A 288,358-nucleotide genomic window follows, 5' to 3' on the forward strand; every position below is an offset into this window, starting at 1 on the left:
ACAGAGATCACAAGTAGGGAGAGAGGCAGGCAGAGAGAGAGGAGGGGAAGCAGGCTCCCTGCTGAGCAGAGAACCTGATGCGGGGCTCGATTCCAAGACCCTGGGATCATGACCTGATCCCATTAACCCACTGAGCCACCCAGGTGCCCCTTCCTTTACATTTTTTAAAAAATAAATTTATTGACTGATGTATATGTATTTCTATTGGATATATACTTAGAAGTAGAACTTCTGAGTAATAGGGCATGTGTATGTTTAGCTTCAGTAGATATTTCCAATATTTTTTTCAAAGCGGTTATAACAGTTCACATGCCCACAACACATGAGAAGTCTAGTTTCTCCACTTTCGTGCCAACTCTTGATGTTGTCAGTCTTTTTAATTTCAGCTATTCTAGTGTATATGCACTGGTATCTCACTATGGCCTTAGTCTGCATTTCCCTGATATCTAGTAAATTTGGGCACCTTTTTTTATGTCTATTGGTTACCTTTCATGACTTGCCTGGCCAAGTCGGCCTAGTTTTCTATTTGGTTGTCTGTCTTTTTTCTATTTGTAGGAGCTCTTTGTATATTCTGGATCTGATACTTTTGTTAGAGAAATCTATTGCAAATAACTTTTCCCACTGTAGCTTGCTTTTTTTATTTTCTAAGTGGTGTTTTTCAATGAACAGAAATTCTTGCTTTAATATAGTTCAATATATTTCATAGTTTGTGGATAATGCATTTTATACCTGTTTAAGAAGTTTCTGCCTGGCAGTACTTCTAGTCCACGGATCCTGTACCTGTGGTTTAATAAAACCACCTTAAAAAAAAAAAAGGAAGGGCGCCTGGGTGTCTCAGAGGGTTAAGCCTCTGCCTTCCACTCAGATCATGATCTCAGGGTCCTGGGATAGAGCCCCGCATCAGGGAGCCTGCTTCCCCCTGCCTCTCTGTCTACTTGTGATCTCTCTTTCTCTGTCAAATAAATAAATTAAATATTTTTTTAAAAAGGAAGTCTTTGCCTATTCCAGGGAAATGAATATATTCTCTTATGTCATTGTCTAGAAGCTTTATTATTTTACCTTTTATAAGTCATCTGCAATAGATTTTGTATATCTTGTGAGGTAGGAGTCAAGGTTCATTTTTTTCCCCATATGGTTATGGAATTGATCCAGCACTTTTTTTAAAAAAGATATTTATTTATTTATTTGTCAGAGAGAAAGAGAGAGAGAGCACAAGCAGGGGGAGGGGCAGGGAGAGGGAGAAGCAGGCTCCCTACTGAGCAGAGAGCCTTATGCAGTACTCGATACCAAGGCCCCGGGATCACAATCCCACCCAAATGCAGACGCTTCATCAGTTGAGCCCCCCTGATCCAGCACTTTTTGTTGAAAACATTGTCAAGTACAATTTCCAAAGAGTTAAAAGCAAGATTCTTATAAGAATACAGAATGAAAACAACAGAGATTCATTTAACTCATTATTGAGGGAATAAGGAGGATGGTAAAGCATGTTTGATTAACGTTCAAGGAAATTGGGTATTGTATTAGAGCTGTGGTGGGGGGTGATATGGATGTGTGTGTGTATATATATAAGCATATATATGCACATATATGTGTGTGCATATATACATGTGTTTATCTACATGTGCATACATTTGCATATACAGACACAGACACACACACATAAATAGGGATAGAGATAGAGACATTTTATTATAAGGAATTGACTTACAGGATTATGGAGGCTAACAAGTCCCAAGATCTTTAGCTGGCAAACTGGAGACCCAGAAGAAGTGATGGTATAGTTCCAGGCCCAGTCCAAAGGCCTGATAAAAAACTGGCAGTCTGGTTCCAGTCTGAAAGCCAGCAGGAAGAGCTGATGTTTTGGTTTGAATCTAAAGGTAGGATAAAGGACCAATGTCCCACTTTAAAGAACTGGCCAGTCAGAGAGAAATTTCCTCTCTCTTTCTCTTTAAAAGATTTTATTTTATTTTTGGTATTTTATTTATTCATTTGACAGACAGAGATTACAAACAGGTAGAGAAGCAGGCAGAGAGAGAGGAAGGGAAGCAGGCTCCCCGCTGAGCAGAGAGCCCGACGCAGGGCTCCATCCCAGGACCCTGGGATCACAACCTGAGCCAAAGGCAGAGGCTTTAACCCATTGAGCCACCCAGGCGCCCCAAGATTTTATTTTTAAGTAATCTCTATACCCAACATGAAACTCAGACTCACAACCCTGACATCAAGAGTCACATGCCCTACAGAGTAAGCCAGCCAGGCACTCAGAGAAATATTCTTCTAATCAGCTGTTCTGTTCTAGTGAGGGCTCCAGCTGATTGGACGAGGCCCACCACCTACATTAGGAAGAGCAATCTGCTTTACTCAGTCTATTCAAATGTTAATCTCATCCAGAAACATCCACCCAGAATAATGTTTAACCAAATATTTGGGTACTTTGTGGCCCAGTCAAACAGACATGTAAAATTAACCATCACAGGTACTTATAGGTATTTGAAAAAAGAATGTTAGATAAAAGTTAGTTAAAACTGGTTAATGTCTACAGGATAATAACACCATAACCTTTTCTTTTTTTTTTTTAAGATTTATTTATTTATTTTACACAGAAAGAGAGAGAGAGTGCATGCAAGCACAAGTGTGGGGAGGGGGAGAGGGAGAGAGGGAAAGAAGCAGACTCCCTACAGAGCATGGAGCCCAATGTGGGGCTCAATTTCATGACCCTGAGATCATGATCTGAGCCAAAATCAAGACTCAGACACTTGACTGACCAGGTGCCCACCCCCCTTTTTAAATTTCTTTATTTCAGTAATGTTTACATGCAACATAAGGCTCAACCTTATGATGGACCCTGAGATCAAGAGTCACATACTCTTCTGACTGAGCCAACCAGGTATTCCATAGCCTTTTCTACTAGTCAGAAATCCTTTACATCATTACTGAACAAAAATCTGTAAGTTAATACTTGACTTCACAGAGTTTTAGCCTTTAATCATTGATAAATAGAGAATGAGTTAAGCATAAGTATATTGCCTTGATAGTTTACCTTTGGCTAGCCCTACTGCCTTTTCTTTGCAGGATTTCCAAGTTGTGGATGATTTCTGTCAAAAAAAACTATCTTTACCCCCACTGCTCTACAGTATCTCCTTTTTCATAAAATAAGTGTTCATCACAAGTGTTCTTCATAGCTATAATTTGTAATAAATTTTGATATCTGGTAGCCCATGTCCTCTAACTTCAAGATTATAAGATTATATTAACTATTCTTGGCCATTCCATTTCCATATCAAAATTTTTTTTAGCTAAACTCTACACCTAGTGTGGGGCTGAACTCATGACCCTGAGATCAAGAGTTATAAGCTTTACAGATGGATCCAGGAAGGTGCCCCTCTATATAAATTTTAAGATCACCTTATTACTTTTTAAAAATTAACATATAATGTATTATTTGTTTCAGGGGTACAGGTCTGTGAATCATCAGTCTTACACAATTCACAGCCCTCACCATAGCACATACCCTCCCTAATGTCCATCACCCAATCGCCCAGCCACCCCAACCCTACCACCCCTCTCCCCTCCAGATTATCACTTATCATACACTCACACACACAAACCTACCTACTAGGATTTTCATTAGGATTGTGTTGAATCTATGGACAAAACATTTAGATTGTTTCTAGTTTTTTGCTCTTACAAATAAATGTTAACTTTCCTTTATTTAATAAGGAGGTTGTAGGACTTCATGGGAATCTTTTCACTTTAAGTCCAAAGGAAATATAATAATTTGATGACCCTAAGCACACTGATCTTTTAGAACAAAACATTGAGGGAAATTTATTTTCCCAAGAGGAATTTGTGAGTCAACAAGTTGAATGTATATTTTAACATATTTCAATGGTTTTAACTTTTTACATGTTGAGTTTGAGGTACCAGAATAGCTTTCAGGTAGAGAAATCTAGCAGGTTGTTGGACATATGGGTCTGAAGCTGATGAGAACAGTCTGAGCTAAAGACACAGATTTGGAATCTATTGCTTACAAATGTAAGCAAGGTTAGAGTTTGTGAAGGAAAAAATGGGCTGTACACAGATACTTGGGGCTCTATTTCATGTCTATATTAACTAATTTGAGGAGGAAAATGAGCCTCAGTAACAGAGATTAAAGAGCAAGGTGGCCCTAGATCTTGTGTGTATATGTGCTGGGGCTGTGGGCAGGCCTTGGTCTGTGCCATAGAGTTTTTCATGGTGCCTTGACCACTGGGCAGGGCTATGTTAGTTCTGAGTTCCTTCTCTCTACCACATCCCCGACTAACCCCCAAACCTAACTCACTCCCAAATCTCTACCCCTTTTCCTGGCCCTTTGTGTGTTTTGGCTCTTGAAAACAGTAACTATTCTCTTTTTGCCAGTAGGGTTGACTTCCTTTAGTTACCTGGATTTGCCCATCTGTGCAGATTTATAAAGATAGGAATTGATCTCCAGAAGCCCAGGACCAGGCAAGAGAGCACAGCATACCAGCAGTGGGAGCTGGGGAGAGTACCCAGTGGGCCATGGGCAAGTCAGCTCCCCAACAGTTTAATAATGAGGTCCTGAAGACCCCCAACAAGTGCCAACAGCAGCATTGTGTCCCCCACCCCAACACACACACACTGAAGCTCTGCAAGAAGACAAACCAGGAGGCTCAGCATTATTCAGAAGTCCTGGCCAGCCCAAGGATGCTCAAACCCAGAGTCCAGTCACAGCCAGTTTGGAGAGAACCTGGAATGGGCCTCCTATAATCAGACAGGAAAGGAGATGGCTGATAGATGGTACAAAGAAATCAAGAACTACAGCTTCCAGCAGCCTGACTTCACCTCCAGGACAGGACACCTCACAGCCATGGCTTGGAAGAATACAATAAAGATGGGAGTGGGTTGGGGCGCCTCGTGGCTCAGTGGGTTAAAGCCTCTGCCTTTGGCTCAGATCATGATCCCAGAGTCCTGGGATCGAGCCCCGCATCGGGCTTTCTGCTCAGCAGAGAGCCTGCTCCCTCCTCTCTCTCCCTCCTCTCTCTGCCTGCCTCTCTGCCTGCTTGTGATCTCTCTGTCAAATAAATAAATAAAATCTTTAAAAAAAAAAAAAAAAGATGGGAGTGGGGAAGGCACCTGCAAGTGAGGGGTCTTCCTTCACAGTGGCCCAATATTTCCCAGCAGGAAATGTTGTCAACTAGGCTACTTTGAAGAAAATGTCTTGTCTCCAAAGAAGTAATTCATTAAATGTAATGGGAAGGTGGCAGAATTAAGGTGGATACGAAGTGCCTGGAACAATAAAAACTCAGCTGTGTGTCTGTCCTCTGGGTGTATGTGCTTGTATTTGTGATGCATATGAGTGTGTCTTGCACACATACTTGGATATACAGTTCTGCATGAACTTTTTTTTTTTTTGAAAGAGAGAGTATGGGATGGGGGTGGAGGACAGAGGAGCAGAGGAAGAGGGAGAGTCTTCAGCAGGCTCCACACCCAGCACAGAACCTGACACAGGGCTCGATCTCATGATTCTGAGATCATGACCTGAGACACCGACTGATTCACCCAGGCACCCCTGCATAAACTTATTCTTATCAAAGGAAAGAGTATATAAAGCCTTTACTCCGTGGGGCGCCTGGGTGGCTCAGTGGGTTAAAGCCTCTGCCTTCGGCCCAGGTCCTGATCTCAGGGTCCTGGGATTGAGCCCCACATCAGGCTCTCTGTTCAGCAGGGAGCCTGCTTCCCTCCTGCCTCTCTGCCTACCTGTGATCTCTATCTGTCAAATAAATAAATAAATAAATAAATAAATAAATAAATAAATATCTTAAAAAAAAAAAGCCTTTACTCTGATGGTTACCTAGACCACACTTATTTGGACTTTGGGGGAGAAATCAATTTAAAAACTTTTTGTTATTTTTAAAGCAAATTTCTTTTGTACATTTCTTGTAATAGCCATCTTTGGACTCTTTGTATTCTAACGTTTGTGACGCTAAGAAGTAAAGTTCATTTTATGTGATCATGCATTGTAGCCTGCTTTTGGTAGATTTAAGAATTTAAAATTTAAGAATGTCTTTTTTTCCTTAAAGATTTTATTTTTAGGGGCACCTGGCTGGCTCAGTTGGAAGAGCCCATGACTTTTTTATTTGTTTAAGATTTTATTTATTTATTTATTTGTTTGTTTGTTAGAGAGAGAGAGTGAGCCAGCACAGGCAGACAGAGTGGTAGGCAGAGGCAGAGGGAGAAGCAGGCTCCCCGCCGAGCAAGGAGCCCGATGTGGGACTCGATCCCAGAACGCTGGGATCATGACCTGAGCCGAAGGCAGCCGCTTAACCAACTGAGCCACCCAGGCATCCCATTATTTATTTATTTGAGAGGGAGAGCACGCGTGAGCATGAGAGCAGGGGGGAAGGGCAGGGGGAAAGGGACAAGCAGACCCCCAGCTGAGCAGAGAACTCAGTGGCATGGGACTTGATCCCAAGACCCTGGGATCATGACCTGAGCCCAGGGCAGACACAACTGCCTGAGCCAATCCAGGCGCCCCAGCACATGACTCTTGATCTTAGAGTTGTGAGGTCAAGCCCCACGTTGGCTATAGAGATTAACAAAACAAAAAAACAAAGCAAATAATTTTAAGTAGTTTTCCTCGGCTCCTGATGAGTCTGCAGTTGCCAATACTGTTTAGTTGTTGTTTTTTTGACAAGTTAATGATGAATTTGAAGTGACTGAAGAATTAGCCTTGATGAATAGTCTGCACGAAATAATTACAGGTAAAAATGTTTTCAAAGAAGTTGAGAAAGCACTAATTCAGCACAACCTGAAGTGGAATCTGCTAAACTGTGTCACAGCTGATGGTGGCAAAAATATATGTGCAGCAGAAAAAAGGCTTAGTTCAACAAATTTACAAGTCTGGTGAAAATGTCATGTATTTAAAGTGTACAGTTATTCATGGGGTGCCTGGGTGGCTCAGTTGGTTGAGCATTTGACTCTTGGTTTTGGCTCAGGCCTTGATCTCATGGGTTGTGAAATCCAGCCACGCTGGGCTCTGTGCTCAGTGGGGAGTCTTCTTGAAGAGTCTATCCCTCTGCCCCTCTCCCCACACTTGTGTGGGTGTGTGTGTACTCGTGCGTACACTCTCTCTCTCAAATAAATAAATCTTCAAAAAAAGTGTATGATTATTCACTGCAGAAAGTACTTTGTAGAAAATATGTATATTTATCATGGGTTATTAAACTACTAGTGTCAGTAGTTGACTTCATTCACTCTCAAACACAACCATCATCAGTTCTGTGGCTTTTGTTTGTTTGGTTTTTGTTTTGTGAGAAATAGAAGCTGAATATCTTGCTTTGCCCTACTCCACAGCAATTTGATGGCTTAGTATTGGTAATGTTTTATTATGATATTTTGAGCAAAAATTGGGCAGGGGTGCCTGGCTGGTGGAGCATGTGACTCTTGATTTCAGAGTTGTGAGTTTGAGCCCCACGTTGGGGATAGAGATTATTATTTTTTATTTTTTAAAATATATTTTTAAAATATTTTGTTTATTTATTTGACACAGAGAGAGAGAGAGAGAGCACAAGCAGGGGGAGCAGCAGACAGAGGAAGAGGGAGAGAAGCAGTCTCTCTGCTGAGCAGGGACTCAGTTCCAGGATCCTGGGCCTTCACATGTGCTGAAGACAGACCTTAACCCGCTGAGTCACCTGGCAACCTGCAATTACTTTATTTTTTTATTTTTTTTTCTGCAATTACTTTAAAAATAAATAAAAACTTCATTTAGAAAATTAAGCAAATGTCAAGAGGAGAATTTAGTAGAATTCTATAAATGCTTTCCAAGCAATGAATATGCTCAGTTGAATCACATGTTCATGGACTGATAGCAGTATTTAACAGTAGTTATCTGTGAGAAAAGACAGATGAGATTCATAAGATCTCATTACAGATCAACATTAGTACTTGAACATTTGCAGTTGATTCTAATAATACTTGAACCCCAACTAAGCAAAATGCATACTCCCCAAAAGAATTTCATCCTTCTCATTAGTAGACCTATTGTACCAAAAACTTGTATTCAATTATTATTGGTTTATTTTGAATGTTACTATTTAAAAAGTTGTGGAAATTTGTTTTTTCTCTTGTTATACAAGTACCTATACAACAGCCTCAATTTTGCTTTTTTTGGCCTAAAACCTAAGTATTTACCAAATGGTCCTTTACAGAAGAAGTTTGCTGTGCTCTGCTCTAGACAGTGCTTGGTACTAAAACTGCAAGAACACCCAGCAATTTCTTTTGCTTGTTTTCAAGTCTTGGATAATTTTTTCCAATAGTGAGAAACACACGTCCCTTCCTTCATTAAGGTTATATATTTGCTAAGTTAACCATACCCCCCACTTATTAAGTATTCAAATAATTCTGAAACCTCCAGGTATGTACGCAAACAACCCACTTCTTCCTTCTAACCATGATCATAGCACTTTTCATGGTCTATCCCCAGACTGTGCATTCTTTGAAGAAATGTCTTATTCCTCTTTGTGTCTGTAGCATGATATGTAGTACTTGGTAGATGCTCAATAATTTTTTCTTTTATTTTCAAAGATTTTATTTATTTATTTGACAGAGAGAGATCACAGGTAGGCAGAGCAGGCAGAGAGAGAGGGAAGCCGACTCCCCACTGGGCAAAGAGCCTGATGTGGGGCTTGATCCCAGGACCCTGAGATCATGACCTGAGCAGAAGGCAGAGGCTTAACCCACTGAGCCACCCAAGTGCCCCTCAATAAAATTTTCTCGAATGCATCAACACTTAATTACATCTCTTTCTCTGATATTTATCCATTTGTATAGGATTACAGTGTTACTCATAAATAGATATTAAGTAAATATTTGATAGGAATGACTTAACTGATTTATAGGAATTCATTGAATTATTTGGCATTCTGATTTTCAGATTTCACTATTTGGATAACCCTGTACAAATATCTTTTTGCACAGCTTTCCCCCCATTTGTTTGAATTATTTTCATGGAATATATTCCCACAGTGGAATTTTATTCATTTGGCAGTATTTACCGAGTTCCAAATATGCTGGGCTAAGGGCACCTGGCTGGCTCAGTCAGTGGAGCATATGACTCTTGATCTTGGGGTCATGAGTTTGAGCCCCATGTTGGGTGTAGAGTTTACTTAAAAATAAAATCTTTAAGGGGCGCCTGGGTGGCTCAGTGGGTTAAAGTCTCTGCCTTGGCTCAGGTCATGATCCCAGGGTCTTGGGATCCAGCCCCGCATCAGGCTCCCAGCTCAGCAGGGAGCCTGCTTCTCCCTCTCCCACTCCCTCTGCTTGTGTTCCCTCTCTTGCTGTCTCTCTCTAATAAATAAATAAATGAACATTTAAAAGAAAAAACATGGTTTTAAAAAATATTTTATTTATTTTCTGTCAGAGAGAGAGAGAACACAAGCAGGGGGAGTGGCAAACAGAGGGAGAAGCAGGGTCCCTGCTGAGCAAGGAGCCTGATGTGGGACTTGATCCCAGGATGTTAAGATCATGACCTGAGCTGAAGGCAGATGCTTAATCGACTGAGCCACCCAGGTGTCCCTGTCCTAATCACTTTGACTAATGTCCAGTTTTATTTTTGGCAATAACCAAGTCTAAAAACATTCTCATTCATTAATTTATTCATGTTTTCAATTAGTCAACAAGTCTTTTTTGGGCATCATTACCAGGTGTTGTGTTATGTGTTAGGGATAAAGTTATAGAAAACAGATCCTTTGTTGTTGAGGAGCTCTGTATCTAAAGAAAGGATAGATATGCAATTATTTTTCAAGAAGATAAGATCTATAATGGAACAATATGCAGGTAGTTTGTTTATTTTCTTGTTTTTCCTCTCTGACCATTTCTTTTCCATCTAGTTTTCCTACTCCTTAAAAGTAGGTGTTCTCTATAAAAGACCTTTGTTCCTTTCTGAGTTTATGTAGTCTCCTAGCAACCATAGGGCTCTCAAACTCTTTGCAACTTACTCTTAAATACCTGTACAGGTTCAGTGATTCCATTTCTTGATTTGATCATGCAACTTATTCTCTGTATATGAAATACCCTTTCTTCCATATGTGCATGTTCAGTGCTGTCCATACATTGAGATCCACCTCCTCCACATGCCACTTCTCTCTTGTGAAGCCTATCTTGATTCCTCCATAGCTTCTGCTGAATTTCTCCAGTTCTTAAGAGGCAATATAGCAGTGTGGCTAACTGAGCTCTGGTGAAAGATACAGTTGAGTTTGGATTCTAGTTTTGCTTCATTTTCTTTATTTAAAAAACGGGGATTGAAATAGTTATATCTTTATTGATTGGAAGATCTATCTCTAGCTTGGACTGCTTTCTCAGGGTTCAAGTCCACATTATCTATCTAGTGGGTACATATGACAATCTCAAGCCTAATGTATATGTCCAAAAGGAAACGTTTCTCCCCAAACCTTGGTTTCCTCTCTATCAGTAAACTGTAGCATCATCCTTTCAGTCAACCCAAATTTAAAACTCTCTCTCCCTCCAATGGTTTGCGACTAAAGAAACGATATTCTTATTCTCCACTGTATTCACAATCATTGTGTGCCAAGTTCTATCACATTAGTTCCTTAACACTGAGATATGTTAAAGGGATTTTTCTTTCTTGTACCCCTCAGTTCCATATTCACTGCCCCAGTTAAGTTCTTCGCTCTTTCACAGATCTTTCCCAACACCTTGTAAACTTTTTATGGATAGTAACTGTGCTTTGTTTGCTTTTGCATCCTCTCATTAAGACTGATCTAAAAGATACTTAAGAAATATGTGTTAGTTAGTTATTTATATTAAATTTCTCATTAGGCATTGGGAGATATTTTCTAAGAGATAGGGAACTTGGAGGAAGAGTGAACTTTTTTTTTTTTAAGATTTTATTTATTTATTTGACAGACAGAGATCACAAGTAGGCAGAGAGGCAGGCAGAGAGGGAGGGGGAAGCAGGCTCCCTGCTGAGCAGAGAGCCCGATGTGGGGCTCGATCCCAGAACCCTGGGATCATGACCTGAGCCGAAGGCAGAGGCTTAATCCCCTGAGCCACCCAGGCGCCCCGAAGAGTGAACTTTTAATGGCCTTGAAGCATGACTTAAAGATAGTCATAAAGTTGGTAGATGGTTCCCCTGCATCAGGGTTCTAACCTGGACCCCTTCTTTCCTGCCTGAGGGCTCCCAAAAAAGGCAGCAACAGAGCCAAACTTAGGTATTTTGGTCTGAATCTTTTGAGATTCTTTGGTTCTCTTCACTACTTACTTTCCTTGATCCCTCCCCCCTTCCTTCTCATTTCCTGGATTTCAGAGTCCTAGCTCTTAGCTACCTGCCAACTAAACCTGAAGTATGAATTCCATTCAAATGCTGAAGAACTTTCAAGTACTGTACTGGAAAAACTGATGAAGACTGTGCGGCATGGAGGACTGGTTTTCTATCCCTGTCTGAGTTGCTTCTGTAGGTACATTTATCTTGTTGATGAGTATAACTGGTGCCCGTCAAGTGCCTCGAGGGCCAAAGATGTCATTGCGTTTTTCCTCTGAACATTTTAAAAAAAGATTTTATTAATTTGAAAGGAGAGAGAGGGGCACCTGGGTGGCTCAGTGGGTTAAAGCCTCTGTCTTCGGCTCATGATCTCAGGGTCCTGGGATCAAGACCCGCATTGGGCTCTCTGCTCAGCAGGGAGCCTGCTTCCCTTCTTCTCTCTCTCTCTCTCTCTTTCTCTCTCTCTCTCTCTCTCTCTCTCGGCCTGCCTCTCTGCCTACTTGTGATCTCTGTCTGTCAAATAAATAAAATCTTTAAAAAAAAAAAGAAAGAGAGAGAGAGAGAGAGAAAGCAGGAGCGGGGGGGAGAGGCAGAGGGAGAGAGAGAGAGAAGCAGACTCCCTGCTGAGTGGGGATCATGGTGTAGGGCTTGATTCCAGGACACTGAGATCATGAACTGAGCTGAAGGCAGACACTTAACTGAATGAGCCACCCAGGTCGCCCTTTTCTGAACTTTAAACTGGGAAACTGGGATTCCTCAGAGCTTACATCACAAACTTTAGACAGTGGATCTTGCTCTGCTTACCTTCCCTTTACTTCCCAGCCACATTACTACCTTCATGTCCACAATCGAAGTAACAACAAACATGTATTGGGCATTTTTGTATGTACTAGGTAATTTAAATCCATTTCCTCATTTAAACTTCAAAACCATCTTATAAAGCAGTTACTATTATTATTCTTTGGGAAATTGAGGCAATGTAGCTTGCCCAAGGTCAAAGTATTAGAGCTAGAACTCAAATCCAGTTGTGGTAGGCAGATTTCTAGGATGGTCCCCCAATGATGGCTGGCCCAGTGAGGCAGTTTCTGGTGGTATTCATGTCCTTGTGTAATCCCCTTCCCTTGAATGTGACTTGTTTCTGATGCATAGAATACAGCAAAAATGAGGGGATGTCACTTCCGTGATTAAGCTTAAAAATAATGTGACTTCCATTTTGCTAAAAGACTTTATTGCCTTCTCCGCTTGTATGCTTTAAGCAAGCAGCCATGTGGGAAAGGCCCAATGACAAGGAACTGAGTGAGATAGGCCAACAGCCTAGGGGGAATTGAGTCCTGCCCACAATTACATGAGTGAGCTTAGAAGTGGATGCTTTTTTAGTCAAGCTGGCACTTCGATAGCAGTCTGTAAAAAACTTGAGCCAGAGGATCCAATCAAGCCATACTCAGACTCTTGACCCACAGAAACTGTGAGATAATGTTGTTTCAAGCCACTACGTTTCGGAGTAATTTATTGCGCAAAAATAGGTAATATACCAGGTGGATCTGATTGGCTTCAAGGTCCATGCTCTCCTCAATTTTATAAAGGACAGCTGGGCTAGATAGTTAGGTAGCCCAACCTCCAACAGTCCAGAGAATGCCCATTATTTTGAGGGTCAGCATCTCTGTTGACAAGGCTGGCTCATTTGCCGTGGTCAAAATCTTCCTCGGGGTATTGCTCCAAATTTGGATGAACACTGGAAGGATCAAGTATTCTTCATTGCATTTGCTACTGCTTGCTATTGCATTTGGAGTGTCACTCTCTCATAGCAACTATTCCACAGAGAGAAATCATATGATAGCTAGGTTTGCTTCTGGAGGGCAAAGACCCTGTTAGATTGACAAGACCCTCCCTGGGACTGCAGGCAGAATTCGATGGGGCCAAGAGTTGCAAATGCTGAAATCTTAGTTGGCCTAATGAGGTCTTAGAAAGCATCTCCCCTAATGGTGCTCAGCCCTGGCATCTCATTAAAATCACCTGGGGAGCTTTTATTTTATTTTTTATTTTTTTAAAGATTTTATTTATTTGACAGAGAGAAATCAGAGCTAGGCAGAGAGGCAGACAGAGAGAGGGGGAAGCAGGCTCCCGCCGAACAGAGAGCCCGATGCCGGGCTCCATCCTAAACCGAAGGCAGAGACTTAAACCACTGAGTCACCCAGGCGCCCCCACCTGGGGAGCTTTTAAAACATAGGATTCCTGAGCTATACCCCAAACCAATTAGATTAGAACTGCGGTGTGGAAGGGGTGTTGGATCTGTACGTTATGCTATGTGTCTTCCTGTTTTCTGCTCTGGTCTTTTTCACTTCCTCACATGTTCATTTGTCATCCTACCAGAGAAGTCCTAGCTTAAAATACTTATCGTCCCTCTATCCTTCATTCAGTAAATATTTACGGCCTCATTTCTATATACCAGGTACTATTACAACCGTTGGGAGATACAATGGCGTGCAAGACAAAAAAGAACTGGTCTCCAAACATTTTACTTTATGCTCACTCAGTTATTTTACTTTTTTTTTGTAGTTGCTAATTAAAACATGTTTGTCTTGTGATATGATCTTGCTAAATTATTACCCGTAGGGGTTCCGTCAGCTGTAATCGATAGAGTAAGAAGTCGAAAGGAAATTCTTCAATGAAAAAAGTCTTCTTGGGTAGGAGGAGCAGAGGGTTTCAGTTACCTCCTCCTAGTGAGGAGAAACCCCGCCCTCTCTGTTCCACACTTATTAGTGGGCGGAGCTGCCTTCATTCTTGCGCGTAGGAAAGAGGAAGGAAACCCCGCCTCTTACGTGCTTATGGGAGGTGGGGTCGGTGGACTGGGCGTGAGTTGATTGGCTGGGAGGCGGAGCGCCACGGGTAGGCTCCTTCTAGACGCTCGCCGGGATCCCGGTGGAGCGAAAGGCGGGGGGTAGTCCCGGTAGCTCCTGCCTCCCAGCGATGGCGTCGCGGTGCCGCGCCCAGTCTCCTGCCTCCCCACCCGTACTCACAGCTATTGGGAGCCCAGCCAGACGGTGAGAATTGACGCGGGTCCGAGAGAGCGGCGGGACGCTGTCTGCCACGGGGACCATGAGGAGCGGTCAGACCTGTGGGGCCGATAGCGGGAGCAGCCGCGGCACCTGCTGAGAGGAAAGAGGGAGCGGCCGGGTGCGGCGGCGCGGCTGGGGTACTGCGGAGGATCGCCGGTGCCTCGGCCATGTCACTGCTCTGTGTACGCGGTGAGTGTGTGGACTGGCGGGGAAGGGGGCGGAGGTCGTCGAGGGGTCCCCACACGCTTCCAGTGGGCGTGGGGTTACCACCTTTTCCAAACTTCACTTCCCGTTCGTGCCTCGGGGGGCGATTATGTTAACACATTTATAAACATTTAAAGAGATTCTTTCCACACTTTCTTGTTTTTCCTCACTCTCCTGTGAGGGACTGTTAACCTCTCCATTTCCGTGGCCATGTGACAGAGTTGTTGGCCGGTAGGCCCAGATCCTATTAAACAGTGACTGGGGCTCTTTTCCAGTGAGAGTGGACTAGCTAGGAAACCGCGAATAGTTGGTGTCAACAGTGGGCAGTCTCCCTTCCTTTTCCCTGCACCGTGAAACTGCTGGCGGATTAGTAGAAGGTTCTTTTTATCGCTATTTAAACGCGATGTAGTACAGCTGTCACATCCCTTCTTCCAGTGTATTTCTTGGCTGGCACCCTCTGTTGCTTGTCTGGTTCCCTGTTTCTCTGTAGTGTAGGATAAGGTTATTCTAATATTCGACTTGGAAAGGTGTGTTCTCTTCTCTCCTTTTGGAGCAGAGCATAAGTCGTATGATCTATATGTATGTTTATGTATTAGCTTCTATCACATTAATCAAAGAGCCTTTATTGCTTTTTCGCTGAGGACGCTTGACCCATCTAAGAAGATATTTTAAGGCAAGAGCTTTGGGGGATAAGATGAGGCAAGGTGCATGGATTAAGCTCTGTGAGGGTAGAGATTGTTTCTTACAGGTTTTTGTATTCTTGGTGCCTGACACAGGAGCTCAGTACTGGCTTTGAATAAATGCATGGGAGTACTGTGATTTTAGAGATTATCTGATTAGAAAAAGCAGGGCTTGGATTACCCATTGAATTTGATCTTGGACAATTTAAGTTACAGCCTATCATATCAGTGTTCAACAAGATGTAGGATAAGGTGCCTTGATGATGAGAGAAAGAATTTATCTGCAAGAGCCTTTTCCTGGTACCCTTCACTGGATAGAGTTCATGTTTCTTTTGGCTCTGTGGATTAGAAGCATTGTTATTTGTGATTTCTCTGATGGGTGTTTCCCCCAGCTGCTGGCAAAGGGAACTGTTTTGCTCTGCTCTCTTCCACTGTTTTGTTAAATCTCCATTAACCCAAAATGGATTTGACTATTTCCAAGGGATTAGGAGGCAGGTTTTTTTCTTCATGGTTGATTTTTCATTAATGAGAATTTTGCTCTGCTTTTAGTAAGACATTTTCTCTAAGCAGCTGGGAATCTATTTATTCCTTTAGATCCCTGCTGTTGAGTAGCAGGATTTGGGAGGTTGGGTTTTGCAATGTCCCTTGGACAGTTTAAATCTCTTCTGCTGTACTGTATTATAGTGCTAGTCCTTATGAAAGACTGTTTAGGCAGCAACTCTGTTAAACCAGAAATTCCAATTTAATTGCATTTAAATACAGAGAAGGAGCTGCTGCAGTTCTAATATTGGGCAACTTTCGTTGTCTAGAAATTTTATTTAGCTAACTTCTTTCTGTTTTCACATTATATTAGTCGAATCTCTCTTCTTTTGAACCTGGGGGATTAGACACCAGCAGGTCATTGTCTTTTGGATGGAGATCCTGAAGATAATTAATTACTGAAACAAGCAGGTACCTCATACAGAAGTATTCATATTAAATGCCAAAGTATCCATTCTGGGAGAATTTACAGAAATGGATCAAAATAAATCTTTCTAAAATGATATTCTTGCATTATATTTTGGTAGTTAGGAATGTTCATGTTATGAAAGAAGCCTGTGTAATGATATTGCAGAACTCAATATCAGTTCATCTTGGTGTAGAATTGAATTAGAAAATTTTTCCCTGTAGTCAAAGTTCAAACAGTAGTAGAAACTGGTGTAGAAATTGGCAAACTGATATTTAATTATCTCCAGACATCTAAAAGAAGTCAGTTTTGGGTGCTCCTCCTTGGGTGTAGAGATTCTTAAAAAACGAAAACAAAACTTCATTCCAGAGGACAGAATTGGGACAAGTTGGCCAGTGGTTGAAAATGATAAGAAAGTCTACGTCTCTCCTGAGAAGTACAAAATTACCAAAGGCACAGTATCATTGGAAATCACTAGAAGGGGGCACCTGAGTGGTTCAGTCGGTTTAACATCTCCCTTCGGCTCAGGTCATGGTCCCCGGGTTGTGGGATCGAGTCCTGCATTGGGCTTCCTGCTCAGTGGGGAGTCTACTTCTCCCTCTGCCCGTCCCACAACTCATGGTCACATGCTTTCTCTCTCTCTCTCTCTCACTCACTCACAAATAAATAAAATCTTAAAAAAGTCAGTTTCTTGGTATAACCCTTTAATCATGTCTTTTTGCCTATGGGTTAAGGTCTCTTTTTTGGCCCTATATTCTTGCCTATCCTTATACAGATATTTAGCTATAGCACTAACTCTGCTCATTCCTGCTTCTGCACCACTGTTCTGCATTTGTACCCCCTGAAATGTTCTTTTTGAATTTTCTGCTTATCAAAAATGTATTCTTCCTTTCCCAGCATACGGTCTACTTTTTTTTGTTGAAAAGTTCCTGAGTTCCTGTCCTCAGTGATCTTTTTCTCCTTTACAATTTTAAACTATAAATGCCTTTAAATATAAATTACTTATGGGCTGAATAGTACTACTAATTTGTCAATGAATTGTATACTGCTGGGCAACTTTTCTTTTACTGTTTATGGTGACCCAGACAAAGAAAATAATGACAGTGGTCAGATCAGATCTGGAATTTTGTGTTCATTTGGGGTATTTGATTCTTTTTTTTTTTTTTAAGATTTATTTATTTATTTATTTGTCAGAGAGAGAGAGAGAGAGGAGCGAGAGTGAGCACAAGCAGACAGAGTGGCAGACAGAGGGAGAAGCAGGCTCCCTGCCGAGCAAGGAGCCCGATGTGGGACTCGATCCCAGTACTCTGGGATCATGACCTGAGCCGAAGACAGCTGCTTAACCAACTGAGCCACCCAGACGTCCCGGGGTATTTGATTCTAAGAGGCACATTGAGAAAGTAGAATTTCTTCAGAGGAGAATCATTAGAATAATGAAGGGTGTAGAAAACATTTGAGGAATTTAGAGGTTTAGTTTTGAGATGATTTAAGAGGGGAAGTACCATAATAGATGAAAATTGTTTTAAAAAACTTCATTGCAGGGGCGCCTGGGTGGCTCAGTGGGTTAAAGCCTCTGCCTTCGGCTCAGGTTATAATCCCAGGGTCCTGGAATCGAGCCCCGAATCGGGCTCTCTGCTCAGCAGGGAGCCTGCTTCCTTCTCTCTCTCTGCCTGCCTCTCTGCCTAGTTGTGATTTCTCTCTGTCAAATAAATAAAATATTAAAAAAAAAAAAAGAAACCTGTTTAAAAAACTTCATTGCAGGGGTATCTGTCTGGCTCAGTCCATGAAACATGTGACTCTTGACCTGGGGGTTGTGAGTTTGAGCCCCAAGTTAGGTGTAGAGATTACTTAAAAAACAAAAATAAAACTTCATTCCAGAGGGCAGATCTGGGGCAAGTTGACCAGTGATTGAAAATTATAAGAAACTCTACATCTGAAACTAATGATGTACTTACTATATGTTGGCTAATTGAATTTAAATTAAAAAAAATAGAAGAAATGATATTTACTTATTTATTTATTAATTAAATATTTTATTTATTTGTTTGAAAGAGAGAGAGAGAGATGGAGAGAGAGGGAACATAAGCAGGGGGAGTGGGAGAGGGAAAAGCAGGCTTCCTGCCAAGCAGGGAGCCTCATATGGGTGTGTGGGGGGATCCCAGGACCCCGGGATCATGACCCGACCCAAAGGCGGACGATTAATGACTGAGCCACCCAGGCGCCCCGATGTAAAAAAAATTTTTTTTAAACTTTGAGGTTTTTTTTTTTTTTTTTTAAGATTTTAAATTTATTACTTGACAGAGAGAGAGTGAGAGAGGTAACAGGAGCAGGGGCAGTGGGAGAGGGAGAGGCAGACTTCCCGTTGAGGATCCCGGGCTCCATTTGGAGGCTTGATGTGGGGCTGGGTCCCAGGACCCTGGGATCATGACCTGAGCCGAAAGCAGACGCTTCTCGATTGAGCAACCCAGGCGCTCCAAGAAATGATTTTAGTTTAAAGTAAGGAAGAATGTTAAATTAGAGCTGTTCTTAAAGGGAATGGACTACTTATGATTTTTTTTTTAAGGACATTTTAAGCAGAAACTGAATGAGTGGTAAGAATGTTCTAAAAGACATTGAGTGGGAGGTTGGACTTGATGAATTTTAAGAAACCGCCTTTACATAGAATTCACTTAGTCTTTCTTGAAAAATTTGGCACAATTTTCTTCATACTACTGATATCTTTTTGCTTCCAAAAGGTCTAATACCACATGAGCAACTTGAGTAAAGGATTTTCTTTAACTTTTTGTGTCTTGGTATTTGTCAGTTTTTCCCAACAAATTATAAGCATTTTGAGAATTGAGTTTTTCTCTCTATATATGTATGTGTGTGTGTGTGTGTGTGTGTGTGTATAAATAAATATATATATTTTAAGATTTTATTTATTCATTTGAGAGGGGGGGTACGAGTCTGGGTGGGGGGAGCAGAGGGAGAGGCAGAAGCAGACTCCTTGTTGAGCAGGGCTCAATCCCAGGACTCAGACTTCCTGACTGGAGCTGAGGGCAGATGCTTAACTGACTGAGCCACCTAGGCACCCCTAAATCATTCTTTTCAGTAGTTGCAGAGAATTCCATGTGTAATTCCGTACACATTAATAAGCATACATAATTTGGCCAGTTTTATATTGATGAACAGTAATAATTTTTTTCATTTTGCTATTATAACAATGCTACCATGAACATCCTTGTGTATAGTTTTATTCTGTTTGGATATCTCTAATCAACTTTCCACCTGGACTCTAGGTGTGGTTTCTCATTGCTGTTTCCTTGGCATAATTACACTCAACTGACCTATTAGCAAATCAGATGCCTCAGCATCTTTCAGATAAGCATCCTCTATAGAGGCAGGTCCTTACCAATAGGAAATATTTTATGCCTATCAAGGAGACAAAAGACCTCAGCTTTTGTAAGTTTGACCTATGATTTCCATGTACTCTCTTTTTTTTTTAAAGATTTTATTTATTTATTTGACAGATCACAACAAGTAGGCAGAGAGGCAGGCAGAGAGAGAGGGGGAAGCAGGCTCCCCGCTGAGCAGAGAGCTCGATTCAGGGCTCGATCCCAGGACCCTGAGATCATGACCTGAGCTGAAGGCAGAGGCTTTAACCCACTGAGCCACCCAGGTGCCCCTGTACTCTTCTTTTTAAAAAATCATCTTTGTATTATTTAAAAATTATTATTATTATTTTTAAAGATTTTTTTAATTTATTTTGACAGAGATCACAAGTAGGCAAAAGAGGGAGGCAGAGAGAGAAGGGGAAGCAGTCTCCCTGCTGAGCAGAGAGCCCGATGTGGGGCTCAATCCCAGGACCCAGGGATCATGACCTGAGCTGAAGGCAGAGGCTTTAACCCACTGAGCCACCCAGGTGCCCCTAAAAATTATTTTTCATATTGATACATGTAACCAGGGTTCATAGCAGCATTATCTACAATAACCAAAATTATGAAAACAGCCCAAGTATTCATCAGTTGATGAGGGGATAAAGAAGATGCGGTGTGAGGATGCCTGGGTAGCTCAGATGGTTAAACGCCTGCCTTTGGCTCAAGTCATGATCTCATGGGATCAAGTCACATATGGGGCTCCCTGCTCAGGGGGGAGCCTGCTTCTCCCTCTGCCTCTCTCTCTCTCTGTTTCTCATGAATAAATAAATAAAATATTAAAAAATATGTGATATGTACGTGCGCATGCACACACACAGTAGACTATTACTCAGCCATAAAAAAGAGTGAAAACTTGGCATTTACAACAGCATGGATGGAACCAGAGAGTGTTATGCTAAGGAAAATAAGTCAGAGAAAGACAAATACCATACGATTTCACTCAAATGTATAATTTAAGAAACAAAACAAATGAGAAAAGCGGGGGGAGAAAAAGAGGCAAACCAAGAAATAGACTCCCAACTATACAGAACAGATGGTTACCAGAATGGAGGTGGGTGAGGGGCATGGGTAATATAGATGATGGGGTTAAGGAGTTGGATTTATTGTGATGAGCACGGGGTGATGTACAGAAATACTGAATCACTATATTACATACTTGAAACTAATATTGCACTAGAATTTAAATAACTTTAAAAAATACATTTCCAGGGCGCCTGGGCGGCTCAGTGGGTTAAGCCGCTGCCTTCGACTCAGGTCATGATCTCAGGGTCCTGGGATCGAGTCCCGCATCGGGCTCTCTGCTCGGCAGGGAGCCTGCTTCCCTCTCTCTCTCTCTCTCTCTCTCTGCCTGCCTCTCTGTCTACTGTGATCTCTCTCTGTCAAATAAATAAATAAAATCTTAAAAAAAAAAAAAAACATTTCCAAACATTTTTTTGCAAAATTATTTTCCATACTGAACATTAAGTACTTGTGCTTTTAAACAATATCACTAGTGATGAGAATAATATCAAGTCATTTACATTGACTTGTCCTTAGAAAAACTTATATTGGGGCACCTGGGTGGCTCAGTGGGTTAAAGCCTCTGCCTTCTGCCCAGGTCATGATCTCAGGGTCCTGGGATCGAGCCCCGCATTGGGCTCTCTGCTCAGCAGGGAGCCTGTTTCCCCTCTCTCTCTGCCTGCTTGTGATCTCTCTCTCTCTGTCAAATAAATAAATAAAATCTTAAAAAAAAAGAAAAACTTATATTTATCATCATTTATTTGTTACCTAATAACTAAAAAAATACTACTGGGAAACTCTCTAGAAAGTGAATTCTGGGGGTGCCTGGGTGGCTCAGTTGGTTAAGCCTCTGCCTTCAGCTAAGGTCATGACCTCAGGGTCCTGGGGGAATCAAACCCCAGGTCAGGCTCCCTGCTTAGTGGGGAGTCTGCTTCTTCCTCTCCCTCACCTCCCTGCTGGTGCTCACTAGCATGTGCTCTCTTGTGTGCTCTCTCTTTCTCTCTCAAAAAAAAAAAAAAAAAACACCAAAAAAACAAAACCTTAACAAAAGAAAATGAATTCTGATGGACATCCAGGACACATGTTGATTGTAGGTCAATTCTAGGCTGGGGAGACCTCAGATAGATTTTGGTTTACTGCCACTGTGGAAAGCCAGAATAGTAATGAATTTCTTTCTTTCTTTTTTTTTTTTAAAGATTTTATGTGTTTTTTAAGTAATCTTTATACCCAACATGGGGCTCAAACTCACATCCCTGAGATCTAGAATTGTACTCTACCGACTGAGCCAGCCAGGTGCCCCAGAAGAGTAATGATTTTAGAATTTCCAGGCACAAGAACAGATGATCAAGTATTTTCTTCACCTTATTTTTTCCCTAACATTGTCATCTGCCTTTGCTAACTCCTTGCTGCTCAGTTTCTATCCTATCATGGTTTGAGTAGTTAGTTCCTGTCCTTAAAAGCAGAGTTGCTGCTGTGTTCTTTTCACTTAGCTATGATATCAGGAAGTTGTGCCTTGTCTGAGCCAGGCAGGAGTAAAAGGGGAAAGGACCAGTTTCCTCTGCCATGGATAGCTGTTGTCATGAATTGATCTCTTCCTAAAAAGCAGTATATTCTGTAATTTCTTGGTTTGTAAAAGTGGGATTTCTGAAAGTTGTACTTTTTAGGCCAATAAGCTGAGTTTTTACCCTATTTTGCCTGTGCTATGTATTTCAGACTTTGCTATGTAAATTTGTTTAAAGTTTGGGCTTTGAATCATTAGTAAATATTTGTTGAGTGCCTTCTCTCTGCCTGTTTATGATACATATCTGTATAGTAGATAAGAGCCCAAAGAATCTAAATGGGTTTTAAAACATCTGCTTTCTTCTTCTTCCTGTAAGCGCCTGAGATGATCTCTGAAAATGGTTTGCTATTCCCTTGACCGAGAAAACCCTACAAAATCATGCAAATCAGGAGGTTCAAATCTTTGTAGTCACTTTAGGTACACAGGTGAAACTGCCCAGGCCATCAAAGATATGCATATCTGAAAAGCCACCAAGTACCTGAAGGGTCACTTTAGTGAAGCGTTGTGGGCCATTCTGTTGCTAGAATGGAGTTGGCAGGAGTGCCCAGGCCAGACAGTGGGGCTGGACACATGGTTGGTGGTTCTAAAAAAGTGCTGAATTTTTACTGCACATGCTTAAAAATGCAGAGAGTGATGCTGAACTTAAGGGTTTAGATGTAGATTCTCTGGTCATTGAGCATATCCAGGTGAACAAAGTCCTTAAGATTAGATAACAAACTTACAGAGTTCATGGTTGGGGTAACCCAACCATGAACTCTCTATGCCACATTGAGGTGATTCTTACTGAAAAGAGCAGGTTGTTACTAAAGCAGAAGAGGAGGTTGCACAGAAGAAAAAAGATACCCCTGAAGAAATAAAAATTTATGGTCCAGGAGTAAATCAGCATAATAAATGCAAATAAAAGTTAAAACAAAAATGTCTTTTTTTTTTTAAGATTTTATTTATTTATTTGACAGAGAGAGTACATCACAAGTAGGCAAAGAGGCAGGCAGAGAGAGAGGGGGAAGCAGGCTCCCTGATGAGCAGAGAGCCCGACGTGACACGTGGGGCTTGATCCCAGGACCCTGAGATCATGACCTGAGCCAAAGGCAGAGGCTTAACCCACTGAGCCACCCAGGCGCCCCCTCCTTTCTTAGATAAATCCAGAATTAGGACTATTAGGTCTGAACTAGGATAAGCAGAATAAGTTAAGTTCTTACTGGAGTGGGGAGATACTGCACTGTTTTTACTAACATTCAAAGCAAGATTCTTTAAGTTTGGGGAATGTTTTAGACAGTCCAAGTCAGGAAGATTTGCTATTTGTATATCAAACATTTTTAAAAATTGATTCATAGTGTATGTACAGAGAAGTACACAGGTCTTAAGTGTATGGCTCACTGAGGGGCGCCTGGGTGGCTCAGTCGTTAAGCATCTGCCTTTGGCTCACAGGTCATGATCCTGGGTCCTGGGATCCAGCCCCACATCTGGCTCCCTGCTTGGCGGGGAGCCTGATACTCCCACTCCCCTTGCTTGTGTTCCCTCTCGTACTATCTCTCTCTCTGTCAAATAAATAGATAAAAATCTTAAAAAAAAAAGTGTATGCCTCACTGAATTATCACAAAGTGAACATATTCATGTGACCATTACTTTGGTAAAGAAGTAGAACACTCTAACACCTCAGGAGCCCATCTTAGCATTCCCGTCAATCAGTATTTCCTCCCACTTTCCCAAAGCTATTATTACCTGACTTTAATACCAGAGTAGTTTAGCTTGTTTTTTTTTTTTTTTTTTAATAAACAAGTTGTTTTTTTTTTTAAGATTTTATTTGTTTGACGGAGAGTGAGCGCAAATAGGGGGAGCAGGAGTCAGAGGGATTGGGAGAAGCAGGCTCCCTGCCAAGCAGGGAGTCCGATGCGGGGCTCAGTCTCAGGGCCCTGGGATCATGAACTGAGCTGAAGGTAGACACCTAACGAATGAGCCACCCAGATGTCCCTAAACTTAATTTTTTAAAAAAGATTTTATTTTTAAGTAATCTCTATATCCACTGTGGGGCTCAAACTCACAACCCTGAGATCAGTTATTTTTTAAAAGCAGTTTTAGGTTTATAGCAAAACTGAGCATAAAGTTTTGCTTGTTTCTGAACTTAAAAAAAAATCAAAATAGAGGGGCACCTGGGTGGCTGGCTCAGTTGGTAGAGCATGCCACCTCTTGATCTTAGGGTTGTGAGTTCAAACCCTATATTGGGTATGGAGATTACTTAAAGTCCTTAAAAAATTAAAAGATATAATTGACAAATTAACTTTTGATAAATGGAATTATACAGTATTTCTTTTGGACTGGCTTCTTTTGCCTAACAAGCTTGTCAGATGTTTCCACTTGATGCATAGCTGTATTTCACTGATTTTTAGTTGCTCTGTAGTATCTCATTATATGAATATACTGCAGTTTATTTATCTTTGGATATTTTTTTTCCCCATCTTAGCATTTGTATTTTTGGTCCTACCTTGTGTTTATTTCTGTTGTGTGTATATATGATGTATTAAAATTTCTGGGTCATAAGTTATGGTTATGTAGTTGTATGTAGTTATGTATAACTGTAGTTGATAACATAAAACAGTTTTCCAAAAAATCTACCAATTTACTCTCCTGTAACTGTTTTCCTAATATTCTTTTTTTAAAAGATTCTATTTATTTGAGAGAGACAGAGCACAAGGGGGGAGGGGCAAAGACAGAGGGAGAGGGCCAAGTAGACTCTTTGCTGGGCAGGGAGCCCCAAGCAGGACTCAATTCCAGGACCCTGAGATCATGACTGAGCCAGACGTTTAACTGACTGAGCTATCCAAGTACCCCTCTAATATTCATTATTTAGAAAAGAATTGAGGGGCGCTTGGGTGGCTCAGTCATTGGAGTGGCCAGATCTTGATTTTGGCTCAGATCATGATCTCAGGGTGGTGAGATGAAGCCCCCACAGCAGGCCCTGCTCAGCAGGGAGTCTGCTTAAGAGTCTTTCCCTCTCGGAACCCTCCTACACTGCTGGTGGGAATGCAAGCTGGTGCAACCACTCTGGAAAACAGTGTGGAGGTTCCTCAAAAAACTGAAAATAGAGCTACCCTACGACCCAGCAATTGCACTCCTGGGTATATATCCTAAAGATACAAACGTGGTGCTCCGAAGGGGCACGTGCACCCGAATGTTTATAGCAGCAATGTCCACAATAGCCAAACTGTGGAAAGAGCCTAGATGTCCATCAACAGATGAATGGATAAAGAAGAAGTGGTATATATACACAATGGAATACTATGCAGCCACCAAAAGACATGAAATCTTGCCATTTGCCACGACGTGGATGGAACTAGAGGGTATCATGCTTAGTGAAATAAGTCAATCGGAGAAAGACAACTATCATATGATCTCTTTGATATGAGGAAGTGGAGATTCAAGGCGGGGGGGGGTTGGGGGGAGGTAGGAAAAGAAAAAATGAAAAGATGGGATTGGGAGGGAGACAAACCATAAAAGACTCAATCTCAAGAAACAGACTGAGGGTTGCTGGGGGGAGGGGGGACGGGAGAGGGTGGTGGGGGGAAATGGACATTGGGGAGGGTATGGGCTATGAGGAGTGCTGTGAAATGTGTAAACCTAGCGTTTCACAGACCTGTACCCCTGGGGATAAAAATACATTATATGTTTATTAAAATAAAAAAATTAAAAAAAAAAAAGAGTCTTTCCCTCTCCCTCTGCCTCTTCTGCTTTTGTGCAAGTGGGCTTGCTCTTTCTCTCTTTCTCTCAAATAAATCTTAAAAAAAAAAAAAAAAAAAGAATTGAGTGGCCCTTAATTCTCAGCATTTGGCCAGGTTATCAAATCATTTCATAGGCATTAGTACATAATTTTTACATGTTAATCCTTCAGGCTTGATAAAATATATATTTATATATACATATATATATTTTAATTTTTTTTAATGACCTGAAGAGATCTATTATGCTTGAGATGATTTCTCACATTTAAGACTAAAATTTGTGGCCAATGATTTATTGAAAAAATGCTGAATTAATGTTTATAATGTTGGATAAAGATAATAGCCTAGTCCCTGTACTTACTGACATTACATACTTTTAAGAAGGAATACCATTTTTCTAAAGAGAGAAGTTATTCATTCAAGTGCTTATCAGCGTTGTATATGTCAGGCACTACTGGGCACACTGAGAATATAGAAGTAGGTGAACAAGGTAAATGTGGTCTGTGCCATCACAGAGCTTACAGACATTATTACAGGCCTAATGAAGACCACTCAAAAATATGGGAAAGTGGTAAAGTAGAATAACACAAAGGACCAAACCCCCAAATCACTTAAAATCTCATTCCTCAATATTACTGTTATTTTGTTTGCTTTTTAAACTTACTGTGGAGAATTTAAAATATGTAAAAGTAGGTAGAACAGTGTAATGAACCTACAGGTTCCTGTCACCCAGCTTCAACATTTATCAGCTCTTATTTCTTTAATAACCTCATCCAGTCTCCTTCCTTTATCTACTTGAAGCAAATCCATATACCACCCCTTCATCTGTAAATATTTCAGTATGTATCTCTAAAAGATAAGGATTAAAAATCTTCCACAAAGGGGCGCCTGGGTGGCTCAGTGGGTTAAAGCCTCTGCCTTCGGCTCAGGTCATGATCCCAAGGTCCTGGGATCCAGCCCCACATCAGGCTCTCTGCTCAGCAGTGGGGAGCCTGCTTCCCTTCCTCTCTCTCTCTCTGCCTTTCTGCCTACTTGTGATCTCTCTCTGTCAAATAAATAAATAAAATCTTAAAAAAAAAACAACCCTCCACAAAACCAATATCACATTTTAGATAATCCTTAATTCCACCAAATATCCATTGTTTGAATTTGCAGTTTGTTCATAAATACCTTATGAACAAACATTAATTTGAGTGTTTGAATCAGGATCACTATAAAGTCTACACATTGCTTTTGGTTGATAGGTTTTTTTTAAAAATATATATTTTTTTAATTTGTCAGAGAGAGAGAGAGAGAGAGAGAGAGAGAACGCACACACAAGCAAGCAGAGAGGCAGGCAGAGGCAGAGAGAGAAGCAGGTTTCCCCCTGAGCAAGGAGTCCGAAAAGGGGCATGATCCTTACCCGACTGAGCCACCCAGGTGTCCCTGATTGATAGTTCTTTGTGTCTCTTAATCTTTAGGTTTCATCTCCATCTCTCCTAATGTCTTTTTTGTTCTTTTCAACTTCTTTGTTGAAGAAACTGGATCATTTGTCTTGTCTCCTAGTCTGGATTTTGCTTTTGTATCCCTATGGCCGAGTTTAACATGGTCTTGAGTCTTAAACTATATATATTTACAGAAGCCTGGGTGGCCCAGCTTTTAAGCATTTGTCTTGGGCTCAGGTCATGATCCCAGGGTCCTGGAATCAAGTCCTGCATCGGGCTCCTTGCTTAGCTGGGAGCCTGCTTCTCCCTCTCCTTCTGCCACTCTCCCTGCTTGTGCTCACTCCCCCCTCCCAACCCCAAGATTAAAAAAAAAAAATCTTTAGGGGTGTCTGGGTGGCTCAGTCATTAAGCATCTGCCTTCAGCTCAGGTCATGATCCCACGGTCCTGGGATCATGACCCTCATCAGGCTCCCTGCTCAGCGAGAAGCCTGCTTCTCCCTCTCCCACTCCCCCTGCTTGTGTTCCCTCTCTCAATGTGTCTCTGTCAAATAAATAAATAAAATCTTTAAAAAAAATATATATTTCCTATAATGTTGAAGTTAGAGACTTGATCTTTCTTTCTGTTAAGGCTACTTCATGAGTAATGTTGGGTTGTTGTCTGTCTGTCTGTCTGTCTCTCTCTCTCTTTTTTTTTTTTTTGGTGATATTGGTGCCTTTTGTTGCTTAATGTCCAGTAAATTCATTAGGGGTTGCAAAATGGTGATAATCTAATTTAATAATTCCTTCATTTGTTGGCTGAAATATTTCAGTAAAGAGAAACTTCCCCAAATATTTTTTAAAGATTTATTTATTTTAGAGTGCGTGACAGGGGGAGGCGTAGAGGAAGAAGGGGAGAGAAAGAGAGAGAAGCAGACTCCCCACTGAGCATGAAGCCTGATTTGGGGCTCAATCCCACAATTCTGAGAATATGACCTGAGCCTAAATCAAGAGTTGGGCACTCAACTGAGTCACCCAAGTGCCCTTCCTCATTTACTATTTAGCTACTCAGTGGGTTCTTACAGGAAAGTCAGGATAAATGCTTGGTTCTTTCCTTTTATTTATCAATTCGCAAAATAGTGATTTGGTCTCAGCATTTTCTAATAGTAATTAATTAGTTGGTATTGCCTTCAGTACTATTATGAAGTCATAGATTTAAACATATTTCGGTCTATGTGGTTATTACTGATATACAAATTGTTCATTTTTGCCACTAGGAGCTTCTTACTGTTCATATTTTGATGTGTATCCTTTTAAGCTCCTCCTCATACTGTTTGGCCACTCTCCCCACCCCTTTGTTTTGAGCTCAATTTTCACATGCATTTTCTCATGTCAGTAATTATTTTTTTTTTAAAGATTTTATTTGTTTTTTTGACAAAGAGAGAGATAGCCAGAGAGGGAATGGAAGCGGGGGGAGTGGGAGTGGGAGAGGGAGAAGCAGGCCTCCCGCTGAGCAGGGAGCCCCATGCAGGGTTCCATCCCAGGACCCTCCCCCAATCATGAACGAACTGAAGGCAGATGCTTAATGACTGAGCCACCCAGACGCCCCACACGTCAGTAATTTTTTAAAAAACTTTTTAATCTAGAAATAATTTCAGACTGCTAGAAAAGTTGCAAAAGTAAAAGTAATAAGAAGAACAGCCACTTGGTGTAAGTTTCAGACAACATTGCTCTCTATTCCCTAAATACTTCATTGTATATTTCCTAAGAATAAAGATGGTCTCTGACATAACCACAGTAATCTTTCAGTAAATTTAGCACAATATTTAGTACAATAATTTTATTTAATCTGTCAGTTATATTCATTTTTGTCAGTTGTCCCAGTTGTCAAATGTCCATTGTAACATTTTTCTTTTCCTGTATAGGATCCAGTCTAAGAGTTGGCTTTCCATTTAGTGGTCACGTCTCTTCAGCCTCCTTTAATGCAGAACATTTCCATAGCCTTAAAACAATTTTTGTTTTGTAATATTGGCATTTTCTTTTAAAGGATATAATCCTCTCCTTTTTTAGTAGAATGTTCATCATTTTTGGTTTGTCTGATGTTAAGCATCTGAATTGGAGTAGTTGATGTTGTGTCCTTCTCAGGGTGTCAACATCAGAAAACACACATCATATCTCATTTTCGTGAAATAAATTTTGATTTATTTTGGTTAAATATTGTTTGACTTTTGTCCTGTGTCCTCTCTGTTCCCTGTAACTTATAAGCACCATGTAGGAGATATTTAAAAACCATTCAAATATTCTGCATAATAGGAGTGTTATAAGGACTAAATAGAACAGAGTCTGCTGGCTGGCTCAGTCAGTAAAGCATGTGACTCTTGATCTCAGGGTCATGAGTTTAAGCCCCATGTTGGGTGTGGAGCCTACTTAAAAAAAGAAATTAAGGGGCGGGGGGTGCCTGGGTAGCTTAGTTGAGATCTCCTTCTGTTCAGGTCCTGATCCCAGAGTCCTGGGATTGAGTCCCTGGTAGGGCTTCCTGCTCAGCAGGGAGTCATTGATCTCCTCTTTTGCTTTCTCTCTCTTGCTCTCTCTCTAATAAAGGAATAAAATCTCAAAAAAAAAAATTTAAGGACTAATTAGAACAGTATCTGTTCTAGTGACAGACAGTGTTATGCATATGGGTTTGTTAAATTTGAATCTGCCTGACATTGTGTAAGTACTGCTTTAGTGTATTTATTAATCTGGTGACTGTTAAACTAGATTAAGTGGGGGAGAAATTAAAGGCATTTAAATCATAGCAGGAGTAATTTAGATTGAATGTAAATTAAAATTTCTTATTGAGATTTGAACTGTTGTAGAAAAGCAGTGAAACTCATTTTTCTAGGTCTCTCAAAAATAAGTCCCATTTTCTTCTGTGTGCAATACTTAGGTGTAGCTGGTGTGGATGAGGAAAGTTAGATAAACAGCTTTGCATTTCCTGCTTTGTTAAGATACTTTGTGATTACTGAGAAATGGAGTAAAAATGTTGGCATATGGTAGAATTTTTTGTGCAATTTAGCAAGGAAACTATTTCATTTTTCTATTTATCTTCAATAAAAATAGAATGTGCATTCTCATGTTGTCTCCAAAAGCAACTACCAACTGAACATGGGAGAGAGGCCCCTGGCATCAAAGGAAAAAAGTCATGAGGGCTCCATTTTTGTTAGTGAACCCCAGAGTGATAAAAAAATGTGGTCAAGATATGACAGGAACAAGTTTGTGTTAGTGTGTATGTATACAAACTCTTTTCTCCTAAAAAAATATTATAAATTAGGAAAGGCAGTCCTGAGCCTTTAGGAAATACAGATTTCCGTGAAAGGCCTGTTTTGTTTTCTGTTGCTGCTTTCGTGGCTTCTGTTTCTGTGCAGTAAGTACTTACTTGGACTGGAGAACACATAGGCCTTTGGATTGTGTTTGGCTGTTAATTTTCTCTTAGAACTGTTTGCTTTATTAAATTTTTTACTCTATTAATTTTTTAAAAAAGATTTTATTTAGAGCTCTAGTGGAGGGGAGGGGCAGAGGGAGAAAACCTCAAGTAGATACCATCCTGCCCCAGGTGGGGCCCCCAGTGGGGTCCTGGGTGAGGTGGGGCCCCAGGTAGGGTGGGGGTGGGTGGTCCCAAGGTCGGGTGGGGCAGGGGCGTGGCCAGGTGGGGGCTGGGGCAGGGCCCTGGTGGGACTGGGCCCCAGAAGGGGTGGGGCCGGGTAGCGGGTAGCGTGGAGGTCGATTTCACCATCCAGAAAATCACAACCTGAGCCAAATGCCTAACCTGTTGAGCCACCCAGGCATCCTGGCTTTATTAATTTTTACAGTGTTTTATTGTGAGTGATGTTGAGAAGAAAGGCTAGAGGACAGTGAGTGAGGAAGATCTGCCTAGAAGCTAAGGAGGGACTAGTAGTTGAACAATGGGAAGGTAGTTGCTTTTATATGTGATTAAAGGGGGGATAAAAATGATTTAATCAAAGGGCTAGTCACTTAAATGATTTTTTTTTTTTTTACTTAAATGATTTCTATTATGATTCAGATTTATAGGGCTTTCATTTACAGAAAGATAAAGGAAATCTGCTAAGGAGAAGGGGGTAAGTGATACAGATATAGACGTCTATGTCCACCACATTTCAGTCATCCACACCCATGATCACATCATAAAGCATGTCACTCCTTGGAATGGCACTCTGCCTTTGGAATCTTAAATTTCATCATCTATCTGATTGTATTCTCCCATCTGTCTTTTTAGCTTTTAGTCTCACTGTGTTTTTACTACTGTAATATAGGGTAGATATTAAAAAGCTTTGGTTTTTAGGCAGACCTGAGTTGGTGAATATACATCCCTACTGCTTGTGAGTTGTGTGCCCTTACATATGTTAATCTCATTAAATCTTAATTTCCAGATCTTTAATATTCATATATCAGAACTGAAAGTGTAAGTTCCTATTCTTTTTTCTTTGCTTGTTTTTCACTAAGCTCTAGGCCCGACATGGGGCTCAGACTCATGATCCTGAGATCAAGAGCTGCATGCTCTGCTGACTGAACCAGCCAGGTGCTCCTTAAGTCCCTGTTTTTAATGGAGTTTCATTCTATTAATGGAAGATACAGAAATAAAATAAATGAATAATTAAGCCTGAGATAACGATACCTGCAGTGACAAAAGTAAGATAAGGGACCAAGAGTGATTTGCGTAGAAGAATTATTTGAAATAGGATTGTCCAGGAAGGCCTCACTAGGGTGGTGGCATATGGGCTGAGACCTGAATGATGAGAAGGAATCATCAGTCAGAGATCTGAGGTAAGTTTTTTAAGCAAAGGGAGTTGAAAGCAAATATTTTGAGGGGAAGGACAAAAAGAGGGAATTATTGGAAGTTAGGGTGAGAGGTAGGCAGGACTAAAGCATACATGGTCCTGTAATTTGTACTAAAGAGTTTGATTATTTTTTAATTTTTTAATTTTTAATTTTTTTTAAAGATTTATTTTTTATTTTTTTATTTGACCGATACAGATCACGAATAGGCAGAGAGGCAGGCAGAGAGAGAGAGGAGGAAGCAGGCTCCCTGCCGAGCAGAGAGCCCGACGTGGGGCTTGATCCCAGGACCCTGGAATCATGGCCTGAGCTGAAGGCAGAGGCTTTAACCCACTGAGCCACCCAGGCGCCCCGAGATTTTTTTTTTGTAAGATTTTATTTATTTGAGAGAGCACAAGCCATGGTGGGGGGGGGGATGGAGAGAGGGAGAAGCAGTCTCCCCACTGATCAAGGAACCAGATGCGGGGGCTCCATCCCAGGACCCCAGGATCATGACCTGAGCCAAAGGCAGATGCTAAACTGACTGAACTGCCCAGGTGCCCCAAAAGTTTGATGTTATTATAAACTGCATTAGACCTAATTCAGTGGCTTTAAGCAAGATCAGTGCTTTGATTTATGTTTTACAAATGGCAAGTTTGTGGTGAATAAACTGGGGTTGGAAGCAACACTGGAAGCAGGGGCCCACTTGGAGCATCCAGGTAAGAGATAGATAGTGACTTGAACTAGGGTGGTAGTACTAGAGATGGTGAAAATATTAGCAAAGTGTTGCTAATTGTTGTGACAATGATTAGCACTATCCCAGCCCTAGAATGAATATTTATTTTACTATAAAAATAGTATTCGTGGTTCTCATTCAGCTTTATGCCATCTATTCATCTAAGTCATGAAGCTGGAAGTCATCCTAGATTTCTCAGTCAAGGAAGAAAATACAGAGGAGAAAAAAGTTGTTAGGTTCAGTTTAGTTTATGGTGTCTGTAGAGTAAGTTACCTTTAAGATATGTTGAGATAAAAAAGTATCGGTAATCTCCTTGCAAGATGACCCTTGAAAATAATACCTGAAAATGTAGATCTATAGTTTGAGAAGTCTTGTTAGAGGTAAATACTTTGGAGTTATAGGTATTTGGTAGTATAAAGCTATTTGCCTGAATAAAATTGCCTGTCTGTATAGAGGATAAAAAAGGAGAAAAATGAGCTAATGCTTTAGCTAAAGCAATGGGCAAAAGGAGTCATTCTTTCAGCAGCTCTTGTGCCAGGTACTTGGGGGCAGAATTGTGATTAAAAAACAAAACGGGGGCGCCTGGGTGGCTCAGTGGGTTAAAGCCTCTGCCTTCGGCTCAGGTCATGATCCCAGGGTCCTGGGATCGAGCCCCTCGTTGGGCTCTCTGCTCAGCCGGGAGCCTGCTTTCCTTCCTCTCTTTCTGCCTGCCTTTCTGCCTACTTGTGATCTCTCTCTGTCAAATAAATAAATAAAATCTTAAAAAAAAAAACAAATCCAAAACCAAAAAGCAGGGATGCCTGGGTGGCTCAGTTGGTTAAGCATCTGCCTGCTGCTCAAGTCATGATCCCAGGATTCTGGGATGGAGCTCCACATTGGGCTCCCTGCTCTGAGGAGAGCCTATTTCTCCCTCTACCTGCTCCCACTCCCCCTGCTTGTGCTGTCTCTCTCTCACTCTCTGAAATAAATAAATAAAATCTTTAAAAAAAAAGTATTTAAACAAAACCCTTGCCTTCTTGGAAGTTATGCAGATTAGTGAGGGAGCTAGACATTAAGCAAGAAGAATCATACCAATTAAAATAAAATTATAAGGGGCACCTGGGTGGCTCAGTCGTTAAGCATCTGCCTTTGGCTCAGGTCATGGTTTCAGGGTCGTGGGATTGAGCCCTGAGTTTGGCTCCCTGTTTGGTGGGAAGCCTGCTTCTCCCTCTCTCACTCCCCCTGCTTGTGTTTCCTCTCTTGCTGTGTCTCTCACTGTCAAATAAATAAAATCTTACAAAATAGAAAATAAAATTGTAACTAGAGAAAAATGCAACCATTATTTGTACTACAAATAATGAAAATGTGAGAATGTCAGTACATAATGTTATGAGAACATATGGTAGGGAAAGTTACCTACTCAGTTCAGAGAGGCCTTACCTAATGAAGTGAAGATTCAGTGCAAATCTGGAGGGAGAGGAAGCCATACTCTGGCAAGGGAAGGAAAATAATCTAGACAGAGGAAATATTATGTACAAAGACCTTGTGGTGAGGATGAGGAGCTGAAAGAAGGCAAGTATTGCTGGTGAGCACATAGGAAGAAAAAACATGGGTCAAAATGAGGCTAGAGAGGGGTGCCTGGTTGACTCAGTAGAATATGTTACTATCTCAGGGACCTGAGTTGAAGCCCCATGTTGGGCATAGAGCCTATTTAAAACAAAAACAAAAACCCCAAGGCCCCAACTTTGGGGCCCTTGTAGGCCACAAAAGGTGGAAATGGAGTGGGAATGAGACTGAGGGAAGGGGCAGAAGTTTATAGACTGAAAGCATGGGATTTGTAATTAGATTTGAGTTTGAATTCTTTTCTCTATCACTAAAAACTTTCTGTAAGTGTCTTGACTATTAAGTTACAAAATTATATTATATTATATTATATTATATTTATTGGAGAGCAAGAGAGAGGATAAGCTGGGGAGAGGCAGTTGGAAAGGGAGAGGCAGATTCCTCCCTGAGCAGGGAGCCCAAACTGGGACTTGATCCCAGGACCCTGGGATCATGACCTGAGCCAAAGGCAGGCGTTTAACTGATTGAGCCACTCAGGCACCCTTACAATTGATTTATCTTTATTTTTAATAAGAATTTATTTATTTATTTGACAGAGAGGGAGAGAGCAAGCATAAGCAGGGCAGCGGCAGGCAGGGAAGAAGCAGGCTCCTTGTGGAGCAAGGAACCCGATGTGGGACTTGATCCCAGAACCCTGGGATCATGACCTGTGCCAAAGGCAGCTGCCCAACTGACTGAGCCACCCAGGTGCCCCATTTTATTTTATTTTTAAAAGTTTGTTTATTTGAGAGTGAGAGCAAGAGAGCATGCATGAGCAGGAGGGAGGGGCAGAGGGAGAGAGAGAAGCAGACTCCCTGATGAGTAGGGAGCCCTATGCAGGGCTGGATCCCAGGAACCTGGGATCATGACTGAGTCTGAGGCTTAACCAACTAAGCCACCCAGGTGCTCCTATTAAGTTATAATTTAAAATGAAATGTTATTCTCTGGTCAATGTACCTCATTGAGTTGAGAATTAAATTCTAAATGAGAGCATACGTGGGAAAGTCCTTTGTAAGTTATAATAACTTTTACTTTTGGATAGTCCATTTTTTCTCCATAGAGGCTTAAGTATTTTGAAATTTAAAAACAAAGAGGATGTGATTAGTTCCATAAACATTTATTGAACACTTAACTATGGGTGAGGCATTGAACTAGTCACCTTGAGTATATAAAAGTGAGTAAGAAAAGGGCTTTAAGAAACAGTCAACATGGTGGAGCGCCTGGGTGGCTCAGTGGGTTAGAGCCTCTGCCTTTGGCTCAGGTCATGATCCCAGGGTCCTGGGATCGAGCCCCGCCTCGGGCTCTCTGCTCGGCAGGGAGCCTGCTTCCTCCTTGCTCTCTGCCTACTTGTGATCTCTGTCTGTCAAATAAATAAATAAAATCTTAAAGAAAAAAAAAAAAGAAACAGCCAAGATGGGGAGATAGTCATGTATACAACAAAATATGTTGCAGGATACATTTTGGTAATTTCTAAAACAGAGGTACAAAATAAAATGGGGTGTAGAAATGAAGTGATTGATTCCATGTGAGAGACAGGAAAGGCCTTACTAAGCTGGGGGAGGAAGGAGGTAAAAGTGGAGTCAGATGTTTCATTGTGGTGTCATTAATTGGAATATGAAACAAAGATTAACAGTTTTTGGGGAGATGATTTTGGTTTGGACAAGTTAAATTTGAGGGGCTTGCAGTCCATGTTTTACAGTTGGAAATATGACTGGGTAGATCATGGTTAGAAGTGTGTAGATTCTTTGTGGATCTGTTGGGTGGAGGAATGGTGGCAGGGTAAACATTTACTTATAATATATATATTATGTTTCATTGACTGTAAGAAGCCAGAGAGTGTAAGACACACCATTATTTTATGTACCATTAAGAAAGAAATACTGGGGCACCTGGGTGGCTCAGTGGGTTAAAGCCTCTGCCTTCGGCTCAGGTCATGATCCCAGGGTTCTGGGATCGAGCCCCACATCGGGCTCTCTGCTCAGCGGGGAGCCTGCTTCCTCCTCTCTCTCTACCTGCCTCTCTGCCTACTTGTGATCTCTATCTGTCAAATAAATAAAATATTAAAAAAAAAAAGAAAGAAATACTATTGATTGAACTACAACACATTTTTGACTTTTTTTTGCTTTAATTTTTTTTTTTTTTTGAGTTGAAGTGTAGTTGCTGCACAATGATATATTAGTTTCGGGTATACAGCATAGTGATTCAACAACTCTATATATTCTGTGTTTATCACAAGTGTGGCTACCATCTGTCACCATACACTGCTATTACAATACCATTGACTATATTCCCTATGTTATGCCTTTCATCCTTGTGACTTATTCATTCTATAACTGAAAGCCTATACTTCCCACTTTCCTTCATCTCCTTCACCCATTTTGCCCATCCTACTTCCTTCCCTTCCCACCAGTTTGTTCTCTGTACTTAAGAGTCTGTTTATTTTCTGTTGTTGTTTATAATTTTTTTAAAGATTCCACACATACCTGAAATCATATGGTTTCTGTCTTTCTCTTAGTTATTTCACTTAGCATAATACCCTCAGGTCCATACATCTTGTCACAAATAGCAAAGTCTTATTCTTTTTTTATGGCCAAGTAATAGTCCATTGTATATATGTACACACCACATCTTCTTTATCCATTTATCTATTCGTGGACATTTGGGTTGCTTCTGTATCTTGGCTACTGTAAATAATGCTGCAGTAAACATGGGGATGCATATATATATATATATATTTTAAAGATTTTATTTATTCATTTGACACAGAGAGAGAGATCACAATGAGGCAGAGAGGCAGGCAGAGAGGGGGGAAGCAGGCTCCCGCTGAGCAGAAAGCCCGATGTGGGGCTTGATCCCAGGACCCTGAGATCATGACCTGAGCTGAAGGCAGAGGGTTAACCCACTGAGTCACCCAGGCACCCCACATATATCTTTTTGAATTAGAGTTTTTGTTTTCTTTGTGTAAATACCCAGTAGCGGAATTACTGGGTCATATGGTATTTCTGTTTTTAATTTTTGTGGAACTTCCATATTGTTTTCCACAATGATTGTACCAATTTACATTTCCGTCAACAGTGCAGAAGGGTTCCTTCTTCACATCCTCTTCAACACTTGTTATTTCTTGTCTTCACAGTAGCCATTCTGACTGGTTTGAAGTGATATCGCATCATTTTTGACTTTCATTTTCCTGGTAATTAGTTGAGCATCTTTTATGTGTTGGTCATCTGTGTGTCATCTTTGGGGGAAGAGAAAACCTACGTAATTGATTTTAAGACACGTTTTGATTTCAGTTGTTAAATGAGAAAATGTCGCACTTAGAATCAATGACATACTGAAGCTAACATTTAATGAGCCTTTTTCTCTTTGCCAAGCTGCCTGCCAGTAAGTAGGTAAGCATTAACAATTTAATTCTGGGGGTGCCTGGATGGCTCAGTGGTCAAGTGTCTGCCTTCGACTCAGGTCCTGATCCCAAGGTCCTGGACTGAGCCTCTCGTCAGGCTCCCTGCTCAGAGTGAGGTCTGTTTCCTCTTCTCCCACTCCCCCGGTTATGTTCTGTCTCTCTGTGTCTCTCTCTCTGTCAAATAAGTAAATAAAAATCTTCAAAAAAATAATTTAATTCTAATAATCTTGTTTATCTTTACTTTCATTTTACAGATGAGGGCACTGGACTCACAGAAGTTACTACTTTAACATACTGTAAAGCTGAATTTAGATCTTTTTAGCCTTAGTATAAGCTAAACAATAATACAGGATAATGCTTTGGAACATGAAAAAATCTATATAAATAATATTTAGGGGAGGATAGCTTGGTGCACTCTTGCCTCTAAATCAGTGTCACTATAGCTGTGGTTTCTGTTTGCTTAGGATGTATTCGGGGCAGTATAGTAACAGGTGTTTTATAGATTGGAGAGTTCATTATGGCTTTACTGTAATAGTGTTTACAACATATTCCTTTTATTCTTGGGACAATATGTGGTATAATGGAAAATCCAGGATTTTGGATTCAGGAGAACCCTGTTTTGAGTCTCACTAGGTAATGACTAAAATGTTATCTATTAGTCTTTTAACTTCATTCAGAATCATGTGTCAAATGGAAGAGATAATACACATATCAGTCTTACTGGATTGGAGTGAGGGTCAGATTGACAGATAAAAAAAATACTGTGTAGGGGCGCCTGGATGGCTCAGTGGGTTAAAGCCTCTGCCTTTGGCTCAGGTCATGATCCCAGAGTCCTGGGATCGAGCCCCGCATCGGGCTCTCTGCTCAGCGGGGAGCCTGCCTTCTCCTCTCTCTCTGCCTGCCTCTCTGCCTACTTGTGATCTGTCTGTCAAATAAATAAAAATAAAATCTTTAAAAAAAATACTGTGTAGTTTTAAAAAAGACTCAGATAGTACAGACCGATAGGTAAAATTATTCTGAAAAATTTAGGAGCTGGAAATATTCATAAAGCCTGACCTAAGGGGCACATGGGTGGCTCAGTCATTTAAACTACTGACTTGGTTTTGGCTTAGGTCATTATCTCGGGGTTGTGGGATTGAGCCCCCATGGGGTTCCATGCTCAGTGTGGAGTCTGGTTGAGGTTCTCCCTCCTCCCCCCCCCCCCCGCCCCTGCACTGCTCCCCTGGGTCCCATGTACGTGCTCTTTCTTTCTCTCTAAAATAAAATCTTTTTTTTTTTTAATATTTATTTATTTGACAGATCGAGATCACAAGTAGGCAGAGAGGCAGGCAGAGAGAGAGAGAGAGAGAGAGAGAGAGAGGAAGAAGCAGGCTCCCCGCTGAGCAGAGAGTCCGATGCAGGGCTCTATCCCACCCAGTACCCTGGGATCATGACCTGAGCCAAAGGCAGAGGCTTTAACCCACTGAGCCACCCAGGCGCCCCTCTAAAATAAAATCTTAAAAAAAAAATTAAAGCCTGATCTAAGATATAAGAACTAGTTGGGAATTAATTGGGCTTCCACTGAAATACAGCAGCCTTTCATGTAAAATGAGAAAGGTAATCGTTATATTGGAACATTCTATACCAAGACAACTCAGGAGATAAAACTGCAGACTTTCCTACTTGTTTAGGTCTGGCAAGGTGCTGGTTTGCTGGCCTTAGGCAAATGATACTGGTTTTGAATATACCTAGTTTTTAAAGGTTTTATTTATTTATTTGACAGAGAGAGGTCACAAGCAGGCAGAGAGGAAGGCAGAGAGAGAGCTCAAGGGGAAGCAGGCTCCCCGCTGAGCAGACAGTCCGATTTGGGCCTCAATCCCAGGACCCTGAGATCGTAACCTGAGCTGAAGGCAGAGGCTTAACCCACTGAGCCACCCAGGTGCTCTTGAATATACCTAGTTAAGAGAACTTTCATATTGGTAGATGCATTCTATGTATCTATCTATCTATCTTTGAGAGTTTTTGTTGCTGCCAATCCAATAGTTTATTTAAGAGACTAAGTGCTCTCTTTGAAGTTAGCTCCATATGCCTGATTTCAGCTGAAGCATGAAGCTGCCTTAGGGAATACATATTAAGGCTTTATTGTATACATCATATTGTGTTGCTTACAAAGATAAAAACAGATGTGGTTCATCCTCCAACTAGTTTACACTCTAACAGAGAAGACAAATATGAAAGAATATGCCTGACACCCAACAGAATGTAAGTAACGTTATAGAGGAACAACTGAAATAGAATAGATTTCATCTGGGGAATGATAAGGGAATGCTCCTTGGTGACCATTATTTTTTCTCATATGGGTGATATATGTGTACTTCAGAAATTTTGGGAAATAAACCTTCAAGAGAAAAATAAAAATGATAATTCCATGGTCTTTTGTGTAGGGCGTGTGTATATACGAACCTTTTTCTTTTACGTAAAATTGTATCCTACTTTATGTAAAATTTACCCTGATTTCTTTTTCCTGGTGGGATATTATCATATGGATTAGAATTTGATAAGGCTTCTCCTTTACTTCTGTCTCTGATAAGGCTTCTGTCTTTACTTTTTGGAAATTGGAAAGGATTTTTAGAATCTAGTAAGCTAAAACTCTAGGAAGCTAAGATGTTCCAGTGTGATGAATTATTGAAGTTATGATAGCACTTTTTAAGCTATTTGAGAAAGTATGTGAAAAATAAAATAGATAAGGGCATGTATTAATTGCTGTATTAATCTAATTTTCTCACCATTTAGAGATCACTGTAATGAAATAAACCACAATAAGTCACTGAAATGAAATGAGGTACCAATATTTGATATTAGAGGATGGTGCTAAACAAGTCTTTGTGGTTTCAGTATCTGTTGCTCTGGTTGGAATGATCCAGCCATTTCTAGCAGTACTGCAGTCTAGAGTCAGTACTGCAGTCTAGAGTCAGGGTGATAACAGGTATTTCTTGCTATGATCTGTGAATGCTATTTTATAATGTCCAGAAAACTTTCTTTTCTATATTTCTTGAGATCTAGGTCTATATATGCTTTGCTGCAACTAGAGAAGGGAGGTAAGCTACTAAAAAGAAAAAAAAATCCTTGTCAAGGGGTGCCTGGCTGGCTCTCTCTGCCTCTGTCTGCCACTCTGCCGACTTGTGCTTTTTTTTTTTCTCTCTCTGACAAATAAATAAAATCTTTAAAAAAAAATAAAAACTTAAAAAACATCCTTGTCAATAAATTTCTGGTTGTATTTCTAATTATATCTCAAGGACAAAGTCCCAGAAGTTGGGATTATTAAACCTCAATGAATGAGTATTTTTTTTTAAAGATTTTACTTATTTTGTTGACAGATCACAAGTAGGCAGAGAGGCAGGTGGGGGGGGCAGGCTCCCTGCTGAGCAGAGAGCCCGATGTGGGGCTCCATCCCAGCACCCTGGGATCATGACCTAAGCCAAAGACAGAGGCTTTAACCCACTGAGCCACCCAGGAGCCCTGGTTGTTTTTTTTTTTTTTTTTTTTTTTTAAGATTTTATTTATTTATTTGACAGAGAGACAGAGACATGGAGAGAGGGAATACGAGCAGAGGGAGTGGGAGAGGGAGAAGCACGTTTCCCGCCGAGCAGGGAGCTTGATGCAGGGCTCAATCCCAGGACCCTGGGATCATGACCTGAGCCAAAGGCAGACGCTTAATGACTGAGCCACGCAGGCACCCCAAATGAGTGTTTTTTAAGGTTCTTTATACAATTTGTCAAACTACTCTGTAGAAAGGATTTTGTTTTATGTACTACCTCATACCAATTTATATTTTCATGAGTTGTGTGTAAGAGTGCTCATCTCCTTAAACCCTCACCAGCATCCAGTTTTCTGTCTCTATTACTGATACTTAATTTTTTTTACTGTAAACTTCATGAATTTTTCTAAGTGTACTTTGTACATGTATGAAGTTAAATTTTCATGTTAGAGTAGAAATTCATTTATCTTTTTTGTGAATCACCTATTCGTCCCTTTTGCCTATTTTTTATATTAGTGTTTTATATTGATTTGTAAGCGGTCTTTATATATTATCATTAATTATTAATATTTTGATCTGTTAATGATTAATCAGTATGTTAATGACATATTAGTATATAGTACTTGTAAATAACATATACATTTTATAGTTTGCCTTTGAATTTTATTTATAATATTTACACAGCACCAACATTTCAAGGTATTAACCCAACCTAAACATAAAAAATAGAGCCACCCAGACCTGTACCCCTGGGGCTAATAATACATTGTAAGTTTATTAAAAAATTAAAAATTAAATAAAAAAAAATAAAGCCACACAGAAACACACACAGATGTGTCATTCCTTTCCGTCCTGTGTGTGTCACTTGAGTTCTAGCTTGTAGCTAGTTTTAGTATCTTTTTTTTTTTTTTTTTTTTTAGAGTTTATTTATTTGTCAGAGAGAGGCAGAAGAGCATGGAGAACTGCAGGCAGAGCAGGCACAGAGGGAGAAGCAGGCTCCCTACTGGGCAAGAAGCCTGATGTGGGACTTGATTGGTCCTGGGATGGGGACCTGAGCTGAAGGCAGACACTTAACTGATTGAGCCACCCAGGTGTCCCTAGTTTAGTATTTTTTGTTTTTTTCCTAGTTGAGTATCTTAAAGGACCCAGGAATCTTTTACAGGATAAGTAATGTTCAATAAACATATGATTTGATTTAATATATGTATGTATCAACAATTATCCTGTGGGCTTCTCTGTAGGATAATTACTGGATTTTAATAAAGGCCTACTGGACTTTAATAAAGACCAAGAAATAGGAGTTATGAGCAAGAAAAGGTATATTATTATAATGGTTTTAGCTATTGAAATTATAACATTAATCTAAGTGAATTAAATAATGTCCTGATTTTTCTTTATACTCCAGTATAGCCTGTAAGACAGTTGCCTAATGAAGGAATTAGGTGGCTAAATGGCTAGACTGACCTTGTGCAGTCCATGTATAACTAAGCTTGAATTATTTCTGATAAGTAGTAACCATAGAAATCTGATCATATATTAATCTAAACTCTATTCCATCTAAGGTTTATTTATTTAGAAAACATTTAAGAAAGGTGTATTTGAGCACTTGTATGTGCTCAGTTATAACCTAGACTGTGTTTACTTTAGAATTAGTCATCGACTTTGTTAGTTGAAGTTTGACGTAAGTAGTTGTTTGCCTTTTGGTTTGAGAAGACGCTTATAGGTAGTAAATCTTGTTGATTCTTGCAGAAGCTTTTTTCAAGGACTGAGTAGCATATTTATGTATTCTATAATAATATTCTGTTTAAGTTATGATAAATAGCTATGAAGTCAAGCAGAGGCTTTGCAGTGATATTTTTAAGACTTTTCGAGAAATGTGTATGAATGAAATCATAGGTATATTACTTATTTGCAGCTTTGATTTTTCAATTACTCTATACCACCGTATTTTTACAGAATTTATTTGTTTGTCTTGGTTTATGTGGGCATAAATTAAAGAGTTGGCTGTTTATTTGGTGTGATTTTGGCATTAATGTTGCAGGGAGAAAGCTGTAGACCACAAGTACAGGCTTTTGAATCTGGATTTGAGTTTCAGATATCACTGTTTTAAGTCTGAGACCTTGGACAAGTTACTTAACATTTCTGTTTTAGTTAATCTGTAAAGTGGAAATTGTACACTCTATAGCAGTATTTTTTCAAACTGTAGGCCTGATTTCATTAGTTCTGAAATAAGTTTAGCAGGTGAAAGGAGAAAAAGATATGTAAACAAAGAGTTGCATTTAGTAAGGGAAAATGCTGTTTTGTGAGACTTTTGTTTCATAATATGTACATGTATATAATACATATGTGGGTAAGCATATGGGAACTTTGTTGCATTGTAAGATATATTGTAAGATATATTTCTTACCATAAACATTTAAAAAATATTTTCCTATACGGTCATTAGGTTTAAGTGCCTAACATAGATAGATAGACACTGAGAGAAAGATGGAGAAATAGTATTGGAGATTTTGGCTTTCTTGTATTTTGTTGTGTTTATAGAGATTTGGTCTTTGTTCCAAGAGCTATAAAATAAAAAACTGGATTGTTACTTCAAATTTAGAAAATTACTTGACACAGAAAGGTTTCGGGAAAGTATTGTTTTGGGAACTCATACATGGTGGGTGGGAGTGTAAGTTCCTATGACCACTTGGAGTGCAATTGGGCAATGCCTAGAAAAGGTGAAGATAAGAGTATGCTACAGCCTAGTGATTTCAATTCTTGTGGTTGTGTCAAGGGAGACATGCAGGAGGATGTTGATTGCTGCATTGTTTGTAATGGCAAGAACTTAAACATCTTAAAAGTCCCATGTGTGCTATGTTAATCAAATGTGGATAATGTGATGTGTTAATCAAATGAAATGCTAAACTTAACTAAGTTAAAAGAATACCAAAAAAGTACACTAAACTTTATTTATCAATAATGATTGACTTCATATCAAAATGGGTAGAAAAGCAGTTGCAGACAGATTACAATATGACATTATATATATATTTTAATTTTTAATTTTTATTTTTTTGGTAAAGATTCATCTATCAGAGAGAGAGAGAAAGAGTGTGAGAGTGTTCATGCCTGGGGCGTCAGAGGCAGAGGGAGAGGGAGAGAAAATCCAAAGCTAACTTCACAGTGAGCTTGGAGCCCTACAAAGTGCTTGATCCCACGGCCCTAAGATCACGACGAGAGCGGAAACCGAGTTGGACACCTAACCGACTGTGCCACCCAGTTTCCCCAACACCATATATTTAACACTTAAAATCATTGAAAAACAGTACCATATATTGTTTATGGATACAAATATAAAAATTTGGACTGGAATGATACATATTAGTGTCAGGATGATGGATACTTAAAGGGAGGGAAGGAATGGGATTAAGTAGGGATTTTAGTTGTATCTGTAATAAATATTGGAGAGAAAAAAAATCTGAATCAAATATGGCAAAATAATGGTCTGGCCAGTCTGGCTGTTAGGTATATGGGTGGTCTTAAATCTTTTTTGTTTTCCCCTGTATGTTTTAAATATTGAAATAAAAAACACAGTTCTTTAAAAAATTTAGTACCCAAGGCGTGCCTGGGTGGCTCAGTGGGTTAAAGCCTCTGCCTTCAGCTCAGGTCATGATCTCAGGGTCCTGGGATCAAGTCCCTCATCGGGCTCTCTGCTTAGTGGGGAGTCTGCTTCACTTCCTCTCTCTCTGCCTGCCTCTCTGCCTACTTGTGATCTCTGTCTGTCAAATAAATAAAATATAAAAAAAAAAATTAGTACCCAATTCATGACACTGATAAAACACTCAATGATATCTATTAAAAATAGCACATTGTTTTATGGTCTAGAGAATAATGAGTTTTCTACAAACGAGGGCTTAACCTACTTAGGTGATCTTCTAGGCTTTCCAGTAAGATCTTTCGACTTCCTTCCCTCCCTCCCTCTCTCCCTTCCTTTCTTCCTCTTAGATTTTATTCATTTGAGAGAGAGAGAGAGAGCACACATGAGTGCATGAACTGGGGGGAGGAGAGGGAGAGGGAGAGGGAGAAGCAAACTCCCTGCTGAGCAGGGAGTCTGACACAGTGCTCTATCCCAGGACCCTGACCTGAGCTGAAGGCAAATAAATGCTTAACCAGCTGAGCTACCCGGGTGCCCCTCTGGTAAGATTTTAGTTCAATGTAGACATAGGTAAAAATATATCAAGTAGAAGTAGTGGATGTATTTCCAAGGAACCAAAGCTTCAACCTGGACATATTTCTTTGTATGAATCTATCTCCTTCCTGTGCATGTTATTTGCCCATTACTCTACAAGCCTGAATCACAGTATTTGTGATTACCCTTAAGAGGATCCTGTAGTTTTTCAGATAGACTTTTGTTATAGTTATGCTTCAGTATGTCTTGGCTACTGCCTTTACTGTGTTACATATGTCATTTGCTACATCATCATAAAGCAATTTCTTGACGATCCTGGTTAGCTACTTGTAGTACTTACTCAAAGATCTGTTGTGCCAAGCATTATAAGGCTGCATCATAGATGCTCAGTATGTTCTAGTCCAGTGCTGTTGAATAGAACTTTCTGCAATGATGAAAATGTTCCACGTTGTTGCTCTTTCAGTATGGTGGCCGCTAGTCAGATGAAGCTATCCAGCTTTTGTACTATGGCTAGTATGACCTAAGGACTGAATCTTTAATTTGATTTTGGTTAATTTAAGTATCTGTTTGGGGTTGTTGGCTACCATACTGGTCACTGCGGCTCTAGTCTGTTGAAAAGAATGATAGATTTGGGGTACCTGGCTGGTTCAGTCGGTAGAGCATGCAACTCTTGATCTTGGGGTTGTAAATTTGAGCCCCATGCTGGGTGTAGAGATTACTTTAAAAATAAAATCTTTAAAAAAAAAGTGCTAGGTTTGATTACTGACATATTAGTGAATTTCCTGAACCTGTTTCCCTGTGTGTAAAGGGGGACTAATAATTCTTGCCTTAACCACGTCTGGGGATCCTAGGGAAAAGTTAAAGGAGAGCCTCTTGAGAAAATACCAGTCAAATGGGATATTATATATTATATGCCATTAAACTGTATTTTTTTTTACTGCAATTTTACTTCTAGAACTTTATCCTAAGAAAGTGAAAATTTTATATATCCCTTATTATCGTTGAGAACAGTCATCCATGGTTATTTATAATTGTATTAATTTTCTAGGGCTATCAACAAAGTCCCGCAAACTGTGAGTGGCTTGAACAACAAATTTGTCTCACAGTTCTGGAGGCTTGAAGTCCAAGATCAGGGTGTCTGCAGCATACTTTTGAGGGTTGCGTGAGAATCTATTTCATGCCTGCCCCCTAGTTTCTGCTGGCTTTCTGGCAATCAGTGGCATTCCTTGGCTTGTAGAAGCATCTCTGCCTTATTTTCACATGGTATTCTCCTGGTATGCACGTCTCTGTGTCCAGACTTCCCCTTTTTATAAGGATATCAGCCATAATGGATTAGGGTCTACTCTGAAGACTTCATCTTAATTAGTTATAGCTGCATGATCCTATTTCCAAATAAGGTCACGTTCTGAATTCCTTGGGGTGAGGACTTCAGTATTTGAGTTTTAGGGGAATACAATTCACACCATAACAACAATATCTGATAATTGAAAGCAAGGTAAAAGTCCTGAAAGAGAGAACAGTATAAATACCATTTATGCAGCTATTTCAGCTTGGGCTACTACAACAATATACCATAGACTGGGTAGCTTAAACAACAGGCATTGATATTTCTCAATTCTGGAGGTTGGAAAGTCCAAGGTCAAGTATCTAGCATGGTTGAATTGTTGGTGAAAGCCATCATCTTGGCTTGCCGGTGGCTGCTTTCAATCCTCCTAAGGTAGAGAGGGAGAGAGCTAGCTTTTTGGGTTCTTCTTATAAGGATACTAATCCCAGTATGAGGACCCTACCCTCATGACCTCATCTAAACCTAATTACCCTAAAAGGCCCCACCTCCAAATATGGTCACATTGAGGGGACACATTCAGTCCGTAACAGCTAATAAAAATCATGTTATAAATGAATATCTAGTAACATTGAAAAGTGTTTCATAAAACTTTGTTTATGGGGAAAAACAGCTTGTAAAACCAGCTAGGTATAGTAAATTCCAAACTAGCTAAGTAAAACAAAAATAATGTATATTGATAAAAGACTAAAAATATGTACATAGTAATGCTAAAATGATTAACATGGTAGAACTGTGGAAGATGTTGATCTTTTATGATGTTTTCAATGACTATATATCAGTTTCATAATAGAAAAAAAAAACCATAGTACATTTCTAGATGTGGAATTGCTAGGTTAAAAGCAAAACATTTGAACTTTTTACAGTTTTTTTTAGTCATCTCTACACCCAGTGAGGGCTCAAACTCATGACCCCAAGATCAAGAGCCTCATGCCCTTTGGACTGAGCTAGCCAGACACCCTAGAATTCAAACTTTTTTTTTTTTTTAAGATTTTTATTTGAGAGTACATGAGGGAGTGGCAAGTGGGGGGAGGGGGAGAGGGAGATAGACTCTCAAGCTGACTCCGACATGTTGTCCAGTGCAGGGCTTGATCCCATGAGTTCATGATCTGAACTGAAATCACGGGTCAGATGCTTAACTGAGCCACCAGGCACTCCTCCAAGCTGGTTTTTAAGTGTTGAGTTTATGCTACTTATTCCTCTTTTTGAGTTCATTCTCCTAAGTTCTTACCGTTTTACTCTTCTTTTAGTGTTCCTTTGTCTTGAACATTTCTGTGCTCTCCATCTAGATGTTTTTTTTTTTACTGTATTAGGGGATGTAAGAGAGACACATCCAGCAGATGATTCAGGTCAATAAAAACTATTTATTCTAAACCAAGGCATCTACCTTGATTCTTTTTTTTTAATTAAATTTTTTTTAAAGATTTTTATGTATTTATTTGACAGACAGATCACAAGTAGGCAGAGAGGCAGGCAGAGAGAGAGAGAGAGAGAGGAGGAAGCAGGCCCCCTGCAGAGCAGAGAGCCCAACGCAGGGCTTGATTCCAGGACTACCACCTGAGCCGAAGGCAGAGGCTTTAACCCACTGAGCCACCCAGGCACCCCTCTACCTTGATTCTTTATCTGCTTTCCTTTTCCAGTGAGGAAGGTAGGTATCTGAGGAAATCTCAGTATTCACAGGTCCTACCTACTTGATTATTTTTTTTCTGGCCCTAGAACTGCATAAATCCCATGGGCCACAGGGGTTTCCTAAAGAGAAGGCATTATTGGCACTGTGTCAAAAGAGTATAGAGATGAGAAAATAACCACTTTGTGGTCTCATAATTTTGTAATTCTTTTAGTCTGCTTAATTTAGATTCAGAGAAGCAATATCAATCATCAGATTGGCAGGAGTGAGGCCAACAGATAAGTAAAAGATGCTCATCATCACTTATCAGGGAAATGCAAATCAAAACCACAATGAGATCTCACCTCACACCTGTCAAAATGGCTAAATTCAAAAACACAAACAGAAGGTGTTGGCGAGGACATGGGCAAAAAAAGGAACCTTATACTGTTGGCAGGAATGCAAACTGGTACAGCCACTCTGGAAGACATTATCTAAGTTTTTCAAAAATTTAAAAATAAAGACTGTACTTTCAGGGATCATTTCTGTAATTTGTTACTAGAGAAGTTTCTTTGAACATGTAGAATACCCCAAAAAGTTAAAAATAAACTACTCTGTGATGCAGCAATTCCACTACTGGGTATTTACCCAAATAATACAGAAACACTAATTCAAAGGGATACATGCACCTCATGTTTATATAGCAGCATTATTTACAGTAGCCAAGATATAAAAATAACCCAAGTGTCCATTGATGAGGGGGTAAAGAAGATGTGGTATTTGACAGAGAGACAGGTATTTGACAGCCATAAAAAATGAAATCTTAACATTTGTAACAACACAGATGGAACTAGAGAGTATAATGTGAAGTGAAAGAAGTCAGAGAAAGATAAATACCATATGGTTCCACTTATATGTGGAATTTCAGAAACAAAGGATCAAAGGGGAAAAAGATAAACCAAGCAACAGGCTCTTAACTATAGAGGACAAACTGATGGTTACCAGAGGGAGGTGGTGGTGGTGGGGGAGGGTTGGGTGAAACAGGTCATGGGGATTAAGGAGTGCACTTGTTGTGATGAGCATTGGGTGATGTATGAAAGTGTTGAATCACTGTATTTTACACCTGAAACTAATATGTAACACTATATTAACCAACTGGAATTAAAATAAAAACTAAAAAAAAATAAATAAATAAAAGGAGGGGCGTCTGGGTGGCTCAGTTGGTTAAGTGTCTGCCTTTGGCTCAGGTCATGATTTCAGGGGCCAGCAATCTAGCCCCACATTGGGCTCTCTGCTTATTGGGGAGTCAGCTTCTTTCTGTCTCTGTCAAATACATAAAATCTTAAAAAAAAAAAAAGTAAAAGTATAAGAAATTGTAGGAATGAGTTGAATACCTGAAAATATGAAATGAAAGGAGCCAAGGAACCCAGTTACAGGTTGGAAAGTTAAGTTGAAGATGGGTCTAGCATATAATTCAGGACTGAGTTGAGATATCAGGTCCTTTGCTGGTTTTTGTTTTTTTTTTTTTAATTTTTTTTTTTTAAAGATTTTATTTATTTGCCAGAGAGAGAGAGTACACACAAGCAGGCAGAGAGGCAGGCAGAGGCAGCGAGAGAAGCAGGCTCCCTGCCGAGCAAGGAACCCGATGTGGGACTCGATCCCAGGACCCTGGGACCATGACCTGAGCTGAAGGCAGCGGCTTAACCAACTGAGCCACCTAGGCGTCCCCCTTTGCTGGTTTTTTATTTGCATTTTTTTTTTTTTTTGCAGATTTATTTTGTTCTATTTTTAAAAAATACTTTATTTATTTGACAGAGAGAGAGAGCACACGTAGGCATAGCAGCAGAGTCAGAGGGGTAAGAAGAAGCAGACTTTCCCCTGAGTAGGGAGCCCAATGCAGGGCTGGATCCCAGGACCCTGGGATCATGACCTGAGCTAAAGGCAGATGCTTAGCCGATTGAGCCATCCAGGCACCCCAGATTTATTTATTTTACAGAGAGCATGTGAGTCGGGGGCGGGCAGAGAGAGAGAATCTCAAACAGATGCCCTGCTGGGCGCAGAGCCTGAGGCAGGGCTCCATCTCACAACCATGAGATTATGACCTGAACCAAAATCAGAAGCCACCCAGGCATCCCCCTTTGCTGGTTTTTTGTTTTGTTTTGTTCTGTTTTCATTTTTTGTTGGATTTCAAAATAAAAAGAGTTGACTATAGGAGCCCTTCGTGGGCCCAGATGCTAATTAAATTGTTTTGATACTGAAACTGGAGGAAGAATGCCCTTCAGCTGTTATAGTTAGAGTCAAACAGAATCTGGGCATCAACAGCACACTGTCTGGTGCGGTCATTGCCTTATTAGAGTCTGAGATCCTTGAGGGCAGAGACAGTATCATTACCTTTCTTAGTCTGTTATGTGGCACATTGCCTGATAGTAGGCATTCGATATTGAAGGAATGAAAAATGAAGAAGGAAAATGGAAAAACATCTGTGTATCAGAGTCTGTTAATGCTCATCTGTTCTGCCTTGGCTCTAGAAGCAAATTCATAATCCTTCACAGAATTTATTTTCACAGATCTTTCTTCACCATCTCTGCCTCTACTACATTAATGCACATTAAGTCACTATCATCTCTTGTCTGGACTACTGAAATAGCTTTCTAATGTATCTTTTTTCTTTCATTTGTGCACCCCTTTTTTTGCAGATTTTATTAATTTGAGAGAGAGTGTGAGTGAGCACAAGCAGGGGGAGTAGCAGAGGGAGAGGGAGAGGGAGAAGCAGACTCCCCACTGAGCAGGGAGCTCAACATGGAGCTCGATCTCAGGACCCTGTGATGACCTGAGCCTAAGGCAGCCACTTAACCAATTGAGCCACCCAGGTGCCCCTCATTTGTGCTTCTCTGGGGTACATTCTCCAAACAATAGAGCTATCTTCTAAAAATGTAAATCGGATCATGTCGCCTGTCTACCCCGATCTTCCAGTGACTTCTTATTATATATCTTCCACTTTTAAAATCTGTTCTAGGGGCACCTGGGTGGCCCAGTGGGTTAAAGCCTCTGCCTTCGGCTCAGGTCATGATCCCAGGGTCCTGGGATCGAGCCCCGAATCGGGCTCTCTGCTCAGCGGGGAGCCTGCTTCCTCCTCTCTCTCTGCCTGCCTCTCTGCCTGCTTGTGATCTCTGTCTGTCAAATAAATAAAATCTTAAAAAAAAAGTAAAATCTGTTCTATTTACTGAATTAGAAGAACTGATATTCTGATACTGAAGGATTCTTGCATAAAGTGTTTCTATTCCCCATCTCCTCCCTCCCACCCCCAAAATATACCTGGAAAAACAACATTGGCAGGCAGAAAAGCTTCAAAAGAGCTTCAAAACAAGTATGTTTTAAGACTCAAGATCCAATTAAAACATAAATGGGAACGTTCTTCTACCTATTTAACCACCTCTTCCAGTTCCTCAGGAAGGGTTTCAAATATATATACACGACAGGCACCGACTGAGCCTTCCTTTCTGTAGGTCTGAATGAAGAAATAATTACTAAATTCCTCAAGCCTTTTCCACTCAAAATGAAGGAATCTTAACAAGGATACCTATCCCTACTATCCAGGCCATGAGAATGGCAGTCTACCGTATTGACTAAGAGTATAGGTAGATCTTGAATTCAGATTGCCTGAATTTGAGTCCCAGCTCTTTTACTATATAACTTTGGGCAAATTGTTTAAACCCCTCTAAGACCCAGTTTCCTTATCTATAACATGGAAATAATACTGCTGCTTATCTGAAAGTTCCTGTAGGGATTAAGAGAGCATTTAAGAGATTAAGTACAGTTAGTGTGTTTTCAAAAATGTTAGTTGTAGTTATTGTTTTTGCAGTTTTCACTGTTACCACTATAATCCTACCCCATTCCAAGGAACTGTTGTATTTATTTCTGTTACAGCATTTGTGTTGTAACTTTGTTTCTACATTTATTTTCCCAGATACTTTAAGAGGCTCATTTTAAAATGTGTATTCCACAGTGCCTAGTATACTTTTTTTTTAAAAAATTTTATTTATTTATTTATTTATTTATTTGACAGACAGAGATCACAAGTAGGCAGAGAGGCAGGCAGAGAGAGAGAGAGAGGAGGAAGCAGGCTCCCTGCTGAGCAGAGAGCCTGATGTGGGGCTCGATCCCAGGACCCTGGGATCATGACCTGAGCCGAAGGCAGAGGCTTTAACCCACTGAGCCACCCAGGTGCCCCGCCTAGTATACTTTTTAAAAAAGATTTTATTTATATATTTGTGGGAGAGGGAGAGCACAAGCAGGGGGAGCAGCAGGCAGAGGCAGAGGGAGAGGGAGAAGCAGGCTCCCCGCTGAGCAAGGAGCCCAATGCAGGACTCGATCCCAGGACCTGACCTGACCTGAACCAAAGGCAGGTGCTTAACCCACTGAGCCACCCAGGCATCCCATACCTAGTATACTTGACATGCCATCTATATTTGGATTAATCTGAATAAGACTAACATTTGAGGGGTGCCTGGGTGGCTCAGTGGGTTAAAGCCGCTGCCTTCGGATCAGGTCATGATCCCGGCGTCCTGGGATCGAGCCCCTCATCGGGCTCTCTACTCAGCAGGGAGCCTGCTTCCTCCCTTCTCTCTCTGCCTGCCTCTCTGCCTACTTGTGATCTGTCTGTCAAATAAATAAATAAAATCTAAAAAAAAAAAAAAAAGACTAACATTTGAGTTCCTCTAAATTAGTGGACTTTTGTACAGAGTACACAGACATACAAAGGATTGTTAAAAAAAGCAAGCTTTAATATTGCTTACTGAGATCTAGTGGGGAAGAAAGGGATAATTCCTTTGCTAAATACAAAAATTGAGAGTCACATATTTTTGCTATATACTGACATCAAAGAAAGATGGGTAGGTTTCTTTTGTCAGCCTTTGGGTCCCCAAAGAACCTGAGCCCTTCAACCACCAGTTCCATTGTCTATAGTTGTCCCAATGAAATGGCCATTGGTACTTTTGTTTTATGGAGCCAACTACATGTGGTCTAGACTCTTTTAATATGTCCAGGCATTCAGGGACTGGGCACAGATAATCCCTTGCTTCTTGAAAAATACTGAAGTAAAAAGCCAATCATACATGTTATATGTAGCATTGGCACCTAAACTCAAAATTGCTTTACTATAATTAGATTGCATCAACCAATTTTATATGTAAGGCTCACAGATTTCTAATTATTTTAAGGAATTGTTAGTTGGGTTACTAAAGAAAGTCTTGTGGCAAAAAGGCATTTATGTTATTTGGAAGAGTGTTATAGGTTCCAAAAAAAGGAATTGTTTCAGGGACTTCTTAGCAAAATTATACTCAACAAATTTTAGATAAATGATATGATGGGGGAAGAAAAAAGAATCCTGTCTTTAAAGAGCTTGTGCTCATGATTGGAGTTAAGATTTTGATATAAAAGCTGGGTGAGGGGAGAGAAAGAAAGGAAGAGGTACATAAAAACTGCTATGGGAATTTGGAACAAAGAGACAGTATTTTTGACTGATAGTATTTGGGGAAAAATTTGGGAAGTTTAGTAGAAGAGATAGTATTTGTGTTTGGTGTCGAAAAATGGGGAACATTTTGAACATGTGGAAATGAAGTATACCGTGACTGTCCTTATTAAGGACAGGAGTCATATTAACAATATGTAATCTACTTCTTGGCTATTATTTTTTAAAAAGATTTGTTCCTTTATTTTAGAGAGAGAATGTGCATACAGGGGGTAGGAGCAGAGGGAGAGGGAGAGAATCCCAAGAAGACTCCCTGCTGAGCACAGAGCCCAGTGTGGGGGCTTGATCTCACAACCCTGAGATTTTGACTTAAGCCTCCATTAAGAGTCAGAAGTTCAACTGACTGAGCCACTCAGGCACCCCCTTCTTGGCCATTTTTGATATAAGTATATTTTGATAGGAGATTATGAGTATGAGTAGTCATTGTAATAGCTGACATTTATTGATTGCCTATTCTATGCCAGAATCTGTTCTAAGTGCTTGACATTTATTAACTCAGTTTTCACATACCTGTTATCTTTATTTTAAAGGAAATGAGACATGAGGCCCAGACAGATTAAGTAATTAACTTGCCTAAGATCATACGGTAATAAATGGAAGTAGCTTGGGTTCCAACCTCTGTAGTCAGATTCTAGGACCAACCACAATTGACTATTAAGCTGGATGTTTTTTCTCTCTCTCCCTTTTAATGATTTTATTTTTTATAGGAGAGAGAGCAGGGTAGGAACAGAGGGAGAAGAATAGCAGATCCCACATTGAGTGCATAGCTTGATGCAGGGCTTGATCTCAGGATCCTGAGGTAATGACCTGAGCTGAAACCAAGAGTTGGATGCTCAATCTACTGAGCACCCCAGGTGCCTCTAAATATTTTCTCTTTATAATCTTTTTTTCCTGCCTTTTTCTTTCCTGCTAGATGTTGCTTTTTTAAAAATATATATATATATTTTTCAAAGTTACATGTGCATATAATTTAAACAGCCAATCAGGGGCACTTGGGTGGCTCAGTGGGTTAAGCCTCTGCTTTGGCTCAGGTCATGATCTCAGGGTCCTGGGATCGAGCCCCGCATTGGGCTCTCTGCTTGGCAGGGAACCTGCTTCTCCCTCTCTCTCTGCTTGCCTCTCTGCCTGCTTGTGATCTCTCTGTCTGTCAAATAAATAAATAAAATCTTAAAAAAAAAAGTAAACAACCAATCAGTAAACATTATAAATTTTGTTACGACAAACATCAGTACCCCGCCCCCCCCCCCCAGGCCTATCTCTTCCCATTAGAAGTTTAAGTTTAGTGCTGGCTATTGTAGGCAAGGTATTGGAGGAGAAGCTGTGTATCTGCTCCACTCTCCCCTTGAGATAATTACTGCTTGCTTTCCTTATGCTGTACTTTACCTTGGGGTGTAGGGTGGCTGGCATTCAGTGCATCTCCAGTTCTATAAGGAGATGCCAGCCATGAGTTATAGCAGTTGCTCAGCTCTCCCAGTCTTTGACTTTCCTGTTAAGAACGTCACCTTTTTCTTCATCTCTCTTCAAGTTCTCACTGTTTAGGTGCAGACTGCTATCCTCTCTAACTTGGGATTCTATGATAGCTTTTTTTTTTTTTTTTATAAAGATTTTGTTTATTTTTGTGTGAGAGAGAGCAAGCGAGCCCAAGCAGGGGAGTGGCAGGCAGAGGTACCTTTGCAGGACTGGATCCCAGGACCCTGGGATCATGGCCTGAGCCAAAGGCAGATGCTTAACTGAGCCACCCAGGTGTCCCTGCAACAGACTTCTTATTGGTCCTCAACTTGCCTTCCTCCAGTTTATTCTCTGTACTGTAGCCAGAATAAATTTTCTAAAATGTAAATCTGATCAGGGCACTACCCTGCTTAAAATCCCTCAGATTCCTAAGTGGTTTACAAGGCCCTTCATAGCTGTCTCTGACTTTCTCTTTAACTTTTGCCATTTCTTACCCTCACTCTTTAAGTTCTGATTATAATCAAACTACTAGTGATTCCTCAAAATACCTTTCCCCCCCTCACCTTTGATGATACATCTAAAAGGAAAGATATGAAGAGAACTGTCAAATGTCCAGCCTAGCTTCATGAAAACCCCCAAAGCCGCACAACTAGGAATCAGTCTCTCTGAGTAGAGAGAACTTAAGAGTTTGGGAACTAAAAGGTTGTTTAGGAATGAATGCAATTCTAATAAACAGGCTATCTTGTTAACCCTTTAGCCTCAGGAATTTGTCAATATGGAGCAGAGACAGTGTTTTTTTGTTCTTGATTGCCTCCCCGCCCCCCCCCCCCCCATTTGGCCTTACTCCAACTCTCAGACTTGTGTCTGTGAGTTACATTTCTTTTCCCTAAGTGGCTGATTGATTTGGTCAGTCATTGCCCCTTATAAATGTTTACTTTTGGCACAGTTTTTCTTCAGGACATTTGTTGAGCTGCTGCTGCTTTGTATTGTAGCCTTTGGGCTTGAGAGTCACTCTTGGTATAATCAAAGGAGGACAGGATGTTAGGGTTACGTTTTGCGCACAAGTACTTAAAAATGTGAAGAATTGCACTGGGCTGTTTTCCTTAGCTCAGGGCCAATGATGAGGTATTTATTTTAGTGAGGTGCCTAGAGCATAATGGGCTCCTTTTTCATATGTGAATGGTAACTGGGTGGGCAGAGAGTTCCTTGCTTGTAATATTTTGTTGTTAGAAGCTGTAGTTAGGGGGCGCCTGGGTGGCTCAGTGGGTTAAAGCCTCTGCTTTCGGCTCGGGTCATGATCCCAGGATCCTGGGATCTAGCCCCGCGTAGGGTTCTCTGCTCAGCAGGGAGCCTGCTTCCTCCTCTCTCTCTCTGCCTGCCTCTCTGCCTGCTTGTCATCTCTGTCTGTCAAATAAATAAATAAAACCTTTAAAAAAAAAAAGCTGTAGTTAGATGGTGCTTTTTTTCTTTTTTAAGATTTTATTTTTAAGACTGGTCGGTGGAGCATGTGACTCTTGATCTCGGGATTATAGGTTTGAACCCTGTGTTAGATGTAGAGATTACTTAAAAAAAATAGTCTTAAAATTTTTTTTTCCCTCATGTTTACCTCAGTATACTTATTTCAGTGAGCTTCCTTTTTATTTTTGTCTGTCTCTTATCAAGCTTCCGTAGTATTTTAGTCTTTTGTTTTACCTTTTCTCTTTTACTTCTATGACTCCATTAAAAAAATAACTAGAGGCTCTGGAATACTATCTAGAATCTTCTTTTTGCAATCCATAATTTCAAAAGTGTTTCTTTACCTTTGAATGTTATGTTCTTACATGGTTTTAGAATCATTTTGTGGTCTGTTTCTTTTTTTTTTTTAATGGTCTTTTTATTTATTTTTAAATTTTTTAAAAAAGATTTTATTTATTTATTTGACAGACAGAGATCTCAAGTAGGTGGAGAGGCAGGCAGAGAGAGAGAGGAGGAAGCAGGCTCCCCACCAAGTGGAGAGCCTGATGCGGGGCTCGATCCCAGGACCCGGGACCACGACCCGAGTTGAAGGCAGAGGCTTTAACGCACTAAGCCACCCAGTCTCCCCTCATGGTCTTTTTAGAAACAATTTTTTTTTTAAAGATTTTATTTATTTATTTGACAGAGAGATCACAAGTAGGCAGAGAGGCAGGCAGAGAGAGAGGAGGAAGCAGGCTCCCTGCTGAGCAGAGAGCCCGATTCGGGACTCGATCCCAGGACCCTGGAATCATGACCTGAGCCGAAGGCAGAGGCTTCAACCCACTGAGCCACCCAGGCGCCCCTAGAAACAATTTAAATGGAGGCTCCTGAGTGGCTCAATAGGTCAAGCGTCTGACTCTTGATTTCCGCTCAGGTCATGATCTTAGGGTCATGAGATCAAGCCATGCATTTGGCTCTAGGCTGGGCTTGGAGCCTGCTTAAAATTCTTTCTCTCCCTGTCTCTCTACCTTTCCCTCTCTAAAAACAAACAAAAACAATTTAAATGTTCTTTTTTTCCTTCCATGAGTAATGAGATTTTCATTCATATGTGGCTTTCCCCTCATCCCTCTTTCCCCCTCAAAACAGGCAAATGACCGTTTCTTAGATGATGTCACTTCCATTTCCTCTTAGATTTTAACATAGGATCCTCATTGCCAGTTAAGTAATGTGGCAACCTCAAGGGAATGAGGAGGGAACCCTGGCTGCAAGGTACTCTTTTAGGGGAAACTTAATCTTTTTGTAGGATTTTGTTTTTGGAAAAGTTGCTATGTCAGGTTCAGCTCTAATATGGCCACCCCACTGCCTTGTATGGCTCTGTTTCGTGTAGCCACCTTTGCTACACTAGAAAATGGTTTGCCACTTGTGCAACTAACGTTCATGCCCCAGGCTTTCTGGTATAACTACCCTCAAATTCTGCCAAGTTGATCTCCAGGTGCTGTACCTCACCTTATGAGAGGAGGGTCCCTCCCACTGCTTTAGTAAGAATGTTCCTCCAATGGCAAGACCCACTTTAAGCTCCTGTCCACAACTCTTCTCAAATTCTGCTAGTTTGCTACTTCCATGTGCCTGGTATGTATCAGGAATTCCAAAAATCTTAAACATTTTGTACACTTCCCTAATTTCAGGCTTTCCCCTGTTTTGTGTGTCTTTGCTTATTTCAGTAAGAATTTATCAAGTGATTTATCAGGGCCAAGTAGGAGTCAGACTTGCATTCAGTCCGTAGTCCCAAGAAGTCTTGCAAAGTACCTTTGAAAAAGAAACTTTTTTCTTTTTTTAAAAGATTTTATTTATTTATTTGATAGAGACACAGTGAGAAAGGGAATACAAGCAGAGAGAGTGGGAGAGGGAGAAGCAGGCTTCCCACTGAGCAGGGAGCCTGATGCCAGGCTTGATCCCAGGACCCTGGGATCATGACCTGAGCCGAAGGCAGACGCTGAACGACTGAGCCACCCAGGCGCCCCAAGAAACTTAAAAAAAAAAAAAAAAGTTTTTAATGTATTTCTTTGACAGAGTGTGCGCACACAAGCAGGGGGAGTGGCGGGCCGAGAGAGAAGTAGGCTCTGCAGGGAGCCTGATGATGATGATGATGATGGTGGTGGTGGTGATGTGGTACTCCATCCCAGTACTCTGGGATCATGACCTGAGCTGAAGGCAGATGCTTAACCAACTGAGGCATCCAGGTGTCTTTTAAGGACCAAATTTCATTTTCCCTCATAAAAATGAGTAGCTTAAGACAGTGTAAAAAAATACTTTGTAAATGTGTGATTCATGGGAGAATGATTTAATACATAATATGGTACTTAGAACATGATTATTTTAGGGAACCATTAAAAATGATAGTTGTAAAGACTGAATAGACATGAAAAAATATTTGCTATCACTTTAAGAGCAAAATGATTTTTCATTGTATAGTTTTCTTTTTAGAGTGTTCAACTTTGCTGGTTACTCATTAAGGAGGGGAAAGGAAAAAGGACATCTTGTTAGCCAGTCATAACAGCTAAGTCGACTCCTATGGTCAGTTGACTGACAGAAGTCACAGTAGTGCAATTTTATGTCCAAGTATTTGACAAATGTAAAAGTATAATACAACAAAATATACAAATTAATAATTGCAGGTATACATGTATACACACATAAATATAAAATGTGTACCATGCCAGATTGAAAACAGCAGTGGGATTATTGTTTCTTAAGTAGGACAAGCTTGAACAAGGCAGGTTAGCCATTTCCTATGTCTGAGGAACCAGGTCACCAGGTGCAGAGTCAGTGTGAATAGGATTATTTCCTGTAATCTCAAGGGTGCCAGTTGTAGATTTGATTCTTCAGCAAGGTCAGAGAAACTCAAGAGCTGAAGTTAATGGTTTGAGGGTTAGGCATAGTGTATCTTCTCTTATTTCTGCTTTTTATTTATAAAGAGTTTGGGGCCAAATGCTCTTCCTGTGGACTCTCTTTAGTCCTGACTTCAGGGTTTCCATGTTTGGTGGAGTATTAAAGGGCCTAAGTGTTCAGTTATGACTTTTTTTTTTAAGTACATAATAGTAGTGTGAAATTAGATGATGAAAGGGGATTGGAGCCCTTCCCAGTTTTGTCTGTGAGAATACTACTTTTAAATTAGTTTTGTAATTAGATAGATATCAAGTTTGTTTATCCATCTGTTTTTTTTTAATGATTTGTTAAATTGTTAAATTTAAATTGTTTTATGTAAATTGTTTAATTTAAATTGTTAAATTGTTAAATTTAACGATTTGGAAATTGTTGATAGTGTAGAGTTGTATAATGTTTTATTTTAAATACATATTTAATGCTTTTCAAACTTTAAACCTTTCAGACTTCCAAATTAATACCTGTTTGTTTTAATAAGTGGACAATATGAAGATATGTAAGGATTTAAAAACTTTAAAAAATTTGATAAACTTACATCTATCCCTGTCTCATTTCCTGAGGTAACTAACAGGCAACATGGAGTGTATCTTTCTACGCCTTTCTTATTCCTATTTGTAAGAAATATACAAGCATATATACATATATATATATTTTAAAGATTTTTATTTAGTTATTTGACAGAGATCACAAGTAGGCAGAGAGGCAGGCAGGCAGGCAGTTGGGGGTGGGGGGGGGAAGCAGGCTCCCCGCTGAGCAGAGAGTCCGATGTGTGGCTTGATCCCAGGAACCTGGGATCATGACCCCAGTGGAAGGCAGAGGCTTAACCTACTGAGCCATCCAGGCACCCCTACATATATGTTTTTGTTTCCTTTTTTAAATAACAGGGTTTTTTGAGGTAATTCACATACTGTACAATTTATCCACTTAAAGTTTACAGTGCAGTGGTTTTTAGTATATTCAGAGTTGTTCAACCATCAGTGCAATCAGTTCTAGAACATTATCACCCCAAAAGAAACACCTTACCCATTAGCAGTTACTCTGCTTTCCCCCCCCAATCTCTCTAGCCTTAGGCAGCTGCTAATCTGCTTTTTCTCTTCATAGAATTACTTTTCTGGATATTTTATATAAATGGAATTATTCAGTATAATTGTCTTTTATGGCTGGTTTCTTTCACTTAGTATAATGTTTTTGAAGTTTATTCAAGTTTTAGCTTTCATCAGTACTTTTATCCCTTTTATGGCTGAATGAGATTACATTGTTTGGATATACCATATTTTGTTATCTGTTCATCTTTTAATAGACGTTTGGGTTGTTTCTGCTTTTGAGTTATTATGAATAATGCTGCTAATAACATTCATGTACAATTTTTTAAAAATTGAGGCAGAACTCATAAAACATACAATTAACCATTTTAAATTAAAATTCAGTGACATTTAGTATATTTAAAATGGTTGTACAATCACTGTCGCTCTAAAGTTTTCAAATTTTTTCATCATCCTAGAAAACACCCCATAATTATTAAGTAATCAGTCCCTCTTCCTCCTGGTAACCACTAATCTGCTTTCTGTCTTTTCCAATTTTAGATATATTGTATCATGTAAAAAGAATCATGAAGTATGTAGTCCTTTGTGACTGGTTTCTTTCATTCAGCATAATGTTTTCAACCTTTTTCCATGTTGTAGCATTTATCAGTAGTTCATTCTCTTTTTTAAAATATATTTTATTTATTTATTAGAGAGAGAAAAAGCATGAGAGGTACGAGGGGCAAAGGGAGTGGGAGAAGAAGCAGGGTCCCGGCTGAGCAGGGGAGCCCTATGTGGGGCTGGATCCCGGGACCCTGAGATCATGACCCAAGCTGAAGGCAGACACCCAACCAACTGAGCCACCCAGGTGCTCCTCAGTATTTCATTCTTTTTTATGGCTGAATAATGTTCTGTATGGATATATCACATTTTATTTATCCATTTATTAGTTCATGGACATTTGGGTTGGATACTATGAATATTGCTTGATATTATGAGTAATGTTATAAACATTTGTATACATGTTTTGGTGTGGGCATGTGTTTTCATTTTTCCTGGATGTATACCTGAGAGTGGAATTGTTCCTAGGAGCCAAATGGTAGCTCTGTGTATAATGTTTTGAGGAACTGTGAACTGTTTTTGCAGTATCCGTACCATTGTACATTTCTAACCAGCAGTGAATATTGATTCCAATTTTTCCATATCCAAGCCAGTAGGGTATTTTTTTTATTTTACCCATCCCATTGGGTATGAAATGGTATCTCATTTGTGAATACTAATTTTGATTTATATTTTTGTTTTGTTTTCACATACATTTCCCTAATAACTAATGATATTGAACATCTTTCATGTGTTTGTTGGTCATTTGTATATATTCTTTGGGAAAGCATAGGGAATATAGTCAATTGTATTGTAATAGCACTGTATGATGACAGATGGTAACTATACTTGTGAACATAAGAACTTGTTGAATCAGGGCGCCTGGGTGGCTCAGTGGGTTAAAGCCTCTGCCTTCAGCTCAGGGCATGATCTCAGGGTCCTGGGATCGAGCCCCGCATCGGGCTCTCTGCTCCGTGGTGAGCCTGCTTCCTCCTCTCTTCCTCTCTGCCTGCCTCTCTGCCTAGTTGTGATCTTCGTCTGTCAAATAAATAAATAAAATCTTAAAAAAAAAAAAAAAAGAACTTGTTGAATCACTGAATCATTGTTGTACACCTGAAACTAATGTAACTATGTATGCATTATATTCAATAAAAAAATTGAAGTGCAAGGTGTTAATATTTTAAAAACTCCTGCTTGGGACACCTGGGTGGCTCAGTCAGTTGGGCATCTGCCTTCAGCCCAGGTCATGATCCCAGCATCCTGGGATCAAGTCCTGCATCAGGCTCCTTGCTTAGCATAGAGCCTGCTTCTCTCTCTGCCTCTGACTGCCTCTCCCCCTGCTTGTGTGCACACACTCTCTCTCTCTGTCAAATAAATAAAATCTTAATAAAAATAAAATCTTTAAAAAAATCCCGCTTAAAATCAAACAATTCAAGAGTGCCAACTTTTATTACTTTCAGTAGTTTATTAGAAGTCCTAACCTCTGCCATAAGATCAGAAAAAGAATGAAAAATTTTAGGTTTGGAAAGAAAGAAAAAAATGATAGATGGTGTGATTTTCTGTAAAGAAAACTAGAGAATCTAGGCCTAAAAGAAGAATGTAACAGAATTATTGGATTTAAGGTAGTTTTCAAAAGTTAACTACATTTTGGGGCACCTGGGTGGCTCAGTGGGTTAAGTCTCCGCCTTTGGCTCAGGTCATGATTTCAGAGTCCTGGGATTGAGCCCTCTATTGGGCTCTCTGCTCAACAGGCAGCCTTCTTCCCCCTCTCTCTCTGCCTCCCTACTTGTGATCTCTCTCTGTCTGTCAAATAAATAAAGTCTTTAAAAAAAAAAGTTAACCACATTTCTATGTAGTACAAATATCAGTGGCAATAGCAAAAAAAGAGTTCTGTAGTGTGTTCTAGCAAAAGATGTATGGGGCCAAATTAATGAAACTAAGACGTTAAAGAAGGATTAAATAAATAGACATGCTGTTTTCAAGTATAAGAAACCTAAAAATTTCTGTTCCACCCGCCAGCGGAAACCTAAAATTTTTTTTTTTTTTTAAAGATTTTATTTATTCATTTGTTGGAGAGAGTGAGCACAGGCAGACAGAGAGGCAGGCAGAGGCAGAGGGAGAAGCAGGCTCCCTGCTGAGCAAGGAGCCCGATATGGGACTCAATCCCAGGACCCTGGGGTCATGACCCGAGCCGAAGGCAGCTGCCTAACCAACTGAGCCACCCAGGCGTCCCGGAAACCTAAATATTTTTAAAATGTAAAGTTTGCTTATTTGATTTATAGATGTTAAATGCAGTTCTGATCAATCTTAACACTGATTTTGGGAACTTGCCATTTGATTATAAAATTTATAAAGGTTTGGTTATCATCTGAAAACCTGTTTATGTAATAGCAACATTAAGAAATTAATGGGGAAAAAGCTTACGTTAAGAGATGCAAAAAAAGGAGTAAGCAAAACACTAAAGAACTAGGTAGGAGTCTCTTGCCTTAGCTGGTATCAAGATTTTAAAAATAACATTATAGTTATACAAAGAAAAGTATGTGATACTTAAATATACATATATATTATGACAAGTAAAGAAAAGTAAAAAATAGGACATAGGTCAACTTTAATATAGTATTCTAAGATTTAAAATAATGATAGCTGAAGCAATCTTTGTTACTCTCTATGTATAAGTATCCAAATTCCAAAATAAATCAGTAAATCAGTAAAACTAGGTCACCAGGACTTCTGAGGATCTTATTTTTCAAGTAACTCCAGTGCAGTTTGACTCTTCAAGTGAATTTTTGTGCTGTTGCTTTTATTAAAATATGCATGTCATGAAAACATTTTACTTTATAAAAATAGGAGTTAATTTAAAAATGGGAACTGAAGTGAATGCTTTTTTACATTTCAATGTCCTTTCACATCAATTCTTATATCTCCCTCTCTCCTCATTTACACAGAAACTCAATATGCAAGAACTTTCATTTTCCAGAACAGACATAATATTCACCTTCTATCTGAAAACCCTGAGGGCTAAGATAATACTTTTTTTTTTAATCTAAGGGCCCACAGATGAGCCATGTTAGAACCAGGTCTAGAATCTAGGTCTGGTTCCTTGTCCTGTGCTTTTCCCAAATAACTGCAATGGTTTTCTAGCATTAGCTGCTGCTATTTTTGTTCCACTTCTGTAGAATTAATGTAACATTTCAAGAGTTATCATTGAAATGTTGGGAAACACTCAGATTTTAGGTGCCGTATCTTTATGACAAATACTTAGAAAAACATGTTCCTGTGATTTTCTCAAGGGCCTGTGTTTATTATTCCTACTGCTAGAGTAGACCCTGAATTAGAAATGGTTCCATTCAGTTTCAAAGAGATAACTTGCAGACACCATGGGCAAACACCATGTCATTAGCCCATTTTAATAGAGCAAATAGACATAAGACTAGTCAGTAAAAGTAGGCTTTTGCAAATATAAAATAGGAAAATCTAATGAGAATGACAATATTGGTAACTTTAGCAAAAAACAATTTTATTAGGAGATGATCTTAAGCTGCATGAATTTACCCTTGGTATGCACCTTGTTTTGTGGATAGATGTGCATTTTTCTGGAGAACAGATCTTAGCTTTTGTTGAATTATCAAAGGAGTCTAATTTTTAAAAGGTTAAGAATTTATGGTAATACACAATGGGAGGGAAGGCATGTTGGCACAGTTTCAAGGAGGAGCAGTAATAATAAAAGGAAGAGAAGGTTATTTGACCATAGAGTTGAGGGTCCATATCTGGGCTCTCTACTCTGTTCCACTGGTCCATGTGTCTGTTTTTATGCCAGTACCATGCTGTCTTGGTGATCACAGCTTTGTAGTAAAGCTTGAAATCAGGTAACGTGATGCCACCAGTTTTATTTTTGTTTTTCAACATTTCCTTAGCAATTCGGGGTCTCTTCTGATTCCATACAAATTTTAGTATTATTTGCTCCAGCTCTTTGAAAAATACTGGTGGAATTTTGATTGGAATGGCATTAAAAGTATAGATTGCTCTGGGCAGTATAGACATTTTAACGATGTTTATTCTTCCCATCCAAGAGCATGGAATGGTCTTCCATCTTTGACAAAACAGGAAAAAATATCCAGTGGAAAAAAGACAGTCTCTTCAATAAATGGTGCTGGGAAAACTGGACAGCTATATGTAGAAGAATGAAACTTGACCATTCTCTTACACCGTACACAAAGATAAACTCGAAATGGATAAAAGACCTCAACGTGAGACAGGAATCCATCAGAATCCTCGAGGAGAACATAGGGAGTAACCTCTTTGATATCAGCCATAGCAACTTCTTTCAAGATATGTCTCCAAAGGCGAAGGAAATAAAGGCAAAGATGAACTTCTGGGACTTCATCAAGATAAAAAGCTTCTGCACAGCAAAAGAAACAGTCATCAAAACAAAGAGGCAACCCACGGAATGGGAGAAGATATTTGCAAATGACAGTACAGATAAAAGGTTGATATCCAGGATCTATAAAGAACTCCTCAAACTCAACACACACAAAACAGATAATCATATCAAAAAATGGGCAGAAGATATGAACAGACACTTCTCCAATGAAGACATGCAAATGGCTACCAGACACATGAAAAAATGTTCATCATCACTAGCCATCAGGGAGATTCAAATCAAAACCACATTGAGATACCACCTTACACCAGTTAGAATGGCCAAAATTAGCAAGACAGGAAACAACGTGTGTTGGAGAGGATGTGGAGAAAGGGGAACCCTCTTACACTGTTGGTGGGAATGCAAACTGGTGCAGCCACTTTGGAGAACAGTGTGGAGATTCCTCAGGAAATTAAAAATAGATCTTCCCTATGACCCTGCAATTGCACTGCTGGGTATTTACCCCAAAGATACAGATGTAGTGAAAAGAAGGGCCATCTGTACCCCAATGTTTATAGCAGCAATGGCCACGGTCGCCAAACTGTGGAAAGAACCAAGATGCCCTTCGACGGATGAATGGATAAGGAAGATGTGGTCCATATACACTATGGAGTATTATGCCTCCATCAGAAAGGACGAATACCCAACTTTTGTAGCAACATGGACAGGACTGGAAGAGATTATGTTGAGTGAAATAAGTCAAACAGAGAAAGTCAAGTATCATATGGTTTCACTTATTGGTGGAGCATAACAAATAATATAGAGGACAAGGGTAGATGGAGAGGAGAAGGGAGTTGAGGGAAATTGGAAGGGGAGGTGAACCATGAGAGACAATGGACTCTGAAAAACAACCTGAGGGTTTTGAAGGGGCGGGGTGGGAGGGTGGGGGAACCAGGTGGTGGGTATTAGGGAGGGCACAGATTGCATGGAGCACTGGGTGTGGTGAAAAAACAATGAATACTGTTACGCTGAAAATAAATAAAAAATTTAAAATTAAAAAAAAAAATAAAAAATAAAAACAAAAGTTTTAAAAAAAAAGAAAAAAAAAGGAAGAGAAGGACTATACCTAGAAAAAGCTGAAACGTGAACAAAATGTATCTACTTCTATTTTCTGGTATCCTTGTGCTGTCTTTCCAAAGGAGATTTAGAAAGATTTCCTTTTTTTTTTTTTTTTTAAAGATTTATTCTTAAATGGGAAAAACTCTGGATTTAAGATACTATTATAACTCATTTGTTTTAGCTCCGTGTCTAACTAGCCCCAAATACCTGTACCCAAACTCTTGGAGATTTTGTGGGGCTAGTGGACTTTGCCTGCCTTTGGAATGTTGGGAAACACTCAGATTTTAGGTGCTGTTACCTTCATGACAACGTAGAAAAAGATGCTCCAGTGATTTTTCACCATGCCTTTTTAATGCTGTTTCTTATGTCTCTTTTCTTACCTATATTTTACCCATTAGAAGACTTTGATTACTATCCCACCCTCCTCATCGATCTTTTCTTTGTGGCACATTTCACCCAAACACTGGTTTTTGGTTTGTAGACTCACAGTGAATTTTATGATTGGATCTTTCCTCTGTCTGCTTGCATTTTTTTTTTCTTTCTTTCCCAACTTCCTTAGCGTAGAGACTGTAGTTTTTCATTTTTTCTTTTCCTTCTGCTGCTGCTTTGGCATTCTGGTGAAATGGGAAGAACTAAATTTTTAGTCAGAAGACATAAATCCTTTATCAAGCTCCATTACTTATTATCCATATGATGTTGCCAACAGATTCTTAATCTGACCCTTCCATAGCTCTGTGAGCTTGACTTTTGCTAATCTGTAAAATGGAGATAAAAAGGAAAATTAGCATAAGCTCCAAACATCTCTTAACAGGAAAGGTCCATTGGGGTGCTCTAACACGCTGGAAATTTACTGTTGTCCTTTAGAACTCTTCTCTGCAGCTTTCTCTAACCAACCCTGCATCTTTGTTTCACTCCCTCAAAATTGAAGTTGGGAGTATGTGATTACTGCATCTATGTCAGCTGCCTTTGGCTTCTGTAGTGTGTTTTAGGTCCTGTCTCCCATCTCTCTCAGGATTACTTCAGAAGAAGAGTGTTTTGATACTAAGGAGCCTGGAAGACAAATAGCTACCTCATCCATTTAATTCAGTTTTTAGGCAGTTTTTTCCTTGCTTAACACCATTGTTTTAATTTGTAATTCATTCCCTAATGACATATGATATTGAACATCTCTTCATGGGGTTACTTGCTATCTTGTATATCTTCTTCAGTGAAGCGTCTGTTAATGTCTTTTGTTCATTTTTAAATCAAGTAGTACGGGGCACCTGGGTGGCTCAGTGGGTTAAAGCCTCTGTCTTTGGCTCCGGTCATGATCCCAGGACCCTGGGGTTGAGGCCCACATCCGGCTCTCTGCTCAGCGGGAAGCCAGCTTCCTTCTCTCTCTCTCTCTCTCTCTCTCTCTCTCTCTCTGCCTACTCCTGATCTCTGTCAAATAAATAAATAAAATCTTAAAAAAAAATAAATCAAGTTGTGTGTTTTCTTACTGTCGAGTTTTAGTAGTTCTTTGTGTATTTTGGGTAACAGTCCTATATGAGATGTGTCTTTTGCAAATACTTTTTCCCATTCTGTGGCTTATCTTCTCATTCTTTTTGACATGCCTTTCACAGAGCTGTTTTTAATTTACTGAAGTCCAGCTAATCAGTTACTTCTTTTGTGAATTGTGCCTTCGTGTTGTGTCTAAAAAAGTCCTAATCATACCCATGGTCGTCTGAGTTTTCTCTTATGTTATCTTCTAGGAATTTTGTAATTTTGTTTTACATTTAGGCCTGTGATCCATTTTGAGTTAATTTTTGTGAAAGTCTGTCTCTAGATTTTTTTTTTTCCACCATGTACACGTCCATTAGTTATAGCATCATTTGTTGAAAGGGCTATTGTTGCTCCATTGTATTGCCTTTGTTTCTTTGTTGAAGATTAGTTGACTGGGGCTCCTGGTTGGCTCAGTTGGTGGATGGAGCAGGTATCTCTCGGGGTTGTAAGTTTGACACCCACATTGGATGTAGAGGTTGCTGAAAGATAAAACCTTAAAAAAAAAATTAGGTGGCTATATTTATGTGGGTCTGTTTCTGGCTCTTCTGTTCTATTTGATCTATTTGTCTGTTTTTTCACTAAAACCATACTGTCTTGATTACTATTAGCTTTATAGTAAGTCTCCAAAGTTGGGTAAAATTGGTCTGGAACTTCAGCATGGAGTTGGCTGTTGTGGGTGTTATGCTTTTCCATATAAACTTTACAATCAGTTTGTCCATATCCACAAGATAGCTTGCTGTTTTTGTTTTGTTTTTTTAAATAAAGAGCCTTTTACTTTATTTTGAAAGTAGCAAGCCAATGAATGAAGGAATAAGTGACATTTTTAAAGGTTAGCAGACTATGATGGTCAGAATTCTGTTTAATTACATCATTACATTTACATACAATTACCATTACATGATAATACAAATATAAGTGACTCATATAATATTATAGTGCTAACAATATTAAATAACTCATGGGTAAAAACCATCAATTTAGATGTTCAAAATCTTAGTCATGCAGGGTTGTAGTGTAAAGTAGTATTTTTAAACTGCTTTTTAAAAGTGATGCAGGAAATTTTAATATTAACTTGCTGGGATTTTGATTAGGATTGTTTTGAATCTCTAGGTCAAGTTGGAAAGAACTGACATCTTGATAATATTGAGTCTTCCTATCCATGAGCATGGATTATTTCTCTAATTACTTCTTTCATATCTTTCATCAGAGTTTTGTAGTATTCCTCGTCTAGATCTTGTACATATTTTTTTAGGTTTATACTTAAGTATTTAATTCTTTTGTGCTGATGTAAATGTTAAGTGTGTTTAAAAAATTTTTTTTTTGTTTTTAAGTAAGCTCTACACCCAGTGTGGGGGTGAAACTCATGACCCCTAGACCAACAGTCACATGGTCTACCAACTAAGCCAGCCCAGTGCCTTCCTTTCTACAGTTTTAAATGTGGGTTCTTGATTTCTTAATATTGAGTTTTGAGATTTCTTCTTATAGTCCTTTATCAGTCTTACCATACATGTTTTGCACATATTTCCTCCTAAACTTGCCTTTTTTTTTTTTAAAGGTTTTATTCATTTACTTAGAATGTGTGTGAGCCAGGGGAGGGGGAGAAGGAGAGAAAGAATCCTAAGCGACTCCCAAGCAGACTCCATGCTGAGTGTGGAGCTGGACACAGGGCTTGATCCCATGACCCTGAGATCATGACCTGAGCCGAAATCAAGACTCAGAAGCTTAACTGATTGAGCTACCCAGGTGCCCCAAACTTGCCTTTTTAATAGTGTCTTGAGGAATGCATGTTTTAAATTCTGTCTAGTCTATCCATTTTTTTCTTTTAAAGTTCATGATTTTTTATTCAATTTAAGAAATCATGGCCTAGCCCAAGATCGCTAAGATTTTCCTTTTTCTCCTAGATATTTTATAGTTTTAGCTCATATTTAGTTCTATTCATGATCCATTTCAAGTTTTACATGTGATATGAAGTAAAGATAATGTGTTATAGTTATATATCTTACATATATTTCAATTTTATTTCATTGATCTATGTCTATTTTTGCCAGTGCTATGCTATCTTGATTACTGTAGCTTTATAGTAAGTCTTAGATTAAATGAAACTATTAAAGAATAATTGAATACTTGGGAAGAGGGATTGATGTGAGACTGCAAGGGACAGTCCAGTGGGAGACATACCTTGATTCAGTAAAATAGATTTTTTTTTTAAAGATTTTATTTATTTATTTGTCAGAGAGAGAAAGAGAGAACGAGTGAGCGAGCACTGGCCGACGGAGGCAGAGGGAGAAGCAGGTTCCCTGCCGAGCAAGGAGCCCGATGTGGGACTCGATCCCAGGACGCTGGGATTATGACCTGAGCCAAAGGCAGCTGCTTAACCAACTGAGCCACCTAGGTGTCCCTCAGTAAAATAGATTTTAGCATTAAGTGTTAGTGCTAAAATTTTCTGAAATCTCCTAAAAATGGAGAGGGTCTTGTAGAAAGGTACTGAATTACCCATTCTCTTGGATGTGTTAGGAAGAGCTTGGATGTCAGCTAAGGAGAAGCTTTCAGTTGTCTTGGGATTTCTTTTTATTCTCCCGCTATCCCTGCACACTTAGTCCTACTCTTCATTAATGGGAAAATGTTTCGTGTTTACTGGAATTTAGCAGTTCTCCTGCATGTTTGTTGTCTTCGACCTTTCCTAGAAGCTGGCATGCTGCAATCCTAGTGAGGGCTTTTTTCTTTTGCAGTCCTGCACTGAGGTTTGGTAAATAGCTCTTTGTGATCATTTGCATAGGAGCATCTCTTGTTAACTTGTTTATTCCCAGCAAGAAATTACTTCTCCCCATTGTTTAAAATCTGTTCTTTAAATCTGCCTGTTGAGCTTGTCTTTTGGCATGAATGACATGGAGGGAGTTTCTATGAGGGCTTTAAATGAGAAACATATATAACTTAAACCTTAGATATGTGACATGAAACTGGTTGCCTGCCATAGGAGTAATTTAGTTTCCTCTACCTTGTTGTCAAGAGGCTGTAAGAGATTTCTGTGTTGAGGAAGAGATTGGATGATTTGTAAAGGCCTTCTAACTCTCTGCCTTCAAGCTTTGCTCAAATCTCCCAGCATCTTTTCTCTTAGACTTAGACTTACAAATCTAGTTCTAACTCTACCATTGGTATATAATAGATGCTTAAGAAATGTTGGTTTAGTTAATGAATTTGCAAAAATTCTTCATGGTGTCCTCTTTTTTTCTCTTGTAGTTAAAAGAGCCAAATTCCAGGGCTCCCCAGGTAAGGCCATCCTTTAATTATTATGTCTTTTCCCTTCATACTGCTGTGATTTAAAATACATTTTTAAAAAAAATCAGTCTTTTAAACAGTCATTAATTTCATTTAACTCACTGATTAAATTCACAAAATTTATTAAATTATTCAAAATCAATATGGGGAGATGTTGGTTAAGGGGTACAAAGTTTCAGTAATGCAAGATGAATAACTTCTGGAGAATTAACATACATGTTCATAATTAATGATTACTGTATTCTTGAAATTTGCTAAGAGAATAGATCTCAAGCTGTTGTTGTGTACATACACACACTTGAAAAGAAAATGGTAATTATGTGAGTTGTGATAAATACATTAATATATATTAATTAGCTGATTATGGTGGTTATTTTGTAATGTGTATCACATCAAGTCATACACCTTAAATATATACAATTTTAAGCTGTCAGAGTACCTGACAACAACGACTGTGGCTCAGGTGTTAAGCGTCTGCCTTGGCTCAGGTCACGATCCCAGGGTCCTGGGATCGAGCCCCGCATTGGGCTCCCTGCTTGGTAGGAAGCCTACTTCTCCCTCTCCCTCTGCTTATGTTCCCTCTCTTGCTGTGTCTGTCTCTGTCAAATAAATACACAAAATCTATAAAAAACAAAACCAAACAATTTTAAGTTGTCAATTATACCTCAGCAAAGCTAGAAAAAAATCAGTGCTGTTGTAAATCATTAAAGAAACCTATCTAGTGAAAATTTAAAGTTCCCTTACCTCTTGGCCAACTCAATTCTACTTCTTCCCAGTAACTCTCTAGAGGTTTGTATATACCTTCTCAGATTTCTTCTTTCTATATGCACATATAAACAAATAGATTAACCTTGTTCAACCTGCTTTTATTCCAACAACACATCACTTTTAGTGTGTGTATACATATATCTGGTTCTTCTTTTTTATTTTTATTTAATTATTTAGAGTTAACTTTGGGTGCATCTGGGTGGCACCGTTGGGTAAGCGTCTGACTCTTGGTTTGGGCTCAGGTCGTGATCTCAGGATCATGGGACTGGGCCCCACATCAGGTTCCATGCTCAGAGCAGTTGGCTTGGGTTTCTCTCCCCCTCTCCCGCTGTTCCTCCCCGCTGTGCATGTATGTGCGTGCATGCTTTCTCTGTCTAAATAAATAAATGAGTAAATCTTAAAAAAAAAAAAAATTAACTTTGTGCCCAGTGTGAGGTTCGAACTCATGACCCCGAGATCAGGAGTTTCATGCTCTACTAACTGAGCCAGGCAGGCACCCCTCTGGTTCTTTCTTTCTATTTAAAAAAAAAAAATTTTTTTTTAAAGAGTTTATTTATTTATTTGACAGACAGAGATCACAAGTAGGCAGAGAGGCAGGTGAGAGGGAGAGACAGGGAAGCGGGCTCCCTGCTGAGCAGAGAGCCCGATGCGGATGCTGGGCTCCGATGCCTGCCGGGCTCCGATGCTGGGCTCCATCCCAGGATTCTGAGATCATGACCTGGGCTGAAGGCAGAGGCTTAACCTACTGCGCCACTGAGGCGCCCCCTTTCTTTTTAAGTGTACAGAATTTTGCTATAAATTTGTACCCCAGGTTCCTGATTGATGAATATTTAGGTTGCTTTCATTTTTTACTATTATAAGCAATACATGTTTTTGTGCATTTATTATTGTTTGCTTTTGTAAATGTATCTATACGCTGGAGTCCAGAAGTAGAGAATTGCTGGGACAAGGGTATGCATTTTTAAAAAATTGGTAGCTGCTGCCACATTGCACTTCCGAAAGTTTTGGGGAGATTATACTTAAAAGTATATGAGTGTTGATGAGCACTGGGTGTTATATACAACTAATGAGTCATTGAACACTACACCAAAAACTAATGATGTAGTTTATGTTGGCTAATTGAGCGTAATAAAAAAATGAGTGTTTATCCAAATTCTTATCCACATTAGGTAGTATGAAACTTTTTTTTTTAAAAAGATTTTGTTTATTTATTTAACAGAGAGAGAGAGAGATCACAAGTAGGCAGAGAGAGAGGGGGAAGCAGGCTCCCCGCCGAGCAGAGAGCCCGATGTGGGGCTCCATCCCAGACCCTGAGATCATAACCTGAGCTGAAGGCAGAGGCTTAACCCACTGAGCCACCCAGGTGCCCAGTATGAAACTTTTTAATCTTTACCCATCAGAAGGTGAAAATATTATTTACTTGTTTTAATATACATTTTCTTAATTATGAATGTCAAGTTACAGAGACTTATTTTGTTTATTGCTGGGGAAAAGGGAAGGTACTGTGGATTACTGGAGAAAAGTGAACATGATTAGGAACTCATGGAATACTGAAAAAACCAAACCTTGGGTACAATAGGAACTAAAACAGTTACTGAGGCTATTGTTCTCTCCACTAGTGAGGTCTCTCTTTCAGAGAATGTTTTATTTTCCTTTCTCTTCTAGCTGGCTTTCTGTGCTTACCAGTTGTGTACATAGCCCTTGATGGCAGCTCCAGTGGAGTATATATACTTCTCTGAGCTTCAGCACCAACCACCAATTGTGTCACTATTTCTGTGTTTTCCTTATTTAAGATCTTTTGAGAGGGAATTGGATTGGTTTCTGTTTTTGTTGACCACTTCAGGGATTAGTTGCTCTTGGGTGGCATCTAAACCTGCTCTGGTCAGCTGTGGTTGGATGTTGGGGGGTGGAGTACAAAATCATGATAGGAAACATAGCTCAGTGGTCTATTACACTGCTACTGAATATGGATGGGGATTCTCTCATGTGGATAGACTTATATTTTCATATATCTTAGGTATAATTCTGGTAAACTTCTAATGTCTAAGTATAAAACTATGTAATTTTTTAAATGATTTCATAAGGATTTAATAATACTCCTAATAGTTAAAATGGCTATGATTTATTGAACACTTGCTATATCAGAGCGTTGCCTAAATACTTCCACAAATGTCTTATTTAATTATCACAACAAACTTAGAACATTGTATTATTCTCACTTTCATTATTTAAAATTTTTTGAGAGGGGAGAGACAGAGGGAGAGGGAATCTTAAGCAGGCTCTATGACCAGTGCAGAGCCCAACATGGGGCTTAGTGTCACAGCTCTGAGATTGTGACCTGAACTGAAATCAGAGTCAGACACTTAACCAACTGAGCCACCCAGGCACCCCTAAATTTTTTTTTAATGAGTATAGTTGACATACAATGTTATAGTTTTATGTGTATAATGTCGTGATTCTGTAAGTTTATACATTACGCTGTGTTTACCACAAGTGTAGCTACTGTCTGTCACCATAGAATAGTATCACAATACCATTGACTATATTGCTTTTGCTGTGTTTTTTATTCCTGTGACTTATTCATTCCATAACTGGAAGCCTGTATCTCTCACTCCCCATTTTATCCTTTCCCACCCATCTGGCAACCATCAGTTTGTTCTCTGTGTTTTTGGGTCTGATTCTGCATGGTTTTGTTTTTAAGATTTATTTATGAGAGAGAGAGGGAGGGAGGGAGAAAGCAAGTGAGGGGAAGGACAGAGGGAGAAGCAGACTCCCTGCTTAGCAGGGAGCCTGAATTGGTACTCCATCCCAGGACCCTGAGATCATGACCAGAGCTGAAGGCAGCCACTTAACTAACTGAGCCACCCAGGTGCCCCATGATTCTGCTTTTTGTGAGACTGCACAATTTCTAACGATGCTTTAGAGAAGATTTACCTTCTGTTAGAAGTGCATGGCAGGGCCTATTAACTCATACCCCTAATATTAGGTAATCATTTTAACTAATCTTTGCCTATTTCATGAGTCAAAAATGATAGTATTGGGACGCCTGGGTGGCTCAGTTGGTTGAGCGGCTGCCTTCGGCTCAGGTCATGATCCCAGCGTCCTGGGATCGAGTCCCACATCGGGCTCCTTGCTCTGCAGGGAGCCTGCTTCTCCCTCTGCCACTCTGTCTGCCTGTGCTCGCTCGCGCTCTCTCTCTCTCTCTGACAAATAAATAAATAAAATTAAAAAAAAAAGATAGTATTTTTTTCATTTTATAATGTTAAGATTAATTTCTTACACAGAAAAGTGAACTATTAGTTCAGTGCCTCTGATCATGGTTCATGTCAGTGTATTAGGGGGCATGCAAAAGGTGCTGTGTTTAAGCAGTAGTACTCAATTTATATTCTCAGGTTAGAGAATCTCCTTTTCCGAACTCTATAATAATATTGCTTTTTTTCTTTTTTAAAGATTTATTTATTTGAGGGGTGCCTGGGTGGCTGAGTTGGTTAAGTCATCAACTCTTGGTTTTGGCTGGGATCATGATCTCGGGGTCCTGGGGTTGAGCCCTGTGTCAGGGTGCTGGGGTTGAGCCCTGTGTCAGGCTCCATGCTCAGCATGGAGTGTGCTTGAGATTCTCTCTCTCCCTCTGCCCCTTCTACTTGTGCTGCCCCTCTCTCAAATAAATAAATGAATAAATCTTTAAAAAAAATAGATTTATTTATTTGAGAACGAGCGTGAGTACACAGTGGGGGAGGGGCAGAGAGAGGGAGAGAGAATCCCAAGCCGACTCCTGCTGAGTGGAGAGCCCATGAGGATAGGGGGGAGCTCGATTGGACCTGCTGAAACCAAGAGTCAGGTGCTCAATGGACCGAGTCACCCAGGTGCCCCAGTATTGCTTTTTATGTAAGTTGTGTTTTAGGCCAGCCTGAATAGATGAAGCTTGGAATCCCTTTCTTTCATGAAGGTTTTTTTTCTCAGTTCTTGTCCCTTTAAATAGGTAGAGATAATCCTTTTCTCTCCTTCAATCTTTACCGTTTTTTCTCTTTCTCTTATGGTACTTACTCATTTTGTTAATTTATGTATCTTATCTTTTCTATTAGATCAATTAGATTTGTTTTTTTCAAACTGAAGATTGGCTATAAAATCAATTCAGTTGGTTATGATTAATGTTTTAATAGTTTAAATAAATTAGAACAGGAAATATCAATGTATCACATCATGTATTTCATGAAGCTTTGTTTTCATTTGTGTGTATGTGTGTCTACAGGGTCAAATATCTATTTCTAAAATTTGAAAAACTATTATAGCTTATGCTTTTGAGAATAGAATGTGTTTACTAATCTTTTACAGCTCTGTATGCTTAGAATGATGCCATATAGTACAATATGTAGTTTTATTTTTTCCTCATCATTTAATACTTTAATTTGGGTTACTCAGTTCCAAAGACTTTGTGAGATTGAGTAACAGTTTGAGCACTAAGTATTATATCTTCACTGTGCATTTTTTTGCATTTTTTTAAAGATAAATTTAACACATATGTGACCCTGAAAGTGCAGAATGTGAAGAGCACAACTGTAGCAGTTCGTGGTGATCAACCTTCTTGGGAACAAGATTTTATGTTGTAAGTGCTTTGCAGCAGCAGCTGCCTACAGTATTCTTTATGAAAACTATAGAGTTATAGGAACAAGTGAGGGGTATGGTGGGGTGAAGTAAATCTGCAGTTTTGTTCTCTCCTGGGTTTGTAATTGATCTACATTATGTGAATTATGAATGTAAGTAAACTCCCAGTTTATTTATGTGGGTAAATATACTGCCTGGTCAGATTTTCCCAGTGGTCAGAATTAAGATATAGTACAATATACTTAGCATGAAAGTAAACATAATTTGAATCTTGCTTTGATTTTCAGAAGGCTCCTTGAAGGAATGTGTTATGTGTGCTCACATGCGTGTGCACGTGTGTGTGTGTGTGTGTGTGTGTGTGTGTGAGAGAGAGAGAGAGAGAGAGACAGAGAGAATGTGTATATGTGTGTGTATATCCAGGTTACCTGCTATATAGAAGATAAGGATTTCTGTGCTTAAAATCCTTTTGCTTTATAGAGTGAAATGTCCTACCTTCCCCTAGTTAATAGAAATGAGTAACTATTAGAATTTCTTACATATTACACAAAATGTAGTGAATTGTAAGCTCTGGCTTTAAAAATTTGACATTTCCCTTTTTTCCTCTGCAATTTCAGGCATTTCTTTCCTGCTCTAGAAAAGGGGAAAATGTAGAATATCGTTTTTGAAGGACTGTACAAATCATTGAACTTCTCTGAGTACCAGTTACTTCACCTATATAGGTGTATTTTTCTTACAAGGTTATGCTTGTTTTCTGGGAACTTAGGCATGACGGTGTCAAACAAGAAAATGTATTAAAATTGCTGTGAATTTTGAAATGGAAGTAAAATTGCTTTACAAATTTTGTACTGCACCTCAGAGGCACATAGGGATGATTATTTTCTTGTAGATATATTCCAATCCTTTGAGCTTTTAATGTATTACTTCTTATAGTACCATTTAGGAAACTAGATTGTAAATAAGGGTAAGATTATGAGCAGCTGGGTTAATAAAACAGTAGCAAAAGGAATAGAAAAAGATGGAAAGAAGGTGTTAAGGAGGTAGACTTGTCTTGCATGATTGGGTAGGTATTGTATTACTCATTGGGATAGAGGACAATGTAAGATCAGTTATGGATGAGCTTATATTTGAGGTTCTTACAGGACTAATAGGAAGAGAGGTACAGAAGATAGTTAAGAACTTGAACCTGGCACTTGGGAAAGAAGTCAGGGTTGGAGAAATATTTTGGTCGGTTGGAGCTGTAGATGTAGATGAGGAAGCTTAGGGAGATGCTAAGAAAATTGAGAACAGGGCCTGGGGTAAAGCCTGGAAGGGCACCAGCATTTTAAGTGGGACAGAGGGGGCTAAACAGGAATGAACAGAGAGAAGGAGAAACAAGAAGCTGAGAGAGAACTGGGGCTTCAAGAAGAGAGAGGGCCAGTGTTGTCACATTTCTCATTGGTTGCCTCTCTCTCAAGTTTATAAGCCTCATTCATTCCCTTTCTCAGTTACAGTGATGTGAGAGTGAGACTCTGTGTTTCTTTATACCTGTAGTGTACCTAGTCAGCTATGAGGGGTTTATTCAGGTCTCTTCCCATGGCTGTTTTGCATATAAAATCCAGCAATTCTACTTTATTATTCTACTTTATTCTGACTTCCATTTGGCAGTAATAATCACTTACTGTTACAACTGTAACTCTGTAGCCTCTCATCAGCATAACTAGCTTTATTCTTGTGTGTTTATTTTCTAATTACCCATAGCACTTCCTCTTTCAGTCCTTCTGTGATATGAATTTCTTTTTCATCTCCCACCTTGAGATGCTGTGTGAATTTTACTCTGTCCTCTGTTATACATGAATTTTACTAGCTACATTTTCCTCTTTTCTGCTCCTATTCCTTATTCCTCCTACCCTGTTCTTTTGTTACTGACAGCTCCATTGCTGGTCTCTTATCTCCCTTTTTCCTTTTTCCTTCTTCCTGATGTATTATATGGTGGTTTCTAATAGTCATTCTTGTATTTTTCGTTATTTATCTTTAATATTTTTGTATATTATTTCCAGGACTAGATTATTCATTTAAGGGTAAGCAGGGCATCTTAAGTTACTGTGAATTTGCCTAGCCCCAAATCTTGTATATGTATATGCATATATACTTGTTGATTGATTAATAGAGAAAAGAAGTTTCCCCAGAGCTTTAGGGATGAGGCATAAACTGAACTCTCAGCCTTATTTTAAGTTGGGCCTGTTGAACACACATAGATGAGTAAAGAAGCTTCTTATAGGAGATAGCCTCATTGAGTTTTATTACCCAGAGTTCCCTAAAGAACTTTTTTCTGTCCAAGTTAAGCTGTAAAGACCTCTGGCTATTTCTTTCATCTATTGGATTGATATGTTGCTTAGGACTTGCTTTAGGAACATTATGTATGTATCCCCAACCAATTTTTCTTTTACATATTCAAAAGATTTGGGGTTGTCAGATGTCTTTTCCAAGGCTAATTGATTAATTAGGTTGAATGAAACTGTGACAAAAGCTTAGTTTCCCCATGCCGTGGACACCTTAGCTTACTGGCTGGGTTTAGTCACTTACTTTGTGGCTTTGAACAGCTCTCAAGATAGCTTAGAAGGTTTTAGAGATAGGAATTAGGTCCTATATAGTGTGTCTTGCTCAAAATACCAAACCGTATGTATTTTATGTGCTGAGGAAACATTAATTAAATGAAAAAATGAACTCAGTACATTCTCTGTTCTAGTGTACTTATGTAAAAGGGATGACTTTTCTTTGCTTCACTTGTTTTCAACATACTTGATGAGAAGTCTTTGGCTCTAATACCACATCCTGAACTTGTGATTCTGAGAACTTTTTTTTTTTTTTTTAAGATTATTTATTTGAGAGAAAGAGCGCACACAAGCAAGGCAGAGGGACAGAGAGAGAGGGAGAAACAGACTCACTGTTGAGTAGGGAGCCCGAAGTGGGGCTTGATCCCAGGACCCTGGGATCATGGCCCGAGCCGAAAGCAGTTGCTTAATAGACTGAGCCACCCGGGTGCCCGAGAACATGTATCTGACTAGAAAAGGGAAACCAAACTTTCTCTAAAGTGTGAACTTCCCTTTTACCAAGATGGCGCCGTAAGGCTAAGAAGGAAGCCTCTGCTCCTCCGAAAGCCGAAGCCAAAGCAAAGGCTTTAAAGGCCAAGAAAGTGGAGCTGAAAGGCATCCACAGTCACACAAAAAAAGAAGTCCCACACGTCATCTACGTTCCAACGAGCCAAGAATCTGTGTCTCTGAAAGCAGCCCAAATATCCTCAAAAGAGTACCCTTAGGAGAAACAAGCTTGATCACTATGCCATCATCAAGTTCCCTCGACTATTGAGTCAGCCATGAAGAAAATAGAAGACAACAACACACTTGTGTTCATTGTGGATGTCAAGGCCGATAAGCACCAGCTCAAACAGGCTGTGAAGAACCTCTATGATATTGATGTGGCCAAGGTCAATACCTTGATCAGGCCTGAAGGAGAGAAGAAGGCATATGTTTGACTGGCTCCTGACTGTAATGCTTTGGATGTTTCCAAAAAAATTTGGATCATCTAAACTTAGTCGAGCTGACTAAATCTAAATACAAATTTTTTCACCATAAAAACAAAAAAACAGAAAACTGTGAACTTGAAACTTCATGTAATGAATAGCTGTTGTCTCACTGAGAATACCTTTCTACTTCTTCTGCTAGAATTTTTTTTTTTTTTTTTAGTGTTTCTTGCATTTCCTTTCAAATAACTCTCTATTTCAAAAAGAGCTTTCTGGAGGATGTTTTTAGCACAATATAAGTGTTTGCTTGTTCCCCTTTAAGACTATAATTATATTTAAGTTGGCCCTTCCAAGCTGATATTCTACCATGTATGATGCTGTTTTTGCTTAGTGGTTAGTGGCCCTTTCTGGAATTTCTTTTCAAAAATTTTTTTCCTAGTTATTACAGGATAATCATTGTGTTTATCACTATCTTCTGACAAACATTTTGTTTAGAAGGGATAGTGTCTATTTTAACTGGGTTCTCCAGGGGCTGAGTGGAGTGAACTGGCATACTCTAGTGTCCCTTACCTGCCTCTGACCGCAAGTTCCCATCAGACTTAGATCTTCTCAGGGGCCCATTTACTTCTGCTTGGAATCCCTTTCATAAGTCTTGGAAAGAAGCCTTGCCTTTTCCTAAGTTTCCTATATATAGTTTGTAAGTGTAAGTTGAGGGCAGTGTTACTATTAATAATAAAACATATAAAAGTGGTTAGTAAGGGTAGAGATTGTAGACTTGCAGGCCTGGCAGTAATGCCCTTATTATTTACTCCCTTTTTTTTGTGCAAGTGCATTAATCTAACCATATTTGTAGTTCCAAAGGACAGGGGATGGATGGACAAAGGCATTTTTGTATAATTACATAGTTTTCTAGGAACCTGAAGAATGGTTGTAGCATTCTGGGACATTTTGATTTTCCCTGACAATAGGATCCTGGTGAGAAAGTATTCAAGGTTTAGCAAAACAGGAGATGTAGATGTAGGAGATACATATTTTGTATTATTTAGCTTTCTTTTTTTTTCAAATTTATTTTTTTTTAGTGATCTCTACACCCAGCATGGGGCTCAGACTCACAACCCTGATATCAAGAGTCATATGCTCTTCCTACTGAGACCGCCTGGCACCCCTATCTGGCTTTCTTTAAAGGTCTTTCTTCTTTTCCTTCAGTGAAATTAGTCGCCTGGACCTAGGTCTAAGTGTGGAGGTATGGAACAAAGGACTGATCTGGGACACCATGGTGGGGACCGTGTGGATTGCACTGAAGACTGTTCGTCAGTCGGATGAGGTCAGTCAATGCATTGCCCATTTGGAGGTACAGTTCTAGCCTGTGCTTGTCCTGGTCCTGGCTCCGTTCAGCTAATATTCACCATGCATCTCAGATTGCTCTGTCCCCCTTCCTAATTTGTGAGCATGCAACCAGCCTATTCCTAACCTCACACAGAGGTTCAATAGATTTTATTTAACTCTTGTTTTCTCTCTGTCTTATGACTGAACTCAGAGGTGCCAGAACATCTCTTTAGAACATATCGGGTAGATAGCCCCTTCTGAGTACTGTGTATGTGGGAGAGAGAGAGACAGAGATCAGAGGGAAAAGGAGAGAAGAGGGGGAGTAAATGTATGTTTGTTTTCTAGGATACCTCTGGTTTCTGCATTCTCCTCTAAGATGCTATCCTGGGAGAGGTTCCATTAAAATTCCTTAGCCTGGATCCCACTCTCTGCTTTATTTCTTTGAGTCACAAATTGCCAGGGAACTGCTTTCAGTCTTCCATCTTCCACATGTAACCCTAACAGAGTTTAAGATATTACCATGGATAGCAATTGTTATTCACCCTGTCTCTATACATTATTTCCAAGAGTGGTTTTCTACTCCATTTTCCCAGATTAAAACATAACTCAGCATCATATTCCCATACACACTCACTTTGAACCTGGAAAAAATGTATTATATTCCTGTTTGGCTTTAACATTGACTATGTGCTTTCTCTGGGAGTAGGAATAGTGAAGGTCTGCCTCTCTTTCCTAAATTCTTTTAGTTCTAGCTGTCTCTACTTTCCTAGGCAGATGGACAGTTCATTTTTATTGTGGCTCCAGTTCAGGTCTACTTTAAGTAGCAGTGTTAGTAGCTCTTTACTGATTAAAAGTAGTAATACATATTAAGTGACACAGCCACTAAAAGTTGTGCAGATTAAATATTGATCTATTGAGATGTTTGGTTTTTGAGTTTGGTACTCCAGAATTCTATGTTCAGTGGGCTTGCAGAGAGCTGAGCATGGTGTAAGCTGCTCTTCCGCCAAAGAGGGAGAACAGAAGCCACATAGCAGCAGAGACAAGTGGTGACAGTGGTGTGTTTGCCTCATCAGGATGTGAGTGGTCTCCAGGAGCTCTCCAACAATGAAATTCAGAAAAAAACACCCAACTCTTAAAACAGGAGGAGGGGAGTCATGAAGAAATAAAGTTTAATCTTAGATCTCTGTTTTCTAGGAAGGGCCTGGGGAGTGGTCCACATTGGAGGCAGAGACATTGATGAAAGATGATGAGATCTGTGGAACGAAAAACCCGACTCCTCATAAGATTTTGCTTGATACAAGATTTGAGTTGCCTTTTGGTGAGTCTATCGAATTAGACTTTAAAAACCACTTAACGGGGTGCCTGGGTGGCTCAGTGGGTTAAAGCTTCTGCCTTCAACTCAGGTCATGATCCCAGAGTCCTGGGATCGAGCCCTGCATCGGGGCTCTCTGTTCAGCAGGAGGCCTGCTTCTCCCCCTCTCTTTCTGCCTGCCTCTCTGACTACTTGTGATCTCTGTCAAAAAATAAATAAAATATAAAAAAAAACCCTACTTAACACTTTTTATCATATTGTTAACAATTGTTTGCTAGTCTCATTACTGTATTTTTTTGTCTTGTCAGCTATCTCCTTTGAGGGCATTCTGACATCTACTCTAGTCCCTATAACACCTAGCCCAGAAATGGTGCAGACTGTAGAATGGTACTCATTAAAGAATCCACACTAAGCGCATTCTCTTCAAGTCAACAGGTTTCTCTATTTTTTTTTTCTCTATTTTAATGACAGGAAATATTTGCTTATTAGAGAACAAAGATTTATTCTTTTGATAATTTAATATTCATTGTCTTGAAGTGAATGTATACCTTGTGATTTGTCAGTTTAAACATTGAAGTAGCATTAATAAATAGAAAAATATTTAAAAAATAATTTTTAAGTCAGAAAAACACAAATACCGTATGATTTCACTTATATGTGGAATTTAAGACACAAAATAGATGAACATAAGGGAGGGGAAGGAAAAATAAAATAAAAACAGAGGGAGGCAAACTATAAGAGACTCTTTTTTTTTTTTTTTTTAAAGACTTTATTTATTTATTTGACAGACAGAGATCACAAGTAGGCAGAGAGGCAGGCAGAGAGAGAGAGGAAGGGAAGCAGGCTCCCTGCTGAGCAGAGAGCCCGATGCGGGGCTCGATCCCAGGACCCTGGGATTGTGACCTGAGCCGAAGGCAGAGGCTTTAACCCACTGAGCCACCCAGGTGCCCCTATAAGAGACTCTTAACTCTAGAAAATAAACTGAGGGTTACTGGAGGAATGGTGGGTCGGGAGATGGGGTAATCGGGTGATGGGTATTAAGGAGGGTACTTGATGTAATGCACACTGGGTGTTATATGCAACTGATGAATCATTAAATTCTACCCCTGAAACTAATAATATAGTCTATGTTAACTAAATTGAATTTAAATGAAAAATAAAAATAATTTTTAATAAAAACAGAAAAATACATGATCATGGCAAAAATAGTTTTTTTGTATATATACAGTTTTGCTAAAGAGTGGACCTGTGGAGCTCCTCACACTGTCAGTCCATCCCTCATTGCGTTTTATTTTACTTACTTATTTTTATTTTAAGTAGGCTTCATGCTTAACATGGGGCTTTTGAATTCACGACCGTGAGATCAAGAGTCATGTGCTCCACAGACTGAACCAGCCAGGCCCCCCCGCACCAAGGCATTTTAAAAAGACATTCCTCTCTTTAAACACTGCATCACTTACATTGTGTCATTGGTGGCAGTATACATTTTTGTCTAGATTTGAGTTTCATGAGGGCTCTTGTGTATTTTATTTTGGTATCTTTTGAGTTGCTTGGCACATCTGATAAATGGTTTTTGAATAAATGTTAAGGTAAAACCTCAGATAAGTGAACATGAATGTGCCAAGCTTGTGCCTCTATGATAACCACATTTGGGATTCAGTTTTATTTTTTTATTTTTTCACATTTTTGGGGATACAGTTTTAAAAGGCTTAAGAAAGGGAGGTGCCATAAAAAATAATTAATTAATTAAAAAAAAAGAAAGGGAGGTGCTTGGGTGGCTCAGTCAGTTAAGGCTCCAACTCTTGTTTTCAGCTCAGGTCATGGTCTCAGGGTCATGAGATAGAGCTCCAAGTAGGGCTCTCTGCTCAGTGGGGAGTTTGCTTCTCTCTCTGTCCCTCTGCCCTTCCTCCCGCTTGCATGCATGCACTGGCTCTCTCTCTAAAATAAATAAATAAATCTTTTAGAAAACTAAAAAGGCTTAATAAAGGGTCTTTTTTTTTTTAAGATTTTATTTATTTATTTGACAGACAGAGAGATCATGAGTAGGCAGAGAGGCAGGCAGAGAGAGAGGGAGGAAGCAGGCTCCCCGCTGAGCAGAGATCCCGATGCGGGGCTCAATCCCAGGACCCTGAGACCATGACTCAAGCTGAAGGCAGAGGCTTTAACCCACTGAGCCTCCCAGGCGCCCCAATAAAGGGTCTTTCTTTTTTTTTTTTTTTTTTAATAAAGGGTCTTTCTAAGGGAAGAATTTTAGCTTACAGTTTGCGATATTTTGGCAATGGAATTTTCTTTTGGATAATTCAGAAACCTGTGAAATATTCTATTCAGTTAAATACCATTATCTTTTAAAATTAGTAACATGACTTTTTTATTATGTTGAAAGTTCAGAAAATACAGGTATGCAAAAAGAACATGAAAATTTCTTACGACCTCATCAACTAGAGATGTTTTTTACATGTTGATATGTTTATGTATTTTTTTTTTAACTTTTGTCTGTTACTTTTTTTTTTTTAAACATTTTATTTATTCATTTGACAGAGAGAGAGAGATCACAAGTAGGCAGAGAGGCAGGCAGGGAGAGAGGGGGAAGCAGGCTCCCCACTGAGTAGAGAGCCTGATGTGGGGCTCGATCCCAGGACCCTGAGATCATGACCTGAGCTGAAGGCAGAGGCTTAACCCACTGAGCACCCAGGTGCCCTGTGTTTCATTTATTTTCAAAAAAATTTTTAGGGACATCTGGGTGGCTCAGTCACTAAGTGTCTGCCTTTTGCCTCAGGTCCTGGGGTCCTGGGATAGAGCCCCACATTAGGCTCCCTGCTCAGCGGGCAGCCTGCTTCTCCCTTTTCCGCTCCTCCTGCTTCTCCCTTTCCTGCTCCTCCTGTTTGTGTTCCTACTCTTGCTGTCTCTCTCTCTGTCAAATAAATTTTTAAAAAATCTTTTTTTTTTTTTTTTTTGCAAGCTGATTGTTTTTATTTCTTGGTTTCTTTCTTTCTTTTTTTTTTCTTTTCAGCATAACAGAATTCATTGTTTTTGCACCACACCCAGTGCTCCATGCAATATGTGCCCTCCCCAATACCCACCACCTGACTCCCCCAACCTCCCACCCCCCGCCCCTTCAAAACCCTCAGATTGTTTTTCAGAGTTTTTTTTAAAAGATTTTTTTTTTAAAAGATTTTATTTATTTATTTGACAGACAGAGATCACAAGTAGGCAGAGAGGCAGGCAGAGAGAGAGGGGGAAGCAGGCTCACCGCTGAGCAGAGAACCCAACATGGGGCTCGATCCCAGGACACTGGGATCATGACCAGAGCCGAAGGCAGAGGCTTTAACCAACTGAGCCACCCAGGCGCCCCTTAAAAGATGTTTTTTATTTATGAGAGAGAGAGCATGAGCTGGGGAAGGGCAGAGGAGAGGGAGAAGCAGGCTCCCTGCTGAGCAGGGAGCCCTATGTAGGGCTGGATCCCAGGACCCTGATATCATGATCCAAGCTGATAGCAGATGCTTAACTGACTGAGCCACCTAGGTGCCACAATAAATAAAATCTTTAAAAATTTTTAAAAAAATATTTATTTATTTGAGAGAGAGTGAGGGGCAGAGAGAGAGGGAGAGAGAGTCTTAAGCAGACTCTGCACTGAGCGTGGAGTGCAACAAGGGGCTTGATCTCATGGCCCTGAGATCATGGCCTGAGCCAACACCAAGAGTTGGATGCTTAACCATCTGAGGTACCCAGGTGGCAAGATTTCATTCCTTTGATTGCTGAGTAATATTCCAGTGTGTATATGTGTGTGTGTGTGTGTGTGTGTGTGTGTGTACATATACCACATCTTCTTTATCCATAGAATGGGGTTTTCTGTTTCTGCAAAGAAACATCATTGAGATTTTGATAGCGATTACATTCAATATATAGATCACACTGAGCAGTGTTGATATTTTAACAATATTAAGTCCTCTGATCTAATGGGAATAATAGTACCTTATTTTGTTTTTTTGTGAAGATTCAAGATGAAGTTCATGGCAAGAACCAAGCCTACCAGTAAAATTAGTCCATCACTTTCTAACTTTGATTATTTGATGCAATAAAGGATGATTGAGCCATGATTAAATTAACAACCTAGTAATTTAGTTATTTCTTTTTCATGGTAGATATCCCAGAGGAGGAAGCCAGATATTGGACCTACAAGTTGGAACAAATCAATGTCTTGGGAGCTGACAGTGAGGTAGGATATGCCTTATATGCAATACAGAAAGATGGGGAAAATTTCTTTCTAGGACACTCTGGTTTGCCAAGGGAGGACCTAGGAGCATGTTAAAAGATGAAAGAATTTAAGCTGCATTAAAGAAAGAAGGCAACTGGAAGATCACTGGACATTAATTAGAAGGATCTGTTTCCCACTTTTTCTATTTTTCTCATTGTCCCCCATAAATGGCTGAGTTGGTATTTAGTCTGACTGTGGACTCTGAGTGGGAGCTTATACTAGGGAAACTGTCCTCTTGTTACACAGGTGAGTGAAAAGCATTTCTGCTGCTAATTCCCAGATTTTGGGATATACAACTGACTGTTGAACAACAGGAATTTGAACTGTGTGGGTTCACTTGTACACAGATTTTTTTTTTAAAGATTTTTATTTTATTTTTTAGAGATGGTGGGGAGAGAGAGAGAAAGAGAGTGAGTGCACAAGCAGGGGGAGTGGTAGCAGAGGGAGAAGCAGGCTACCCGCTGAGCAAGGAGCCCGATATGGGCTCAGTCCCAGGACGCTGGGATCATGACCTGAGCCCAAGGCAGATGCTTAATTGTAGGTGTCCCGTACACAGATTTTTTAAAAAATAAATACAGTACTGTAAATGTATTTACTTTTATGATATATTTTTTTTGGCATAACAGTATTCATTGTTTTTTCACCACACCCAGTGCTCCATGCAATCTGTGCCCTCCCTAATACCCACCACCTGGTCCCCCCAACCTCCCACCCCCACCCCTTCAAAACCCTCAGGTTGTTTTTCAGAGTCTGTAGTCTCTCATGGTTCACCTCCCCTTCCAATTTCCCTCAACTCCCTTCTCCTCTCCATCTCCCCTTGTCCTCTATATTATTTGTTATGCTCCACAAATAAGTGAAACCATACCATTCCATGCTCTTGGATCGGAAGAATAAACATCGTTAAAATGTCTATACTGCCCAGAGCAATCTATACTTTTAATGCCATTCCAATCAAAATTCCACCAGTATTTTTCAAAGAGCTGGAGCAAATAATCCTAAAATTTGTATGGAATCAGAAGAGACCCGAATTGCTAAGGAAATGTTGAAAAACAAAAATAAAACTGGCGGCATCACGTTACCTGATTTCAAGCTTTACTACAAAGCTGTGATCACCAAGACAGCATGGTACTGGCATAAAAACAGACACATGGACCAGTGGAACAGAGTAGAGAGCCCAGATATGGACCCTCAACTCTATGGTCAAATAATCTTTGACAAAACAGGAAAAAATATCCAGTGGAAAAAAGACAGTCTCTTCAATAAATGGTGCTGGGAAAACTGGACAGCCATATGTAGAAGAATGAAACTCGATCATTCTCTTACACCGTACACAAAGATAAACTCGAAATGGATAACAGACCTCAACGTGAGACAGGAATCCATCAGAATCCTCGAGGAGAACGTAGGCAGTAACCTCTTTGATATCAGCCACAGCAACTTCTTTCAAGATATGTCTCCAAAGGCGAAGGAAACAAAAGCGAAAATGAACTTTCGGGACTTCATCAAGATCAAAAGCTTCTGCACAGCAAAAGAAACAGTCAACAAAACAAAGAGGCAACCCACGGAATGGGAGAAGATATTTGCAAATGACAGTACAGACAAAAGGTTGATATCCAGGATCTATAAAGAACTCCTCAAACTCAACACACACAAAACAGATAATCATATTAAAAAATGGGCAGAAGATATGAACAGACACTTCTCCAATGAAGACATACAAATGGCTATCAGACACATGAAAAAATGTTCATCATCACTAGCCATCAGGGAGATTCAAATCAAAACCACATTGAGATACCACCTTACACCAGTTAGAATGGCCAAAATTAGCAAGACAGGAAACAACGTGTGTTGGAGAGGATGTGGAGAAAGGGGAACCCTCTTACACTGTTGGTGGGAATGCAAACTGGTGCAGCCACTTTGGAGAACAGTGTGGAGATTCCTCAGGAAATTAAAAATAGAGCTTCCCTATGACCCTGCAATTGCACTACTGGGTATTTACCCCAAAGATACAGATGTAGTGAAAAGAAGGGCCATCTGTACCCCAATGTTTATAGCAGCAATGGCCACGGTCGCCAAACTGTGGAAAGAACCAAGATGCCCTTCGACGGATGAATGGATAAGGAAGATGTGGTCCATATACACTATGGAGTATTATGCCTCCATCAGAAAGGACAAATACCCAACTTTTGTAGCAACATGGACAGGACTGGAAGAGATTATACTTTTATGATTTTATGAACTTTTTTCCCCTCTAGCTTTAAAGAATACAGTATATAATACATATAACATACAAAATATGCTTTAATTGACTGTTAATTGGTAAGGCTTCCAGTCAAAAGTAGGATATTAGTAGTTAAGTTTTTGGGGGGTCCGTTGGTTAAGTGACTGCCTTTGGCTCAGGTCATGACCCTGGAGTCCTGGGATCGAGTCCCACATTGGGCTCCCTGCTTGGCAGGGAGTCTGCTTCTCCCTCTGACCCTCCTACTTCTCATGGGCTCTCTCTCTATCTCTCATTCTCTCTCTCTCTCAAATAAATAAATCTTAAAAAATAAAAAAGTTATATGTAAACTTTTGCCTGTGTTGAAGGTCAGTGCCCATAACCCCCCATTGTTCGAGTCAACTGTATATTGTTATTAGTATGTTCTTTTTAGGGATGCTTAGAGTATTGCATTGCTTGGTCCTGTCTTATCTCCACAGAGAAGTCTGGTGCACAGAAGGGAACACAGTCAACTCAGTCTGGGCAGTCAGGAATGGGGAATGGTTTTGTTATTGGTGGTGAAGGGAAAAGATAAGATTTTCATTTTGGGGCATGTTGGGCTGTTAGAAAATTGGTCTGATTATAAGGTAGAATTTGAAGTGCCAGCAGATATTTCAATGGAAATGTCTGGTAAGCAACCTCATGAAAGAATATGAAACTCAGGATTAGATACGGTTAGGAGCTATAGGCATAGAGTTTGGATTCATGAACATGATGGTAGCATTTGGAGTCCCAGGAATAGAAGAATTCACTCAGGTAGAATATATAGAAAGTATTGAGGAGGAATGAGGACAAAACCTTTGGGGAACATCAAAGATAGAATATGGAAAAAACCAAAGAGATGGAGAAAGAGTTGCCTGAAGAGAGTAAGTAGGAGAAAGAGAAAAAGGTTCATGGAACAAAGGGTGTTAAGGCAGAAATTCTTTTTTTTTTTTTTAATTTTATTTATTTATTTGAAAGACAGAGGTCACAAGTAGGCAGAGAGGCAGGCAGAGAGAGAGAGGAGGAAGCAGGCTCCCTACTGAGCAGAGAGCCCGATGTGGGGCTCGATCCCAGGACCCTGAGATCATGACCTGAGCCGAAGGCAGAGTCTTTAACCCACTGAGCCACCCAGGCGCCCCAAGGCAGAAATTCTTGGTACTGGCAAGTGTTATTGAGAAAAAAGATGATGAGGAGTGAAATGGAGCTGTTGCGTTTGGTAATTAATGACCAATATCTCTGGATTAGTGCGGGAAGCCAAAATGGAATATTTTGATGAGTGTATTTGTTTCCTAGGGCTGCCATAACAAAGTACCACTATCTAGGTGGCTTACAAAAACAGAAATTTATCTTCTCTCACAATTCTGGAGGCTAGAATTCTGAAATTAAGTTATTGGCAGGGTCAGTTCCTTCTGGATGTTCTAAGGAATTGTCTTATGCCTCTCTTCTGCCTTCTGGTGGTTTTCAGTAGTCCTTGCTGTCCCTTGGCTTGAAGACACATTATTCCATTCTCTGCCTCTTAATTACATGCCTCTCTGTCTCTCAGTCTGTCCTCACAGTGTGTACTCTTGGTATGTCTCTGTCCAAATTTACATTTATGTTGTAAGGGCAACAGTCATTGGATTAATTGGATTACATCTATAGAACCCCATTTACAAATAGGGTCACATTCATAGGTACTGGGGATTAAGACGTTCATTTTTTTTTTTAAAGATTTTATTTATTTATTGGACAGAGAGAGATCACAAGTAGGCAGAGACCAGCAGAGAGAGACGGGGAAGCAGGCTCCCTGCTGAGCAGACAGCCCGACGTGGGGCTCGATCCCAGGACCCTGGGATCATGACCTGAGCCGAAGGCAGAGGTTTAACCCACTGAGCCACCCAGGCGCCCCTTCATATTTTTTTGAGGTACACAGTTCAGCACACAATGAGTTAAATCAAAGATGAAGAAATAGAATTTGTGATAAGTGCAAATTACTCTTGTCAGGGTTTTCTCTTAATTTAACTGAATCTTCTTTAAGCTTCCTATTATTAAACTTTGTAACTCTTCTCATGTCCAAGCTAACACCTCAACTTTTTTTGTTTGTTGAAAGCTCCAATCTTTCTTCATCCCTTGATAAATGCCAGATAGACTCTATCATTATATACACTTTACCCATTGTGCTTTTTGTTTTCCCACAGCCTGGGTGTAGACAGGTATACAGTTTTCCAAACTCCCATCTTCTTTTTTTTCCTCGTAAAGAAACACACTTCTGAATGCCTGGCTGGCTCAGTTGGTAACATGCAACTCTTGATCTCAGGGTTGAGTTCGAGCCCCACATTGGGTGTAGAAATTACTTAAAAATAAAATCTAACCCCCCCCCCACATTGTACTTTTGATTTTATGGGCTTACTGTGTGTCACTATGCAGAATCAGATGAAGAAGTTAAAACAATAAAAAACTGAATGTAACTTATACAAGTACTGCAGAATTTTACAAGTTCTGAAAATGGTGATTCTTGGTCTGTGGTTCTCAACTCCTTCTAAGATTTTTGCTTTTTGTTTCTGTTCTAGCGTTCGGAGTTCACTCAGTTTACTTCTTCCATCCTTTCCTTTATAACCCTCTTCTTGTTGTTTTTAAAGATTTGTTTATTTAAGAGAGGGAGAAAGAGAAAGCAGGCGCAGGTGTAGGGGCAGAGGCAGAGAGAGAGAGAGAGAGAGAGAGAATCCTCTAGCAGACTCCCTGCTGAGCATAGAGCTGGATCCCAGGACCCTGAGATCATGACCTGAGCCGAAATCAAGAGTCAGCTGCTTAACTGACTGAGCCACCAGGCGCCCCACCCTCTTGTTATTTTTAAAAGCTTTATTGAAATAGGGTTCACATATCATACAATGCACACATTTAAAGTGTACAAACATATCTGTTTACATATTAACATTATAATACTTATATATTATAGATAAATAATGTGATGGATTTGACTTAGTAATCTCTTGAGAATTGTCCACTTATATTCATGATGAGATTGGATATAATTAGGATTATTTTTTTTCCTGTGTGTGTATGTGCATGTGTGTATGGTTTTTTTGTTTGTTCATTTGTTTGATGAAGAAAACTCTACCCCCAACTTGGGGTTCAGACTCACAGCCCCAAGATATCAAAAGTGTGTTCTATTAACTGAGCTAGCTAGGTACCCCTCTGTTTTTGTTTTTGTTTTGTTTTGTTTTGGTACATATGTATGATAGATTTTTCCTTAGCTCTTTTAATATTGTTAATTAGGCTTTAGTTGGTTTTCCATCTTTCTGCTTTGGGCCTAGAGGATATTCATGAAATATGTCTTCTGAAAATATCTGCTATTGTCTTTTTTTTTATTTTTTAGCATCTTATTTATGTATTGTCACAAAGGGAGAGCACAAGCTGAGGGAGAGGCAAGCAGAGGGAGAAGCAGGCCTCCCCACTGAGCAAGGAGCCTGATGCAGACGGATCCCAGGACTCCAGAATCATGACCCGAGCCCAAGGCAGACACTAAAGTGACTGAGCCACCCAGGCATCCTTCTACTTTCATTTCTTAAATCTGAATTCTTCTAGTTTAGTATTTAAAGTTATAGAATTTTGGGGGTTCCGGGTTGGCTCAGTTAGTAGAGCATGTGACTCTTAATCTTAGGGCTGTGAGTTCAAATCCCATTTTGGGTGTGGAACCTACTTAAAAAGAATTAAAAATTAAAGTTACGGAATTTTCTCACTGTTAGATCTGTGTACTACCTATAAAAATCATCCTCATTTGTAATGGTTACTATTTATCACCAAGTCCATTTTTTACTTTTGAGTGGTGGGCTGCTTAACTTTCAAGAACTTTTTGAGCATTTTTATGATTGGCAGATTTACTATTACTATTGTTTAGGTTGTGTTTGACTTCTCATTATTCTCTATTGGAATTAGTAATGGCAGTATCTAACTCTGATATTTGTATCATAGTTAATCGTTTATAAAGTACTTCACATATAAAACTATATTTACATACAAAAAGTGTTTTGTATTTTGTGTTCAACTACTTGAGATGTCCTTTACCATTAATAACTCCTGTGTAAGCTGCCATAAACTTTTGTCTGGATTATTGCATTAATTAGTCTTTTCCTCTTGTTCCCTATAGTTCACCTTATGCAGCAGCCAGAAAGACTTACAGTGTAATCGAATCATATCCCTTTTGTGTCTAAAATTATAAATGGCTTCGCAGTACAGTAGAATAAAATCCGAACTCCTTACTGTGATGTACAAACTCTATCAAGGCCTTTGTAGATAATGGGTTCTTAAGAACTTTATGCTGAATGAGTGACTCATTCATTGGCAGTGTTAGAGAACTGAACTGTCTTGCCCAGTACATCAGAGCGTAGTAATAAGTGGCAGAGTCAGGATGAGAACTCCAGATTTCATATTTACAAATTGCTGGACCAAATTATGTCTTTTGAATTCTCCAGTAGGCTCTGATTAAACTATTTTGTTTTTCAGACTGTGTACCTTTGTTAACTTGTTTATGCCTTTCTCTTGTTTTGCCTTTACAAATCTTGCCCATCCTCAAGACTTGCTCAAGTTACGCTCTCTTTTACAGAACTTTTTTTTTTTTTTTAAATGGCTTCAATACTCTTTATTATTTATTTATTTATTTTTTGGGTTGTGATGGTGGTGTTGGGTTGGGGAGGCTAGAATGGAAAGGGAACTCTAGTAGGTATGAGATGTTGCATTACATGCTTAAATAAGTAATTTTACTTCCCACATGACCTTGTGAGGAAAGAAGCACTATTATGTTTTTAAAGACGGGAAAACTCCGTTTCAGAGAGGTTTTCGGTTCCATCACCCAGATGGGGAAATCTGTATGTTATCCATAAGAAAACTCAGAGGACTGAGTTCCTTAAGCTCTCTAAGGCTCCTCGAAGCCTTCTATGTATGAGCTGGTACGTACCCAGGTGCCCTTGATCAAAACAATCTCTCTGTTCTCCTGCATTAGTTAGCCTCTTAAATTGGGCAAGGGCCATAATCTGACATATAGTCTGGCCTATATGTCAGGATCATACAGGGAAATCAGCAGGATGACTTGTTTCTGTTCAATAAAAATTTAACTCTAGTCAAACACTAAATCTTTTCACAAGCAGCTGTGATTTTTTTTTTTTTTTTTTTTGCCTGTATTTGGGCCTCTTATCTGTGTGTTTTTTTTTTCTTTCTCCTTTTTGCTTCTAGTGTTCCAGTCAAGAGGAAAACCAGAGGAAGCCATTGCCCACTGCTGCCGCCCAGTGTTGTAAGTGAGAAACTTGTCTTTGAATATCATTGATCAAAGCTTTCTGTCAGTTCGCCAAACATGGCTTTTTTTGAGTTGGGGAGGGTGGAGATGTCAACAAAAGATGTTCTGGAGGCATACCTATTCAGGCCCATATCTGCAGTGGTTATCTAGTCATTAGTGTTTGGAAGAGTCCTTTTGGTTTTGTGTGGCTGTAAGCAGGGCAGTGGTGCTCATCTTTTATCTCCATGTGAAAGCTTTTACCATGGGGGAATGATTTTTTTTCCCATTTTATCCCATTTACCTGTTAATTGTTCTTTAAAGTTCAGTTTCAGTGTCATCACCCCTGGGAAATCTTCTTGCTGTTTCCTCCCTCCCCCATGTCTAGTTTGGGTGTCTCTCCTCTGCTTCCATAGTATCCTATGCATACATTCATCGTATAACCCATTATATATTGTAATCTATCTATATTTCTTTGACAAGAACATAGTTTTTATAGGCATAAACATTATTCTATTTTATATTTCTAGACTCTTTCTTAATACCCGATACGTAGTACAGAAAGCCACAATAAAGTTTGATGAATGACAGAGAGAATTTGTCATTTCTCTTGAGAATAATTTATCCAGACTACAAAGATTCACTCTTGAAATGAGCTGTGTTTTGTTGGTGTAGTTCTCCCTTCTCGGTGTCTCTTAAAATAGCCTGAGGAGACACTAAAGGACTGACTTGTAGTGTTTGTCTTTCACTTTTTCAACCTCTGTGTGTGTGTGTTTTGTGCTTCTTTTGCATTAGTATAGTTTTTCTGAACCAGATGCCAAATTCTAAATAGCTGCTGGTTGAAAGTGGTAGTTGTAGTAGTTATTGTAGCAACAGTGGTAATAATAAGAGCCATAGTAACCGTAGTAACTTAAATTGAGGTCTTACGGTATGCCAGATGCTGCCATCAGAACTAAAATGTACTAATTTATTTAATCTTCACAATAACCCTAAGACATGGTTTTTACTGTTGTCCCATTTTTCAGATGAGGAAACTGAGGCATAAAGATATTGAGTAATTTGGCACAAATCACATAGGTAGTAGGTGGTGAAGTAAATATTCTAACACAGGCAACCTGACTCCACAGCCAATACTTGGAACCATTATAACCTTCATAGTGTTTCTGAGAAGGAAAACCTCCATTCATGGTTTGTCAGTCCATTGGTTGTCTCCATTTTATAGGCTACTTTCCTGATAAAAGTAAGACCAGTGGCAGACCTCAACATTTTTTCTTTCCTTAGAGAAAGTCTGCAATTTTTCATTTTACTTATTGCTAACTTTTTTTTTCCATATAGGATTTTGAATTTATCAAACATTTAGATTTTGATCTAAATCTTATGATCTGGAATCATAAGATTCCAGAAGAATCTGAATTGAAAACCAGGCTGTGAATTAAAGTCTATAGGTCCTTTCCAGAACTCATTCTAATGAGTTAGTTTTGACCTTTTAAATTATTTATTTAGTTAGTTATTTTTTAGCAAGAAAGAGAGAGAGAGTGAGAGTGCAGAAGGAGAGAGAGAGAGAAAATCTCAATGAGCTCCAGGACCAGGACAGAGCCCAACATGGGGCTTGATCTCACAACCCTGAGATTGTGACCTGAGCTGAAATCGAGTCAGTTGCTTAACTGACTGAGCCATCCAGACACTCTTGACCTTTTTAATCTCGTAAACCCTTCTCCAGGACTGCTAATGAGATGTGAAATGGAGTGATTGAGATTTCACTTCCCTTTCCTCCCTGCACCCTTTTTGAAGTTCAGTTGAAGTGATTGGAGATCAAATGCCAAGAGAGCTGGTAGAAATAAAAGGCCATAAATAATCAATAGGTTTGAAACACCTGGGTGGCTCAGTCAGTTAAGTGTCTGCCTTCGGCTGAGGTCCTCATCCCAGAGTCCTGAGATCCAGTCCTACATTGTGCTCCCTGGTCAGTGGAGACCTTGCTTCTCCTGCCACCTTCTCCCTCTGCCTGCCACTCCCCCTGCTTGTGCTCACTAGCTCTCTCTGACAAATAAAAAATAAATAAAATACTTTTAAAAAATAAAAAAATTTAATAATTTTCATATGTTTATTGGCTAATTTATTTTTCTGTGAATCGTCTGTTCCTATCTTTTGGGGGAAAAAAAAAACACCCAAAACAGAAAAGTTGACAGTATAATGAGGAACCATTTATCCTTTACTAGATTCAGTGGTAAACATTTTGCCACACTTGCTCTCCCTTGTCCCAACCTCATTTCTCCCTTTCTGTGTATATGCATACACAAAAATACACGTATTTTCTGAATCATTTGGATATAATCTTTTTTTTACAAGTGACAAATGTATTTCTTTCTATTGTTATTAAAGTTTTCTCCAATGTAGTTCAGTAAATGAAGCATTTAATTTTATTTTATTAGTCATAGTTTGAGCCCTACACACTCCCTTCCCTTTTACCTCAAAGGGAGCTCCTTTGTATGTAGCCACACACTCATCATTAGTAAAGAGATCAGGCAGGATCTCCTCCCAAATCTTCTTCTTAGGATTCAGCTCCTTGTCAGGCTCTCCAGGAAAAGCATCAAAAACAATTCTGTCTCCAGGAACAGGCCCATTAGGAGTTGTCAAGATTTCAACTTTCTCAGGTGAACTAGCACACATCACCATTGCTTAAGATATTACCCCCCTCATCTTTGCAGGTTTCAGGTTACAAAGTAAAATCACCATCTGATTTTTAAAAAAAAAAGATTTTATTTATTTATTTGACAGACAGAGATCACAAGTAGGCAGAGAGGCAGGCAGAGGGAAAGAGAGGGGGAAGCAGGCTCCCCGCCGAGCAGAGAGCCTGATGTGGGGCTCTATCCCAGGACTCTGGGATCATGACCTGAGCTGAAGGCAGAGGCTTTAACCCACTGAGCCACCCAGGCGCCCCTCACCATCCGATTTTGCATATGTTCAAGAGGAACTTTCACCAGGCCACTGACAACTGTTCTTGGGACTGTTTCTCCAACATCTACTTCTTCCACATGTAAAGAATCTGCATCAGGGGGTTTTCTGGCAGTGATGATACAACTAACTTGAAGATCCAGACAAGAAACATCTACTGGCTTAGAGTCAATGCTTCCTGCTACTGACTGCTGTTTTTTCTCCTTTTTCTCTCCTTTCACTTCAGTTTTCTCTTTCATCTTCTTTTCTTCTGCTCCTCTTCCTATCTGTTCTTTGGCACTGGCAGTTATAGTTGTTATTGGTCTAGACTGTATCACATTTTCAGAAACTGTGGAATTAGCTTGCAGCAGAGTATTAGATAGAAATGGTATTTGTTTCACTCCATTTTGAATTTCTGCCTGAATTAGCTCTTGTTTCAGTTCTTCAATTTCTTCCTTTAATTGAGCATTTTCAACTCGAAGTTTCTTTTCTTCTCTCAAAGTTTCCTGCAAAATTGCTTTCTCTTTAAGAAGAGCAACTTGCTGTTTTAAATATTCAATAATTTGATCTACTTCTGCACCCTTCTGTTCCAGTCTCTTCAGAACAGCACCATTAGTTGCCATTTTTGCCAAGAAATGGCAGAAAATCATGAATCGGTGGATAGAGCAACCTGGTGAGCCTCACCCAGGCAGCCTCAGTATGGAGCCATCCATTTGGATGTAATCTTCAGACTTCATGACACATCAGCATGTATCTCCTTAGAGCTATGACAGTCTACATAACCAAACTACCATGATCAGAATCAAGAAATTTAACACTGACACAATAATATTATCTAATATATGGTGCATATTAAGAATTCCCCAGTTATCCCCCAAATATTTTTATAGCTCTTTTTTCCCTCATTGTATGATCCAGTCAGGAATCACACATTTAACTTAGTTGTCCTGATTTTTTAATATACTTTAATAATCATAAAAAAACCTTGCCTTTTTGGTCATTTATTACAGTGGTATATATTTTTTTCCAATCGGAAGATCATTCGGTTCAGTCATTGAATTTTTGGGAGTTTATTATAAGTAATCAAAAAGCAGATAAAGATTTGTGTATAAAGATTTGATTACAGAATATTTAAATAACAAAGTTTAAAAATGACTATAGTTAATAGTAAATGATAATCATAAGATTGAGTATTATGCATTAATTAAAATTATGCTTTGAATAATAATAGAGACATTTTTATGAAACTTCAAAGGGGCCCCTGGGTGGGTCAGTTGGTTAAGCATCCAACTCTTGATTTTAGCTCAGGTCATGATATCAGGGTAGTGAGATTGAACCTGCTTGGGAAGCTGTCCCTCTCCCTCTGCCCTTCCCCACTCATATACTCGTCTTTTTCTCTCTCAAAATAAAATCTTAAAAAAAGACCTTTAAGTTAAAAAGTATATAAAACTGGGGTGTCTGCTGGCTTAGAGGAATGTGTGACTTTGATCTTGGGGTTATAAGTTCAAGCCCCAAGTTGGGTGTAGAGATTATTTTAAAAATATCTTTTAGAGGGGCGCCTGGGTGGCTCAGTGGGATGAGCCACTGCCTTCAGCTCGGGTCATGATCTCGGGGTCCTGGGATCGAGTCCCGCATCGGGCTCTCTGCTCAGCGGGGAGCCTGCTTCCCTCTCTCTCTGCCTGCCTCTCTGCCTACTTGTGATCTCTCTCTGTCAAAGAAATAAATAAAATCTTTAAAAAAAAAATCTTTTAGAAACTATGTAAAACTTCCTGTATATATGTGTATATATTCCAGTTTCAACTAACAGAGACAAAGAGGGAGGGAATAAAGGCTATTGGACTTCTTGGATCAGACCATAGTGTTATTTTGGTGTGAACATGTGCTTTTCTTGAAGAAAGGGAAGAATGACCTGGAAGGTGATTCAGAGAATATCAGCACTGCTACTCCCAGCACAGGCCCAGTGGGCAATGCTCTTCTGTTTCAGAGGGAGGCCCCTGAGGAGAGCCATGTGGCAGGGCTATCCTGAAGAGCTCTGGGGGTGATGCTGCTAACCCAGTGGGTCTGGAAGGTGGGACATCAACCAAAGAGAATTATTCTACAGCTTTAACATCTATTATAATTTGCCTTGCTAGGTTTTGGACTTGCTTGGGATCTGTCAGCTCTTCCTTCTTTCTTATAGAATGGGAATCTCTCACTTATTCCTGTCCCTTCCACCATTGTAACTTGTTTGGCTTCACAGGTTCACAGCTGGAGAGGAATTTTGCCTCAGGAGGACTCATACCTGGAGTCTCCCTCATATCTAATTAGTTGCTATTTAAGCGAGACTTTGGATTTTAGACTTTAGGGTTGATCTGGATTTGAGACTTGTGGGACTGATGAGATGGAAAACATGTATTTTGCATGTGATAAAGACATGAATTTTGAGGGGACCAGAGGTGGAATGCTGTGGGCTGAATTGTGTTCCCCTAACATTCATATATTGAAGTCCTAACCCCTAATGTGATTGTATTTGGAGAGAGAACCTGTGAGGAGGTGTTAAAGTTAAGAAGTCATGGGGGACCCTAATCTGAAAGGATGGGTCCCCTTTTAAAAAGAGGAAGAGACACCAGAACTCTCTCTACCGTACGAGGACATAGTAAGAAGGTTGCCATTTGCAAGGTAGGAGAGCTCTCAGTAGAAACTGAACCCTACCAGAACCTTGATCTTTGACTTTTCAGCCTCTGGAAACTGAGAAAATAATTTTCTGCTGTTTAAGCACCCAATGTGTGGCATTTTGTTATGGCAGCCCATGCAGACTAATACATGTATATAAATGTATTTATATAATTAGGAGAAAAATACCTGGAAATAGAAGTACCAAAATATTAATCAAATTTGTCTCTGGTATGAGGGATTGATATTTTTTTTTTGTTCTTCCAATTTTAACCTAAAAGAAATCAATAAGTAGTTCCAAATGAAAGTCCAGCAGGTTGTTTTGAAGGACTCAAACCTTAGAACATTTATGTGGTACTACCTATTGTTTTCCTTCTTGTTTTAATTCAGATAATTAACATAGAGTGTTATATTAGTTTCAGGTATACAGTATAGTGATTCAACGATTCTATACCTTGCTCATTTACTCATTACTCATCATGATAAGTATACTCTTAATCCCTTACTGCTATTTCACCTATTGCCCCACTCACCTCCCCTCTGGTAACCACCAGTTTGTTCTCTGTATTTAAGAGTCTGGTTTTTTGTCTCTTTTTTTCTTTGTTCATTTTGTTTCTTAAATTCCACATACGAGTGAAATAATATGGTATTTGTCTTCGACTGACTTATTTCACTTACAATTATATCCTCTAGATCCATCCACGTTATTGCAAATGGCAAAATTTCATTCTTTTTTATGGCTGAGTAGTATCCCATTATGTATACCACATCTTTATCTGTTCATCTATGGCATTATGACTTTTTAACCCTCTTTTTGTATCTTTCATTTTCTAAATACTTAATGATGTACTACTTTTAAAAAAAAATAATCTCTACACCCAGTGTGGGGCTTGAACTCATGATCCTGAGAGCAAAGTTCACAGGCTCTACTGAGTGAGCCAGGCGGGCACTCCCAACAATGTACTACTTTTAATAGCTAAAACTTTCTAAGAAGAGTAATGGAATAATTAGTCCTTGTTCTAAATTTGGGTTTGCTGCTATCTCTCTGAGTGACTCTGGAAGTCTTCTTACGCTCTGCTTCAGTTTCTTGATGTATAAAAGGGGAGAGTTAGTCTAAATGGTCTTTAGGTCTCTTTTCTTTCTTTCTTTCTTTTTTTTTTTTTTTGGCAGGGTGTTGGGGACAAACATCTGTTTGTCTGTTTGACAAACAGATAATGTTTTTAATTCCTGTACGTGAGATAAACCGGAGTGCGTGGGCCAAGCTGGTATTGGTCTCCAAGTCTGGCCAGGGGGTACAGCTGGCCCCTTAAGCAGACCTCAGTAGCCATCATTGGCCTGGGTGACCTTGTAGTCAGGGTACGTGGCTTTGATCTTGGTGGAGATGGAGTGTTGGGCATGACGGTAACCCATTGAACAGACATACATGTAGATCTTCTTGTCCTGGGTCTGGTGGGAGATGGGCCTGCTTCCTAGGCACTATAGCTCTTCTTCTGTGTCTTGCCCAGTACTTTGTCACAGATGTCAGTTGAAGATGCCATGAGAATTGATGTTCACATCAGCGATCTCGGCAAGGTCTGTCGCCACCATGTTCCCCACAGCGCACCTGTCCCTGAAGGCTGTGTCTCTGGGTTTCTTTTAGCTGTCATATAACATGATCCTGTAACTTCCTAGTCCTGAGATACCTTCACAGGCACCTCCACTGCCTTTTCTTTTAGGGTCAGTCTTCTGCAGTTACTTGTGAGATGCCTTCAAAACGTTTTCACAAATGACTACTCCTATAAGGAAGCCCTTACTCTTAGCTTTGCTGTGAAGGTTTCTCTGACCCCAATTATTTGGATATACTCTTTTTAAAAAAAATTAATTAATTAATTAATTAATTTTTAAAAAAGATTTTATTTATTTATTTGACAGAGAGAGATCACAAGTAGGCAGAGAGGCAGGCAGAGAGAGAGAGAGAGAGGGAAGCAAGCTCCCTGCTGAGCAGAGAGCCTGATGCGGGACTCGATCCCAGGACCCCGAGATCATGACCTGAGCTGAAGGCAGCGGCTCAACCCACTGAGCCACCCAGGCACCCCTATTTATTTTTTTAAGAGAGGGAATGAGAGAGAGAGTACATGGGGTGGGAAGGGGCAGAGGGAGAGGAAGAGAGAGTATCTTAAGCAGGCTCCACACCTAGAACAGAGCCTGATGTGGGGCTTGATATCACAGCCCTGAGATCATGACCTGAGCTGAAATCAAGAGTTTGATGTTTAACTGACTGAGCCACCCAGGCACCCCTCACACCCCTCATGTATTCTTTCTTTAACTCAGTGTTTTATAATATTGCTCTGTTACTGTCTTTGCTCAAATTTCCCCAAATTTGGCTTTTGAGACTCCCTTTAAACCAGATCCTGTGTCCTTTTGACATGGCCCCATCATTCTTTAATAAATCCTTCCTTTCTCGGTGGTAGATGTTCCATGCTCATCTTGTCCTTTCACTGCCTCAGTCTTAGAATAAGTTACTTCTCCAGCGAGCCCTGGTTTGTTTTAGTGGGGAATAGTATTTAGAAATCAAGATCTTGGAACTGGTCACGCTCATTGCTACTGGAGTAGTATTGCTTTTTGGTTCTTTGAATGGACAGAACTAGGACAACAAACATACATACCTAACTCATATGTTCATACTGTTATTACCAATTAACACTTTCATGACAGGGTTTTTCCTCACCTTCTGCCATTCCATATTTGTATGTTCCTTTTTCTCTCAGTGAGAACTCTTGTTCCCAAGAATATCAAATTATGTACTCATTTGCTTTATCCTATCATGTGCACAGGCAAATTTAAGGATTAATGTACCAATGCTATTAGTAACAACAGGCCTATTAATTAAAATTCAGTGTTCTTGAAAGTTTTTTTTTTTAAGTTGTTTTTTACCTTAGGGTATAATTCACATAGGATTATAAAACTATCACACCTAAAAATTTAACAGAATTTCTGTGGCTTCTGTGTCTACTCTTTATACAAAAATTCTCCAATTTTCCTAAAAATATTTTTGCCCTTTTTGTCCTAATTTAGGCAGGCAAGAATTCTACCACTGAACCACCAATGCCCCGCTGCCTTTTTGTCCTAATTTAGGATCCAGCTAAGGTTCATTCATTGCCATTTGTATGTGGTGTGAATTAAAGGTCTAAGATAATCTTTTTGCATGTGGATATCCAATTGTACCAGCATCATTTGTTAAGAAGGCTGTTATTTTTTCCCCCACTGAATTGCCTTTATATCTTTTTTTGAAATCATTCTCATTACCAGCACAACAGCCCATTACTTTTGTTCTAGAACTTTTTAGCAGATTTGATTTTATAGGGTCACATAAAAGAGAGTGAATACACTTAAAAAAAAAAAAAGATTATTTATTTATTTATTTGACAGAATGAGTAAGCATGCACAAATGGGCACTGGCAGAGGGAGAGGGAGAAGCAGGCTCCCCACTGAGCAGGGAGACTGGTGTGATGTGGGGCTCAATCCCAGGACCCTGGGATCATGACCTGAGCAGAAGGCAGACGCTTAACCAACTGAGCCACATCGGTGCCCAAATATACTTTTGTTTTTAGGATGTGTTCCTCAGATATGTCCTCAACTGAGGGTTGGTGGCAGATACCAACGGATGCATGCTTTTTGCATGTTTGAACCTCATATTTACTTTCGCAGGTCTTATCTGCATGCCAGCTTTTTCATATTTATATAATTCTTGCTCAATTTATTGAGCTATTCTGAGGCTCTGCGATTTGGACTGCAGATTAGGTAGAAATCTCATTTGCAACAAATGGTATAATGTGAATATTTACCTTAGTTACAACGCTAAACATACAGGAAGGTGGTGTAGAGAGATAAATTGGTTTATTCCTTTTCCAAAGGTATTTAAATTTTCTAAGGTATTCAAACTTCATTCTTCAGTAAGGATATTTCTACCTATGTCTTGTCAAAGAATGAAACAGCACACCATGTTGCCACACCAAACGACCTTAGGAGTACTAATTTTTACAACTTTCTGCTATTTTCAATTTTTTTTAAAGGCTCCACGCCCAGCATGGAGCCCCCCAACGCAGGGCCTGAACCCATGACCCTGAGATGAAGACCTGAGCTGAGATCAAGAGTTGGACACCTAGCTGACTTAGCCACCGAGGCACCCCCTGCTATTTTCAGTTTTTATACATGTCTGGTTGTTATAGCACACCTGCTGTATTATTAATGATGGTATCACTGGTTGCAATTGAGAAGTGAATCAAAAGTGATTTAGTATCTGGCAAGGATTTGATGGGATGACTACTCACACATTCTGTCGGGGTGTCTAAGTTAGCACAACCTTTCTAACTCGGTAATTTTACTTCTAGGTGATATTCAAGGAAAATAAGTTGAGATGCAAAGGAACATTTATGTATAGACCTTAATTATAGTGGAGAAAAATTGCAAAAATTTTGAAAGAATGGATAATTGTGGCATTTCCATGTGATGGAGTACTATGCTTTTAAATAGTTTAAGATACAGGAGATATCTATATGAAGAGGTTTTAAAAAGTAGGATCCTAAAAAAAAAGTAGGATCCTAAGGTGATAAATGTATGATCTCAGTTATCTAAAGAATAAATTATATTAAAAAAAAGAATAAATTATATACAGCTAAGCGTAGGAAGAAAAACTCTAAGGAAATACAGTTTAGTTGTATTTTTTAAGGTTTTATTTATTTTTTAGCATTTTGTTTCTTTATTTTATTTATTTATTTGACAGAGGGAGATACAGTGAGAGAGGGAACACAAGCAGGGGAAGTGGGAGAGGGAGTAGCAGGCTCCTTGCTAAGCAAGGAGCCCAATGTGGGGCTCGATCTCAGGACCCTGAAATGACGACCTGAGCCGAAGGCAGATGCCCAACGACTGAGCCACCCAGGTGCCCATATTTATTTATTTGACAGAGAAAGAACAAGCGGAGGGAGAAGCAGGCTCCTTGCTGAGTAGGGAGCCCTATGCGGGGCTTGATCCCAGGAGCCTGGGATCATGACCTGAGCTGAAGGCAGACGCTTAACCAACTGGGCCACCCAGGTGCCCCCAAAATACAGTTTTAATGTGGCTCTCAGGATTAGGATTGTAGGGAAGTTTTACTTTTTTTCTTTATATTCTTTTGAACTTTGCAGTTTTTCTCCAAATGCATTTTGTATGTGATAATTTAAAAAAAGCAATAAATATCAGAAAATTGTCCTAGGCCTGACATTGTAGAGGCAAGTCATGTAGTTTTCCTTTTTCAGTTTGGATTTGAGACTTAATTGAACGATAGTTGGTTGTTGAGGTTGACACAGTTTAGTTTGATAATACTAGTGATTCCTTGATTGAGAGTTCTAAGTAGTTCTTTTTTTTTTTTTTTTAAAGATTTTATTTATTTATTTGACAGAGAGAGAGATCACAAGTAGGCAGAGAGGCAGGCAGAGAGTGAGAGAGGAGGAAGCAGGCTCCCTGCTGAGCAGAGAGCTAGATGCGGGACTCGATCCCAGGACCCTGAGATCATGACCTGAGCCAAAGGCAGAGGCTTAACCCACTGAGCCACCCAGGTGCCCTGAGAGTTCTAAGTAGTTCTAGAAGTTTCAGCGTTGCTTTTATTGGTGATTATTCCTAAGGTCTCTCCTAATCAATTACTATGTCTGAAATAAAAAGGTTTTGGGGTTTATGTTATTTCTATTTGTAATATGACCTTGAAGGTAGCTTGAACTTTTGAGATACAGCCCACCATTGGTGTTTCAGAGATTTCTCTGATTATCTGTGAAGGGTGTGTTTCACTGGTTTTGTTACAATATTTCTTATAAATAGTGACATATCAGATCATAAACCAGAATTTCTTGAGTATGAATCAGTCTTTTAAATTAGTAAAATAGGGCATAGCTCAACATATTAACATTTTTCTTAAAAGTATGAATCAGTTCAGAAGAGTGGGTGTGAGTCACATCCATGAATAATAGTGACCAAACATTGAGAAGTAGTATCGGTATCAACTTAGCTACTAAGTTGTGACATCTTGGCCACCCCTGATTTCAAAAGGGTCTTTTTTGCCATCATACTGAAAAGAGACGTATTCTTATAAAATGACTTACCCTACTTTTTCAACTTTTTGTTATATTTCCTGGCGATTCATATGCTGATATTGTTGATTTCTTTTTTTTTTTTTTTTTTTTTTTAGATTTTATTTATTTGACAGACAGAGATCACAAGTAGGCAGGCAGGCAGTGAGAGAGGAGGAAGCAGGCTCCCTGCCAAGCAGAGAGCCCGATGCGGGACTCGATCCCAGGACCCTGGGATCATGACCTGAGCCGAAAGCAGAGGCTTTAACCCACTGAGCCACCCAGGTTCCCGATATTGTTGATTTCTTAATAGGAAGCTGGAGCTAGTGGGAAGTACTTCCCACTACTATTAAGCCATCAGGCCTGACATGCAGTATCCCTAGTCTGTACTACATTCGAATAGTCCTCTAAGATTCTCCTATTATTCTTGGTTTCCATCTAAAATTGTCCACTGCCATGCTATGACTTACTTCGAATATACCTTTTTGGGGAGGCAGAGAAATGGGTCATTCGTTATATATAACCAGTTATTCCCCATCTGGAAGATTAGATCCCAGTGTACTATACAGATGATGGTATAATTCCTTGATCAAAATCAAGCAGACACAAAACTCTGGGCTGATACTGCCAGTGCTGCTCTTAATCTTAGTTCTCCCCCTACCATAAAAAAGACTAACTTTAAGCTTCTGGGGTATTCTGGTTTTCTCCCAGTGGGGGGCCAGGACTTGTTTTCCCAGTCAGGTGATGGTGGATTCTAATAGGCAGGAAATTTTATTTGTGTCTGATTCAGAATTTCCTTCTTTCATTCTGGACCCAGCCCTTGCCAGAAGGAGTAGACCCAGTTAGCAAGTACTTACTGTGTCAGGGTATGATCATATGGAGTAGACCATGAGACTGTCACTCCAGCATTTTTTTTTTAAACATTTTATTTATTTATTTGACAGAGAGAGAGAGATCACAAGTAGGCAGAGAGAGAGGGGGAAGCAGGCTCCCCGCCACAGCAGAGAGCCCGATGCGGGGCTCGATCCCAGGACTCCAAGATCATGACCTGAGCCAAAGGCAGAGGCCTTAACCCACTGAGCCACCAGGCACCCCCAGTCCAGCATTTTATACCAGAGGACACCAACTTGCACTTCATGACTGTCAGACCTAACCACCTTGCACAGCTGCAGATAAAAAGGAAGCTTGGCTGGCATCAGGTCCTGTGGCCTGTTCTCCAGTAATTTTCTTTTCTGTATTACTATTTCCAGATGACAGTAGCTTCCATGCTGATAGCCTCTACCTATCAGGAGATCTAAATCTTAGAGAACTTTGTGGCTTCACAGTCTCGACTAGGAGTAGCATCCTTTTAGGAGCATATACTGGGTGAATCTATGTTTCCCACAGTGTCTTGAAGAGATTAAGAATCCCTCACCATAACTTTTGAATGGACAGAACTCAGCTTGTCCTATGTTTTGCAATGCCATGTTGCTATTGCATGGCAGGCTCCTTCCATACATTAGCACGCTATACTAGGGCTTCAGATAGCTTTCTTAAACAATGCCCTGCACTGAAATTGAGTGATAGGTGTCCAAGAGAGTCCTGGGACACCTGCAAAATTATTGAATTCCTGTCCCAGGTTCCTCTGGGACACTGTCACTTCTGATTTAATCACAAATATATTCACTCCCCCAAGCCATAATACTTATGCTGTTCACTTAAATTCAAAGCCTGATTAATGGGCTGTTTAGTCCCTCTGCCAGCTGGCTTTTAGCTCCATCCCTTGTGGTGCTACCTCATAAACTCTAGCTCCATAACTGTCCTAGTTGTTTTTGTCATAATGTGGCTTTCAATACATATCATGAATTTTGAAGGCTCTGTTCAATGTCCTCAATGTTAAAATTTGGTCTCATTTCAAGTCACTTGTATTAAAAGTTGGGCAATGTATTGCTTTTCTTGTTATAATCTTGATGGCCACTTTGCATGGTAGCATGAAGAAAGCAGCCCAGAGTCTTTCTATCAGGGCTTTTCACTGGTTACCTTCTTTTGTGCCACTTGTTTCTAGGAAGTGTGTGAACTGGGGTTAAAACCTTGGTCTATTTGACTCTTAAGGTCCATGTTCTTTTCCCTATATGACCTCTTGATGTCAAAAATCTAATGTAATATAATTCAGAAAAATATGCTCTTCTTATTTGCCTTCTGCCTTTTGTGTATTTTAAAATTACTTCATTTATTAAATAGGAAATATGCATATGCCACACAAACTTTAAAATATCAAAGAGAATACAGTAAAAAGGTCTCCCTTCCGTTCCTATACCTAGCTATTTGGGTCTTCTCCCCAGAAGTAGTCATCATTAACAGTTTCTTATGGATCATTTGAGAGATTTTACACATGTCAAAATGTATGTGTGCATACATCAGAGAAAACTTTTGATTATTTTTTCTATCCTTTGACTTGGTCTTAGAGTACCATGTGTTACAAAAAATATTCAGAGCTAACTGTGAGTTGAATACCCCTTTTGAGTTGAATACTCCCTTTTGGGTTCTTACTATGTTTTAAAAATTTTTTGAAGTCATAAGGAATAGATTGGATTGCTTCCCATGGCAAAGATCTGTTTCCCTGAAATCCTGGCCTTGACTACAGTAGGAATTTTCCTCTGTCCTCATTCACCCTGGTAGAATGAGTTTCACACGTTTGTTACTGGGTTAAGAAATTCTGGCAGTTCATGTCCAGATAATGTGTTGGAATTCAAAATTTGTGTGGAAACTTTGTGGTTACTTTGCAATGGATTATAAAGCATTGTTGCCCCCCCGCCCCAACATACTAAATCAATTCCCTTTTTAGTCTAAACTTAAAAACCCAAAATACATAACGTCTTCTCTGTAAAAATTTTTAAGTGATTGAGAAATGTGTATTATAAACAGTTATAGTTCTCTATAATACTCCCTCTCCAGCCGACTCCACGATAACTAGTTTTCACAGTTTGGAGTATACTTTTCCAACATCTTAATTTTTCTTTTTTAAAAAAATAACTTAAATTTTATTTACTTATTTTAAAGGTTCTATTTATTTATTTGACAGAGAAAGAGACAGCAAGAGAGGGAACACAAGCAGGAGGAGTGGGAGAGAGAGAAGAAGGCTTCCTGCTGAGCAGGGAGTCTGATGCAGGGCTCCATCTTAGGACCTTGGGATCATGACCTGAGCTGAAGGCAGATGCTTAACGACTGAGCCACCCAGGTGCCCCATTAAAAAAACAAGTTAAATTTTAATTATGCATGGACCATCTGGGTGGCTCAGTACACAGAGTGTACTGGGAGTCTAAGCATCTGCTTTCAGCTTGGGTCATGACTCTAGAGTCGAGCATCAAGCCCCCTGTTGGGCTCCCTGCAGTGGAGAGTCTGCTTTTCCCGTTCCCTCTGCTTCTCCTCCCTGCTTGTGCTCTCTCCCTCTTGCTCCGTCTTTCTCAAATATATAAATAAAATCTTAAAGAAAAAGTTAAAAATTTAAAAATTTTTAAAATGTTAATTTTTAACATATTCAGTATCTGAATATGTGAGAGAGTACTTGTAACACATTTAAGTTTTGGAGAGGAATAAAGGAACTAATACCCATGAGCCCACCACCTATCATTATTTTCTAGTAGAGTTTAGTGTGATGTACTCTACATGTTTTCTTAGACTTTCCTTTCCTGGTTGGTAGGATTTTTTCTCCACTAGACTGGTGAATTTCAGGAGCAAGGACTTAGTCTTCTGTTTCTTTTGGAATTTGCACAACTACATCTCACTCTGTGATATGTTAGGTACCAGGGAGTGAAGCCTGGCTTTTTGCCTCTGAGAGACCTCAGCCCATGTGGATTTTGGGGGAAAAGTTTTCTGGAGAAAAAAGAAAAAAAAATGATAATTGAAAAAGTATAATTTGCATTATTTATTGGAAGGAAGTATTCTTTTTCTTTGGGTTGAAAATTTAGTTTCTTCAGAACGTGTAGATTTCTGAGGATGCTTCTATAAAGTTTTTTTTTTTTTCAAAGATTTTTTATTTATTTATTTGACAGACGGAGATCACAAGTAGGTAGAGAAGTAGGCAGAGAAGCAGGCAAAGAGAGAGGAGGAAGCAGGCTCCCTGCCAAGCAGAGAGCCCGATGCGGGGCTCGATCCCAGGACCCTGGGATCTTGACCCGAGCCGAAGGCAGAGGCCTTAACCCACTGAGCCACCCAGGCACCCCAGAGGATGCTTCTATAATAGGACTGATATTAAGACTCATAATCAGGTAACTGATAGGTGATATTGGCAGTAACTAAAGCTTTGTGAGCTGTATCGTAATTTATAAGCATTAAATTGTTCATGTTTATTCTTGGTAGAAATAAAGACTTTTTAGCAGATGCCAGACAGAAAGAATTGTCATACTTTTCTTTTTTTTTTAAGATTTTATTTATTGATTTGACAGGCAGATATCACAAGTAGGCAGAGAGGCAGGCAGAGAGAGAGGAGGAAGCAGGCTCCCTGCTGAGCAGAGAGCCCAATGTGGGACTCAGATCCCAGGACCCTGGGATCATGACCCGAGCCGAAGGCAGAGGCTTTAACCCACTGAGCCACCCAGGCGACCTTGTCATACTTTTCTTTAACTTCTCTTGTGAAACTTGGAAACTCCAGAAAAGAATTACAGAGAAGAAACTCAAAGCTTTTTGGTATAAGTTTATCTATTAAATCTTTTCATTTCCTCCTCGCCAAAGGCTTCTGTATTTTCATGGAGTATTCTTGTTTTTAATGAATAGATACATAGACAAGAGAATATATTTGTGGGGTTCAAAGAAGAATGATGGGAGGATGGAAAAAGAATCAGAAGATTTAGCTTATAACCTGTTTAGGTCAGAAGAGGACAAATACACAAATGTAGCAACTTGGCTCTTATTTACGTGATGATCCTCAGGTGCCATATGGTACCCTGGAAATAGGAAAGTACTCGGGTGACAGAGGAATAAGCAAATAGGTAAGAATAGCATAAAGTTGGTTCAAGAAGTCTTTCCAGAGAGATGAGTTTAGAGATGATATTTAAGGAGCTAATTGAAATGTGATGATTGAAAGGAAAGATTATTCATACTAGGATACGTGGTAAGTATGGGGAGAGGATTAAAAAGATGCCAAATTATATACTGACCATACTGACTTGGAGAGAATAGAGTGATACCAAAGTTGTACTTGCCACTGTGCTGAAGAAAATGAGTCCCTCTTTTGTACATCATTTTCTTCAAAGAGTAAAGATATACAGGGCTGGCCCAATTCGGCAGATTCACTCCTCTGGGAGTCCCTTCCTTCCTTCCTTCATTCCTTCCTTCCTTCCTTCCTTCCTTCCTTCCTGTCTTTCTGTCGGTGGGGGAACCTTTCTAACTTTAGGTCCTAGTGTCCTACTCGTCACCTATTACCCTTCCTCGTTTTTAATTTGTTAGAGGGTTGAAAGCTTTGTCCCACTTAAAATCTTGGTGGCTTATAACTGATTACTGTGAGTAATGAAAGCAGAAGAGCAAGTGTTACATCACTAGTTACTTCCACTTACTTATCTAGAACCACAAGCCCTCAGGAAAATAGGATTGCTTGACCAACTGGCCTCTATCCTGCAGATTCTCCCACCTCATCAATTTCTTCTGTTTTTCCCTTTCTCATTTCTAAAATCCCAGAGCTCATATTCTTTCTTTGCCATCTGTCTTCCACCATTTACCACTTCTATTTGAGTCTTCTGTTCTGGCTCTTGCATTAAAGTATCCTAATTGTATTGGTGTTCCCTGGGTAGCAGATTCTTGGTTACCTTGAACCTAGGACCCCCTCCTTGCCCTTTTATTATTATTTTTTAAAGGAACCTCATGCATAAATTTCATTTTTTAAATCAAAAGATATAACATATGCTATGAAAAACATTGCTTTTTTCCCTCTACCCTATCCTTTAGCCATTCAGTTTCTGCCTTGAGGCAATCACTATTGCCATTTATTATGAATTTCTCTAGAAAGAGTTTATGCATTCATAAACATGTAATATAAAGTCACCCTTACAAATGTAGTATGCTTTGCACAATGTTAACATTTCTTACTTTTTTTCACTTAATATGTTGAATATATACTTAATATGTTGAATATATACTACACTTAATATGTTGAATATACACTATATAGGGAACCAGTTCCTATTAATGGGCATTTAAAAAATTGAGATGAAATTAATTTACATAAAATTAATTTATTTTATTAATTAAAATTATTTTTTTTAAGATTTTATTTATTTGAGAGAGATTGAGAGCATGAGCAAGAGGAGGAGCAGAGGGAGAGGGAGAAGCTGACTCCCTGCTGTGCAGGGAGGGCAATGAGGGGCTCCATTGCAGGACCCCGTGATCATGACTGAGACGAAGGCAGACTCTTAATTGACTGAGCCACCCAGGTACCCTGGAAGTACATTTATTTTAGAGTTAATTTTGGCACCTATCTTCCTGAGGTGGCTGAGGAAGAAGTGGATGGTTAAGAATGGCATGTAGTTGGGGCGCCTGGGTGGCTCAGTGGGTTAATCCTCTGCCTTCGGCTCAGGTCATGGTCTCAGGGTCCTGGGATCGAGCCCCACATGGGGCTCTCTGCTCAGCAGGGAGCCTGCTTCCCCCTTTCTCTCTGCCGGCCTCTCTGCCTACTTGTGATCTTTCTCTCTCTGTCAAATAAATAAAATAAAATCTTTAAAAAAAAAAAAAAGAAAAAAAAAGAATGGCATGTAGTTTGTTCAGGAAAGCTTTCCAGAAGACGTGAGTTTAGAGATGACTTTTGAAGAAGCTAATTAGAATGTATTGAATTAACAAAAAGATATTCATAGTAGGATAAAAGAAAAGTATGAAGGGGAACTTTAAAAGATAGCCCACTCCACTCTCAGTCCTGGCCAATAACTGGCTAGAACATCCTCCCTGGGTAGTGGGAGTAGATGATCAGTCAATTGATAGTTTTGGAACTTTTATTCCAGGGTTAGGACTCTCAGAGTCAGGAAACTATACTGGTTATAGACTCCACAGAGTATACAGGGAGTCTTATTTTAGTAATAGGGCTGTGCAGTGAGTCTGGGACTTCTGTCAGTAAGAGTGGGTGATGAGTTTTACCCTGTACATGTATAAGCAGTTGATATTGATGATGATTATAGGTTTTGGCAAACTAACAAAGAAAAGAGAGAAATTATAACAGTATGGTTTGCCTGATAAAAATAATGTTAATTGTAGTCTTCTGACTCATTTATTTCTATCCTGTCTTTTTCCAGAGAGAATTTGAGGTGGCTAATTGTAGTTATTACATCAACTTATTATCATTTATTTTCAATTACTATGGCACACAATTATCTATGTTAAAAATGTCAGATTAATGTATTCAAGTTTGAGGGGCTCCTGCCTGGATCAGTTGGTGGAAAATGCTACTGTTGGTCTTGTGATTGTGCGTGTGAGCCCCATGTGGGGTGTAGAGATTACTTAAAAAATAAAATCTTAAAAAATGTTTCATTTGATTATAGCACATAACTGCCTAACCTGGGCACAGTATTTGTTGTATATATATGACAGTTTGTTATTCCCATAAAAACATGGTCATCTTTGGTTTGTTATTATTGGTTTTGTTGGTTCAGAAATGAACCAATGTTGGGAAGAAATGAATTTGATTGGTAAAACATGATTAACCAGAAGTACTGTTGAGATGAACAATTGTTAGAATTATTTGTTGCACAAATAATTATTGGACACCTCTTCCTCATATCAAGAACCATGCTAGGAACTAGAGATATAGAGATGAAAGTCTTTGACCTTAGTGAGCTCAGGTCCAGAGAGGAAAAGAAATTTACTGTCATGTGATTCAGTGAGTAGTAGAGGAAGAAAACTTAATCCAATTTTTAGATAGTAAAGAAAGGCTTCCCAGAGAAAATGATATTTAAATTGAAAAGAATTTAAAAGTCAACAAAAACCCATAGGTTACATTATAGTTCACTCTTTGCCTTGTATGTTCTGTGGGTTTTGGCAAATGTATTCACCCTAGTAATATGATACAGAATAGTTTCCCTTCCTTAAAATTTCCCTGTGCCCTACCTATTCATCCTTCCTTCCTCTGAAACCTCGGGCATAAATTGAGTTTTGAAAGATAAGTAAGAGTCAGTCAGGTAAAGGAGAAAAGAGTTTATGGTACTAGGACATGAATATGAAAAAGCATGATTTGTAAGCATGTTGAAAATTCTGGATGACTTGAGGGCAGGGAATAAGTGTGGGGCAGGGTCAGAGATAAGGCATATAGAGTCTTCATATCATGCTGGGTTTGAAAACCATAGCAAGCTATTTATATTTTATCTTGAAGACAGTGAGGCACTTTTTGAAGACTTAAGAGAAATGAAATCATCAGATGGTGGTAATTGTAATGATATACCCAGTTTGTTTGAGGCATTAAAAAAAATCTATTGTAGAATGTAACACAGATAGACAACTTTATAAAACAAACATTTGATGAATTCATATAAGATAGGAAAAAAAAACCCTTTCTCGGGCATCCTAGAAAGCTTTCCACATGCCCTTCCCAATCCCAATCTCCTCCCTAAAAGTAACCACCAACCTTTATGACAGTGACTTCCTTTCTTTATGTTTTATCACTCAGGTGTGCATCATTAAACATTAGAATTTATTTTTACCTGTTTTATCTTTTTGATATAGCTTATAATTTTTTTATCTGTGGATTCCTTCTCCATGTCTTAATTTTTTCCTTGCAATTATTTATTGAGGCAGTGAAGCCATTTAACTGCATGTCTTTGTTTGACTCATAGTTTCCCATATTGTGAATTTTGCTGTGTATATTCCCATAGCATAGTTTACTTTTCTGTCCTTCATATTTTTTTGTAAATTGGTAGTTGTACCAGAAGATTGATGAAATTCAAATTTGATATATTCCATTTGAAATGTGTAATTTAAAACTCCTCCCCTATTGGTAGATATTTGGATTTTTCCCAAATTTTTGCTCCTAAAACAGTGTTATGGTGAACAACTTTGTATAAATGTTTTTTGTAAACATGCAAATGAATCTCCCTTTCCCTATTATATATTATTTTATGTGTTTTTATGTACCTTTCCTTCATAGTACTTAATAATATATGATTATTTGATTAATATTTTTCTTCTCTAGGACATAAATTTTATAAGTAAGGAAAATGCTTATTTGTGTATTCCTAGTACTTTTGCTCAATAATATTAGTTGAATTAGTGCATTTCTATTAAGCAGAATTACTAAGTTAAGGAATACACACTTTTAAAAAAAATTTATTTATTTATTTGACAGAGCAAGAGAGAGAGAAAGAGAGAGAGAACGAGCTCACAAGTAGGCAGAGAGGCAGGCAGAGAGAGAGGGAAGCAGGCTTCCTGCTGAGCAGAGAGCCCGATGTGGGGCTAGATCCTAGGACCCTGAGACCATGACCCGATCCGAAGGCAGAGGCTTAACTTACTGAGCCACCCAGGAGCCCCAGGAATACACACATTTTAAGTTTTGTTAGATGTTGTCGAATTATACTCTAGAAAGATTGTATCTGTATTTATACTGCTGATACTCATTTTCTCACCTCCAACCATGCTGCCTCTTTCCCCTCTATCTCTTGATCCTTTCCTTCTACAAACATTTTTTTAAATATTTTATTTATTTATTTGACAGAGAGAGAGATCACAGGTAGGCAGAGAGGCAGGCAGAGAGAGAGGAGGAAGCAGGTTCCCCGCTGAGCAGAGACCTGATGCGGGGCTCGATCCCAGGACCCTGAGATCATGACCTGAGCCGAAGGCAGAGGCTTTAACCCACTGAACCACCCAGGCACCCCCTACAAACATTTTTTAAAAGTTTATTTATTTTGGGACGCCTGGGTGGCTCAGTTGGTTAAGCGGCTGCCTTCGGCTCAGGTCATGATCCCAGCGTCCTGGGATCGAGTCCCACATCGGGCTCCTTGCTCGGCAGGGAGCCTGCTTCTCTCTCTGTCTCTGCCTGCCACTCTGTCTGCCTGTGCTCGCGCTCGTGCTCTCTCTCTCTGACAAATAAATAAATAAAATCTTAAAAAAGTTTATTTATTTTTAGTAATCTCTACAGCTACCATGGGGCTCAAACTCATGACCCAAGATCAAGAGTTGGATGCTCTTCTGACTGAGCCAGCAAGCACCTTACAAACATTTTTTGGTACAGTCTCGATTCTGTTTTAGGTGCTTGGGATATATGAGGAAGCAAAACACATCAAGCTCCTGGGTCGGGAGAAACAGTAAATGTAATGAATAAGGAAATTATATAGGAATTTAGAGAGTGGACCGATAAAAGAGTAGATGGTGAAAGTAAATTGAGAATGCTAGAATTGAAATTGGGTTGTAATTATAAATAAGGTAGTTAGTGCTTAAGCCACAGTGAGAAGATGACTTTTGAGTAAAACTTGGAGGTGAGGGAATTAGTGATGTGGCTCTCTGGGGAAAGTGTGATGCACAGAGGAAATAGCTGGTTCAGAAGCTAGTTGAGGGGTGCCTGGGTAGCTCAGGTGTTGATCTCACGGTTGTGAGTTCAAGCCCTGGAATGGGCTCCACGCTGGGGGTGGAACCCACTTAAAAAGGGCATGGCTGAATGACTGAAAAGGAGTAGGAAGAGGTCTGCTGGATGTTGGTCTATTCTGTTCCTTCATCTATGTAATGGTTGCGTGAGTGTGTTCACAGTATTCATTGAACAATGCACTTATGATTTGTATACTTCTCTGCATCTTTTATTTCAGTAGAGCTTCTGTATTAAAAATAAGGAGTAGATGTTGAACATTTCAGAATTGCTCAGTAGTACTTAACCAATTGTTCGTGGGTATCCATTGTTCCTTTGACTTATTAATATGAATTCATTAATCAGTTTCTGTTGATAAATCGTCCTGTTTTCCTATAATATACCCTATTTGATTATGGTAAATTATTCTTTTACTATAATGTTAGGCTAAATTTGCTTGTATTCTAATACATATGTTCACAAAGAAGATTGGTCAATAGTGTTTTTTTTTTTTCTTAGGTTTGAAGTACTTTTCTTTTTTCTTTTTCTTTTTAGATTTTATTCACTTATTTGTCAGAGAGAGAGAGGGAGAGAGAGCGAGCGAGCACAGGCAGACAGAGTGGCAGGCAGAGGCAGAGGGAGAAGCAGGCTCCCCACCAAGCAAGGAGCCCGACATGGGACTCGATCCCAGGATGCTGGGATTATGACCCGAGCTGAAGGCAGCCGCTTAACCAACTGAGCCACCCAGGCGTCCCTGAAGTACTTTTCTTAATTATAGATTTTTTAAAAACTATTTTCAATTGAAGGAAAAGTTTTGTGGTACTTATCTGTTTTGAAAGGGAGAACAGAATAACTTCTAATGGCTGACTTTTTTGTCCTTTGTGAGCTACCTGGTGATTACTACAGTTTAGTAATTGATAACAGAGTCCTGTCATTGCCTAGACAGATGGCTGTTCACTTGAAATCAAATATCCTGTCATTTCATTGTCTTGGAAAAATTGACCAACACTGGACTATTGATTGGTGATGTAACAGTTGCCTGGGGGTGTTTTGTTTGGTAATTATCAGCCTTATTTCTTAATATGACTCGGTCTGATTTTTTACATTTTCCACTAGAAACAAGATGAAATAGGCAGAACAAGAAGCCTGTGAATGTGTGCTGTAGCCTTATCAGCAGGGATAAATGAAGAAGCTTTGCCTTCTAGGAAAGAGGATCCATTTTTAATTGGGTCTGGACCTGCTAGAATTTTTTCACTTATGTGTATACTTACAATGAACTGGTCTTTGAGCTTAATAGGATAGTGCATCTGGCTGCTTCTTTTCCATCAGTCCAGGAACACTATGCTTTTGACTGAGAGACTGGCTTTTTTCATATAGGAAATTCTGCAACTGTATTTTTCAAATTGTAACTTAAAATCATTGACATGAGAGTCCCCAGCTTCTTACTGAAAAGGCATATTCCAACAACAACAACAACAAATACAGATTGTGAAGCCATTTCAGGGGTTTTGAATGAGACTCTCTGGGAGTAGGGTCTAGGTATCTGCATATTATAACATGAGCCTCAGTTTGGTTTCTTTTTTTAAGTTGTTGTTTCTATCTTTATTTATTTTTTTAGAGAGGGAGAGAGTGCGTGAGTGGGGAGGAGAGGGAGAGAGAAATCCCAATCCGGTTCCAGGTTCCACATGGACTCTGAGGCAGGGCTCAATTCACGACCCTGAGATACATGACCTGGGCCAAAATCAAGAGTAGAACACTCAACTGACTGAGCCACCCAGGTGCTCTTGTTTGTTTTGTTCTCTTTTAAAGATTTTATTTTCAAGGTGGGGCTTGAACCTATAACCCCAAGACCAAGGGTCGCACACTCCATGGACAGCCAGCCAGGCTTACCGTTAAGTTAGAGGCATACTGTTAAGTAGTTTTAAAAAAAAAAGATTTTATTTATTTATTATTTGACAGATAGAGACACAGCAAGAGAGGGAACACAAGCAGGGGGAGTGGGAGAGGGAGAAGCAGGCCTCCCGATGAGCAGGGAGCCCGAGGCGGGCTGGATCCCAGGACCCTGGGAGCCTGACCTGAGCCGAAGGCAGATGCTTAACAACTGAGCCACCCAGGCGCTCCTGTTAAGTAATTTTTATTAAAATTTAAAGACCCTGCTTGGATTAAGAGGAACCTGCTTTTTTTTTTTTTTTTTTTAAGATTTTATTTGTTTGAGAGAGAGTATGCATGAGATGGCGGGGTCAGAGGGAGAAGCAGACTCTGCTGAGCGGGGAGCCCAATTTGGGTTCAGTCCTGGGACTCTGGGATTATGACCTGAGCTGAAGGCAAACACATAACCAACGGAGCCATCTAGGTGCCCCAAGAGGAACCTACTTTTATTCAGTTGTTATCTCCTTCAGTATAGGATTTCTGTGCCAACCATTAAGAGAAATATAGAGGAAGTATAAAACTTCTATCTTACCCTCAAGGAACTTAGAACCTAGGTTAGGGATGGATGGATTGGACAAAGGCAAGTGATAAGTTTTAATGCAGGTTTTTAAAAATTTGTATTAAAAATTTTTTTTTAACTTCTGATTTTTCTTTTTTATTTTTGTCTTTTTTTTTTTTTTTCATTTTAAAGAAAGTTTTTTTCTGTTCTGTCCCATTGCTTTATGTATCCGTTTTTGTGCCAATACCATGCTGTCTTGGGAGATCATGGCTTTGTAATATAGGCTGAAATCAGGCAGCATGATGCCCCTAGCTTTGTTTTTCTTTTTTACCTTGGCAATTCAGGGTCTTTTCTGGTTCCATACAAATTTTAGGATTGTTTGTTCCAGTTCTTTGAAAAATGTCTTTGGTATTTTGATAGGGATGGCATTGAAAGTATAGGTTGTTCAGCATCATTAACCATCAGGGAAATTCAAATCAAAACCACATTGAGATACCACCTTACACCAGTTAGAATGGCCAAAATTAACAAGGCAGGAAACAAATGTTGGAGAGGATGTGGAGAAAGGGGAATACTCTTACACTGTAGGTGGTAATGTAAGTTGGTACAGCCACTTGGAAAACAGTATGGAGTTTCCTCACAAAGTTAAGAACAGAGCTACCCTATAACCCAGCAACTGCACTACTAAGTATTTACCCCAAAGATACAGATGTGGTGAAAAGAAGGGGCACATGCACCCCAGTGTTTTTAGCAGCATTGTCCACAATAACCAAACTGGAGGGAGCTGAGATGCCCTTCAACAGACAAATGGATAAAGAAGATATTCATATATACAATGGAATATTGTATATATCAGCCATCAGAAAGGATGAATACCTACCATTTGCATCGACATGGGTGGAACTGGAGAGGATTATGCTAAGTGAAATAAGTAAAGCAGAGAAAGACAATGATCATATTTCATTTTTATTTTCATATATCATATTTCACTCATATGTGGAACATAAGGAATAGTGTGGAGGACATTAGGAGAAGGAAAACTGAAGGAGGGGAAGTCAGAGGGGGAGACGAACCATGAGAGACTATGGACTCCGGGAAACAAACTGGGGGTTTCAGAGGGCGGGGCATGGGAGGATAAGTTAGCCTGGTGAGGGGTATTAAGGAGGGCATGTATTGCAATGAACACTGAGTGTTATATGCAAATAATGAACACTGAGTGTTATATGCAAATAATGAATAATGGAACACTACATCAAAAACTAATGAAGTAATGTATGGTGACTAACAGAATAAAAAAATTAAGGTTTTTTTTTTTTTTTTAATCAACTATATTGAGGGGTGCCTGGGTGACTCAGTCAGTTAAGCATCTGCCTTCAACTCAGGTCATGATCCCAGGGTCCTGGGATTGAGCCCCACATTGGGCTCCCTGCTCAGCAGCAAGTCTGCTTCTCTCTGTCTCTGCCCCTCCCCCCTACTTATGCATGCACTCTTTTCCTCATTCACTCTCATAAATAAAATCTTTAAAAAAATTTAAAAATCAACTTTATTTAGATATATATACAAAAAACACCCACTTGAACTGTCCGGTTTGGTTAGTTTTGATAGATGCATATACCAGTGAAACTACCACCACTGTCAAGATGCAGAACATTTCTGTTACCTCTAAATGTTTTCTCATGCCCTTTGTACTTCATCCTTCTCCCTACTCCTGGCTCGAGACAACCACTGTTAGGTTTTTGGTCACTGTGGATTAAATTTGTCTTTCTAGAGTTTTATATAAATGGGACCACATACTATATACTCTTTTGTATCTGGCTTCTGTTACTCAGCCATTTTATGGGTTTACCAGTAAATCATTTCTTTTTATTACTGAGTAGTATTCTATTATGGATATACCATATATGGATATACCATATATGGTGAGTTTATCAACTCACCTGTTGATAAGCACTTGGGTTTTTCCTAGTTATTATGAATAATATGAACATCAGCATGATGATATGTTTTTATTTCTCTTGGTTAAATATCTGGAGTTGGAATGGCTGGATCATATGGGTAGATGTGTGTTTAACTTTTTAAGGAAACGGGCAAATGGCTTTTGTTTTGATAAGAGACATTGTACTAGAGTCATTGAGCATTGTGTAAGGAAAGATTTTTTTTTTAAAGGATTTTATTTATTTACATGACAGACAGAGATCACAAGTAGGCAGAGAGGCAGGCAGAGAGAGAGGAGGAAGCAGACTCCCTGCTGAGCAGAGAGCCCGATGCGGGGCTCGATTCCAGGACCTGGGATCATGACCTGAGCCGAAAGCAGAGGCTTTAACCCACTGAGCCACCCAGGTGCCCCCAGGAAAGATGTTTAAAAGGAACTTAAGAATGGGTACCAACCAAATAAGGGAGAATAGGGAACATTTACTGAGTAATTATCATTCATCTAGCACATGGAGTTAAACGCTACATACATGATTTTCAATATTTATGCAAATTTGAGAGGTAAGTGGTATTACTCTTCATTTTTTACAGATGACGAATACAAGGGCAGAGAAGTTAACCTGCCTAAGGTCACACAGCTACTAATGATGGCTTTGGACCTAGGATTATCTGGTTCCAAAACTCAAAACCATTTCCATTACACCAACAAGCAGTGGAAAAGAAGGACCTTCCAGCCTCAGAAGTTGAGGGGCAGATAGGGGAAATCAGGCTCATTCCTCTATCTCCCAAGTGTGGCAAATATAGGAACTGTGACCTGTTTGCCAATAACGACTTTGTTTTGGGTGAGTGGTTGACAGTGTGTTTTGATATTATTTGGTATCAGATTATAGAGGACTCGAAAGCCAGAAAGAGAAATATACTCTTTTATACATAGTGAGAGGTTATAAGTTATTAAAAGGGCAATGATGTGTTTAGAAGCTGGATTTAGGAAAATTAGTTGCCATCTGCTGAGTAGATTGAATGGGACAGAGATTAGAAGGTCGTAAGTTCAGCCAAAATCTGTAATAATTCAGGCATGAGGTAACGAGTTCCTTGATAAGGACTGTGAAACCTCCGAGGAAGGGACAGTAGGAAGGAGACTTGAGTGGCATTAACTATTAAGTTTGTTGACAGATTGGAAATGGGAGATAAAGTAGAGAGGAATTTTGGAATGGTCTTATAGTTTCTGTTTGAAGTGTTGGGAGTTCAGTGGTTTGGGGCTTAAGGTGAATTTAGTAAAGTTAATCTGCACAGAGCTCATAACATTGTAAATACCATGTCATTGCAAGTGAAGGCTCTAGTTTTCTAGACTGCCTGACTCTTAGCATCAGGTGCCACTGAGCTACAGGGTAATTGGTTATTCACTTGTTAAATATGTGAACTGAAGAGGTTTGAGGCTCTAGGGAGGTGGGAAACATTAGCATGCTCATTATAATTGTCAATTTGACACACATTTGATATGTGTGAATGCCCAATTTGAGAATGTTGCTGGTTCTGTAAGAAGCTCTTAATGTACTCAGTTTTTTCTGTAACACATTTGGTGATTGTTCCTTGCTTGCTTCTTTTTGGCATCTGTGATGAGCAGTGTCTACCATCTTGCTCACATTCAGTGTTTTACTGTATGAATTATAGAATCTCTTGATGTCTCCTTATTCCATTGTATGTGCTTCCATTTGCTTCTTAACAGTCTATACTCCAGTTTTCATTCATTAAAATTTCTATTGAAGTTTTTATTAACCTTTTTATTTCTAAATCCAGTAGGCCTTTTTCAGTTTTATTTTGTTTGACTACCCTGCAGCGCTTAACACTTGTTAATCACTGCCTCCTTGAAACCTTGGTTTTTTTCTGATTCAGAGACCACACCACCATGGTTTTCCTCTTTGGTTTCTTCACAGTCTCCTTCATGGACTCCTCCTTTTTTTTTTTTTTTTTTTTTTTTTTTTAAGTCAGATTTATTATGGTATAACTTACATTCAGTAAAATTCTACCTTTTATTGTACAGTTATGAGTTTTGACAAATCATACAATTTTGTAACCATAACCATAGTTATGATATAGAGCAGTTCCATCAACCCTTAAAGTTTTCTACACCCCTTTTTAGTCAACCTCTCCCATTCCTGGCCTGAAAACCCAATTTATTTTCTGCCCCTATGGTATTGCATTTTTCAGAAAGTCATATACGTGGAATCATATTGTATGTAGCTTTTTGAGTCTGGCTTGTTACACTAATCATACTGCATTGGAGATTTATCTGTGTGTGTCAGTTCATTCCTTTTTATTCCTGAATGGCCCTCTGCTATATGGATATACCATGGTTTGTTTATTTATTCAGCAGATGGGCATTTATGTTTACAGTTATTAGTGAATATGAATTAAGCAACTGTGAACATTCATGTATAGGATTTTATGTGAACGTTTTATTTTTCTTGGGTAAATACATATGAGAGGGATTGCTGGGTTTTATTATTATATATAAAACTTAATAAGAAATACCCAGTTTATTTTCCAAAGTGGCCTGCCATTTTGCATTCTTGCAAAAAGGAGAGAGAGAGAGAGAGTGGGGGGTGGAAGGGCAGAGGTAGAAGGAGAGAGAGCATCCCAAGCAGACTCCCTGCTGAGGGTGGAGGCTGTTGCAGGGCTCAATCTCAGGATCCTGAGAACATGACCGAGCTTAAATCAGGAGTTGGCTGCTTAGCCCACTGAGCTACCCAGGGACCCCTGCCTCATTGTTTTTTCTTACTTACATTGTAATTTTTATCCATTAATTCACAAATATTTGTTGAGTTGCTGTTTTGTGCCAAGCACTGTTTAGGCACTAAGGATAAAGAAAGGAACAAAGCAGAAAAATCTCTGTCTTCATGGCAACTTGTATTCTGAAAACTTAAGACTTCACATATCTTTCCTCAGCTCCACAACCATATATCCAGCTGTCTTCTCAGACATATTCATTTAAAATACTTCGTAGATACCTCAAAGCCAGTAATCTAACACTAAATTCATCATTTCCTTTAGTCTGCCCCTCTCGTATTTCTCTTCTTAATGAATTATGTCATATCCACCCAGTAGCTCAAGCTGAAAACCTAAGCAATATTATTTAGGCTTTATTCTCCTCACCTCCTGCATTTAATTACTTACTAAAGCCCTTGATTTTATCTCATGAATCTATCTCTCCACTCCTTCTGCAACTTTCCTGGTTCAGGCAGTCATTAGGTGAGTGCAGTAGCTTCCTTACCAGCCTCCCTGACACCAGCCTCCAGTCCATCTACCCTACAAAATTCCGGCCACATTGCACCACCATTCTCTTTCTAAAGTGACAAATCTGATTTTTCTCTCTCATGCTTAATACTATATGATTTCACTCATATGTGGAATTTAAGAAACAAAACAAAGGAAAAATAGAGAGAAACTAAAAAATAAACTAAAAAAAAAAGATTTTATTTGAGAGAGAGTGAGAGAGCACAAGTAGGGAATAGGGACAGAGGAAGAGGCAGATTCCCCGCTGAGCAGGGAACCCCATGCCGCGCTGGATCCCAGGACCCTGGGATCATGACCTGAGCCTAAGGCATCTGCTTAACTGACTGAGCCACCCAGGACCCCCGACCCTAAAGGCAGACTTTTAACCGACTGAGCCATCCAGGTGCTCCTAAAAAACAGTCTCTTAACCATAGAGAACAAACAGATGGTTACCAGAGGGGAGGTGGATGGGGGATGGGTGAAATAGGTCAAGGAGATTAAGAGTAAACTTAACATGATGAGCACTGAGTAATGTATAGAATTGTTGAATCATTATATTCTACACCTGAACTGTGACTGACTAGTAGTCCCTTATCTCCAGGATTGGGAGTTAGCTCAGGTAATGAAACTAGCTTCTGTTGGCATCATTCAATGCTTCCAGAATTTTGAGTCTTAACTGCAAATTTTCAAGGGACACGCACCCTTAGAACTCTGAGGACTTTCTAACCCAAACATAGACAATCCCTCAGCAGATACTAGGGTTATCAGTGTGTGGATCTTCCTGCTACCTATTTATTAGGAACCTATAAGGCAAGCAAAAACTTTGCAACATGACACAACAACAAGAAATGCCAATTGCTTGCCCCATTCCAGGGGCCTGTACTAGTTTCTTTACATGCATTTTTCTCTTACAATCCTTCAGTAACAATGAGACTCATAATATTCTTATATTACAGTTGAAGAAATATCTATAATAACGTTTTAAAGACCATATAGCTAGTAGTGGCAGAGCTAGAAGAACTTAGCTTTGGCTTGAGTTCTCATATTCTTAATTATGAAGCTAAATTACTCCTTGTTTCTTGGGATAAAGACCTATTTTTAGTGGGGGTGGGGGTGTGTGTGTGTTTGTGTGTGACATTAGTTGCCTCAAATTCAGTTTTGAATATGGAATAGGATTTAAATGTAATTAACGTTGAGTTTTTTATTTTGAAAAATGAGTAGAAAATGTTCAGTTTTCTCTCATCATTCAAAGCCTCTGTATTTTAATGGATTTTATTAAATTTTGCAGGCATTTGAAAAAATGATTCTGAGCAGAAGGCTACGGTGTTTTATTACTTGGAAGACTAGATGTAAATGCCATTCTTTGGCCTTTTAATTTTCAGTAGAGAGCATCAAAATTAGACATCATCACTCCTAGACAAGGAAATCGCTCTCTTTTCCACTGTATCAGGTTTGAGAGTCTCATGGAAATACTATAGTAGGCTCAGGTTTGGTGAACGAAGAGATAGGAAGGATTTCTTAGAGAGAGGTTGAATTTTTGTCATTTTGAATAAGGAAAGGTATATTAGCTCCTAAATGATGATGTTCTGAGACCTAGACCAGAAGGAGTTTTAAAAGAGCATAAAAGCATGGGCACCTGGCTGGCTCAGTCAGAGGAGTGTATGACTCTTGATCCTCGGGGCCATGATTGTGGGCTCCTCCTTAGGTGTAGAGATTACTCAAATAAATAAAGCTTTTTAAAAAAAAATTGTAATTTTATTTTATTTTTTTTCAGTGTCCCAGTATTCATTGTTTATGCACCACACCCAGTGCTCCATGCAATATGTGTCCTCCTTAATACCCATCACCAGGCTCACCCATACCCCCACCCTCCTCCCCTCCAAAACCCTGTTTGTTTCTCAGAGTCCACAGTCTCTCATGGTTCATCTCCCCCCCAGTTTCCCCCAATTCACTTTTCCTATCCTTCTCCTAATGTCCTCCATGTTATTCCTTATGCTCCACAAGTAAGTGAAACCATATGATAATTGACTCTCTCTGCTTGACTTACTTCACTCAGCATAATCTCCAGTCCTGTCCATGTTGATAAAGAGTTGGGTATTCATCCTTTCTGATGGAGGCATAGCCGAGATGCCCTTCAACAGACAAATGGTTAAATAAATAAAACTTTTTTAAAAAGTGTAGAAGCAGTTTTTTTTATTCTCTATATAGTGAATTAGATCAGTGGTTTTTCTAGATTTGTCTCATCCCTGATAGAAGGCAGAAGGCTCTCTACATGTTATGTAAAATTAATGGAATACAAGTAGGGCAGGTTCAAGCAAGGTAAGGTGTATAATCACTGGTGGGATGGGGAAATGGTCTTTGAATTATTCCTAAAATTGTCTCTGTCACTCTTCTTTTTTTGCTATCATTTGCGGTTTTCTTAGGTCACTGGACCTATTTGGGCTGGGGAGAGCAGCAGAGTACGTAAGACTGAATTCCTTATAATTTTCTTGATTTTACCCTTTAACACATTCCCTCTGAACTATGAAGCTGGATATTCATGCATACAAGCAAATACAATTTCACTCCCTTCTCCCCTACTTAAATCTTAAAGATCATTACTTGCAGTGGAATGTTATATCCTTTCATGCTGGATTTTTTGAAAACTGTGTGCATGTGTGTGTATATGTGTGTGTGTGAGAGAGAGAGAGAGAGAGAAATTTCAAACCAAAGTCCCAGTTATAATCTTGGCAGTATCTAGATTTTCCTTCCCAGAGATAAGTACTATTATCAGCACTAGTGTGGGAAACTCTCTCCTTTGGTCTCTTGGCTAAGGAGTGCAGTGACTAGAAGTAGTTTCCTTCTGAAAGTGTATTTTTGTGAGCAAGAAACTGAGAACATGGTTTGACTTTCCTTCAAGCAGCCCAGTTAGGCTGGAGGCCATCTTCATTCTAGAGCTTTGAGAGTGGACAGTCAGTTCTTTCCAGCAAGATACACAGCCTTAGGCTGTCATTACTGGCTATACTACCCATCTTACAGGGGGTTTAGTTGAGTCCCAGTGCTTAGGTATCCAGCATGTGCTAAGAGGGGCCAAATTTTGTTCTGTCACTGGAATTTCTTATGACTATGTACTTTCTGTGATTCCTTAGTGTTTCCACTGGGAACTGCTCTAAGGCAGCCTAAGAAAGCTGAGATAACTTAAGATTTTCAAAGAAAAAAGTAACTAAGCCATGAAAAAAAAATGGTTTGAATTCTCTTTCCTTTTTTCTCAGGCTGATAAAGTTCTCCCTGTATTCTGGATTTAAAGACAGGATTTCAATCCAGGACCAGAAATCCTCATTATTCAGTATTTCATTCAGTATTGTTTGAGTGCCTGCTCTGTACCTGGGGGCCCATTTTTGCCCCAGATTAGATTACTTTCCCCAGGTTTATTTTCTGTCATTCCCTTCCATGTCCTTTTATGTACCTGCCAAATGAGCTACAAAGTGTTTCTCAAAAATATATATAGCCTTTCTCACTGTTGGGCTTTTACTCATGCCATTGTTTTTATCCAGATTCTAGAAGGTATTTCCCCTTCCCCTCTGAACTTAACCTGTTGAAAACCTACCAGTCTTTCAAAGTTGTCTCCTCCATAAAGCTTTCTCTGCTCACCCTTATAGGAAGTGACCTTACCTTCAACTCATATAATATTTGGTGTGTACTGTTCTCATGATAGTTACTTCCTTGTTTTTGTATCCATATTTTCTCTCTCCTTTTAGACTGATTATGTACTCTGAATCTTCGGTGTTGTTTGGCCTTGTACTTAAAGGCACTCAGTTAATACTTGAATTAGTTAATTTTCCTAGCCTTTTAGTTTTTCAAGGGCTTTTCAATTTTTGCCCTCAGCCTAGCCCACAAGTCCTTCTTAGGCTGAGTAACCAAACCTGCACTCAGGTTCTTTTTCTCAGTAAAGCCAGCTGCAGTGGTGGTGTGGAGTAGAGTAGAGCCAGTAAGAGATCATCACTGCCACACTGAAAGCACAATTCTTTCTTTCTTTTTTTTTTTTTTATAAAGATTTATTTTATTTATTTGACAGAGAGAGATCACAAGTAAGCAGAGAGGCAGGCAAAGAGAGAGAGGGAGGGAAGCAGGCTTCCTGCTGAGCAGAGAGCCCGATATGGGACTCGATCCCAGGACCCTGAGATCATGACCTGAGCCGAAGGCAGCGGCTTAACCCACTGAGCCACCCAGGCGCCCCAAGCACAATTCTTTCTTTCAAACCTTTTTCTTTTTCTTAAAAGATTTTATTTATTTATTTGACAGACAGAGATCACAAGTAGGCAGAGAGGCAGGCAGAGAAAAAGGAGGAAGCAGGCTCCCTGCTGAGAGCCTGATGCGGATGTGTGGCTCGATCCCAGGACCTGAGATGAAGGCAGAGGCTTTAACCTACTGAGCCACCCAGGTGCCCCTCAAACCTTTTTCTTAATTTCCCTTATTAGTCTGTAATCAGCCTTGGTGGTTCCAGGAGTTTTTCTTTCTAGGGAGATCAGGGATGGTTTCAGGGGAGAAAAATCTGGTCTTTGCCCTCATTTGCCTTTTTTCTGTTTCTCTTCTTTGCCTCACCACACTTCTTTGTATTTCCTTTTTCCTGTGCCCTCCTACTTTTCTGTTTTGTTTTTTTTTTTTTAAGATTTTATTTATTTATTTGTCAAAGAGAGAAAGAGCACAGCAGGCAGTGGCAGAGAGAGAAGCAGGCTCCCTGCCGAGCAAGGAGCCCCATGCGGGACTTGATCCCAGGACTCGGGGATCACGACCAGAGCCAAAGGCAGCTGCTTAACTGACTGAGCCACCCAGGCGTCTCCTCTTCTACTTTTCATATTCTCTTCTACTCCTAACCTATTCTTTCCATGAACACTTTGTTTTTTTTATATTTGCCCTCTATTTTTTAGTATAGAAATGTCAGCTTTTAGGAACGTTTGGGAGTATTCTTCCCCTTAACCTAGCAAAATAAATAAGCAGAGCATTAATTAGGAGTAATAGGTCAGACACAGTGAAAAACCAAGGGTCTGTCCAACATAGTTTCTGGCTCTGGATCGTGGGCTCCTAACTCTGGCTGAGCTACTCTCTCCCGGCCTCATAATGAGTGGGATTGTCCATCGCTGCTCCCTCTTTGGTTCTCTGGGTTATATGTTGTTACTTTTGTGGTGTTTAAGTAGACTTTTGGTTTTGTCTCCCTTATTGCCTCTGCTGTCTCATCTGTATGCATGAAAAATCCATCTTACTTCTTCCACTGACTCCTTCTGTGGGTTCAGAAAGAATTAAGTCTAAAAGACATATTGGTTTTTGTCCATTGATCCTTTCTTTCTAGTGTTCAGAATGACAAATGCATCAAGATAGAAACCAATGCCCCTGAAATCTTATTTTTTTTCCCTAATATGTGTTGAGAGTGCTTTCTGAGCAGAATGCTTTGCATCCCCTAATTTTTGACTAGTACCCTTCCTGACCACTTGAAGGTTAGCCTCTTCCTTTTATTTTTTATACTCCCATGTATCTATTTTTTTTTAAGATTTTATTTATTTATTTCGGAGAGAGAGAGAGCCCAAGCAAGGGGAGGAGCAAGGGAGAAGATGACTCCCTGCCAGGCAGGGAGCCTGATGCAGGGCTTGATCCCAGGCCCCTGGGATCATGACCTGAGCCAAAGGCAGACTCTTAACCGACTGAGCCACCCAGGAACACCTAGCCTCTTTCTCATACTGATTTTTTTTTTCTCCTGAGGTTCTGGTTACTCTCCTTGTTTTATGTTCACACGTTGCCTTCAACTCAAAAGGGAAAAGCTCATGAGATCTTCTACCTGTACTCCTTCTGTATCCATGGTGTTGTCTGGAATCTGGTGTTCAAATATTCTTCGTTGTTTGTAAAACCCACATGTTTGTGCCCTCTTGTCTCTTTTAGTGGAATTATTATCTACCAGGTAGTCTGATGTGCAAGCCAAAGTGTCATGTCCTTGTTACCTTCCATTTGTCCGCGCGTTTTATCATTTGTCTGGATTTCTTTTTCTAGTTCATCAGTTCTTTCACATTTCCATGGCATGGATGCAGGTTCTTATCTCCTGCTTGAGTGATTGTGAAGGCCCAATCTTATGGTCTTCAGAAAGCTCTTACTGCCTATATAACTATCAAGATTTTTTTTTTAATTGCTAATATGAGGAGTTCATCATCTGCTAAAAGTATCTCCATTTTGGGATAATGAATGTTCCTTTTCCTCACTGTGCCAAATAGGAAATTGGCAAGACAGGACATCTGGGACCTTCTTAATTATACACATATGGAGTTGGTGTCAGAAATGGCTTCTCTATAAAATAAACCATGAAGCACTATTAGGTTGAGCTCCCTTTCCAAGTATTGTGTTAAATATTTCTATTTGTGTTTGTAACAGGATTTGTAACTATAATCATTTTTGTTAACATCAAGAATAAAACTATCCAGTCAGGTGCTGGCCTGAAGAACAGAAATAATTCTATGAAATTATAGTCACTGTTGTTAGATAAACTTGGCTGCATTGTCAGCAAGATCCCATTGATAGTGCTTATGTTTTCCTCTTCTCCTTTAGCCCCAGATTTTGGGTGGAAATTCTGAGCCCCAGGGTGGAGGTACTTGGTAGTAATTTTTAGAAAAACCTGTTGTTGCAGCAAGACAGTAAGACTGTTACTGTTTTGGAGGGCCTGGCTGGCTCAGGCAGTGGAACTTGTGACTCTTGATCTTGGGGTCATGAGTTCCAGCCCACAGTGGGTTTAGAGCTTACTTAAAAATACAAATAAAATAAAGTTTGGCATAGTATGTAAAAGACTGCTACTATTCTTAGTTGTATCTAGAACTTTTGGTTCTTTAGAGCCTTGGGTTTGTCCTTCCTGATTATTTCACCACCTTCTGATGTTGGACCTGCTTACTGGGTTCAGCTATGTATTTTTTAAGTCTAAAAACAGCAGTTGAACTCTAAATGAAAATTTCTCTTCTGCACATTTTGATAACAATAGAGGAATAGAATCTATGACATTTAAAAGTTGATTTTCACTAGAGTTATGAAAGCTAGAGAATCAGAATTCCAGAGAGTTCTGCATTGGGAAAATACAATTTGGAACTTATCTGAGAATCAACACTAAAATGAAAGCAAGGATCTTGTCTTATTTAATAAGGAAAGAAACTTATGAGTTTTAACTGAAACAGTTCTACACATGGGTTTGCGGTCACTTGGCTCATGTGCAGCTCAGCTTGCTTTTGTTCTCAAGGTCTAGGCTTGTGGCTACTTATGTGAGAAGCAGAAAAAATTCTAAAAAGCTAATAAAGCTGGGATGCTTTGATTGACTGTGCTTATTCTACAGCTTTTGAAGATCCTGATAGTGCTGTTGATGACCGAGATAGTGACTATCGCAGCGAGACCAGCAATAGCATCCCACCTCCTTACCATACGACTTCCCAGCCCAACGCTTCTGTGCATCAGTTCCCCGTGCCAGTGCGATTGCCACAACAGCTGCTACTTCAGGGCAATTCCCGGGATTCCTACAATGACTCTATGCAAAGTTACGATCTTGATTATCCAGAGCGGCGAGCCCTCAGGTGGGTATTGGAAACAAAGCACTTCTCTCCCTGGGATGTAGTTTCCAACTGACAGTATTTGGATGCTTTAACCTGAGGTGGTAGTGGAAGTATAACAGAATGACAGACCAAGCCACAGCCATTTTGTATAGATTCTCAGTCTTCTTTTTTGTCTTCTGTACATTCACATTTAGACATTTCTGTCATTACTATTTCTCTTTATGATCAGTGATTCTCAACTGGTGAGAGCAGCCTAACTTGGGGTGGATGACTGAAAAAAATTAACTCATGCCTCTGCCCAGCCTAGTGATTCTGATACACTCTTCACCCCGATTAAAGAAAGAAAATCACAGATGTTAAATGTTTGGATAATCCTTCCTACCTAAATGTTTCCCTGGGAACTTCAGATGATCTCTTAATAGCAGATTCAGTACTTATGCTGGAACTTTAAAAAAAATTTCAATGTATAAAACATTGACATGGTTAAAAAAAATGTTAAGGTACAATACAGATGCAGTGAAGAATCTCCCATCCGTACCTGTCCTCCTCTGTTCTGTCCCCTTCCTATCTCCTAGCTCTCACACCACCCTTGTTTGTTTCTTATGTACCCTTCCATACACTACTATCATTTAATTTAGGAGTATAAAACCAAACATATACATATATGCTCCCACTTCTCCCCCCACTTTAAAAAATAATTCAGACAAAATTTGGGAAAATACTACATTAACACCTGTATTCATGTTGCCTAGATTCATCAATTGTGTTAGCATTCTGGCACATTTACTTTTATTTCATTCTTAGATTGTGTTGTTATTCTATTTCCCCAACTTTTTACCCATTAATTTAGCATCCATTGATGATCCTTGCTTGAATCAATTATTGGTTGGAGGTTAATATTTTAAAAACCATTCCAGTTTAGCTCATACTTTTGTTTGCTAAAATTCACCATACCATAACATGATATTTCTTTTTGCTCATTTTACTAAACTGGTGAATGTTTATCCTGACCCTCAGATGGTTGCCTTCCTGCTAGACAACATCCTATCTCAGTTTACTATCACGTCTGAAAATATTTTCAGTGAATTTTTTCATATATCAACCATCACATAGAATTTTTACTCTTTATAATCTGATTCTAAAAAAGAAACATGCCAGGAATCCTACTGTAGTTGGTCTTTACTTCTTGCTGGTTTATTAGCTGAATATTTGTATTTTTTACTTATTTGATTTTAGTTGTTTATATTGTCCTACTTTAAGGAAAAAAAAATTGCTAAAAACCCACTACTTTTGGGACGCCTGGGTGGCTCAGTTGGTTAAGCGGCTGCCTTCGGCTCAGGTCATGATCCCAGCGTCCTGGGATCGAGTCCCACATCGGGCTCCTTGCTCGGCGGGGAGCCTGCTTCTCCCTCTGCCTCTGCCTGCCACTCTGTCTCCCTGTGCTCGCTCGCTCTCTCTCTAACAAATAAATAAATTAAAAAAAAAAATTTAAAAACCCACTACTTTTGACCCTCTCTTCCCCTCTGTATTTGTAAGCCTTAGATGTGCAGGCCAGCAGTAATAGTGGCACATCAACCTAAATGACAACATACTCTTCCAAAGCACTGCATTTTACCCAATTATTACCCTATCATTATTTTGTTTATTTCCAGTTAATAATACTTAGAGGAGTATTAGTGATACACTTTAGAGTGCCAAATTTTTGCTAAAATTTTTAAATTGATCCCATATAAATTTGATTTTACTCTATCAGTATATGAAATGAGGTTAAAGAGTGAATATTTTTTCATATCTAGCAGAGAAAAAAATTACGATTATTGATTGATTGATTGATTGATTGATTTGAAAGAGAGCATGTGAGCAAGACAGAGCATGAGGTTGGGAGGAGCAGATGGAGATGGAGAAGCAGACTCCCCACTGAGTGGGGAGCCTGAAGCAGGGCTCAGTCCCAAGGTCCTGGGATCATAACCCGAGCTGAAGGCAGATACTTAACCTACAGACCCACGGAGACACCTCCCAAATTACATGATTTTTAAGTAACCTTAATACTGAGGAAACATGTTCATTTGTTTCTATCTTTCTTAGAAAATAAAAGGATCATAAAAAGCTCATAGTAGCAAGTAGCTATGGTTATTACTATAGCTGTTCTTTTTTTGATGTGGAAAAACTGACTAAATTGCTTTAATACTGAGTTAAGAACATACAAATTTCTTTGTCATGTATTTTCAGTCTGAATGGTTTTTATCATATTGACTATTTTATTTTCGTTTTCTCATTGAATATGCACTAAATTTTATACTTTGTTTCTTCCTTTTCCCTATTTCTTCTCTTTTCTTTGCCTTATTCTTCCTCCGATTTTATCCCTTTACATCAGACAAGGTTTGCAGACCAAAAATGACAAAATTAGGATTATTTCAGCTTTCTCTGATGTTGACTATGAAGAGCAAGAAAGTATATATGAGGAAATAGAGGGGAAGGTATCACAAGAGTTTCTGGAAAGCAGTAACATAAACTTAAAGGAAGCAGAAGTAAAAGAAATTAGAACTCTTTCAAAAACTGATAAATATTATAGCCAACAAGAACAACTGAAGTACAAGAATTGGAAAAAGATACCATTTCCGGGTCAAGAAACCGAATATTCTACTGCCTTTAATTCTGACCTTAAGTTTGAAACATCTGTGTTCTCCAGATATCCTCAGAAATATGATACAATAGATAGGAGAAAGAAAAACAAGCCCTTATACCATCATTTTGGAGACAGTGAAAGAAGACAGTATGGTGATAGATTAGGAGCTAACACTGACCTCCAAAGTACATATCCTAACACTGAAAATTGTAACATTTGCCACATTGAAAAGAAGAAACAAAATTACCCAATTTTGCACCCTTACAAAAATGGTTTTGTGGTTAAGAGTGGCATATGGACCACTAAGTTGCAAAATCATGATTATGATCTTTCTGGTTGTTTTAAGAATTGTGGGAAGTCATCTGGCTTAAATCAGCATGCCACTAATTTCACTCCATTAGATATTCTTGAAGATTCTACTAGCAGTACTTCTGATGAACTTCTGAGTTCTCCTCTTACTGATAAACAGGAAGGTTTACTGTCACCAACAAGTCATCCATCCAATATCCATCATATTAGAGACTTACCTGAAGAATATCATGTAACAAGTCCACTATTCTCACTACCCAAGGTAAATTGTGATGCAAACACACTTGGAGATCTGTCTGGGTGCCCCCTGGAAGAGATGACCCCTTCCTCTCTTGAGGAACCCAAGAAGGACTATGTTGATACGATGGGTGAGCTTCAGTGTTTTGTAGAAACAGTGTCAGAATATTTAGCAGAGAAGGAAGAAGAGATTAATACATTTGGTTCCTTTTCAGAAACTAAAAAATCAGTTAAACACAACAGTACTGTTGATAATGGAGAACAGAAAATGCCTGGGGATCAAATACCACCTTCAACCATTGTCAAGAATGACAAGGACAAGGCTGTCTCTTTCCCTGAGCTGAATGGAGTGAAATGTGCTGTTGGTTCTTTGTTCAGTTCACTCACAGAAAAAGTGGGTTCAGGCACAAAGCATCTAACAACCTCTGTGGAAAAGCTGGTTTCTTTAGTTCCAGAGAAAACAGAAACTCTTAATCAAATAGAGACGGTTAATTCAGGATCTAAACCTAGAGCCAAGTCAGTATTGGGGAAGGATCTTTCCATGCAATTTCCGTTATCCTCTCAAGCAGTTGATAATAAGGATTTTGGCAGAAATGACAAAACTTCTGAAAATGAGCACACAGGTAGTAAAACTGGAAATTTAAGCTTTCAGGATGTAACAGAGACTATTGGAAGGGACTCCACTCCACAGAGTCAGAGTTCAGTTATAAAGTCTGTTTTTAGCATGCTAAATCCATTAAAGATCTTTTCGGAAAAGGATGAAGCCAAAAAAGATGATGACCAGAACAAGCCAACAAGAAAGGAAAACTTTGTTGGCTGTGGATCAGAGTCAAATCAAAGGGAAGACACTCCTGGCAGTAACAGTAATATCATCACTTTAGATAAGAATGAGGGGAAAACTGCAAGCCCAACCCAAATGCCCTCAAGTGAGGATTTTTTGTTGTCTTCCCAAGTGGCCAATGAACCTTCAAACTTAGGCAGTTCTGCACATAAAAAAGATGATATTGAAAGTCTTTTGGAAAGAAAACCCTGTACAGATTTGTCTCTGTTACCAAATCAATCAAAAATATGTGCTAAAGACACTCCAGGACAACCTTGTATAACTGACAGTAGAATTGCAAATAAAGAGCCTTCTTCAAAGCCATTAGAGGGGAACAAAGTTACTAGTGATGATGATTTTCTTGAGCCACTCAGAAAATCATTTAGCCAGTTTTTGCTCACTTCACCTGAGACCTGTTCAAAGGAAACTTCATCAGAATCTATGAAAATTCACCAGTTGGAGGAGGGTGGATGGGAGAGGGACCCTAAGAAAGATGGACATTCTTTTTCCTTTAGTGGAAAACTACATATTCCATTTTTCAGAGTTCTTAGTCATTCTGAAAAGCAGCAGGATATAAGGGAGAAAGGAAGCATTTTTCCTTTGTTTAAATTTCCTTTCACTGACAACCATATCACTGTCAATGACCAGAGTTTTCCTGACTCAGCAGTAACCACTGAGGAAGAGATCCAAAGAAACTGCCATGAAAATGCCAAACTTAGTTTAATAAAATCTAGTTCAGTTCCAAATATTCATAATAATTTAGGGAAATTTGATGATACAGAAACATTTAATAAAAATGACCAAATAAATTGTCCTGAAGATGACACACTTAATAAAATAAAGTCTAATTCAGTTCCAATTATTAATAATGATTTTGGGGAATTTGGGAATATAGAGAGAGTAAATACAAGTGACCATGCAGCAGTAGATACCTATCAGAGAGATACCTCAGCCATCCTTGGAGTTGTGTCCAAAGAATATATTCCTTCAGATTCTTTAGAATTAAGTAAGACTCTTACACAAATGACATCTTTAACAGTATCAGACTGTTCATTAGCATCTACTTCTGCCATTTCAAAATCCACTGTGGTTAATGAAATTAATGAAGACAGACTTGTAGATAAAGCTTCCAAGAAAAGAACCCAAGGAGGCCTCCTTTCTGGTCTGTTTAACAGGTTTTCTTCTCTTGAAAATTTGTCTAGTCGACAAGAATTAAATTTGAAGAGTGATGATTCTCATAAGAATAATACCCCAGGCTTACTCTCTGGAATATTTAACCTGATATCCAATAACAGTGTGACTGATTGTAAACCAGATGAAGCAAAGTCCATGTCCTTAGGCAACATAAAAAGTTTGAATGGAGATAAACATTTATCCTTGGATGAGATCCCTGTTACTTCATGTGTGACTTTTGAAAATCAGAAGAACCATGTTGAAAAAGAAGAAACATGTGGATTCATAAAAAGCTCTTTATCCTTACCTAAAGAAAACATACCATTATCTGATGCTTGGGTTGATAACCACCATTGCCCTTCTTCATGGAAGAACCAGCAAAAAGAAAAGAATTGCCCCTCTTCTGAGAACAGGGTATTTCACTGTGCTCCAAGCACTCAACAGGGCCTCTTAGAGAAATCCTTGCCTGAGAGGCTGACACCACACCATGTTCTTAAGGCGAAAATACATGAAAATTCAAATAAGTTAAATCTACCTATATTAAATACTAACATTCTTAATATAGCAAACCACTATCAGGCTTTTGAAGAAATGAATAATCCTTTCTGTTATGAATGGGACTCTGATATAAAAGATTTCTCCAAAAATTCCAGAAAACTTCAGCCAGTTTATTATATGTTGAATCAAAATACATACCCATCAGGTGATGTTTTCTTGTGGCCTGACTCAGAAAATTCAGCACTAAATTTTTGCCAGAAGGATCAAAATACAAATGTCTTGGAGGGGAAAACAAATCCAAACAGTGTCATTTGGCATGACTTACCATATGAATCATTGGACCAGTTAGCATTTAATGAAGATAACTTATTAAGAAGGGACGTGTGGGCAGCGTACTCATTATATGGAAATTCTTATTTTCCAGTTATTGAGACTAAGAATTCACTGGAAGAATTGCCCATTGACTTAAGTTGTTCTTCAGGTTATGAGAAGACTACATGTTCCATAGTTGATCAAGAATTATTAAGAATGGATGAAAATTTTATTTTTACAAGTGTTGGTTATGAATACCAGGAATGGTTATCATGTCTTGAAAGTGGAGTGTGGTGGCCATCAGAAGATGGAAATTATGGATATTATATGTTCCATGATGGTCAGTATATGTATTACATCCTCACTGATTCTACTGGGCAATATGCATATTTATTTATGCCTGATTGTTCTTATCAAGAGTATTTGAATTGTGGCTTACAGACAAATGATCTATCAAGTATTATGTTGGATGACAGCATTATTTCTGCCTATAGTTTTAAGGAAGATGAATTATTCTGGTGTGTTGAAGAGGAACCAGTTGATGACCCTCTTGATTTATCTGTAGTTTTGCCAAGAAGTGAGGGACCAGTGTATCTAAATTTAGGAACCTTTTCACAAGTACTTGAAGAGTCAAGTTGTGGCCAAAAGGATCAACCATTAGATTTTTCCGGCTATAATCTTCAGAAATTTAATGGAAAATTTGGATCTTTTGAAGAAAGGGTGTGTGGTTATGAAGACTTTGAATATATATTGGATCTCAGAAATCAGCCCCGAACTATTGTAAATCATGACTTAAATAAAAACCACTTTATAGAAGGAAATAAGAACCAGTTTCTAGCAAAGGATTCATCAGTTTACCCTTCTAGTTTACAACGGGTTCAGTCTTCTGAGGAAGCTACCTCTTTGGTTCATCCTGAAAATATGACTTACAGTCTACAGCAAACAGGAGAAATGTCATCATTGAATGAAGTGGCTTCATTATTTTCTGCTTTAGTTGGAAATACTTTGTATTTTGATGAGAATGAATCCTTAGAGTCTTTGGTCATGAAGAAAACAGATCAGCAGTCAGACTTAGCAGAGCTCACAAATGATGGTCTTCGGTCATTAATCTTGAATAAACGATTAGAGAATGACTTCCAAGATAAAGAAGAAAATCTTTTCAAGAAAGATTTAGAAAGACAGAAAGTATCCAACGATCAGCGACCAGAATTTACTAAAACTATGAAGCAAGAATTCCCTTTAAATGAAAGTTTTCATGTGAAAAAACAAAGTTTGTTAAAATCTGCTGCCCAGGTAAGCCAAACAACTCCTCAGGCTAAATCACATATAGAAGATAATGAAATTATTACAGTTGACTCTATTTCAGTTCCTCTTGAATCACAATTTAGTAGGGATGAACCCAAGAACTGTGAGATTCCTCAGGACCAGTCTTCCAAAGAGTCTGAGAAAACATTATTTAAAAGTGCATTGAAACTCTTTGGTCGGGGAGAAGACTCTTCAGTAAGTACAGTATCAAATGGAAAACAGGCATCTGGATTTTTGAACCTCTTTAAAACCCAGGTGAATAAAGAAGGACCACCAAATTTAGAAAAGAATGGTGATAAAAATAGAAAGATACCTTCTCAACAAAAGAATGAATCTCCTGGTGTTTCAAATTTTTTTGGTACCCTTGGGGATTTATTTAAAACCAATGCATCTTCTATACAGACAACTGAAAATACGTTTGTTTCTTCGTTGGTTAATAAGGATGAAGTCAAATCAAGTCCTAATCCTGCACAGCCAATTTCTGTTATACCAGTTGCCTCTAAAAGGAAGGTTCGAGTTAGGAGTCTGAACAAGCAGATGACTATTGATGACAGTGGGCTAAAAGAACCATTGACTAGGGATATACAGGGTAATAATTTGACTGAAAAAGAGGTGCCTTCCAGAGACCACCTAATCCAGCAATCACCAAATCAGTCTTTCTCAGCAAACTGTCTTGAAGAGTCTTCCAGAGATTCTTTAATAGAAACTAGTGATGTGTCTACAGTGACAGAAGTTTTAAGAAGCAATAAATTATCTTTTGATATTCCAAGCCCAAGAAATTCAAAGGAACAAGATCATTTTTCTGACCAACATTGGAGTTTTTCAACTCCCACAACTTCTCCATCTCAACCAGAGTTGCCCACCAGAAAGAGTATATTTTCTTTCCTGACTGGATCTGAAAAATCTGAGAACCGGGCCTCTGCTACTCCACTGAGAACCAAATCTCAAGCAGAAGGGCTATTTACACTTCCTTCCTTTTTTTCCACTACTAACTCAAGCAACAAGAAGGATGCCTCTCATAATAGCTCTTTTAGTTTCTTCAGCTTACCGTTTTTGGATGGAAAGCAGCAGACTCCTGGGGAAAAACACAGCCTTTCAACTGTTGCTCCAGTGACTTCCCAGCCCTGTAAGAAGTCAGGTGTTTTTGTAGACATGGGTGGCACAATGACTAGAGAAAGTTCCAGTAGCATTGGAGATAGCATAGTCCAGGAGGTAGTTCATGAACAGCAAATGGCTCCTTGTATTTCCATTAGCAATAGCATTGAGGTTACTTACCTTACAGATGAGCTCAATGGAGAGAAGGACTATCAGGGAAAACTAGATTCTAGTAACGGACTAGGGACATCTTTAGCAGATTTCCAGATGAATCAGTTGCAGAATGACATTGTTCCTCATTCACCAGAATTTCAGGCACAGACTGAAACACTGCTCATTGGTCTAGAGACTACTGGAGTAGCTCCTTATGAAGAAGAACCTTTCATACAAGAAGGCTTCTCTAGTGGCTCATTGGCACAGTCTTTTTCACATGATAACCATTCAATTGAAAAGCTCAACAATTCAGACACTTGTACTAACCACCACCAAAATGAAAGATTTACTAGTGACCCCTTAAACTTGCCATTAGAAAAGGCCCCTGGTGAAGTCTTAACACAGATCTTGGAGCCAACCTCTCCCTCTGTGGAGCCAGGGTGTACAAGGCATCTCCAGAGCTCAGAGGTAGATAAAGAGGAGGACAAATCAGTGTTGGGCTCTTCAGTAGAGGTGCTTTCAGGGTTTGTGACAAAAGTGAAATCTTTCTCTGGGTGCTTAATTGAACCTCCTAAAACTTTCTCTGGACTTTTCTCCCCTCCTAAACTGCCAAAGAAAAACTCCTTTTTCTCTCTTTCTTCTGGTGCATCATCTCAGTCCCTCAAAGGTGAATTACTTGGAATTTTTAAAAGTCCCAAACCAGAAGCATACAAACAAGAATCACCTATCCCAGCTACTGCATGGCCTCAAAATGGTCGTTGCAGAGATACTGTAGGATCAGTACCTCCAGAAAATTTGTGGAGAGAAGCTTCCCCTCCAGCACTAAATTCAGAAGCTATTCTCAGTGACTGCACAATGACTGCAGTTAGTGCAAAGTCAGACTCAGAGACTCTGATAGATGATACTAAGCTAACAACTGAAATGGAAAACAATAATATTCCTGACAATATTCTAGAACCCCAAGATTCTGAAACAATTGGGGCTGCACCTTCTGTTTCAGAGGACGATACTGGGCAAGGAGTATTGTCTCTGAGTGATGAAGGAGACATGGGGTTGTTGCAGGGCACAGACACAGATGCATCATTGGAAGCAGAGCATATTCCATTGCCATCACATGTGAATTCAGATCCTACCTGGATTGCCAAAGAGCTTCCTCCTCTGGTCCAGCCACCTATTCCCCTTGAGGCAAAGCCATCTCTGCAGTCTGCCTCTACAAACCCATACTTCTTGGAACTACAGGCAGCCAGTTCACTGGAAACCAGTACTCCACTGAAGAGTGAGGCAAGTGTTGGCCAGAGTGCCACACCAGAAACCCAGGGATACCTTTCTCACCCTGTGCTAGAGGAACCTGTGCTTTGTGCCAAAGAAAGTTGTGGGATACTTGAGACCCTGAAAGATCTACCTGCAGTCCCCCAGGAAACAGAGCAGCCAAGATCTTATTTTGAGATCCCAAACATGCCCAGTTGGCCAAAACTCCATTTCCCATCCTCTGCCACTGACTGTGGGAAACCAGTGAGCTCTTTCTTTTCCCCATCTCCTTCCTCTGGCAACAGAGCAGTAGAGCCTGGTTTAATGGCCAGTTTTAAAAAGTTGTCAACTCTGTTTGAGGGAGGTAGTGAGGGGAAAGGGAGTATTATGGCAAGTGATCTAAAACTAAGGTTTGGAAAGAAGCTGGATCTCTCATTCACATGGCCAAAAGAGAACAAAGGGGGCCCTGAACAAACGCCTGCAGAATCCTCTTCTCCAGCTCTGGTTATCAGCAGTGATCAAGACCTTAATGCTAGGGAGGCTGACAAAGCTTTAGAGTCTTCTCAAATGACTGAGGCTAATGCTGAGCCAGCTGGTCAGCCCTCTGGGACCTCTGAGCAGCAGGAGACCAAGCCAAGTATATGTGCTCATGAGCTTTCAGGACCCGGAGAAATGGAAAACCAGCAAGAAGTCTCAGCATCAGGAGAACACTGGGGTTCCAATAGCAACCTTTCTAGCTCCACCTGTCCTTCAGGCACTCATAAGGAAGAACACTGCACTGTCACTGAGCTACTTCACCAGCCAGAAACACAAAAGGAGGAGGTGATGCCTGCTAGCACTGACTCTCTTTCAGACATACAGCAACCAGTTACTCTCCATGGCATCAAGGAACCAAAGACCGACAAAAGGCCTGTTGTCAACCTAAGCATCATAAATGACTTTCAGAAATTGACCATTTATGATGCAGTGACTTAGTGGTAGTTTAATGGTAGCCTGCTTTTTATTTTTCCTATGTCTTTCCTAGCATCTGAGCTTCATGTTAACTGGGGGTTAAGTAACAAGAAATAATGTATGGGTCTTTTCATCCTCTCCCCTCTCTCTAGTGTCAGATGTAATTCATTTTTTGGAAGAAGGAACTTACTGCTAAAGGAAAGGGTGGACCCTGGGATTTACTCACTCTGGTTTTCTCTGCCTTGTGTAAAGTGGAATGGAGAATGGAGGTTAGGAAGAGGCAACAAGTAGTAGTGTGGCATATATTAATTACAACCACATGATAGGTTAGGATGCTTCCTTGGGCCTTTAGCACTTTTATCTATACAAGCTGGGGAGAGATCTACTGTGCTTTGCTTTTTCAAGGCTTCTAAGATGCTTTCTCCAGTGGCAATGAGGTTATTAAGTAAAATATAAGATACAGAGGTTGGGGTAATTTATATTCTATGTCCTATTCCACATGGATTTGCATAGCTTCTTCCAGTCTTTGCCTTTTTGTACCCTTAAGACTGGTGTCTGGTAAGTGTTTTGAGTAAAGTGTCACAGGAGCTTAAGGCTGTCCTTTGCTGTAGTTCTTTATTCTGGAGCATTGTGCAGGGTCCACGTGGAAAAGATCCTGTTATTTCCCCTAAGAAGAAACACTGTATACAGTACAACTTAAGAATGCTGCCAGGACCTCTTTCCCAAAACCTGTGCAAAGGGGTTGATTTTAGAGATCGTGTGTGTGTGTGTGTGTGTGTGTATGTGTGTATACACACATGTGTTAGGAACTGTTCATAACAGTGACCTGGTACCTTTCCTGGTGCCATGGGACAAAGGATCAGAAATTAGCCTGAAAATACCAGGTAATCAGGATGTACCATAGGGAAAAATATCCCTGGGAAACAATAATGATTTATCTTCATTTAGTCAAGGGTAAACATAAGCCCTTCAGTTAAAGGCTTGACTCTGTGGCAAGGAAATTCTTCATCCTTTCGCATGGAAGCTTTTTAGCAAGATACTGGAGGCGAAAGGGTTCCCCTGATTTGGGATAGAACTATCCATATGAGCTGGGATAGGTCTTAAAGATCATCGCCTAGAAGTTCTAGCTGGAGTAGGACTGACTGCCTTAAATTCAGTGTACAGCTCAAGGGAATAACTTGTGGATACTGCTCTTCTTTCTAATCATGATTCACTGCCACTTTCTCTGCTATAGGTGCTGTCTCTCAGAGCAGGGGAACAAATTTCTTTTATGGGTATAGGAATTCAAGTGATTGAGTAAGGGTTGGGCTGGCCTCTCCTCAAGTATAGAAACATATTAGTGTGGTCCTGATGTAGAGTCTGGAGTTGGCTTTTGTCCTGTTTCTCCCAAACGAGCCATATCCCTAGAGCAACTCAGTTACAGGTGGGCAAGTTTATCGTTAGGACATTCCCTGTGCTGCCAGGGATATATTGTAACATTCATGTTGATGAGACCATTCCCCAGAGGAATTTTTTTTTTGTCATAGATTTCATCTCGCAATAGTGCCCATTACCTCATCATGTAGATAGTTGAGACATAATTGAAGGAACATCTCCAATCTCCTTTGCTCATACTAAGGAACAGACATTCACATTTATAATTACAGAGGAAGAAAAGGGCACATCAGTTTAGTAAATAATAGAAAAGGGGAGTAGAGCTCATTCATTTTACTTTATGGAAATTAGAATACTTTAATCACAGCCACTGGACAAGATTCTTTAGAAGTCCAAGTAAAGAATATTAGGTGTAAACAAGAGGCTACTTTTATATTTAGTAATTCTTAATAATTAAGGTTAAACTGTTACTTAAAAAATCACTTTGAGATAAAGTGTGCTTCAACATCTGCCACAGGTTGAGATTAAGTGCTGTTAGAGAACCCAGCATGTTGTATTATTTTTCCTTTGTGCTTCTGCTGACTTTGTTCTTCTAGATTGTAAAGTTTGGTTCTGTCTTCCCAGGAACCTTGTATTTGTGATTCTTGCCACTGAAATAATCATTATTTCTGGATTTATGCATTACTTTTGTCCTGGTCTCCAGTTTGCATGTACATACTCATCTGTCTTCCTCTCATTCTCACAGCCCCACCAGCAGTAGTAGGTATGGCTCCTCCTGTAATGTAAGTCAAGGAAGCTCTCAGTTGAGTGAACTAGACCAGTGTCACGAACAAGATGATGACCGTCGGGAGAGGGACTCAATTCATTCGTGCCACAGCTCTGGCAGCTTCTCTAGAGATGGCCAAGTGGGTTTTGGAGAACAAGAGAAAGCCTTGGAGGTAACAGATGAAGAAGAGAAGGGGAGAGCATTTGAACCCAAGGAGAGGAAAGAAGATGCCGCAATCCATCCTCCCCCAGATCTGGTGCTACACAAAGACCACGTCTTAGGCCCCCAGGAGAGGTAGGTGATAGCCGCCTTGAGGAGTTCACATGGTCTCCTTAGTAACTTCCTGTGGTATTTCAGGATGTAAGTGTTTTTCATTTGTTTCTGTACAGGTGGGTATGGCAGTGATTCAGGATACTGAGGTTTATTAGCTCTGCACTGCTTCCTTTGATTTTTCAGTATAACTCCCTAAATATTTTGAGGCTCTCAGAGGAACACTTGGGATCTTTGTAGTTAGCTTCAGTGTACCAGGCCTTCTTGAATCTGCAGTTATTGGCCTACTAATTGACCTATATATGAGAGCCTCTGAGTCTGGAACTGATCCAAGCCCTACAACTTGCTTCATTAAAAAGACCTGCTTTGGATGCAATAGGCCTCCTAGCCTATTAATGTTTAAATTTCTTACGTGAACATTGTTTTGTTTTGTATTTTCCTGATTGAGAAAACTAGGACCGAGTTAAGAAAGAATTGGTCTAAGAGTCAGGTGTAACTCACCCTTCTGCCCCAGGGTCTAGCAGTGTTTCTAGAATTAATTGGTACCCATAAGAAGAAAAATTTTAAACTTGTGTTTCTAACAGTCTTGTAATGAAGTTTAGTACTGTGTTTGAGTGTTATTGAGCTGAATTGGTCAGTGGATTTGTTGATAGTTTGGGGGCAGAGTGTGATTTTTCAATCTTGGCACTATTGACATTTGGGACCATATAACTCTTTGTTATGAGGAGCTATTGTGGGCCTTGTGGAATGTATGGTGCCAGCTCTGGCCTCTGTTACTTGCCAGTGGCAACTATTGGTTGTGACAACCAAAAATGTCTCCAGATGTTGTCATTGCCCATGCCGGGCAAAAGTGTCCCCAGTTGAAAACCACTGTGGTAGAGTGGTAAGGGCTAGGTGTTACTTGGATTCTCAAATTTCAAGGTCTAAAAATAATGCCTCTCACCAAAAGGTCAGAGCAGTGAGTGCAGTTATAAGTGGTAGAAGTTTGAAGAATTGTTGGTATATCTATGCCACCACTGAAGATACAAACTTTCTTTTCTCCTTACATTTTCCTGATTTTTAGACCTCTCTAGTGGCTCATCTAATTGACAAAACATCCAAGAGTTGTGGTTGATGACCCACTGAAAAATGGCTCTTTATAGACCTTAAATTTGGCAGATGCTGTTGTGTGGGTAGAGTTCTTGGTAGAGCAGCAGAAGTGCCCAGCACAAGTATTTGTCCTTCTCTACTGGCTGTGTCCTTTCAAGTCCTAGCTGTTCAGGGGAGGTCCAGTTCTGCCTTGGTCACCAGTACCCACGATGTTTTAAAACAGTTGATCCAGTTAGATGGCAGCAGAGGTTGGCCTATATTTTAGATGTCTAGATGGTGGTTGCTTATTTGCTGCCTTGGCACTAGACCTCAGTGGAAGAGAGGAGAAGCATTGTCACCAAAAATCGACTACTGTTCCACAGTTAAGAAACTGGATGATGATTTGTTCTAATACAGCGTAGTGTTTCTGTCCCAAAACTAGTTTGTTATATTTATTGTTGTTTCATTGAGGGTGTCCCTAAGGCAGCTCAAGGAACAAGACTATGGTAGGAAACAGGCTGTGCTTTTTTCCTTAGCATTTTTGTTGTAGTCTAGGAATTGGTAAGCCTTCCAAAATTTTTAGTGGAGCAGGAAGGGTTTGCAGGAACAAAGTTGTGCCCTAAGGATGGATGGCATGTAGAATGCCCAAGGGAGACTGGTGGTCTTGAGAGGCAAGGCACAAGGATTAGTCCACATGTCTGCATAGTTTTTGTGCTAGCATTGACTCAAGGCCCTTGCCATTGCTTTTACTAGAATCCTGAAATCTGACTGTCCCAGTGAGCTGGCTTATTGGTGTTAAGTGAAAAATGGGGAAATAAGAGAGGGAATGGATAAAAAGCTAAAAGGAGTTGTCATTTTAGAGAGGATTTTTTCCCCCCACATTGGCTATTTAGGACTATGCTGTATAGTGGCCTGACTCATGAAACAAGTCTAGGCATGAATACAAAGTATTTTACTTAAGTTATTTGGCACTTTGCCTTGAGCGGTCACCCTGTGGCCTGGACTGTTCTTAAGAAACATTCCTTTCTTTGTTACAAGTTTTCCTGAGGAGAATGCTTCTTCGCCATTTACCCAAGCCAGAGCACACTGGATCCGAGCAGTTACCAAGGTTCGACTCCGACTGCAGGAGGTAGGAAATCTGTTTTTCTAGTACTAGTTGGGACAGTTTTTCCTTTGAAATTTGGAGACATATGGTGCTGACGAGGCAGTCAGTGATTAGTCATCTCCTTATAGTGTGCATCTGGGGATGCATGACAAGTAAGCTAGAGCCTTAAGGGATGGGAGGTGGCTGTTGGTTTCCTTCTATGCTGATTAATGGAAATCAGATAGACCTAGTGGGTTGAGAGCCTGAAGGTTAAGCTAAATGCTATTTTCAGTACCATTGTCATTTTGAGCCCTTTTCATTTTGAGTTTAGGATGGGGAACCATTACAAGGCCTCTTAGAGTCAGTTGTTGTCTCCCTTGGCTACCCACATCAAGGCCACTGCCTTACCTGTTGTAGAGGGCCTTTGTGATGTATACAGAAAGGATTTTTTTTTTTTAAGATTTTATTTATTTATTTGACAGAGATTACAAGTAGGTGGAGAGGCAGGCAGGGAGAGAGAGGAGGAAGCAGGCTCCCTACTAAGCAGAGAGCCGGATGTGGGGCTCGATCCCAGGACCCTGCGATCATGACCTGAGCTGAAGGCAGAGGCTTTAACCCACTGAGCCACTCACGCGCCCCAGAAAGGATGTTTTTAAATGATGACAAGTGGCTGTCAGTAGTATAATACTTGGCAGATACCTGCATTAAAAATACAAGCATGCTCACGTGTGTAAACACACTTGAAAAATAATTTATTTTGAAATAATTTCAGACTTAGGGAAAAGTTGCCAAAATAACAGTATTAAGAACTCTTAAATCTTTCTTGCCAAGGTGCTCCAGTTGTTGATGTCACCACAGTTTTCATCACCTTCTGTCCATTATGTGTGATTAATCTTTTTCTGAACCATTTGAGAAAAAGTTGGAGATGATGTTGTGTTACTCCTAAATAGTCCTATTTGTATTTCCCAAAATACCAAAGCTACTCTCTTATATAAGTACAGTGTGACTATCCACTGGAGGAAATCAACAATGGCAACACCATCATAAAAATGCCATACAAATTTTGCCATCACAACAATGTCTCTTTTCTTCCCTAGTCCAGGGTATACTATCCAGGCTGACATGTTGCATTTAATCAGGAACAGTTCTTCAGTTTTATCTTGGACAGATGGTATAGGCCTTTTATTTTGTAGCATGTTCTTCATTTGGGGTCCATCCAATGTTTCCTCATGTTCAGACTCAGGCCATGCTTTCTTGGCAGGAATTACACAAAAATAATGCTGGGCTCTTTTTAGTGAATTGTATCAGAAAGTACACGTGTCAACATGTGCTACCCTTAATATTAATCTCAGTCACCTAGTTAAGTTTTTATTGACCAGGTTTCCAACCTGTTGAGGCACCTTTTTTTCCTTTTGTAGTTGATGTAACTGGTAAGTGTTTTGTGTACTCTGAAAATATGCCAGTATCTTATTCTGCATTGCATCTCCACCAATGAGCTAAGCATTCATTGATGTCTCCTATCTGAATCTTCCATCACTAATGGTGGCTGCCAAATGGTAACTTTCTATTTCCATTATACTTTCTACATTCATTAGTTGCCATTCTACTATAGGGAAGAGATTTCCCTTTTCTCCCATCAATTTATTTATGTCACTGTGGACTCATAGATACCTAATTTATTATATACTGTATTACATTTTACAGTCATAATCATTTTTATCATTTATTTTGTCACTCATATTGTTCTAGCTTCTTACAAGCATTGCTAATTTGACCCTTCAGAGAGAAAGGTAGCTGCTGTGAATACAGATGTTTAAAAATCTTTCTTTTGTGTAAGTGTTCTTTTTTTAATCAGAAACAATGACTGTTACCTATAAAAACCCATAACTACATGTTCTAAAATCTTAGAAAGAAACTATTAACATATTTGAAAATACTTATAATGAAAGTTTTCAGTGAGGTTTGAACTTACTTGTTAAAAATATTTCTATTTGGTAAGGTATCAGAAAATGAGAACTTAATTAGCCAAATTTCAACAAAATCTTTGAATAATTGCTATGTAGGAACCACTTGCACATCTTTCATTTGACTGATGTATCTGTATCTTTTTGGCAGCTTTGAAAACCAAGTACTGAAATAATTGAAAGTGGAACCAGACCTTCAAATAATCCTATAAGGAAATGTTAAACTGAGATTTAAAAAATAATGAGGCATATTGTATCGCATTGCTTTCACTAAAAATATTATTACTGCTGTTATGCCCAAATAATGGGTCCGTGATTAAAGGAACGTGATTAAAGGAACGAGACTGATACAAAGCGAAGGTCAAGCAAAGCTTTGTTTTGCGCCAAGCATCAAGAATCAAACTGGCCGGCCAGGCCCGCACCTCTTACAGAGAGAGGGCGACCCTTCTCTATGTCACAGACTTGCTTTTAAGGGCAAAGGCCATGCGGTCGGGCCTGGCCACGCACAGGTGGCCAATGAGATTGTAACACACACAGGAAACTCCACAGTGATGCTAGGTGACCAATTGAATTACAATTTACCCTAGTAGACATTAGAACCAGCCTATTACACCTTGATTAGGATTGGCGCTAAAAAGGCTCCCAAAGGGTGGGGCCCATACTCCTTGGTAGCTAGGGAGACAGTATGCAACCCCCCACTGATTGGATGTCTCCACCTGGCCTGACCCACCCTGGTATCTGGGCTTTGTTACCTGGAGCTGGTTTCCGGGGACTTGTTTTTAAGTAAGTCCCCTGGGGGAAGGGGAGCAGGGACAGTTTAAGGGTTAAACAACAAAGTTATTGTTTAACCTCAATGGAAGCCTCTGGCTAAAATAAAAATATAAAATAGGTCCTTACAACTGCTAGTACTTTTAGTGACAGCAAAAAACATTTTTTATCATTAATAAATCTTAAATGATTGTTTCTTTTATGCTTTTTACATTTTTATAATGTAATGTATTAACACAGTTATACATGTATATAGATTTTAGATTTGGAGTCTGTTGGTCTAGAGTGACAGGAGATAAACATTTAAAGTGAACATTTATGGAGACAGTGTTATAATACCTACTATTTATTTGTAGTTTTCCATAAGTAAGGGTTTTATAATTCTTATTATAAAGGAAAGTAAGACAAATAACATCCACATAAAAGTTCTGAATGAGAAAAACAAGAATATATTGGAGCAGGCACAGTTTGCTATGATTTTTTTCTTTTTAAGAGGCAATTCAGAATCTCTCAAAAAGAATAGCAGAAAACAGAACCATTGCTTAATAAGAGAACAATAGTAAATATATACATAACACAGGTAATGTAACTAGAAGCTGATTAGATGTGGCCAAGAGGATAAAGATAAGCCAGAGTTTAATGAAGAGTATCAGAACAGTTTCAGATAGAGGTAGAAGTACGCTATTTATACTTAACATGAGATTTGCCTAACTTAATTGAGGTTGTGACAGTAGGAAGTTAAGTACAGCACCCCAAATTTTTTTCCTGAGTAAATTGGAAGTTCCACCGAGTCACCCTTTAATGGTCTGTCCAAGATAATAATTGTTACTTTCTTATTGTTCCATAGTTGCTTGGTGCAAGTGCAAGAAAATATGAATATATATTGTACCCCCTCACTTTTTTTTTTTAAACAAAATTGGGTACATACTGAGAACATCTTGTTTTTTCATTTGGAGATCTTTCCCTATTAGCTTTAAGAGAATTTTTTCTCAATAGTTACAGATATTTTGCTGTATGAAAGTCCTGCAAGTATTTAACTAGTATTCTGTTGATGTTAATTTGGTTCATTTGGTTGTTTCCAGTCATTTGCTATAACAAACCATGTTGTAAATGAGCACCTTTTACATATGTCATTTTGCAAGTATATTGGAGAGGATATGTATTTGTAAATTCGATATTGTCATGTTGCCCTCCATTTGTCAGTAGCTTGAAACAGTAAAGGTTTATTTTGTTCATGCTGCTTGTCATCCTGCGTGTCAAGGAGTTCTGCTTTAAGATGTCTTCTCTTTGCAGTACAGGCTCACGGAACGGCCTGCATCTAGGACATTGTTGTAAGGTTTTATAGGCGAGATAAACATGACACCAGGCGAGGTAGGCACAAGGCAAGATTTATTAAAGACACTCTCCAGCGAAGTTTCAGGGCTCAGGAGAAGGGGAGCCAGGAAAGTCGCACTGGGAGGAGGTGGGCACCCTGGGGCAAAGTTCCTCGACTCTGAAAAGGGGAGTGGGGGAAGTTGCACTGGGAGGGAGGTGGGGGGGGCGTCTTTTATCGGGCCAAGGCAGGGCATGGGTTCACATCCATATATGGTAGGGTATTTGGTGATCGGAGGGTATGGGGTGGGGGGTCCTGATACTTCTGTTTCCTGCATAGGTATCAGGTTACCTATGGAGATGTGACCTGGGCATAAATCGTTTTGGTGGGAGAGTCAAGGGTTAAGGAAACGGGGGGGGGGGGGGGGCTGGAAGATGGCAGGGCCCGGGGGGTCATTTCTGTTGTTCCTCCTGCATTCCCGGAGCCAGCCGAACCCAACAATTGTCAGTATGGGTGGTGGAGGGAAAGAAAAGATAAATGAAAGAGAACATAGCAAATTGCACTCTGGTTCTTAAAACTTCCACCCGGGGCGGGGGCGCCTGGGTGGCTCAGTGGATTAAGTCTCTGCCTTCGGCTCCAGTCAGGCTCAGGGTTCTAGATCCAGCCCGGCATCTGGCTCTCTGCTCAGTGGGGAGCCTGCTTCCCCCTCTCCCACTGCCTGCCTCTCTGCCTACTTGTGATTGCTCTCTCTCTCTCTCTCTCTGTCAAATAAATAAATAAATAAAATCTTTAAAACAAACAAGCAAAAAAACTTCCACCCAGAATACACAATATGTCACTTTTGCTCACATTTCCCTTGCTAAAGCAAGTCATATAACTATATTTAACCTCAAGTGAACAGTATAGTATACCTTGAAAGAGGAGAAGGCTTTTGTGAGCAGCTTTAATGACCACCCCAAAGGGTATCTGCCTTCCATAGATAATGTACCAATTTATACTCTACTAGTAATGTCATGATGGTGCTTTTTTTCTTCCCAAATCCACCAATAGAGTGATTTATTCAAATTTTTTAATTTTTGCTAGTCTACTGGGCAGTGTTTTCTCAGTTGAATTGAAGTTTGTGTATCTTAGTATAATTAAGGATATTTTCATCTTAGTACAATTAAGGATAATAGTAAATATTAGTATTTACTATTTTGTGAATAGTCTAGTCATATTCTTTGCTCATTTTTTTTTCTATTGAACTTTTTATTCCAGAAGCTTAGTTTTAGGGATATTAACCCTTGCCTGTGATATGAGTTGCCATATTTTTTTCTCAATGTATCCTTGTGAGAAAGTTTTTTAACCTTAATGAGCCACATTTTCCTAATCCACAAGATGGAGGAAGTAATAGTACCCTTTTTTAGGGTCTTAAATTATCTAGTAAAACTATGATTTAAAAAAAGAGGAAATCAGAAAAAATATACTTAAGTGACTCCACATTGCCTTCATGATAAAATAAAACCTTGATAATTTCAGTGTGACTCCCAGTATGGTCCATGGACCAGCCCAGGAAGTGTTTGTTTCTACTTTTTGATGAAGTAAGTACTGAAATTGAAATAAGTACTTTAAGTGAGCATTTAGAGGCAGTTTGGATTGCTGTAATACCATGTGCATGACAATATCCTTGTCTCATTGAACAGGGTTTAGACAAAAAATATCAGTCCATGACATGTTGGAATAAAAAAACCAAATCCTCCACAAAAAGAACTGGAAAAGCATTGATACAGACCTTACATGCCTTTCTGGTCTTACCTCTTTGTGCTGTTCTGTTTTGTTTTTTTTTTAATCTCAGAGATTTTGCACTTGTTGTTTGCCATGCATGGAATATTCTCTTTCTCCACTTCGCTAAATTTTTATTCACATTTAAAATCCAGTCAGGGGGCGCCTGGGTGGCTCAGTGGGTTAAAGCCTCTGCCTTTGGCTCAGGTCATGATCCCGGAGTCCTGGGATCGGGCCCTGCATCGGGCTCTCTGCTCGGCGGGGAGCCTGCTTCTCCCTCTCTGCCTGCCTCTCTGCCTACTCGTGATCTCTGTCTGTGAAATAAATAAATAAAATCTTAAAAAAAAATAAAAAAATAAAATCCAGTCAGGTGTCAGTTTGGAGGTTGTTTCCAGACTCTGTGCATACTTTTTCTAGACTGACATTTACTGTGGTGTGATAGAGTTACTTATTTACTGTTTGATCTAACTTTCCTCTGTACTTCTAAGATTCTTGATTGTTGGGGCTATGCTGTTTATTATTGCTGCTGTTCGAAAGCCCTGTAGAGTACCTAGCAGAGTGTTTAGCCAAACTTTTATGGATGCTTAACTAGCCAAAAAACTCTGTCGGCATTTTCACAGAAGTCTCCACATGTCTCTTTATCTCTTAATTAAATCTATTTTTAATTTTTTCCAGGGCTTAGTGACTATGAAATATTAGCTATGTTTTCTTATATAACTTTTATATACATTAAATATAAAGTTACTGAATTTAGACCATACTATGTGTGCATTTAAAATTTTCCTCACTTAGATTATTTTTGTGAACTTTATTCTGAGGTTTTTTTTTAAGATTTTATTTATTTATTTGACAGAAAGAGACAGCAAGGGAGGGAACACAGGTGGTGGGGGATGCTGGAGGGGGAGAAGCAGGTTCCTTGCTGAGCAGGGAGCCTGATGTGGGGCTCAATCCCAGGACACGGAACATGACCCAAGTCGAAGGCAGACGCTTAACGACTGAGCCACATAGGCGCCCCTATTTTGGGTTATTAAATATTTTTTTGAAACATGATTTCATGATTATTATTAATTAATAATATTCCATTATGTTGATGTTCCATAACAACTTATATTTCTTTATAATTTACAAATAATGTTATGATGAGCATTATTATGCATGAATCTGTTTTTGATTTTGATTATTTCTTTAACTTAGATTTCTCAAAGTAGATTCACATAAATTACTGAGTTAAGGAGTATATGCCTTTTAAAGACTTCTGATAAACTTCTGATGTGTTTTTAGAAAGGTTTTTCCAGTCCATACTTTCAGTAGTTGAATGTGCCACACCAACACTGAGTATTATTTTAGAAAATGTTTGCCAATTTGGCAAAATAGCATCTCTCTTCAGAAGAGTGGTATCTCCTTGTTTTAATTTGCATTTCTTTGATTGTGATTTGAATATTTCCAATACATTTATAGGACATTCATACTTCTTCAGCTGATAACTGCATTCCATAGACTTTAAGGAAATACCATAGGAGCCTAGCTACCTTATGCCATGCCTATAAGCAGCTTGAGGGGAGAGATCATATAGGTCATCTCTGTATCTGGGCTGGTTGAGCACCTGGTCATATGTACTTAATAAGTGTTTGATGACATTGCAGTAATGTTAGTAGTGTGGGTGGAATGGATATGATTCTGTACCTTATTTGGCTCAGCTGCAGAAAAATCTGGGGGAGGAGGTGAGACTTTTAGCTCTAGAAACGGAGACTGCGGTGGCAGCAGGTGGGTGGGTGTTCCAGGTGGAAGGGACAGTGAAGGAGAAGACATAGAGGTAGGCCGTGAGGAAGCCTTGACAGAAGCTCTTGGGCTGCTAAAGAAAGCTGAAGAAGGAGAGACTTATTTAGTAAGCAGAGATGGAACTGAGCAAATAGATTAGAAGGCCTGTGTTTAAATGGAGCAATCCCATGAGATCCAAGATTGGGGCTGGTCAGCCTGAGAGATGGATCAGCATTTTCTCAGGGAAGATCATTAAGACAGAATGAATCAACTCTCCCACAAAGTACTGTTGTGTTCTTGTGACTCTCTCTCTAGCAGAGACTTTCTTCCTCTGCTATTATTGAAACCCTGAAAAAGGTATTCCCCTTGGGGAAAAATGCTCAAGTGGAGTACCTTTGAGGACCCCATCTCTTAGACTTAGTTGCACCAGGAAAGCATTCTTTCTATAATTTTAAACTCCAGGATTTTGCTCTGATCATGGCTGCCTATCTTAACTTTCACCACTTCAACTCTTTGCCCTAATTGAGGCCACACTTATCCCTCCTTTTTCCCACAATCTGTCATCCCTCTTCCTAACCACCGCTACTATAACAATTAAAAAACTAAAGAATGTTTTGGATAAGTAATAAGTGCAAAAATAGAAAATTACACAAAACATATACTTAAACATGTATAGTGCAATATTTCCTTCCTACTTCAAACTTCCAGGCCTCTAGTCCCTATCTCCCCTTTGTTACCTGTGTTTTGTGAATCAGTCTACAGATAATCTGTGCAATTATAAGCATGTATGTGCACATGCATGCTTGTGTATATTTACATACATTGCCCTTCACATTTTAAAATTTAATGTTATATCTTGGAGATTTTTCCTTATTAGTCCAAATACAGCTATTCCATTCTCCTTTAATAGCTATGTAATATTTCTCTTGGGGGATATATTATAATTTATATATTATAAATTATATATCATAATTTATATACTCTGTCCTCTCTTGATGGATTTTTTAATTGTTTCTAATCTTGTGGTACTACTTAACACTGTCGAAAATGAAAATCCTGTAGTAAGCCTGAATACTTGTAGACCTCTCTCAACTACAGCTTTTACTTTTTTTTTTTCAACCACAACTTTTAGCATCTCTCTTCAAACTTCGTGGTAATCCCTACTCAAGATCAGGCCCTACTACTGCTTCACAAACTAGAGAAAGCTCTCTTAGACGAGGGCTCCAGCTGGTGATCCAACAGGCCTCTTCTGCCCTTTGCAAACTGGAGTTCTTACTGAAATCTGAGACCGGAATCAGTACATTTTCTACTGACCAAAACCTGGCTGTTTGCTAAGGGCCCCCCCCCCGCAACCTTTTTTAAAGTAAACTCTACCCTCAGAGTGGGGCTTGAACTCATGTCCCCGAGATCAAAAGTCACATGTTCTACTGACTGAGCCATCCAGGCACCACTAAAGCCCTTTCTAAAGGGGGAGGGTAATGCCTTTTTCATGCCCCGTTACTGGGTGAAGAGTGAGGCTTGGTTTTCTCAGTCTCTCTGTGCCACTTCCAGGCCATTACTAGATATTCACATAACTTATTCTGATCCTCAGCTTCCTTGTTGCAGTTAGGTCCCAACCGTTCCATAATTCCTCATTCAATGAAAACTTTATTAACTATATCTCAATTTTCCTTTTGATCTCAACTACTGCCGCCATCGTCATCATCATAACCATACTTACTGGGAATTACTATTTTTTAAAAAGATTTTATTTATTATCAGAGAGCGAGGAAGAGAGAGCACAAGCAGAGGGAGCAGCAGGCAGGGGAAGAAGCAGGCTCCCCACAGAGCAAGGAGCCAAGTGCGGGACTTGATCCCAGGACCCTGAGCCAAAGGCAGTTGCTTAAGCAACTGAGTCACCCAGGCATCCCTGGATATTACTATTACTATAAATACTTTACATGCATTATCCAAATGAATCTCTCACAGTAATTTTACAAATCAGCCTTTGTTATTTGGCCCATTTTATAGATTAAAAAAACTGAGGTTTAGATAGTTAGAACCTTGATCGGGGTCATTTAGCTGGTAAGAGAACTGCATTCAAGTCTAGATCTATTTAACTCTGGAACCTATGTTTTTAACACTATTTCCCACCATAATCTTAGAACTCCAGAGTATGGAAAAATTCTGTTTCGCAGAACTTCAGTTTCTACAACTGTCAATAGATTATTATGTGATAAAGAGTTCCATGGTCAAAGAAATTTGGGAAACAGTGGGTTCCAGTAGAGTGTAACGTCAACAGATTATTGTAGGCTTATTATGGTTCTTTAAGAGGAGGATATAATGTGCACAGTGCTATGGCAAACTTATTTGACCATATCTGTTTTGGAGAAGCATTCTGTAGGACTCATTTTCCAAGGAATACATTTGAAGTAAGTCTGTCTCAGTTGATTTCATTATCATTTTATTAAAACTGCATTTGTGGGCATCATCATTGAGCTCATAGCTACCTAATTTAGTGGTTGCTTTTAAATCTTAATGGACCTCTCTGCAGTATTCAACACTCTGAACACTCCTCTTTTGACATTTAAGAAACCATCCTTATTGTCACTCTTCCCTGAGTTCTCTTTAGGCTCCTTTTTCTGATTTCTCTCTTTTCTCACTTCTTAAATGTTGGTCTTTCTGGGGTTCTTTGCTCAATCCTCTTTTCATATAAATCACCAACATTCTTGTTATGAAATTTCATTCACTACGTCAGTTACTACTTATATGTGGATTGCTCTTCTGTCTGTGTATCTAGCCCCAATCTGTCCCCTGAACTCTAGGTTCATATTTCTAACTACTTCTTGTATATTCGCTTGTCCCATCAGCATCTAAAATCCAACACATTTAACCAAAGACATAATTGAGGAATTTTATAATTGTCAAATTTCATCTTTCCAGTCACCTATGACTATGGCTTCTTCCTGTCTTTATACAAAGCTGGCTTCCATCTCCTTTCACTGTTTCTGAAGTAAAACAGAGACAAATATACTGTGCTCTATGTACTCTTCCAGTCTTCCCCTCTAGCCCTTCTTCTGTACCATTTCCTCTTATTGGACTGAAAAAGGAAAAGGAATCCTGTTTCTGTATTTTTTTTTTTGAAGTAACAGATATCTTTTTTTATTGAGATACAAGTCATATAACCTAAAATTCACCATTTAAAAATATATTATTCAGTGTGTTTTAGTATATTCACTATGTTGTACAGCCATCACCATCTAATTTCAGAACATTTCCATCACTCCAAAGGAAATACCATACCTGTTAATAAGTCATTCCTCATTTTCTGCTTTGCTCTAGCCTCTGGCAGCCATTAATTTACTTTCTGTCTCTATGGATTTGTCTGTTCTGGACATGTCATATAAATGAAATCATACAATATGTGGCTTGTTGTATCTGTCTTCTGTCACTTAACATAATGTTTTTAAGGTTCATCTATGTTGCAGCATCTATCAGTACTTGATTCCTTAATATGGCTGAGTAATATTCCATTCTGTGGATATACCACATTTTGTTTATCCATTAATCTATGGTTGAACATTTGGTTTGTTTTCACCTTTTTGCTATTATGAATAATGCTGCTGTGAACATTCATGTACATTTTTTTGTATGGACATAAATTTTTGGTTCTCTTGGGTATATACATAGGCATGGAATTGCTATGTTATGTGGTTACTGCATTTTAACCTTTTGAGAAACTATCAGACTGTTTTTTCCAAACAGCTTGTACCATTTTATATTCCCATAAACAACATATGAGGGTTCTAGTTTCTTCACATCCTTACCAATACTTGTTAATCTTTTTGTTATAGCCATCCTAGTGCATGTGAAGTGGTGTCTCTTGTGATTCTGATTCACATCTCCCTAGTGACTAATAATGTTAAGCATCTTTTCCCATGCTTATTGTTCATTTGTATATATTCTTTGAAGAAATGTCTATTCAGATCTTCTGCCCATTTTTACATTGGGTTATTCACCTTTTTATTGTTGAGTTGTAAGATTTCTTAATATATCCTGGGGACACCTGGGTGGCTCAGTTGAGTAAGCGTCTGCCTTCAGCTTAGGTCACAGTCCCAGGGTCTTGGGATCCAAGTCCCACATCGGGCACCTTGCTCAGTGGGAAGCCTGCTTCTCTCTCTGCCTGCCGCTCTCACTGCTTGTACTCTCTCTCTCTGACAAATAAATAAAAAAAATCTTTAAAAAAAATCACATAAAAAAAGATTTCTTAATATATTCTGGATTGAAGTCCCTTATCAAATATATGATTTGCATCTAGGATATGATTTGCATAAAAGGAACAGCCCTGTTCCTTTTAAACTTCTTTGAACCTTTCTTGAATTTGCCATATTATGCCATAATTGTTCGCTAATCTGCAACCTTTCCTTCTCCTCTTTGTTTTGCCTATCTATGGAGAAATTGGCAACATCACCTGAGCCTCTGAAATAAGAAGAAGCTGGTTTTTACAGGGTTTTGAAGTAGCCTGCCTATGTCAGTCCCTCCTTTTCTGTTCCTCTAATACACAAATCTTGCTTAGTCCTTGGAATTCATCTGCTTTGGTAAAAACTAAAATCTTAGGTAGAATGAAATTCCAAAGTTGAAGCTGAGTGGGTGATAATAGTGGTATCCTTAAGAAATTTATCCTTTTACACATGAAGACAGGCCCTCTACCTTTTCCACCCCCATCTGCACTGAACAGAGCAGGAGTACCCGGAAAGGACACACATGGTTCTCCTGCCCATGTTCTGTTAGGAAGCAGTCCAGCACAGAGAAGGAAGCTGAGACTGGGTGAGTTCTCTTCCTTTAAAGCGACCAGACAGTATGTTTATTCTATTCCATTCTAAAGTCTCCCTACAAAGGAAGGGAAAACACCAGGGTACCTGGCTTCTGAATCTGGATTGTCTCCTTTTTTCTTCTGCCTTTTAAATCCATAATACCCCCAAAACCCTGATTTCAGAATTGTGTACCTCCCCTCCCATATGTTGAAATCTTAGTATCTCAGAATGTAATTGTGTTTGGACAGAGGGCCTTTAAAGAGGCAATTACGGTAAATTGAGGTATTTTGGATGATCTCATGTCCAATCTGAATGGTGTTCTTATAAAAAGAGTTTAGGATACAGATGGAAGAGCCTGTGAAGACAGAAAGCAGATGGCTATCTGAGGTGAAGAAAAGAGGCCTCAGAAGAAACCAACCTTGTTGACACCTTGATCTTGGGACTTCTAGCCTCTAGTATTGTAAGGAAATAAATTTCTGTTGCTTAAACCACCCAGTCTGTAATATTATGTTATGGCAGCCCTAGCAAACTAATACACCTTCAAGGTAGAAGGGGAAAGAAGATGATAGAAGAAGCTTCTGTGTCTGTCACCTGTGAAACTGTTTTCTGACGTCTAGTTGGTGGGAAATGTGGTTTCCAGGCTGGTATATGGAGAACCCATTCACGATATACCATGTCTTTTGTATCTGTTTGCTATTTTCCCTCTTATTACTAAAATGGACTAACTGGAAATAGAATTGGGTCCTTGCAGTAGCTCAGTCTTTTTTTTTTTTTTTTAAGATTTTATTTATTTATTTGACAGACAGAGATCACAAGTAGGCAGAGAGGCAGAGAGAGAGAGGTGGAAGTGGGCTTCCCGTTGAGCAGAGAGCCCGATGCGGGACTCGATCCCAGGACCCTGAGATCATGACCTGAGCCGAAGGCAGAGGCTTTAACCCACTGAGCCACCCAGGCACCCCGCAGTAGCTCAGTCTTAAAACCTGAGAGAACTTGAACAAATCACTATTTTCTATTTCTCAGTCTCCTCAATTGTAAAATTAAGGATAACTGTCTTCTCTTACAGATTTCTGGTGAGATCATAGAAAACTGAATTTTTTTAAGTGTAAAGCTCTAGATATAATTGCTTGAGAGTTAACAATAGGCCTCCTGGGGCGCCTGGGTGGCTCAGTGGGTTAAAGCCTCTGCCTTCGGCTCAGGTCATGATCTCAGGGTCCTGGGATCGAGCCCCGCATCGGGCTCTCTGCTCCGCAGGGAGCCTGCTTCCTCCTCTCTCTCTGCCTGCCTCTCTGCCTAGTTGTGATTTCTCTCTGTCAAATACATAAAATATTAAAACAAAACAAACAAAAAAACCCCCAAAAAACAATAGGCCTCCTATTACCAGAAGTGTTGGTTTTCAGGGCTCACACATACCTTCCTAGCCTAGGACTAAGTGACCTGGCAGAGGTGTTGCTGCCCACAACTGGAGCCTTTGCTACTGAGTGGGAACACAGCAAAAATGCTTCGGATGGCTAAAGCAGGAAGGAACCAGTGCCATAGGATTTCAGGTTTTTATAGGGATCTAGATTCCTTGGTAGCATGGGGTTCCTGGTAAAACTATAAGGATCACTCAGAGAAGGCTCTCTATTTAGTATAATGGTGCTTCTCTGGGGCTTGAGAGGAAGAAGTCAGTGGAATGCTTTACCCAGAGGAGTCTAGGGGAGGTGGACAAAGGCTGCCATGGGTACTGCTGGAGACATTTTCCAAGAGTCTCTTTTGTGTGCTTATCAGGAGAAATGCATAACATTTCTCAGCGGTTTTTTTCCCCTGGACATGTTTATGGCCTGGATCTTGATGTTTATCAGTGGTTGGTCTTCTGTAAATCTTAGATCTGGTTCTAGGCTGTGACTGAACCCTTGCGAATTGTTAAGATGTCACATCTGTACCAGGGATTTGGGGCAGCTTTTTTTGAAGGAATGGAGTTTGGTTGTGGTTTCTGAGGTGCATATCAAAACATCTCTGAGGAATGCCGTGATACCATTGACTTGCCTAGAGTCAGAGGAGGGTATCAGATACTGGCAGCAGACTTAGCTCCAGCTGGCAGTGTTTTCTGGGCATAATATCAGTAAAGAGTGGTGCTTAGTAAACTTTTTTATGTAACTGGTCTGATTGATACCTCTGTATAAAATTATAAATTACTTGTTTCTAGATAATAAAGCAGCTCTTCTTGCTTTCTGTTACTTTCTCTGACTCTTGATGCTTGTTTGATCATCCATACCCAATGGGAACATTTGATGATATTGGCTGGGAAGGAACTTTTCCTCTGTGAGAGAAAATCCTGTTGCCAAAGTTATGCAAAAGGAGCAACTGATAAAATTATTCCCCTTTTAGGGGCACCTGGGTGGCTCAGTGGGTTAAAGTCTCTGCCTTCGGCTCGGGTCATGGTCTCAGGGTCCTGGGATCGAGCCCTGCATCGGGCTCTTTGCTCGGCAGGGGGCCTGCTTCCTCCTCTCTGTCTGCCTGCCTCTCTGCCTACTTGTGGTCTCTGTCTGTCAAATAAATAAATAAAATCTTTAAAAAAAAAAAAAGAAAAAAAATTATTCCCCTTTTAATCAGGCCAACCAGTAAGTGGGTACCACTGGGTGTGTTGGGGCTATTTTAAGACACTTTGTTATCATTTAGGAGTTTATAGGCCAGAAGGGAGATAGAAATAATTAAGTTAAATATTTTCCTTTTTTCCCCAGATACTTTTCTCAGTCTTGATTGTCATTTTTCTCTGCAGCATTCCAGTGTGTGTTTTGAAACTCCCTATTTGTAACTTCCTATTTCTGTGACTTCCATTATTCTAGATTTTCCCATTCTCTTCCTTCCTTTCTTACCTTGCCAGTCTCCTTCCCTGCTTGTCTCTTTCTACAGATTCCCCCACAGCCATTTTTTTTCCATCTCAAATCTCTATTCAGCCTCTAATCCAGAATCCTTAATTGAGCAAATACTATATGGCTAGTACTGTGCTTGATCCTGGCTTTTGTGCTAGGTAGCCAGTTGAATTCCAACTGGCCTTTCTAAGCAAACAATTCCCAAATCTATACTTCTAACTGTCTTTTCCCCCGTAGGTTCTGTCCTTCATGTCTAATTATTTACTAGTTATTTTCACCACAATTTCCCAAAGTTTGAAACTTCCCTCCTGGGCCTATTCCTATTCTTTGTTCTCTGTTTGTATTAAAATACCATCATTCTGCTAGTCACCCACTCAAAATCATGGTGTCATTGTTCCTTCTCTCTTGCCTCCCACATTGGATCATTTGCCAGACCTTGCTCTTTTTCTCTCCATGATTTCTTTTATAAGTCTCTTCTCTGTTCCCTTTTGTGTTCAGGTCTTCTCTACTGTGTTGTCTATAGTGTCAGCCTTCCAAAGGTTATCTTGATCTTATTTATTTGTCTTGGACTACATTGTGTATACCGCTGCCAGCATTGTCTTCCTGAAACAGAGTACTAGTCCTGGCTACCATTTATTTTCAGGGCTCAAATTAGATGTCACATATTTTGAAACCTTCCTCAAAGTCCTGGGTAGTTAGATACTAAAATTTCTATTTTTCTATTGTATTTCATATACAGTCAGTTTTGGTGTTTATCCTATTATCCTGGAAATATGTGAGCATTTGACCCCAAGATTATGTATTTCTTAAAAGAATATATACTGTATGATTATTTTTATATTAAGTTCAGAAACAGGTTGAAGTAATCTGTGGTGTCAGATTGTAGAATAGTGATTGCCTGTGCAGGGGATGGGGGTGCTGTTGGTAGTGACTAGATGGGAGCACGAGGGGTTTCTGGAATTTGGATGATGATTTGTTCTTGATTGGGATTCTGTTTACATTGACATGCACTTTTCTTTCTTTCTTTCTTTTTTTTAAAGATTTTATGTATTTATTTATTGTCAGAGAGAGAGAGAGCGCGCGCGCGCGCGCGCGCGCACGCGTGCGCACAAGCACGCAGAGGCGGGGAGAGAAGCAGGCTCCCTGCCAAGCGAGGAGCCTGACTTGGGACTCGATCCCAGGATCCTGGGATCATGACTTGAGTCGAAGGCAGTGGCTTAACTGACTGAGACACCCAGGCTTCCCATACGTTTTTATATGTTATAATTCAATAAGAATCTTACATAAAAGCTTACATAAAAGCTAAATAAAAATAGCATGCAGATACAAAACAGGGACTTTTAAACTTTATATCTATAAAGCCTAGCACCCAGCAAACTCTTAACATATAGCCGAGAGTGAACGAGTAAATGAATGGAAGGTTTCTCCTTGAAAGAAAGAGAGTGAGAGCAAGAGTGAAAGGAAGGAAGGAAGGAAGGAAGGTTAATTTTTCCTTCCATTAGTAGTTAAATTATAGTCTCAACTTTTTAGTTTGACATTCATAACCACTCATGATTTAGTCCAGCCTTTTTTCCTAACTTTTGTTAATCCAGAGGCTGTATTGTATAGTTGGAAGATGTTGGGCCTTGCAATGAGCCAGCGCCAGAGTTTGAAGTATGGCTCTAGCACTTATTACCTGTGTACCCTTAGGCTTAGACAAGTTACCTTGCCTCTTTAGAAATGTAGTTTTCTCGTCTCTGAATTGGATATGGTTTGCCTCAGCAGATACATGTGGAGTAAATAAGATAATACATAAACAGCAGGACCTTGCATGTTGTTGGTATTCACTAAATACTCATTTCCTCTTTTCCAACAACATGTCTTCCTTTTTGTCCTTTTCATATCTGTGCTCATCTTGCTTCCTCTGCCCTAAGGCCTTTTCTTCTGTTCAGTTTCCACATATCCAAATATTATTCATCCTTTAGGATCAAGCTCAGATACCACCTCTTTGACAGAGCCTTCCTGATTCCCATCCAAACCAGAACATTGAAAGCTGGGAATATTTCCCTCTCTCAAATTCTCCTACATTTTATCATTGTCTCTTAAGATAAGTATTAGTCACTCACTCTAACCTTTAAAGAGTTTCTGAAAGCTGCCCTCTCACTCCAGGCCCAAAGAAAAGGCGCTCTAATTGGACTGTAATTGGGTGGAGGCAGGAACTCTACCAGTTGGAATAAACTGGGGGCATGAAAAGACAGGTTGAGAAAACTGCTTTGGGGCTTTGATATTATATGTATAGTCTCCTCTTGCACCGGGGGAGATTCAGGTATCTAATCAAGAATGTGACCGAGGGGGGCGCCTGGGTGGCTCAGTGGGTTAAGCCTCTGCCTTCAGCTCAGGTCATGGTCTCAGGGTCCTGGGATCGAGCCCCGCATCGGGCTCTCTGCTCGGCAGGGAGCCTGCTTCCCTTCCTCTCTCTCTCTGCCTGCCTCTCTGCCTACTTGTGATTTCTGTCTGTCAAATGGATAAATAAAATCTTTAAAAAAAAAAAAAAAAGAATGTGACCGAGGGGGACAGCTGGGTGGCACAGTGGGTTAAGCCTCTGCCTTCGGCTCAGGTCATGATCTCAGGGTCCTGGGATCGAGCTTCACATCAGGCTCTCTGCTCAGCAGGGAGGGGTCAAGCTGCAAACTGCTCTACCTGTATTTTGAATTGGTCTTTAGTTAAAGATGTCTTTATAGCCCAGCCTGGCTTATCAAGGTAGGAGGTATGTGGGAGTTTGAGTCTGAAGCCTTAGGAATTAAGAGTGGATATTTACCTGGAGTTTCTTCTGTGCTTAATATGCCTTGGGGGCCTAGTATACATAGGTAGAAAATAGAGTACAAAGATTTAGAGATCCTGTTCCTGGCCACTTATTTTCTTGTTACTTCTGCTTTCTACTTGAATTTTCCATATCCATATCCATATATATGCTTTAACTTCTTTGTTAGATTGCACTTGAGGTCAGGAACTGATTAGCTCTGATACTTAATAGACAGTAAAGTTTTGCTTAAAACTATGAAATGAAGTCACACCGCAATATAGGTAACTGGTTGCAAAAGACATGATTAACACTTGTGGCAGAAAATCGAGGGAGCAAACCGTTTGAGTTAGGGTGGTCAGAAAAGTCAGGAGGGGCGCCTGGGTGGCTCAGTTGGTTAAGTGTCTGCCTTCAGTTCAGGTCATTATACCAGGGTCCTGGGATCGAGCTCCGACTCAGTCTCCCTGTCTAGCTGGCAGTCTTTTCATCCCTCTCTCTCTGCACCCCACCCCAATTCGTGCTGTCTCACTTGTTCGCTTGCTATCTCTCTCAAATAAATAAATAAATAAATCAAATCTTAAAAAAAAAAAAAAAGAGGAATTCCCAGAGGGTACTAAGTCAGCAGTTGTTATTAAGTATCAAGAAATGCCCAAGAGGGGCGCCCGGGTGGCTCAGTGGCTTAAGCCCCTGCCTTCGGCTCAGGTCATGATCTCAGGGGTCCTGGGATCGAGTCCCGCATCGGGCTCTCTGCTCAGCAGGGAGCCTGCTTCCCTCTCTGTCTCTCTCTCTGCCTGCCTCTCTGCCTACTTGTGATCTCTCTCTCTGTCAAATAAATAAATAAATAAAATCTTTAAAAAAAAAAAAAAAGAAATGCCCAAGAAATAAAGTAGTGTGAACTTAGAAAGATGGAAATCAAAGGGTAACTTGCTTTCTCTGTAACATTAAGTTATATGGAGATCCATGCCGCCTTATAAGTAACATTCTTTCTGTAAACAATGCAGTGAGATTTACCACCATTCCAAAATAGGCAAATCCTGAAGTATGGCCATAGTGCATAAAATAGGACTTCTTGAAGTGAAAGGAAAGAGGTAAATTGTAACAAATAATTTCCCCTTATTCTGTAGGCTTCTGCTTCCCTTTGCTGGTTGTCATATTCAAGCATACTAGGGAAATGTGTTTATTTGGTCCACACCTGAGGACATTCAAACATAAATAGACAATGATGACAAGTTAGGGACGGCATTCTAGATGCCCTTGGAGCAACCTGGAGCATTTCTTGTGACAGGTGAGATAAAAAACTGTTGACTGGTTTCTCCCTAAAACATTCTTCCTTCTTGGGCTTTTGTGGTATCTTTCCCTCCAAGTCCTTTTCTTATATCTGACAGCTCCATCTTTGTTTCCTATACAGCATTTTTCCTTATCTGCTTGTCCCTTAAAACTTGGTGATTCCTAGGACTCTGTTTTCCACCTCTTCCTCTGTACCCTAGATAATCTCAACCATGGCTTTACTCATAAACTGGTAATTCCCAAATTGCTATCTCTACCTAAGTCTTCTTTCATGAATTCTATACTCATATATCCAGCTGTCTGTGGATCTTGTTTCTAGAATTTTCTTAGGCACCACGTGCAGTATATTCAAACAGTACTCATTGTCTTTTCTGTCTCCTCCACCTCATCTCCTGTATATCCTTTCAGTAAATGGTACTACCAGTCACCCAAGCACAAAATTTAATACTTCTCTCCCTTGAAATATATAGTATGGATATAATAATGCCCAAATCATAACATTTCCCTGTTAGGTTATAACCTACCTAAAGGCAAGGATCCTATCTTTTCTTTTTTTTTTTAAGATTTTATTCATTTATTTGACAGACAAAGATCACAAGTAGACAGAGAGGCAGGCAGAGAGAGAGAGGAAAGCAGGTTCCCAACTGAGCAGAGAGCCCGATGCGGGGCTCGATCCCAGAACCCTGGGATCATAACCTGAGCCGAAGGCAGAGGCTTAACCCACTGAGCCACCCAGGTGCCCTGGATCCTATCTTTTCATTATGCCTGGTACAACACCTAGGGTACTCAGTAAGGTTACTTATTTAAAAATTTTTTTGGTAGAATTGTATTAGTAATTCTCAAAGGTTCTATATTTGTTTAATGGGGCTGCCATAACAAAGTACCACAGACTGGATGGCTTAAACAACAGAACTATATTGTCTTATATTTCTAGATGCTAGAAGTCCAAGATCAAGGTGTCAGCAGGGTTAATTACTTCTAAGGGCTATAAAAGTTAGGTATTCTTACAAATTGTCAAAATGGTTAGGGAGTAGGAGGTAGTGTTGCAGGAGGGTAGACTAGGGAGGATGGATATTTTGCTATAACTCAAGTGAGAAATAATGAAGCCTAGATTAAGGGTTGTAGAGAAGGGGACAGTTTTGTTTTGTTTTTTTTAAAGATTTTATTTATTTGACAGAGAGATAGCGAGAGAGAAAACATAAGCAGGAGGAGCGGGAGAGGGAGAAGCAGACTTCCCGCTGAGCAGGGAGCCCAATGCGAGGCTCTATCCTAGGACCCTGGGATCATGACCTGAGTTGAAGGCAGATGCTTAATGACTGAGCTACCAAGGCCCCCCAGAAGGGGAAAGATTTTATAGATAGAAAGGTACAATAGATTAGACTTGGTGACATGTGATAGATGGACAGAGGGTTTTGCAGGCGATTCTGTCATGGATGGAGAATTAGAATATAGAGTAAAGGCCTTGTGTTTGAGCAGAGGTCATCTCCCTGTGTGATTGGTATGGGTGAGTTGGCAGTGTAGGACTCCAGTGCCACTGCCACCAACAGGCTTTCCCTTGGCATTCCTTGCTTTGCCAGCTAAGTCTGGCTTTCTCTCTTGACTCATCTAGTTGAGTACTTGCCTTTTTCCCCACCATGCTTCCCTGTTATTTGTCAGAGATCATTAAGAGATTTGTTTCAAGTCTTCTCTTCCCATTTGAATGTTAGCTACCTTTTTATAATTCAGTGCTTCATACCAGATATTTTTGAATATATGGAGAACCTGCCTCTTTGAGGTCCCTTCATTGATTCCCATAGGCTAGCTAAGAACTATTTTGAAAAGCTTATGGAAGCAAGGTCTTATACCAAAAGAATTCTCCAGATTTGGGTTTACCCTAAGGTATATCTCAGAAGAAGCACAAATATTTGATCAATATTAAGCCAGTTAGAATATAGCCACCTTATGGTATAAAGGGTTCATTTCTCCATGAAATTTCAAATTTTGGATTCCTATTAGAGAATCCTCCACATAATGGTCCCTTGGCTTCCTTAGGGTATAGAGGTTGAGGCAGGGCCAGTGTACTTTGTGGATTGTACTGAGATGTATTTAAGTAGGTACTAGTTCGGGACCAGTCTTAGTTCTAAATCTGGGAGCTGTGACTTTTGAACAGGTTTATGTGAGAGGGCAATAAACATGTAGATTCCTTCGATTGTGAGTTTTTAATCATTTGGTCCTGGAATGGAAATGGAGCCACAGCCTTTGGAGGTACAGGCTAAAAACCTGTTTAACCTGGTAGTCCTGAGGAGTTTATCCCTCTAAGTTTTTGCTAATCAGGGATGGTGCTTGACCTGATTGTAGTACTGAAATTTGTCAGCAGTTTGTGACTCCTTAGGCCTGCCTTGCAGCTTGTCAGGTCTGATTTAGTCTGTGTAGCAGCTATGTCTCAGTATATCAGTAAAGTCAGCACATCTCTGCCAGGCTCATCACTTCCCTGCCAGGCTCATCACTTCCCTAGGGTGGCATGTTCCTGAGGGAAGGAGAATCGCCTCCCATTGCCCATCATTCTCTCTTGCATGCAATTTCTGAGTAGTTTATGGAGGGCATAATTCTAGGGGGAACAAAGAATTTTCTCAGGCACCAGAACAAACTATTTTCCTGATGAAACAGATCCTACTTGTGTGACCCATGTCTGCCTCTCTTGTTGCTTATGGCTTTACTTAGTGGTAGAGAAGAAAAAGAGTCACGGACTTACTCTGATATAAGTCAGACTTTGGCTCCACCTATCCTTGGCATCCTTGTATGTGATTGTCAACATTGGGAGATGAGGTAGGCACCTACTGGTTCTGACCCCACCATTTTCTGTCAGCGACACCTGAAAAGGCAGACCAGATTTGGAGCGGGCCCATTCTTTGCTTTTGGACCAGTCATATCTGGCCCAAGGGAGACTTAGATGGTTTGTTATTATTTTTTTAAATATTTTATTTATTTATTTGACAGACAAAGATCACAAGTAGGCAGAGAGGCAGGCGGTGGGGCAGGGCATGGGAAGCAGGCTCCCCGCTGAGCAGAGAGCCCGATGTGGGGCTCGATCCCAGGACCCTGAGATCATGACCTGAGTTGAAGGCAGAGGCTTAACCCACTGAGCCACCCAGGTGCCCCAACTTAGATGGTTTATATAAAAGGGGAGAATTGTAGTTGGTGAGCCCCTCCTCCAGTATCCCTGTGACTCCACTCAGATGCTTTAACCAAGGATGAATTTTTGTGCCAGGTGGTCTTCTGACTAACCCACCCATTCGGTTCCCCTTTAGAGCTCCTGCAGCTCTGAACCTTCCCACAACTCTGCGTGAGTGTCAGTGTCTCATGTTGAATTTCCATCTTGACTCATCTATCTCTAGGCGAAGATCCCTGCAAAGATTTAAATTGGGAACCAGACCTTGAGAATGTCTGTTCAGAGCATTTCACAGCTTCTGGATAAATGCCTTTTCCTTCTTAACCCAATCTGTTTTTCCAATTCTGCCCAGCTAGCTCTTGAAAAGCCCTGCTTTGAGGAAGCTTCCCAACTGAGGTGGGTGCTTATGCGATTTCCTACCCCTAAAAGCACCCCCATCCTTTTAGCCTGCCTAGGATTCCTGAGAGCCAAATCCACTGTGACAAGGAGGCTGCATTGTTAGTCCATATGGCTCAGGAGACAGAAAGTATGTGTTTATCCCAAAAAGCTAGTCCACAGAAGAGGTCTAACTGTCCTTTGGTCATGTGATGTCTGGCAGTCCATGGGCCCTGTTGATTGGTAGAAGGAGCCTGCCTTTTTTTTTTTTAAAGAAGAGCTTGTACTGACAGCTGTTTACCTCTTTCCCACTTACTCTCCGTACTTTTGCTGAAATATGGGAAGGTGGAAAGATATAAAGGTAATTTATGGTCAAAGCCATATGAACTCTCTTGTGAAGTTTGAAGACCATAACTAGAAATTGCAAATTTGTTATGCCTTCTGTTGTAAACGTGTCTTCTCCTGTCTGAGCCTTTATTTTCCTGGAAAACCCAAGTTGATTTGAAGATGAGCTGAATGTGTTTGAATAGGCAACTGGATAAGACAGGGTCACATTAACCTCAGGTATAACATCTAAAGCCTCAGCCAGGTCCTGGAGCCACTGGTGGATGAGGCAGGAAGAAATGGGTTTTTTAGTCAGTGTCCTAGCTCTGAAGATCATTCCTACTCTTGAGAGTTTGAGCTGCTCAGAGTAGGAAGCCCACACCCAAACCTGATAATGACAGCCATTCTCTAGGCTCTTTATGAGTGGGAGGGAATTCTGATTTAATCAGTCTTCCCTGTATTTCTTGTTTTAAACCCTTTGCCTCTTTCTTCTGGCTGAAATATGGGAAGCTCCTCAGTAAATTGGCTGTGACTTCCACTGAAATTTGACACTTTTCAAGTGATTTTTTTTCTGTATTTAGATGTGGTTATAGTTGCACTGTCAGTCCTTATCTCTTCTGTCATCCAGCCAGCTCTCGACTGGGTTAGGAGGTATTTGCTCTGCTGTTAGTGTTGGCTGCATAATGAGGTAGATGGTTAAGAAATGGGTTGTTTAACATCTCTTGGAATCTAAATTTTCTTCCTGGGTTGAGGGGGAAGCAATGTTATTGGAAAAAGGCAGTAGGGAGGCAAATGTTTGCTCTGGAATCAGCATTTTCTCCTCAGGATCTTGGATAAGCCAAGGAAATCATTCTTCATTTAAAAGCTTATTTTATCTACCATATAGGGCTGCCTGTTCTGCAGTGACAGTTTCTCGGGTGGCCCCCATAGACTGACTTCCTGATTCCTGGCTAACAAAGGCCATGTTTGATTATGGATTGTCATGAAGAATGTTGCAGGACAGCAGAATGTTGAGAGCCTGGCTTGGACATGCTGGGTCAATCAATTTTGTCCACCTTCCTTTGTCCTGAAGAAGAGAAGGGCCTTCTTACTTAATCAGGCTCAGAGGAGGTGGAATAGGAATGGCTTCACTGGATTGTTACTGGTTAATTGGAGCCCTATACTGAAAAGAATTCTGAGTTTCTTTGGACTGAAACAGTGTTTTTCCTGTCCTGTGGGTGCAGAGTGTAAAGGAGTATTGTATATTTGATGTATTTGGCATTTTATGCTCCCTGGCTTCAAGGATTTCTGGCTTATGTTTGGCATTATGTTGCAATGAACAATTTGAGTGCTCTTTGAAGATAAGGACATTCAATTTCCTGATGAGTCCTAAGTAGAATTGTTGAGTTATTAGAAATTAGGGCCACATGAGAGCCACCTGACTAGCAGCTCTCCATGGAGATGGGTCTGCCATTGGCAAAGAGGAACTGCAAAATTTGGGATCGTGAAACTGGGGCCTTGAATCTTAAATAGCTTAGTTAATGTGATTTCACTTTAGTCTACTTAGTTCCCAATTCTGGATCCCAAAACAATCTGTGGTCCAGACTTCTGCAGTAGAGGGTCTACCTCAGCCCAATCAGCTTCCCCTGCTTCTCCCTAATCATTGCCTTGGCATAGCCTAAGGGAGTTCCTGTTTTCCAGTTGGTTATTTTGCTGTGGCTGTTCAGGAAGAACTGGACTAGGTATCCACTCTGAGAGCGTAGTGCTATTTGATGTTAACCGATCTTGGGTACTTAACCTGTTTTCCAGCTTTGCCAAATGCAGAAAACAGATTATATATAGCAAAAACAAAAACAAAAACCCCAAAACAACCAACTAATCAAAAAAACCTACAGTTTGTTTCAGTAGAAGGCAAGACTTGCTTTGTATTGTGCTCTTGGAATTCTTGCTGTATTTTGTCTTCTCTCTGAGGCTGGGAGCTCCTCAAAGTATATAGGTCTTTGGTCCCATGTCTCTTTATATCTGATAGCCCAGGCATGAGAGAGGTAGATAGGCAGGGGAGAAGAAAGGAGGGAGGAGAAGAATGAGAGAAAGAAATGGGGGAGGGGAGAGAGTAAGATCTATATTTAGCGAGAGGGAGAGACACTCACCAAGGGTGTGTGAGTGAGCTTGCTGGCGAGGTTTGAGTGTGCGTGAGTGTTCTGGGAAAGGGGGTGTGTGCGCCAGGAACGTGTGAGGAGGGCTGGTGCCCTATGGGAGGTTGCAGGCAGGAAGCAGCTGGAGAGGAGGAGGAGCAGCAGCAGGAGCAGTAGCTGCCCTGCTTTCTGTCTCAGTCTCAAAGCCTGGAATCGATTGGGTTAGAATTCCACATTCAATTGAAGTTTGGCTGCTATTGCCTTCAGCAGGGCCGGTCATCAGAGTCCCCCTCAGCAGAAGTCTGGACCAGATTGGATTCCTAGATTTGTAGCCAGCGAGACTCCTGCCCAGCCTTTCACTGAGGGGATTTCTCTGCTGGGCATTGTTCCTATCATCAACTTTGCACCGTGGAGCCAGCCAGCTGGTGCAACTGAGAATAATAGCTCCTTGGCTCTGTTTGTCCGTTGGGCAAGCAGCCATGCTGTGGCTTAGAAAGTTCATCCTGTGGCTTCTCTGTTAAACCGAGGAGTGCTCCTGAACGGATTTCCTCTTAAAGGCAGCAAGCACTTGCATTCTAAAACTTGAGAATTTGTGATTTTAATGTTTTTTTTTTCCTTTTCATTTCCTTAACTCTTATTTTGATTGCAGCAGCAAGGTAAGTGGTATCGAGTGTATGACTGACTCTGAACGACAAGCAGGGACAAAAGCAAAGCATTTGTGGGTGGAATACAGAGTAGCTACATTAATTACATAACTGCTTGAGCCAACTTGCTGGTGGGGGTCATTAAAATGGGTGAAAAATAGCATACTCAGCACTGGGGGTAGAATTTTCATGTGCATGTGTTTATATGCTGATAATCTGACCATCGGTTCTTCCTTGGTATATAAATAACTTAGCCACCCCTCTGAATGTGTGCATACTTACATACAAATAATCTGTTTCTCCCTTTTGATATGTCCATATGTTTATAAACTGACCATTCCTTTCCTGTGTGTACACACATAATAGAAACTCATTCAACTCATTCATTCATTTTAAATGAATATACCCAAGCCATATCTCTCTCCATGTGCATACATAGATATAATCTCTTTATCTCATGCATGTGTGTATATACTTGGGTAACTTTCCTCTTCTGGTATATGCCTTTATATATTAAGAAGTCCTTCTATTTTTCCAGTGTGTGAGTGTGTGTGTATACTGTCCTGTGTGATGTATTAATTTTTTCCTTACATGTGTACATATGCCATATAGACAGAAAAGTCATCTTGAGTTTTCTCAGTCTTGAGTGTATACACTATGCATAATAATTGGTCCATTTGCATCATGCGTTTGTGATAAAAGTAGCACTAACTTTATAGATTGAAGATCCCCTTTAAAATCCTAACTACTCAGTGACCTTGGTCAAGTCATTTAACCTTTCTGAGCTAATTTTTCTCATTTATGAAATAAGAAGAATCTTCCTTCCTGCCTCATAGGGTTATGATGATAATATGTCATGATAAAATAGGAGTCATGCAAGCTGTAACATTCTAAACAAATATAATTTTACTATTGTTACATGTCCCTCTAGTGTGAGTTGTGTAGGATAGTCTTTGACTCAGCTGCATTGAGATTATGCTCTTGTCTAAGAGGTCTCTAAGTCTTCCCTGCAGAGGGGTAGCTTTTATCGAAGTAATTAGATTTAACCTGTAGTTTTGCCCAGAATATTGGAAAAAAGCTACCTATTGCTACAGAGTGTCTAGAAAGGGTTAGATTGAGGGAGAGAAAAGGTCTCATTCTCTGTAGTTTGGGGCCTTATTCTTTGTAGCCTTGAGGATTGAACCTGTCACAAAATGGAAATATACTAGCTCCAGCTAGGATCAAAGTGAGAAGGTGAAAAGATGAGTTAAAGAACAGAGCATTCTGCTGCCCCTGAGATGGCAGCCAGCAATGAGCATCTGTGTCAGGTTTTGAAGGCTCTATACAGTGTCCCCTTTCTCAGCCTTCTAGACCTGTGTGTCCAATATGGTAGCCATTGGCCACATATGGTAGTTGAGTACTTGGCAGGCAGGCTAGTCTCAATTGAGATGTGCTGCAAATGTAAGATATATACCAGAATTCAAGGATTCAGTATGAAAAAAGAATGCAAATACATGATGAATAATTTTTTAATATTGATTGCATGTTGAAATGATTAATATTTTGGATAATGAATTATATAAAGTATATTAAATTGTACTTTTTTTTTTTTTTTTACTTTTTATGTGACTGCTAGGAATATTTAAATTACGTAATGTGGCTCACAGTATGTTTCTAATGGACAGTGCTGTTCTAGACCTGTCATCCAGCACAAGGATTGGGGTAGCTCTTCCAGCTGGAAGGGCAAATGGAAGCCCCATGATAGCAGCTCTGGGGATGGTAGGAACCATGGCACAGCCGCTGCCACTACCTTCTTTATTTGTCCTGCATGAGTCCTCAGGAAAATTCAAGTGTATTTGAAGAGAGGTTTCCAACTTAGTTTTTACAATAAGAAGAGGTTGTAAGCCATCAGTCTAGAAGTAAACCTAGAACTTGAAGCCATGTATTGTTATGGAAACAAAGGTGAATTAGAATTTAGGAGACGAGACTATTGCAGTTCTACCATCACTCATTTATTCTTTCCATGGCACTGAGTTCTCACTGTGTGCCAGGCCATATGCTTGGCATAGTAGTGTCCTGTGCTAGGCATTAGGAATTAAAAAACAAAGCACAGCTTCCTGTGTAATGGAATTCATATCCACTGTGGGTCCTCAAGGAAGAACCTCCCCTTTAGGGTTCTGCCGAAGTAAAACAGATTAACAACAACAAGAGTGTCATTTTAGATCATGGGTTTAAACTTGGGTAATAGAGCTTTTGAGGATCTAGAGTAGCTGCCTAGCCTATAAAGACTTACACATTTAAAATTTAGAAAAACACTGTGATATCTAAATACAACTCCTCCATAAGCTAGATCACAATGTAGTATGAGATTCCAGGTCTAGTATTCTATCAAAGACTCTTTCAACTCTAAACTTTTCCGATTTGGTGTTCTGATTCCTTTTATTCAATGGCAAGATTTTGTTTGTTTGTTTGTTTGTTTTGAGCACCATACATGCCAGGCACTGTTCTAGGTGCAGGGAATATAGTAATGACCAAAACAAAGTTCCTGCTTACATTCCAGAATAGAAAGGGGTGGTTAGAGAGATAGATCATATATTTGTTTGCTTGTTTATTGCCTATCAGGTAGGTGGTAGTAAGTTCTTTGAAGAAACTATAGCAGAGTAAGGAGATAGAGAATGTAGGGTTTTTTGGTTGGGAGGGGCTAGTATTCGGGGCTAACTAGATTCCTGCTCACATGTCTTCTTCAGTGTACTCATGAGAACCATGAAGTAGTAAGGAAAAAAGATTATAATGCGTGCTTCAGGGAAAAAAAATGCTGTGACATTTGTTAAAGACATTAAGGCAGACTATATTCAAGGTGATTATTACATTGGGGTATTGTAATGGGGAGAGAGATTGAGCCCAACTCTGAATATAAGGAGAAGTGAGAATTTATAGTCAGGGAGCAGGTGGAAGGTCTGTGGATCAAAATTACTAAGAGGAAACATCAAGGGTAGGGCGAAGTCTGGCTAAACTGACTTGACATGAGTTTTGCTGGAGGGAGGCCAAGGTGGTAGATAAGGAATTTGGTCAGATATCAAAGATGAAGAGTGTTCATAAGCTGAGCCAGCAGGGTTCTTGGCAAAAGTGGACTAAACAGAGCTCAAAATCAGGGGCCTAGTCAGAAAGACTTAGAGCAACCAGACTCAGATTTGGTCAAAAGAGAGAGTCTTTGTCATGAGTATCTGATTCTGGGTGCATATGTATTTGTTTTATGGTTGGTTATATTCTGTGGTATAGTAAACCTGGTACTGCTGACAGGGAGCCCTGGACAGGGTAAGAATATCCAGCTCTCATGACTGGTGCTCTTTCCTCATTTTGCAGTCTTGATATGCTAACCCTCTGAAGGCTGCATCCTTCCTCATGCTACTTTATGTTACCTGAAGTTCTGTCTCCCCTTTTGGATATAATGCTTGAGGTTTTCTTTCCTTTACCATGTCTAGCTTCTGGTGTGTAAATGGGGTTCCTCCTAATGCTGATGAGGAGGAATGGCAAGTCCTAGGAACTGTAGTACCTAGTTTGATCTAGGGCATTCTTTATTCCTGTTAGCTAATCTCACTCTTCATGCCATGTGACTCTGACCACTTTCTCTGACAATCTTTGTAAACATTGATTCTTTCCCAAAGATTAACATCCTAAAAGAACTCCTTCCTGTTGTAGCCCTAGAAATCCATTCCTCCCACCTTGTTAGCCATACTGTGTAATTGGTAAATGGCCCAGGAATGAGCTGATCTCTGTAGAAGTGGTGTGGGAAGGTGTGCTCAGAGTTCCTGGCTTTCTGTCTTCTGGGCTTGTTTCACCCAGAATGAGAGGCTGCTTGATAATATGTACAGAGAGTTCTGCCCTGTTCCCAGAGGTCCCCAGTTGGTCCTCCCAGCCAATATTTGGGTCAGAAGCAATTTTACAAGGAGTACTCCCATTGCTAATCACATTTATTTGATGTCAGAGAGAGACAAAAAGAATCAGCCATTTCAGAAAACAGGGTTTTTTTTCCTCTTGACTTTTTTTTCTGGTAGTCTGGTGCTGATGTGATTTAAGGGTCTACTCCCTGCCATAGTTCTCAGTTTTCCATCCTTGAAGTTTACTCCTTTGGATCGATACATTTTGTTTTGATATGTTCTCTTTTCAGACAGTTATCCCTTGAATGGGCTGCCTCATTTTCCCCAGCTTCAGGCATTCCTTAGGAAAAGATAGCAGAAAGGTGTGGCCATTTTTGAGAGTGTATGTATGAAATGTGGAGAGTTGACTAGAGGCTAATAGAGCAGGGCAGAATGAGAGCACTGGATACCTTGAAGGAATCCAGAGGGTCAGCTTTGAGCTGGGTGGACCCCAGTGCCTCATCCCATTACAGCTCAAATATTACTTCTCCATGGCTTTTCCTGTCCAGGTTTTGCTGGGCCTCTCACTGTCTTCTCATTCCCCATCACTGGAATTAAATGCTTATTATTTATGACTTATTACAACCTTTGTTATAACATGTTTCACTTAATTTTGTGATTGTCTATATGCTTATTTCCCTCTCTAAACCTTGATATATTAGGATGCAGAGACAGTGTCTTACATCCCTGGCACAAAGCTTAGTGCCTGACAAATCAGTTGAATTGATTCAGAGATCAAACTGTCCTCACTCTTTAGCCCTTGTTATTTCATTCCTGTGGACGCTAGTAACAAAGAGAGGCTCAGAGGGAGGTGGACTTGACTTGGGCTTTCTGGCTCCTGGTATCTTATTGGGTTCTGAGCCAAGTAACTGGTTGATTCTCTGGACATTACATTGAACTCTGTCCCCTGCTTCAAAACCTAAATATCTGGATGGCTGAATGGGTTTGGTGCCTTTAGGGAACCCATATCCCCAGGAGGTAATTCTTAGGTTCATCTAGGGGCAGTGGTTATAACTCATAAGAAGTTTTGGGGGGAGTTTGTTTGTTTGTTTGATGTGGAAGCAAGTTCTTTCTTTGAGGCTGGGAGAAGTTGCTATATTTGGAAATTTCCTTTTTGTTAGTAACATAGGAAACCAGGCAGCTTTGCCTTCAGTCCTTCAGGAGGCTGTAGGAAAGGACTCTGAACACAGTGGCTATGCCATTTGCTCCCTGTATGACTAGCCAGCTAGTGTTGAAGGCACTGTACTCTCAGAGGAGACACTTGGCAAGTCTGTCCAGGAAGTTAAGCCAAGCCTATCTGGAGTATTGATCTGAAAAGCAGAAATAGGCCTGCAGTTAACCTGACTTGCACTGAAGCAGCAGGAGAATCAGATTCACTTTTTTTTTTTTTTTTTTTTTTTTAAAGATTTATTTTATTTATTTGACAGAGAGAGATCACAAGTAAGCAGAGAGGCAGGCAAAGAGAGAGAGGGAGGGAAGCAGGCTTCCTGCTGAGCAGAGAGCCCGACACGGGACTCGATCCCAGGACCCTGAGATCATGACCCGAGCCGAAGGCAGCGGCCCAACCCACTGAGCCACCCAGGCGCCCCCAGATTCACTTTTGCTCCCGAAAAGCTACCTTCTCTGGACCAAAGTGGGGTTAGTCTCTTGGAAGACCTGACAATGAGTTCTCGGCCTCATCAGCATTAGAAAGGAAAAGTTTGCCTCCTTTAGCTGTTTGCCCCTTTCTCATGCTTTCAGACTGCCTGAGGGAGCATGGCAAGCCTCTTGTCACCTGAATGAATTGTTGGGAACCAACTGTTTTTCCCTCTCTTTTTTTAATCTTAAGAAACAACTTCTAGAAGAAAACAGGATTAAGAAAGGATGACATACTCCAGTGGTATGGTTCCAAGCAGTGCTGCAGACCATTAAAAGAGACTGGGAAAGATAGGGGTTTTGGGGTTAGATAGAAATCATGGTTTACTCAAATCATACCCTTTTATAGGTGGTTGCATGGTTGGCAACATTCCTGTGACTATCTTCCCCACGTTATAGATGAGGATACTAAAGAACAGAGAAGTCAAGGTTTTAATCCAAGGTCACTGATTAAGCAAGACCCAAATTTAAGTCTTTTGATCCTCAGTCTAGTAGCACTTGCCCATGGCTTCACTTGGTCCTATGCGGACCTTCCATCTTGGTTTAGTAAACAGTCTTTCTCTTTGAGACAAACTTGAAAGGCTGATTACCAGTTCCAGCCCTTATCAGACCAGTGACCCTGTTCAAAGCTAATACCAGATGCCAAGAGAAAATCAGGTGAACCTAGAACTTGCACAGTTGGGGCCGGGGTTGAGGGAAAGAGAGGGGTGGCTTTGGAAATACAGTTGTGCACTTGTGGAATGAGAGAAGGAATAATTTGACCAGTCAGTCCTAGAATTGGGAGCTTTGCTGTCTAGGCACTTAGACACTAAGCCCAAGACCCAGCAGTTCTGATTGTGCACATAGAGTGTCTTCTTTCTATCTCCCTCTCTGACACAGATTATACTGAGTTGGCCAGTTAGGGGTGTGGCTGATCCTGGCCCCTTGAGACATAGGAGTAAAGCAACAATGCTAAAAAAGCAGTGATTGGGCCTTGGCAGTACCTCACAGAATGGGTAGCATTTTTAGGTGAGGAGTTCCTAAATGAAGTAGAGTTTTTAGAAGAACTACAGAGAAGAAGGGAAGACATGAAAAGGGAATTAATCTCCTTTCTTGGTTTCTAGTGTCTTGGTTCTTGGCCTGGTTAATTCCAGTGAAAGGGGTCAGCTTAATCTTTATCCCAAGTCTTATGACTCATGCTTCTGATTCTTCCTATGAAGGGAAAGCACAGTGTTTTTAACTTTTAAGCACATAAACTGTAGATAGTAGCCCTTCCTGAAAATGAATTGCTGTGGGAGCTTTCAGCTTGTGCTCTTCACAGGCAGTTTTCCCCTTTTAGGGTTAACTTGAGTTACTGAGAAAAGAAAAGGAGGCAGGAGTTTAGATGATTTAGAAATCTAGATCGGAAAAAAAAAAAAAAGAAATCTAGATCGAATCTAGAAAATGGGAAGTCATCTCTGATTGTACAACATGAAGGATTACATGTCTCCCACCAACCAATTTTACCTCTCCCAGGGTAACCCAGTAGAACCAGAAAGTATTGGCAGTCCCATGCAATCCTGGACTCCTAGCTTTTCCCTCTGTAATTTCTACTCTGCTCCTTCCCTACACTCTGCATGATCCCAGTAAAAAGGAAAAGGATACCAGCCCCATGTAATATTCATCTTTACCTCTGTAGTAGTCACTTGCAGTTTAGGGTATGGGGCAAGACTGGTGGCAGGCTAGCTTCCCCTTTTTGAAGAATAGCAAAGTATCCTCAAGCCCTCTGTGATATAACCAGTTCCATGCATTGTTCTCTCCAGGCCATTTGGAGGGCTAGAGCAATCCTCTATTATACCAGGGTACTCCAAGAGTACCCTGGTGCTCTGAAGGAGGTCTTAGATCAAAAGCACAATAGAGGAGAAAAGCCAAACCTGTGTGTTGATTAGGCTGCACCAAGCGTTTGGGGACTATTAAATGGAGTTCAGGATTCCAGGCTGTCCCCGAGCTTCCTTCATCCCTAGCTGACCCACCATATATGTGTCTTTGGCCACATGCCCCAGTAGATGCAAACATGCTTAATGCACGTCTGGACAATGATTTTTGCATATGCCATGCCACCTTGTTCCAGAATTTTTAGAAAACATTTTTTTTTGCCCTCCAAGTTTGAAATACTTGCCATGGTCTTTTTTTCCAAGTGAAAGATAGCTGTCTCTATAAGCACAGGTAGGAACCAACCTTGGAATTGCTAAGTTTTTAGCAAAACGTCCAACTGGGAAAACAAACATTCCATGTCTTGTCTCTGTCTTTTACTGTGTATGTAATTTGAGCTTTGGTAATTAAGCATCTATTTGTTCATTCCTGAATCAGACCCTAGTGTTGTATCTTGTAAAGTTTCAGTCACTCATTGACCTTACCCACCTACTTCCCAGGAGTTTGTCTTAATTTTAATGGCTTTGAATACTTGCCCAGAACACAAGGAGTTGATACATCAATACTCTGATGGGAAGCCAAGAAAAGAGAAATGACTGCCTACAGCCTTGAAGGCCAGCAGTGGGAGACAGGTCAGGGTTGGCTTCTACAGTCTTAGAAGGTAATGTTCTTACTCCTGCTTGACAGCTTGATTCAGATTAAAATTATCCTGCTGCTTTCTGACCTGAGTGCGCTATTTTCCTTTTTCACTAGCTGCAGGATAAGAGTCAAGCCAGGATCCAGGGGCATGTACCGGGTTTGGAGACTACACATGGGATCATTCCGGACAGTACTGTGGGCTAAGCGCAAGGCATCAGCCAGCGATAATTGCTAGAAATAGACTGAAAAGAGCAGGGCAGTATATTGTCTTCCAAGACAATCTCTGTTAAGCACCCTGACCAGAAAGAGGAAGAAGCAGAGAATCCCTCAGACCCTGAGGGAGAAAATGAAACGCTTGTTGCAAGAGTCAGAGGAAGAAATCATGGTCACCTTGGGACCCTCTTCCAGGCTTTCTCCAGATAAGGCTAAGTCAGAGACTATGTGTGGCATCAAGAGCAAGTCCTCAGGCCCTATTGAATCCTTACCAGAGGATAGCTCCCTGCTCCCTCACTGTGGCTCAACAGCCTCAACCACTGGCGGGGATAGAGATGGAGGCCTGGCTCAGCATTGCAGCTTTGAGCAGCAGACTGGCAGCCAGTTTCCTCTGGGCTCCACTCCCTGTACTTTAGGATCTGGCTCTCAAGACCTCTTGTCTGTCAGCATAAGCGCAAGCTGTCAAGAGCCCTCAGAAAGGAATCAAGCCAAGTCCCTTTTGTCCAGAGGCCTTCACCAAGGCTGCAGCTGTGAACAGAGGGAGCCTTTGGGGGATGTAGTAGACTATATAATCAGAGAGCTACAAGGCATCAGCCGTCTCCAAACTGAAATTGCTGAGCTGCAGCAGCACTTGAGCCAAGTTCGGGGTTCAGTGGATGAAGTGTCTAGCTGTGTAGACTCGGTTCTGAGTGAAATAGAAGGCTTGCAGGTAGGCAGCAGCTCCCTGGCCAGGGTGTGTGTGGGGGGAATGGCCCAGGAACCCCATGTGGACAGCCCCGGTGAAGAAGCCGTTCTGTATCTGTATGGACTTCCTGAGCAAGACGGGGAAAATACCATGGAGCTGGTACACAGCTTTCTGACCATGCACCTCTGCGTTAACGGCATGCAGTGCAATAGGTACATCAAAGAGGCTTACAGAGCAGGCAAAGCCCCAGCTCCTAGGCCTACTGTTGTGAAACTTGCCCATCTAGAGCATAGAGACTTCATTTTGCAGAAATCCATCCTTTTGCAGAGTGTAGGGGTCCGAATTGCCACCAAAGAAGAACCAAGCTGGCCACAGTGCTATAAGAATCCTCAAAAGGAGTCTCTTTCATTTTTGCAACAACTTCAGGATCATAATGCAAATTCTTTAAACCAGCATGAACCACTTCTTCAGATGAAAACAGGGGACCCAGGACCCAGAACAGGAGCATGTCAAATGAGGGCTCAAAATCAACACAGAGAACCTCAAACCCCTGAGCAGCAAGGCCTTTGCTTTCCACCCAGGAATAATTTCACAAAGCCAAGTGATGTATCTAAGCCAGGAGATGAAGTAAAAGGAACATTAGGAGCCTCCCAAGTTACCAGCGGCAGTTGTGGTGAGCTGACAGGGAGAGAAGCTTCTGAGGAAACTTCCCCAGTGTTAATCTCAGAAGAGGAGGGTTCTGGGAAATCCCAGGTTTTCAAACAGTCCAGCCAAGGATTTGAAACATGTAGTGTAGCAAAAAGAGAAAACAACTGCAGCAATAAAAGTGAGACTGGCAGCTGTCTGTCACTGTCTGGGTTGCTGAAGACAGAGGACAAGCTCCTGGCCTGTGAAGCTGGGCTTGATATTCTGAGCTCCAAGCAGCTAGAGGACCTTTTAACAGATAAGTCCAAAAGATTTGCAACTCTGAGCCATGACCACATGATGGAGGAAATCATCATAGGGCCTGAGACTTTCAGTGACATGGTTCATATTGACTTGAATGAAGAGGAGGAACATGCTACTCGGGTCCTTAAAGATGTCTTTGAAAAGTCATCTTGTGGCTTGGTTGGCTTGCAGGAGGATGAAGATGTTGAAATTAAGTTTTACAAAAGCAAACTGGGCCGAGCAATTCACCACTTTCGTTCAGCTCTGCAGGGCGTGTTTCAGAAGCTGGAGAATAGTGGGTCAATCAGTCCTGAGGACCTGGAAAGCAATGAGAGTGGTTCTCAGTCAGAGAACAGTGATAGACTTCTTGGGACAGTGGGTTCAGAGGGTGCCCAAGATTTCTCTGTGGAGAGCCCTGGGAGTCAGGAGAGTGAGAGCTTGCTCAGTGTGGTCTCTGGTGGAGTGGGCACCTCTACACAGAGAGACCAAAACTTTCAGGATCCCAGCAACTCCTCTCTTGCTTCTAACTCCTCGCCTATTGCATATTCATTACCAGGTTTTGCTCTGGCTCCATGTCTGGGAGGTGAAACGTGTTCCAGGCCTGAATCTCCCAAGCAGGGCATACTAAGCCTAGAGCAAGTGTGTGCAGAGACCATCTACCTCAACAAGTGCATCAACAATTTCAAAAGTGTTCTGAGAGAGAAAAGACTGAGGCAGAAAAAACTTTTGCATGAGCTAGTACAGAAGGCAAACCATATCTCAGTAGAAGACATACACTCAGGTATTCTAAATCTATATTTAATGGGGTCACAGCTGGCTGGGTATGGCCTCTATCAGGCTAGCCTGAGACCCACCTTGGTGGTGAGTTTCACAAGGTGATGGGGGAGGACCACATCTTAAATTAGTCTAAATTACTCGAATACAGATTTTAAGCTAATCCTTGTGGGAAATGGAGTGTAAGAGGGTTCTAAAGCAACAGGAAAGGAGTACCTGCCTGTAGGAAGCTTCCAGTGTATTGGGGGAGTTGAGGGCAGCTTTAGAAACTACCTTTCCAAAAAGGGAGGAACATGCAGACAGTAGTTTACAGCTGCAGGTCCTTTAGGATATGCCACTGTAAAGTAGGAATGGTGTAGGAGGCAGGAATGGGCATATTGCTCACAGGCCCTAGAGGGGCTGATGCAATCCTACACTGCATTTTGAAATTATTCTAAATGGGTTTCTTGCTGAGATAAGATTGTTATCTCCCTAGCAGCTGATGGGCCATTGTGGGACTTTCCCCTATTCTAATGTTTCTTCTTCCCAGTACTGGACTTAACACAGAACCTTATTTTTAACTTGAAGCTGTCCAGTCCTTGCCCTACTCAGGAACCAGACTCTGCCTTCCACAGGTCATACTCCTTCCATTTCTGGCTAAATGCTCCACACCTAAACTGGAGAATGGAATGGTTTTGACTCAAGGAATGAGAGTACTTTTTTTTTTCTAGGCAGCATGGAGATATGTAGTTTTAAATTTACTTCTCCCAATCAAAATTAAATTTATCCAAAGAGCATATGCTGTATTCATCCAGTTTTAAATGTAAATGGGGTTGTCCTCCTATGCATATAACCTGATTAATGTTTCTAAGGGAGAATTAAAATTATGAAGCATATTGTGTTGACAAAGGTGTGAGGGAACTGGCATTCCTGCATTGCTGGTGGGATGGGAGTGTAAATTGGTATAACCTCTAAGGAAGACAATTGGCAAAATATATCAGAATTCTATATACCCTTTGAGCCCTAAAATCACTGCCAGGAATATATCCTGCAGGTTTATTTTCACATGTGTAAAGGACATATGTTCTATTTTTGAAGCATTGTTTTTAGTAGCGAAGAGTGAAAACAACCTAAATGTTAAGAAAGACTGTTTGGGGGGGCCTACGTGCTCAGTCGATTGAGTTCTTGGTTTTGGCTCAGATTATGATCTAATGGATCATGGGTTGGAGCCCTGTGTCTCTGACTCTCTCCCTCTTGCCCCTCCCCCACTCAGGCAGGCGTGCTCTCTCTTTCTCTCTCTCAAATAAATAAATATTGAAAAAAAAAAAAAAGACTGGTTAAATAACCTACTGGCACATCCTAACAATATAATACAGTACCACAAGTACCATACAGCTATAAAAAGAATGAGGTAGCTCTTTACTGAAACGGAGAGGTATCTAAGATATATTGCCATATGAAAAAGCAAGATGCAGAACAGTATTATAAAATGTCTACATTTGTATAAAAAAGAGAGGGAAAGAATACACAAACCCATAGTATCTGTGTCTATTTGTATAGAATATCTAACAAAGATACGTACGAGAGGTGGCTCAGTGGGTTAGGCCTCTGCCTTCAGCTCGGGTCATGATCTCAGGGTCCTGGGATCGAGCCCCACATTGGGCTCTCTGCTTGGCGGGGAGCCTGTTTCCCCCTCTCTCTCTGCCTGCCTCCCTGTGTACTTGTGATCTCTCTCTCTCTCTCTGTCAAGTAAATAAATAAAAATTAAAAAAAAAGATACGTAAGAGACTGATTGATACCTGATTGCCCGTGGGCAAAGGTATTGGGTGAAAAACTAAGGTGAAAAGTAGTTTTTTATTTTTTCATTGTAAACCTTTTAAAATACTTTTTAGAATTTGAATAATAAATGTGATACCAAGTTATAAAAATTTAAAAATAAAAAATTAAAATCACATCATGTTCCTTTCAAGTATCCCTAGAGTTAAGCTACTACTTATAGCTTATGAGAAAAGTCTAAATTCCTTCACTTGACATTCAGAACCAGTACAGTTGGTCCCTAGTTTCCATTTGCAGGCTTACCTCCAGTTGTCCCACTATACTCCACCCAAAAGGAAACTTTGCTGTCACAAATTCACCTTGTACTGTCTTTTCTCAGCATATTCATATATACATGCTTTCTTCTAGCCTAAGGTGCTGTGTTCATCAAATCAGCCTAGCAGAATTTACTCAGTTCTTCAATATACAACCAAAATATCACCTCTTCTAAGGAAGCTTTCTATAATTCCTCAGCTGTAAGAGATTTCTTTCTCCTCTTAATTTTGCAACCCTTTTTCCTTCTCCCTGGGCATTTAGAAATTATTACATCACAGCAACAATGGAAACAACAAATATCAAAGCAGTACTTCCTTACCAGCTTCTTAAGCATTGGTGGCAGTTGATGTTAGGATGAGTACTCAGCACACTTGGTCTGGCTCTTCAGCTTGCAAAATTCCCTTTCTAAGCTGATATCCTGGTGGGCAATGCAGGAACTTGTACCTGTGGTAAGCAGGTGGTGGCAGCAGCAGTGATAATGAGACAAAGTAGGTTTTCTGAAGCACCAGTAAGAAAGCAAACCAGAGTTCTGGGTCCTAGCCAAGATCAAGTCTGGTCTGTGGGCTGCAGAGGGAGTGGTAGAAGGGTGCTGGGTCTAGGCCTGACTCCCAACAGCATTCCATAGGGTAGGAAGAATAGAGCAAGGTAAGCACATAGGGTTAGCCTTTCACCCACAACAGCAGCCACCCCAAGCTGATAAACTGATTTCAGTATTAGTAACAGTGGCTACTACTACAATGAAACATTTAAGAAATCAGCTTTCTTCACTGCTCTGCTTGAGACCTCGGGGCCTAAGCTTACTAATAGCTTACCACTAATTTGAGTTCTTATTTTTCATCCTTTTTCTTCTCTTTCGGGGGGTACATAGCTCTGTTTTAAGTACTGTTACATGCGTTGTATGAAAATTCAATTCTTTTATTTCTATGACTCTAGCAAAATAGCTTTTGCCAAGGCCATCGGATGACCACCATGTTGTCAAACGCCTGTTCCATTTTTAGTCCTCCTCTTAATCAGCAACTTGACATAATTGATTACATCTTTCTTTTTATTATAACAGCTTTATTGAGTTATAACTTACTTACAACAAAGTTCACCTTTAAAATCCCTTAAAAAGTATACAATTGAGTGTTTTTTAGTAGATTCATAGAATTATGCAACCATCAAACTCCAACATATTTCTATCACCCCAAAAAGAGACCCCTTAACTGTTAGGTAATCCCCTTTGCTTCAAGCCTCTAGCAACCACTAATCTACTTTCTGTTTCTTTGGATTTGCCTGTTCTGGATGTTGCATATAAATGGATTCATATGATATGTGGCCTTTTATGATTGGGTTCTTCCACTTAGCATGTTTTAAGAGTCAGCCATGTTGTAACATGTATCAATACTTCATTTCCTTTTGTTATGGGATAATATTCCATATGGATATGCCATATTTTGTTTATCTATTTGTTATTTGATGGGCATGTGGTTTGTTGTTGTTGTTTACTACTTTCTGGCTATTATGAATGTTGCTATTAACATTTGTGTACAAGTTTTTGTGCAGACATATGGTTACAGTTCTCTTGGGAAGTGGAATTGCTGGGTCATATGGTTAACTCTAAGTTTAACATTTTTGAGGGATTTCCAGACTGTTTCCCAATGTGGTTGCACCATTTTACATTCCAGCCAGTAAGGCATGACAGTCCTTATTTCTCCACATTCTTGCTAACATTTATTAGTGTCTGCATTTTTTATTATACCCATCCCAGTGGGTGTGAGTGGTATCTTATTGTGGTTTGATTTGCATTTCCCTAGTGGCTAATGATGTTAAGCATCTTTTCATGTGTGTATTGGCCATTTTTGTATTTTCTTTGGAAAAATGTCTATTCAAATTGAGTTGTCTTTTTGTTGTTGAGTTATGAAAGTTCTTTATATATTCTGGACATGTGCCTCTTATCACATATATGATTTGTAAATATTTCCACCCAATCTTTGTGTTGTCATTTCACATTCTTGATGGTGTTTTGTTTTTTTTTTTTGAAGCATACATGTTTTATTAAAAATTTTTATTGCGGTAAAATATACATAATATAAAATTTACCATTTTAACCATTTTAAGTCTGTTCACATTGTTGTGCAACCATCACCATTTTCTAATATCCAGAACTTCTTCATGTTCCACAACTGAAACTCTCTACCCATTAAACTAACCCCATTCTCCCTTTCCCCAGCCACTGGCAACCACATTCTACTTTCTGCCTCTGTCAATGTGATTGCTCTACGTACCTCATATGAGTGGAATCACACAATATTTGTTGTTTTGTGACTGGCCTGTTTTACTTGGCGTAATGTTTGTAATGTTCTCAAGGTTCATCCATGTTGTAGCATGTGTCAGGATTTCCTTTTTAAGGCTGAATGGTATTCCTTTGTATGTATATGTACCACATTTTGTTTATCCACTCATTTGTAGGTGGATACTTGGGTTTCTTCCCCTTTTTGGCTATTGTGAATAATGCTGGTATGAACATCGGTATATAAATATCTCTTTTGAATCCTTGCTTTCATTTCCTTTGGGTATATAACTAAAGTAGAATTGCCATATTGTTTTCTACAGTGGCTGCACCATTTTGCATTCCCAAATGTTCTAATTTTTCTACATCCTTGCCAAAAGTTGTTACTTGTCTCTCCCTTTTTTTTAATAATAGCCATTATAATATTTTGTAATAACCATTATAATGGGTATGAAATAGAGTGCAAAATTTTAGATTTTGATGAAATTCAATTTGTTTTTCTTGTGTGGATTGTGTTTTTGGTTTCACAGGTAAGAAACCATTGTTGAACCCAAGATCACAAAAATTTACTCCTATGTTTTTTTAGCTTTAGCTCTTTTAGGTCTATGATCCCTATTGAGTTAATTTTTGTATATGGTGTGAGATAGGGCTGTACCTTCATTCATATACATATGGCTGTTCCACCACCATTTGTTGAAAAAGACTCTTGCAGTCTATACTTATGCCTCAGTTCCTGCTTTTTGAAACACTTTCTTCACTTGGCTTCTAGACCACCTCTCTGTATTTGTTCTACCCCAGTACTATTGACCATTCCTTTTGGCCATCTTTTTTTTTTTTTTTTTAAGATTTTATTTATTTGTGAGAGAGAAAGAGAGAGAGCACAAAAGCAGGGGGAGCTGCAAGCAGAGGGAGAAGTGGGCTCCCTGTTGAGCAAGGAGCCAGATGTGGGACTTTATCCCAAGACCCTGAGATCATGACCTGAGTTGAAGGCAGACACTTAGCCAACTGAACCACCCAGGTGTCTCCTTCTCCATCTTTGCTGGTCCCTCCTCATCTTCCCAACCTGTAGCATCCCAGGATTCAGTCCTGATTCGTCTTTTTATTCGTATTCACGGGCTAAGTAACCTATTTCAATATCTTGAGTTTCATAAGGATTCCCAGGTTTATATCTCTGGCCCAGACATCTTCCATGAACACCAGACGCTGGACAAACAATAAGAAAACATTTTTCTTGTTAAGAGTCAAACTTTCTGGGGCGCCTGGGTGGCTCAGTGGGTTAAAGCCTCTGCCTTCGGCTCGGGTTGTGATTCCCAGGGTCCTGGGATCGAGTTCCGCATCAGGCTCTCTGCTCCACAGGGAGCCTGCTTCCCCCTCTCTCTCTGCCTGCCTGTCTGCCTACTTGTGATTTCTGTCTGTCTGTCAAATAAATAAATAAAATCTTAAAAAAAAAAAAAGTCAAACTTTCTGTGCTTGCTAACTTCCTAAAATGCCTTAACATTTTTTCTACTCAGATTTAGTTTTCAGTTTAAGTGCAATGTATCTCACCTCAGTCTTTGTACTTGCTCTGATTCTGACTAGAATATGTCTTTCCTAGAATCCAAATAACTTCTTTACTCATTTCCTTCAGGTCTCTGCTTAGATGTCACATTATCGATGAGGCCTCCCTGATAACCTTTATAAAATTTTAATAGTGGGGTACCTGGGTGGCTTGGTTAAGCATCTGCATTCGGCTCAGGTCATGACCTCATGGTCCTGGGATCAAGCCCCGTGTCAGGCTCCCTGCTCAGATGGGCGTCTGTTTCTTCCTCTCCCTCTGCCCCTCCTCCCACTCATGCTCACTCTCCCTCTCTCTTGAATAAATAAAATCTTTAAAAAAAATGGTAACTGTAATGTCACCGTAAGGGACATTATGTTCCCCACCTTACCTGAATTTTGAAGCAGAGTCTCTATCACAGGAGATATGGTGTGTATATAGATCTAGATCATGGAACCAAATGCCCTGTTGTGAATTTTGGCTTTGCCCCTTGCTGTGACTTCAGGCAACTTTCTTAACCTCTCTGATGATCTTTAGTTTAATCAACAAAAAATGGAGATGATTGTATTTACCCAGTAGAGTTGTTGGGCGAAATAAATGAGCTTATTCAAATAAAATGACAGATACATTATAGTGTTAACTACTATCATCACCTTTGTCATTATCAGTCATCAGCTCTTCCTCTAGAATAGAAGCTTCTCAAGATCAGGGAGCTTGTTTCATTCCCTTTGCTTCATCACCAGCACTAAGAACAGTGCCTAGTGTGCAGTAGGTTCTCAATAAGTACTTGTTGAAGAAATTAATCCTCACTATAACCCTGGGAGGTAGCAGTCTTATCTGCTTTTTACGGATAAAGAAATGCAGGCTCAAGTAAGTTTGAGTACCTCAAGTCTTTTGACTCCCAAGTACAATGAAATTAAGATTGTTTTAATAATGAAGAAGTATGTCACTTCCTTATAAAATGTATTCTCCACAAGAGTGCAATCATTTTTAGGGATCAGGGATTTTTTTTTCTTGGCCGAGTGGGTGTTCTACAGATACATTGCACTTAAACTGAAAACTAAATCTGAGTGGAAAAATGTTAAGGCATTTTAGAAAGTTAGGATGCACAAAAAAGTTTGACTCTTAACAAGAAAAAGGTTTTCTTATGTTTGTCCAGTGGGTGGGACAAATTGAAGAGCTAGTACAGCAGTTCCTTGGGGTCTGAAAAATGGTACAGACTGTTAGCTAAGAGACCTATGTTTTCTCTGGTGATGGGCAAAACACATGTTCTTAGAAGCTATTGTTTTCTAAGTCCTGAAAGTTTAGGTTCCTTTTGCTATATACAAATGCTAGGAAATGTGCTAAGCCCTCGGGCTACAAGAGTAAAATTATATATATACATGGACAGCCTTGTCAGCAGATTTTTAGGCATTATGGGGAACTCTGGGAAGAATAGAAAGACACAAATTAACTTTGACATGATGTATAGAGTATATTTTTAAGATAGTGGAGATAGAGAGACACCTTTCCAATTTGAATCACAGGTCAGTTAAAGTGTTCCTTGCCTAATTTTCTTTTTCAAAGAGAGCAGAGTACAGTAGGGGAGGTGGGAGTAGATGTAAAAGAGATATGGCCCCATTCCAGCAAGTGTTTTTTGCATCTTATCCACATTTCTGTAGCTGCACTGTTTTGGAGGATTCCTATTCCTGAGTTCACTTTTCTGTCAAGTCAGGTGACCCTTTAGGCCATTAGAAATAACTGAAAAATTAGAAACTTTTGAATTAGTTTCTATGATTCTCCCTTTTACTTGTTCTGTAATATCAGTGGGTCTTTGAAAGGGAGGGAAAAGAAAGTGGAGGGGAGCTGATCAGTCCAGGTGAATGGACTTGCCTTAGAGAAGGAAACCTATGGAGCTATTCATATGTCTCCTAATAGGTAATGTAGCCTGATGAGTAGAAGGAGTAATCTCTGGACTTTATTTTTCTCTACTGTGGCTTGCTAAGGTCCTTCTGGAAGCATCCGGTTCCTTTGGAGTATTGTTCTGGATTTAATAGATATTCAGGCCTGGGGTTGCTATCATGGTTTTATCATCTAGATCTTGGTAACTTCTATTAGGGCAGGGGCCAGGTGATGCCTCCAGCTATAGCCTTTAAGCATCCTGGTCCTGGCCTTAAATTCAGACCTTAACCTGTCCTAACTTAACTTAGGCTTTGGGAAAACAGGCCGGGGTTTGCTGGGCAAATGCAGGCCAAGCCTACATTGTAAAACGGGAAATGGTTCAGTTACCAGGACTTTGGGGCTTGAGGACTTACCCCAGATCCAGGGTAAGAGTACATATAGCTTCTGAGGAAGGAACTCACTTTGTGCGTACCCAGTTCAGATAGCCTGTTGGAGTGGCACTTGGTAACAAAGCCTGTGGCCCTGGTTTCCCTGACATTGCATGCAAGCCAGTTTGGAAAGGGGAAGTGGGTGACTGAAATCCCCAGGTAGACTTTGTCCTTTAGTATGAGTAAAGAATGTTCTAAGCTAAAAGGAGGGGCCAGCCAATACAGTACGTAGGGATTCTGGAAACTAGGCTCTGTGAACTGCCCAGTTGTTCAGGGGACCTTTTACTTTCCTCCATGTCTCTTGAGATTTAGCTGGCATTTTCTTGGGGTTCCATGCTATGGGACTGAATCTACTAACCTGTCTGCTCTTTTTTCCTGCTCTTTCTCTCCTTGCAGAAGGAAAGCGAGGAGCCGTTCAGGTTGTGCCTCAGGCCCCTTGGGCCCTTTCTGTTGTCTATTTTCAACCCTTCTCTCCTGAGCATGGTGTGCATGTGTGTGCACATGTGTGTATGTGTGCGCGCGTGCACACACATGTATGATCTGTGCCCCTGACCTTTGGCTCCTGCAGATAGTCTTGTTTTTCCTGAAAGCAGTTTGTAAGCATGCTCCGTTCTCGTGTGCAGACATCCCTGGAGCACAGTGTGAGAATGTGTGTGCCAGCATGGTGCACATTCAATGTAGCATGTGTGTGCTTATACTTGTACTCAGTTTGACTACCCCAAACACTGATTGCCCCACTCTTCTACTTTGCACAGCGTTTGTCCATTTTTTTGCTTGTTGCTGCAGGTTGGCATATGCTGTAAACCCTTGCTGAGCCCAGCATGCATACACTTTGTATTTGGGAGCAGGAGTTGCTGTGGGCATTTTGTGCCTCTTGCCTGAGGTCCTAAGTGTGAATGTGCTTTGTGCTTCTGAAAAGGTTTCTTGGTCTCTCTGTGAGCACAAGGTTCTGTAGACCTGTGATGTGGTTCCCCATGCCATGTGAATGCACAGTATAACTAATGCTTTGTGCCCGTAAGCACTGGTTCTTGAAGACAGTGAGGGTTTGCTTTTGCCTATGATTCCAGCCCTGGTGAACACTGAATCCTTCAAGTGGGTGTGTGTACATGTTTTATCACCCTATGTGCAGGATCCGTGATCACCTTGTGTTTCCTTCAGGCATAAGTTGTGTCTATGAATATACCTGCTGTAGGTACTTTATTTGGATCTCCTCTTACTTTCAGTCCTCCTTCAGTACCTCTGTGTGCATGCTCTATGCTTTGTCTGCAGACTTTAGCAGACCCTTTACCTCCTCTAAGCACAGGAAATGTGTATGATCTGAGCTCGTTGAACCTGGTTCCCAGAGACCTTTTGTGATTTAGTTTCCTTAAAGTCTGTGGTTTCTGGCAAACATCTAATTCTAGGCAGGAAATAAAAATCTGCTCAGTACAGTGGACTATTTTGGATTTGGGGATTTAGGGATTTGGGACTATTTGGGGATTTAGGGATAGAGCTACCCCTCAGAAGCAACCTTAGGAGAGGTATATCAACCAGTTCTGGTTTCCTTTTGGGCTTGGTTCTCCTTTTGCCAGTATTATCCCACTCACAGAACCAGGGCAAGAGCCAGATAAGGTGAAATAGGTTCATGAAGGGCTATAGGCAACAGGCAGATAGGCTTTCTTAGAATATAAACAATCTGAGAAGGGTCTTAAATCCAAAATTCATCCTGAGCCTACTGCTGACCCAGGGTAATTCTTACCCACTTTTATATCACCCTGTACTACGGCTGTCCTAACTCTCCCTTTTCTACTTTGTCTTGCCTAATTTTATCTATAACTTCTCCCATCTGTTTCTCTCCTAAAACTTTACCCCCTGTACAAAGTTAAACACCTTACTTCTGCCTTCCCTGCTTTGGAGTCCTTTTGTTCCAGGATAGTTAGCTGGAGCCCAGCTATCAGGAGTCAGGAAAGTTTTGGGGGGTGGAAGGGAACAGGGAAGGGGCAGGAAGCCCCAGATCTGCTAGCACTAGGTTTTTTGAGTCTAAACAGCCTTTACCATTGGCTCTCTGGAGAGCTCTGAAAGTTCCAAAGTTTTGGAACTTTGCTCTGTACACTGCTTAAAGGATTTTTTTCTGTGGGTTTGTTTGTTCGTTTGCTTATGGAGAACCCTTTAAAAACTGTTTTCAAACTGTTTCTTTGAATTGTTTGGTACCTCAGTTTTCGGTTTCTCATTATAGAGCTCATAATGTCCACCAGAAGATAGAATCTAAGTATCAAATCTACCCTGGGTTCTCTTGTTATATACATAGAGAGAGCCTATCAAATGTAGAATGTCTATGAGTTAGGGCTTCAAGGGACCTAAGCCAAGTCAAATCACAAGATAAAATGGGAATCCAGAAAGACCAAGTCACTACTCTGTGACAGCAAAGGGAACTTAGGAATATAACTAGAAGAAGATTCTATATGAAGTTGTCCTTTTGCTTAAGTGAGTGAGGTGAGGCCTAGAAGCCCCAAATGGACTTTTTTTTTTTTTTTTTTTTTTTGCCTTGGCTTACTGTTATATATACCAGTGGATTGTGTGAGGGGAATGGAAGTTCTGGCACCTCTTACACTCCCAGTGAACCTTAGCCTTGAGATCTCAGTGAGCTTGACTTTATATCCTTCTTATTCACTGGGGAGAAGGGAGACAAAGTAGTGCTCATTTCAACAACGTGCTTGTTGTTCTGGCTGATCAGGGCACTGGCTTAGACATCAGTCTGGCTATGTCACCACAAATTGTATGTAACCTACACTTCTCTGAGTTTCCTACTTTACTGCTCACTGCCTGACCAAAGAAAGATGACTGTCTACAATCTTTTCTAGGATCTAACTTTTTTCCTATCTCTTTTTAAAGATTCCGGATGATGGTCACTCCTCTTTGCCTCAGTGGCTCCCAGAAGGGTAAGTGATTCCCTACAAAGTTTCCTTGGATTTTACAGTCTTTCACTCGACTTCCAGCTTTTCCCCTGGGAAGCAGTAGAAAAAGCTTCCTCAGTTGGATCCTGGGGAAGAAGAGGCTCTGCTATATAGATTGGTTGGTTTTCTGGGAGAGGAGAGAACTCTCTGCAGACTGATCCCTCAGAGACAGAAGAGAGAGAGCTTTATTGAGTGGTTGCCCTGGAGCAGGGAAGGGAGCTTTGGGGCTTCCCTATTCTTGCCTCTAGAATTTCCGATTCTTTCTATCTTAGTAATTATATACCCTTTAGGTAGAAGAAAGAGGAAACTAGAAAAATATCTACCTTTGACACAGTTCTTTTTTATTGCATTGTTTATAAGCATGGTTGATTAGATTACTCTCTGGGTTCTGTCCTGACTTCAGCTGTTGTGAGTCACCTACTTATTCTATTCCACTCTAGTCAAGACATAAGTAGCATCCCTTATGAGCTCAGTGTGTTCTGTCTGTGCTTCTTGTTTGGGAGTCTCAGGCCCATGTGACTGCAGCAGAGAGTCATTTTAAGCTGCTCAACTGCTGCCTATAACTGACTGTTCTTAAGAGAGGAAAGAGTTTACCCCCGCCCCCCCCCCACTTCTCCCTGCCCATTATTTCTCAGGATCTTCCTTTTCTCCTTGTCCCATAAAGGCCTTCTGACATGAGAGTTCCCAGTGGATGCCTCCTCTTCCTCATGACCAGGGAAGAAATAAGAGCAGATCATAAAGTTTTCTACTGTGTGTTTACATGCTCCTTTTCCTTGTGATTTGTCCTTTTTAAATCAAGAGTTGGTTATTTGAACAAACTATCCTTTTTTCTGTTGTCTGAAGCCCATTTATGTTGTAAAAACCTTAAGTGGTACATACTGTAGTTTTTAGAATTAACCACAAACTTGTGGTACCAGGTGCTTTTTCTACAGCCCTTCTTCAGGACGTTAGCTTTTTTCTTCTAATGGTTGGAAAATACGTACATGACAAACATATCTGAGCTATTTTTATTTTTAATTTTTAAAGCTATTTTTAAATGGGGCCATACAGTAATTTTCTAAATGCCTCCCAGTTGTTGTCTTTCCTTTCCTTCAGCTTAGTCCTTGGACGCTGTCACAGGTTTAGAACTTCCTTAGGTCTGGTAGTCTAATTGAAAGCAAAGTTCATTTCCTGTGTTTGGGAAGCTAGTTTATTAGGAATCAACATATCAGGTTGCCTGTTGCAGCTCTTGGCCTTGACCTAATTCATGGCTTCATTCTTTGCCTATATAGCTAGCTGGCAGTACCTACTTACTCTTCTCAACATCCCTTTTCAGACCGGTTATGATACACCACCCAACTACCTTACCACCTTCCCTGTCTCCTTGTTTTCATTAAGGTTAAGTACATGAGTTCTTTTCATTGAGGCTCAGAATGACAGCTTCCAAAATGTCAGAGAAATTTTGTAGTTCATTCCTTTTATAGAATTGGCATCAAGGAAACAAGATGGGATCAGGAGGGAGACAAATCTCATGAAACAAATTGAGGGTTGCTGGGGGGTAAGCGGGTAGGGATAAGGTGGCTGGGTTATGGACATTGGGGAGAGTATGTGCTATGGTGAGTGCTGTGAAATGTGTAAGCCTGATGATTCACAGACTGTACCCCTGGGGCAAATAATACATTATATGTTAATTTAAAAAAATTGGCATCAAGACCCAAAGAGAGGAAGTAATTTTGGCAGAGGACATGTAGTGAATTAGAGTTGGGGATAAAATCCAGGTTATCTCATTGTGAGAGTGGTGTTCTAGGACATTCTCTTTATTTTTATTGTATATAGTTTTGGAAGAAATGGCAAAGAACAACAAAATTAATAACAATAGAAAAGGTATAGAAGTTTTAGAAATCTCCAGTTGCTCCAGCTATAATTTTTTTTTTTCTCCTGTTCCCTGTTAAATATCCATAGGGCTAGGCCAGACTTTCAGAGTCATTCTGTTGTTTCCTTCCTGAATGGTCTCTTTTCGCCTCTAAGTGGCCTTTTGGAAGTCTTCTATCCCACCTTCCCTGCTTCCACTTGGTTATGCAAGCTCCACTTTCTGTGGAGACCCTTTTTCTTCAGGAGGCTTGGATGGACAGAACTGGTGACTCTTTTACTCAGGATGGGGAAGGTTATCTCCTACATGTCATTAGCAGTCTTGCTTACTAATGCAGCAGCTCTTCTGTAGAGCCATTCCTATGGACTCTGTTCTAGTATAGACCAGGAAACCCTGATCTTACGAGAGCAGTGTCTCTGGCCTGAGTGTGGGGAGCAGCCCTCTTAACTACCAGTTCCCTCTTTGATTTATGGAGTACCAAGCGCCTTCAAATAAACAGAGGTTCCTTGAAGTGCTGTAATGGTATAAAAGAGCTCTCAATTTCTGGCCAGAACTATAGAAGGAGACTCAGAAGGGCACCCTGGGAGCAGATTCCATTGATCGTCATTCTATGGCTTTATTTTTCTCACTTTGTGTCTTCCTTACCCCTCTCAGGGACACATGGTAGAAATTTTCCTCTGGAGAGAGAGTGAGCAAGGAGAATAGAACACTGAAACTGCCAGTAACAAGGCAGGACTGGAGGTCCTGACATATTTTCTTCTCTCCTCAGGCCAGCTGGAGGGCTGTATGGCATTGACAGCATGCCAGATCTACGCAGAAAGAAGCCACTGCCGCTTGTCAGTGATTTGGTGAGTGACTCTTTGCAGACTTAGGCTGTAGGCTTGGGGTATCCCCCAATGGGCCTTGGCATATTATTAGGACTGGTTATGGTCCATTTAGTGCCAGATATTGGACTGAAGATGTATCATCTAAAGCTTTACTGAGATTTAGTGATGAGTCTTTAGTTGGACCTGTTCTACCTTACTCCCTCATTAGAGTCCCAGGTTCTTCATTAGCTAAAACTCCGACCTGGAACTATAGCTTGGGCTCCAAATTTGTCTTCTAGGTATCTTGTTCCTCCAGGTTTTTCTACAACCTTCTTTGATGATATGGAATAGAAGCTGCCTCTATAGAATAGAATAGAAGTGAGCAGAACTGCCTAGCACTGAGCTAGATCATTTAGTTTAGTGTATAATGAGCATGACTGATGATAATCCTTGGAGATCAAGTAACAGTCTCCTCCTAAGATAGATTTTTTCTGGAGTATTTCTGTGTCCCTAGTATTTAACTCAGTGTCTGGCACTGAGAGGTAATGATAAAAAAAAAAAAAAAATTGTGGAATTGAATTGAAACAAGCTTGGGAGTTAAAGCTGATCTCAGGACCTCCAGAATAACTGGAAGGTCTGACCTTGGGTCATGCCTCCTGAGGCAGGATCAACTCAGAATTTTCCATATCCTAGTGGGTAGTGTGGGTAGAGTGGGGCCCAGGCATTCCCAGAATCCTAGAGCTCTAAAGCTAGAAGTTCAGTAAGACTTGAACCCTTTTTCTTATGACTATCTTCTGCTCCTTTTTTCTTCCCCCTCCCCCATTCAGTCTATTTTGTTTTTCTATCCACTCCTTTTCCCATTTCTCCTTCATTTCCTGCTCTTCCCCCCACTCCACCCCCCCAGTTTCTCTGTCCCTAGTTGGCTGAATGGAATTATCCTCTGCCATTTTTCTCTTGTTTTTTTTTTTTCCCTACTGCATGTGTATCTCTCCTTTCTTTTTTTCCTTCTTTCTAATGTACGTCTCCATTTACCATAAAGCTGGTTGGATGAGGATAGGTTCTAAGGTCATCTCTTCTTTACTACTTTCTCTCATTATCTTTCATCTCCTTTTTCTTGTCTTCCCACTTTTTCTCCACCTCTGCCCACCCCCATCTCTCTTGCACATCAGCTCCTCTTTGCTTAATTAATTGGATAGCAGTGTCTTAGTCATTTCCCGCTCCCATCCTCATCTTTTAACCTTGCCTATATTTCTCTTTCTGCCATGACTCTTTCTTAGAGCAGAAGCTCTAGGCCCTGGACACCTGGGTGCATTGAAGATAATTTTTAGTGGATAGAGAAAGAAGGGGTTAGGATGTTGTTCCCCACATTGATTAAACTACATGGAAAAACCTCTCAGTTGCTTCTGCAAGTGTTTTCGTGCTCTTGGGGGTGGCTTTAACATCATGTTGTTCCTTTTTCTGCTGTCCTCTGCACAGGCTATGGTGAGTGACTCCAGAGACCCTTTCCATCCTCTGTAAGAATCCATATCTCAAATCACCTGGGCCCCTCCCAACTCTTTCCCCTGCTTAGGCTGATACTGTACCTCCTGTCTGCCCAATGGCTACTGCCTTAGGGAAACCATGTGCCTCTTCAGGGGCTGTTCCTAAAGCCTGGGCTTGGTAGATACATTAGGTTCCTCTACATGACAGCTTGGCTAGCAGAGCAGTCCCTCCTCTCAGGCTTAATCCCTGCCTTGATTGACTGATGTTACATTGCCCTTTCACTTCCCAAGTGTCCTGCTCATTTGGGCTGCTGGCCTCTATAGCCACCTGCCTGGGATTGTGTGGGTGTGAGGTGGTACCCAGGGATAAAGGATAGCATGGCATCATTTGCAGTGATGGTTCTTAAATATGACTCTGACGTAGTGTATTCTGTTCTTAATGACTATTTCCTACAGTAATTCTAAACTTGTCATTTTCCTTTGCCTTCCTATAAATGAGGGGTAGGAAAGCTACCGGTAGGAAAGGAAAGAGAAACTCTTTGGATGATAGGTACTGTAAGAGAAGTGCCATTCTAATACTATTAGAACAGTCCTGAGGGCCTTATGCTTTGGATCTTAACTTGGGACTCGTGTTATCTAGAACCCATGGGTAGTTCCTGTGAATGGCAGTAAAATTAGAGAGAAGGTATTAAGTCAGGTAGTTAAGTCACTTTGGTCACTGAAACTCCCTTCTTAGGATTTTGCCAGCCCTTGGCAGTAGCCAAGGCTGACAGCAGGTCTTCTCTCACAGTCATTGGTCCAGTCCCGGAAGGCAGGGATTACTTCCGCAATGGCTACACGCACCTCTCTCAAGGATGAAGAGCTGGTAAGTGACCCATGGGCTTCCATGAGTCCACAGGCCTAAAAACTGGTTATCATCTTTATAGCCATACTAACTGAGCATTCAAGAGTGTTGGGCACAACATCATTAATGAAACAGATAAAAAACTTTGGTCTGAGTTTTCCACATTGGAAGAGGCAAGGGACCAGAACAGAGGTAAGACCAAGTCTCATGTTGGAGTATGTGACCAATGAATTCAGGGTTTTATGGTGGGGCTAGCACCCTCTGTTTCCCTAGGAAGCTTGAATGCTGGGAAAAGGTTCAGACATAGCATTCAAGTCAGATCTCTCTTGGATGACCAGGAGCACATGACATAGTGGGGCTTCTTTCTTCCAGACTTGGCTATCATATCTCCTTTATTGCCAGGCTAGAGTATCTCCTTTATTGCCAGAGGAGAAACCAGGGTCTGTATTACCCTACAAGGATCTCAGTTCTGATATCTCTCAGCAGAGACCTAAAGTTGTTGGGGAGTGCTGGGGTGTGTGTCTTTCAGAAATCCCATGTGTATAAGAAAACTCTGCAGGCCTTAATCTACCCCATCTCGTGCACTACACCCCACAACTTTGAGGTCTGGACGGCCACTACCCCGACCTACTGCTATGAGTGTGAAGGTCTGCTTTGGGGCATCGCCCGGCAGGGCATGCGCTGCAGCGAGTGTGGAGTCAAGTGCCATGAGAAGTGCCAGGACCTGCTCAACGCCGACTGCCTGCAGCGTGAGTGCCCCTGTGGTGAAGGGTGTGGAGCAGGGACAGCAGGGGCCTCTCCAAAATATTCTTTCAACAAAAAGCTAGGATGGCTAGACTGTGATTCCTCTGGTTTACCTGATTATGAAGCTCTTTCTTTTTCAGAGAAAGTAGGGTCCTGAGTCAAGGGGCATTACCTTTCCAAATAACAGGTCTTATAGTACTCTCTTAAGCACCTTTAGGAAAAAAATTTTTGAGCTTTCTGTGGCCCTCTGGCAGAACTGGATCTCTTCTGGGATTCAGATAATCCCAGAATCTGCTTGAGTAGTATACATGCTGCAGTGGCCATATTGCTCAAATGACTAGAGCATGTTTCACTGGGGACCAAAACTAATGAGAGAGAGAGTTCTATGAGGTTCCATGCCTCAGAGAAGAACCTCTTCAAGTATAGACCCTAGGACCCAGGGAAGGCAGCATTTTTCCTTGATTATAGATGTAGCTTTTAGAGACAGTGCCAGAAAGAGAAGTGTCAAATGGATCAGGCAGAGGTCCTAGAGGAGAATGTGCCAAACTCCCAAGACCCTGAATAAATACATGATTTGTGGTGCCATCATGGAGTGGGGCGAATAGGAGCAGGAAAAGCAACAAGTTTCTGTCAAAGGAGTTGGTAGCCCTCCAAGTTCTTGTTCCTTGCTCTGCTCTTGCAGTGCTTGTACCACTGTGACTAGACCTCAGGAGGAGCAGAGGTTAGGGATATGAGAGAGTATTTTCTTCCCCCTCCAGGTCTTCCACGTGTTACTCAGAGCCAGGCCATAGCAATGAAAGCCTCAAGGATTGGTGGGAGGAGAAAGGAAGATTACCTTTAGACTCATAAGCACTTCATTATCCCAAGGAAAGATATGTGACATAAATGGTGCCCAGAGAGAGGCCTCAAAGAATTGTTCCTTTAAAATGCCTTTCTGTGAAGAGCCCTAGATTGGTGCCTGTGGCATGGCTATAGCAAAGTCAGTGGAAGAGATGGGGCCCTGAAAAGACTGAATATGAATGCTGGTGATGACTTTGCCGAAACCCATCATAAGGGGGTTACAAGCACAGGTGCCAACAGACTCTTGCTTTAATTGCTGAGAACTAGCAGCCAGACAGTCTGCATAGGCAGCTTGATGGAAATCTTCTGAAATGCTGCTCTGTAGCAAGGGTATCTACCTTTTTCTCAAGGGCCTTCTAGAGGTCCTAATTCAAGGAGGTGGCAGTGTATGGGATGTGCTAGCTAAATGGAAAGACTAGGATGCAGCCCAGGTCATTTTTCATTTATCAGAAAATATCTTTTGCCTAAGGCTTCTGTGAATCTTAGAGTGGAACGAAATGCCCTACTGTGGGCCTCCTGTGACAGAAGATCCACTTGCCATCTTTCCAGGGTTAGGATGCAGATGTTGGCCTTAATTTTTGCTCCAGGTTTTATAGAAAAGACCTAGGCCTTTGGAAAATAGAACGAGGTAAGAGCCAATCTGCAGGGCCAGTAAAAGAGGGCCTTTCTGACACTCCCATTTGGTGAAATACATCAGAGGAGTCTGTTTTGTCACAATCCTTAGGGTAGGGAAAACCTGCTAGCTTCTGAGATGAGCTGTCTGGGGTCAGAGCTGGTGAAGATGGCCCTCACCATCTCTGCTGGGGTAGTAGTGATGCTGATAACAATAAAAGTGACCACTTATTTGAGTTCCTGCTAGGTGTCAGGCTCTGGGCCAGATGCTTTATATATGCCAACATAAAGCTTCTTACAATCCCGAGAGTTAAGTGCCATTTTCTTAGAAGAAACTGGTTTACCCAGCTAGGAGTGGTGGAGTGAGGATTTGAACCCAACTTTGTCTCATTCCAAAGGCCATACTCTTCTTACCATACTACAGTATTTTCTGAGATTAAAGGCGTTAGAGTCCTGAGGCAGAATCCAGTGTGTGCAGTGAAGAACTCTGAGATCTGTATCATGGCTTGGAAGTTGGATGAGATTGGTGGAGTTGTCATGTGCACCCACCCACCCTCTCTGATAGCTGATACCCATTGGTGGTATTTTGGCTTTAAACTTGAAAGGTACCTCTCAGCCACCATGTGGGGTAGAAGAAAGACAAGGCCAACTTCAGACTAAGCTACACTTTTTTGTTTCTTTCTTTTTTTTTAATGAAAAATTCAACATATATCTAAGTGGAATAGTATAATAAATCCCCATAATAATTATCAAGTTTTTGGTGCTTAAATTCCACTAGCCAGGCATTAAACTTCAGCAGGTCCCATATTGATTAGCTTTTCCCAGAGCCATCCCAGTCTTAAGCTTCTTCCACTTCTCAGTGATCTCTCCCACGCTCCATTCCTCAGCTTTACCCTTGGTCTGCTGGGTGGCCTATGGTTACCTTACTTTCTGTCTCTGGCCATTCTTTAGGGGCTGCAGAAAAGAGTTCTAAACATGGAGCTGAGGACCGGACCCAGAATATAATCATGGCCATGAAGGACCGCATGAAGATCCGAGAGCGGAATAAGCCAGAGATCTTTGAGGTTATCCGAGATGTCTTCACTGTGAGCAAAGTTGCCCATGTGCAACAGATGAAAACAGTGAAGCAGAGTGTACTGGATGGCACCTCCAAATGGTCGGCCAAAATTACCATCACTGGTGAGTATGCAAAAGTTTGAGAGGACAGGAAGGCCTAGGCTGTGGGGAGAAACCTGGAGAAGAAGCATCCTGAATTTGAGGGAGCAGTGGGCTAGAGAGAAAGAGGATAGAATTGAGGGAGAAGGGAGGGCCTTCCTCTTCTAGACCATGGTGCTATCAGGTATTGGGAGAGCAAGTCCAGCACCTACAAGTGATAGGAATGATAATGGATTTGATAACAATCTGATATTATATACTTAGTTAACAGTCTCATATTGTAAGAGCTAGGGTTGGGGGAAACAGGATAGGTAGGAGATCAGGGAATAAACTAGTGTTTTACTAGGTAGACGGGTGTGGCTGAACCATGTATATATCAATATAGGGGTAAGTGGTGAGTTAGGGCTCTGGTGGGCAGGTGGAATTCTTGGGCCAACCTTTGAGAGGAAGACTGGTGGCCCAGGACTAAGCATAGATGGGGAGGATTGAGATTAGCGTTCCCTTGCAAGGAGAAGATAGAGACTGCTCTAAGATGGAGAACATATGAGTGGTGCTATGGAAGACTTTGGATTTCTGGAGCATACTCTAAAGCCTCCTCCTCTGTAATTGGGTTGCAGTGGTGTGTGCCCAGGGCCTACAAGCCAAGGACAAGACAGGATCCAGTGACCCTTATGTGACTGTGCAAGTGGGCAAAACCAAGAAGCGTACCAAGACTATTTTTGGGAACCTGAATCCTGTTTGGGAAGAGAAGTTCCATTTGTAAGTCACAGGGGGCTTTGTCTTACCTGGGACTGTATGTGCTTTAGAAGCAGCATTAAATACTATTATTCTTGGGTGGACCCTAAGGGGATGGGGCAGAGGCACTGGAGAAAACTCATTTCTCACAGGCTTCAATTGGGCAACAGCCATTTATTTCCTGGGTTTCTTTCATGGACTGTTATATCAGGGTTACCTTATCCAGGCCCTAACTTAACTAGGGCTATTAAAGGGGACGCTGGGCACTCCGTACTGCTTTTTCTAGAGTTAGAAAGATTTTCCTACTGCTCAGTGACAAAACCAGGGACTGACCATCCTATTGCGTACCTCTCAGCCTTGCCATCCTGCCAAGGAAGGATTAGACTCTTCTGGAGAGTTAGGAAGGAATGCCTGTGCCCTACAACTGGGTAATTCTAGCTTGAAGATGGAAATCTGGAGTCGGGAGAAGTTTCCATTTCCCTTAAAAGGCCCTGCTTTTTTCCTGCCTCAGCTTCTACCCCTACTCCTTTTCCCATTGTCACTTTCTTATAGACTATTTCTTAAGATAGTAAGGGATGGTTGTTGAAAAATTGCAGGCTCTAATCTAGGACATGGGATAATGTTTGGAGAATCTGGATGCTTTGTCACACCCCTAAGGCCAAGGACCAGGACTTAAGAGTCTGAATTAGCTAAGCAGGCTGGTTATGTAGAGACCTTCTTCTGTTGGCTCCTGAGAGAACTCATGTGAGGGATTGGGGCCTAGTACAATTGGCCTCCAGTCCAGAGGTAGTAGTTACTGGGGGGAGCACCTATTTCTTTGAGAATCTGAGTGGTTCCTGCTTGAATTCTGTTTATTCTAAATTAATTCTAAATGAACTGACTCTGTAGTCAATTTGCTGCTTTTATCCATTTAGTAAATACATTCTTTTTAAAAAAAATTTTTTTTATTAACATATAATGTATTATTAGCCCCAGGGGTACAGGTCTGTGAATCGCCAGGTTTGCACACTTCACAGTACTCACCATAGCACATACCTTCCCCAGTGTCCATAACCCCACCATCCTCTCCCTCCTCCCCTCCCCCCGAGCAACCCCCAGTTTGTTTTGTGAGATTAAGAGTCTCTTACGGTTTGTCTCCCTCCCGATCCCATCTTGTTTCATTTATTCTTTTCCTATCCCCCAAACCCCCCACTTTGCCTCTCAACTTCCTCATATCAGGGAGATCATATTAGCAAATACATTCTTAAGCCCCTATTCTATACACAACACTATAGATGATACTGTGTGTCTAAAATGTGTAAGACATGGGGCACCTGGGTGGCTCATTGGTTAAGCATCTGCCTTCAGCTCAGGTCATGATTCCAGGGTCCTGGGATTGAGCCCCATTTCTGGCTTCCTGCTCAGCAGGGAGTCTGCTTCTCCCTCTCCGCCTATCCCTCCTCCTGCTTGTTCTCTCTCTCTGTCTCTCTAATAAATAAATAAAATCTTAAAAAATGAAATATGTAAGACAATTCCTGCCTTCGAGAAGCTCTTTGTTGATTTGTCTATTTTTTAGTAGACCAGAGGTTATACTCTAGTATTTTAATGAAATGTGCAAAGATATTATGAGAATACAGAGGGAAAAAAGCAGCAAATTCTATCAAGTACAAGTATGAGGCAGTAGGACCCAGTAAGCACCTGTGAGGGAAGGAGAACATGGGAGGGTACCTGGCCAAACTACCTTTTCTAAAGGAAATATCATAGAGAAAAATGACAATTCAACTGTAATTGAAGTTCAGCAAGCACAAACTTAGATAGATGGGGTAGTTGGATGGAAAGCTAAGCAGATATGACCAGATGGACATATCATGAACATTAGCACTTTTACTGACTCTGGGAAGGGAAGTAGCGGTTGCTTCCTAGGGCTCTGTAACATTTGTCTACCTGTTGATGTTGTTGATAACAGCTAGCTGCACAGGAAATCAGAATTGTCCCTAATTATTCTTCCCCTCTCACCCTTCTTTATGTCAAGGGAATAAGGACTGGATAATGGTATGTAGAGCCTTCCAGGCTGACTAGGATAGTTTGACTCACTTGGAACTTTAGTACCACTGTTCCCTGACTCCTTTTCTTCCTTTGCAGGGCCTCAAGTACAGTTGATGGTGCTTTGGGAGGAAATTGGAAGTACTAGGAATGGGTGCTGCTTGGTTGGTCCCTAACAGGTTTTGCCTTTTTGTCTCACAGCGAGTGCCACAACTCTTCTGATCGCATTAAGGTACGTGTATGGGATGAGGATGATGACATCAAGTCAAGAGTAAAGCAGCGGCTGAAGCGAGAATCCGATGATTTCCTCGGCCAAACCATTATAGAGGTTCGGACACTGAGTGGCGAGATGGATGTCTGGTACAACTTGGGTAAGAAACAGGACCAGAGAAAGTTGCTGAGAAGGGACAGCATGAGTGGAAAATCTGGGGAAAAGCCGATCTACTAAAACCATCATTCAGTCCCTAAAGCATTCCTCTATACAGAGTCTGCCTTACCTGCAGAGAACTGATCATGAGTAGAGATGGGGGACAGTTCTGTGGAAGTGGCTGGAACTCACTCTGGCTGGACATTCTTCAGATTCCAGAAGGCCCTTTAATCCTCATGCTCACCTCTAATGGCTTTAGCTCCCGGCTCTCTTAATGGCATAAGAGAATTTCTATGGGGGAATATTTGGGGTATTTGTAGACGATGTGGTTGCTGGAGTAAGTTCACCCTATTAGGTGAACCCTTGGTTGAATCAGTGCCTCTTTTTCCCTTGGGTTAAGCTGGGATGGGGGATGTCTGTGTTCTCTGTAGTTGCATTGGTGTCAATCTCTGGTCTTCTTTTATTCCTAGAGAAGAGGACAGATAAATCAGCTGTCTCAGGGGCTATCCGACTACAAATTAGTGTGGAGATCAAGGGGGAGGAGAAGGTAGCACCATATCATGTGCAGTATACGTGTCTCCATGAGGTGAGCCAGTCCTTTGTAGGTGGGGTATCAGAAAGCTGTGCTGGGAAGGGCCCTTGACAGTAAATGGGATTGCTGGGTGGTTGAAGATCTGAGCCCTCTTTTTTATTCACTGTGCTACCCCAGACAGCCCAAGTAATAGTCCCAGCCTTAGTTTTCTTTCACTAATGTAAGAGCAGCCTACTGGGGCCACATGAGAAATTAGTAATGACTTGAAAGACAGAATTTCTTTGGATCCCTATTCACAATCTCCTGGACTTTACCACCAGTTTTTGGTTTTGTTTTTAATACATATTTAACTCTTTCCTTTGCTCTGTCTCCTGCAGAACCTTTTCCATTACCTCACAGACATTCAGGGTAGTGGAGGAGTCCTGATCCCTGAAGCTCGAGGAGACGATGCATGGAAGGTGTACTTTGATGAGACTGCCCAAGAAATTGTGGATGAATTTGCCATGCGCTATGGCATCGAGTCCATATATCAGGCCATGACGTGAGGCTCCCCTGGGGCTTTGGGAAGTGGCTGCTAACTCTTGGGGAGGCTAATGAAGGCACACAGAGAGGACGAACAGGTCCTTAGTGGGGTAGTATGCAGTGATTTGTTGATTTCCTTCCTGAGCTGAGGTGAGGTGGGTCTTTGACCCTAAGGCAAAGAAAATGTGTGTAAAAAGGGAGTGTGTTTATCAGGAATTCAGGGAGAAGGTATTTATCTGTCTCCCCGACAGTTCAAAGATAAGAAGGGCAAAGGACATAAAAGGATATGCCAGGACAAACTTGCCCAAACATCACAGGCCTGAGGTGATACCACATGTGTTCTTATGTATATGTGTGTGATAGACAAGCTTTCATAGATTGGCCTGGATATCAGAGAGGTCACTAAACTATAGGGAAAGCAACTGTGTCTGGAGTTGACCAAGACTCCTATGCTGGAAATTTTTGCCTACTATGAGAAGAGGTTTTGTTTGTATATTGGCGAGACTGCCACTAGAGCTGTGCTCAGGAAGCAGCCCCAGGTAAACAGAGGGTAACTATTGCCCTGGATGTGCTTCATTTATTCTAAAAACTTATCAAGTTCCTTTTAGGTGTCACATGTTGTGCTAGGTGGTGAGAACACAAAGATGAATAAGATGGGACCTCTGTGCTTGGGGAATTGAGTCTAGTAGGAAAGAGACCATTAAACAAACAATTACAATATAATATGGTAGAAGTAATAACAGGGTATTATGAGAGCATCAAAATTTTAGGGGAGGCATGTGAGGGAAGCCATTAAAGACTTGACACTTGAACTGAGTCTTGAAATACAGGAAAGGTAGAGGAGCATTTCCAGTAAGGCATGTGCTAGGGTGTTGAGATGCAGCCGACCATAGACTGTTCAAGGAATTACAAGAAGTTCGTTATAGATGAAGAAATATAGTGAGGAATGAGCTTTGAGAATGCCTCCCTACAATTCTTACTCTGTTCATTCTTCCTCTATGATCTCATCCAAACCTATGACCTTAACCGCTACTTATGGTCTAGGGACTCCCAATTTCTTTTTCCAGATCACACCTTTTCCTGAATTTCAGATCCATTGTCAGCTGCTTCCTCAGTATGGCTAAATTCCAAATCAACATCATCTCCACCAAATATATGATATCTTCCTATATTTCCTATTTTATTAAGTGGAACAATTTTCTAGACAGGTGTTCACACAAATTTAGGAGTCAGCCTAAACTTTTCTTTCATAATTACTACTGCCCCTTTAACTCCCAACATCCAAACTCTGAAACCTGGATTCGTATCTCCTTAAAGTGTTTTTAACCCATCACTTTTACTATAGCACAATAATAATGATAACAATAACAACTACCTTGTGCATTTCCTTATATCCCAGGCACTGGTCTAAGCACTTTATGAATTTTAACTCATTTAATTCTCATATTAACCCTATGAGGGGGTATCATTATCTTTCTCATTTTACAGGTAAGAAAACAGGCATAGAGAAGCTTAAGAAATTTATCCAAAATCACTGAGTAAATGGTGGAGCTGAGATTCAAACACAACCTTGCTGTAGAATCAATATTCTTAACCATTTCTCTGTTCCATTTAGTGCTTCATTGCTTCTTTTTTTGAATGATTGTTGTTAACTCTGCAACTGCTCTTTCTGTCCTTGTCTCATCTCTCTCCAAGCCGCCTTTTCCAATTTATCATCAAAGGGAGCTTTCTGAAAAATGAGTCTGATCACATTGTGCCTTCATGTTAAAATTTACCATGGTGGGGCACCTGGGAGGCTCAATGGGTTAAGTCTCCACCTTCGGCTCAGGTCATGATCTCAGGGTCCTGGGATCGAGCCCCGTATCGGGCTCTCTGCTCAGCAAAGACCCTGCTTCCCCCTCTCTCTCTGCCTGCCTCTCTGCCTACTTGTGATCTCTCTCTCTGTCAAATAAATAAATAAAATCTTTAAAAAAAAATTTATCGTGGTATGGAGGATAAACTCTCCTGTTTATCTATAAAATATAAAATATCTTTATCTATATCTATCTATAAAATAGTTCTGTTAACTATTTTATGCTTACTTCTCCTCTCTCATTTCTTGGTATTCCTCTATGAAATACCTGAACAGTGGCCATAACTGAGGTTTCCCAAATGAATCAGTCTCTATGACATATATTTGTCTTTTGCAATGCAATTTTTCTTTGTCTGCACACTTCTCCATTTGACTAATTCCTACTAATCCTTTAAGACTTGGTTCAATCAACTCTTCTTTGAGAAGCCTTATTCTAATCCCTTCCAACCCCCAACCATTCTGATTGAGGTGATCTTCTTGTGTGTTTCTACTTCTAGGTTTTGCCTAGCATGCCTTGGCTTATTGACTTTCTAACACTTGCTTTCTCTTCTTGTGTGTTTCTTCTTGTGTGTTTCTACTTCTAGGTTTTGCCTAGCATGCCTTGGCTTATTGACTTTCTAACACTTGCTTTCTCTGCCAGACTATCACATCTTTGGATTCTAGCACATAGCACAGGCCCTGGCACATGGTAGGCGTTCATTAATGTATATTTGAGTGAATCAATTATGAAGATCCTTGTATGCCAAGGTTACTGGAAGCTTCATACACACCAATGAGCTCTTTTAATTACTTGGTTTTTGCTGCAAGCCCTGAAGAGTCTTTGAGGCTGAGGATACTATTTTTCAGGCACTTTGCATGTTTGTCATCCAAGTACATGTGTCCTGGTGTGCCTGCAGTGATGAGCACCTTACTGGCCAACATCAATGCTTATTATGCCCACACAACTGCCTCCACCAATGTTTCTGCATCTGATCGCTTTGCAGCCTCCAACTTTGGGGTGAGTGTGATGTAAAAACATACCTACTCATTTGTTATCAGTTAATAAAATTTGATTTTTCCCAGTAGGAACTATGGAGTTATTTTATATGCCTAAAATGCAGAGAGCTGCCACTTAGATAGATGTACTTGTTTCCTTATGGATGTGTAGACTATGCTAGTAGACTCTTCCTTATTTCATTATGGGTAGATAGACTTACTAATGGACTCTCCTCAGACATGGATAAATGAGAGAAAGTGGAATAGCATCACTGTGGTTTCAGAGGTACCACCTCGGCTCAGGCAGAACCTCTCTAGGCCAAGAACTTGGTTGAGTCATCATGTTCCTTAGTTCTGCAAGTCCACAAGTAGACTTTTCTTAACCTTATATTGTTTCTCTCTGACTCATACCCACTCAAGTTCATATGAGACTGATGTCTAAGTGAAGATACCAGTATATTCCTGAGCCTATTCCTTTTCTAGTGTTTGGACTATTTATCCTATCCAGGATATGCCCTTTCCTGGTCTTAAGTTACTTGAGAAGTTGAATCTTTATTCAGAACGTCACCTGACATAAGTTCAGTGTAAACCAGATGAAATATCTTTGACCAGCCACAAAGATTACCTCTTTAGGAATAACACTGCTGATACTCCCAAATCTACTGGGTCTCTGAGCCCTGTTTTTTGGGAGTAACCACCTTCCCTTATTTTGATAGAGTCTTTCTGTAGATGAATTAACATCATTGATTAAGCCACTCAAATATGTGTTTCATTATCTCATCCCATTTTATATATTTACATAAGACCTAATGACCTATCATATAATCAGTATATGAATTCCAGGAGTGCTATACCAACAGGCTATAGGCATGTGATTCCACATTTAATTATACCTTTTCTGTAAAAATCAACTATCAAAATAATGTGGTGAGTGTGGGTGTTATGTAAGACTGATGAATCACGGACCTGTACCCCTAAAACAAATAATACATTATATGTTAAGTGAAAAATAATAATAAGATAAAAATAGTGTCATGTTATTTATCTTAACATTTAAAAAGTATAAACTAAGGAAAATGATGTGGAATATGGTTGAAAGGGAAACGGTCTCAGGTCTGCTTGATCACCTTCCAAATGAATCACTGTTTTTCCCTCTTATCATTACTGGTAGGCTGTGGCTATTTAAGTGTTAAGAGCTGCCTGAAGGTAAGTCAGGAGACCTCAGACTCAGGAACAAGTTGGAGAATGTGTTTTGAGTTTCCTCTTATTTGACCAAGAGAGGTTAGAGTCCCAAAGGAATGGAGATGCATGAGTCATCTCCGATTGACTCTTATATAGAAAGAGCAGTTTCTCTCCTGGGGACTTCCTGTCTCCTTGCCAGTGTGAAAAGATTCCAGTTTGAGACAGAGCTGCTAAGAGATGGAACAGGGGCCACCTATCCCAGTCCTCTGTTACATTGTTCTTTCTTCTCATGGGCAGGGATGAGATAATCTGGATGTGTCCCTAAACCAATGTCTCCTCCTCACCCACAGATGGTTCTGTTTCTGCTACAGTCTAGGGAACTCAGATTATTTCTCTCTTCCCTGTTATTTGTTTCCTACCCTCAGAAAGAGAGATTTGTAAAACTACTGGACCAGTTGCACAACTCACTGAGGATTGACCTCTCTACCTACAGGGTGAGTGAAGACAGGACTGTGAGATGGAATAACAGATAATGTCAAGCTCTGTCTAAAGAAACCATAGTCCAATCTTGGCTATAAAGATTAAAGGCAAGGAAAATTGGTCCCTGTCATCACACCTACATACAGGGCCACTGCCACTGACATCTGTGATTCTCCAAACTCCAAAGACCATGCTATTGTAAATAGCAGGTGTGGCTTTTTTTTTTTTTTTATAGGCCGTTGGCTCTCCAACCATACTGATGTCACTCTGTCAGACTCTCTGATGACATTCTCATTAGGGTGGATAATCTCTTCCAGAAATGCCCCTTTAAAAATTAGATACCTATATTCCTTTTTTGTATTTTTCATATTCTCCTTATTTTTCAAGGGAGGTATGAGAATCTGGTTAAAGGGAGAGAAAAGATAGCTTGGCTTCAGCAAGTGACTGGTAGCGGGGGTCATGTCCATTCCTAGAATGGAAGGAGAAAATAGATATATTAGGAGGGTGGGTACCAGGGACAGGGAAGGACACGAAAATGGGCAGTTTCCCAATTCTTCCTAAGTTAGATCTTCTTAGAATGGCTTTGTTACTTGCTTTAAAGTATTGTGAATTTCCAGAACAGGCGATATACCCACATTAAAAAGTAAGTATAAAAATAACCTCAAAGTCAAAAAGAAGTGGAGTTTTAATTATCTGCAATTTCAGTGCCCTCCATTTGCATGAATAATGGAGAGTTGACTATGTATATTATATTTGGCATATAAGTAGCCATTTGAAGGTTTAAAAAAGCAATCCTTAAAATGGAGAGTGGCTCAACATCTCCCTTCAGCTCTCCTTGGCAGCTTCCTCCTAAAACCCATGCCAAGGGGAATGAAGTGAGGCATGGTGGGAAGGTCTTAAAGAACTCACTCCAAAACAGTTCTGCTCAGAGCTGTGCCATCTTCTGTCTCTGGAAGGAAAGTGGAATAGCTGGGGTCCCTTGTACAGAAAGTATATATCCTTGATCTTAGTCTGGGCCGTAGTGTGGCTCCATTTATATTCCAGAATATATAGTTACGTTGTAACTTTTGAAGAACTCACTGTTTAAGTGTAAGAATCTTCACCCAAGAAAAATGTGTGTATAAAATATGTGTGTCTGTGTGTCCATTTGTACAAATGCTCACACATTGCATGGGAAGTAGGGTTGGCATAGGATGTGTTGCTTGCTGGGCTGGGGATTATTAACCCCTGTGTTTGGCAAGGGCCTGTCTGTGTCAGTAGAATAGAGAGGGAGACCTGTAGTTTAACAGCTTTTTTGTTCAGCTCACCTGGGGAAAATCCCAGTGGGTAGCAGTTAAGGAAGCTTTTTATTTCATTGCTTTTGGCAGGGAAGGCTTTCATATTTCTCTTTTCCTTTCTTAAATTTGCTTAATTTGCAACAGAATAATTTCCCTGCTGGAAGCCCTGAGCGGCTTCAGGACTTAAAGTCAACAGTGGATTTGCTGACCAGCATTACTTTCTTCAGAATGAAGGTAAGAGAGAAACTGGGCTAGATGGTGATAGACAGGGCACCTGGCCACAGGAACATGAAGACTAAGAATCTTTGGGTACAATCTTAAGCTATAGTATTCATCACCTCTTAAGCCCACATTTCCATACACCTGTTCTCTGGGTTACTTCTGAGAAGACTGTAGATCAATAGGGATGGGCTGCGTGGTTCTCCTAATCAGATATCCTAGCAATTTCATCCTAGAGTACGGTCCAGGGACCCATCGAGAGATGATGCAATGGAGTAGTTTGAGGGGAATTCTAGGAAGAGAGCCACTCAGGTGGGGAGGACCGTGGGCCCATATTTCTTTTATTAATTGGCAGGTGCAAGAACTTCAGAGCCCTCCAAGAGCCAGCCAAGTGGTAAAGGACTGTGTGAAGGCCTGTTTGAACTCCACATATGAGTATATCTTCAACAACTGCCATGACTTGTACAGTCGCCAGTACCAGCTGGTAAGAGGTTCAGGATCAGGTGGGATCAACTGTCAGTGGCTCTTGGATCCTCAGTTTTCCTTTACTGTGGTTATCGTGGAAAGGAGCTCAGGACAAAGTCCTTATTGTTCTTTAGGATGAGTAAAGTGTAGAGTGAGGACCTTCGAAACTGTGTGAGACATTTGTGGGTTAATAGGGACCATTGGATGAGATGTGACATAACTGAGTTGAGCAGAAGTGGCAACAGTAAGTTTTAGTTTGGTGCTAAAGTAAGTGACCAAAACTTGGGCAGTTTTAGAGGGTGAGTAGGTGAATTCTCAGTCCATCCTAGAGTCTTTTTTCTCTCCCAAGCTTAATTTGTTACAGGCTGCCTTCCTCTGAGATCTGTAGTTGTCTCTCTGAACTACCGGATTGTGGAAATTTAAATTTTCCCTCTGATACTTCTCTCTGCACTACATGGTCTTCTGAGATATATTCATCAGCTGACTGTCAAGGCTGACTCTTCTCTGTCTTTGAGGCTGAGCTACATCAGCTGTTCTATGCTGACATCCTAACTTACTACCTGGTAACTGTGTATGTTTCTCAAGATCCTTTCAATAGTATCTTTTATTCTCATTTCAAAGCCAGGACTTCTTTTTGGGTCTTGTTACTAGCTTACAGTTTCTTGCAGACCATGCACTTGCAAAATATATGCCCTTTAGTCCAACAAATATGTATTGAATGAGTCAGGTATGAGGAAAGCATAGAGCTTCTTCAGTTAGTTCACAGTTCGTAAGCATATATATAATTCTAATCAAAGCAGTCTGTGAGAAGTGCCTTGAAAGCTGAATAAAATGGAAGGGATTCCAAGAAGGAAGAAGTCACTCTTGATCAAGTATTGGGAAAAGCTACTAAACAAGGGCATTTTATGTGAACCTTAAAAGACAGTAGGATTTGGACTGCAAATAATGAGAGGACAACCTAAATCTCTTGAACATTTGCCCTTTGATGAATACATCTAATTTTTAATGCTTCCTAGGAGTACCTCAGTAGAGACTAAATCTTGTTCACACTGCCTCTTCCCATTCCCAAATGTACTCTTTGTGCCAGTCCTATTTTTAAGGCTTCCTCCTTTTAAGTTTTATAAAACCTCCCCTTGGTTCTGAAGCTCATGGGAGGTTTTCCTGGGGCCTTTGTTTAACTTACCACACTCTGGGCTCCTCTGTCATCTATCTGTAGATTCTCTTTGGTTGGAGAAGACACTGTTCTCAGCTTTGAGTTTTCAACTATGCAGGGGTCTTTGTGAATATTTAGTCTCTGCTCCCTAGCATGAGTTGAGCCTGGACTTTGAAAGAGGGCTTATAAACCATTCAGGCACTTTTTTTAACCTTTGAATTTTGCCAGCAGTTTTTTACTTTTTTCACTCTCATTATTCATTATTTACAGTGAGGTAAACCATTGGTGTCTTTTTATTTCTTTCAATCACTCAGTCATTGGTTCATTCATCCATTTAATCCCTTAACAAACTGAACATGTAGGGATGTGAAGTTGATCAAGACACATCTCTTTTTGGCGAGCTCATCATTTAGTGGAGGTAGGTGGGACAAATTACTAGATTTATTGTTTTTTTTAAAATTTACTTTATTGTATTTTTTAATCATTTATTATTACTGCATTTTATTGTAGTTGCCAAAAGTTCATAGAGCGTGTTCTGGGAACTTAACAAGAGAGGCATCTCAGCAGACCAGCGGTATCAGGGAATACTCAAAAAAAAGTAAAGCTCAACTGGAATTTTGAGGAATGAGTAGGAGTTGGCTAATGAAAGGGGTTGGGGAAGAGAGGGATGCCATATAGAGGTAGTAGAATGTTTGGAGGCACAGAAGAGTGAATGAGTATGTTAATTTGAAGAAATATAAACAATTTAATTAAGGTAGTTACAGTGTCAGGCTTTGGAGTTCAGCTATCTGGGATCAGTTCTTGGTTCTCCTGTTTATAGTTATAAGACCTTGGGCAAGTCATGTAACCTCACTGCCTTCAGTCTCCTCTTCTGTAAAATTAAGGTGATGGTAATTTCCACCCAATGGAGCAGTTAGGAGGATTAAATGAGATAACCCATGTAAAGTTCTTAGGTGCCTGGCACCTAATAAGCACTAAATAAGTGGTGGTAGTGGGGCGGTGATGGCTGTGAGGAAAGGGAATTGGTAAGGTATGGGGTTGACGGATCATATACTGAAGGCCTTTTGTGTCAAGCAGTGGAGTTGAAGTTTACTGAAGGCCTTAACTGAAGACCATTGAAGGGCAGAGGAGTCACACTATGAGATTCTCTTTGCAGAAAGGTCACTAACAGCTATGTGGAAGGGGACTGGAAGAAAGATTAAAAACCAGTTAGGAGACCCTTGAATGATAAGGATAGGGTAGTGGCAGAAAAAGTTAAAGGAAAAGATGTATTTAAGTGATATTAAGCAGGCGGAATCTACATTCTGTGGGTTCTGTCCTGGTTTCTAGTAACTTCCGTGTAATACAGGCTTATTAAGGACTGTAGAGACTGTGATGACATATGGCATCCCACATAAAAGTTTTATCCCTCTTCCTCTGTGTGGTTCCAACTTCGCTTTTGTCTTAGTGGGAAACAAATGTCCATTCCAGCAGTGACCCCTCCCTGTCCTGTCCAGGGTCTGAATGTAGAGTTGCTTCTCTTTTCCTGAGATTCACCACTGTATTCCTTTACCTCTTCCCACCAAGTCTTTTTTCTTCCCCCAGCTTTACTAGGATATAATTGATGTATAACATTGTGTAAGCTTAAGGTGTGCAGTGTGATGATTTGATACAAGTGCATGCTGTGAGATGTTTACCACAGTAAGGCCTGCACCTCACATAATTGTCATTTTTTGTTGTTACGGTGAGAACATTAAAGCTCTGCTCTCATACTGATCTTTCCAGTATATAGTACAGTATTTTAACTATAGTCAACCATGCTGTACCTTAGATCCCCAGAACTTATTCATCTGAACTGAAAGTTTGCACCTCTTGACTAGCATCTCACCATTTCCCCTGTCCCTATCTCCTGCCAAACACCACTCCACTCTTTTTTATGTGTTTGGTGTTTGTAGATTTTATATATAAGGAAGATCATACTGTATTTTTCTCTTTCTGTCTGACTTATTTAATTTAGCATACTGCCCTCAACGTCCATCATGTTACCGCAAAAAGAAGGCTTTCCTTCTTTTTCGTTGCTGAGTATTATTATTATTATTATTATTATTCATTATATTTATATACCACATTTTCTTTATCCATTCATTCACTGGTGTACATTTAGGTTGTTTCCATGTCTTCACTTTTATGCATAATGCTACAATAAATGTGGAGGTATCAGTAAATTTTAGAGATAGTTATTTCATTCTCTTTGAATATATACCTGGAAGTAGGATGGCTGGACTATAGGATAGTTTTCTTTTTAATTTTTTGTGGAACCTCCATACTATTTTCCATAGTGCTCTACCAATTTACATTTCCTGCAAGCAGTGTGTCAGGATTCCCTTTTCTCTATATCCTGGCCAGTCTTTGTTATCTCTTACCTTTCTGAAAATATTTATTCTAACAGATGTGAGATGACATCTCTTTGTGGTTTTTATTTGCATTTTCCTGATGTTTAGTGATATTAAATACTTCTTCATGTACTTGCTGGGCATTCTTTGTTGTTTATTTATTTGAGCAGGGAGCCCGATTCAGGGTTTGATCCCCGGACCCTGAGATCATGACCTGAGCAGAGCTCAGACCTAGCCGAATGAGCCACCCATTCACTTCTTGCTGCTGGACATTTGTATGTCTTCTTTGGAGAAAGGTCTATTCAAGTCTTCTATCTATTTTTTAATCAGATTTTTTTGTTTGCTATTAAGTTATGCGAATTACTTATATTTTGGATATTAATCCCTTACCAGATATAAGGTTAGCAGATGTTTTCTCCCATTTTGTAGGTTGCCTTTTCATTTTGTTGATTGTTTATTTTGCTCTACAGACACTTTTTAGTTTGATGTAGTTCCACTTGTTGGTTTTTGCTTTTGATGTGTGTACTTTGGTATCATATCCAAAAAATGATTGCCAAGACCGTTGTCAAGGAACTTTTTCCCTATGTTCTCTTCTGGGAGTTTTATGTTTTCAAGCCTTGTATTTAAGCCCTTAATCTATTTTGAGTTAGTTTTTGTGAGAGGTGTAAGAAAGGGGTCCAGGTTCATTCTTTTGCATGTGAGTATCTAGTTATCCCAACACCATTTATTGAAGAGACTATCTTATCTCTTATCCCCATTGAGTATTCTTGGCTCATCAAGACCTTATCTTATACAACTAGGCGAATAGCTTCCTAGATACAGTTCTTCTTCCTAATAGCATTCATGAGGTTAAGGGAAGTCCTTAACCCACTGAAGGTTGGACCCACTTGCATGCTAGGTCTGTGCAGTAGCTCCTGCAGAACTTGAAGGAGCTTCTCAGAGCTGAGATGTATATGTATGTGTGTGATAATTTAGGGGAGGTGTCAGAGGAGACTGCCAATGGGGTTACATGGAGCTAGACCTATTTAGTGAGGCCAGAGGGGCAACTTACTTTGTCTGAGGAGTCACTATACTCATAGCTATTGAGAATGAGGAAGGGGGTCAGGCATCCTTATGTCTCCTAGACCGACCAAGCATGTCATATTAGTTCCTTGGAGATGGGGAGAGAAGTTCTCTGGAATGGACTCTTTGTGTATAAGGACCTCCCAACAGTCACCCCTCTGACAGAACATGGGCAGTCTTATGGAAGACAGGCTCTAGGAGAAGAAGGGCACCTGATTCTAAAGGAAGGGGTATGGGGACGGAAAGAGAAAGAAGATTGGAGACATTCTCCATATTCTACTCTGACTCTCACTGTCTCCTCTGCAACAAGAAACAGGAACTACCTCCAGAGGAACAAGGACCCAGCATTCGGAACCTGGATTTTTGGCCCAAACTTATCACGCTCATTGTGTCAATCATAGAGGAAGATAAGAATTCCTACACACTCGTTCTGAACCAGTGCGTATCAACCCACTTGACCCTGTGTGGTTGGTGGTTGGCATGTCCATCTGTCTAACAGCCTCTTTCTTTCCTATCTCTGTGTGTTTGCAGTGCCACCTCTTCTTCCTGTACGTCCGTCTGTCCCTCTGTCCCTTGTATCTATCTGAGTAACTGTTTCTGGAGACAGGTGTGGAAACATAATGGGGGGCCCTGTCCAGACTGAGCCAGCCTCCCTGGAGTGAAAGTCCCCTGGGAATGGCTGCCATAGGAGTCCCAGGGGATCCAGAGACCATGTGTGTATGTGTTTGTCCACTGTGAATAATGGGCTTTCTTAGGCCCACTCCTTGAACTTTCTCGTCCACCTTCTTTAGCCTGGGCCTGCATTCTAGCTCCAACCCTTCTCTGGGCCTCAAATCCCTGCCTTCTGGGCATCTTCTTCCCTGGACCACCTTGCCTGAGGGAATCCTTTACCCCACTTGTCCTTTCACTGGCTCCTGGGTCCCTTTTCTCCAGATTGAGCCCAGTCCTGTTTCCTAGGCTTCTCCTCTCTTCAATCTGACTTCCAAGAGATTAGGCACATAAGTTTTGGAATCAGTCAAATCAAATAGCTCTTGCTTTGTTCTCTGACTGTGGCTTCTTCCATCATCCAGGTTTCCTCAGGAGTTGAATGTGGGAAAAGTCAGCGCAGAAGTGATGTGGCAGCTCTTTGCCCAAGACATGAAATATGCACTGGAGGGTAAGGGTACGCCAAAGGCAGTGGACTGTAGGCCGTTAGCCCAAGCACCTTGTTTGCTGTCCCTTTCCTCTCCCAGACAATTATAAGTTCTGGGTGAATGGTATGGAGAGAAACTAGAGGGAGTCTAAGTCATGTCAGGACTCCTTAGGTAGGCAGAGGTTCAGCCAAAGTAATAATGGAAATGGCTATGTGGATGTGAATTTCCCCTTCCAGCTTTAGACCAAGTGCCTGTTTAAGACTTTCCCTAACCCAAAGATCAACTCATCCCATGCTGGGTGTTGTCAAGTGGCCCACTTTCTGGAGTATGAATGGTCTTGTGAAGTTTATCTTTACAGTTTTAAAGAATCATAGAACCATAAATACAGAGATAAGATTATTTTCTCTTATTAGAGACTGCCTGGCCTGGCTTTCCTTAAAAGCTGTTCTGGATTGGTATGACAGAGCCAGAAAGATACTTCTTCCCTCCCTTCTCCTATAAAGCAGTGTCATGGACAAATTATTATTCATCTTGTTTATTTAGCTTATTCTTTTATCCATTTCCTGCTTTGATTGACAAAGATATCACTGTCTGCCTGTATACAACCTTCCCATCTGTACCCTTCTGTGTTCACTCATTTAGCTGCCTTTCCTGTTGTTTCTATATGTTAGTTTGTCTCCTCAGTCTGTGCAAGTGGACTTACAAGGAAAGGGAGCAGTCTGGGGTGAGGACAAATCAGAGTCTGGATCTGTTATTTTGGTGGAGTGACAGGGAAAATGGGTAACCCTCAGACTTAAACTTTTGAGGTTTAGGAGCTGAGGTTGAAAGAAACCTTGAAGATCTGTGTTAAGTTGGAGACAGCCAGAAACTGTACATATACATTCTTTAATTCTGCCCCAGAGCAATAGCTGCCTCTTGTCCATACTGGGTCAAGCTTGGGGCTGTAGCCCAGGCCTTACCCTTTCAGGCCAGTGAGGAAGTCACTTGTCCCCTCTCCAGTAGCACTCAGCAAGCCTAATTTGGGGGAGTATGGTCCAAGTTCTTGAAGAATCCCAGCTCTGATGGGTTTTTGGGTGGGGCGGAGGGGAGGCAAATACCTGTGAAAAGTGTATCAGTTTCACAAGAGGGATAGTATGAAGTGGGGCAGAGGTTTTCAAACAGAGGTATCTCAGGAGCTAAGTGATAAGGGAATAGCCAGGTGGGGGGAGAGGGTTGCTGGGCTCCAGGACTTTCACCTGGTGCCAGTTAAGTCAGTTCTGCTTTTATCAATTTTATATGGGGTTCTAGATGAGATTTCTCTTGAAAGGAGAGTTCTGCTAATGTTTACAACAAACACAAAAGGACTGAAAAACTGCTTTAAGAGAGAGAAGTAATGTTAACCTGGTTTCAAATCTCACTTTCACCACCTAATCAGCATTGTGTTTTTAGACCAATTTTTGTGAGCTCGCATTTTCTTATCCATAAAACGGGAGTGATAATAGCATCTGTTTCATTGAGATGATGAAATAATGTGTAACACACTTAGGATACTGCTTGGCATTTACTCGGCACTGAATAAATCTTATTAAAGACAATAAGAAACCCCATAGGCTCATGAGCAGAGATGCGGTATGAACAAAGTAGCCTTTTTTTTTTTTTTTTTTAGAGATAGAAAGAGAGCAAGAGTGAGAACTTGTGAGTGGGTGGGGTGGGGCAAAGGGAGAGGGAGAAAGAGAATCTTAAGCAGGATCCACACCCAGTGCAGAACCTCATGCAGGGCTCCATCTGACAACCCTAAGATCATGAGCTGAACTAAAACCAAGAGTCAGACATTTAACCAGCTGAGTCACCTAAGCACCCTGCAAAACAGCATTTTTTTAACTTAAATTCAACTAGCCACGGTACAGTACATCATGAGTTTTTGATATAATGTTCATTGATCCATTAGTTGAGTATATCACCCAGCATTTTTATAAGAGTTCACGTTAGGGGAAAATGGGACAGCTAGAACAAGGAGACACTAGAAGTAGGGACTGCAGATGATGTTGTAGTAATTTAGGGCTGAGGGGTTGGGGCTAGAGTAGAGAATTGGAGAGGGAATAATGAGTTTCGATAGCCACTGGAAGGAAGTTGTAACAGGACTTCATGATTGTCAGAATGTGGAGGGTAAGACAAGGGGGGAGGAGTTTGGAGACCTGGATGATAAAAGGATAGTGTTGACTCCAACTGTGAAAATGGTATCATTCACCCAATTTTTTTAAGTCAGTTTTATTGAGGTATAATTTACATACATAAAATAAAAACACTCTATATTTTGATGAATTTGACATATATGTGACTAAAGAGGAAGAAGGAAGACGATGATGCTCGTCATTGAACAAGAGGCTACAATTAGTGTGTGTACTTGGTTCAGCTTCAGCTGAGATGTTAAATTGTGAAAGATGGGGGACTAGAGTTAAACTCTGGCAAAGTGAAATGGCCAGCAAGGCCTTAGACAGACAGTACCAAAACCAAAGAGAGATTTGGGGGAGATAGCAGCAAGCTGAATAATTGAAATCATGAGGTTGAAAGAACTCCAAAGATGAAAGATACGTGGAAGGAGGAATGTGGAAATCAGGGGCAGGAGAAGATTTAGAGACTCAGTAGCCCTTTATGAGAGACTAACCATCCCTGTACTTCTATCATCAACAACCTCATGCAACTTTATCGGGCCTTGACTCCATGGGACTTGTTAGAATAAAGTGTGACCACTGTTTCAGCAGTCATCCTGTTAGTTTCTGTACTACAGAAATTAATATTGAAATTGAGTTTTGGGATCAGAGTACAGATAACGGATTGACAGAGAAAGGGAGAATTATATAAACATAGTAACTTGAAGATCCCTAGAAGAAAGCAGTTAGGGAGTTTTGGGAGTGATGGAGCAGTACTGCCTCCACTTCTAGTGGGTTACTAAACAGGAAGGAAAGAGAGTCCTCCTCATGGTACATTTTTATGTCTCTAGGTTCATGCACTGGTTTAAGGATAGCAGAGTGTGGGGTGGAAGAGAAGGGGCAAGCCCTGAGAAGTCTCTCTGATGACCCCAGAGGTGGTGCTGCCTGCCGTGCCAGGAGATGAACTTTCCTGGGACTGGGAGCATTTCGTGGCTGAATCCCAAGCTCCCATTTCCTCCACGAGGGTCTGTTGTACTAATTCACAAGGGCCAACTGCCCCAGATTGGATTTCTGCTTTGATGTGGAGGAGCATCACCCATAGCAACTCAAAGTTGAGCAGTAGAGGTCACAAGGACCCTGAGCTTCCTTTCTCTGTTACTCAGTACTCTTCCCCCATTTGCCTGCTTTTTTCCCATTATGTTATATGTAAGCACATTGTTTGATTTTATTATTTCAAATTAATTTTTTATTTATAAAGGGGATGGAGGAAGAGAACCTGTTGTTGTAGCCAGTGCGCCAGGCATTCTGGTCCAGGGGTGTTGTTTGTCCTGGATTCTCCAGAAGGCTCTGAAGATCCAGTTAGATGACCTTAAAAAGTCCATAATAAACATCCCATTTTTTACAGCCTAATAGCCCTTTCATCTGCTGTGTTCCTGTGGTTTCCAAACTGACTATTCTTATTTGCATACTTCTCGGAGAGTTCATTTTCTCAGTGTCTCAACTGTATTCTGGGGCACTTTAGTTTAATGCTGTTACACTCTGGCTGCTTAACTGCTCTTTCTGTCAGCCCACTGTGATTTTCCCTGTCTCTGTAGTTGTCATTGACTCATTCATGCTGTGTGTAGCTGCTCATCGCCAATGTAAGGGAATCTAAGCCAATGTGAGGGAATGGCCCAGCTACTAGGATTAGAGAAGTCCTAGGAAACCACCATCCCTCACTAGTCCTGGGCAGTCTCTCCACTAATCAACATTAGCACCCACATCTCTTTCTCCCCTTCTTCACCAGATGACAGTATCTCAGTTGACACTTCTAGAAGCTAGAGCAAGAAGGCTTCTATCTGGGAGTTTGGCTTAGTCTCTGAAAGATTTGGGCCAGGCTCTTGGAGAGCAGAGTAGTGGTAGGGGGAGATGGTTGTGAGGAAGTGGTTGGGAATCACCCTTGTTTTAAGACTTCTGATAGAGCTGCCTGGCCGCATCTGCTGCTTTGGGAAAGCTCAGGAACCATGGCCTCTGCTGTTGGGACCTGACTCAGCTTCCTTCCCCACCACTAGAGCATGAGAAAGACCGGCTGTGTAAGAGTGCTGACTACATGAACCTACACTTCAAGGTGAAGTGGCTCCACAATGAATATGTGCGAGATCTGCCTGCCCTCCAGGGGCAGGTGCCTGAGTACCCAGTGTGAGTCATCATGTGGGCACTATATGGGGAAGGGAAGGGGTCCCTCCATCTTAGGGGGTGGGCAGGACCTATGTCTTCATTTCAGTTCAGCAAGCCAGTCTTGAGACTGCCAGTTCTAGGCTCTGTTGTAGAAAGAGAAAAGCATCAAACTGTGCCCTATCTTCTAGAAGACCCTAGTCTGGTGGAGCTCTTAAGCACATGGCATATGCCAGCCACTGGCTCTAACCCCCAATTCTCCTGCCTGGCTGCAGGTGGTTTGAACAGTTTGTTCTGCAGTGGCTGGATGAAAATGAGGATGTGTCCCTGGAATTCCTCCGTGGAGCCCTGGAACGAGATAAGAAGGATGGGGTAAGTTGGAGCCTTGGACTGCACTTGGGTCAGTCCAGGTGTCCCAGCATTTAGCTGCTAGCAAAAGTTCCAGGGCTTTATGCTGCCTTCAGCTTGGGTCATGATCTCGGGGTCCTGGGAACGAGTCCCACATAGGGCTCTCTGCTCAGCAGGGAGCCTGCTTCCCTCTCTCTCTCTCTGCCTGCCTCTCTGCTACTTGTGATATCTCTTTGTCAAATAAATAAATAAAATCTTAAAAAAAAAAAAAAAAGTTCCAGGGCTTTAGTTTCTTCCCTGTGGAGTTCATAAGGAGGGCCAAAGAGCTTCCCCTGCTAGGCAGAGCCCTTTTGAACCCTACACACTTGGGAAAAGGTAGTGGCTGAAGATGACAATCCTATTGTTGGCCTTCCTTAGTTCCAGCAGACATCAGAGCATGCACTCTTTTCCTGCTCTGTGGTGGACGTCTTCACACAGCTCAACCAGAGCTTTGAAATCATCCGGAAGCTGGAATGCCCAGACCCCAGCATCCTTGCCCACTACATGAGGAGATTTGCTAAGGTGACCATGACCCTCCCTTTTCCCTTCCATTTGCCTTTACTATGCTCACAGCCTCATCACAGGCCTGAGCTCAATTCCTCTCTGTGGTGGCCTTCAGGTAAAGTCTGGCATCACTCCGTTCTCATTTGCTTGTGTCTGAAGCAGACTGGTGGGCTTATCTTGGTGTGTTTCTGGGGTTGAGAGGGAGCTTTGTCCCTTACTATGAGATTCCGCTCTATCTCCCTGTTGTTGTTCTGGGATGACAGGTATGATCTCAAGCAAGATCTGTGTAGGGAAAGCTAAGGGTTCCCTTTCCTTTCCTTTTCTCTTTTTCTTTTTTGTTTTCAGACCATCGGGAAGGTGCTGATGCAGTATGCAAACATTTTATCGAAGAGCTTCCCAGATTATTGCACAAAGGAGAAAATGGTGAGAGTCAGGTCCTGGGAGCCTAGAGAAGAGAGTGGAAGACATTTGAATCCTTGCTTTTGAGGCTATCCTCAGAGCTGAGGGTGGGGGTGATGCTCCTGACTTGATTCCCAGTAGGGCTTCTTTTGAGATTATGACACAAAATAAGAAGAACTTGACTAGGAGTGCGTCTGAGCCTCCATTTGGTACTTAATTTTCTACTAAGCTAGAGCTTTACTTAATCTTTCTTTAAAAAAAATTAAGACATTCAAAGAGTTAAAAGAATAGCGCCATGAACACCTCAGGCCCACCACCCTGCTTAAAAACGGAAACATTTGCTCCTAGTCTTCATTCAAGAAAAACTGTCTGAATTGGTTCCAGATCTCAGTGCTTAGGAAGAGATGCATATAATATGTGTTGTAAATTCCGTGTCATTTTTGGAGTAGTATGAGAGAGATACCTTAGTCTGATAGGTCCTGTGCCAAAAGAAGTCAAAACTCAACAGTTTCATCTTCCCCAAAGCCCTGCATCCTGATGAACAACATGCAGCAACTGAGGGTCCAGCTGGAGAAAATGTTTGAGGCCATGGGAGGCAAGGAGGTAGGTCTCAGGGTGTGGGGTTGCTGTACTTTCCCTTTGTTCCTTAGCTCCCTGGCCATAGAACTCTACCATCTCCTGACTAGGTATATGCCAGCAATTTAGCTTAGGGTCTGGGCTGGTTTAAGCTGAGGGATTTAAGTAGACACTGGGGTAAAGGCCTTCTGAGGGAGGGTTTATGGGTGTAGGAGGGAAGAAAAGTGTACAAAAAACAGCTCAGCCAAGCATACTTTCTGTGGATATAGTTGGACCCTGAAGCTGCAGACAGTTTGAAGGAGCTGCAGGTGAAACTGAATACAGTTTTGGATGAACTCAGCATGGTATTTGGAAACAGGTCAGTGGCCCCAAGCATACAGCCATAAGAGCCAGGTATGGCCCCTGGCCAGTCCCAAAGCCCCTGCCCCACACCCTCCATCCAGCTGCAGGCATGTGGATCTTTCCTCTCCTCCTATTGGCTGTCCCTGTTGGAGCTGCACCAGGAGTATGCTGGAGTGGGACTGAATAGCTGGTGCTGCTCCAAGGACAGTGCGTGTTTGGGCAGGGGAGGGCTGCACTGCGGGCACATGTGTAGTTTTCAGGTGCGGATTGATGAGTGTGTTCGACAAATGGCTGACATCCTGGGCCAGGTTCGGGGCCCAGGGAATGCATCCCCCAACGCCAGGGCCTCAGTGGCTCAGGATGCAGATAGTGTGCTCCGGCCTCTCATGGACTTCCTGGATGGCAAGTGAGTACAGCACTCAACTGTCCTGTGGGACAGGCAAGGCAGAGGCAATCACATGGAGAAGCCTCTCAGGGAAAGGGGCTCTCAAACTCTAGCTCTAGTCTTACCTGTTACATGGGCCCACAGCCTCACACTCTTTGCCACTGTGTGTGAGAAGACAGTCCTGAAGCGTGTACTGAAGGAGCTCTGGCGGGTGGTGATGAACACAATGGAAAGGATGATTGTTCTGCCCCCACTCACTGACCAGACGGTAAGGATGCTCCCCTTCCACTTCCTCCTGCTGTCTCCTCTATCTTGCTCCACACTTCCTGATCAAGTTTGGAGTCCTCTGCTTTTGACCAATCCCCTCTCTGCCCAGGGCACCCAGCTAATCTTCACTGCTGCCAAGGAGCTGAGCCATCTTTCCAAACTCAAGGTACTGTGGATGTATGGGGTCCTTCTGAGGCTGGGGGTGACAGGATGCCAGGAGGAAGAATATTTGAACTTTGGAGACGGAAGAGGAAAAGAATGAGAGGAACATGTAATATAAGCTGGCAGATGGGGAAAGACTGTCATGGTAGCCCCAAGCTGTCCTGATGCTATTGCTTTCTCTGGGGTTCCAGGACCACATGGTACGAGAGGAAACCCGGAGTCTCACTCCAAAGCAGTGTGCCGTCCTTGACCTCGCTCTGGACACCATCAAGGTGGAGACCTGCCTTTTCTCCAGACAGTCATACCTCATGTTCCTGGTGTTCCACTCTGCCAAACTGATGTCCCCTGGGCTCTTGCCACCCCACATCCAGAAGAGAGTGATTTTTTATGTTTGTTACTTTCTCTGTTATATCCATATTTCTGCTTGGGAGCAACCAAAAGTTACCTCCTTTATGGTCTCAGATGACTTACCACAGACCCAGAGCACTTATTCCTGGGTTTTGAGTATAGTTCAGTCTACTTAGTTCCTCATTGCCATTCCTGAATATTTTCCACTGGGAATTAATCTTTCAGATCCTCATACCCCAGATCTGGCAGAAATTTCCCTCTTCCACTTATATATAAATTTATTTGGGCTTTCTACTACCCATTCCTTCATTCAGCCAGGCAACATGTGCACATGACACTGTGCATGAAGGATACAGAGAAAATCAGATATAGTTCCTAGCTTTAAGATGCTTATAATTTGGTAAGGCTACCGTAAGGCAGGTACACATAAACCGTGATATGGGGCAGTTGGGAGAATTATGTTAAAGGATAATGTTCTCTAATAAGAGTTCACAGGGGTAAAAGAGCACTTCTGGCTATTCTCTGCCTGAAATGCTTCTATTCCATATCTTTGCTTGTCTGGATAGATCCATACTTCAAAGACCCGCATCCAGGAATGTGGCCATCCCTCACTGCTCCTACACAAATAGTAACTCTTCACCTGAGAGATTGTGACTCTGTGTGGTATTCCCGATCTTGTTGTCTATTGGATGGCTTATTGTCCTCATCATCCTCTTTTGGCATCTTCATTGAGCTTCTGTTCAGATAGGATTTTCTCTGAGGACAGTTTGGAAAGCTGCCTCTTTATAAGGGGAGGAGGCTATAGCAGGTATTCTTTTGTCTTTCAGCAATACTTTCATGCAGGAGGTAATGGGCTGAAGAAAACCTTCCTGGAAAAGAGCCCAGATCTGCAGTCCCTACGCTATGCCCTATCTCTGTACACACAGACCACCGACACACTCATCAAAACCTTTGTGCGCTCACAGACTGCCCAGGGTAAGGCCTAAGGGCTTTGGGTCCCTATCTCCATTCCTTGATACATTTCTGCCTCTAGGGAGTCACTAGCTTCCAGCCCTTAGGAAGGATCCAGGTACTTCTCCAGAGAGCCTATCAAACTCAGATCCCAGGATTTCTTGAGGGACCCCAGTACTCACCCCCACACCATACCCATACCAGACAGGAAAATGACAAGGACCTGGGAAATGTGCCTGAGATTCTTTTTCCAGACATTGCGGGGCTAGTGCATGTTTATCAAGGAGTGTACCCTGTCTGTTAGGAAGTATCTGTCAGGAAGCCTGGAGAATGAGTGATTGAGACACTCATGAAAACTCATAGCTTTGGGAATCTTGTTGGAAGTTGTCCTGGAGAGAGAAAGCAAAAGACTACAGATTGTCTAGTGTGGAAGAGAAAAAAGACTGGGAGAGGCAAACTATGGGAGCAGTTGAAGAGAGGATGTGGATGGATCTTGGGGCTCTGTGCATAGCTGAGGTTCCAGCTTCATGGGTGATGCTTATGTGTAGGGGCCCAGGCAGCTGGTTTTCTCCCAGTGACTTCCAGTCCTTAGAACCCCTCCCTCTCTTTAGGCAGGCCTCTCTATAAACGAAACACATCTACCTAGAGATGGTTCAGACTGAAATTCTGCCCCTAGCCCTGGAGCAGGGCCCTCCCAGAAAAGACTTTCAGGCACATTTATTATTTCATCTGGGGAACCCTGGGTGTGATGCCGAGTGAATCTGATGGTGGGAGTGGGAGAATTTAGGCTTTCCTAGGCTGTGGATTCAGAGCACAGAGCTGACCTAAAGGGGAAGAGGGATCTAAGCAGTTAGACTAGAGTTGATAGAAGGTGAAAAGATGCAAGGGACTTGTAGCACTGCTCCATTTTCCACACCTGTTCTTATTTCAAGTCTAGGATGGGAAGAAGAGAGAGCAAAGGAGTTATGAGCCTTGCTCAAGGGGGCAGGGAGATCTTTTAAAGAGCTGTACATGGAAAGACCTGTAACATTAGGGGAGGATCTGAGTTAATCCAGAAATTCAGTTAATTCCAGTTAATCTAGAAATCCTGAACTTTAAGCTAGATGTAAAGATGAGGAAAGGCTAAAATGGGCACATATGTGATAAGAGCAAGGGTGGGTACTGCAGGGAGGATCCAAGTGTGTGTGTATACCTTTCGTACCCATTGTTTTATCATTTAAGGCCTAGGAAATTAAAGCCTACAACATCTCTCTTTCCTGGCCTGATGGTCTCAAATACCTTCTCTCTGTATGTTCTTTTGCTTTTCCCCCATGATCTGGTTGATCTTTGACCCATGAAGTCTAATTTGGAGCACTGGGGCATTGACCCCAGCTCTTTGACTTCTCTCTCCACCTCAGCTCTGTGATCCCTCAAAATATCTGTAGAGTTGCTCCGGATGACTGTTAAAACCTTAGACCTCTAACTGATTATTCTTTCTCTGTCCTGCTGCTGCTACTACTTCTTGACTTGCCTGTTCTCACTCAGTGCATGATGGGAAAGGTATTAGGTTTACAGCTAATGAGGACATTCGGCCGGAAAAGGGTATGTTCTATACCTTGCACATGTGAATCTAACATAGGCTAACACTGTTCCCTATGAACTAGAATGAGCTGCTGCTTAGGCTGGCAGTAGGGGAGCTATGTGTCAAAGTTCAGAAGCTCTATCCCAAGTCTCAGAGATGAGTTTTGTATTCATACAGTCTGAGAAGGGGTTGACAGTAGTTCTGTCCTCAGGATTCCCCCACCCCTCCACTTGAGGACAGAGTTTTATCTGGGGTGCAGGGTACCAGTATTTTATCAAAATAGTGAGACCTCTGCTGAGGGGAGCCTACAAACTGGCCAGAGACTGGGACTTGTGGAGGGATCCAGGTGTGAATAGGACAAAGTCTGAGCAGGGCAGCCTCCCAACCAGGGATGTCCCAGAATCCAAGGATAGGTGGGAGAGTGGAGAGTATTGCCTTTGGCTAGAAGGGACCCACACTGTTCCATTGAGACACTGTGGGGTGGCCATAATTCCCAGACAAAAATACAAGGTGGCAATACTGTCCTTCTCTCTAATATCTTTCAATGAAAAATTCTTCAGCCTGGGAGATAAGAGAGATTTGGGGAACCTGAGAGATTTCCAGTGCATTTTTGGAACATTTCACCTAAGAGGTCGTCACCTTAATGTATTTTAATACACAACTTCATTCTTTATCCCCTTGCTTTCCCTTCTCCCATTGCTTACTTCCCCATGGCTACTTTGGGTGATTGCTTCAGACTTTAGGATATAAGGTGGTAGCCTCCTAACTCCTCAGTTTTACCTGGGATAATTAGGCCTGAAATCTTAGTGTTCTTCAGTGAGGGACCAACTGTCCATCTGTCCTTCAGGGTCTGGTGTGGATGATCCTGTGGGAGAAGTGTCCATTCAGGTGGACTTGTTTACACATCCTGGAACTGGGGAGCACAAGGTCACAGTGAAAGGTGAGTGGCACAGACTTACAAGTTGTAGACTGTTTTTTATGCACTAGCCTCATCAACTGAAGGCAGGGGCTGCTTTATCTCAGTCCTCCAACTTAGCCTTCCTCCAAGGGGATTGCCACCTGGGGGCTCAAGAACTGGGAACACGTGGTGGGATCCCTCACAGGCTTCCTTTGTTTGGGCAGTGGTAGCAGCCAATGACCTCAAGTGGCAGACAGCAGGTATGTTCCGGCCCTTTGTGGAAGTGACCATGGTTGGCCCACACCAAAGTGACAAGAAGAGGAAGTTCACAACCAAATCAAAGAGCAACAACTGGGCCCCCAAGTACAATGAGACATTTCACTTGTGAGTTACAGGGTAGGGGACCTCTAGGACTCTGGGGTGGGGGTGAGCTGGGAGATAAGACTTGAAAGGGAAGAGGAGGGAATGGGTTGGATGGTGGCTGGGGTAAATTCATCTGAAGACTCTCAGCTCTGGCTTCCTCCCTTCCACCCACCCTGTGCTCACAGCCTCCTGGGAAATGAAGAGGGACCAGAAGCCTATGAGTTGCAAATATGTGTGAAGGATTACTGCTTTGCCCGTGAGGATCGTGTTCTGGGGCTGGCTGTGATGCCTCTGAGGGATGTGGCAGCCAAGGGCAGCTGTGCTTGCTGGTGCCCCTTGGGCCGGAAAATCCACATGGATGAGACAGGCATGACTATTCTCCGGATTCTATCTCAGAGGAGCAATGACGAAGTGGCTCGAGAGTTTGTGAAGCTCAAGTCGGAGTCTCGTTCCATAGAAGAGGAGAGCTGAGCACCTAGGTTCCTGTGCCAACCAGATGGCATCAGTTCCACAAGTCAGTGCCAGTGAGAGTTACTATGTAGCCAGCTTAAGGTCCTCATAGTGGAGAGGCTGACTCCTTCAGTTTGAGGATATTAAAGGAAAAATTTGGGGTGATGAAAGTATGGCTTTTCACAGAAAGGGTCACGAATCCCTGACCAGCAGGTCTGTGGTGCTAGGAGCTGGGCTGTGGGTATTACTGCATAGGGAAGTTTTCCATAAAGGGAGGGACAGACATTTCTGAGAGTATCAGCCATTCTTTGTAGACACCCCTCTCCATGCCACACCTTATCCAGCTAGACCCATACATATCAACCATTAGAAGAACAAGTTTAGAGAGCCTGGAGCATGTATCTGTTTAGCTAAATAGTCAGTTGAGCCTCAAGGTGTTGCTGAGCCCTATAGTCTGGATTGGAGTATGGCTGGGGCAGGAATGTACAGAATAGAATTTAGAGTCTCCCTTGAGCAGGATCCACTGGTTTTGTGTGGCTCCATGAAAACAAGGCTTTCAGACTGAACAAGATAGCTTCTAGAAATGAGCTGTGCTAATCTTTTCCCTCAAATATGTCATGGGTAGAATGAGGTTCACATGATACTTCAGAGCCCTGAGCAGAATATTCTTTGGAACCCTAGCACTGTAGGCCACCTGCCCAGGAGTCCCCCTCCTTCACTCCTGTAGGAAGGGAAACAATGATGTTTCAGAACATGAGAGGCTATTTCTCTGTGTGTGCACCTGAGGGCTAGTTGAAGGATCCAGGAAAGAGGGCTGTATTTTCTTCTTGGATAGACTCTGAACAAAGCCAAAAATGGTAGAAACCAGTCTAGAAGGAGTCCTCTTCACCTATGGCTACTGCCTTCTGGTTGTCCTCTCCTTTGCAGAAGGAATCTAGTCTTTGGCCTCACTCCCTTTCATCTAGGTCAGCTGCTATTCACCTTACAGATGTTCAACCCTACAGAAGGAGCTTGGACTATGATCCCTCTGTATAGACTGGATGGAGGGGCCATCAACATTCCTTGGGAAGTCAAAGACAAATTCTTTTAGAAGGTCATATGAACTTCTCAGCCCTTGATCAGAGAAGTGACTGACATGGTTCTTGGATATCCTTGGTAGCAGCCTCCTGGACCTCCTGAGGACTCCATGTTATCCACAGCTGTACCAGCCATTACATGTAACAAACTAAGCATCTTTGCTGTTGTTAATTACTGTATGTGCCATTGTTACAGGACATTTTTGGCTAGTCTATAATAAATTATCTTAGAGCAGCCTATGGGGTCCGGTAATTCTGTTAAGGTGTGGAAAGCTATAGAAATGACTATCCTGTGTAAGCCTGTATAATGGTAAATTTTTTACCTGGCTCTTTGCTGCCTCTTCTCCCCGAAAACCTAAAACAGCTCTGGATAAGCACCAAGCAGTAAAGCAGGTAATATGGGCTAGCATCTTGGCCTTGACCTGAGACTACCAATCCAGTAACAGAGTCATGGGGGCCCAAGGTATCAGCTTCCTGCAGAAGGTCCAGAAGAGTAGGAGATGTCATGTGCTATTAGTATAAACTAGTCCATTTTGTGAGGACAAGGTAAGGGTGTGTTTCTGGGGATTGGTAGAGGGCTGAGGCTGCCATGTACAGGACAGAGGAATAGGTCTAAGAGTAGAAACTGGACTTTCATTTGGGAAGATTCAAGGAAATAAAGCTGGAGTAAAAAGTCTCCTCCTATATTGGAAGAAACAAGGGAAGACGAGACCTCCTGGCAGGGGGATCAGAGAAGCTGACACAAAAAAGTGCTTACCTAGTTTCTTAACCCTTGTGGGGTGGGAGCTGAGTGGGAGCATAGGATAGGGAATTAACTCCAGCCTTCCAGTTCCTCATTTCCATTTGCTTGCTAAATAAATTCTTACAAGTCAGTTCCCCAGTCATTTTCCTTCTGGAAGCCATTTGTGCTCTGTCATTTCTGCCTTAAACTTACCTGTTGAATCCATTGTCTTACCTCAGTTCCCAGTACCACAAATGGAATAGTGGCTTTTAGTTCCTCTTGTCTGGATATTACTGTGATAAACACCTGCCTCTGTTCTGCCCCAGCCCTCTCCACATACTCTGGTAAGTCTCTCTCCTGTTAAAACTATTCAGTAGTTATCTATCATAGCCTTTGGGCTGAAATTCTAAGATCCTCCAGGACAGTGCAGACACCCCCCTACCATCAGCTACCTGTTCTAAAGCTCTTCCCTGTAGTTCCAACCATACACACACACTGCACTTCTACCCTTCTGTGCCTTTGCATATTCTGTTCCCCCTTCCTGGAATGGCCTTCAGGCTTTTCCACGGCCTTCTAGGTTCTGCTACTTCATGGCGGCCTTTAGGACCCAACCAACCCTGAACCCCTTCACAGAGCACTTAAAAGTTATAATTTACTTGTTTGTCTTCCTCAGAAGTCTGCGATCTACCCAAAGGCAGGGTCTGAGTATTTCATCTGTATTCCCCAGCGTCAGGAACTTAGAGCCAGGCCAACAGCTACAGGACTGCTTTGGGAAACCAAGGCAGGAGGGGCAGTTGGCGGGCTCCTGAAAAGAGGGGCGTGGTTGGGGGGGCGCTTGTGAGGAGGGGCGTGGTCAGAGGCGGGACTCTGCCCTAAACCCTACCCTGGGGCTCTAGGGCGCCTGCGCAGAAAGCGTTAAGATGGAGGTCGGTGAAGTTGACGGCCGCACGGCAATGGTGAGCAAGAAGAGCCCGAAGGTGGCGCCGGAGGAGAGGTTATTGCCTTCTCCCTCCCAACACTGAAGAAACTAACCCTGAAGAGACTACCTGACTGGGGTACAGCTGTGTGTACTTCCCACTAATACCTGTCTATCCTCATCCTTTCTTGTAAACTGTTCTCCCGATACTCCCCAAGGTTATTGCCCCCTCCCCATACTTGAGTATACATAAGGGTTTCCCAGACACTCCAGAGAAGGTAAGTTTGCCTGAATACCTAGCAAAGGGGATTTTTATTCCCCACCAGATAACTTACCAAAGTGGGACACATTTATCCAGTTACCTCTTGAAACAGATACCCCAAACCCCTAGCTAAGGCGCATTCTATTAACTCATGGAGTTTGTCCATTTCTCCAGCAATATCCAGATTCACCGAAAAAAGCATAGATCTTATACTACATTTGACTTGAAAGTGGCACATTTGTTATTCTCTCGTATGGCACAGGAGACCTACTCCATAAAGAAAAGTCGAACTCTGGCTAGCTACCCACGGCTTGCAACAGCCTTGCAAGTTTGAATTAGTAGCTATTTAAAACCAGATTTCACATTTTAACAATGCCCATTTCCAGCTTAAAAAAAAAAAAAAAAAGGAGATCTGTTAACTTTTAACTCACATTCCTGCAAAGCAACTGGTGGTTGGAACTGAAAAGCAACTGTTAATTTACTATAGTTCATTACAGACTCCATTACTCTTTGTTTACTTATAGTGAGCTTTGCTTTATTTGCCTGGCATCTGGTAGGCATTTGAGTTTGTGCCCCTGTTGTTAAGATGTAGGACTTTAGTTTGGGTCATTTTTTGAGTCAACACTCTGAGCTTTTAATGGAAATTGAAATCCAAAGAAGATGGCTAATACGTTTAGATTCTTTTTGGTTTCTGCAGTGTTCCGATTAGGATCAGAAATCGTCCTAATACCTAAAACCCAGGGTGAAATCTGTACCAAAGTCTTTGTGGTAAGAGAATTCAAACAAAATATTTATAGGTAGCTCTCCGGTGCATTTGATCTTGAAGAAAGCCAGTGTGCCTAGCCCCTCTCTGGTGAGGTCAGGCCAAGGACAAGAGGTTACTCGTTTCTCTTTGAAGACCTAGTTTTTTTGTTTTTTTGTGTTTTTTTTTCTTTTTAAGATTTTATTTATTTATTTGACGGAGATCAGAATTAGGCAGAGAGGCAGGCAGAGAGAGAAGGAAGCAGGCTCCCTGCTGAGCAGAGAGCCCGATGCGGGGCTCGATCCCAGGACCCTGGGATCATGACCTGAGCCGAAGGCAGAGGCTTTAACCCACTGAGCCACCCAGGCGCCCCTGAAGACCTAGTTTTATAAGGGCCTAGCTGTACAGGAAGTGTAAGAGATCTGTGCAGGAAGTCATGTCTCAAAAGTGCTATCTCCCTTGTTCCAAAATACACAGATGGTAACCTTCTTTCCTCCCTCAGGGAAATAACAGGCCTCATAATAATCAAGAATGGTGATAATCTGGGGTGCCTGCGTGACTCAGTCAGTTAAACATCTGCCTGTGGCTCATGATCTCACGGTCCTGGGATAGAGCCCCGTGTAGGGCTCCCTGCTCAGGGAGGCTGCTTCTCCCTCTCCTTCTGCCTGCCACTACCCCTTCTTGTCCTCTATCTCATTTTCTCTCTTTCTCTGTGTCAAATAAATAAATAAAATCTTAAAAAGAAAGGAGAATGGTGATAATCTGCAGGCTTTATCTAATCAGAAGTAGAATAGAAGTACCTTTAATGATGGGTTTTTAAAAAGGTTTATTTATATCTTAGAGGGAGAACATGAGCAGGACGGGGAGAAGGAGAAAGAATCTCAAGCAAACTCTTCACTGAGAGCAGAGCCTGACTTGGAGCTCAATCTCATGACTCTGAGATCATGATCTGAGCAGAAGCCAAGAATCCTTTGTTTAACCAATCACCCAGGTGCCCCAATAGTGGATTTTTAAAGGAGTGAAATCACTTCTTGGAGCACAAGTATATGATCTACCTATTTATTTATTTACCTATTTATTGTGAATATTCAGACTCACTCCATGAATGAAACTGCTATACCTAGAAGCAGAATAGCAAAGCTGAAGAAGCAACATGGAATAATGGAAATGGTATTGAAGTGGAAGTAAAAAAACATGAATATTGGTATCAGCTCTACTATATACTAATAAAGGGACCTTGCTTTTTAACTTCTCAGAGGCTCAGTTTCCTGCATCTGTTAAAATAGACTAATAATTCCTGCCATGTCTACTTCAGAGGGAGCAAATGGGCTCATTTAAATGTGAAAGCACCTTGAAACTATACACTTTCTCTAGGTGTATAAGGGATTACTATTATAATGATCCTCTGAATTCTGATTAACTTCTAAGGAATTAGTCTTGCATCACAGGTTCAAAATGAGCAAATACTTGCTGGGCACATCCTGTATACCAGATAGTTGTCTAGGTACATGGCTTAGCATTGAACAAAACAAAAACTGAAAAAATTTAAGTATGAGTCATTAGCATATTGCATACCCAGTGCAGTATCACAGCATGTAAAACAATAGGAAGAATCTAGATGATGGGTTTGGGTTTGCCACTATTCTGTAGCTGTGTAAAACTAAACCACATCTATAAAATAAGGAAGTTAGACAAGGTAACCTCTAAGTGTCCTTCTAAAATGTGTTTGTCATTAGAGATTCTTTTTTTTTTTTTTTTTTTTGTCATTAGAGATTCTAATTGCTGAAGTTCCCTACTGCTAAGAGCTTATTGCCCTGCAGGGATGATCAGACTGACAAAACTGAACGATCATAGAACTATAGGACAATAGAGTACTAATGTCACACTAGATATGGCACAATAGTGGCAACAACAATGTTTTTCTGTAGGTAACAGTATTTTAGAGAGGCTTCTTGGAAGACCAGGGAGTCCCAGAAGGATGGAAAACTTTGGCTCAGAGATATTAGAAATTGAATGAATCGAAGTGCAACAACATGCCATTTTGTTTGTTTGTTTGTTTTCCTAGTTTATCAGTCAGAATCCTTGCAGAAAAATAGCTAGTGCGTTCAAAGGGTTTAAATGAAGAGTTTAACCAAAGGATTGTTTACAGAAGTATGATCAGTATTCACAGGAACTAGAAAGAAATGTTGAAACACATCAACAGTGGCAAGTTAGTAGGACTCCTAGGCCCGAGGGGAAAGGGGAAGGAGTGTTGTTACTAGAGACCACCTACAGCTACAATCTGGAAGACGACTGCCTGACAAGAGCTGTGCCCAGAAGGGCTGAGCAGTTGCTATAAGCAGAAATGAAGTAAAGAAATAAATGCTCTAATCTTTCTCTCTCTTCCTGCTCTCATGTCTCCAGCTAGTACTTTTCCACTGGCAAAATCCAGTCAAGCCTAGGGGTAAGGTAGTTTGGATGATGTAGTTCAGAGAGGTCAGCTTCCCAAATAGGGCAGAGGGAGTCGGGTGGGGGAAGACACAGTACACAGAATAACCAGAATACAAGGGATCTAGGGAAAGAAAAGTCACCACTCTGGACTCTTACTAAGAATTACTTAAGTTCAAATTCAGAATCCACTTTAAGCCTTAGTCTCCTTAGCTGTGAAATGAGGATAGTAATGCCTTTGTTCCAGGGTGATTGTGAGGATTCTATGAAGGGCGGGGAAAGTGCAACACTGGAGACTCTGCAGTTAATAACAGTGGCCTGAACTTAGGTAGAAGCTTTGAGGATAGAGGAAGTAGATGACTATCCCGAGTTAACTCTTTATTAATGAGGGAGAAAACAGAACTTCCTAATTAATTACAAATGGGAGAGTGAAAGAGAACATTGTCAAAGATGACTCAGGTTTCTGGCTTGGGCCACTAGGTGAATGGTTAACAGACTAGTAACTGATATTCAAAGACCAGAAATACAAGAGAAAGCACAGCTTCCAGGTGTGTGAGAGATGAGGAATAGAGATTATTTCACTTTCATAAATGTAGATTTTTTTAATTGTGGGAAAATACACATTATGTGAAAATTACTACTTTAACCATATAAAAATTTAACCACAATTCAGTGACATTAAGTATATTCACAGTGTTGTACAACCATCAATAATGCTTATTCCAGACCCTTTTCATCACCCCAAAAGGAAACCCCATCCATATTAAGCAATCATTCCTCAGTACCTGTAGATTTTGAGACTTTTGTGTGACATCCAAAAACAGATGTTAAGTAGCTCTTTGGATATGTAATACTGAAGCTCAAAATGAAAATTCAGACTGAAGGATACAGATTTTGGAATCATTAGTACATAGGGAGTTCTTAATCTGGGGCCTATGGACTTGAATGAAAAATCTCAGTCTTGAATGTAAAATGTATATAGGTGTGTATGTTTATTTTTTTTTTAAGATTTTATTTATTTATTTGAGAGAGAGAAAAAGCACACAAGGGGGGGTGGGCAGAGGGAGAAGCAGACTCCCCACTGAGCAGGACTCAATTCCCAGGACCTTGAGATCATGACCTGAGCAGAAGGCAGATGCTTAACTGACTGAACCACCCAGGTGCCCCAGTGTGTATGTTTATTTTTATGAAAAAAGGGCGTTAATCAGATTCTCAAAGGAATTTCTTAACCTTAACAAAGTTACTAGCAAATGATGTATATAGTATATGAAGCTGGTGTTGCAGGGTGTGGAAGTGATTAAGAAAACTCAGGGAAAGTGAGTAGTGAGAAGAGAATGAGGATAGGACCTTGGGTAACATTTAAGAAAGTGAGAAGTCCAAAGGGTCTTTTAAAAACAAGAAATAAAGTTGATGTCTTCTTCAAGATTAAGTAAAGGCTTTTAAAGGGCGATGTCATTTCCTAGTTGTTGCATATACCTCACTTGTTGCCTTTGTCAAATACCCAAACATTCATTTCATAAACTCATTCATTTGTGCTTTTAAATAGATGGTCTAATTAAGTGGCTAACCCTAACTTCTTCCTCATTTAATCTTATTTTTGGCCATTAGGTATTGGAGAGTATCATTTAAATAAAGGGCAACAATAGAGAATTGACTAAGTTGTCATAATTTGCAACAAGCATGTGTGCATGCCTGTGTTTATCTAGTATATTGTGGACTTTATGATAAACCAGTAGTTCTCAAAGTATGAGATCTGAACCAACAGCATCAGCATCAGCATCAGCATCACCTGAATTTGTAAGAAATGTAAATTGTTGGGCCTTACGTCAGACCTGCTGAATCAGAAACTCATGGGACCCAGCCTTCCAGGTGATTCTGATGAAAATTAAAGTTTGAGAACAACTGTGATAGACCATTCCTGGCCAACTTGTTTCAGTTCATAAATAAAATATGGTGTCCTGGTTCTTTCATTATCTTTTATTTGGTAAAATATGGATGGCAACATTTTGCAATGTCTGATGAGTTCCTCATGAAAAAACTTGACTGAACATTCTTGTCTATCCATGACTTTCTCCACCACTCTGATTACTAATACAAATACTATTCCCTACATGTTATTTTCCTCCTTGGTGTGTAGTATTTATCTCCAACATAAATTACAAACTGTCAAGTTATTAAAATGCCATGGAAAAGGAAATAATTATTTATGTGAATACTCTTTCTTATCCATCCAGTCCTTTGTTTTGGGATCTACCAGTCTTTTGCTAAGTCATAGCCTTGGCTTCAGAGATTATGAAATGAACCTCACTGAAATTGCACCCTTCTTCTCTCTTCTCTACCCCCATCAAGACATTTTTCAGCTACGTGGCCTTGCTAGAGATGCAATAGCTATATACAAGTCCTTTGAGTTCCCTAACATTAGTTGCCATAGTCAGAAAGAAAGTAGAAGCCACAGACTGAATTTGAAGAGAATTAGATTTTGTTATCAAGGCCAATCAGGCAGTGTTTTCAGCTTCTGCTGGTCCAAGGGATAAGCCAGACTGCACAGTATTTTAGTTATTTCTGTTTTTTTAAGAAGATTGTACACTAATTGAGGGCATGGATGTTGTCTTATCTTTGACCATGTTTTAACACATACTAGGCACACAAACACTTGCCAAATTAGATTTACTTAATCCAGAAGTTAGAAGATTAATTAGAGTTAGGGTCAGGGTTCTAACCTACTTCTAAGCCACTTTGAGTTATCTTAACTGACCTCTGTTTTCCTCATTCTGAGACAGATATAGTTTTGCCCTGCCTACTTCCCAGTATATAAGAATCTAAAAAGAGAATACATATAAAGTACTCATTAAAAGTCCAGAGAACTCTGTAAATGTGAGGTTACATAATAATCTTGATTTATATGCCCTCAATTTTCGAGGAATAATTAGTTCATTCTGGATTGTGGAGAGAACACAGTATAGTGAGCTAGAAGTCAAGATGCTGGTTTCAATCCTGATTGCCTTTAAATTCTTTGGGTCTTAATTTTCTTTTATCTCAAATGAGGAAGCACAGGGCAAATTGGTATGGTGGTTCTCACTCTTGGTTATACATTGAAATCACTTGGTACCGAAAAATGCTGATATCTGGAACCAACTAGCATATGTTTGATTTAATTGGTTTGGGATGCATGCTGGGCCTTGAGAATTTTTTCTTCTCTTTTGCAGCCAAGATTTGTTTTGTTTGTTTAAATCAGCAAAACCGGTATTCAGGTACAGTCTTACGCAAAATTCCAGGTTACCAGTAAAGCTTCTGCAGTCATTTTTTTAAGACTTTAAGCTCTGACTGCCGCTCTTTTTTTCTCATATCCCATTTTAGAACTCCTAAAGCTTCATAGAACACTATTAGAAAAACATTGGAATAGACCATTTTCAAGATCTCTTCCAGCTCCAAAACAATGTTATGACCCTATGCCTTCTCACAAGATCTCTGTCCTATCTTTTTCTTATCACCAATCTGACCCAGCATCAGACTGATTATTATGGAGGCTAGCTTTCAATTTACCTCCTGCTGATTACGCTAGCTCTTTTGCTGCAAGGCAATGAATAGTCTAAAATTTAATAGGCAAAAAGATCTCCTGGGTTTCTTGTTGCCACCCCTCCCAGAGATTCTGTGTCAGTACATCTAGAGTGGGGGCCAGGTGTCTGTATTTTCCACAAAGGCTTTTCGTGTTTTTGAAACAATTTGTTCATAGACCATGCTTTTGGGAATGATTGCTCTAAGAGGTTCTCAGTCAAAAGTAAAGAAAAAAGGGCTGCTGAAATGTGGAGACATAGTGAAATAGAGGATTTTCTTCCGAGCTCAGTGCCAGAGCTACCGAAGAGTAGCATGTGGGCATTTAAGACTTCAAATTCTACTCTATTTGACCACAGTTCTCAGTTACTGCCCTAGAAATGCACTTGACAGTCATCTCTTCATCTGTGGTGAAGTCTACAAGAGAGAGGATAAAAATTGTGATAAAGAGCATCCAGGCAAGCAGGGATTCAAATCTCTACCCACTGTGACTCTACTGCTCTCTGATTTTATGACCCTGAGCAAGACTTAATCTTAGGCCCAGGTTTTTCATCTGTGGGAAAGAATAATATCCTCTTTCTAGGCCCAGGTTTTAGTGAAAATTAAATAAGATGATCTTGGTAAAGCACATAGTAAAGTTTCCAACACACAGTAACTTTTGATAAATAATAAGTATTATGTCAGCAGGGCCTGGACTGATAAGTTTTTGTTTTATCTTTAGGTGGTGTTTCTCTGAAATGAAATACATAAAATGTTTTATTTCAGGTAAGTGTTCACCCTATATCTGCTGAGATTCTCAAGTTCAACATCTTACTCAACTACTATACTGTATCATGTTTAACCACAAAGCCAGGAAATCGGTTGCTGTGCTCTCAGAGCACTCATTAAAGGATTGAACTAAAGTCCACCAAGAAGCTTCTTGCAATTTTGAATCTCTAAAAAACTTCTTAGGGGAGTACACAGACTTGACTTCCTCTGACCTGGCTTTGAGACTATTTTTGCTGCAAAGGTGGGAGGAAAAAAAATTAAAAATTGAACTTGAGGCTATTGTAGAAAGTCTTTGGCTAGAACCACTGATGATACTAGTTCACATTAATTCACATAGACAGTAATGTTTAAGTGGGTTTTTAAAAAAATTTTTTTTAATTACATTTTTTTTGAAGATTTTATTTATTTATTTGAAGAGAGAGACAGTCTAGAGATGGAACACAAGCAGGGGGAGTTGGAGAGGCAGAAGTAGTCTCCCCGCTGAGCTGGGAGCCTGACTAGGGCAGACACTTAATGACTGAGCCACCCAGACACCCCTGAGTGTTTTTCTTAGAGGGCAGTGAGAGGAATGTTCTACCTAAAGACCTGAGGCAGATACGTGATTTACTTTTGAAGGTGTTTAAACAGAAAGGCAGAGTCTGCTGTGATAACCATGGTTTAAGTATCTTTAGCAAGACGTAAAGGTGAGTGAATGTTTCTCATCTGTGAACTCTCAAAGGGAAATAGGAGTAGTCCAACAGAAACTTTCACTGTGCTCATTGATTTAATTGTAATTATTGATATTATAGTAAGATGAATCACGATTTGAACACTCAACATCTTTTTTCCATGTGAGCTTAAGATAAGACCATCAAAAGGGTCTTATTGAATTTCCCTTTCTATAGACATCTAAATTAATAACTCATTTCCCCAGTCTCAGACCATATACTTTGCATCCTTAGTATCATGGTTGGCCTCAATATTAGTCAGTTTCTGTTGTGGCTATTTTGGAGAAAGCTTAGACTTGCTACCAATGTCTGGAACTAAACTCTCCACCTAATTCCAACTAAATGACTGTTGACTATTTGAGGGGGTTCCCTCCAACAAAAGGAAAACTTTTTGTCATAGTTCTTTGTGGATATGCTTATGAAAAATTTTAAAAAGAGTAAAAGCTATGCATGTGGGGTGCCTGGGTGGCTCAGTGGGTTAACCCTCTGCCTTCAACTCAGGTCCTGATTCCAGAGTCCTGGGATCAAGCCCGGCATCAGGCTCTCTTCTCAGCAGGGAGCCTGCTTCCCTTCCTCTCTCTCTGCTGGCCTCTCTGCCTACCTGATCTCTGTCTGTCAAGTAAATAAAATCTTAAAAAAAAAAAAAAAAGAGCTATGCATGTGTGTGTTTGAGGAGAGAGGGTGGTTTTCGGTTTATTGAAACAAAAGGAATTCGACTTGAACTGTATTTGTTGTCATGATTTTAAAAGCTGACTGGGCACCTAGCTGGCTCAGTCAGTAAAGTATGAGATTCTTAATTATTGGGTCATGAGTTCAAGTCTCTCATTGGGTGTGGAGCCAAAATATATTGGAGCAAAAAAAAAATATATATATATATACACACACACATATATAACATATATATTTTTAATTATAAATATAATTTATATAAATATAATATAAAATTATAAATATAATTACAAATATAATTTATAAATATAATTTATAAAAATAAAATTATAAATATATTTTATAATTATAAATATAATTTATAAAAATAGAAATATAATTATAAATATAAAATTTATATAATTTATATTTATATAAGTATAAATATAATTTATATAATTATATATAAATATAAATAAAATTATAAATATAATTTATTATATATATTTTAAATTATAAATATAAATTATAAATATAATTATAAATATAATACAAGTATAATTTATAAAATTATAAATATAATTCATATTTAAAATTATAAATATAATTTATATTTAAAATTATAAATATAAATATAATTATAAATATAATTATAAATATATTTACTATAAATATAATAAATATAATTATAAATATAATTTATAAATATAATTTATAAATATAATTTAAAATTATAAATATAAATATAATTTATAATAAATATAAATATAAATTTATAATTTATAAATAAAATTTATTTTAAAATATATAATAAATTATATATATATAATATATTTTTTATTTATTTTTATTTTTTTTTAAAGATTTTATTTATTTACTTGACAGGCAGAGATCTCAAGTAAGCAGAGAGGCAGGCAGAGAGAGAGGAGGAAGCAGACTCTCCACTGAGCAGAGAGCCCCAGGTGGGGCTTGATCCCAGGACTCTGGGATCATGACCTGAGCCAAAGGCAGAGGCTTTAACCCACTGAGCCACCCAGGCGCCCCTATATATATTTTTTAAAGCTGAGCTTTGAAGAATGGGTAGATGGATTTTAGCTAAATCAAGGAATGTGAGTTACATTAAAGAGAATTATCCTGAAATTGGAAAGGGAGAATTGTTAAAAATTTCACATGATATCTTTTATAGTTTGAACCTTTCTTTAACTTAGGTATACTCAATGTACATGTAAATGTTATATATATTTATCTGAAGATTGCCATTATTATCTGCATTGGTAGCTCTCCAAATCCCACTAAAGGAAGAACCTTTAGTGCTGCCATTACATTTGACTCAGTACTTACATAGGGAATTTCATTTTCCTTGGCCTTGTTCATAATCTCTTCTTGTCTCATGATAGCATCAGTGTATTTCTGCCTTTATAGACATATTATCTGGTTAAGATCTTGAGATACCCAGGCAGATCCGTGCCCATCTTTGTTTTGCTCTCTTTGTTTTTATGGTAGTTCCCTAAACAGATTTTTAGAATTGAGACTGTTTCCTTTTAATGTCCTTGCATGTAAGTTGTTGGCATAGTGCCAAAGTATTGTTCAGTGAAACCCATTCTGAGCTTGGGGCAGAACATTCCAGTTGAGGTAAGGCTTTGATGATCTGTTTCAAACCAAGGAATAACAAATTTTAGAATATATATAGAAATACTTAACTCTTTTTCTGGGGGGAATAAATAATAGAGTATATTGAGAACTTTTAAAATCGCACAGGTTTTTACAGACAATTTCAGGAGGTTCACAGAGTTTCTAGAGCTCCTTTATTGAGCCTTGGCTCAGAAAACAAAAACAGGCAGGGTCCTGGCTGGCTCAGTAGATAGAGCATATGACTATTGATCTTGGGGTTGTGAGTTTGAGCCCCATGTTGGGTGTAGAGATTACTAAGAAAATAAACTTAGAAAAGAAAACGAAAACAAGCAAACAAACTGATTCCAAGCAGTGGCTAAACAGTATATCCTTCAAACAATTCTCCATAAATGTGATCTCTTAATTTATATGAAACAGCATTAAGTTCATAGTTATACCTGGAATACAGATAGTCTGTATTCTAGAGTTGTGTGCTTTATTTCTGAGATCTTTCTTTAGAAGTGAGATTGGCCCATGCTGGGGGTTTTAGGAAAAAGACTGGATTTAAAAAAAAAAAAAAAAAGGCTGACAAGAGCTCGAAGAAAAGGGGAACAAACCATAATCTGGGCAAAGGTGAATGTTGAGGGACTCAAGGAGTTCCAGGCCCAGAAAAAGGTAACACTGGAAACAAAGGTCAGTGAGGAAGGTTGAGTTCAAAGCCGTAGGCAGAGGAAAAACTGGGCCTCACAGAATAAAAGAGGCAACAAGAAACACGCAAACATTGATGGAACAGGTTTAAAATTTTCTTTAATGTAAAAAAAAAAGATAGAATTGGTAAAACACATATAATATTACCATCTTTTTTTTCAAAGATTTTACTTCTTTATTTGACAGAGGGAGAGAGCATACAAGTAGGGGGAGAGGCAGGCAGAGGGAGAGGGAGAAGCAGGCTCCCCACTGAGTAGAGAACCCAGGATCATGACCTAAGCTGAATTGAGCCACCCAGGTACCCCTAGAATATTACCATCTTAACCATTTTTAAGTGTACAGTTCAGTGTCATTAAGTCCATTCACATTGTTGGGCAACCATTACCACCATTCATCTCAGAACTCTTTTCGTCTTATTAAACTGAAACTCTGTACCCATTAAGCACTAACTCACCATTCCTCCAACCCCTGGTTCTTGGCAATTACCATTTTTCTTTTTGTCTCTATGAATTTGACTACTAGAGGTGCCTCATATAAGTGGAACCATATAGTATATCTTTTCTGTGACTGGCTTATTTCACGCAACATAATGTTCTCAGTGTTCATCTATGATGTAGCATGTGTCATAATATCCTTTTTAAGACTGAATATTACAGTGTATGTATATTTAACACATTTTGTTTATCCGTCATATGTTGTTGGACATTTGGGTTTCTTCTGTTCCTTGCTTTTATGAATAGTGCTGCTATGAACATGAGTATACAAATACCTCTTCAAGTCCCTGCTTTCTTTTTCAATGAGGTTTTTTTGTTGTTGTTGTTGTTGTTTTATATTTTATTTATTTATTTGACAGAGAGATAGCACAAGTAGGCAGAGCAGCAAGCAGAGGGAGAAGCAGGCACTGAGCAGGGAGCTCGATGTGGGACTTGATCCCAGGACCCTGAGATCATGACCTGTGCTGAAGGCAGCCACTTAACTGACTGAGCCACCCAGGCACCCCAAGTCCCTGCTTTCTGTTCTTTTGGGTGTGTGCCTAGAAGTGAAATTGCTGGATTGTATGGTAATTCTAATTTTAATTTTTTGAGAACTCACCATACTGTTTTTCGTGACAGCCGCTCCATTTTACATTCCCACCAATAATGCACAAGAATTCTAATTTCTCCATATCTTTAACAATACTTTTTTTTTTTTAATAGTAGCCACCATAATGGATGCAGTGGAGCAGGTTTGGGACAAAAGTTTTGGAAAAACACCCTGAGACTATACTATAGTACATTTTAAGAACTTTTTAAGGCACCAGTATATAGGGAGGGATGTGTTAAGAGAACAGAGAAGGGGCACCTGGGTGGCTCTGTCAGTTAAGCATCGGACTCTTAGTTTTGGCTCAGGTCATGATCCTCAGGGCTTGGGCTCGAGCAGCTCGGAGTCTGCTTGAGATTCTTTCCCTCCCCTTCTCCCCTTTGCCTTGCCCCTTGCTCATGCACATGCATATGCATGCTCTCTCTAAATAAATAAAATCTTAAAAAACAAAAACAAAAACAAAATAAAACAAAAAACCCTGTTGAGTTGTGCCTGGATGGCTCAGTCATTTGAACGACTAACTCTTGGTTTCCGTTCAGGTCATGGTCTCAAGTTTGAGGTATCCAGCCCCACTCTGAGCAAGGAGTTTGCTTGAGATTCTCTCCCTCTGCTTTCCCCACTGCTCATTCACACACTCTCTCTCTGTCTAGAATAAGTAAATCTTTGAAAAACTTGATTTTTTTAAAAAGATTTTATTTATTTATTTGATAGAGATCACAAGTAGGCAGAGAGGCAGGCAGAGAGAGAGGAAGGGAGGCAGGCTCCTTGTGGAGGAGAGAGCCTGACCCAGGGCTCGATCCCAGGACCCTGGGATCATGACCTGAGCCGAAGGCAGAGGCTTTAACCCACTGAGCCACCCAGGTGCCCCGAAAAACTTGATTTTTATATTAATTATATATCTGGAGTTCTCTTAATTTTCATGAGGAGGTTACCAACTTCACACCCAGCTTAGGTGGTTATTAGTATCTGAATCTGCTCTGTGCAGGACTGGATCTCATGATCCTGAGATCATGACTGGAGCTGAAATCAAGAATAAGATGCTTGATCTACTGAGCCAACCAGGCACCCCTCAATAGTTTGCTTAATAGCAATTGCCAATTAGAGAATATAGTCCAAGAAAGATTCCATTCATATTAGCAACAAAATCTTAAAATATCTAGGACTAAGCATAAAAAGAAATGCATAAAACATATAGGAAGAAAACTTTAACTATTGATGGACAAAAGGGTGGCCTGAATAAATGGCAAAACAGGGCATGTTCCTCAGTGATACACAGTGGCTCCCATTTTCACTCAGTGAAAACCAAGGTCCTTACCAAACAACAACAAAAAACCCAGGACTCTTAAATACAGAGAACAAACAGGTGGCTGCCAGAGAGAAGGTCGTGGGGTGATGGGTGAAACAGATAAAGGGGATCAAGAGTACACTTAACAGTAATGAACACTGAGTAGTGTATAGAATTGTTGAATCATATTATACACCTGAAACTAATGTAACACTGTATGTTAATTATACTTGAGTTAAAAAAAAAAAAAGTCAAGGTCCTCGCATGGCCTTTTAGATTGTGTATATTCTGCCCCTGCCTTGCTGGATCTCTCCTACCAGTCTGCTCCTTGCCTTGCTGCTGCAGCTGCCTTGCTGCTGCAGCTGCTCTGGCTTTCCTGCTTTTCCTTAAACAGTCTTTGGTCTCATTCATTATTCCTTCTGATTGCAACACTCTTCCTCCAGATAGGCCTTTGAGTAACTCCTTTGTCCGCTTCAAGTTGTTGCTCAGTCTAGTCTTTTCTGTTAAGGCCTACATGAGTTTTTCAGCGCTACATCATTCCCCCATCCCAGAGAGTGGAGAGGGGCTGGAAACGGAGTTAATAATTGATCATGCCTACGTGAGAAAGCCTCCATAAAATTCCATGTGGGGTTCGGAGAGCTTCTAGGCTATCAAATGCATCCACATGAGGAGTTGGGTTTGCACCCCAACTTCACTGCAGCAGATGCTCCTGCACTCACAGGCTCTCAGACCTCGCCCTGTGTATCTCTTTATCTGGCTGTTCATCTGCATCCTCTGTCATGGCCTTTAATAAACTGATAAATGTTTCCCTGAGTGAGCTGCTCTAGAAAATTAATTGAAACTGAGAAGAAGGTCATTGGAACCTCTGATCTACAGCTGGTTGGTAAGAAGCACAGCTTACAGTTTAATGTCTGAAATTGGGGAGTGGGGGAGTCTTGTAAGGCTGTACCTTACCTTGAGATCTGATACTATCTCTGGGTAGATAGTGTCAGAATTTGACTTAAATTATAGGATACACAGCTGGCGTTGTCAGAGACTTGATTATTGTAAGCCCCTCCCCCCACCACCTCATACATTTGGTGACCAAAAGTGTCAGGTGAAGTGTTCTGTGTGAGTAATAAAGGAGACTTAAAGGAGAGACAGTAGGGAAGACTGGGTTTTCCCTACACAGAAAGGAAAAAAGCTGAAGTTTTTCCTTTACACACCTATCTTTATTTAAAAAGGTTATTCGATTATCACAGAAAAAAATATTTGGATTTATTCTTTACCAAGATTTACACTGCTGTTGTAAAACACAGATCAAATATCATTTTCCCCATTAAACCCTTCTTGACTTCTCTAACTAGAATAATTATCTTCCCTCCAAACCATTTTGGCATTTTGTTTACTATCCCCTCCTCCAAGTTCCCTTAAGGCAATGACCATTTGCATTATATCTATTTGTACCATTAGATCTAATTCCTTTCCCTATTCACAGTCTTCATTTTTATATCTCACTGTAACATGTACTGGTAGGGTTTTGTTGGTTTGTTTTTTTGTTCCCAGCTTTGAGGGGATATAATTGACATATAATATTGTGTAAGTTTAAGAGCTACAACATGATGATTTTATATATATTGCAAAATGCACATAGTAGGTACTAAGTGAACATTTAATAGACTAAAGATTAAATTAGAAAATGAAGAAAATAAGGTGTCATGGATTCCCATCATTTTTGCAACTGTGATATCCTGTATCTACAATTTTGATATTACAGTACCCCTTATCAAACTTGTTTCTATTGCTTTTAATAAACTAAACAGTAAATTTAATAGATTTAATTTTTAGGATCTCTTCATTATTTTAGAAAAAGCTAGAGCAATTTGAGGTGTTTTATGACCAGTGTTAGTAGTTGTGGTTTAAATCCCTCTGCTGTGTGGAGGTATCCATTCAATTAGATCTTTCCAATAAGCCAGTTGCCAAGTTTAACTTTGGTAATAATGAGTCAGCACACAGGCATTATGTCCTTTGTGACATAACTCTTTACTGTCCCCATCCTGCCTTTCCCCAAACAGAAGTGATTACTGTTTCCTCTGTGCTCCAACTGAAGCTATTTCTATTATCCCACTGTTGGGTAATTACTTTTTTATGTGTCTGTCTGCCCTTCTAAATAGTGAGCTCTGTAAGAATAGGGATTATATGTTGGTAATTTCCACTTTCCCCATAGTTCCTGGTACCGGAACATTGTGGGTATTAAATAAATGATAGATGTGTTAATATAAATAAAGTATATTCCGACAAGGATTCTGGCTAAATGACTGTATGAAAGACAATCTCTTCAAATGGCTCAGTGGTAACATGTCAGGATTTGATTCATTTAAGTGATGAATTTTACATATTCGGCCTATGGTAGGGTTAATTGCCCTTAAGAATCTTTTCTTTACTTGTTGTTGTTGTTTTGGGTTTTTGTTTTGTTTTGTTTTAAGTATCTCTACAGCCTACGTGGGGCTTAACTCACAACCCTGAGATCAGGAGTTGCATGCTGTATCTATTGAGCCAGCCAGGCACGTTTAGGAGCTTTCTCTTTGTAAACCACATTTTGTTTGGATCCTACCCATTTCCCTCTCTATCTCACTGTCTTTCAACTTTCACCTGGAGTTTGTAGAAAGTAAATAGTGACAGAGAGGTCAGTTGTTACTCCACCATCTCTAAGAACTTGGAAATAAGGGAAATTAGAATTATGACTGAGAATTAAATTGAAACATGAATATATATCAAGGCAAAGTTATCAAAAATAACCTTAAAAACGAAAACTGGACAAATTAAGACTTGACTAAAGATATTTATCTCAAGGGGCGCCTGTGTGGCCCAGTCAGTTAAGCGGCTGCCTTCAGCTCGGGTCATGGTCCTGGAGTCCTGGGATCAAGCCCGCATTGGGCTCCCTGCTCAGCGGGAAGCCTGCTTCTCCCTCTCCCACTCCCCGTGCTGTATTCTCTCTCTCGGTGTGTCCCTGTCAAATAAATAAATAAAATCTTAAAAAAAAAAAAGATATTTATCTCAAGAATATTCATTGAAGGACTGTTGGTTAGCAGTAGCAACATAGAAACAGGACATTGAGAGGCGTACAGTAGCAACATAGAAACAGGACGTTGAGAGGCATACTTCAGTTGTAGCTGTCCCAGGAAAAGAATGTAGCCAACCGAGTTGGATATTCCTATCTCCTATCTATGGCCTGATGCTATTAAACCTTTGAAACATCCAATTTAATTTCCCTACCTCAAATTCCAAGTTCGTCAAGCAACTTTCTTTCTGATTATGTCTCATTTCTTATGTGTATCTTTTTACAAGGAGAAAATGTCTGAACTTCATGCCAAAGCAAATATTATCATTACTATGACAGTTAATCTATTTCATTGCAAATAATAATCTAGCATTCTGGTTTTATATCAGCCTCTGACCCCTTTTTAATGTTAGTTTGAATTATATATTCTATCTCAGTAAAGAGCCAAAACCAGGTTTCTGAGCCTAAAAACTGAAGTCCAGGTCTTGGACTTAAGTGAATTCAACAAGATAAATTCTACTTTGTTGAATTTTATCTCATATAACTGTAAAATGTAACCCCTTCACAACCTCCCCATTGCCAATGCCTATTTATTTACCTATTTATTATTTTTCCTCTGGATCACAATAGTAGCATCTCAACTCATTTTCTGGCCATCAGTCAGACTACACTTCACACTGATGTATCTTTAAATCATAAGTTTCAAAACATTATGTTAACTTTTTAAGTATTTAATGGCATTCTGCAATGTCCTCCATTCCATGACCTTCCGTATGTTGTTCCTCAGCCCTGCCTGGAAAATTCTGTCTCACATATTCATTAAATTAACTTATATTTATGCTCTAAGGCTCAGCACAGGATTTGCTCCAAGAAACTTTACCTGACCCCCACAATTTGGTTTAGATACTCTTCTTTTGCACTTCCATGACACCCCATCCTTACCTCTATCATACTATCCACTACACTATAGAGCAATTTTTAACTCATATGTCTTCTCTACCAGACAGTGAATTTCTTCACAGCAGTAAGAAGAATGTTGTGTGATTCTTTTCTATATTCCCTAGATCTTAATGTAATACTTAATTTGTTAAATGAATTTAAGAACCTCTTTTATAATTTTATTCATTTCATTTAAACTTCAACAAGCTTCTGCAGTCTCCTTTCATCTCTTCCAATCTGCACTTCCTTTTTGATCCTTGAACATTTATCCCTAGCTACTTTTTTTTACCCACTTTGAACTTGTCACACTCTTGCTGTTTCTTCAGAATCATATGACCAACAGACTACCATGTGTGTGTGTATGTGTGTGTGCATGTGTGTCCATTAATGAATGAGATTTTCAGGTATCACTAAGTTTGTGAAATATCATTTTAATATATAATTCCTCCCATAGAATATAATATGATTGAATAAAAATAGTTTAAATAAAAAGTAATTGAAAATATAGGTAACCTCTGACTCATAAATGAAAATTACTACATAAATGATAGCAAGTAGACAAAAATCTTTGAGATGAAAATCCTAAGCAGTTGGCTACAGTCACCCACTACCTTAGTGAGTACTGTACCCCACACAGAGCATCCAATTGAGATTTATGCTTCAGTAAAATCACTCTATAGTGATTTTCAAGGTGTTGTGAGCTTTCAAGGTTGCACCTGAAAGTTATACAAATATTGAATCTGAGAATGCCAGGTTTGCAGTATCACATATATAATATGCTAGGCTTGATGATGTATTAAACAATGTAAGTTATGGGTTTTGACCTCAAAAAGTATACAGATGTTTCCCTTTATTCAAAGGACTCATGAATTTCCACCTGCTCTAGGAAATCCTGTTTGAAAGAGGTAGTGAATGAATAGCCTCTTTACAGACACATTTTTAATTATTTATACATTTCAATTATTGAATAATGACTGTGATCACATTAGATTTGTAGATTAATCTGGGGGATAATTTGTATTTTTGCAGTGTTGAGTCTCCTTATCCAGGAACATGGTATTTCTCTATTAATTCAGGTCTTCTTCAGTGGCCCTCAGTAAAATTTGTATCTTTTCATATAGACCCATACATTTATTGTTAGGTTTATTCATAGATATTTTCAATTTTGTTGCTATTTAAGTGGTACTTTTTCTATTATTTTTTCTAAGTGATTATTATAAGTATCTAGAAAGGCTATTTCATTATAAATTTATTTTGTGACTGGGCACCTACCAAAATCTTGTTATTTCTATAATTTCTAGAGTCATGGAGTAGTCCTAAGAGTGGAAGGGAGGGGCAGTGGAAATTTTCTTGTTCAGCCTTCTCATGTACAGATAAGACTCAGAGTAGTCCAAACAGGTTTGATTGAAATCTTAGATCTTATGAATCTCTAGTCATTGAGTTTGACAAAATATGGTAAAGAGGTTAGGGAACAAGACTGAGACAATAGACTGCTAGAGTTGGACCTCTCAAATCTGCATCTTGATGTGGTCATCACGAATCTAAGCTTTATAAATTCACAAGTTCAATATACAGCCTGTCTTAGGAGTGACCAGGTCTCAGGAGATCAATTCACTACTTTCTTTCTAGCAAGAATAATTTATCAGCAAGACAGCTAAGTTGGAAGTTCAACATGGAAAATCTAATAACATCCAGGACACTGTCTTCTCATGGCCAGCTCTACCCAAGAGAACAAGTTAGAGATCCCAGAATCACAGCAAAGAGAACTGAATGTTTTTATGTGGTATTTACATTAAGATATGGTACTCTGATAGTCTTTTCTGTTCTAATCATTATATTAGATAAATATCCAATGATATTTCTTTCCAAATAACTCTGTTAGGTATCATAATGAGAGAAAACTTTCCCTAGGTAAGGGCTGAAAACAGTGATAAATGTTTCAATATTTTCTCTTCTAAAAACTGTCATTCTTTCACTCTCTCCTGATCAACATGTTAGTTTTAAAGAGTAGAGCCTCTCTTAGATTAGCTCTATTTTAACTTCATGGCTTCTTCTCTAGAGAGGAACCCTAAGCTCCATGTGAAATGTATTTAGGCTTTAATCTTAATGTACTTTAATCTTACCAGCTTGCTTATTTATTGATTTATATTTGTGGTGGCGGGGGGGGGGGGGCAGAGGAAGAGGGAGAGAGAGAATCCCAAGCAGGCTCCATACTCCACACTCAGTGTGGAACATGACCCTAACATCATGACCTGAGCCAAAATCAAGAGTCAGACACCCAACCGACTAAGCCACCCAGGTGCCCCTATCTTAAAGTAATCTTAAACAGATTACTTTAGGAATATTTCCATAGATGGGTTAAACATTTATTAATGTTGATTCTTGTTAACTGCCTTTCAAGGGCCTGGTGAGTATGTTTAAAATCTGGTTTCCCAATTCTGTATATACCTTTTTTCGAGTACTATAGCTTCCCTATCAAACATAACACAGCTTCTTGAGATCAACTATAAAACTGACCACTAAGCATGACACATCAGTAGTTATTGAAATTCAGGGATTGTCATGATTTTCTGTTAGGTGGAGTTGCCCACCTGCTCAATCTTTTGTCAGAACCGTTACCCTTGCTTTAGACAGCATTTATCTGGGTGGGACCATGTGATTTGGAATTGTTGGACTAGAAGGAAAATATGTAGAGTGAATATCAGTAGTTATGTTGGAAATCTCTGAACGATAAATTGGGGAATTGAAATCCCTAAAAGGGTTTGAAGTTGGATAAGCTTGGAGTGGAGTGCATTTAAGCAGCAAAGCCAAAATGTCCTAGATCTATGCTGAGAAACTAGTAAAGTGCTCATAAATCATTTTATTGGCTGCTGCTTATTCAGTAAATAAGTGGATCAGCCAGATTTTAGGGCTCAGGACCCTGAACACCTGTGTGGTTACCACAATTATCATATGTTGGAAGGTGAGGATGATGCTATATTAAGTAGCACACTCAAGGACTGGGTGTTTATCTCAGTACTCACCATCTGGGAAGAGATAAAGATAGAACTTACGCAGGCTTTCTTTTGGCTCTTCCTTGCCTCCAGGGCTTATAGGACTCAGGAGAAATTTAATGAATAAAGGAATTTATAGATAGAGCTGTCTGAAAATGTAGAGACCATCTTGAGAGAGTGATTTCTTCTATACTGGAAGTATTTATGTGATGCAGTCAGGGTTGCTAAACACAGGGAATCACTGCTCTAGATGGAAGGATGGATTAGGTATCTCCCAATCCCTTTTTAGTTGTGAAATTCTGTAATTTCCAGGATCAGAGTAACTCTGAGAGGCTCTCCAGGATCCACGGTGGCTCCCAGCACAGACATTACTGGTGGAAGTGGAGAGCAATTCTGAAAGTAATTATTTTTACTTGTGCTTAGTTTAATTTAGTTCACCCTGGTCATTCAATGACTCTGCTTAGATCCAATAAAATCCCTTATGATATGAGAAAACCACTTGACAACTCCATTTGGCACTATGATCCAGGTATGTTCCTAGTTTAGTCACAAAGCCAGCATTTCCTGGGGACATGAGAGCAGGGAGCCTAATTAATACTGGAGTGTCTTCAACTCCCACAGCTTGTTGACCTGGTAGCATTAGGAATATTCTGCCTTCTGCCGTGAAGTAGAGTAGTAGAGCACAGATCACTAGCAGAAAACTGACATGTGGGGCCCAGAAAATTCCTCACAACTTATGATTTTGGATTCTGTGAGTTGCAGACCCTCTCCACTTCAAGGCTGCCGCATTTGTAATAAAGTAAGGCAGCTACAATAATTAAGCTAAGTTAATGTGTCTTTGGATTGATTTTAACTAAGAGATGTACAGATCCCAGAGCTGATTTTAAACATCACCTGACAAAGTGTTTGTATGCTTTATAGCACTTGTCTTGATGAAGTTATCACAAGAGACATCTTATAACTTGTATTTTTCAGAAGGGCTAATATTCTTAATAATTTTACCTACTGCTTGTCTTCGTTCTTTTTTTTTTTTTTTTTTCAAGTTCAGCCAATCCCCTACTTGGAAGCCAGGCTCTGTGCAAGGGTTCTAGAAGACACAGAAATTAATTAGACATGTTCACACTAGTCAATCTGATAGAGGAAATACAATTCAAGAAATAATTATAACATAAGGAAGAGCAAATTATTAGAATTATACCAATGAAGTAAGATAGCAGTTGGGAAAAGTGGGGGAATTATTTCTGGATCAGAGAAAGGGAGAAACTACATGGATTCATGGAATTTGAGCTTGCCTTTGTTAAGATAGCCTTTGAAGGATTTTTACTGATACAGAGCAAGGGCATTACCCTTGGAAGGGACAGTGTGAGTAGTGGCATAGAGGCAGCAAAGTCTGGGCTGTATTTAGGGAATTGTACATAAGCCAGTTTCAATAAAGGTAAATAGTGGAAAAGAAAGATGAAAGAAAAGTTAGGGTTCAAATGAGAACATCTTGAATGTGCAGCTGATATCTGGACTTCATTCTGTGATCCATGGGGAGCCACTGCAGGTTTTGACCTGCTCAGGAAGAAGACATGATCAGTGTTCTGCTTTAAGGTGACAGTGGATAGTTTATAAAAGTCAGAAGCAGATAACAGGATATTGAATCCAGAAGGAAAGTAAAAGGAATCTGAGATGATAGTAGTAGGATTAGAAAGGAAGTAATAGCTTCAAGAGATCCTCAGATAGAATATATAGGATCTGGCAGGTAATCAGGTGGGGAACTGAAGGTGATTCTTGGATTTCATGAACAAGTTAGAATAGTAAGACAGAAGAACAGATATGTTAAAATCAGGAAAGTAAGAAATATCATTTTGGAACATGATTATCTTGATAATCATATTCTAATTGTCATTCATTGTCTTTATGTTATGTGATTCATAATATAAATCACATAACATAAATCACATAATATAAAAAAATCACATAACATAAAGACAGTCATTGTCTTTATGTTATGTGATTCATTTCCTATGAGGAAATGTCTAACAGTATGGATTTGGGACTAAAGATGGTTTTAGGAGCCTGGTGTAGAGATGCAGAGAGAGGCTTTGATATCATGATTCAAGAAAAGCACACACAGACATCAGAGAGGAGAACAGTGCTTTGGGGAATAGCCCATGTTCAAGGCACTGTAGAAAATGCTTGATATACTTAATATAGTCTTTGCAACTAAGGTGAAGCAATTATCTTCATGTGAGAGATGAAAGACTAAAGTTCAGAGTGATTATCTCATTACCCCAAGGTTACATAATTAATAAGTGTTGGCTCCAGGGTTTAAATTTAGGTCAGCCTCACTGCTACAACACATTGCAAAGCAATCAAAGAAGTAGGGGAAGAAAAATGAGGAAGAAGAAGTAGGGGAAGAAAAATGAGGAAAATGAATTGTCTTGAGAATAAAGAAAGAAAAGCCCAAGTATCTTAATGAACTATGTGGTGGCCATGGGATAGAAAAGACTGGTAAGGAAGCAAATGTCTTCAGATAGTTCTTAGTAACTCCAGCTTTTGTTGGGAATCGGTGCCAAGGCCGCATAGATGCCAGGGTTAGGTACATCAGGAAAGGCTATGAAGGGACCTTGAACTGTGCTTGGCCTAGCTGGAGGTTGAGTTTCATCTACAATTACACATTTTAACTTACTCAAACGTTTATCCCAGAAGTATCCACATTATTTTCCAAACTTGTTTTGAGCAGGTGAAACTGCTTTTTTTAACTTAAAATAAAGGAAAATACCAGATAAATGTAGAGTTATTCAAGTTGAGAGAAAGGAAATGCCCTCTACTTCCTCCTTGCTCCTCTCTACCCTTAAGTGTATTTCAGGCCCAGAGGAACCTGCCTGCTTTACATAACACCATTTGAAAACCCCTGCTATACTTTTTCTTTTTCATGAATAGAAAGGGAAGTGATTATTATTATAGATAAGAAAATCTAGAAAAGTGAAGGTAAAAGTCATTTGCTTTAGGTGCAAATAATTTAGGAATCTAGCTTTGAATAGAACAGAGGTTTCCAAACTCCCCATTAGTCAGTGTTCTATCTGGCCCTTTACTCCAGTTATAAAACAAATTTTATTTGTTTAAAAAGGAACATAACATTTGCTTTCTAAGATTGCATTCAACAGACATTTGTTAACTACCTATATGTGCAAAACAGTTAAGACTAAGTAAACATTAACTTACTTACATAGACTAAAAGAAAAGGAAAATAAACTATCCCAAAACATATTTTACTACTTAATAAGGACTTTACATTGTGAGACTGCAAAATTACAAGCACCAGGAGGAGATTATTTGGTCAGATCCAATTTAAAGCTCTAGGCAGACAAGAGAGGGGTTTTGTAGCACACAACTACTTCATAAAACCTGCCTTCTAGATGAAGCAGATAACTCCTGAGGAAGACCCGGAGTTTGAAAATAGAAGCAGCAGCTAAGAAACTATAGTATTTTGTAGGTTTCTTTCTACCCATTTTATATTTGAAGTTTATATTAATCTTTAGGGTTTTTTTGTTTTAAACCACCTGAAACAAAATCCAAGTTAATTGAAAGGTTATTCAAGGTCTATGAATCACTTTTGGAAGAAGCAGGTTGAAAATCAAGGTACTGAGACTCACTTCACTTTCCCTATCTAGAGAAAACAGAAGAGAAAAAAAAGAAAGAAAGAAAATCCACAACAAAGGAATGTAGCAAGTTCCCAAAGCCAAGAAGCTGTTAGAAATAGAAAACAGAAAGAAATTTTGTCATCTAAATGGTCTCATAGACAAATATATGTTTCAACATCCTCCTACCCCTCCAAGAATTTTAAAGAAGATCCTTGTTTCCCTGAAGTGTTTTCCTGTCAGAAAGTAGTTGTGATGCTGAGTGAAATAAGTCAAACAGAGAGAGTCAAGTATCATATGGTTTCACTTATTTGTGGAGCATAACAAATAATATAGAGGACAAGGGGAGATGGAGAGGAGAAGGGAGTTGAGGGAAATTGGAAGGGGAGGTGAACCATGAGAGACTATGGACTCTGAAAAACAACCTGAGGGTTTTGAAGGGGCGGGGGGTGGGAGGTTGGGGGAACCAAGTGGTGGGTATTAGGGAGGGCACAGATTGCATGGAGCACTGGGTGTGGTGAAAAAACAATGAATACTGTTACGCTGAAAATAAATAAAAAATTTAATAAAAAAAAAAAGAAAGTAGTTGTGATTGAAATAAAGAGATGAAGCGGGGACTGTAACTCAGAAGAAAGGAAGAATGTGGAGTCCTGGTGGGTTTTGGACTGTGCTTTTTGAAAGCATTTGGGTAAACTTCCTTTTTAATTGTGTATGTGCTTCTATTGCTTTAAAAAATTTTTTTGTTGTTGTTGTTAGCTTTGCTGAGATTCATGTGATATGAATTGGGATGGGGGAACCTGATTTCTGGAGTAACTAGGGATTTGTGGGTTGGATATAATAGCTAACTCTGGGAAACCTTAATGGAATAGTCTGAAAGCTTTCATGATTTTGTATGACAGTCTGGGGGAAATATAGGTCTTAGTTTTAGTCAGGGGATGATGGGCACATCTGCTTCTGTGTGAGAGTCCTATCCTCAGATTCTGACATGCAGAAGTTTATTCCTTTGTTGATGAAAAATTGTATTCGCTGAAAGACAGATTTGTTCACTAAGAGCCAATTATGAATTGTGTGCATGTAGTCTATGACAATATAGTACTGAGAGTCATCAGCTATGCTGGTATCACAAATATGCCACTGCCAGACTTCATTGCGTTTATTATAGTTTATGTAGTTTTCAGACAGAGCTAAATATAAACTTAAAGACTTTCTCCAACCTTTAGTAAATTTAAAATAATTTACTAAATAGTAAATTTACTAATTTTTTATGTGTAATAACTGGGCAGGGGGAATGCAGGATGCTGGCAGCACAGAATCACAGTTAGGGCTTGGAGGAACTTGAAGTTGGTTTGTACTATTTTGCCAGTTGGAAGACTGGAAACTGGTAGATCAATACTCCATCCCCAACCCCAAGTTTCAGTAAGGTTGTCTTTATGTTATGTGATTCAGTTCCGCTTAGGCAGCTTAAAGATTATCAGCTGAAGATGGGACCTGTTATTTCTACCTTTCATTTTCATATCTAAATGAAAGAGTTTTAGATTCTATAACCGTGTCTTTTTTTTTTTTTTTAAAGAGAGAGAGAGAGAGAGGGAGAACATGAGTGCGCATGTGAGAGTGGTGGGAAGCGGGGAGCAGAGGAAGAGGGAGAGAGAAGGTTAAGCAGGCTCTGATCTCAGCTCAGGCCCTGGCATGGACTCAATCCCCGAGATCATGACCTGAGATCATGATCATGACCTGAGCTGAAATCAAGAGTTGGATGCTTAACTGACCAAGCCACCCAGGTGCCCCAGATCCTATAACCATGTATTAGAGATGCTGGTGCTATTCCTTGATTTCTCTTCGATGCCTTTTCTTATTTTTTTTAAAGCATTTTTTTTTAAAGATTTTATTTATTTATTTGATAGACACAAGTAGGCAGAGAGGCAGGCGGAGAGAGAGGAGGAAGCAGGCTCCCTGCTGAGCAGAGAGCCCGATGCGGGGCTCGATCCCAGGACCCTGGGATCATGACCTGAGCCGAAGGCAGAGGCTTTAACCCACTGAGCCACCCAGGCGCCCCCGATGCCTTTTCTTATATCTCTAGTGTTTTCCAAACTTCTTTAAAATGTAATGAGTCTCGCCCCCAAATTATTACAAAGGGAAAAATAGTAAGTTTACAGTGGAGAATTCTGGCAGACACCATCTTAAGCAATCGAGGTTCATATCACCAGAAATACACATGACAGTACATATCCCCTGAAAGGATGCACTGAGAAGGGCACATCAGACAGACAAACCCAAGTTGAGGCACACTCTACAAGACAATTGATCAGTACCTTTCTTTTTTTTTTTTTTTAAGATTTTATTTATTTATTTGACAGACAGAGATCACAAGTAGGCAGAGAGGCAGGCAGAGAGAGAGGAGGAAGCAGGCTCCCTGCTGAGCAGAGAGCCCGATGCAGGGCTTGATCCCAGGACCCTGGGATCATGACCTGAGCCGAAGGCAGAGGCTTTAACCCACTGAGCCACCCAGGCACCCTGATCAGTACCTTTCAAAAGTGTCAAGATCATGAAAAACAAGTAAAGAATCAGGATCATTCACAAGTTGAAGAAGACATACAGCTAAATGCAATGTAGGAACCCGGATTGGGTCCTGGAGCCAAAAAAAAAGAAAAGAAAAGAAAAGGACTTTAGTGGAAAGAATTAATAAAAAATAATTTCTGTACTTCAGTTTATATATTTTTTAAAGATTTCATGTATTTATTTGTCAGAGAAAGAGAGCACAAGCAGGGGGAGAGGGAAGCAGAGGGAGAAGCAGGCTCCCTGCTGAGCAAGGAGCCCAATGCAGGACTCGATCCCAGGACCTTGAGATCATTACCTGAGTCAAAGGCAGATGAGCCACCCAGGTGTCACTTCAGTTTATATTATTATATGAAGGTTAAGATTCTTAGTGTATAATTGTTCTAATATGGTATATAAAATATTAACATAAAAATACAGTGTGTGAAGAGTATATGGAAATTCTCTATACTATTTTTGCAGCTCTTCTGAAGTTTGAAATTATCTCAAAATAAAATGTTTTTCTTTTAAATGTGGTAACCCAAATTGGCCTCTTCTTTCAATAAGGGTTATTAAAAAATTACTCTCCTGGGGCACCTGGGTGGCTCAGTGGGTTAAAGCCTCTGCCTTCGGCTCGGGTCATGATTCCAGGGTCCTGGGATCAGGCCCAGCATCCCTGGGATCGGGCTCTCTGCTCAGCGAGGAGCCTGCTTCCCTTCCTCTCTCTCTGCCTGCCTCTCTGCCTACTTGTGATCCCTGTCTGTTGAATAAATAAATAAAATATTTAAAAAAAATAACAAATTACTCTCCTGAATAAGAGAGGAAGGGTATTTCATATGATTGGTGTATTTACTTCTTTAGTTCTTTAGGTATTTAATTTAACTTTAATTTTTTAGTTCTTTTATTATTATGTGTTGAAGAGATGTAAAGTTTATAATAAATGTGTAAGTTTAAACAGTAACAATAACAGGAACACAAGTGTATCTAGAAGCTCTCAGTGTGCCTTTTCCATCCTCCCCACCCTCTCCTAATCTTTATCTTGAATTTTCTACTTTTCATTCTCTTGCTTCTCTTTATAGGTTTACCTTGAAAATATGTGTCCCTAATGATACAGTTTTGCATGATTTTTAACTTTATGTAAGTGAACTATCATATGCATTCTTTTACAATTTCCCCCCTAAATATTATATTCCTGAGATTTAATCATGTTAATGTGCTTACCTGTAGTTCATTCATTTTCACTGCTATGTAGCTTTCCATTATATGGACATACCACAGGTTACTTCTCTATTCTATCATTAATAGCTATTTGGTTGGTTTCCAGTTTTGCTGTTAGGAAGAATGCTAGCATACACATCCTTGTATACGACATATTATGAGAGTCTCTCTAGAGTGTATACATAAAATTGACTGGCTAGATTGTAGGGTAAATGCCCCATCAACTCTAAAAGTTAAATTGTTTCCCAAAGTAGTTGTTCAGTTTTTAAGACCATCAACAGTATGTTAGTGTTCCACTGGTTCTACTTTTTCCTCTGGCACAGTATTATTAGACTTAAAACTTTTTACCAATTTAGCAGGCATGTATATTAAAATTTTAAAATGTCGCCATTTATTAATTGTCTACTTTGATTTTTTTTAATTTATTTATTTGTTAGAGAGAGAGTGAGCGAGCGCAGGCAGACAGAGTGGCAGGCAGAGGCAGAGGGAGAAGCAGGCTCCCCGCCGAGCAAGGAGCCCGATGTGGGACTCGATCCCAGGACGCTGGGATCATGACCTGAGCCGAAGGCAGCCGCTTAACCAACTGAGCCACCCAGGCGTCCCTAATTGTCTCCTTTGAATCAAGCACTGTGGCAGACATTTTCATACCTTATTTAACTTAATCCTTTCATAACTCTTCTTCTCAGTCCTGTAATAGAAACTAATGCTGTACTTGGTTTGTAATACATAATTACCCCCAACTCTCCATCTCTCTGATTTATTCTTTCATGGGCCTTTCAACATCCTGTATCTCCCTAATTTATTTTCTCTTTCTTTTTTAAAAAATCTCAGTCTAGAAGAAATTTGAGGGAAGGCTCTGTGATTTCTAAGTAGTTAATAACTTGCCCCAGCTCACACTATCATTAATTAGTAGCAGACTGAAATTAAACCTGGTTCTGTAGCTCTTAATCTTTTTCTTTTCTCTTATCTTTTCTTCTTTTTTTTTTTCTCTCTTCCCTTTTTCCTCCCAAATTCCATTTCTTCCTCCCTTCCCTGACGTTCTCCCCCTCTGGAGTTTTTTGTTTGTTTGTTTGTTTTTCTTTTCCTCCTCTGAGTTAAACAGCTTAAATATACTTTCCACTTGGCTGCTATATAATGTGATGTGTGTGCAGAGAATGTCACCAGATTGGGTGAGTTCCTGATTCTAGCTAAACAGTCATAACTCGGGCCCCTGGCTGGCCAGTAAGTGCCTTATAACCATTTGACATTTCTAGCTATGCTCCTTGTGTGGATTTGGCCAGACTACTCTCTCAGAGCTGCTGATGGCCCTGCAGGGGATGGAGAGAAGCCAGAACTTCAGGACATGCCATACTTGGCTCTTCTTTCTTGGCAGCTGTAGAAACCCCAAGCCTACTGTGAAGATGTAGGCAACTTACAGAAGGACTGGATGCCTAGAGAATGGTGATATTAGAACTGCTAATATTAGACAGGAAAACACAGATTGTATTGACAGAAGAAACAGACAGTAGGTTGGGATACAAACCTTGTAGCCAACAAGTACAAATAATCTTGTTTGGCCTGCACAGTATTTAATTTTCTTTCTTTTTCATTTGGACACTTTTATAGGAAGCATGCACTCTCCAGTTTGTCACAGTACCCAGCATTTCATTTCCTATTGTTTTACATCTAATTGCTGATAACTTCCTGGCCCCTATTTGAGTTATTTGATGCAACTCTGCCTAGATTACTGAAATCTGAATTTTATCCTTAATGAGGTCACTTGGGCCTCACACAGAGCAGAACTGAAAGATAAATTGTTATTCCAAATCACAATTTTCCAGCTAGCTGTGTGTGGGTTGTTTTTGTGTTTTTGTTTTTGTTTTTGTTTTGTTTTGTTTTTTGTTTCTCCTGATCTTGGCTGGAAATATCCTTTTATTTAGACTTTACATTTCCCTAAATTTATAAAATTTTCCCCATCTAACCCTGTTTGGGGTGATTAAGATGAAAACACCTATAAAGTTTTCTAGTCTTGGCTTATCCACACTTAGTGACTTGTGAGACCTGTAAGAAATTAAATAGATTTAATAGTATATATGTATACTATTTCCATATTTTCCTTTCTAGAGAATTTCTAGAGAAATTATAGAGAATTTCCATATACACTTCACACACTGTATTTTGTGTTAATATCTTATATACCATTTTAGAACAATTGTACACAAATTTAATTAAAGATTAAAATAAATGTACTTTATTGGCCTTTTCTCTGTGTGGTTAAGGATAAAGAGAAAGAAAAGTTTTTCTGTATAGCAAACTCATGGGGTTTCATAAAGTATAATTTTCAAATGGTTAAAAAACATGACTCATATAAATACAATGAGCAGGTGTCAAATATTTTATGTAACTCATTAATTAGTGATGTAATCAGAAATAAGTTAAGACCAGTTCAAATGGAAATGTAGGAGCTAAGAATTTACAGGAAATTTAATAAAGAAAGGTTAAGATTTCTGAATTATACATAAAACTAATTGAAGTACTGAAGTGCATAAGTCATAACCTTTGGAGTTATCTTTTTCATCAAACAAAAAATATTTGTATCTCTATGGGATCGAAATCTACACATTAAGCTCTGCCTACAGAGCTATAGAATAGTCCCATCAATAGAAAATTAAAGATGTCAATCAAGAACTACACTAAGAGGGATGCCTGGGTGGCTCAGTTGTTTGGGCAACTGCCTTTGGCTTGAGTCATGACCCCAGAGTCCTGGGATTGAGTCCTGTATCAGGCTCCCGGGTTGGTGGGGAGCCTGCTTCCGCCTCTGGTCCTTTCCCCTCTCATGCTGTTTCTCTCTCTCTCTCTCTCTCTCAAATAAGTAAAATCTTTAAAAAAAAAAAAAACAAAACTATACACCCAATAATTATTTTGCCTGTTTTCAATGCTCTGTTACAGATAATTTTTCTGACAAAATGTAGTCATCAGTCTAGACTTGATTGCCAGAAAGTGGAATCTATTTGCCAAGCTTTGAAAATATAGCTTTAAGATGAGGACATATGAAATGAATTCTAAAATTTAGCATATGTATCTTAGAGGTAGATTATTTTGGATTTCAGAGAACAAGTTCCAAATTTCTTAAGCACATGTTTAAGTGAAATGGTATTGGCATGAGAAATTCTTATACTGAATCTTTATTTCCTTTACAGAAATTCCATGGAATTATAGTTGGTACTATTCTGCAATGTCTCTAGTTGAAAGCCAAAGTGAAGACAGACAAAGGGAAGGTAGGTGAACTTAGTAAATATCTAAGTCTCTGTGTCATTATTACTGCATGCATGAGTACACGTGCTAATATACATATGACAGACAAAACTGACTGGCCAGTCTATCAGACCATACCAATCTACCAAACAACTGACCAGGAAAGGAAATATACTTTGCAGAAGTAAGTACTTTGTCCTTACAAGTACAAGCTCCTCTGTTTGGTTATCTGAGAATTCTGATGTGAGTAGTTCCAGTCTCTTTTGTATTTTTATCTATTTTTATTTTATATTGTACTTTTATTTGGAAATTCACCAGAAAGGTCTGTGTTCCTTTTCCTCTCCTCATCCTTCACAACTGCCTCCTGCTAAAAAGAAGTGGTCACTGTGAAAAGAAGTTGCTGAAACAGATAAGGTCCTCCTTTGCAGACTCTTTGTGGATGGAGCAAATAGATCTAGCTATGATATATAGCCAGATATATAGGATATATAGGATTTCCATACCGTTTCCATGCTTTCCTGTGGTGAATCCAAGTACTATAGGGAGCTGGAGTAATTACGCCTAAGCCTGACATGAGAAAAAATTTTTTTCTGACGTAAAATTTTCAAAAAGGAAGCCAGAATGTAGTTCTATATTTAGAACTGACTGACACGAAAAATTTTTTTCTGACATAAAGTTTTGAAAGAGCAAGCCAGAATGTAGTTCTATATTTAGCTTCCTTTTGAGGAATGAAGAAGGTGCAGAGAATGAAATTAGGTTACTGATTTCAGGTCACACTAAACCTTCTTTACTTTCTGTCATTGTGCAGTTGTCTGATTCCTGGAGGGAACTTATTTCAAGAGCATGTAGTTCATAAAGAAGAATTCCATCCCGAGGGCACAGGCTTTAGTTCCAGGAAGAGGAAGTCAGGGATGTCCCAACTGAGGGAAAAACCAGGGAGTCCTTTCCTACTCTCAGAACTGCTAGAGGAAAGAAGGCTAGGGAAAAACAAGTTAACTGACCAATTTCTCCTACATCTTCTTATGAACAGAAAATATGGGAGAGAATACTTGAGGGAACAGTAAATTCAAGGCAAAAGAACAAGTGGCAGTCATCAATAAAGACTGATTTACTGACTCAACAAATATTTATTGATCATCAAACGAATGACAGCCACTGTGGTACATGCTGGCAATACAATGGCAACAAAACTAGATAGAATCCCTGCTCTTATGGAAATTATGGTTTAGTGAAGGACAGCCGTTAATTAAGTAATAACACATCAAATAATAGCACAGAGAAATATCAAATTATATCTATAATAGGTGCTGTGAAGTAAAGATCATATGGGGGCATGGTAGTTAAGAGCATGGATTCTGGAGCCATATTGTTTAGGCTTCAATCCTAGCTCTGCCACTTACTATGTTATCTTGGGCAAATCTCTTCATTTCTCTATGCTACAGTTTTTCATCTATGAAATCAGGCTAATAATAGTGCTATCTCGTAAGTGTGTTGTGAGGATTGAATGAAGTAATATTTGTAAAGCACTTAGGACAGTATCTGGTACATGGTAAACACTAGGTAAATATGTAAAAAAAAATCTAATCTATAGGAGCTTTGATGCTTTTATTGTTGTTGTTCAGGAAGATAATTAAGAACTTGAACATTTATAAATGGGGTTATTTCAAAAGTCCAAAGTTTTACCAGTGAAAAGTAATTGAAACCACTTTTCCTGGCCTAAACCCCTTTAAGTAGGCAAATCCTACCTACTACATTAGATACTACACTTGATCTTAGCCAAAAGGCCGAGAAGCAATACCTACTACATTAGAGTTATTGCTTGTGCTCTTTTGAGTGGTGAGCAATTAATATTGATCCATCCAAGATGTTGGCCTTTTAGCTTGAGTCAACAAAATAACAGTGGCAAACCCTGTAATTTGGCTTCTGCCCTTTTCTAGGCTATCAACCTATTCTGGCTGGAAAACTTACAGTACATAGAGTGAATATTGACTGGTTCTAGTGTCTTGCTTATCTACCTTCTCCTTTCTATTTTTTACCACTTTCTTAGTTCAGCCTGTCATCATTTTGAAAGTTGACTATTACAGTAACCTTTTTTTTAATTACAGTAATCTTTTAAGTCATTGTTATGTCTGCAATCTCTTCCTCTGTAAATCCGTCATCTTAATCTTCTGAAATTCCAATTTTCTCATGTTTTTCCCTGCTCAAAGTCTTTCTGGGATTCCTTGTCAGCTACTAATATTTTAAGGTCATCAGCCTAACATTAAAGCCCTGACTTTATAGGCTTGTTTCCTGCCTCCTTCAGACTCTTCTTACTTCTGTACTATCATACAACTTGTCTGGTCTCAGTGCCAAACTTTTCATTAGGTTCTTCTTCCTGCCCATGTACCTGTCTCCTATATTTATATTGAACCTATATTTATATTTTAGATTTAGTGCAAGTTTATCTCCATGAAGCCTCCTCCAGCAATTCCAGCCACCAACCTCCTCTGCCCCCTCCCCTGCATTGTCTTTCCATCTTGATTACTTACAGTGCTTAGCTTCTGCAGTTTTTAAAAATAATAGCCTTATTGAGATATAACTTACATGCCATTGAATTACCTTTTTGATGTGGAGAAAGGGGAACCCTCTTACACTGTTGGTGGGAATGCAAACTGGTGCAGCCACTTTGGAGAACAGTGTGGAGATTCCTCAGGAAATTAAAAATAGAGCTTCCCTATGACCCTGCAATTGCACTACTGGGTATTTACCCCAAAGATACAGATGTAGTGAAAAGAAGGGCCATCTGTACCCCAATGTTTATAGCAGCAATGGCCACGGTCACCAAACTGTGGAAAGAACCAAGATGCCCTTCAACGGATGAATGGATAAGGAAGATGTGGTCCATATACACTATGGAGTATTATGCCTCCATCAGAAAGGACGAATACCCAACTTTTGTAGCAACATGGACAGGACTGGAAGAGATTATGCTGAATGAAATAAGTCAAACAGAGAGAGTCAAGTATCATATGGTTTCACTTATTTGTGGAGCATAACAAATAATATAGAGGACAAGGGGAGATGGAGAGGAGAAGGGAGTTGAGGGAAATTGGAAGGGGAGGTGAACCATGAGAGACTATGGACTCTGAAAAACAACCTGAGGGTTTTGAAGGGGCGGGGGGTGGGAGGTTGGGAGAACCAGGTCGTGGGTATTAGGGAGGGCACAGATTGCATGGAGCACTGGGTGTGGTGAAAAAACAATGAATACTGTTACGCTGAAAATAAATAAAAATTTTAATTTAAAAAAAAGCATACAATTTAGTGATTTTTAAAATATATTAATGGAATTGTACCACCGTGACCATAATTTAATTTTAGAACATTTTCATCACCCCCAAAAGAAACTCCATACCCATTAGCAGTCACTCCCAATTCCTGCCTTCCCCAGCCTCTAGCAACCGCTTTCTATCTCTTTTGATTTGCCTATACTGGACATGGCATAAATAAAATCAAAAATTTATTTTGATAAAAATATTTATTTTGATTTTTTGGCCTTTGTGACTGGCTTCTTTCACTTACTATTTTCAAGGTTCATGTTGTAGTATGTATCAGTACTCCATTCCTTTTTAAGGCTGAATACCAGTCCAGTGTATGTATATACCACAATTTATACATTCACCAGTTGATAGACATTTGGGTTGTTTTCACTCTGGGGCTATTATGAACAATACTGCTATAACCATTCATGTATAAGCTTTTGTGTGAACATATCATGTCAATTTTCTTGAATCTACAATTCATTTTAAGTCTTTCTTATATCCTATTTTGAATTCTTGCTTTACTGTTTTGGATATATCTTGTATGATTCTACTAAATTGTAATTGGCACAGTGCCTACAGAGTTTCCTCTGTTTTGGAAAGTATATATGTATACATTTATATGTAAATACCCTGAAAAGGAAGGGATGCAAAGGGTATACACCAGTCTGTTAATGGTGCTTTCCTTGGGAAAAGGAGAAAGAGGGGAAAGGAAACTTAACTTTTTTTTTTAAATATTTCTGATTTTAGAACTTTTACATTTAAAATATATTTATGTGTTACTTTGGGTTGTTTGAAAAATCATTAAGGAAAAAGTGTAGGGGCTCATGGGTGGCTCAGTGGGTTGAGCCTCTGCCTTTGGTTTGGGTCATGATCTCAGGGTCGTGGGATTGGGCTCTGCATTGGGCTCTCTGCTTGGTGGGGAGCCTGCTTCCCCCTCTCTCTCTGCCTGCCTCTCTGCCTACTTGTGATCTCTCTCTCTCTCTCTCTGTCAAATAAATAAATAAAATCTTTTAAAAAAAAAGAGAAAGTGTAATCACAAAAGGAGGGAAGTTGGAGAAACTAAAAGGAAAGGACAGAAAAAGAAAAAAGGAGGAGGGGCATAGATATTGTGACATTTGGAGCAGAAAATTAATCAGAGCTTTAATAATAGAATCCTACACAATACCACATTTAAACACAAAAAATAGACATGTATATTGTATAACTGTGTGAACATACTACAAACCATTGAATTGTACATTTTATTTTAAATAGGTGACTTGTGGGGCGCCTGGGTGGCTCAGTGGGTTAAAGCCTCTGCCTTCAGCTATCATGATCCCAGGGTCCCAGGATCAAGCCCCGCATCAGGCTCTCTGCTCAGCGGGGAGCCTGCTTCCCCCTCTCTCTGTCTCTGCCTGCCTCTCTGCCTACTTGTGATCTGTCTGTCAAATAAAGAAATAAAATCTTAAAGTAAAATAAAAAAAATAATAAATAGGTAAATTATATGGTATGTATATCTCAATAAAGTTATTTAGAATAGAAAAGACATCTATAGTTTTTAGAGTTAGTTTCTAGAATTATGTTTCTTTAGAAAATGTAAAGCAACAGTTTAACTAATTCGTAGGAAATATTCCTGACCCCAGTAACAGGAGCAAGGTAGCGAGATAAAGTACACAATTCCCAATTAAATTTGCATCTCAATAAATAATTTTTTAGTATAAAGATGTCCCATATAAATATTTAGGACATACTTTGGTTTTGTATTTTTATTTGCTAAACCTGGCAATCATAAAGGGAATTAAGTTTTGAATCTCTTAGAGTGAAATTGCTTCTTTAGTATCACCAGGATTTTACTATTAGATCCAGCTTTGTGTGAATGGCATTTTGTTTCTAAGTGATGGACTTGATTATGTTTCCCAACCTCTCATCTCCTATCCCAAGGAAGTTTTTATGACTGGGAAACCCTGAGAGTGATATCTAGCAGTTCAATCAAACATGATCAATTTTACCTTTACCACATTGATAAAAAATCATTGGCTCTACTTTCCAAATGATGTCAGAATGGCAAAGCACCACTCCCAACTTCCATCTATGTGGAGTGATATGAAGGATATTCCTTTCAGCTTCTCCCTTGAGAGGAGAGGGAAGAATCCCAAGGTTTCCAACAGGAATAGTGGATAGGAACTTTAGTTTTGTTTTTTGGGTTTGGGATTGGGTTTTTGTTTGTTTGTTTGTTTTTTAAAGATTTATTTATTTATTTTAGAGATTGAGAGAGGATAAGTAGGAGAAGGGGCAGAAGGAAAGGGAGAGAATTTTAAGCAGACTCCCTGATGATCACAGAGCCCAGCATGGGGCTTGATGTCATGACCCTGAGATCATGACCTGAGCTGAAATCAAGAGTCACATGCCTAACCAACTGAGCCACCCAGGAGCGCCCCCACCTTTAGTTTTGATCATGTCTTGAACTGTGCCAACTGACTGATCTTCTATGGTACCCTATTACTAAATTAGGATTTGGTGGGTGCTTTGTTTTGTTTTGTTTGCTTTTATTACTATTTTGATTTTCTATTTGTTTTAGTACTATTTTATTTTCTTTTATTACTATTTTGATTGTCCTTTGAGTAATTCTACTTGTATTTCCACTCAACTTGGACAGGAGAATTAGTAAAGCTATGGGGAGCATGGACAGAGGCAGAGCTAACAGCTCAAGAACTGGACTTTTCATAACATTCAAGACTTTAGTGATCTTCCTCTCCAGATTCTTTTTTTTTAATTGAAAATAAATTTGATTTTATTTTTAAACTTTCAGAAAATTACAAGTACAGCACAAAGACTGTCCATAATGTCCTCACCCAGATTTCTAATTGCTAATATTTTATTAATTTAATATTAATATATAATATATAAATATATTATATATAATATATGTAATATTAATTAGTATTAATAATAATAATAACACATTTGCTTCATCTGTATATATGTATGTACATACCATATATATTATATTTATATATAACATATCTCTTACGTATATAATAATTAGTTGTTTTCTGAGCATTTTTTTAAAGATTTTATTTATTTGAGAGAGAAAGAGCATGAGATAGGGGAGGGTGTGGGAAGGGGAGAAGGAGAAGCAGACTCCCTGCTGAGCAGGGAGCCTGATGTGGCGCTGGATCTCAGCACTCTGGGATCATGACCAGAGCCAAAGGCAGCTGCTTAACTGTCTGAGCCACCCATGCACCCCATTTTTTGAGTTTTTTTTTTAAATAAACATATAATGTATTTTTATCCCCAGGGGTACAGGTCTGTGAATCGCCAGGTTTACACATTTCACAGCACTCATCATAGCACATACCCTCCCCAATGTCCATTTCCCCACCACCTTCTCCCGTCCCCCCTCCCCCCAGCAACCCTCAGTCTGTTTTTTGAGATTGAGTCTTTTATGGTTTGTCTCCCTCCCAATCCCATCTTTTCATTTTTTCTTTTCCTACCTCCCCCCAACCCCCACGCCTTGCATCTCCACTTCCTCATATCAAAGAGATCATATGATAGTTGTCTTTCTCCGATTGACTTATTTCACTAAGCATGATACCCTCTAGTTCCATCCACATCGTCACAAATGTCAAAATGTCTTTTGATGTCTTTTGATGGCTGCCTAGTATTCCATTGTGTATATATACCACACCTTCTTTATCCATTCATCTGTTGATGGACATCTAGGTTCTTTCCACAGTTTGGCTATTGTGGACATTGCTGCTATAAACATTCGGGTGCACGTGCCCCTTCGGAGCACCACATTTGTATCTTTAGGATATATACCCAGTAGTGCAATTGCTGGGTCATAGGGTAGCTCTATTTTCAGTTTTTTGAGGAACCTCCACACCATTTTTTGAGACTTTTGAGAACAAGTTGCATCCATGATATCTCATCACCCCTAAATACTTGAATATATATTTCTCCTCATCCAGGACATTTTGCTACTTTGGCTCCCATGTGACACTCCAAGTCAGGAAAGCAGCATTAATACAAAACTATCATTTGGTTAATAGACTCTTGTACCCTCCATGTCCCCTCCTTTTAAATTTCACTAACTTCCCTAACAATGTCTCTTCTTCCTTTCTGGCACACTATCCTTTCCAGTAACACATGCTCCTATTATCTCTTCAGCCTCCTCCAGTGTGAAACGTCTCTATTTTTCCCTGCCTTTCATGTTCTCAACATTTTTACCTCTTTTATTTATTTATTTTACTTTCTTTCTTTTTAATCTGAGTATAGTTGACACATAATATTGCATTAGCTTCAGGTGCAACACATAGTGATTGGACAAGTTTATGCATTATGCTATGTTTACCACAAGTGTAGGCTTGCATCTATCCTGATACAACAATACATCGCTATTAAAATATTATTGGCTATATTCCTGATGCTGTGCCTTCTATTCCCATGACTTATTCAGGAAACACAAGCTTCCTGTTATGGAATAAATAAGTCTCCAGGTTCTTTTTGATACTACGTTCTACCTACCCTCTCCAACCATGCTGAATATCCTCCTGTTTGCTGACCTTGGCATAGAAAGATCAACAAAGGGGGCACCTGGGTGGCTCAGTTGATTAAGCCTCTGCCTTTGGCTCACATCATGATCCCAGGGTCCTAGGATCAAGCCCTGAGTTGGGCTCCCTGCTCAGCGGGGAGCCGCCTTCTCCCTTTCTTCACCACTCATGCTTTCTTTCGCTATCTCTGTCACTCTCTCTCAAATAAATAAATAAAAACTTTAAAAAAAAAAAAAAGATGCTTTCTCTTGTTATCTCTGTCTCTCTCAAATAAATAAATAAATAAAATCTTTAGAAAGAAAGGTCAACAAAGAATTAGCTGAGGTCTCTCTTTCAGCCCAGCTGTTCTGTGACTCTGTAGAAACTCCCACAAGCAGGAGGCAATTTACCTCCATTGGAGGGGTTTAGACAGAAATCTGACCACCGTTTAACAAAGCATGTTTTAAACATCTACTCGTATGCTTATTCATTCAATGAATCTTCATTAAATACAAGGCCTAATGCTGAACTAAGTAGTAGGATACAGAGATTTAAAGAAAAAAAAAAAAAGGAAAGATAGGGTCTCTACCTTTGAGTATCTCTTTGTTTAGAGGGAGAAAACTACAGTATTATAAATAAATAAGATAAGTGAGTTAAATGTAAACCATGAGACATAACAGTGGATAGACTAAATCTGAAATATAATGAAATGATGATGAGAAAACAAATCAATTACTGTTTATTCTGCAGGACTACAGGCCCTGGCTTTCTTGTTATGACGCTCTTCTATGTCATTTAGGTATTCTACTTACCATTCCTTAGATGGAAATATTATTCGTTAGCTAAACTCCAGATATCTTAAAGATGTAGTCTGTGGGGGCGCCTGGGTGGCTCAGTGGGTTAAAGCCTCTGCCTTCAGCTCAGGTCATGATCCCAGGAACCTGGGATTGAGCCCCACATCAGGCTCTCTGCTCAGCAGGGAGCCTGCTTTCTCCTCTCTCTCTCTCTCTCTCTCTCTCTGCTCCGTGGAGAGCCTGCTTTCTCCTCTCTGCCTGCTTCTCTGCCTACTTGTGATCTCTGTCTGTCAAATAAATAAATAAAACCTTTAAAAAAAAAATCTCCAAACAAACAAAAGTCCAGGACCAGACGGCTTCCCAGGGGAATTCTACCAAACATTTAAAGAAGAATTAATTCCTATTCTCCTGAAACTGTTCCAAAAAATAGAAATGGAAGGAAAACTTCCAAACACATTTTATGAGGCCAGCATCACCTTGATCCCCAAACCAGACAAGGATTCCATCAAAAAAGAGAATTACAGACCAATATCCTTGATGAACACAGATGTGAAAATTCTCACCAAAATACTGGCCAGTAGGATCCAACAGTACATTAAAAAGATTATTCACCACGACCAAGTGGGATTTAGTCCAGGGCTGCAAGGTTGGTTCAACATCCGCAAATCCATCAATGTGATACAATACATTAATAAAAGAAAGAATAAGAACCATATGATACTCTCAATTGATGCTGAAAAAGCATTTGACAAAGTGCAGCATCCCTTCCTGATTAAAACTCTTCAAAGTGTGGGGATAGAGGGCACATACCTCAATATTATCAAAGCCATCTATGAAAAACCCACCGCAAATACCATTCTCAATGGAGAAAAACTGAAAGCTTTTCCGCTAAGGTCAGGAACACGGCAAGGATGTCCGTTATTACCACTGCTGTTCAACATACTACTAGAAGTCCTAGCCTCAGCAATCAGACAACAAAAAGAAATTAAAGGCATCCAAATTGGCAAAGAAGAAGTCAAACTATCACTCTTTGCAGATGATATGATACTATATGTGGAAAACCCAAAAGGCTCCACTCCAAAACTGCTAGAACTTGTATAGGAATTCAGTAAAGTGTCAGGATATAAAATCAATGCACAGAAATCAGTCGCATTTCTTTACACTAACAACAAGACAGAAGAAAGAGAAATTGAGGAGTCAGTCCCATTTACAATTGCACCCAAAACCATAAGATACCTAGGAATAAATCTAACCAAAGAGGCAAAGAATCTATATTCAGAAAACTATAAAGTACTCATGAAAGAAATTGAGGAAGACACAAAGAAATGGAAAAATGTTCCATGCTCATGGATTGGAAGAACAAATATTGTGAAATGTCTATTCTACCTAAAGCAATCTACACATTTAATGCAATCCCTATCAAAATCCCATCCATTTTTTAAAAGAAATAGAACAAATAATCCTAAAATTTATATGGAACCAGAAAAGACCTCGAATAGCCAAAGGAATATTGAAAAAGAAAGCCAAAGTCGGTGGCATCACAATTCCAGACTTCAAGCTCTATTAAAAAGCTGTCCTCATCAAGACAGTATGGTACTGGCACAAAAACAGACATATAGATCAATGGAACAGAATAGAGAGCCCAGAAGTAGACCCTCAACTCTATGGTCAACTAATCTTCGACAAAGCAGGAAGGAATGTCCAAGGGAAAAAAGACAGCCTCTTCAACAAATGGTGCTGGGAAAATTGGACAGCCACATGCAGAAAAATGAAATTGGACTATTTCCTTATACCACACACGAAAATAGACTCAAAATGGATGAGGGACCTCAATGTGAGAAAGGAATCCATCAAAATCCTTGAGGAGAACGCAGGCAGCAACCTCTTTGACCTCAACCGCAGCAACTTCTTCCTAGGAACATTGCCAAAGGCAACAGAAGCAAGGGCAAAAATGAACTATTGGGATTTCATCAAGATCAAAAGCTTTTGCACAGCAAAGGAAACAGTTAACAAAACCAAAAGACAACTGACAGAATGGGAGAAGATATTTGCAAACGACATATCAGATAAAGGGCTAGTATCCAAAATCTATAAAGAGCTTAGCAAACTCAACACCCAAAGAACAAATAATCCAATCAAGAAATGGGCAGAGGACATGAACAGACATTTCTGCAAAGAAGACATCCAGATGGCCAACAGACACATGAAAAAATGCTCCACATCACTCGGCATCAGGGAAATACAAATCAAAACCACAATGAGATACCACCTCACACCAGTCAGAATGGCTAAAATTAACAAGTCAAGAAATGACAGATGCTGGCGAGGATGCGGAGAGAGGGGAACCCTCCTACACTGTTGGTGGGAATGCAAGCTGGTGCAACCACTCTGGAAAACAGTGTGGAGGTTCCTCAAAAAACTGAAAATAGAGCTACCCTATGACCCAGCAATTGCACTACTGAGTATATATCCTAAAGATACAAACGTGGTTCTCTGAAGGGGCACATGCACCCGAATGTTTATAGCAGCAATGTCCACAATAGCCAAACTGTGGAAAGAACCTAGATGTCCATCAACAGATGAATGGATAAAGAAGGTGTGGTATATATACACAATGGAATACTAGGCAGCCATCAAAAGACATGAAATCTTGCCATTTGCGACGACGTGGATGGAACTAGAGGGTATCATGCTTAGTGAAATAAGTCAATCGGAGAAAGACAACTATCATATGATCTCTTTGATATGAGGAAGTGGAGATGCAAGGCGTGGGGGTTGGGGGGAGGTAGGAAAAGAAAAAATGAAAAGATGGGATTGGGAGGGAGACAAACCATAAAAGACTCAATCTCAAAAAACAGACTGAGGGTTGCTGGGGGGAGGGGGGACGGGAGAAGGTGGTGGGGAAATGGACATTGGGGAGGGTATGTGCTATGATGAGTGCTGTGAAATGTGTAAACCTGGCGATTCACAGACCTGTACCCCTGGGGATAAAAATACATTATATGTTTATTAAAATAAATTTTTAAAAAAGTGGAGAGGATGAGTTAAGATAGTCGAGGAGCAGGGGACCCTAAGTCTTGTCCCTCAAATACAGCTAGCTAGTTATCAAATCATTCTGAATAGCTGAGAAATCAATCAGAGATCTGAAAAAAGAAGTGCTGCAAGTCTACAAATAGAAAAGCCATCTACCTTTTGGAAGGTAGGAAGTGCAGAGACTTGAATCAGGGGTGATACAGCTGAGGATATGGCAGAGAGGAGGGAGTCTGCTTACAGAGGCTACTGCAAAGTATTATAAACAGTGGAGTGCAGAATTGGAACTCTTAGAAGTCTGCTACAGTGGGGGATGTCCTGGCTTAAAGGTGCTTAGGTGGTGAAACATTCCAGGATGTGACAGCATTGTCTTAGGACCCCAGGGTCAGAAGAAGAATGGGGGGTGCCTGAGTGGGGCAGAGTTCCCAGATGTAGGAGTGGGGAAACAGGCTGAAAACAGCAAGTCTAGGTGCTGTCTTTCTGCTCTACATTGCCATAAACTGTGAACTGTTACATGGTTGCACAATCACTTTCCTGGGAGGGGTCCAGCAAAAGGCAGAAGGTAGTGAGACCTTCCTCCTCCCTCCCCCAGGAGAAACAGTGCAGGTCTACTCCACAGGAATCCATAAAATTTGGGGTTTTGAAATTTAGTCACAGGCCTGAGATAAAAACAACTCAGTCACAGGGCAGGTGAACACAGAGCTCTGATGGAAACCAGGGAGACAAGAGTGATTGATCTCTTTTCTTTGAAGGCTCACTGAAGAATGGGGGGTGCAGACTTCCAGCTTGGGGCTAGAGAGTGGGTTGCCACCATATTCACACCACCCGTCAGTGCTGAAAGCCTTCAGGAGCAAAACTGCTACATAGTGGAATCTAGATCTTCTTACACTGAGCCCAGCCTCTGTGCAAGGGAGGCACATTTTCAATAGGGCAAGTCCGTCTGAAAATCAGTACAACAGACCTCTCTGCCAGAAGACCAGCACAAACAACTGGATCACACCAAGTTTACTGATCACAGAACGTTGCAAAGCTTCAGCTCCTGGGGAAGACGGTGTATGGTATTCTTTTTATTTTTATTCTTTAGTCTTATAGTATTATTTTGGGGGTTATTTTCTTATTTATTCAATTCTTTTTTATTACTTTTTAGTTATTATTTTTATATGTATGTTATATTTTTTATTTTTGTTTCCTTTTACTTTATTATATTTTATTTTTATATATATGTAAGTTTTACTGTCTTATTTTGGAACCTAGTTTCTTTCTTTCTTTCTTTCTTTCTTTCTTTCTTTCTTTCTTTCTTTTGATGGCAGCAAAGCAAAGTTTTGTGTTGTTTTGTTTTGTTTTTAGCAAAGTAAGGTTTATTGAGTGATGGCAAAGTGACAGTACAAAGTTCCTGAGGAGGGGGAGGGGAATCTAGTTTCTTTTAACAAGAGTTCTGGGCCAGATTCCCAGGCTTCCCAGAGGAATTCTACCAATCATTTAAAGAAGAATTAATACCTATTCTTCTGAAACTCTTCCAGAAAATAAAAATGGAAAGAAAACTTCCACTCATCCTATGAGGCTGGCATTACCTTGATCCCAAAACCAAGCAAAGATCCCACTAAAAAGAATTACAGACCAATATCCCTGATAGACATGGATACAAAAATTCTTACCAAGATACTAGCTAATAGGATCCAACAGTACATTAAAAGGATTATTCACCATGACCGAGTGGAATTTATTCTTGGGTTGCAGGGGTGGTTCAACATTTGAAAATCAATCAATCAATGTGATATACCACATTAATTTAAAAAAGGACAAGAACCATATGATCCTCTCAATAGATGCAGAAAAGGCATTTGACAAAATATAACATACTTTCTTGATAAAAACTCTCCACTGTGCAGGAGTAGAGGGAACATACCTCAATATCATAAAAGCCATATATGAAAGACCCACACCAAATGTCATCCTCAGTTGGGAAAAACTGAGAGCTTTTCCCCCAAGGTCAGGAACACGGCAGGGATGTCAACTCTCCCAACTGTTGTTGCACAAGTATTGGAAGACGTAGCCTCAGCAATCAGACAAGAAAAAGAAATAAAAATCATCCAGATTGGCAAAGAAGAGGTCAAATTTTCATGTTTCACAGACGACATGATACTCTATATAGAAAACCCAAAAAACACCACCAAAAATTTGTTAGAACTGATACAGGAATTCAGCAAAGTCACAGGATATAGAATCAATGCACAGAAGTCAGTTGGATTTCTATACACTAACAATGAGACAGAAGAAAGAAAAATCAAGGAATCGATCCCATTTGCAATTGCACCAAAACCCGTAAGATATCTAGGAATAAACCTAACCAAAGAGGTAAAGGATCTGTACTTTGAAAACTATAGAACACTTATGAAAGAAATTGAGGAAGACATAAAGAAATGGAAAAACTCATGATTAGGAAGAACAAATATTGTTAAAATGTTTATGCTACCCAAAGCAATCTATATATTCAGTGCAATCCCTGTCAAAATAATACCAGCATTTTTCACAGATCTGGACCAAACAAACTAAAATTTGTATAGAACTGGAAAAGACCCCAAATAGCCAAAGGAATGTTGAAAAAGAAAACCAAAGCTGGAGGCATCACAATTCCAGACTTCAAGCTCTATTACAAAGCTGTAATCATGAAGACAATGTGGTACTGTCACAAACACAGAGACACATAGATCAATGAAACATAATGGAGAACCCAGAAATGGACCCTCAACTCTATGGTCAACTAATCTTCTTCAACAAAGCAAGAAAGAATATTCACATGGAGAAAAGACAGTCTTTTCAACAAATGGTATTGGGATAATTGGACAGTCACATGCAGAAGAATGAAACTGGACCATTTCCTTATACCATACATAAAAACAGACTCAAAATGGATGAAAGACCTAAATGTGAGACAGGGAACCATCAAAATCCTGGAGGAGAACACAGGCAGCAACCTCTGTGACCTTGGCCACAGCAACTTCTTGATAGACACCTCTCCAAAGGCAAGGGAAAAAAAAGCAAAAGTGAACTATTAGAACTTCATCAGGATAAAAACTTGCACAGCAAAGAAAACAGTCAACAAAACTAAAAGACAGCCTGTAGGATAGGAGAGATATTTGCAAATGACTTGTCAGATAAAGGGCTAATACTTAAACTATATAAAGAACTTATCAAACTCAACAGCCAAAAAAAAAAAAATCCAATTAAGAAATGGGCAGAAGAGATGAACAGACATTTCTCGAAAGAAAACATACAGATGGCCAATAGACACATGAAAAAATGTTCTACATCAGTCAGCATCAGGAAAATACAAATCAAAACCGCAATGATATACAACCTCACAATGGCTAAAATTAACAACTCAGGAAACAAAGGATATTGGTGAGGTTGCAGAGAAAGGGGAACCCTCTTACACTGTTGGTAGGAATGCAAGCTGGTGCAACCACTCTGGAAAACAGTATGGAGGTTCCTCAAACTTAAAAATAAACTAAGCTCCAATCCAGCAATTGCACTACTAGGTATTTATCTAAAGAATATAAGTATTGTGACCAGAAGGGGCACCCGCACCCCAATGTTTATAGCATCAATGTCCACAATAGCTAAATTATGGAAGGAGTCCAGATGTCCACTGACAGATGAGTGGATAAAGAAGAAGATACATACAATGGAATATTACACATCCATAAAAAAATGAAATCTTGCCATTTGCAATGAAGTGGATGGAACTAAAGGGTATTATGTCAAGTGAAATAGTCAATCAGAGAAAGACAATTATCATATGATCTCACTGGTATGTGGAATTTAAGAAACAAAACAGAGGCTCATAGGGGAAGAGAGGAAAAAGGAAAGCAGTACTAAACCAGAGAAGGAGACAAACCCTAAGAGACTCTTAATTATAGGGAAAAAACTGAGGGTTGCTGGAAGGGAGGGGATGTGGAGAGATGGGGTGACTGGGTGATGGACATTAAGGAGGGTATGTGATGTAATGAGCATTGGGTATTATATAAAACTGATGAAGCATAGGCCTGTACCTCTGAAACCAATAATACATTATATGTTAATTAAATTAATTTAAATTTTAAAATGTTTAAAAATGTTTAAAATGTTTAAAAAAATAAAAATAGAAGATACACAAAAAATTTTTCATAACACAATAATGGGGTCACTATTTTTTTAAGATTTTATTTATTTGACAGTGAGAGCACAAGCAGGGTGAGTGCCAGGCAGTGGGAGAGGAGAAGCAGGCTCCCCACAGAGCAGGGGGAGCTCAATGTGGGAGTCAATCCCAGTACCCTGAGATTATGACCTGAGCTAAAAGCAATTGCTTAACCAATGAGCCACCCAGGTGCCTTGGGCTCACTGTTGTAATAGTTCATAACACTTACGTGTTTTGATGTGATGGTTTTGTCATGTGTTATAGTTATCAGGCTCACTACTACCAAACTGCAGGTCCTTGAAGTCAGGGACTGTGTCTTACTCATCTTTTTATCCCCCCACAAGATCAAACACACTGGCCTCTGACAATAGCTGCCTAATAATGATGTATTGATTTAAATTTCATTAAGCAAGTTTAGGAAAAGCTGCCTTGGAAAGAACCTCAAATACCTTAAAATAAGGTCCTGGGATTGACTAATTGGAGAGGGCTGGGTTTCTGTGTTTAGCAGTGATGTTGGTACAGCCATCCTGTTGTCTGTGGAGACATCACCTAGGATTATTACTGAGAGACATTCATGGTACAAAACTCCTCGAAAGTTCCTGGTCCTGTTGCCTCCAGAATGCTTTAACACTTGAGGATTTCCATTTTTATTGTATTTCTTGATTCTTCAAATAGAGACAAAAGCCCCATTTGTAGACATAATCCTCCTCAGTGAGAAAGTGTGAAGATCTAGTGAAGTCTTCACTAGCAGCCAGCATCCCAGCTGATCGATAGAGGATTATCCTTCTCATCATTTCTCTCCTCTTTTTCAGAACAAGTGAGATATCTGCAAGCCAATCGCAGAGAACTCAACTCTACCTTTGGATATCCTGTGAGTATCGGACCTCTAGTTACTTCAGGGGGTTAGTATTCTCCTCTAATATTCCCCTTTGTGAGTAGGGCAGGAATTCATTGCAGATGTAGATCCTACATCATAGGTTCTACTTTCTTTCAAACTCCTATACAATGAGGGCTGGTATAGTGAGGGCTCAGAAACCAAAATTAATTCTGGTGACCTAGGCTCAGGAGAGAATATATCTCAGATTTTGGGTTTCATATATAACTTCTAGAAAAGCAATATTGTAGTTTTTTCTTGCACAAATGAAGTCGTAGTTCAACAATCTTTTTTCCACTTGGAGATCTGTGACAATACACAGATCTAACAGTGGAATGGTTTTTCACTGTTTTCAAGATACCTTAATTTATCTTACCAGTCTCCTATTGAACATTTAAAATGTGTCCATTCAGGGGTGCCTGGGTGGCTCAGTCAGTTAAGTGTCTCACTTTTGGTTTTGGCTCAGGTCATGATCTTGAGGTGGTGAGATTGATCTCCACATTAGGGCAGAGTCTACTTGAGATTTTTCTCTCTCCCTCTTTCTCTGCCCCTCCCCTGGCTCATGCACACACACACACACTCTCTCTCTCTAAAATAAATAAATAAACCTTAAAAAAATAAAATGCCTCCATTCATATCCAGGTGTCCCCTCTAAAAAAATAGTCCCCAGTGTTTTGCTATGATAAAGGGTTCTGAATGAACACCATTAATCATAAATTTTGTCACATTTGTGTGAATATATCTTTTTTTAAAAGACATTTTTGTTTTAGAGAAAGAGAGAAAGTGCAAGAGCAGGAGGAGGGGGCAGAAGGAGAGAGGAGGGGAAGCAGACTCCCTGCTGAGCGGGGAGCCCAAGGCAGGGTTCTATCTCAGACCCTGAGATCATGACCTGAGCATAAACCAACCAAGAGTTGGACACTTAACCGACTGAGCTACCCAGGCGCCCCTTGTGTGAATATATCTTATGAAAATTTCCTAGAAGTGAATTGGCTGGGTCAAAGGAAAAACACATTAAAAATTGTGATGCATATTGCCAGACTTCCCTCTAAAAAGATTATATCTACTTATATTTCTACTTACAGTAGAGACTGCTCATTTTTCCATATTGCTGCCAGACTAGGTATTATCAATCTTTTTCATCTTTGCCAGGCTCTTGAATGAAAAATGATGTTTTGTTATCTATCCTTTCTTAATTTCAAGTGAGTTCAATAATCTTTGCATGTTAATTAACCTTTTGTATTTCTTTTTATGGAAATTACCTCTTTGCCCATTTTCTATTAGGTTGTTCATTTTCACTTACTTATTAATAACTCATAAAGAGATATATATTTAAAATTCATATTCCAGCACCTATCCTTGCCCACCGCTGCTCCCTGTAGGGAACTATTCATTTTACTTTCTTGTATATTCATCAGTGCTTCTTTGTGTAAATAAAGCAAAGCCGCTTTCTTAAACTGTTCAGAACCTTTACAGATGTCCTGGAGATGTTTTCATAATAACTTTTTCCTTCTTTTCTTTTTTCACCTGCATAGTATTTCCTGTGTAGATTTAGCATAGTTTATGTAACCAGTTTCTTAAAATTGACATTTGGGTTGTTTCTAGTCATTTACAGTTACAAGCAATGTTTTTTATACATGTTATTTTGTGCATGTACAGCTGTATCTATCTATCTATTCATCTATCTATCTATCTATCTATCTATAGCTGTAGGTATATAAATACGTATATAGCCATACATATTTGTAGTCTCTGTAGGACATCAGTTTATGATTTCTGAGTTGGAGAGGTTCTGGATAATAACAGTGTTCAGGGTATGGCCATGGGAGCAGATGTTCTTTCCCCCTTTATATCTTCTAGACATATATGAGAGACATTATAATGCAATAAAACTAGATTTTGACATCAGACAGACCTGAATTTGAGCACAACTCTACTCCTTACTAACTTTGCATCTTTAGTCATGTTTTTTAACCTTTCTGTTCTTGAGTTTCCTCATCTGTGAAAAGGGCCTAATTCACATTACATGGTGCTTGTGGGAGTTAGACATAGTTGTAAATAATACTGTCTCTCTTTCTGCAAGAAACTATTGCCTCTTGAGGAAAGAGTACAAGTTTCAGTCATCTCTGTATCCACAGTTTGCATCACAATATTTGGCACATAAAATGGCATTTGATAAATTTACTGAATAAATACCTTTTCTTACGTATTTAACAACCGTTTCATATCCATGGCCCATTACTGATTTTTCTCCTGTTCTCTACTCTTTTCCAGTCATATTCCTTTTCTTCTTCTCAGCCTCTAACTTCTGATTCCCATTGTGGCCTTGGCCTTATGTTCTCCTCTATTCCCTCATTTAGCCAACAGTCAGGTTTTATTACCTAAATAAACAGCCCAAACCAAAATCCACCACCTCTATCATGCTTAAATTTTGTCACCTCTGCCGAAAAAGAACTGAACACTGAAGAAATTCATAGTTAAACAGATGTTCTACATTCTTTAGATATTCCTTCTGGTTTGACTTAGAACAGAACACCCTGGTTGCCAAGTTAGTAAAGAAATACTGATATTTCTGTCTTGAGATAGAATCTGCAAAGTTTTTGTCTTTGTTTGCTAAACAAATGCTACCAAGTGGGTAGAAACCTGAAATACGATAATTAGTTATAAAATCAAATGGAAAAACAGTAATGAAGGCTTGCTACTTCAGTAAGGCTGAAGATCAGAAAAGGGCTTTGGTTCCAAGTTTCAGAACCTTCTGTACTTAGACACTGAAAAATTCAGAGTATCTCATGATCAAAGAAAGCTATTTCTATGTTAGAAGAACATTTTCTCAGGGTTAGAATGGCTAATAGAGATCATTTAGTTAGAACTTTATTCAAGACAGACCTATGAGCTTCTCTGGGATAGATATTAATTTTTTTCAGCCTCTACTAGTATAGCCCAGAATAGGGCAATGAACAGAGCAAGCCTTGAGAAATCTATAGTGTTTGATTGATTACAAACTAGAAAATCATAGAGAAAACACCAAGGAAATCTTAATTGTAACTTGGATCTCTAAACTCCTAAGCTCTATGACTAGCTTCTCTTCCTCAAGAAAATAGAAAGACACGTCTTGACTGAAGCGCCTATCTAGCCCTCCTGGGCAAGTTTTAGACATAGGACTGAATGGTTTTGGTTTTCCAAGAGAAGGTCTCTGATGCTTTCCCAAGGCAGAGTCCGGCAAGATTCTTCATACTTGAGCAATATTTATACTCCAGGACTGCATGTGGATTTTTTTCTCTTGTTTTGGCCTTCTAGATGGAGGAGGTAGGGGAGAAGCCTGTCTTTAGGAAATTGTTTGGTTAAAATTGTTATTCTTTTGCTTTTCTTGAGCTCTTATATTCAAGCTCTGACATCTTAAGTCAAATGATCGAAGACCCAAAGGTAGAAAGTAAGATGATCCTGTCAACATCTTGAAGTCAGAATTAAAGAGGTAGCAAGTTCCCATTTTCACTCAGCAAAATCATAACTCACATGTAAACCAAAACTATTCAGGCTGTCAGGACAGTTAAAAGGCAAGTGACTTCCCAATGCTGACAGGGGTCAGTATGGGAACCTTCAGTGGGCTCAACTTGAAAGAGTAATTTGCTTTTGGCATCTGATATCCTTCAGCATTGAAAATAGTACATAAAGGTACACCAAACTGAATTTGCCAGGCTTAGAAAAACTTCATTTGAGAGCTCTGGAGTAGAGCTAATACAAATGGCAGACTTGCCTGCTATTTAGGGCTGAGAAGGACTAGTGGGTGAGGTAAGATGACACCAAAGGATCTCTGAATCTATGAAAAGAAAGTATTTGGATAGCTATACAAGTGAACTGGGGCTCAGGGGACAGCAAAGTCCCAACTCTGCAACTGATTGTGTGATCTTTGGCAAATAACCTCAAATCGAGGCAAATAGCCTCAATTTCCTCATCCTCAAAAAGTGATCATACAGTCCTCTCCTCATAGGGTTGTTGTGAGGAATAAATAAGCTGCTGCATATAAAATGCTTAGAACAGTGCCTTGCATGTAGTAAGTATTCAATAAATGTAAGCTTTTATTGTTGATTTTATTATCATTTTTAAAAATTTATTTTATTTTTTTATTTTATTTTTTTATTAATTTTTTTATTTATTTTCAGCGTAACAGTATTCATTGTTTTTTCACCACACCCAGTGCTCCATGCAATCTGTGCCCTCCCTAATACCCACCACCTGGTTCCCCCAACCTCCCGCCCCCCGCCCCTTCAGAACCCTCAGGTTGTTTTTCAGAGTCCATAGTCTCTCATGGTTCACCTCGAGGAACTACAGAACACTCCTAAAAGAAATTGAAGAAGACACAAAAAGATGGAAGACCATTCCATGGTCTTGGATCGGAAGAATAAACATCGTTAAAATGTCTATACTGCCCAGAGCAATCTATACTTTTAATGCCATTCCAATCAAAATTCCACCAGTATTTTTCAAAGAGCTGGAGCAAATAATCCTAAAATTTGTATGGAATCAGAAGAGACAAATTGCTAAGGAAATGTTGAAAAACAAAAATAAAACTGGCGGCACCACGTTACCTGATTTCAAGCTTTACTACAAAGCTGTGATCACCAAGACAGCATGGTACTGGCATAAAAACAGACACATGGACCAGTGGAACAGAGTAGAGAGCCCAGATATGGACCCTCAACTCTATGGCCAAATAATCTTCGACAAAACAGGAAAAAATATCCAGTGGAAAAAAGACAGTCTCTTCAATAAATGGTGCTGGGAAAACTGGACAGCTATATGTAGAAGAATGAAACTCGACCATTCTCTTACACCGTACACAAAGATAAACTCGAAATGGATAAAAGACCTCAACATGAGACAGGAATCCATCAGAATTCTCGAGGAGAACATAGGCAGTAACCTCTTTGATATCAGCCACAGCAACTTCTTTCAAGATACGTCTCCAAAGGTGATGGAAACAAAAGCGAAAATGAACTTTTGGGACTTCATCAAGATAAAAAGCTTCTGCACAGCAAAAGAAACAGTCAACAAAACAAAGAGGCAACCCACAGAATGGGAGAAGATATTTGCAAATGACAGTACAGACGAAAGGTTGATATCCAGGATCTATAAAGAACTCCTCAAACTCAACACACACAAAACAGACAATCATATTAAAAAATGGGCAGAAGATATGAACAGACACTTCTCCAATGAAGACATACAAATGGCTATCAGACACATGAAAAAATGTTCATCATCACTAGCCATCAGGGAGATTCAAATCAAAACCACATTGAGATACCACCTTACACCAGTTAGAATGGCCAAAATTAGCAAGACAGGAAACAACGTGTGTTGGAGAGGATGTGGAGAAAGGGGAACCCTCTTACACTGTTGGTGGGAATGCAAACTGGTGCGGCCACTTTGGAGAACAGTGTGGAGATTCCTCAGGAAATTAAAAATAGAGCTTCCCTATGACCCTGCAATTGCACTGCTGGGTATTTACCCCAAAGATACAGATGTAGTGAAAAGAAGGGCCATCTGTACCCCAGTGTTTATAGCAGCAATGGCCACGGTCGCCAAACTGTGGAAAGAACCAAGATGCCCTTCAACGGATGAATGGATAAGGAAGATGTGGTCCATATACACTATGGAGTATTATGCCTCCATCAGAAAGGACGAATACCCAACTTTTGTAGCAACATGGACAGGACTGGAAGAGATTATGCTGAGTGAAATAAGTCAAACAGAGAGAGTCAAGTATCATTTTTTTTAAAGATTTTATTTATTTATTTGACAGATCACAAGTAGGCA

At 40.1% G+C, this 288,358-nt stretch overlaps 2 protein-coding genes and 3 pseudogenes across 7 annotated transcripts; 4 read left to right on the forward strand and 1 right to left on the reverse strand.

The window, feature by feature from the left end:
* Positions 1 to 4,536: 4,536 nt before the first annotated feature.
* LOC308353632 (Golgi-associated plant pathogenesis-related protein 1-like) lies at positions 4,537 to 5,233 on the forward strand (annotated as a pseudogene). Its single transcript has 2 exons — positions 4,537 to 4,888; positions 5,112 to 5,233. The product of its transcript is annotated as a Golgi-associated plant pathogenesis-related protein 1-like (transcript).
* Positions 5,234 to 14,202: 8,969 nt separating this feature from the next.
* Positions 14,203 to 233,089, forward strand: UNC13B (unc-13 homolog B). Of its 3 annotated transcripts, XM_080819881.1 has the most exons (40): positions 14,386 to 14,520; positions 71,640 to 71,669; positions 76,950 to 77,049; positions 81,754 to 81,871; positions 83,068 to 83,191; positions 87,328 to 87,401; positions 94,891 to 94,948; positions 127,148 to 127,183; positions 132,061 to 132,295; positions 145,121 to 145,435; positions 147,518 to 147,608; positions 195,158 to 195,204; positions 197,838 to 197,916; positions 200,146 to 200,220; positions 200,729 to 200,948; positions 203,347 to 203,574; positions 204,168 to 204,309; positions 206,509 to 206,678; positions 207,145 to 207,260; positions 207,584 to 207,747; positions 210,427 to 210,577; positions 212,163 to 212,231; positions 213,639 to 213,728; positions 214,069 to 214,197; positions 219,076 to 219,203; positions 219,836 to 219,921; positions 224,079 to 224,205; positions 224,457 to 224,553; positions 224,947 to 225,090; positions 225,418 to 225,495; positions 225,997 to 226,074; positions 226,317 to 226,405; positions 226,643 to 226,795; positions 226,919 to 227,042; positions 227,151 to 227,207; positions 227,395 to 227,475; positions 228,379 to 228,526; positions 230,911 to 231,003; positions 231,186 to 231,345; positions 231,510 to 233,089. In XM_080819881.1, the coding sequence occupies exons 1-40, from the start codon at positions 14,499 to 14,501 to the stop codon at positions 231,793 to 231,795; spliced, it is 4,812 nt and encodes a 1,603-aa protein (XP_080676007.1). In that variant the 5' UTR covers positions 14,386 to 14,498; the 3' UTR covers positions 231,796 to 233,089. The 3 variants fall into 3 exon arrangements, with proteins under 3 accessions (XP_080676008.1, XP_080676006.1, XP_080676007.1); XM_080819882.1 differs by lacking the exon at positions 127,148 to 127,183 and having other exon boundaries at positions 14,203 to 14,520; XM_080819880.1 differs by lacking the exon at positions 127,148 to 127,183 and having other exon boundaries at positions 14,203 to 14,520; positions 226,919 to 227,207.
* On the forward strand, positions 22,475 to 23,038 carry LOC308352951 (large ribosomal subunit protein uL22-like; annotated as a pseudogene). Its single transcript has one exon. The product of its transcript is annotated as a large ribosomal subunit protein uL22-like (transcript).
* Positions 77,814 to 80,613, forward strand: LOC308352952 (large ribosomal subunit protein uL23-like; annotated as a pseudogene). Its single transcript has 2 exons — positions 77,814 to 77,836; positions 80,142 to 80,613. The product of its transcript is annotated as a large ribosomal subunit protein uL23-like (transcript).
* On the reverse strand, positions 97,301 to 98,508 carry LOC308352953 (aminoacyl tRNA synthase complex-interacting multifunctional protein 1-like; the record flags this gene model as incomplete). The annotated part of the gene is given in 3 exon segments (XM_080819486.1): positions 97,301 to 97,603; positions 97,607 to 97,660; positions 97,873 to 98,508. Coding segments are annotated over 3 exon segments (993 nt in total).
* Positions 233,090 to 288,358: the final 55,269 nt, after the last annotated feature.

The sequence above is a fragment of the Martes martes genome (assembly GCF_963455335.1).
Source record: "Martes martes genome assembly, chromosome: 12".
NCBI lineage: Eukaryota > Metazoa > Chordata > Mammalia > Carnivora > Mustelidae > Martes > Martes martes.

Bases quoted from the DNA above. Each gene is read 5' to 3' on its own strand.
- UNC13B (XM_080819880.1), top strand. From the start codon at position 14,499: ATGTCACTGCTCTGTGTACGCG. The intron at 14,521-71,639 runs GTGAGTGTGTGG...TTTCTCTTGTAG, and splicing joins GTCACTGCTCTGTGTACGCG to TTAAAAGAGCCAAATTCCAG. The intron at 227,208-227,394 runs GTACTGTGGATG...CTGGGGTTCCAG, and splicing joins GCCATCTTTCCAAACTCAAG to GACCACATGGTACGAGAGGA.